Source organism: Corvus kubaryi, unplaced genomic scaffold (assembly GCF_017639235.1).
Source record: "Corvus kubaryi isolate FWS band 111438036 unplaced genomic scaffold, C.kubaryi_AGA036_p1.0 37328, whole genome shotgun sequence".
Classification (NCBI taxonomy): Eukaryota; Metazoa; Chordata; class Aves; order Passeriformes; family Corvidae; genus Corvus; species Corvus kubaryi.
The window spans coordinates 1,552,725-1,790,611 of NW_024581106.1; the positions used below are offsets into that span (position 1 = coordinate 1,552,725).

At 38.4% G+C, this 237,887-nt stretch overlaps 2 protein-coding genes and 1 long non-coding RNA gene across 11 annotated transcripts in view; all 3 read right to left on the reverse strand.

The window, feature by feature from the left end:
- The window catches only part of LOC121665446, a 22,351-nt gene extending 5,080 nt beyond the window's left edge, over nucleotides 1–17,271 (reverse strand). Inside the window, exon 1 of the long non-coding RNA XR_006016359.1 lies at nucleotides 3,929–17,271. This is a non-coding gene — a long non-coding RNA (uncharacterized LOC121665446). The remainder of the gene's footprint in view (nucleotides 1–3,928) is intronic.
- Nucleotides 17,272–49,721: 32,450 nt separating this feature from the next.
- SLAIN1 (SLAIN motif family member 1) lies at nucleotides 49,722–100,855 on the reverse strand. 4 transcript variants are annotated; one of them, XM_042029607.1, is made up of 8 exons: nucleotides 100,785–100,855; nucleotides 96,315–96,454; nucleotides 71,172–71,321; nucleotides 69,142–69,291; nucleotides 66,720–67,058; nucleotides 57,037–57,201; nucleotides 54,807–55,098; nucleotides 49,722–50,819 (listed from the first exon to the last, which is right to left on the reverse strand). In XM_042029607.1, exons 1-8 carry the CDS (start codon nucleotides 100,808–100,810, stop codon nucleotides 50,744–50,746), a joined length of 1,338 nt encoding a protein of 445 aa, XP_041885541.1. In that variant the 5' UTR covers nucleotides 100,811–100,855; the 3' UTR covers nucleotides 49,722–50,743. The 4 variants fall into 4 exon arrangements, with proteins under 4 accessions (XP_041885541.1, XP_041885540.1, XP_041885538.1 ...); XM_042029606.1 differs by lacking the exon at nucleotides 100,785–100,855 and adding an exon at nucleotides 99,529–100,204; XM_042029604.1 differs by lacking the exons at nucleotides 71,172–71,321; nucleotides 100,785–100,855 and adding an exon at nucleotides 99,529–100,060.
- A 9,625-nt stretch (nucleotides 100,856–110,480) lies between these two features.
- Nucleotides 110,481–180,169, reverse strand: SCEL (sciellin). 6 transcript variants are annotated; one of them, XM_042029610.1, is made up of 19 exons: nucleotides 179,934–180,168; nucleotides 158,514–158,624; nucleotides 152,334–152,409; nucleotides 148,552–148,669; nucleotides 147,870–147,932; nucleotides 147,494–147,565; nucleotides 142,122–142,190; nucleotides 140,337–140,402; nucleotides 139,078–139,143; nucleotides 137,012–137,044; nucleotides 135,687–135,758; nucleotides 124,385–124,444; nucleotides 122,717–122,773; nucleotides 121,653–121,712; nucleotides 119,998–120,087; nucleotides 116,535–116,609; nucleotides 115,570–115,678; nucleotides 113,190–113,292; nucleotides 110,481–112,139 (listed from the first exon to the last, which is right to left on the reverse strand). In XM_042029610.1, exons 3-19 carry the CDS (start codon nucleotides 152,374–152,376, stop codon nucleotides 112,123–112,125), a joined length of 1,173 nt encoding a protein of 390 aa, XP_041885544.1. In that variant the 5' UTR covers nucleotides 152,377–152,409; nucleotides 158,514–158,624; nucleotides 179,934–180,168; the 3' UTR covers nucleotides 110,481–112,122. The 6 variants fall into 6 exon arrangements, with proteins under 6 accessions (XP_041885544.1, XP_041885545.1, XP_041885543.1 ...); XM_042029611.1 differs by having other exon boundaries at nucleotides 147,494–147,562; nucleotides 158,514–158,702; XM_042029609.1 differs by having other exon boundaries at nucleotides 158,514–158,702.
- Nucleotides 180,170–237,887: the final 57,718 nt, after the last annotated feature.

Below are 237,887 nucleotides of genomic sequence, written 5' to 3' on the forward strand. Positions count from 1 at the left end.
GAAGGGAAGGGAAGGGAAGGGAAGGGAAGGGAAGGGAAGGGAAGGGATCCATCCTCAACCTTCTCACCTATTTTTTGTGTAATTCCTATTTATTTTTCAGATTATTTAAGTGTTTCTGTGCTTGCATGTAGCGAGAATGCTATAATATTAATTTTGAGTTTTCATCATATATTTGTGTATTGACATTGTTGGTTTAGGGAAGCCTTTTTAGAAAGATGTTGTAAAGTTCCAAGTGACTACAAAATGTAGGAAACCCTTGTTAAAGGCAGAGTATATAATATACACCCCTCGCCCACACAGGTATCATGGAATCAGAGAATGTCTCCGGAAGATTCCAGGGATGAGACCCAGTAATACAAATAATTGCTTGTGTGTTGCAAATATTTATCTGGAGTAAATAAAGAGAGGTTCTGGTGCAATGACTCGCCTACTGACTGATACGATAAACAGTTACAAACAACTGTGAAAATGTCTCCATTAGATTTTTGTCATTTCACAGTTTTTCACAGAAGAGTTATTCATTTCCTCATCATCTATTTCCTCTTCTCAGTATGAATAATGTCACAATAAGTCCTCTGTCCAATGTTTCTCGTTAAATGATGTAGGGACATCAGAGCCAAAAAACATCTAAGAAAACCAGGAATAATGTGTCATAATGTGGCTAATATGCAGAGGGAAGCAGACACCCTGTAATGTCTCAGCTATATCTGGTGTCCAGATACATACAAGAGTTTAAAATACCACAATACAGGTTACAGTAATGACTTTACCTTCATTAAAGAGAGAAGCACTTTATTGTGACCATTTTTTTAGTACATGAAAACATACGTTCTTAGGGTCTATATTGAACTGTACATACATCAAACAGCTGCACAACCCTGGACTGCATAGAGCCAGCTCCACAAAGGGAAGCAGCATAGTCACATTACCACAGATGATTGACTGGCCCTTGTGCGTGACACGGTTAATTAGCCAGAGCTCATCACCAGAATAACACTGCTGTACTGCTTATCAGATCTAAGGTAGCATCATCCCTGGGTCATGCCATGCAGATAACCAGCTCTCTCAGAGCACATATGCATGCAGGCATAGAAAAAGAGCAGAAGGGCTCAAATAGACAGTCTGATCCCATCAGTGACAGAGTGCACAGGTCTCACAGGGTTATTTCTGCTTCACAATAAGTAAACTTGCCTTTAGAGACACACCCAATCTAGAGTAAAAAATTACCAGTGATACCACACTGCTTCAGCAAGTGAATATAGCCATTAACTTAATGGATTGTTAAGAAAAAAGTGCCTTACTTTGTATTTGAGTTTTTAGCTTCACCTTTTTGACAGAGGAGATTGTCAGACCTCTGACTGCTGGACTGAATAGCTCTTTGCTATTTGTCCTGTTTTGTGTACTGTGACCAGTTATCCTTAAGTCATCATGTTGATAAGCTGAGATTGCACTGCTGGAGACTTTCCAGGTCCTTAATATTCTCATGGCTTTTCGTTGACCCTTCTCCAAATTATTCACATCCATCATGAATTCTGAGCACTAGAACTGGACACTCTATTCCAGTAGCAATTGCTTCTCTGCCAAAAGTGGCAAGGCTGTAACCTTCCACTTCTTTCCAGTGGATACACCTACGGGTAGTATTTGCCTTTTTTTTCCCATGTGGTCTCAATAACGTCCTCTTCAGAATCTCTATTTCATAGCAAAGTCCTTTCTCCTGTTTTTATGGCTTATGTTTCTATTCCTGTATGACAGATCTCCTATTTGGCTGTACAGAAATGTCTTTTTTTTTCCTATTCTTGCTTACACAGTGTCCCTGGATACTCTTTTTTGCTGATCACTATCTTCTTAGAAATTTTTCACTCCTGTAATCTTGTGTCATCACCAAATTTTGTCAGACAGAATGCGATGTCTTCTTGGCCAGTTATTGGTAAAAATGCTCAATGACATAGAGCAAAAATTCTCCCCCTGGCACATCATGGAAAACACAGTTAATCAAAAAAGACACAGATACACTCTTATTTACAATTATATTTGGAGAGAAAGAGTTTTGCTTCATCATAATGTGTGCTACATTGACCTGTTTTTCTGTGGTGTATTAAAGAAAATCTCACACAGTACCCAGTCAAAACTCTACCAGAAGTTTCTCAGTTCTCCAACCAAACTTGGATCTTCACCCAAAATATTCGGTAACTTTCCCAAGATATATTTCTCTCAATTTTATTGACTGAAATTAATTATATTAATATATCTTAATATTTTTAATTTGTGTATGTATACTGATCCATTATTTGTCCTAATACACTGCTCTGACTGCCAGACCTGCATTATTCAGCTCTGGGCTTTTATCCATTTTCTGTTCTAAAATAATGGCACAGTGTTAACTTCTCTGCAGTTCTCTGGAAATTCCAAGGCTTCTTGAAAAGCAACCAGAGGTTCTTTACACTAATCTCAACATTAATCTTGATAAGGGTTTGGTTGCAAGGTTACTGGAACTGCTAACTTAAAATCACATGATGTCTTGCACCTGCTAGCTATGCTTAGCACCACTGGAGGATATTAGATCAGCATCATCCAACAGGAAGACATAATTCTTTTTTCTCCCCAGTCCATATCAAGGAACTGAAGCACTTACGGAATGCTTCTGCCTTCTTTATGTCAGTCATTGCATTTCTATTAGGGTCATCCTGCCTTTATTATTGTAAGTATTGGTTTTGTTTGGATCTACTCAGAAAATACTTTATCTTTAACCCAGACGGTTACTCTTCCATTCTATAATCTTTTTCCATTAGTTTTTTTTATTTGCTGACTTCTATGCTGTTCAGTGACACCACTCATAAATATATCTCTGATACCACTCATAAATATGTCTTCTTTTTTATTATTTGTTCTGCTCTGATTTCTTGTACATCAAAACTGCTTATTTTCTTAGATACAACACTGTTTTCTTTGGGATAGTGCAGCTTTTTCAACTTCTAGTAACACATTTCGAAGCAAGTCCTAGTTATTAATATTTCTTTTCATATTTTTTCTTCTAACTGGTATGTGTATCACATTGAGTGATAAGAATCAGTACTGTGCATACAAATAAGAGATGCAGACTGAATAGCAAAGGCTGCTATGTTACAGTGGGGAAACAGCAACGTGTGTATCAGACAACGAGGCCCGTGGAAACGAAATAGATATGGACCAATTCTTGATAGCTGTTTCAGAGATGTTTATTTCTCCAGCCGCATGGCCGGGCTCTGCCGAGGAACTGGTCAATCACGGGACCCGAGGGTCCTTGCCCGTGCAGGGGAACACAAAACAACCAGTGGGGAACGAGGCTGACCAGGGGCAGGGAAACACCGTGCTTCCCCCCAGGGCCCCTCTCCCAGGACCACATGTCAGGGGGAGGGCCCCAGCACTGCTGCTCTCAGATGAATCAGGCATCCTGCCACTTCAGCTATCTGGCAATGGACCAGCACAGGTTTAAAGGGAGAAAACAATCTCAGAAAGATCTAGTTACCATTACCTTGTACAGAAAGCAGTGAAAGCATCCCCATCACCAGACAGCAGTACCACCCTAATGTCAGCAGGCAAAAGACATATAGGAAAGCTTTGCTATCACTGAAGAGTTAAACTCACATAGCACTCAACAGCTATATCTTCATAGCAGCATACCAAAGACCAGCATCAGATATGAAAAAAAAATCTATTTAAAGTTAGTTGCAGTCCTTGGTAGTCTTTTTAATAATATGTATTATTTGTGCACGCTTAAAATGTGTTTTATATTTTTTTACATTTATTGCCTACTTTGAGGCAATGAGAGGAAGCAACAAAATAAAAAGAAAAATCCCTCATACAGTATTTGGTTTGCTTTTTCTCTGGCTGTGGTGAGTAGAAACTTTAGTGTGCATCTTTGGACACAAATATGAAGGCTACAACTTACTCTGTTGTCTGATCCCAGGAAAGGGCAGAGTATCATTCCATTCTTTTTCTTGGCTCCACACATCTAGGCTGCCAGCACAAACACTTCCTGTAGCACCTCTGCAAACATGAATTCAACGGTTACAAATCCCAGTTGTTCTTTTGATGTGTGGCTCTGGTGTTCTTCCCGTTAGCCTTCCATGCCAACGTGCTTTCTCAGCATCAGCTTCATGGCAGAGCAGAGGCCAGGTGGAAATATACTCCCCTAACCTAAAACAGCAGCTTTTGTTAAACCTGAAATGTTTTACTTTAAAAAAACGATGTGCCTATACAGAAACTCTGAGATCCTTAGAACAGAATACCTCCAGTGTAACCTGTTACTGTCCACTACGATGATTTAGCAATCAGCTGATAAGAAAATGAAGAATAAACTGAAACATAGGCACTTACTCATCACTAAATAATAAATTTAGCAAACTAAAACCCTTCATGTTTTCTCGTAGATTAAATCTGTCAAATAATTTCATGTATTTAAAAAATAAAAAGCAATATGTTTTAGAAAAGTTATGTAATACATTTTCTTTTGTCTTTTTATAAGCCTCTTGTCTACATGCCAGTACTTCCAGTGATCCCTTCCACTTTTTTTCGGGATTTGTGGACACCCACTGCTTTCCTTTTGTCCACACACCCAGTCATTTTATTATAGAAGGCAATCAGACTCGGCTAGGCATGATTTACCCTTGATAAATCACATTCTTTTCCTCCACATACCTGGAAAAGGTTTCCAAGAGGATTTGCTCTATAACTTCCCCACAGATTGAAGTGAGATTGACTGGTCTGTAGTCTCCCAGATCCTCTTCCTTGCACTTTCTGGAGGTGTACATGGCATTTGTCTTTGTCACGTCTCCAGGAACCTCCTGCACTCTCTACCACTTTTCAAAGACCATGCTGAAGAGCATCCCAATGCCACACACCAGCTCCCTCAGCAATCTTTGATGCATTCTGTCCATGGGGCTGGACAGAATGCATATGTCCGATTTGTTTAAGTGGTCTCTAATTCCAACACACCCTACTACAGGTAACATTTCTCTCACCCCAGACTCTGCCACAGAGATTTGGGAAGCTGGAAAGCAGACCTTGCCAGTAAGAACCAAGTCACTCAGACTTCACCGTTAAGTCATCTGTCCTATTCAGCCGCAGATCAGTATTTTTGTTGGTTTTCCTTTTTCTCTCAATGTACTTATAGAAGTCCCTCTCGTTGCCTTTCCTATCACTCATCAGTTTAAACTCCAGCCAGATTTGGGTTTTCATGACTTCACCCCTTCAAGCTCAAACTACAATTTCCATACTCCTTAGGTGATCCCCACTTCCATTTTCTGTGTATTACCATTTTGTGTTTGAGCTAAGCAATGAGTTCCCTGTTCAGCCAAGTTGGCTGCCTGCCACACCTGCTGTTTCCTGCACATCCGGATGGTCCTCTTGTGCTTTGAGGAGTTGTCCCTGGAGATCACTGCCCTGCCCTGCTCCTTTGAGTGAAGTCTTGCTGCGGAAGCCACTGCCAAAGGTTTCAGCATTTCTACAATTCTGCTAGAAGAACAGTTTATATTAGGGTTTCCTAATCCACTTCAGACAAAGCAAACCAGGTAAACTGCTTAAACTAAAGAAATGAATCCGATCAATTTTTCCTGAAATTAGTTAAGAAGTACTCACAAATTGCTTTAGGGCTGGATATAGGGTTGTAAATAGCATTGAGGGGGTAACAAACAGCTGGAGGGAAACAGACCACTGAAACTTGGTGAATCTGTCTTCAAACCAGGCTCAAATGGGCAATACTTAGAGCAAAATTAGGAAAGGTTGATCTGGCACATATCAAAGTGAATGTTTTTCAAGTTATGTGGCAGAACCCCTATCTCCGGCACACAACTTTATATTCATGTATATATATATATATATATGTGCAATTGTTGAAAAAATAATTTTAAATTCATGTTGATATTTTAAATACTTTATATACCTCTAGATATCTGGGGTATTTTGATACTTTCTCTCAATATCTTTTATTAACACTGTTTCATTGTCTCTTAAATACTTCAGTTCTTCACATGTGAGAATGAAAAGTTCTGGTAAGTTCTGATAATATTCCAAACATGGGTTTTCAGCCAAATGAGTGGCAAAAGTCAAGATCATCTCAGACAAGGGTATTATGTTGAAGTTGCAGCTTAATGATCTGGATTATGGGATAAATCCTTAACTTTCAGGGGGAAAAAAAAGCAGAAGTACTTTTTAAATTTTTTTTAATGGATAAAGCCCTGAAAACCTCTGCAAAATATAAACTACTCTTGTAGTTACTAACTGCTCTTGAACTAGTTGTATCCCCTCCTTGCACTCCTACTGGATATCCGTACTCCTGGAGCGAAGAGTACAAGCACTCCAGCAGTGCTTTTGGTGATTTCTGGTTGTCCTCACCTTGCCAGCAGGCTTGGAAAGGTTGAAGAATAGTAGAGCTGGAAGAAACTCTCTGCAGTTACACATGGGTCTTGTCATTGTGCAAAATCACAGCTCCTAGCCTTTAATGTGCCATTGCCCTGTTGCTAAAAATGCTTCACTGAGTGGTGTGTCCTATTGATCACAGCTGCCAGTTTTGTGATTGATAGCCACTTGGGGAACGGTTTCTCCCATACTCTTAGCAGACATGATGTAGAGTCTTCACTAAACCTTTGCTGGTGCACCTCCATCATGGCTCTCAGTTTGTCAAGACCATGAGGCACGGCAGGTAAAATTTGAGGGAGGCTTAATGACTGGTCCCCTGGTTGTGGGATACACCGGAGGCCACCTCAGCACATGGGTCCTGTGAGATACCTCCGCCAAAGTACTAAGAGATGTACAGAGTCCATCTATCTGTTTCCAAATAAACAAGCAAATTTTGTTAGTTGCAAATATAGGTTGAATTTGCATGTAATTTCAATTATTTTGCTGGCAAATAACAAAAAAAATAGGTGAAAATATTATTCAGTTCCAGCCTTGTATTTACTGCAACAGTTTTATAAAATTCAGTCACAAATAAATTATAAACATCAGTGTTTTGGAAAACAAAAAAGGCAGCAATTTTCATCTTTATTTCAAATACACACACTTTTCTTCCCAGTTATTTTCTGGCTAAAAATTCTAATGTTCCCTCCACCGTTTTTTTTTTCATAATGATTTTGCCATTGTTAAGTCTCCTCCCCTTTACTGGAAATAACATTTCATTTTTCCCTCTCTTCAAACATCCTACTCTGCAGATGAGCAGGATACAGAAAAAGGCACACCTACTTACTGAATCTAAACATGCCTGAGTTATCATGACATCTTCAAAGTGCTCCTCTTCCTTCCACTCTTCCCCCCCACCCTTGTTGCCACATACATACTACAATTGTTTTTGATGTCAATGTGTCTGGATTCCTGGTTCTAGTGACAACCATCATTTAGGATACTTAAAAGAAAAATTGAAAGAGGAAGAACAAGTCAGACTAGGCCTGTGTATTGTTGCAGGAAGTCTTCAGAACATAACTCATTTTAGACACAGGAAAAATTGGATTAAGATCAGGGGGGTTTAAGCCATTTGTTTTAAGAAGCTGTGAAAATATCTTACAAGACCAAAGACTAAGAGCGAAACCTAGATCCATGGTTTTGTATCCATAGCATAACGTGGTACATTGAGGTATGCTAGGAACCAGGAACCAAAGAGCAGATTAATGGTATCAGCCTTGCTAAGGCCTGAGTGGAGGCTTTCAGTTCCCTAAACACCAGTGACTGGAACAGCTGGAGATGTCCTGCCTGCTCTCCCCAGTGTCCTCTTGTGTGCCATAGCTGATGCACTCAGTATAATCCATGGTGAGACACCTCCCTGAGGACTCTGGGTCATCTCCCACAGATCCCCTCCCCAGCCACCCTCCCCCCTGTAGTTATTGACCCAACTAACAACTCTACATGGGCAGTGAAATTTTGGATACTGTCTCACATCTGCACCTGTGATGTCAACCTCCTATGACAGTCTGCATCTAAGCTACAGATGGCTACAATTTTGGCACAGCTGAGCAGCTCAGCATATATTTCATGTTTATACATAATTGGGATTTTAAATTATGCTTGTTTTCCAAGAAACCCAGTCTGGCAGGTACACTCTGTGCACACAAAACACACTTCTAAGGCATAAACTCCATGAAGAATACACCGATCATGACCACCTTCCTTCTAAAATGCAGAACAAGGGTATTTGCTATGCAAAAAAATGGTATTTACTATTCCAAAAAAAAAAAAAGTTTACCTTTTCTTGCCTCCAAAATGTGTACCAGACATCAGGCTGCAGGCTGTTTATGTCAAGAAGCAAAGCTTATCCATCCCTGATGCTCATCTGTTCTACTATACATAAATCAAAAGTGAGGCCAAGATTGATTAGTCTGGAAAGGAGCAGAAAGCTGATTACTCCTCTCCAGCAATTAGGGCACTCACTCACGAATGTGGGCTTCTCATTCCTACTCCAATGTCTGCATTTGACATGAAATAGTAACCAGCTAGCATGAGCACTGAGTGCATTCATGATTTTCCTTTCTTACGAAATTATGCAAAGCCCTGAATGTAAAGAAAAAAACTCCAAATGAAATCTGTCTTTCTTCACCAGAAAGAATGCCTCACAAACACATTTCAAAATTCATCACAAAAAAGCTGGATTTGCTGTCTGAGACTAAATAGGATCTGTTCAATTCTCTATTTAGAACAAGGATGGTAAGGTCACTGCAAGTCAGCAGAAGTATTTAATTCACAAAAATTATTTTGGATTGCTATTTGTATTTCTTGTTATATATGAAAAGAGAAGAAACTCATTAAGCTGCAACTTGTGAGACAGGCTAGGAATTAGTTCTACATTCAGGTTTTTAGGGTGGCATAGATAGCAAAGATACAACAAGGTTAACATTGGCAGAGATACACACAAACCTAAAACTGAGGATGGAAAAAACCTTTTACTTTTCTTAAAACAAACTGTAAATAAAACAGTCTACCTGAATGTCATGTGATAGATTGCTTTGCAAATCTGGGATTTCTGTCAATGTACTTATGTAATTTTTTTTCTTCTGCACTTAGAATGTTTTCTAAAACGTGTCAAGGGGGAGGTTGTGTGTGTAATATTTTGGGCATCTACAGAAATGTTTAAATTCAGTTTAATTTCCAGTACCATGTATTATCTCTAAAGCAAACCAAACAATAAAACATGTCTTAAATTTCAAACCTAGAATTGCATGGGATCTTTTTCTTTTAATAAATTTATATAATGTTTTAAATTTTTACAAGAACAGTGGAGAACATTATGACCTCTTGGTATACAGGTTCTTTGAGCTCTTTTAAATAGATTAATTAACTTAATTTGAGAACATGATATAATGGGTGTTTCCAGTCCCGAATTCCAAATGTAATCCATCCATATCTGTGCACATTTCTGCAGAACATCACACAAAACCTCTGGGAAAATCCAGCCTCAGCAACCAAGGGAAACTACACTCTTATCACCGTGCTGGTAAAACCAGCAATGCTCTATCTGTGTTGGCATCTGGTCTTTCACCAAGAGAGCAGACCACAGGCAAGCAGGAAACATTCCTACTCCACGGCAGAGGACCATTACTTCCCAGGCTATACTTTCCACACATCTTTTGCCTGGTCCAGGCAGCCAATGGAGAATTCTACAGGATCTTTACTGTTCCTCAGAATTCCTGAAAATACGCATAGTTATCAATGGCCATGTTGCTTCCACACGGCTTCATTTTCTGCCTGGAAACTTAATTATGGTAGTTTTAAGAGAATTTAGAATATTCATCTAATATCAGTGTGGAAATCCTGAATAATATCCTGATCTCCTGTCTACATAACCTGGATTTGTTTGCAGCATGACTAGAGATCAGCTGCACAGGAGGTTCACTGAGAATATGTCCCATTTGCAGCATGTCTCATCTTTACTTTCACATTTCAAACTGAAAGAAGGTAGATTGAGATTAGCTATTGGGTTTACTCTGAGGGTGATGAGGCACTGAAACAGCTTGCTCGAAGTTGTGGATACCCCACCCCATACCCAGGACACAAGGAATACCCACATTCCTAGGACATTCCCTAGATCAGGGATACAAGTGCTCCCCAGACAAGTTTGTGTTGTGGTGCTTGCATCAAGCCCTGGTGCAATCCCTTTATTAATAAAAAGTGGTTGAGCAGTCCTATCAGAACTGAGCTGAAGCCAGGATGCCTGTCCACAAATTTCTCTTCTCACAAGAATTCAGAAGCAGGGACCTGGTTGACACCCCCATTACCTCACAGACACTGCCATTCATCACAGAATCACAGAATGGTTGAGGTTGGAAGGGACCCTGGAAGTCATCTGGTCCACCACCCCTGCTCAAGCAAGACCATCTACAGCTGGTTGCCCCTCTGTGAGAAACCTGTTCCAGTGCTCAGTCTTTCTCACAATAAGAATAGTGTTTCCTGATGTTTGAGTTTGTGCCCATTGCCTCGTCCCTTCATCCCTGCGTGGAGATTCATCTTTAACAGAAAATGAGGACCATCCCTGCATCTTTATTTTGGCAGAGGTTATATAAAATAGCAGCTCAGGATTCAAAGCTCCTTATAAAAAGAAGGACTCAAAAAACAAAGCTCCCATTTCCTATTTCATGAGCTCCATGTCCTGCCTCTGTTCACATGGAGAAGTGAACCAAGTGTTGTCCATGTGCTCAGTGGAGCATAGGCACCTATAAACTGCAGAAGGCTTTATTGTTATTTTGCGCAGGTATCTAAGGACTTTCCAGATATATAAGGGCTTGCAGTCCACAGGAGTCACAGGTACCAAAACTGGTAGCCTTAATGTAGCCCTACATGTCCTCATTGGCCTGTAAATGGATCAAATAATGCATCAATAGAAGACAGATTCCTTGACAGTATCAGATGGTAAAAACTATCATATGAAATAAATTGTTAATAGTATCTAGTAAACACATCCTAGTAAACACTATCTTACTTTATTGGAATGTAACAAAGATTGGAAGACATGAAGACAAGTAGCAATTACCTTAATAATTTTGTTTATTGCTTACTGAGTCACTTGAGTCATCCTGAAAGAGACTGAATGACCAGTTTGGCAAGTCTCTCTGAAGAATGGGTACTTAACATTTAACAGAAACATTATTAGTTTGCCCTTTAATACCCCCCGTACTTCAAGCCTGACAGCAGTTCAACATTCAGCCTCCTCTGCATTCAATCTACATCCCATTAAAGTCAATGCAAGTCTCTCCCATTTTAATGGGATTTAAATCAAGCCTTTAATCCTCAGTGTCTCTGTCCTTTGTGTCATTCACAGACAGAAAATTATGAATGTGGGTTCGTGATGTAGATATTGCTGCAATGGGAGGTGAATGATAGCAATCCGTGCAATTTACTGTGAAAAAATACTTCTTTGTGTCTTTTCTATTGGGAGTAGCATATCTTGTATACTTTAAGAAAAGCTAAAGAAAAAAATCTTGAAACCCTTTGCTTTGCCAAATCTACACCTCTGAAGGGATTCATCTGCATTAATAAACTTGCCTAAATATTGGAAGCTACTCCTTCAAGTTCGCTCTTCACAGTACAAAAACGTCATCTGCAGAGGGCAATTTATCTGATCTGTCTTACATATATGTTTTCAGCTGAGATGAACAGCATTCTTCTGATGCTTATTTCTTGCTGTTGATCATACTGGTTGAGCAGATAACTCAGATATCTCATGTTTAGGCATCTATAATTAAGGCAGATATCTCACCCCTTACAGGGGACTTTTTTAAACCTGTGAGAGGTACCCTTTAAGCCTGGAAAGTAGGTAATCCACCTCTACTGTGATGGTGTTCAGTTCCATTTCTAAGGCTAGATGCAAGGAGCATAACATGCTGGTTTCGAAAAGTAATTTTTTCCTTAAACTCAAATACATATTTTAGCTAAAAACAACTGGTTTTATATACATATTTTGAATTACAGAGATATCATCACACATCTTGTTAGGTTATTGCTATCATTAATTATCCTTATTACTAAATGTATTATTCCAGCTCTGGTAGAACTCCATCATTTCTTTAGTATTTGATGCAAATCCTCTCTAACAATTTGCAGTCCATACATTCAAGGCTTGCATTTACCCTTTTAATCACAGGAGGATGTCAGGAGCACATAGATAATTTGTTCACTGAAATTCTTTAGTGCTTTTAGGCATGTTGCTTTTCAAGGCACATATCCTTGAATAGTAATATAGTCTATATTCACTTTTCCTGCAGTGAATGCTTCATAATTAGCTGTACTATTAACCTGTTTCTCTCCACTGAAGAGGTTCTGTGAATTTGCTCTGCTAGCAGAGCTATTTCAGCAAAACAAAATACTGAAGGTGTTTTTCCACAGTGTCTCCACCACGCCTGCTTTAATGATGCTTGCTAAGCCAAGATTAGAGCTCCATATTGTGTGGACAGATAAATGCATTTAGGGTGTGGGATTTTTTTCCCCCAGCTCAGCTGAGACATCAAACTGACAGAAAAATTTTCCATCATAGACCATATCCATGCCCAAAATTTTGCCCACAGAGCTTTACTAATAAAGTTATACTAAGGGTAAAAAAGCAACTGAACAAAAAGAAAACTTAATGTACGCATAGCTTTCAGTATTTAAACCATCATAAGAAATATTGCCTCATTTCTAAGTATTTTGTTGTTATAGGAGTTCCACACCAAAAATCTGTCCCTTGATGCTATCCCAGTGCTGAAAAGAAGTGTGTAACACCTGTCTGAGTCTAGCATGCAGCATGAGCTGCATGAGTGATCTTTCCTCCTCACAAATTAGCTGTTAATTCTCTGTGCTATTGCCAAAATATGACTGCTATAAAAAATTACAATTATGAGAGTTTGGTTGTGGACATTGTGATGATGTTCCTTTGTTATACATAATGCAATTATTGAACCGTGAATCCTTTTGTTGTTTTTCTGCCTTGTATTTGAGGGAAAAAACCCAAACCACAAAATACTAGTTAAAATTGAATACAGGGAGATCACCTTTTTGGTGGATTTTCTGAAAGTACAAAAAATATGTGATTAGGACTAAATTGCCCCTTGTAAGCTAGACACTGGACTACATGTTAAAACACAGGAAAAGTTAACCTTTAAGTCACATACAAGATGTATAGCTATGAGCAAGAATATTCTTCAAGTCACTAAGTTTTACACATAGCACATATATTAATGAGTATGTTTTGAGCTGAGGAGAGAAACCTAATGATATTGAACAAGTGAAAAACTTGGTATGAAAAAGTCTTTTCTATAACTCAGAAAGAGTTGTATGTGGTTGAAAGGCTCAAAGACCTTTCTAGTAAAATCAAGCAAGCCACCCTTGAGGCTAAAAAAAAAAAAGAAAAAAGAAAAGAAACAAGTAGGAAGAGTGAAGTAAAGAAAATTCAGAATCAGGAGTAAATTTTTAATTTGTGGGACTACTCGAGTGCTTACAGCTCACAGCTACTGGCAAATGTAACCACAGGGGTAGCAGTAGGTTGCTTGGTGCCTTGTCTTCACAATGCTTCCTTTTGTGTGATGGCTGCAAATGTTTGACAGTCATTAGCAAGTCATCCAAGGAAATACTTCCTTTCCATGTACAAGATCCTTTTCGTGGGGTTTTAACACTGAGCATTCTCAGTAATTCAGCTATCATTAGCAAAAGAATAGTTTCTTACAGCCTGCCTCTGCCCTTAAGGGTCTTTTATAAAGAGGACAGAAGCTCTTTGTTGTCACTCCTTCACACGTTATTAACAGAGGTTTAACAGAAAGAAGAGGGGCTTGTTACATACCCGCTGCAATTTGTTCTTTTTTCGGTTCATTCAGATTTCACGATGTCCACCAGAAGATGGATTAACCCAGATCTAGGGTGACTGTTTCCATACTGAATAGAAAATGAATTCAAACAAGGCAGACGGAATAATCTCTCCCTGCAAAGAATCAAATCAGCTAACGAGATGGTGAATATTCCTGCATGCCAGACAACATTTTTGTAAAACCAACTACTGTTCAACAAAGGAAAGTAAACCTCAGTAAGATATATTATCTTGATAATTTGATATGATCATTGTTTTTCCATCATTTTTACTTTTTTGTCTCTGCTGCCTAATTCTTTCCATGCCACCTATGCACATCCGTTGCTGAGCCCCTCGATTGTTCTGCACAAAGCAGTAATTTACGGTGATTGCTTCTAATCCCATCGCATTTGGGTCTGCAAACTGATAGCTGTGATGGGGCTGTCAGCTGGTGTAAAATGGGAATGCTCTGCTGATGACAGCAAAGTCGAGCTGACTCAACGCTAGCTGAGCTGCAGCTTCCTCAGTTCAGCATTTGGCAGGGTCCAGGCCCCCACAATGACTTGCCACTTTTGCAATTCCAGTAATATTTTTGATGAATTTGGGACCATGTCCAGTATGAATCATACACAACTCTTCAGCACTGCTGCTCAGGGCAGGAAGTTGTAGATTTTTCCATCGTGGCCATTTAGGTTTCTGTGAAAATTTCTGTTGGTTCAAAATTTCATAAAGGGATGATGAAAACCAAAGACACACAAATATGAAAAGGAACTTCACAACAAAAACTGTCAAGCCAGTGCTACACACATCATACTGATATACTAAAAAACTCCACTAAAAAACTTCTCGACAGTCCAGAGGTCTCAGCCTAAGATATTTTAAGAGCATCTGAATGCTGAAGCTTAAAGATAAGATTCCTGATGTGCAGCCTATCCAGGAAAAGGTATCTAACCTATCTTTTTCTTAGAGCCTCTAAATCTTCCATATCAAGAACAGTGCAGTGCAGATCTGCTGGTTTAGTTCACAGCGAACAAGTAATTAGAGGACACTCCCTCCCTACAGGTAAAGTTCTTCCAGCTATTGGATAGGTTTGAGCAACCTCCTCAGTTCAAGGAGTCTAACAGTCTCAGAACCAGCACAAATTTGGCCATGTGTGTGCAGTGCAAGATGTTTTGTAAACAGCCTGGCAAAGAGTGCCATGGTGAAGCCTGTGGATGATATTAAGTCATTCAAGGTAGTGTAGGAAAGAGCAGCATCCTAAGTGACTGAGCAGTAAAATGGTAGGTGGAATTCTATGTCGGTAAATGTGAAGTCATGGGGAAAACCATGTGGAAAAACAGATCTGGTATCACATGTAAAACGGGTGGTTACATATTAAATGGGCTGATGGATTCTGCAGAAGGATTCTGCAGAAGGATTCTGCAGAAAGGTTTAGGCTAGATAGCACTGTGAAAGCACCAACTCAGTGTTCAAAAACCAACTAGAATATTTGCAAACACTAGGAAAGGATAACCAAACAGAGCAGGAAAACCTTTATGTCATTGTTTAAATCCATCATTCATTCACACCTTGAATAAATATTGTGTAAAGCTTTGATGCCTTCATCATAGAAGGTGTATTAGAAACTGACAAAATTTTGCCCAATTTTTCCTTCCTTACATGTCCAGACATGGACACTGCTAGGGCAGGGTACTGTGCTAGACAGACTCTGTCTGAACCATTCCTATGCTCTTACATGCATGTGAAGATTATTTTGTGACTGAGAGGTACAGCTTACAGTTCTGAAAAATGAGTGTTGTCAGCCAGTTCCAGCTGAAAAATGCAATTTGGCAATGGTTTACCTGTTACATACTCAACACCGTATTCCATGTGGGCATGGAGGGGAAGAAGACTCGATTACAAAAAGAGCATTTGAAACACTATACATGTGAGATCATCTCAATCAGGAATCAGGGTAAACAATTTGCTATGCCACCTATACAGATGTAAAGTTGAATGCTTATGCACATGGAAGTAATGCTATAGAATGCAGTAACTGCTCAGAATTGTGATCAGGGTTAAAATAGCTCAAAATCTTCACTGTGTGAGATCAAGCCATGACAGGTACTGACACATATTACAATCATCTAAAGCAGTGCTCTAACTGGGTTATAAAACAGCCTAAGGCTACTGCACAGGCAGGGCTTTTGATGCCATTCTCCCATGTACAGTTCAAGCCCACCCCATCTTTCCCACAGCTGCATGCAGGGCACCACCAATTCTGGAAATCTCACAAGCAAATTTATGTGGATTCTCTGTAAATGGTTGCAAATCCCACGAGAAGCTGATCATTCCCTCTTTGTATCAGCAATATTTGCAATGTGGGAAAGTACAAGCAATTCAAAGGACAAATTTCTGCTTCTATGCCAAAATAAAATGTCATTTTCAGGTCTCTGAAAATATCACAGACTCTGGTAACACCAACAGTACCCTATTGTTGGTGGCAGTTGCAAGTAACACACACCCCTTTCACTCGACTGCTCGGACACTAAGGGAGTTCTTCTCTTCCTCACTCTGCTTCCCCTCCACTTGGCTCCTAAACTGACAAAAGGAGGCCAGCTGAACACTGTGGGCATTTTTATGAAGTATAAAGCCAATGCCTTCACAAGGTCTTAGGAAAACAGTAGTGCAGACACACTCAGCTGCTTCAGAGAGACTGAGCAATATGGAGATACAAGTTGGACTAAGAGAGATCAGCATCAACTCAAATCAGCACTGTGTCTATGCTGCTTGCTGACCATGAAAAAAATGGAGCTGAAAACCTAGATACTGCTGCCAGTCTCCTCCTTGAACATTTTATTGATTAGGGTTCACAAGCAGTTTGAGTATCTGGTTACCCCCAGTACTGGTATTTCAGGTATCAGCTGGAAAAAATTGATTCAAAATTAAGCAAGACCTTGATCAAAGCAGTGGTGGAAGGTTTAACTGGTCTAAATGGTGTTTGGGAGCCGAGAGAATGGTTTTTCTAAAATGGGACTTGTGTACAGTATTTATTTTAGAAACAAGGAGAATATACAGCAATCACTGTGGCAGTAACCATGAAATACACCCTTAGGTATCTATTAAAGAATATGGCCTACTGTAAATGAAAAACAACATCCATAGTGCAATAGGTATCAAAAATGAAGGATCCAGAAAAACAGTAGAAAATATAAGGACAGTTACCTCTGTAATGCCATTCACTATACAGTCATCTTAGAAAATCTGACAGCCTGAATATGCATGTAGCTAATACGAAAGCTGCAGTTCATCCCTATACTGGTGTTTAACCCAGGATTGCAACAGTGAAGGGAGAGGAAGCCACCAGAAGCATAAGAAGCTGGCAGTAGTGCCAGTGACAAAGGACCCAAACCCCAAAGATATCTTCAGCCTCAAACAGTCTTTATGCCGTGCCATCACCTTCTTTGTGTGTTTTCAAGTGAAATAGTGTTGGGGTCCCTCCCCCTGCCATGGAGCCCTGGGAGATGGGCCCTGGGGGGGAGACACGGGGTTTCCCTGCCCCTGGTCAGCCTCATTTCCCATTGGATGTTTTGTGTTCCCCGGGGTGGCCAAGGACCCGCGGGTCCCATGACTGCGGGGTTCCTGAGCGGAGCCTCAGCCATGCAGCTGGAGAAATAAACAGCTCTGAAACATCTACCACGAATCTGTCCATATATACTTCGTTTCCACAGGACTCCTGGTTTGAAATATGCTTGTTGCAGTAATCCCCGCTGCAACAAAATAGTGCTCCCCAGGTATGCTAACCAGCCTGATCACAGTAAATCAGCCTCCAGGAGTTCAGGTTCCCACAGGTATAGATTGGGAAACTTTTGTGATTACATAGGATCCTGAGTTTTCAGTTCTTAGGGAAGCCTGCACTGCAAGTCTAATAGAATTAGAGGTTTCCAAGGGTCATCAGCTATCTGTTGCAGACATCCTTAATTTTTCTTTTGAATCTTGGCATCAAAACTCAACCTGAATCCAGCTGAATACATGTCAAATTTCAGTGTGAACATTCTAATCTGACACTGAGTGTGCCTTTCTGCACCTAAGCATTATCCCAAATTATACCAGTTCTCAAAATGTATTAAGCAAAATTGCGCAAATGTGTTGCTATTGAAGATAAAGTGGTTCACATAAAACTCCAGATATGCTGACCTGGTGCTTTTCTCTCTTCCACATGATAGGGCTTAGAGAAACCCTCCCTTAAATTATGTGATTCGACTCACTACCTGAATTTATGTGAAATAAACCCAGAACATATGGCCTGGACAAGAGGGTGTTCACAGTGAAAAACATCTAGCAGAAAGGCCATATAGTGAAGTCAACTAGGTAATCACAAAGTATTATTCATATACAATATGTAGGTGGGAACAAGAAATACTTTCAACAGAAGAACATTCACTGCTGCATTTCTTCAAAAAGCCAAAGCAGATCATCCTACCAGGAAGTGTTCAAGTTTGAACTCAGAAGGGAAGGCAGGAAAAAGAAGGAAAAATAACAGCAATGACCTCCCTCTTATACTTTAGGAAATACTTGTTTGGAAGAGTTGCATGAGAACATACAGAATTAGTGTTTTTGGTTTCTTATCAGGCTGGACCAAGCTCAAACCAATGACCTCAAAGTTAAAAGCCCTACATGTATTTTCCATGTTTCTAAACAATCTAAGCCTTCCAACTAATAAAATACCTTATTTGGAAGTCCATACCACTGAATTACATACAGCTGGCAAAAACAACTAAGTCTAGACATGGAGGTTGTGAGGCTATGCAGGCAGAAAATTTTATGGCCCAAAGCCTAACTAGAATTTAATCCGGTTACTGCCATAAAAGACAATTAAAAATGTTTTTATAAATATGTGACCAAAAAAAAGGGAACCTTCATCCTTATTGGATGGATATTCTGGCTGGCTGGATGAGCTCAAAGGGTTGTGGTGAATGGTGTTAAATCCAGTTGGTGGTCGGTCTCAAGTGGTGTTCTCCAGGGTTCAGTTTTGGGGCCAGTCCTGTTTAAAATGTTTATCAGTGATCTGAATGAAGGGATTGAGGGCATCTTCAGTAAGTTCACAAATGACACCAAGTTGGGTGGGAATGTTTATCTGCTGCAATGCAGGAAGGCTTTGCTGAGGAATCTGAAAAGGCTGAATTGAGGGGCCGAGGCCAATTGTATGGGGTTCAAAAAGGCCAGGTCCTAGGACCTTCACTTGGGTCACAACAATCCCTTGCAGAGCTCCAGGCAGAGTGGCCAGAAAGGTGCCTGGCAGAAAAGGACTTGGGAATGCCAGCTGACAGTAGCTGATCATCAGCTGGCAGTGTGCACAGGAGGCAAAGAAGGCCCATGGCATCCATGGCATCCTGGCCTGTGTCAGAAATAGTGTGGCCAGCAGGACCAAGGCAGTGCATTTTGGGTGACTTCAGTGCCCACAGTTATGTCAGACATCTGTGTGAGCAGGAACTGCTTTGCCAAGAAGAAGTGGGTGTGTATGTATATGTGAGCGTGTGTGTGTGTGTACGAAAGAGCAGAATTAGGCCAAAATCCATTCTGGGAAAGTGTAGTGGGCATAACTGGCAAGGTTTGGGTAGCAGAAGGCTACAGGAGTGACTTGTCTGGGAGAAGGCCATGAACTATCCTGTACAATAACAGTTCCAGCCAGCTCAACAGCCAATACAACCTGTGCCAAAACCTCAGCTGGTCAGAGGAACACACAGTAGCTCTGCTCAGACATATTTAGGAAAGGACAGGAGCTGCCAGATGCCCAAACTGCATGTAAGGAGACCCAAGAGGAGGCACAGGAGGGGACACGTGAAGATACAGGAGGAGGGACACAGAAGGGGACATTTTGAGGGGCATTGGGGGAGATGCACTCAGAGGAAGCACTACTTGCCAGAGGACTGGAGCCCATGGATAAGCCTGTGCCAGTGTGGATATGCCCATGAAGGGACAGTGGCCTGTGGAGGACCCCACAGTAGAGCAGAGCAATCAGAGCAAGTAAATGTTTAGGAAAAACCTGGCCTGGGTCAGTCGGCAGTGTTTCATTGAAGTCGTAAAAGTGATTCAGATAGACAAGCAGTCTGTTCTCAGCAGGTATAATTTAAGGAGTATAAAGAGGCAAGTTACCATTGTCTGCAGTAAACCACAACTTACTCAGTCTGGATGACACCAAAAGATTCAACTTCATTGTGCCATGAAAAAGTGCATCAAAGAATAACAACAAAAGCATTTCAGAGATAAGAACTTTTAAATGGTTAAAAGATATATTGTCTTTTATGACTCTTTTCCATGTAGCCACACAAAAAAGCCAGACTATTTTGTTACGTGAATTAGCTTGACAACTCAACTGGGTAAATTATGAAAGAAGTCTTTGCATCACATTCTGCATACCTGAATTCCTGTAACAGATGTCTCGGTTTTTGAGACAAAACTTCAGGAGGAAACACTCCGGAGTGAGTGTCTCCTTTGAAGGGAAAAGGGCCTCCCCTTTTCCTCTGTCAATGAGACAAATGGGTCACAAGAAGTGAGAGTGGAAAAAAACGAACTGTTCATTAACACACAAACAAAACAGGGTAGAACGGGATAAAAAACCCTCAAAATACAACAAATTCCCAGAGAGGGAACAGGCATGTGGGCTTGGACCAGCCGGGGCCACCCCGCGGGCCTGCCGGGGCCGCCCTGCAGGCTCCCTGGACCGGCAAGGAGGGAAGGGAGGTAGTGAGGCAAGGGGAAGGGAAGGGAAAAAAGAACAAGAAAAACCAATAGAACCTTTTCCCAGCTAGCTGGAACACAAAGGAAAAACAAAAAAGCAGCACAGCGCTCCTGGCACACTCCCTCCCAAGCCCTGCTGAGCCCCAGAGCCCCTGAGCCCTTGGGCTGAGCCGTTCAACTGCCCCGCACTCGGGTCCCGAGGCCCCACCCCCGGGTCCGTCTTACAGGCACAGCGTCCTTGGGCATTGAGCAGATGGTTAAGGAATGAAGCAGCTTCATAATGTCAGCCCAGGACAACAGAGTTGCTCATTAAGACATATACTGTGTCTGAAAATTTCAATTTTTCAGTTTAATGAAATTTTTGTTTTACTAATTCAGTTCTCTATGTTTGGCTGTAAACACTGCATATATTAATATAGAATATAGTTTAAATCAAAATGCTGTTTAATTACCTAAAATGTTACTTTATTACAAAGAAAGGTAGTTCAATATATAGGAAAATGAATGCGTAATTACTATGATGTTACAAAGATGAATGAGTTGAGGGAATCACAATAATATTATGGGGACACATTCCAAAAGAGACTAGTTGAAAGAACTTTGTGTCATTAGCTTTATTTGGAGCCTTTCCAAAAGACTCAAGTTGAAGGAACTCATGCCATTAATATATTTGGGAGTCATTCCAAAAAAACAGTAGCTGGAAAATCTTTTTGTAGTTTGATTTATTTGTTGGTTGAAGCAGATAAGTTAACACTTTTTGGTATTAGAGGCTGGATTTTGACAGCAATTCACTCTACTAATGGCTCTTGCAAAGGGAGTTGGGGTTTCCTGGACTAATATTCATTAAATGTTGAAGTTAACCACTTGAAATCAGGTAAGTTTTTTCCTGTCTTCTCCAAGCCTCTTTAAATAAATTTTTTATGGCATGAACACCAACATTAATTTTCCTGATTCTTCACAGCTCAGCCTTTCTATATTTTCTCTGTCTTGTATTTATCACTGACATGTGTTGCTACTATTACTTTTTCATTTGAAGTGTGCTTTTTTTGCCATAACAGATCATGCTCCTGCAGAAAAGTTCTCAAAATTTTTGATTTACTGGCCAGTGCTTCTGCACTGATAGTAGCTTGAAATGCTCACTTGTCTTCTTCCACTGCCTGACTGCCTGAAAAAAAGGATGTTCTCTTTAGTACATGGGGTGGATTCAATACTAGGAAATTTTCCTCATTCTCTTACATAATCAGGGATATATCTTGCATGTTTGTTATGCTGGATAATATTGTGTCATAGCTCCATCTTATTTTCATATCTTTTCATACCCCTATCTCAGTTCTTTTCTCAGATAATTTTGGAACAGGATTTGTGTTTTCTGTCCTTTTAGAAGAGCACTGAATATAGAGTAGTCCTGGCTACTGCCTAATTACAAATAGTGTCCTATCTTTACTGTTGCATTGCTATATCCCATGTTTCACATTCCAGTCATAGTCTATTGATCTTCCTGGCCACATGCATGTTGTTTATCATCCAATATTCCTTGTAGGGTGGTGTCGGAAGGGCTGGAGCCTTAAACAAAAAGTGCAAGCATGAACTGGAAAAAAATGCCAAAGTTTTGTTCATATATGAAACATAAAAATAAATCCTATCAGATTTGGTTTCTTCAGTCTGAAGGCTTCATGGCCTCATGTGCCCTTCCTGATTCTCATGCTATAGACCAAAACAACATGCCTGAACCTTGGCAACATGCTCCAAAACATTCTTGTGTTAGATTGTGAGGCACTTGTCTTGTTTGTATCCTTTGCTGAACAGAATGGTGCCAAACAGCATTTAAAGAAGCGGCAGCTGGAGCCAAGAGGAGATCAACACTCATGGTTTCACCATTTCAAATTCAGCAAACATCATCTAAAGCCAAAAAAAAAGAGGCTGGAATTTGAGGGAAGTTTCAATATTTCCAAAATATGCACAAAATCTTTGATGGAGAATTAACTATCCTACATGCCTATGATCCCATGTGCTCAAGGCACACCCTATGCAGGGGTGCTAGAGTCCAAGAGATAGGTTTGTGTCTCAGTATCTCCAGACTACCCAGAGCCCAGCTGTGCAACATCCCACATGATTTGCCTCCAGATGTTGGTAACCATGGTGGTGAGGGCCCCAGGGATAAGTGGACAAGCACAAGTCATGACATTAATGAATCTCCTCACTATCATCAATGCCCTGCAGGATCAGGGAGCGATGCCTCTACTGATTCACAGAGTTGTAGGTCTTAGCACTGGGAAATCTGAGGGAAAGTGTCCCTTTAGTTTCTTATATTCACAGGGAAAAGATGCACTTACTGCTTCAGAAAGGCCAAGAGCCTACAATAGAGAGGCCAAGAGAAGGGTCTTGCCTTACCTCTCCTCTGAGCCTGCCCTCCTGACAAAGTGAGATAAAGGGTTGTGTCACCATCAAAAGAGCCTTGTCTGAGAGCACTGGAGACGAGAGGGATCCATCTTGCCAAGGTCTGCTCATCCTCTGCTAGACATCTTTCCTCCGACAAAGGCAGTGTGAACAAACCTGAAATATTCTTCCCAGTCAAAAGCATAACATTGCCAATAAGAAATCAGGAGCCACACCAATGGACAAATTACTTAACAGGTCCAAATAAGAGGTTAAGTGCCTCTCTCTGACATACAGAGAACTGGAGGTATTTAAAACCCAAGTGGACAAAATCCTGAGCAACCTGATCTAAGCTGACACTGCTTCAAGCAGAGTGTTATATCAAAGAACATTAAGAGGTCTCTTCCAACTTAAACTACTCTTTGATTCAGGGATTCTAACATACATCTATGCTGGAATACCACCACACTCAACCATAGGAGAAAAAATAATCACCTAACTTAGAAGACCAAAGTGAAGTCCAAATGAAATCATTGCTAGTGATTGTGATAGTACAATATAAAGCTTGAAAGTTCTTCAGAGTCCGGACGTACCATCTTTCTCTGCCTTCACTACATATGTGAAAAATAGAATATATATAATAAATAGCATGGACTAATTTTCAAATTACTTTTTATGTACAGCATTTTTCTTTGTGGTAAATCATTCACTACACAAGATACATTCTGATAAATAATATGTGTAGCACGAGACCACAATTTTTTAATGGCAGTCTACATCTTGGACTAAATTTCAAAGGAGAATGCAGATATCTGTAGACTTACACATGAAACCCTCTTCTGTAGTCTATCTTTCAAGACCAAATAGTGTAACCATGTGTATCCAAACACAAGAACACATATCAAAAAACCAATTTTCTCTCATCCAATACAGAGCAAAATTCTGTTTCCCTTTGTCATCACAATCTCTGACTCTGTACTTTCTCTCTCAAAGTTTGATTTTGAAATGCATATATTTGGTATGCATATACTGTGCAGATCTAATAGAAGCTTATACTGTGCTTTAAGAACCATTAAGAAACATGGACTTTACCACAATTGTATAAATATGCAATCAGAGAAAATATCAGGACCACAGAACTTAGAAAATACACTAGACAGACAAAGGGCAGAAGAAAGGAAGAACATACAAGCACAGCAAACAATGTGGTAGTAGCAAATATTATCTCTGTTAGCATTGCTATTATTGGCTTTATTTTTTGCTTAAATCTTTCCAGTGGAGTTCTGAGAAGAATTACATAGGTGGAAAAACAAAAGGATAGGAGAAAATCGGTGAGAGCAAATGGCAAACCTGTATGGACAACAGGCTATATGGAATTAAGACAGCAGAAATAAGCTTTTAAAGTCATCACTGTTTTAATGCTTTCAGCTTCCACAGTTTCTGCAGTGGCTCTGTCAGCTTTACTCTTTGGCTGGCTCAGATCTGCTGCTTCTTTTGTAGGTTTTAAAACCTGTATGATGAAGGAAGGAAGATGTTTAAGCTCCGTTCAATTTACTGTCAGTGATGTACTCCCAGATGTCTACATGACAGTCTGTTTAAGCAGAGTAACTTCTGCCTTCATTCCATGGTAAGCTAGGAAAGCTGTGCCTCTCCATCATCTCAGTCCTACATGCACTTCTAACCCTGATCACCTAGACACAGCCTTAGCAATTCCTAGTCCATACTTCTCAGTTTGGAAAGTTATACAACTTCACAGAAATCTTTAAGCATCACTTGCCTATGCAGAGTACACAGCAAGGCTGAGTACAAGCTGAGGATAAGACTTTTAAAAAATTACAAATACAATTAGCAGAGGGTGGTCTCACCCATCCTGTGAGAGAGAATTTCAGACTCAGACGGAATTTTGGACAAAAAAAAGAACATTTTTGCACTCTTGCTTGTATAAAAGACCGTAGAGGTCATTTAAGGACTGAAAAACCGAAGAGAACCAGAAATGCTTTCTATTGGCTCAGCTGAACAGAGATATTGAGAAAACTTTCAAGATGTGTTATATATTCCAGAAGAATAAGCCAAGTCAAGCAAAAGAGCGCCTATTGGTGGCACAGGAAAAATTGTTCCTTTGGAGCAACATAGACTTAGATTTGTTTAGATTGGCCAAGAAAATAGATGTACTTTTTTTCTTTTTCTGGACTAAGTTTACTCAGAAGCAGTATTTTGTGAAGTTTGGGTATAGACTAGTTACTGCTAGTGTGCCCTTAGTCGTTATCCAAGTGACTTGTGAAGAAGTTTACTACAATTAAATTACAGGATATAACAACTTAATACAGGTTGCCACATGTAGGTATTTGTTTGACAAGGAGAATTCTAACACTTTTACTGATGATAGAAGTAGATGTCAGAGATTTGTGGAAGTATAAATACAGCTATATGCAATATGATTAATCACCTGACTCAAAGCACTGTATATGCACGTGATGGAAACTATTGATCAGAACACAAAGGAGATGGAGGAGCACAAAGTCCAATCAAAATTGCCTCATGCCATGCACTCTAATCATATGACAATTGACCAAATTTCCCCAATTTCCCACCTTTTCCTACTTACACTGTGGCTAGACAGAGATGGACTATGATACTGTTGTTCACATGCTTCTGAGACTGACATCAGTAGGCAAATGCTGCTGCCTCCAGTTTCAGGAGAAGATGTAAGAGTCATTCAGTGCTTTTTTTTTTCTTTTCTAGTCATAATTAGGCAGATGTTACAACAAATAAGACAACTAAACCCCAGGTCCTTTATAGTATCTAAATAAACTACTTACAATTTCCAATTAGCAACAGTTATGATATTTCAAAAGAGACCTGTCACCTCAGAGACTAGTCAAAAATACCTCAGTGCATGATAATCAGTTTATGTAGTAGGTTCATTGCAAATATTTGGAAGCAAGCCCTATACGTGTACCTTAAGGATGAATATATTAAGTGTTTTGAGCAAAGAAGATCATGCTCTGCATGCATGGAAGACCTCTTAGATTGTCCCTCCTTGCTGGCATAGAGGGGAAAGTGTGGAATCTGGAGGAATGAGCAAAGGAACATTCTTAGGTATGTTTTATGTTCATTTCATGTTGTGTATCTATTTAAAAATTAATACTAAACCCAAAAATATTATGTAACTGCAACTCCACTAAAAGGCCTCCTAATGCTTCATCCTAAACTAGGAGATACAATAGAGCCTTGGCCTTTAAACCTGGATGGCTCAACAGTGACTGAGATACAACCAAAAGTAAGAAGCAAGTAAACAGCTCTGAAGTTCTTGGACTCAAACTGGAAGCTGCGTACTTGAGGAAAGAAGATGTACATTGTTTCTGCTTCTTTGCTTCCCCTCCTCCCCTTCCTCCTTCCCTCCTTTCCACATGTTTAGCACTGTTTAATCTATTAATTTGTTTGGTTCATCACAAATATCTAGAGAAGTATTTTTCCAGACAAAATATGTTTATTTTCCCAGGTTTCTAGATGAATATTCAAATCTCTTTTAGTAAAGAAACTTCTAGCAGCCTTTTCTGCTGCCAATAAGGCCTGAGAAAAAGACTACTGTTGTTAAGTTTTAGCTTGGAAAATAAACTGTGGTGTATGAAATCTTACCTTTAAGGAGTTCATCTTGGAAAGTGATGATCAAAAAGGATCTCTCTCTATTACCACAAACCCTGAGGTTACCTGTTTACCTGTTGACCACAAACTGCTCAAGAAAGGGTGTCACTTTGGCTGGCACCAGCATGCTTACCTCAAACTGGCTTAGGACTAATCTCCTAGAAGCATGTCTTGGAGATGGCTGGCTGAAGCAGCCCAAAAGAAAGACAGGGAATGAACGAGGAATTAAATGGTGTAGACCATCTTGGGTATAGTGCCTGAGCTTCTTCCCCAGCTCTCTTTTTTTCTGCAGCAAGAAGTCACTCAACTAGCACAGAATAGAGGAGGTATCTCTGCTAACTGTTTGAGGATTGCTCCTCAGAAACCTTCGGTTATTCCAAGCTCTTACCTGTACAGGGATACATGAACATGACTTTTAACTAAGGCTGTCACACCAGCCTTGCATCACAGTTTACTCCTCTGCAGGCAGTGTGCTGCACCATTCACAGGACGTACAACAAAGTCACAGGGAATCTTCTGCAAGTAGTTCCCAGAAGCTGACACCGACACAAAAGTTCCTGAGTCTAGCTGTTAGCAGGGATGGTGCTAACAGGTCTTTAGAAGGGCCTTATGATTAGGGATCTCAAGACTGTCAGCCACCCTGCCCAGGGGTGATTTGGACGGATTCTACTGTATTTGTCTCTCCAGATCCCCTTTTTGATGGAGGGTTTGTTTATCGGGCTAATGTCTGTTTAAGAGTCACTTCTCTTTAAGAGTCACTGTCTCTTCTGCCAAGGCAAGGAAGGGACTGAGTTTTCACATCAAAGCCTGTGCTATACTCATGTTCTTTAGGTTTAATGCAGATTTTAAAAATGCTCCAGGAACTATAGAGCATCCAAAGGACTTCTAGCCTGTGATAGAGCATATTCCTGGACCAAAGCTGCTAGAGGTATTATGTTACATGAATGGTCAGCTGTCCCTGTTGTTCCCAGTTGTATTTTCTTTTGGACATGGGAACATAGCCATTTAAAAAATAAAACCCAAACCACTCTACCGTGTTGGTCATACTTCTTACAGATGTTATTAATTGCCCTCTGTGACAGAAAAATAATTTTCCTCATGCAAAAGTCTCTTAGAAACATGATCTAGAGATGTTTTTAAATAATATTTTTATCACACCTTCAGGCATTACCTTTCTACAACACACGTATGAGGTGTACTGTCATGTCACAGAATACCATATGACTAGTAGTAAAAATAAATTAATGTACAGGCTATGTCTGTCCTGCAAAATTGCTGCAGGTGCTGCATAACTTAATATAAACATCCTAAAATGTATAAACATATACTCATTAAAACCTACCACATAAAATTCTAACAAATGAGAATGAAGTGAGCATGAAAAAAGGGTTTCTGAGCTAAATAAACCCCAAGTAACTGTTATTTAGTTTTAACATAGTCACATTACTCTAGCTGGTACTGAATCAATTACTTTAATGCAAGGCAACTGTATACCAATTGGAAAAGTTCTCTTGATAAATAATTCCACTGCTCTCAACTAAAATGCCACCAGATGCCTGTTAATAGAAGAATTTGGCTTCTACAAGTCAGATCAAAACCCATTATAATCAGCAATCTATTTTTCTGAAAAATTTCTGTTAAATGACATCTTAGCTCTCCAGACACCACTGACAGTAGCAATTAAATGTGCTTTGATTTTAATGGGAGCTTAGACATGCAATTCATTTGCAAGCATTACATTCAGGCATCTACAGTCTGGTACTAAATCCCACTCCTAAATGGTTTAAGTGGTGAAAACTTGAGAATACAGGACTTAATTCAACAACTTAACTACAACAGGGCATCATGCTGGGCCTCCTGCTTTCTACTAGGGAAGAGCACAGGTCTCCCACAAGTGGTGGTACTTTACCTACCAGTCTCATGTGGATGGCTCAAGACACCTTATGGAGCAAGTATGTTTAGACACCTGAACTGGTTTTCACATTTCAATTTTTAGATGAGATGAACAAATGCCTGCTTCTCTCTACCGAGCATAAAGAAAGAATAGCAGGTAGCTCCGGTATCAAAGCTGATACAAAAATCTCACAGTGGGTGATCTGACTGTGGCATGGTGGTGACTTAGCAGCTGGAGAATTAACTCTTCCCATTTGAAAAATCCTAAAGTCAACTTCAGTAAGTAAAGTTCAGCCTAGTCTTTGTGCATATGCAGAGACAGGTAAACTATCTTAAAAATTACTATCTCATCTTGGGAGAGAAAACAAGGAAAGGAACAATGTGATTTCCTATCTGTGACTCATCTTGGAGAGAGAAAACTCTTTTTAATATCAAGCTTACAGTTTCCAGCTATGTTTCAGTGCTTCCATGTATCAGTAATGATTGATTACCAACTCACAAAAGCTCCTGTACTGCTGTTTACCCTTCATGTTTTCCTTGGCCTTACAGCATGACTGGTGCAGGTACTCTCCAGGTATAATCTCACCCCAAAGAACTTGGTCTTGGGCCAGGGCAGACTGCAGTTTCCAAAGCTCAAGTCTGTCAATGAAGAGTATGTATTTCAGAAGGAAATTAATTTTCTGCAGAATTAATGTTAAAACACACTCAAAATAAAAACTCCACAACACCAAACAGAAAGACGTGTGATAAGAAATTTCATGTAAGGAACTCATTCTTACTAAGATGGGTTTTGTGGTGTGTTATATCACAAAGGAGAGGTAAACAAGGACAGGATTATCATGTATGGTTGTACACTGAAAGTAGCTCAAAGCTTCCTCACCTTCATGGAAAAACACCATGAAAACCAAAACAAGTGGACTGGAAAATCGTGGGTTTCACGGTAAAGATCAGTTTTATAAAAAAAATCAGAGCAAAAATCACTCTTCCATTGGATAATTAACATGTTGTGTTAATCTCCAGGAAAGCTGGTGTTAGACCTTTCTTTTACATCTTGGCACCTTTTCCAGGTTAAGTTTTTTTGAATTGCTTTACCTAAGTGCCAAGTGTTTCCATTTTCTATAGCCAGTCTCCTAGAGAAGAGTTAAAATTCCAGCACTGTCTTTGCTCTAAAAATCACTCAGTCCTCATTCTTTCCTACCATGCTGAAAAATCTATTGGTTTTCGTTACTGCAAGTTAAATCTCAAGGGCCATCCTTGCACCTTGGAACTATTTTAGGATAGAGAATTTGTTTGATTTTGTTTCTCTGCTTCCTAAAAATTATTCAGTGTGATTCACGGAGTCTTTTAATCAACAGCTCTTTCCTCTGTAGCAACATTATGGATAATGCAAAGTATTTCTGCAAGCTCTCTCTTTCTCAAATCCTACCTGCTACTGGTTGCATTGAATTCTCTGAGTTTTCAAAGCATATGATAACTGCTACGCTTTCCATTTCCTCATCTGGACATCCTTTGTCTGCATTAGATCCAGCACATTGTCAGAAGGCATTATTTAACATAAAACCTGAATGTACAATAATAGAGCCAGGATTCATCCCTTGTAGTTATTAATATTTGGGTGAGGAATTGAGACAGAAGTGTAAATATCTGATGCTGTAGTCAATGGAGAGAAGTAAGCATTACAGAAAGACTGAATTACCCTCCTGCTAAGTATTTCCCTCTATTAACTAAATAAGGAGATGAAATTCATATTCTAGATTCTGTAGTTAGATGCCTGACTTCCATGAGAATACCTCCAAGAAAAAAACATACAAATCATACTTCTAACATAAAGCAAAATGGTGAAGTTAATGCCAAGAATCTCTTGTGGATGTACCTGTACTTATTTTGCATACATCATAGCAAAACCAAAGTAAATGTACTGATATCAGGCTGAGGTACGTAGTTTGATTAGTGTCAAGCCTTGAATTTCAAGGTAACATCTTAAAATTCTTGAAAAAACTCTCTCTATTAAAAACCAAAAAATTAAATCTTGCATAATTTCCTAGGATATTACTAACATAAACACAAAATTTATACCTCTTTATTGTCCTGGCTCACCCTCTAAAAAAATTCTGGAATAGGTAATAGCTTTTTTGTACTGGATTCTAGTAAAAATGAAAACTCAGTTTCCAGAAAACTTTTTTTTTTTTTTTTTGTAATAAAGACAAAAGACAGGCAACCTGATTTTCTTCTCTGTTATCTGTTAAGAGAGTACTGCTTCTTGTACATAGCTGTTACTTTGCAAAGCCACAACACATCAGCATGAGATGATTTATTCAACATTTATATCTGTTTAGGAATGCACTAAATGTGAATGACTTTAACTACTGGGGAAACAAGTGGCTCCTATAACTCCAGGAATCAGAAGTAAACAATTTGTGAGCCGCAACCATGGAGAAGCATACTTGTGTAGTGGATGAGAACAGCTGTAAGGGAAGACAAATTGACATTTAAGGATAAGAAATATAATTTGCAGAGAGAAAGCAAGAAAGTGATGAAATAAAAAAAACCCTGAGGACAAATGTCTTATTCCTACATAATTAGTGTGATGGGTGCCTCCCCGGTTGCCTATCAGCATTTTATTTCTGCACAATCTCCAGTGGTTACTTGAGCAGTTACTGTTCATCATATTTGCTTCAATGTCTAGAGTTACTTAGCAATCAGGGTGCTTCAGACAAAATGTTTACTACACAAGTGCTATAAACATTACACGTGAGTACATGCACAAAGAAGAGAGAGAAAGTTCATCTTGCAGTGCCATTTAAGTCTTTCCGAAGTTGCCCATGGGCACGTATCAAATGGCATCAAATCACTTATTTTAAACCTGTGCTCACACGTTTAAAGTAAGTGACGCCTTCAGTAGCTGTCACTGAGAAGAGAAGCAGTGTTTGGAAGACATGCACCTTAGTTTTGTCAACCAAAGTGTGTTTTAATTCATTTAATATCTATCCTAATGTTCCACTAGCAGGAATCTTGAAAGCATGGGTAATACTCTTTGCAACCATCCCAGAGGTTATAGGACATGATAGGGGACAGGATTCTCTCATTGCAGACTGTGATCTAGTTGCCTAGGCCTCTCTGCTTTAATGGAGAGACTGACACTTCCACAGGGAAGCCAACCTGAATTAAGGTCTTGGTGAAAGAAAAATTGCTCCAAAGAGAATCTTATCTTTCTTTGTTGAATATGGGGAAATCGTGTATGGGATAGCTTGAAGGAGATGCCTAACTTTGGGGTGGCTAAGGCTAGTTTAAATACATCATCTCTTTAGAAATTTTATTTTGGGCTGAAATATTTTTTGTATTTCAGAAACAAAGAACAGATGACAGAGCAACATCAATGCATGTGTAATGGCACTGAAGGAGTGGGAAAGGCAGTGGGCCCAGCAGGAGCAAGTGGTGTGTACAACAAAGTTGTTCTCTATCAGTTGCCCTTGACAGTTTTTATCTCCACTTAGATTAATAAATCAACCAAACTGCTTTCTTGTTTTATTACTTGTTTGAACTGTTTTATGCCTTTACTGGTGCTGAACTGTGAATACATGAAAGTAACGAAAAACCAGGCATATACAGTGGGCAAACATACAAATCAAACAAAAGAGAAAGGCCCCTTTTGTATTCAAACTAGCAAATTTCATTTCAGTGTAGCCAGATCTGCTGCTGGAAACTCTGTCTCATACTGACTGGACAGATTATGCCATCATGCTGTTCAGATGTTACTGCTGGCAACTGCTAAAATGGGTTTGCATTTCCACCAGCAAGCTGATCATAGTGACAGATTTAGGTCAAAGCACTGAGGAAGCAATTCACACCTGGTCTGGAGAACTGGACAGGCTAATACTGATGGAAACCTTTACTGTATTTAGTTTTTCAGCGCTGCTGTGGTTTTCTCACTATACTAGCAGTCATCTAGCTACCTTCTAAAACCTGGAAGGGTTTTCCTTCCTACACTTTGTGTTTTGAAATTGGCAAATTGCCTTTGTTGGCTTTTGAGATTCTTTTGTGTAATTTAGCTACTGTTTCATGTAAAATACTTGAAAATAATGAAAACAAATAGTACTCAAGAAACCTTAGAAGACATGGAAGTAATGATAATAAGCTCCCAGTTATCTTCACCAATGAATTTCCTCTCTTCCTGTGTTTCTTGTAAACTCTAGGCTATTCACATCCAATAGTAATGTATATAGAAGGCATTGCAAATGCTGAACATGTTGCTTGTGCTAAACTAAAAATCATCTGTAATGTTTTAGCAGAACTGTAAGTCCTGATCACATTTCTATTACAAAGAAAAGACACAGATCCATCAGTGAGTTCCCTTGTCCAAAGCCTGTGTCCAGAACAGGTACAGCAGTTCAAGAATTTTGAACAATGCCCACTATGAGCAGGCAGCAGGCCATCCAAAAGACATCCCAGATATCAATGGGCACTTCTGTAAAGTACATTCTTCCTCACTTCTAACCAAACTTGAAAGAACTGAGGTAACTGTGAGCACTGTGTTAGGTCTTCCTTTAGAGGATCCTTGTCCAGCAAACTGAGCAGCTATGTTTTGCTCTAGCTGAGTTTCCCAGGTGGTCTTTTCAGTGCAACCCTACTGAGAGAGCTTTCCAGTGCCACAGCCCAAGAGAATAAAAAAGGACACTGCTGTGGCTAGATCATTGCTCCAAAATAAAGCACATAAGTAACCCATGGAAATCAGAGTAACTCCTTTGATTTTGTGGGCTGAATACACTCAGATTAGACCTGCAGCACAAAAGTCAAGAACATTTCCACAACAATTTACCATTGTTACAGAGATTTTTCAAGGGCAAATGAGACCATATAAAACCCTTAGTAAGTCAATGCAAATAATGACCTTTTAATTTAAAGAACTTTTTCCAGCTGACTGGGTTGTCTTCCTCCATCAACAAGCAACACACCCATCCATACATGAATTCAGGATTGCACTTGTATATAGATTTCCTCAACCTCAAATTCAGTAGTCAGTACAGAGAAATGCTTGTCAGGAAGGGACATAAGCAGAAGCAGCATGAACACAGGGATACAATTATTTAATGTTCCGGAGGGATGCCGTGGACAGAGAGACAGTAGAAGAGCCCCACTGCATGGTATAGAAATGGTGACAGAATTCAGGAAAGAGGAACACAGACCTGACACAGGCACCTGCAGTCCTCCTTCCTGCACTGTGCTACAACTTCTCTCCAGCTTTGGAAGAGCAGTGCTCCGGTGCTCCAAATCTAAGTCACCTGCACAAGACAAAGAGGAAAGAAAAGTGGGACTAAGAAGGAAAGAGAACTCAGTAAGTCATTTTCTAAGTAAAACTCTTTCTCAAAGAAATGGAAGAGAGTGCACTGAATGCACTAGTGTACTGGTTTTCAGTAAAGCAAAAATGCACAGATGCAAGAGAACTTGTAAAAAAAAATTCTAGAGTAAATGAAAAATCATTTGTGATAGCCAGTAAATGGGAAAGATACACTTAGAATTAAAAAATGAGTTCCCCTTAATATAGTAAAGAAAAACCCTCCAAAATAATGAGTCAACAGGAGGGCAGACAAGCTTTGTTGAAGATGAAACCAAAATTAAAAAAAAAACAAAGCAAGTCCCTTTTTCTTTTTTTTATAAGAGTACTCATTACGCTGGAATTAAGGAATGACACACCACAGTGTTTCTGGTTTCTGAGTGTGCCTTAGTGGCACTCAGTATTGAGCAGCATTTCTTAGGTGCCTTAAAATCCATGTATACTTTGGCTATTACTGCTCAGGACTAACCATGTTGCATTAGAGCCACTTGGGTATCATTTGGGTATACATAATTTTGAGTCAATATGGTTCATTCTGCTCAGATGTTTGACAAGATACTCCCTGTCCTAAAGGAAATGTGATTTAATTCACCAAGTATGAAAGATTTGCAGACATACATTGAGGCAAATTTCACCATCTGCAAAACCATTGAAGTGAGGGGAATACCACAACCCTACAAACCCTGTAGCTTTTATTTTCCCTACGCCGGGAATTTACCTATTCAAAGGGGAAGGAGGTATGTATTTTACATGTTAGGTGGTAAAGTACCCTATTATCTCAGAACTTTCAAACTTGAGAATATTTACTCTCCCTTCTGTCCTCTGGGCAAACAAGACGCAGTGCAGTTTACCAGTGCTCTGGGGGGGTGCGTCATGCACAAAGCTTTAAAAGTTCCTGTTTATTCTGAGTGGACATTTGAGATCCTGGGACACAGATCATAAAACTAGACCTTTTTTCTTTTATACTTTGCCAGCAGCAGACTGCTTACTCTTCTGTGGTAGCATACATACATATATAACAGCTTTTGGATCATTTGAAAAACCATATAAATGTAAGCTATAAGGAAGGTAGTGAAACTTGAGAATCATGTGTAGCTTGTCAAACTGGGAATTATGACAGCCATCTACTTTAAGAGTGAGACTATAAAGATCTCTTATGAGGAAATCCATTCTAATTAAAGCATCCACAGACAGCTGCTCATATATTTTTTAAAACACAATTACCCTGTGCAGCACTAGCAGTCCTAGTTCTAGTGAAAAAAAAATCCAAAAAACCCAACCAAAAACAAAACAAACTACAAAACTATGCAGTATTACTGAGTCATATGTTAGTGTGACAACTTCTGTTTATCTGAACTTTCTGCAGCTTTAAACATGAAATCTAAGAGGGAGGAAGCAGGAAGACAATTTAGCAGTCAAGAATAGCTGGTGTGAAAGGAAGGGAGGGAGCTTTCCCCTTGGGCTGTGAAAAGATAACTTGCAAAGTCTTGCTGTTTCTTTCAAAATCCACTTAAAATTGGGGATGGTGATTTACAGAATACACAGGTTCTGATACGTAATAGAAATCATTTATGCCAACTTCTTTTTTTTTCCAAAAAAACAATAATCTTCTTTTGGTCCAAAAGATTTTTCTAGAAAGAAACAGGTTCCATAAGATGAACAAGAAGATTGTAGGTGACCTTGTGCATGCATTCAGAGTATATAAATATTATTTGGTGGTATATCTTAGAAATATAAACTGGCTTGGGTTGGAAGGGACCTTAAAGATAATTTATTTGCAACCCCTTTTCCATGGGCAGGGACACCTTCCATTAGACCAGATTGCTCACAAGCTCATCCAACCTTGTCTTTTGTCTTTTATTTTCTATAATAATTTTGAAATCTAATTTCTATAGTTCACAATAGCAAAAAAAAAACTCCAAAACCCAAAACATACACACACACACACACACACACACACAAAAAAAACCCAACCAAAAAAATCCTGGTACGTTCAAGCAAGTTCTTGTCATTCAAGTTAAAAAAAGTTTTGTTTCCAGTTCTGGGTTTTAAAATGGTTTTAAAATGTATCTTTTGATACACTTACATTTCCTTTGAGGAAGAGGGAAGGTATTTCAGTATTTTAGACAGCTGTGCAAATATCCCCATTTAGGAGTTTTTGCATTCAGTAATTGTAACAAGGAGCAAAACTGACCCAGCTGTGCTGCCTTGTCAGCACAGGGATGGATCTTCTCCCCATCATGAAACTAGCAACAAATACTGGACAAAACAAAGCTTTGTACATCAAAAAACAAGAGGTTCTACAGTTCTTCACATGTCTGCATGATTTTGAGGGCCTAGCCAGTATAAATCTGCACTCTTGCTACCAAGTGGAATGAAGATTTAGAGCCATGCACATTCACATACTCAGAAGCCACAGGAGCTGCTGGCATCCTTTTTTCCACTATGATGATTAAGTTACATACACACTGTTGTAGCACTTCAGCTCCAAAATTCATTTTAATAGCTTAAAATGAAGCCAGCATGTGATTAAGCAAACTTCTATCTGTAAAAGAAAATTTGGGACTTCTAGAAAAATGTTCTACAGTTACTTTTAGTTCTGAAAAAGCCATACACTAGTGTAGCACACATGCCAGTGATGACTGAACATTTCTTGAGCGTAGGTTTTTGATCTATGTACAGGTAGACACTGTGACTGTTTGATGGTGACCTCTGATGTGAATGCTGCTTTTCCAGAAGGCAGAGCACTTGGCACAAACCTGAAAGTCATGAGACTTGCATGAGACTTAGACATTACCATCTGTACCTTCGACCTCTTTTGTAAAATGTTAAGAACTGCCACTGTTCTCCCTTGAATGGCTGCTAAAAAGCTTAACTAATCATTGTTAATAAAGTACACTGAGGCTTTCTCACAGCATGAGTATTTGGTTCTCTGGGACAGAAGAAAATGGAAAGAAGAGCTATCAATGAAGAGCCACAATTCCATCTTAGAAAATGAAATTTTATTTCAGAACCACTAGGATACACAGAATGAGATCCTCAGAATGGCAGCTTCATTGAAGCCTGCTGAACTTACTGGATGTAGCTCAGTAAAATATATGGGCCTCAGTTTTTAAGTAGCATTTTAAAAACGTTTGAGAACTGGAAATTAATGCATGAGTGCTTGGGATCTTCATATTCATAAGAGCCCATATAGAGTTTTCAATTAAGTGTTTATTAAATAAACATTGCAATCAATGTTAGGCACCTGTTTTCATACTTTCCTGAAGAGGAGCAATGTTGTTTAAGAGCTTTCTCAGTCAGTTTCTTCCAACTGCAGTTATCAAAACAATCAGATAGATAGGGCGGTTTCTGAGGCTTCAAAACAGAACTCCATGTCCCCTGTGTGCAGTGAAACAATATCTATTTAATGTTCATTTCACAGAGTACAAGCTCTCTAAACTATTTTTGCAACTCTATTTTCACAGTGTTCATTTCCCTGGTATCTGGAGAGGTTAAAGAGCCTTGCTCATCTACAGCAAAAGCAGTAATGTTTCTACCAATACCTGAGAATGAAAGCTGAAACAGCACTCAAATACATCAAAATCATATCCTTAGGGTTGTTTCCCTTGTTATTGGCAAATCAAGTTTGCATGTGTCTGATAAAATGGTTTGAACTATGGAAGTTTAATACTGCAAAGAATGTTTGATCATGTTAGGACATGCCATATGACAATCTCAGAGCAATTCACAATTCTCCTAGTTTGCCAGTTCTTGCTACTAGAAGAAATCTATCAGATATATCGAGCTGGACACTCACTTTCTTTGTCTTTCTAGTTACTGGAATTTACAATTAATTTCTGAAGTTTTGCCTCCTACCTTTTTTGGTAAGCCTGACAATTTGTATTAACTTGTCTTTGTTGCAGCACATGACATAAAACTCCCTGAACTCTTCTGCCTAAATGATAAAAATGATAGTCCATGACTTTTACATTACTCAAGTGAGAAACAAGGCACGTATTTTTGCCAGTGAGGAGGACAATTAGTAAAAGAAAACTTTACGAGGGAAGAATTCTTGTATTTTTCTCTCTCCTGAGCACCTCAAATCATTACTAGGTAACTTCCCAGAGATTCAGCTAAACACAGAGATCAGTGGTAAGATAAGTGGCTAAACGTGTAGAAAACAGGAAAGATTTTAATCAACAGAGACTCATAAAAGCAAAGCAAAGCATACTAAGCCAAGCCAAATGAAAAAAAAAAGCTAGAGTAGTACTGCTTTAAATAGCCTTAAACCCTTTATTGAATTCTATCAACTGAATTGGAGCACTTTACTGGGCAGAGGTGCTCTTCTACAACCACCTCTGTAATTGTCACCCCAGTGATGTTGTGTGTTCCCCCCAATATGTAAAGCCCCAACCAGGACTGAGGAGACCAAGCCAGTCATGAAAGACACCCCAAACACTGGAGGCTCTAGGATGGTGGGCAATATGGATCCAGTTTCTATTTATTTAATTCAAATAGGAACCCCTGGAAACTGAGGAATTTTATTGCACCATACTATTTTCAGTTGCAGCATTAATTCCATTTCCTTCTACTTGTGAAATTTCTACTTTTCAGAAACAAAAAGTTTCCCAATGTCCTATCAGTGCTTGTGGTGGTGTCAGAAGCACAGAGAACAAAAAGAAAAGCTTTTCAGTTCTCTATTGGTTTTTGGCTGTTGAAACATTCAACTGGTATTTTGGCTGACACACAGCTCTGGTCAAAAGAGAGAACTGTGATTATGCAGAATGACAAACCAGTGCTCAGCAGGAGCGTGATTGCATTAGGCTTGATTTGGTGGTGACTTTCCATCATTTCAAGGAGTAAAATGTTCCTTGATTTCTTCCAGGACACACGAACTGCAGACATTTTTTTTTCTGGAAATTTTTCAAAACCAGTGCACACTGAAAGCCTCTGAAAACTGAGCACAACCTTTTTAAAGAAGTACTCCATAAAAGTATTTGCAAAATATTTATGGATGGATGCATTTGACCTTGGCTATCATGTTCCCGTTCATATCTGCAGAGCAATAAAAAGAAGTGTGTTTGTTTGGCATACAGCTTAAAGTATAGCAACAAAACACTGAGGCAATTAATATGAGGATTTTAAGACTTCTAATTTTCCCCTCCGTGGTCTCCCCTCTTCTCATCACATTTTGAAATAATCATTACAAATTTTGTAAGCCATGTTCAGGAAAAAACCCAAACAGGCAGAAACCACAAGTTCTGTCTGCTGATGCTAGTAACTACCACTTGCATAAAGGTTTGCAGTGCTGAGTACATCTAACAGCTGCAGCCTCTTCCAGAGAAAAGCAGTGAAAAGGGCTATATTACAACAGATGCATTTCAGATTCTCCTGCTGAACACAATCCTTTCTGTGATAATATACACAGCCTGCATCTACATCTTGTACCTACATTTGTCATGACTGCTTTACAGTAACCTCTTTGGGGATTTTTCCAAGCTTTTTTTTTCTTTCAGAAATAGAGCCAATAAAAGGAACCGTAGACATTTAAACTGTATAGTAATTCCTGTATTTAAGAACTGCTTCCTCTACAGAAATAGTCCCAGGAGAAAAGCAACCAATCAAACCAAACCCAACCAAGAGAGTGTTTCCTTTCCCTTAACTATTAGCACTCAAAGTTATGCAAAGTTATTCTCCTTCTCTGCCCTGAAGCTTCCAGTAGTATTTTCTGTCCAGTTTAACAGGAGAGTTTGAAGGAATTTCATGGCAGTGGCACTCCTTCGGAACCTGTAAACCAGGTCTCCCACTTCTTCAGAAAGCATTGCAACCATTGATGGCTGTATAGAGAGTTGTTGTCTTGGAGGCTCTCAATTAAGGCTGGTAGTTCTCTCCAAGTCTCACAAAGCATAACTTTACTGCTAAATAAGAGAGACAGAATTTGGGTTAAGCAGCAGGCCCACAAATAATGCAGAATATTTAAATCTTAGTTCACACCCTGATTCCTTTTTCCTGCTTCAGGTAACTCTCTCCAAGACAAATTTAGTTCCAGAGGAAGCCTCAACTGTGCAGCCTTGAGCCAGTTTGTGCCACTTGGCTTTGAGGCCAGGGATTGACTCATGGCCCCTTTTTAATTAGCAGCATAAACATCTCTTTAAAGAACATATGTGGGTGTCAACCCTCATTAAAGGATTTGTGGTTGTGAATCGCAAGTGAGCAGTCATCTCTGTCGAAGACTTAATTCAAGCACCTGCAGTCTAGAAAAAGGGAAGGATTTAATTAGAATTTTTTATTAGTTAGCCCTAATGGGAGCACTCCTCTGAGGTGTTTCGCTTTCCCTTAGCAATTAGGATGCTTCCTTACTTTGACTTAGTATTTTGGATTACCAACTAGGACAGGAATGCCAAAGGTAGACATCCCATTTTGTACCATGTAGGCACCCACCTCCACAATCGGATCCACCCCTACACTCCTCCATGGAGCATTTTTCTTTTACAGGTTTTCACCAGGCTTAGACTTAATCTCTCATTAAGCCTCTGCTGATGCAAATTTAGATGAAGAACAGAAGCTTCCTGGTTGGAACTGCTTAGAAGTGATTAAGAGACCAGTCAGGACAGAACCTCACAACCAAGGAAAAAAAAAGTGCCACATGATTCCATAACACTGAATAACAGAACCATGTTCTTTTTCCTCTGCTGTTTGTCAAGTCATCATAGATGCTATCATTCCTGCTCTTCCCTTCCCCTTTAAGGGGTCAACATCAGCTCACGGATGACCACAGTCATGTGGTTGCTGGCTCAGGGTCCTTAATCTCAGAACTAATACTTCAAGACCAGCTCCTGTGGCAAATCCAAAAAATGAGAAAGAAAGTTGCCAGAGACTTTTCCCTTTCAAGTACAAACAAACTAAGCCATATCTGATTTGCTCTATAAAAGTACACATGGGTTTGTTTTGTTTAGTATTATAGTACTTTTTTCCCCTTGCTTTTCAGACTTTTCAAGGCAGGGGCCTGTTCTTGACTTGATCCAGTTTTACCTCCTGACCAACGCCACATGCACAGCAGTTGAACAGGTCCGGTCCTGCAATAACACTGACTGCCCTGAATATCAGAAAACAGGATGGTATTTTTGTTTAGCTATTGTAACCCACAAAATACTGAAGCGTTTGGATTGTGATGGAAAGGACAGTGCATGCATAACCAATACATACTATCAGAACATCAAGTGTTCTAGCCCAGATGCTCTGGTTCTCTATTACTTTTGTGAACCACCTCAATACAATGTAATATAAAAACAAATACAGATGAACCACAATTGTCTCAGTTTTCTACCATTCTCCCTCCTTCTTCTCCTACGTCTTGACAGCTGGATTTGCAGCCAGCACATGTAAGAGTGGACACTAGAGGACATTTATATTTCCTCCATTTTCTGCTACCTGAATACAGGTCATACCTCTATCATCTTGTCTCTCCAGCATCCCAGGAAAATCCACTGTCCCTCAGGACAAGAATCAGTATGTGTGAGATTAAGGATGAGTAGCACTTAATAGTGCTTTTAACGTCTCTGGAGATCTTTTAAGTGAGCTCTCCACTTACAGCTCAAAGGAAACAGCATGGGGATGATAAAGTGGCTCCCAGTTGTGGCTTTTTGACTGTTGATGCACATGACAGATCAGTGCCTCCTATGGAAGTCTCCTTGTCTTCAAACAAGTACTGCTTGAAGTACTTCAATTACCTTTCTCTCCTTTCCTGTCGCTTGTATTTGTCCTATTTTGTTGCATGACATGAAAATACAAACCTTCATCAGCACACAGAACAAAAAACAAAATTTAACAAGCTGTACATAATTATTTCCTTATGGATTCCTAAACTTGCTACACAGACTTTGCTCATTGACTAAATGCATCGGTAAAACAAAATAATCCCATTTAGACAGCACATATCTGTACAAGATTTTATTTTCAAATTTGAATTATACAGTTCTGTTATTCCACTGCTTTTCTTCATTGCTACCTGTGTTCAATAGAATCAAAAATTATTAGCTTTACTGTAGCTCCCATAAAACCTAAACAGTAACTCTATGAGTACATGGTAAGTTTGTTAAAACAAGAACTGTATAAGGAGAAACTCAATTATGAAAGAACACAAAAAATATCAGCTTTAAAGAAAATGTTTGGGAAAGACAATCCAGGTTTTCTGATTTTCAGTTTACTGTCCTGACTGTTCCTGTTTTGGAATTGGTTCTGCAATTCACTTGCAGCTGGAAGAGCTTTATTCACATGACAAGGCGCACAGAGCTTAGGCACTGCCCTCAGACTGCCAGCTGCTTTGGACAAGGCTTTTTGGCTTCATTCCATGAAGTCCAAGTTGCTCCCAGCCCACAGACACTACCAGAGCACATTTAATCCCATTACTCAGGTGCGAGCATGTCAGGCAGGTTTTCTGGTACTACTGAGGTTTCAAGAAAATGCATTCATTTCTACTGTTTTGTGATTCTATCCGCAGGCTAACACATGCCATGAGACAGTTTTTCCCGTATCTTTTTTCCACACAGAGGAAAGGGGAAAAAAACCCCAAACTATTTCACAACAAACTCAACCCGTGGAATTAAGGAAAAGTTTCAAAACAGAGGGCAAAGCTGCCATTTACTGCTTCACAAAGGATTAAAGGAATACACAGAAGATGTACTTCATAAGCTCTCTTCAAGGAGATGGCCTGCTTTTATGTAAACTGCCTTTCATCTTATCACATATTGTTCACACTAAGGATATAAAGTAGACAGGATATCGAGTGAGGCTACAAAATGATGCAGACGGAAACAAGGCTCTTTTCAGCAGTTTATGTTCCAAAACACTGCTGAAACACTCCAAGATTGCCACGTCCCTATCTTTCTTGAAAATATGTTTGTGCTTATGTAAACCCCACATGCACCTGTGATTTATATTTTGAAGCAAGACATGAATTTCTTGAGCAAACTGTTGGTTTAGACTATATGGAGGCAGAAAGTCTACTCTTGGGAATGATACTAAGGCTTTCCACAATGGAGTCCTCCATTACGTTAATGTCCCTGAAGGGTAGTTTTGGCTGTGCTACATTTTAAAGTTAACTTGGATTTTAATGAATACCTGATACTGTTCAATCAATATTGGCATTTACACTCAATTCTGTATAAGGAGATTGTGTGCCAGGGAAAATTATCATCCCAGTTGTCTGGAATAGCTTGCCAAATAAATAGCACATTTCTTCCTGTTTCCTTTGGAAAACGGATCATTGACAACGCAAAACAATCTTAACCACTGTTTTTAACAGAATGTTCTGTGCACTGAGTTTGGAATTCCACAAAAGTACAAATTAACCATGCCCAGACAGTGAATTTTATTCCAAGCCAGTTTCACTCAATGCCATTGTGTAAACTGCTTTCTGAGTAAAATCTAAGACACTGACCTGTGAAAACACAGTAATGAAACTTCATTTTAAACGGGCCCTTAGTAAGACAGTATCAGCAAGATAATTTTTTCCCCACTGTCTAATTCCAGAGGTGCTAAAAGTCTTACCACTTTAACTAGATGCAGTTGGGGCTGGAAGTACTCAGTGCTTCAGAAAAACGTGCCCATGTTGACAGACTGTGCATAATTACATTTGGCTCCTCATCAGAGAGGATCACGCAGCTCATACACAAACCACAGGGCTGGATAAAAAAGACACAGATTTGTTATCAGCTATCACCTACCACGCTGATAGGACTGAACTAGGTAAGGCAGATGCATGGTCTCCCTCCACCCAACCCACCCAGCCACAGATCTCCGTCTGCACGGGATGAGCCAAAGTAATAAGATGTCTTCAGAAGGAAGATAAGTGCCACTAACACTCACATAACTCCTGGATCAGGCTGCAGTTACACCAACAAGATGAGAGCATAATTAAAATAGTTGAGCCCAGCTGCACCAACCCAAGTAGTTGTATCTGTAAATTAAGTGGGATGGGGTCCATTTTATATCTCCAATGCTGTTTCACATTGATTGAAAAGACCAGGTGCTAAAAGTGTTCCTTTTTGTAAGGCAGAAGTAGGTTGTTTAATTTTAATTCAGATTGAGTGATGAGCAAGCCATTGATACAGCTACACCTTTTTGTCTGATGCTTTTTTCCTTCTCACATAGAGAAAAATCCTTTCTGCTGAATATGTATATACCTACTCAGCGCTGCATAATTTACTGCAGTCAGTGACTGCCTAGATAAACATGGATTAAATCAAAATACATTTTTATTATTTTTTTTGGCTTAAAAAATATCACGTCTTCTAAATAATTTTTTTCTTCTGAGTTCCTGAACTTTCATTTCAATTATTTACATTTTAAAGGAACTGAATGGGATATTAGCAGTATGTACAGAAACGGTATGCTAGCATCAGAATATCTCAGTTTTAAAAACAATGAAGTCTCCTAAAGAGGTCAGTATTCATTAAACATTTTCCTAAAATTGAATTCAACACATTTGTATTGGCTCAATGAAAACCATAAGAAAGGAAAAAGCATGTATCAAGGGTTCCAAAAACAAAGTTAGTATAACCTCCTGCAGGAAGGGTTGAAAAGCAAAAGAAACATTATCAGTACCTTTTCTGTTTTCTATTACTGCAAAAAAAAACGGTTCCAAAAATTTCAGTTTAGGTGTATTGTAGTTGACATCCCCATCATGTTATCTGCTGCTTACATTATTGAAAAGTTCAGTCTTGGATACAGATAATATACCTTGTTTAGTAACATTCGCGTGCAGACTGCAAAGTATTAAGGGTTGGCTGGATTGCTAGAGCTCAGTTTGGGAATTTGGCCACAGGCTCATTCTTTCTATATGTCTGGCCACAAAGACAAAGGAATATTTTATTTTTCATGAGGAACAACAGAAATCTCAGGGGCAACAAGTGAACAGAAACAAAGAAGAAATATTATTTCATATTTTTTTAACACAGAAAAAATTTTAATTCTTCTAACTGAAAAAAAATTAGTCAAAATAGGAAAGTTCAGCAATAAATGCATGAGCAAAGGAAAAGAACACTACAGAGCAGAAGATCATGTCTGAAAAGGCAAAACATTATCTTTTAGCTATGCTCACAGAACAAAAATAACATGTTTGACTATCATTGTGTAGTTGCACTCTGCCCCAGTAACAAGACTCTTTTAAGCATTCAATCTTAGCAAGCAAGGAATGTCCCCTCTCTGGTACCTTCACAGAAGGCAGTGGGCAGCCAAGGCTGCATCTGGGTGCCAGGTGTGCAGTGGGCATCTGTGCTCCCGGAAAACAACAAGGCTACTGCAGATCCACACAGCATGGCCAAGTCTACTCCACACTTAGGAGCCACAAGGGGTTTTTTCTGCCCAGCCACAAGAACAACTTGAACGGCTCAATCTCTTTCAGATGGTCAACCCCTCTACAAAGAAGGCTGAATTGAGAAGCAGCAAACACCTAACAGAGTTGCCTTCATTTTGTGCATTTGTCACATTTTTTTTTCAAGTATGAGTCACTTAATAGTGTGTGAACATTATCTACTGTCTGACTGTAGTTTCATACAATTTTGACACCTGCATCTGGGAATGTGCACCCCTTTTGACTGTGTTAGATACCAAGCTTCTCTCTTCACTGCTAAAGTCAAGATAGATTCACATCAAAAGATTCACTTTTGAAGTAGTTCTCTGCAAAAAGTTTAAAGTTCAACCACCATTCATCGTCCAAACTTCTTACCATGGTTCACACAGCCAAATCTATACATCTGTCCATTCACATGAACCAGTGCAAAACAAGACTACCAGCTGCTTTTATATGTCTGTATTGATGCCTGTTATCATTCCATAACCTGCTCAAGGTAATGCATGAATTAAGAAATGTGTTTAATTCTTTAAAGAAATTAAGCAAGAATCATGCAATCAGGATCATTAAGGTTGGAAAAGTCCTCCAAGATGATTGAATCCAACCTTTGACCAAACACCAGAAAACAAAATGTGTCCTGGGCTGCATCCAAAGCAGTGTGGCCAGCAAGCCAAGGGAGGGGATTCTGCCCCTCTGCTCTGCTCTGGTGAGACCCCACCTGGAACACTGCATCCAGCTCTGAGGTCCCCAACACAGGAAGGACATGAATCGGCTGGAGTCCAGAGGAGGGACACTAGGATGATTAGAGGGATGGAGCAAATCCCATGAGGAAAGGCTGAGAAAATTGGGATTGTTCAGGCTGCAGAAGAAAAGGCTTCAGAGTAACCTAACTGTGGCCTTCCAGTACATGACGGGAGCCTACAAGAAAGCTGGAGACTGTTTACAAGAGCATGTAGGGATAGGACAAGGGGGAATGGCTTCAAACTGAAAGAGGGCAGGTTTAGATTAGATGCTAGGAAGAAATTCTTTACTCTGAGTGTGGTGAGACACTGGAACAGGTTGCCCAGAGAAGCTGTGGATGCCCCATCTGTGGAAATGTTCAAGGCCAGGTTGGACAGGGCTGTGAAATACCTGGCCTAGTGAAAGGTGTCCCTGCCTGTGGTGGGGGGTGTTGGAACTAGATAATCTTTAATCCCCCCTCCAAACAAAACCATTCTGTGATTATACCAAAACTAACATTCGGGCACCAAAGGACTCTGGTTTGTTTATTGGTAAGGGATTCATAACGCTTAAGTCATCTAAATAATTATGGCTTATAGAAAATGGCTTATTTAAAAGAGGAATGAGGTTTCAAGAATAACCTTATCTAATCCCTCCCTTCCTACCATGAGATACTTTGTATGTATTGTTGAACTGCACATGTGGAAACAATCTCTTGGGCCTCTTTAGGTCAAAGATAATCCTGTGAACTCCCCTTGCAAGAACCGGGCAGCCTGGTCACATGCTAGTGCAAAGGTGTGACCCCTATTCCACAGACAGTAATTCAGATTAAGTATAAGTGCTTACCTTGGCAGGTAAGAGCTGGGAGTCTCAGTTACAGAGACAGAAGATGTACTGAGGACCTGCTCCCCAAGCAAGAGAGTGAGGAACATATTAGCAGGGTGGGAATCTGCACGTGGATGGTCAAGAACTGCACCAGCCACACGAGCCACATGAGCCACAAGAGCATGTGTAATCACTGAAAGAGGTTATAAGAAAGGTGTGAATCTGGGGAGTGCAAGAGGTAGAAATACTGATGAGGGGGAAAAGATGGGCTGGTCAAATGGGAAAAAGAAAATTAAATCAGACTAGCCAGAACATATCCCTTTCACCTTAACAGTGACAGGGAAAGTCACCCAGGCTCTGTCACTTCCTTTTTAACCAGAAGTTCTGAATTAGTAAATCATGCCTGAGGATTAAACACCACAAATCTGCTTTCAAGAGTGATTGTGCTACTGCCCCGAACATTTTTAATTATGAAATCTCACCTATCATTCACTGTGGATATTTAAATAGTGTTTTCTGTGTGAAAATGCTAATTTTTAGTATTAGTATAGAGGCTATATTAGTTGTAATTGGTGGGCCTGAAATCCTGCTGGGCTTCATGCCTTGAAAACCCACAGGAAAAAGACAGCAGTCTAGGTCTCCAACAGCTTGCAGTTTAGGTACAGCAATAACCAAACTAAGAATGCTGTGCCTAAAAGCAGAAGATGACAACACTGGCAATTTAACTGTTGTCCTGCTTTGAGTGGTACTGTGCCAAAGAAAAAAACCTTTTAAGAAGGATTTGAAGGTGAATTAAAAAATGGAGATGCCCAGGGATCCCCTACAGTGAGGGACAACACAGAAGGAGCTAGCAGGTGCTTTGCTTGCAGCAGGCACAATACAGGCTGGCATCATGGACTTTGATATGGGAATTCACATCAACACACAGTGAGAAACTAATAGTGCGGATGGGATAGTGTCCATGGCTTTGTAGAAGAGTAAAAGTAGGTCACAATTCTTTTCAATAGAGAAGGGAGTATCAGTAGCAATACACATGAAGTGGTCAAAGAAGTGACATTGTCAAAGCAGGAAGAGAGAAAAAAACTATCTTACCGGTTTTAGTTTGGACAGATTTCACATACTGAAGCCACTACAAGGCCCAAGACTACTTCAGGTGAAGTGGTGAGGAGGTGAGGAGGTGAGGAGGCAATGGATGAACTTCATATGTAGGGGTGAAAACAAGAAATGTGACTTTAGACTTACCCAGAATATCAGCTTGTCGAAAAGTCAAAGACAGTGCCCCAGATTTTGGGGCTCAAAGACTGCAAACGCAGAGGTTTTAGCCCCAGTGACTAAAGAGAGGGGAAAAGACCGTTCAGAAAAAGGTTGACATGGTTCATCCAGTTGCTCAAGAGGTGAGCCCAAGATTACAGTTTGGACTGAAGGAGGTAGGTCGTTTTTGGGATGCAGCAACAAGGAGGCAGGAGTAGGATTTGCATTTATGGACCAAAAGAAAAGACCCAAAGAGTTTTCAAATGCTCCCTTACATTTAGAAATTATTTTTTTCTTGTGAAAAGTAAGTTTGAGTCTATATTTTTAAAGATAACTGTTTTCCATTGCCCTCTCACGAAATTGAGCCTGGCAGAAGTCATGTTGGGCTGCATATTCTGCCCAGTTTGCTCCCACTGAGACTGTGGTGAAGTATGTTACACTGTGCAGCAGTACTCTGGTTCACTGATGCAAATTTGAGGGGAAAGGCCCAGCTCCACCAGCTACAGGTGAACAGCAGCAGTACCACAGCCCATGGTTGAAACGAATGGGATTCTGTTGATTCTCAGATCCAGCTGCTCCCACCTCGGGTTTCCTCCTAGAACTTGACGGCATCCAATGTGACAGATACTTGACAAAAACACTTAAAAGAGAAAAGCTGTAAGGTTACCAAATCCTAACATGATGTATTACAAGGGAATAGGGTCATTAAAAAGGGAAAAACAACTGCATCTTCTCAAAGAGCTCGTAATCTTTTCAGAGGAAAACAGAAGAGCTTTAGCTACCAAAAAGAAAATATTTTCCAAGTATATACTGCCCTCCTGTGTACAACTCAGTATTAGATCCAACAGCTGCAACCTACTTCAAAAACTGAAAATAATGTGGTGCTGTGGTGTCCCAGATAATGTAGGAACAGTGGTAAAATCCTGGCACTATGGGAACAGATTGAACAGACAGCTCAGGCCAGGGCTGTCATCAATGAGAAACTACTGCCATGGGCCTCCATCAATCTTTTATGAAGGAGATCATGCTGGATCCCTAGCATCAGAAGCCATGAGAGCTGCAGGAACTCCTTCTCACAGACCAAAGGCAAAGCACCCCCACGCTGCCTCTGAACCCCACCACTACCAGATATTGCCCACAAATGACTGACTTCTTTAACTAGAAGTAATTTCTTCCAATTAAAGCTTCTAATGAACAATTTGAGTCTGGCATACTCCTGCTTAAATACTTACCTGTGCAGAGGTAATTTCTTTTTTTGAGTATTCTTGATACCTTCTTCAACAGCTCTGCTCTTTTAGAAAAAAAAAAAAAAAAAAAGGATTTTAACTGTATTGAAAGAACTTCACTGTGAAAAATTAACTGTCTATCTCTATTAAACAATGCTATGCTGTGCAGGGATCCTACTGCACTAGTACACATCGCTTCTCAGTGTAATGAAAGTTTTACTCACCACTAAATACTTTCCCTTTGCTTTTTATTTTACCTTTCCCTTTTTAGAAAAGCAGGTCCTCAAGCAACTGTGGAGCAAAACTGAGAGCAAATTCATAGCCACAGTGAATGGTACACAATTCTGTTTCCAACTGCAAGTCACATTTGCACTAGCACACTTTCAACATGAAATTGAAAAAGTCTCTTAAGATCATACTAAGATTGATTTGAAAATAATATATATTTGTCTTCTAGGCATACCATGGCCTTCTAACGCAATTAAGATTTTTTTCAGGTAATTCAGTTACTATTTGCAAAAATCCAGCACAGTCTTTACAAAAACTAAGTAAAAACTTCAGGAGCTAAGTCGATGTGAGTAGCAAAGTTCTGACAATGTTTACATTGCACACTGAAGAAGAGCATTATTGCTGAAATAGATTCTTTATTTCCTGAAACATTCCAAAACAGCAGTATACACAGTTGTAATCAAATATTAAGTCATATGCCATTATAAGAAAGCATTGATTAGTGCAACTGGATTTTGTAAAAGATCTATCAAAAAGATTTGCATTAAAACTCATTTTCCATAAGCAACTGTTAATAAAACATTACAATTTTATTCTTTGTAATAAAGTACTGAAAATCAACAGTAGTTTTAATGATCATTGTACCTTTGTAAGTGCAACGTGATTTATGCTGCCATTTTAAATACAAAACACTATGACAATAAATTAACAATTCAACACATGGTGATAGACCAACAAAAACCATGCTGACCCAGCTGGATGACAATTTCCAGTGAATGCTACCTTTTTTTTTGTGCTTCTGCAACATAAATATACTGCTTGGTATTGCCAATGGTAAGATTTTCTAAGATATGTTCCTAGAGCTAAAAAAGTACATTACCCCAAAAATATTATTTATGGCACAGAAAAAGTTAAATTAGCTCTCTGTAGTTCAAGGTTCAGGCAAGTTTAAATGAACGTAAGTATACAAAATAAAATGTATTGAAAACACTAGAAAAAAATTCAAGCACATACATAAGTACCCCAAAATTCCAAATAAAATGCATGATGCCTTTACACTGAATAAATTATCTCAGAACTTCAGTACGGCAAAGCTGCCCAAAAGGAAAATCTCCTAGTTCCTTCCAAGGAAATATTCTGGTATTTTTCACACATGTAATACTTTCTTCAGTTCCAAATGCCAACACTGCCATTGTTAGTCTGATAACAATGCAGCTGTTCAGGTAACTGATTAAGTGCAACATTAGTATTTGATAAGATGCTCATTTTTTAAAAATGACATGGCATTGTAGATGGTTACAGATTAAGATCCTGGGCAAAATAATACTGCATGACCCTCCTTTTCCAAATCATTGTTACCCAGCCAGCTGGGTAATGAAATTCACACTGTGTTTTCCACTGTTGAGGGGCAACCTTCATCAATAGCAGCCGTCTCTCCAGTTCCCATCCCGCATCGTGCTCAGTGACGACAGTGGCTTTGGAGGCTGAAGGAAACTGTATTAACCAAATGACAGGGGAAAAAAGAAAGGAAAATGAAGTCATATCTCCTGTGAAAGATCAAGGTAAAAGACATAATTTACTTCTGCAGTGACAACGGCTTTGGGGCTTGCTCAGAGATATCACTCTGGTATACTTCTGGCTACACATAAATGCATATGTAAAGATCTATGGTGAAATTAAGGCCACTTCCAGTGAGAAGAGCATGAAAGATTTGTAAAAAGGAATTGAGAGAATAATTGTAATCATGCATGAGATGCCTCTAAACGGCAAGATTTGGTTTTTCAGGGCTAAAGACAATAAAAACATATTTTTGTCACTATAGGCAGCGGAGATCTAATGGGAAACACTTTCCAGAAAGCTATCGTGCTCAGCACGCATGAAAAACCAGCAGTTTATAAAAATACTGTGCAAACAGCGACGAATTTTATCGGTTGAAGAACTCCACCGAATTCTGCTCCAGACCCTCTTTCCAGGACATGTGACAATGTGTTTCCAGAGCCATGGGTTCAAGCACTATGACTCCTGACAGGAACTCACCATCCTCTGTGTCCCCACCCTCACACCTGGGCTGCATCTCCCACTCATCAATGAGGACTTCTAAAATACTTCCTGACCATTATCCAAACCCTCCAGCTACTACTGAGGCAACCATTTCAAGTAAAACTACAAAAAGGAAAAACAACCACATGACTTGATCTAACTGCCAGTTCACTGGTAACACAGCAGGCTCTATCTCTGATTCGCCACGTGATGTAATTTTGTCACACCACAGTTTGCTGAAAAAAATGTTTCAATTTTGTGAAACTATTACATATAAAAGCAGATCTCAAGCCTTGTTTTCACACTACTCTGCTTTTGCAGTAAGTTACTTATGCCTCCTTTCCCTTCCAAATGCTTTTTACTGTAAAAAGGCAGAGGTATCTTGTGAAGCAGGCAGCCAGTCAACTCTCAGAGCAGCTCCAACTCTCTGCTACAACTGCTTTTTAAGTAGCAAAAACACTACTTAAATAAAAATAGTTGGTTAAACTTAGATTCAGCCAAGCTGCTTTTGTGCAGCTCCACTTTGGTGCAGCATCACTTATCTTTGATACAAATCCAGTTACTTGTGACTAAGAACATAATCTGCCTCTGCTATTTTCTGCAACTGCTGCTTTGTTTCCAGAAAAAAAAAGAAGCAAGTATGTTTAATAATGTTCAAAAAAACCCCAAATCAGGGCAAAAAAAAGGAGAATAATTAGCTAACTTGAAAATAATTCTAATACTGCTATGTATCCAGAGGTGAATCTCTGCTACAGGGCACTGACAGAAAAATGTGCCAGCACTGAAAACCATTTCAAACAAGCACAAGCTGTAGGTATCACATTACACTGTTTGAGACAACAGAGTTTTGGAGGGATTGTAGTGCATTTCTACTTTTCCATCACCAGCTGGATAGCAGTGACTGGCTCCAGTGCAAGGCAGCAGGAACAAGCAAGCCCTGGCTCCACAGGTATGCTTACATTCCTGCCACAGTTGTGTGTGGTGTGTGGCATGATCCAGACCCTGAGCTGCTGACTGACTTTCTGGCTTTAGCTGGAACCTGCCTCACCACTGTGGACTTGTCTGGAAACTGGGAGTGTTGCCTGACCCTGATCACCATCAGCGCTGCTCTAGGCTGGGCACTGCAGGGCAGCCCAGCTGTCCCACTCGGCTCCCTGCTCACCCTGCCCTAAGGGAAGGTGCCCCCACTGCCCCTCACACTGCACAAGGCTAAAACACAGAGAACTGGAAGGTGGGGTCTGCAAGAAGCCCTGAGATTGGAGTTGGAAAGGGCTGAGGGTTGTGTGGATCCACTCAACAGGAGAAAGAAAAAGGTGCTGTCTGACTTCTAAGGCTAAGAAGAGATGGATTGTACCATCACAGTTTCTTTACACTCCTTGAATCTTGGAGGATAAGGAGAAAAGCAGTTAACATTTAGCCAAATTATTTATCTTGGCTATTTTAATTTTATATTAAAAAATATTAAAAGCATTCCCTCATCCAGTGTTTTATCCTATGCAGTAAATACTGAAGTTCCGTAACGGAACCCCAATATACTGTGTCTAAGAACCTATTTTAAGTACTAAAATACCACTAACCTGGCTACTTAACAGTCTGGCCAAAGGTAGGAAGACAGATTTGCTCTGAGTGTGCACTTCTCCCTGAACATCTGATTTATTTAAAAAAAACCAACATACCTGTTCTATTTTTAATCAGGTCATGACTAAAAACACTATTTAAGTGTGAAAGAAGCTAGACTCAAACTGATAATCATTCATAATCTAATACCATTCATTAGAAATTAACACAGTGAAAAAAACTGACAAGTGAATTCCTTCCAAGAAAAGTCTGTACGAACTGAAATTGCCTGTATTTTTCCTAATGAATCAATAAAATTAAACGAGGGTGTTAAAGAACTGGAGGCTGAGCTCCAGTCTTTTTGACTGAGCTTTGCTTTTCAAGTCCTGGGAACTCTTCATTCCCACAGTGCAAAGATCATCCATCTTCAAACTACCACTGTTTTGGCTCTATGGCATAGGATGCTGCTAAAGTACATTTGAAGGAAAGGAGACAGGAGCCCAGACTTTCTGGACTGTAAATAGCTTTGTTACTAATTTGAATCAGCTTCTAATAAAAACACTGTTGAGAGTACAGTGTCTCACCCTCCCACTGAAACCTCTTAATTCTGTTTTTCTTTAATACTGTCTGTTGTATGAGAAGTTACAAAATAGCAAGGGACTGGTCTTCATGACCCAGAAAGGCTTCCTCACATGTTGCTATGAAAGATTTAAGAGCTCTGGAGAAGAACATGAAGTGAAGGAAAGGAAAAAGAAAAAAGGAAAGAAAACCCTCAGCTATAAAGAACTCTAACTGAGAGAGATCCAGCTGAGAGTAAAGAAAGCTATAATAGAAATCTCATGGTACAGTCTTCATCAAAGAAGAAACCTGACGGCTCTTTATCAAAGTTTCACCACAGTTGGTCAAAATCTGTTGTCAGTCACATCAGTATAATCCCCAAGTAGCTCAACCAAAGACAGAATGTGAACAATTGAACTTATTCTGGATCTAGCCAGTATGTAGTGAAAAGTACAAAAATGATGAGAGCTAAACAGTGACAGTTCATCCAGCAGACAATGAGGTGGTCACACAGCAGGCCCTCACAAGACGAGGGATGTTTGCAATGGGAAGAAATAGTTGGAGGAGTTAACTCAAGTTGAGAGAAGTTTATCCTTGACAAGACTTAATTCCTATTAATTACAGAACATGCAGCTAAGAGTTTAACTCCCAGCTATTACAAGGTGATTAAAACACAATCTCTTGCATCAAGCTTATTTTATTGTTTGATTTTAAAGTAATTAATTTGAAGATGAATTTATCATTTTTTTCCATGCAAAAAAATGCATTTGCTTAACAGTACAGCTTATTGCAACTATGTGATATTCTAGGATTCCCTGTGTGCCTATTGTCTCCCAGCTGGAATTGAAAAGATGTTCCAAGACTGTACTATCCAGGATATTTCCTTCCTCCCAATGCTGTAATGGTACAACTTGCATTTGTACAGACTACTGCCATTTACAACAACAGGGACGCAGCTCTTTCTATCTGAGCACTCTAAGACTTGCTCATGCTGTGACACTGAAATAGCAGTAGGCAAAAGTCTGGGAGAAGGTAAGACACATCAGTTAATGATACGAGGTTTCCATTTGTTTGGATTTCTTACTGACAGGTGGCAAGCCATTCCTATTTACATGTGACTACACACTACCCATTATCACAGTTTACCAGGGGCTACCAGCATGCATTGTCCATCACTACTTCTGGCAAGCAATCTTGACCCATTCAGTGGCTCAGCACTGGGAGACAGAAACTTATGTTTTATAGCTTCATATTCAGGAGGTAAAAAAATTCCACAATTTAAGCCTAAGCCATCCACATAGAGACTGAGGCCCGTTGAACCCTCACCTTCGAACCGGCTGTGCAATTTTACTTCTGGGAATGCCACTCCCATTGACGGCCAGCGACGGTCTTGGAAGAGCACTGCGCCCTACAATGCCTTGACCAGCAGTCTTGTTTGGCATTGGGATCCCAGTGTTGGAATACAGCTGCGAGTTGCTGGACACTGGAATACTGCTGTTGTTACTACTCCCTTGTACAGTTGGGCTTACGTAGGCAGTAGCTTTGAGAGGCTGTCTGACAGACACTGGAAAATGTCCCACACTGTGAACTCGGTGTTGAAGCTGTCCTGGTGATGGAACTGTGAAGAGCGATGGAAAAGGAAGTAACAAGGTCACTATGCAACAAATAACACCAGGTAGTTATGCTCATTTCTAGATAGATCTGAATAAAGATAAACATATCATTACGCAATTTACTTCCTGATTACAAACTGCTGAAAAACCTCTTGGATCCAATACTGTATCGAGTAACAGTGCACTGAACTAAAATATCCCATTCCACCCCCATCCCTAAAAAAAATCCCAGTCCATCTTGATCCTTCTTTCTCCCCACAGAGATTAAATTAGCCATTATAAGCACATTAAATCCATCTACACACTTAGAGCTTTAAACTGGAGAAACTGCTGAAGGTATAAATTAGTCACTGTTAGATGATTTTGATTTTTGTAAGATGGCCTGTAACAACCACATCTTGTTCAAGCAACATTGCATTAAAGCATTATGAAGCATCACAGAAGTTTAAGCTTTGTGCATAAAAACAATAAAAAGGCTATAAAAGGTCTTGAATGTAACAGCATATTCAAAGGCTGATGTTATGCAAACTATAATTTTAAATCAATGCTATGAGCTCCAGAAGCTTTATATACAGATTTTTCTACCCAATCCTGCCCTCTGGTGTACATTTGGCATGCATCACTTTCCAAGTCCACGTATCAAAAGCAAACTGTCAAAAGCCTGAAGCATATAAACTAAGACACTACATTTAGAGCAACCCTTTTCCAAGTCTTTGAAAAAAGAGTATCTTTAAACCATTCAAAGACACAGGAAAAACTGCAAGGGAGTGACTCAGATTATACTGGCAATACATTGTTATGAAACAGTTATAACATAGCTCCTGAAATACTCCAGCACAGCTGCTTATCATAAATAGTTTTTTAAAACAGTATTTCAGGAAAATGGAATTTTATAAACACACGCATATACAAGAGCATGAACACGCAAATAAATAGGTATTTCTAAAATATTAAATAAAATTAAACTCTCAATGCACAACCATGAAAATCCATGTGGGAATCTGAACTGTTCCCATTCTCCTGTACAAGCAGGACAAAATACAGTAAAATAAAACCATCAGTCAAGAATATTTTTCAGAAAAGAGGCAATTTAATTGTTTTGAAGACATTTGTAACTTCTGCTCAAATTTGAAAGAAAAACACCCAAAAGAAAAGTTTTTGCCAACTTCTCCCTTCAAAATCTCACAAGAAATGGAGAGCATAAGTTAAATCCTTTCTTCCCAAATTCTTTTTTCCTCTTTTCTTCTGCCTGTGTCCAGTAACATCCACTTTTCCTATTTCCACTCAGAGAACCTCAGCTACAGTGCTAAAAAAGATGGGTTTGGATCTTGATCTATCTTGCTCAAGTTCTACATGATTCATCTACTAGATCAATACCCCCTCCATCCCCCCATCAAGAAGTCACTTAAATTAAACCAGTTACAGAGCAATTTAAATTCCCCCACTCAACAAGTATATTATACTTGAGAATATAACCCTCTGTTTACTGCATTTCCTCAGAAGAAAGTGGCTCAACTTCAGTAGGAGAGAGGTCATGTATTTTAAGACAATGTTTATACAGTGTACTGTACAACCAGCATTGTATAAATTACCAAGAAAAGCAGTTTTCAATTGTAGCATCAAAACTAAAAATGTCATCTCACATGAATTAATTGCATTTTTCGCGTTTCTACAACACTACTACTTATAAAAAATTCAGTTTTAATGCTGGCACAAGATGAATGGGCAAAGGAAAAAAAAGTGAAGAAATTCTCAATAACAAGACTGGCAGAACTTGCTTTCCAAAATGGAAACTTTGAAAATCCTGAGGTGTATTAAAATCTGGTGCAAAAGAACAGTTTGCTTTTAATTTTTCATAGAACAAAGGGTCAGTGACCGGGACATGTATTCTACTGCTTTATCGATCCCTTGCACGCAGCCAAAGAACACACACAGGTACTTACTACACGACTGCATCCTTGAAATCCCATTACTGGCTCCATGCAAATTGGAGTCAAAGCTCTGACTATTCCTCACAGTGACAGGAGAACCAGCAAAGCCAGCAGTACTGCTAATGGTGGGGGTACTTGGCATCCGAGTGAGGTTAGGCATGCTTCTGCGGAGTTTGTCTGGAGCAAAAGGAGACAACATCCATAATCAGGTCAGAATTTCCAAAGAACACAAGCCACCTCCATGTAATTTCTGTAGAAAATCAGAATTATAACAAACTATTTCAATAAAATGAGAGGTTTTGCTTTACCAGAAGAACATGAGTATGTTATTGACAGCCTTCAAATTGAACCATTATGACTACTGTAACAGCATGATTATTCACAATTTTAAAGACACCAACAGGCAGTACAGCTTCGGAACTGCAAGGATTTAAACAATGAATAATAATGAGTTTCACATAGATGTGTAAAGTAGGTCAGGTGAACCATGCCCTAAATGTGCCTGTTTCTTTGCAGTGAATACAAAAGCAAGTCTGCACTGGCAGACAGACACAGCTATTTATTCTGTGGATGTCTAAAGACAGGTAAGATAAATCCATCCTAAGTGACTGAAGTCTTGCTTTCAGGTGCCAATAAGATGCTAAATAACTCCATTCCGAACCTAACCTTGTTAGCATGTTAAGTTTCTGCAGGCAGCCACGTGCAAAACCTGCAAAGTCTTGATGCTGTTCAGTTGCTTGAAGCCCTGGGTTGATGTAAGAATTTTCAAATCTGGTGCTTCTCCCTCCTACTTCACTTGTGGTATCTGATTTAATAGGCATTTTCAGAATAGGCTTTTTTGTAGGGCTTTTCACAAAAATCAAGCTGCAAATGCGCCAAATATTTTCGGGGGGGTACAACAGCTAAGGCAAGTGTCTAAGAGGTCAAAGGACGTCTGCAACCCCACTCACACCAGTGCATTTGAAGAAAGAAACCAAAACCTTCCTGACATCTCAAGGCAGCTTCCCAACCATAACACCATCAGGTAGTCTAAGGGAAAACTCTTTTGGTCTCTTCTGCCGTTGGGCCAAAGGGAGATGACTCAGTTTTGTACAATCAGAAGAGACTGGCAAAAAGGCACAGACTGAAGGACCCGATCCTGTGACGTGACAGACTTCAGTAAAGCACTGCTGCGGGAAAACAGTGGGTATTTATTAAATTGTCACTGACAACATCACCAAGGTTTGCCTCTTGGCCAGGTTCAGAAACAAGCGCTGCGCCCTGCAGAGGTGGCTATGTCCCTCCTCATAGCATGGCCAGCACAGAGGCCACCAGCTGCTGTTCCTGACATAGGTCCCACTGGCTGGCAGTTGCCTGCCCTCTGCTCTTACACTGCAACAGAAAGCACAGCTATGCTTGTCTTGTAACAGCAGCTACAACTGCTCTCTCCCACAGAGAGCAGGGCATCTCCAGACTGATGTTTTGGTTTTATGCACAGGAACAACACAGCACCCTGCCTGGAACTGCTGGCATGGGTCGACCTCCTGGCTCATACAGGGCAAGTTCAGTTCACAGAAACAACAGATTTATTTAGAAATCTCTGTTGATCAGTCCACATAAATACACAACCTATTTAGCACCATCATTAGCTCCTCTAATCCTTAAAGCTGCTAACAAGTGGAAAGTAATAAGATGTGACAGTACAGTTCTACCTATACAAGTTCTTAGGACTCACTAACAGTAACTTCAATACATGTGATGCCTACATAACTCCAGCAACCTGTGTCAGAGAAAGGCTGTATCTATCTCCACCAGGAAAAGGAAATGTAAGGTTTGAATCCCTGGAAACTAGAGTACAGTCAAATCCTAATAAAGAACTACTGTATGGACGATCTTTCATTAAACGAGTCAGAATTGTGCTTCAGTGACTAATTACTGACAGTGGCAGACCAAAACTCTCAATGGTACAGCCATGAACATTAGCAAAGGGATTACCACTGTGGTGCAGCCAGGTACTAAGTATTAATATCAGTGATGTAACAATGATAGAACAGTTATCAGGCTTCCTAAACTGTCCTGGGGATGCAAACAATAGCACCCATACAGCTACCGTATGTATCTATTTCTAAAATAGTCAAGAATTTTGCAAACTGAAGAGGGAACTGTCACCCTGTAATGCAATCCTTGGGCAAGAGAGGCAAAAAAATCATGAATATGGAATGTCTGTAGCTACTGTTAATTCTGGAGTCCTAGCCTACCCTTTCAAAGTCCTAGGTGAAATCCTAATTCAACATTACAGAACTTGAGGAAAAAGAGCTTGAGCAGGATGATGGTAGGGAAGATGGCACTGCATAAAATTGCTTTTTTTAGTATCATTTAGTATCTTTGGACTCTACATGGTCTTCCACTCAGGGTCTGCATCAGCCACCCCAGCATTATTTGTGCCTTGAACTGTCCAGTGGATGCAGCTACAATAGCAGAAAAATAGGTACAGAAGTAGCTTGGATTTCCTCCATGTCTTGGGTGGCCACATGCCTCCTGTTCATTAGTCCCTTCTTGTTCCAGCAGTTTGCTCTGCTGCTGATTCATTCAGTCCTCAGGCAGCAGATTCCTGCTGCACCTGTAAATTCTCATCCATCAAGCAGCTGCGTTACTTCTTTGATGGGTCCTTGTGTCTGCTGAGATAAATGGCCCTGAAAAGCAATGAAAATACCAGGTCAGTTTTGTGTTTGGGGGAAAACCCAGAAATGTTCGCCTTGATGGCATTTTGCAGCTTTCATCTCCTTGGATGATGCATCCTCTTTCATCTCCTTCTTGAAGTTTGTTCTGTCACCTGCTTCCCTCCTAAGAACAGCAGAAATAGTCTTACAGATGTTTTGTTTGTACATGAAACACTGGCTCTTGCGAGCTTAATATATGGAAGCAGAAGGTGGGAATTATATGATTTTAATATTATTTCAGGCCACTGAGATGTGACTAGATATGAACTTGCTGGAAAATACGAGAAGAAAACAAAAATATTTTTCCAAGCTGCTTTCCTTTTCAGACCTCTTTGCTCTCCTAAGACTGATGAGAAAACGAATAGAGAGGAGAAGTAAAGGAGTAGAGATGTATTCTCAGCTGAGAATTCATTTGCTCATGTAGTCCTGTTTGTGATGAATGCTGGAATTTGCTACAGTTTCTGCTACCTCTTCTGCACTAATTTGCTTCAGTGGCAAACCTATAAAAATCATCAGTTGCTTGCAGTTTGTTTTGTTAGGAAGATGTGGATAGTAACACCAGTATGGGACTTCAAAGGACCTACACCTATTCAAGGAATTACTGGATGTGGCGCTTGATGCCATGGTCTAGTTGGCAAGGTGGTCATCAGTCAACTGGACTCGATCTCTAACAGCATCCACAGTTATTAGTGTGACCCACTACTGAGTCTCAACTATAATTTAGGTTGAAATGAATAGGGTGTTTAAGTAGAATGCAGCCATATAAAACATCACATATGTATCTTTGCCTTCCCCGGCCTTCTCCGAGATAAAATATCATGACCTACAGCCATTGACTTCTTGAGGTATTTGTAAGTGTGAAGAAAATTCAAGGATAGGTCATGCAAGGGGAGTTAATAATCAGCTCCTGGTTATTACCACCTTCTAAGAATAAATTATGCATATACACATGTGCTTGTCATTTCATGATCTTTCTCTAGGCAGCATACACTGCCCTTTCACATACCTGCAGTAGAATGAAACATCAAAAATTTCCTACTGCATGTTTACACTTTCCTCCATATGTGGCATCCATGCTGAATTAGCCCATTGCCTCTACAGCACAAGAAAAGGCCACCCCACAGCACAGATCATATTCACTACTGCTAAAAACAGGTCAAAAAGCAGGAAAAAGTGTCCCTTCTTTGTCAAACATTGCACAAAATTACAGTGAAGACAGCAGTTCGCCTCTCACCCAGCTGCTTCAGTTCTGATTTTTTGCCAGGAAGTTCTTCCACTGATACTATTTCTTCTCTGAAGTCAGCTCGGGATCAGTGGTCCAGCTTCCTTCTGGCAGGACACCAGAACAGGCAGCACCTGCCTTCTGTCTTCTGATCCCCTCACCGTTGGTGGCCGTCCCTGTTCCACTGCTCCTTTTTTTCCCTTTCCCTGACCTACTACTATCACCAGCCGAAGATTAATTCCATGTAGCACACAAGCAGACCTTGTCCTCGGAGCAAAGCTACCTCAGAAGAGGTACATTCTTGGTGGGAGGCCAGATGGGGACTTCTGCAGCAGTCCTTGGTCAGTATCATCTTCCATCTGCCAAAATGTCTCATCCAATGAGGTTCTCCTTACAAGGAGGGCTTATGTAGACTGTACAGTGAAGTGTCTTAAAACACATTTATTCCTTCACTGTTATTCTCTGCAAGTGTTGTCAGTGTTTTATTTGAACAAAAGGACTCCCAAACCTCACCAAAAGTGCAGGAGTGTGATACAATGAATCACTATTTGTGTCTCAGAGAAATCTGTATCACTGTTTGAGCTATGTTAGCAGTTCCTTACACATATTTAAATCCTTCACACAAATCCTGCAAATTCAATTCTGCCTTATCTGTATTGTAAAGTCAGGGTAAAACCATAAGGAAAAAACCCATGCTTCTTGATTTTAATATTATGTAGACATTCAGAGTGCATTCTGAAATCCTTAAACTTGTAGACTCTATTACAACTTCACTTCACTGGATTAATTTCTCTTCCTCATCTGTGAAGACTTGAGATGAGTATCTGCATTATATTTGTTATAATTATAACATTTGTGACATCCCAAATACACCAGGGTCTTTTTAAAGGTCTGTGGAATCATCAGCTGATACAGCAGAGACATCAGTGTGTAAAAACACAAATACAGACTAAAGCAAGTCCTTCAGGTAAGTGAGTGATGCCATTCTCAGTATTGTCAATACCTACATTTTATTCAGAATTACTACTTTACCTCGTCCTGGCTTCACAGGAATATGTCTCTCACCACAGATAGTTAAGAGCCGATTAAAGATTTTTCCACTAGCCTTCTATGAGTTCCCCACTGATCACTATCCTCAATATAATGCAAAGGTGGCAACATTAAGATTATTTTCCTCATTTTCTGTCATAAAGTCTGCAACAATTTCCTAGAGAGAATTTTTCCTTTCTTACCAAGCAAGAGAGATTCTGAACAGAAAACACTTCATAAGTCTATGCTGAACCCATATCTAAACACACTGTACTGCCCTTGAAATGCTGCTCTTCTATGGTGTCTGGAGTTTGCTTGGAAAACCCAAACAACAAACAGAAACCACATTTGCAGCTTTCAAACTGAGGCAACAGCCAATGATGTCCATAATATTTTCAAAGTGTAGGCAAGAAAGTAACTCATAACTATTAATTTCTGGAAAATAAAAGCAAAGTTTTTCAAGTGAATGGCATCTGTGGCCTGTTTATGAAGGTATAAACGAACTTAAAAACTTAGCTAAAAACCAAGCTAAAAATCAACATGAAAAGCTAATGGAAAATATTTATTAAGATTAACCAGATTGAATGCATTGCTACACCATGAACCACGTATTATTCATCCACCTTCTCACTGTATTATAATAAACTCCTTCTTTACCTGGAATAATTTGTCCAAAGTACAAAGTTTCCAATTTTCACATATCATAAAAATGTACACCTTAAAATGCACATAAAATAAGCGGTGCCAGGATAAAAGGTTGTGAGCAAGCTGCTCTCAAGATAGGGAAAGTGGGCCTGAACACAAGAAAATCAATCCTATTTTCAGTATCTTGTCTATCCTGGATTTTGATTACTCTGGATCATTTCACAGCACTATAGTTTACCATTACCTGTGGTTTCAGAAAATCGGAAATATAAAGGGCAAAAATACTAACAGCTATTAAAAATTAATAAAATTACTGAACAAAAATAAAATGTATTTTTAAAAAGTTAAAGTGACAGCAGGTACTTTTGCATCAAAGTAACTAAAAGAATGTATATTTATGGACAACATAAAGCAGAAACCAGCTTGGTTTTATGACTTTCGGTGGTATTTCTTATATGAAAATTACTATATATAAAGTATTCTTGATATTAATAGTTAGCAGTGTTTTAAGTTGCTAACCAATAACTTCTTCAAATTAGACTAAGGGGAGAGAGATGTAAGCATAAATCTTTCCACTGCAAACATGTTAAAGGCTTTATTAAAGTATAAAACACACACTAACTAGACAAATTCACTTCAGCTAATTACAACCGGTACTCAAGAGGTGTTCACCTCCTGTCTCTTTCAGATCTTCTTTAAATTAACTATTTCTGACCCACCAACCAATTAAAAAATCCCTGAAAATCAGAATACCTTAAAAAGTTTACAAATGGAACTCTTCTGATGTAACTCATCATTACAGAAAATTCAGCTGATTTAGGAAGAGAGTGTAATTAAACAAGGAAAACAAAATTTCACACAAAGCTTATCTATTATTATATTCTTGCCAGAACTGGCAATAAAACCTACTAGAAAGCAAAGATAATACACAGACTCTACAGACAGTGGCTGTGAAAATGCTGTTTAAAAGGTAACAACAGGTACACCTACAGCCCATGCTACAAGTGGCCCCAGATACACTTTAAACATATTACAACATATTTCACATCTAAACATATTTAGATTGGCACACACCTGCCATTTTTGATAGCGTTTACCAGGAGCCATCCAGTACAGCAAGCTGCTGGGGACTGGCAGTAAATATGACTGGCACCATTCATTCAGACATGAGTGGGTTAAGGCAAGATAAAGAACCTGGACCTGAGAGTGGGGGCTACATGGTGTAGTGTGGTCCAGAAGTATGTAATTTTATCTTCAAATAGATGTACAGCAATTTAAAACAGGGCCGTGTGTCAATTTTACAGCAAGGGCAGCACTTTGCTACAATACGCTGCCAAGAACAATGTATGAGCTCAAAAGCATAGCTTCCAACACAGCTGGAAAACACCTGAGAGACTGTTCTCAACCCCAGAAAAGGCAGAAGATCACCAGAGCAACAGAAATCTGCTACCTAAAATGGAACCCTGTGGATGGAGAACAAGCAGACCTTTGGCTATACTTAAGAGACCAGACATCTGGTGCACAGGTCAGTGCCTATGTGAAGGTACCTCATGCCACCTCAGAGATCCTGGGTTGTTTATGGAATCTAAACAGCACTGACACAGGGTGATGGTGAAGCCAAGGTGCATCAAAGTACCTCATGTAGCTATATGTGGGCAGCTGAATTAGACCCTTCATACAGAGGTGGGCATCCACATCTCAGCATTTAAATGTAGGTGCTTCTCATCAGGCAACCAATATTATACTCCTGGAGTAATTACTATTAGAGTTTTCCAGGTTTATCACACCTTCAGTATATTTTTTACAGGGCAGGTAATTAGGTACCTCAACTAGAGTACCATACCAAACATTATGAAAAGCAAGTAGGGCAGCATCCCTCAAACTATTTGCCTAAAGGCAAAAAATCGTAATTAAGCTAATACACGGACTAGTTTGAGGGAATATTGTGTCAAAGCTAAATACTGGGTTTTTTACCCCAGACTGAGTGTCAAAATTCAGCAGTTACTTGCTGCTTATTCTTCTTTTAAGAAGAGCTCTGTGAATGACCAGATGAAGCAGGGGCCAGACCCTTGACTGCACATACAAGAACGTAAGTGATCTCTCTGGGGGAAGACAGAGGAATAAAGATTTGGGAAGACTGTTGGAATGGCCAAGTCAGCACAGCACATGGTATTTTTGACAATTATTAATTATGGATCATGCTTTCCACATATACTGAAGGCAGAAACTGAAAGTTCAGTTCTTCCATCTTTCACACCCCTCCTTCTCAACTGGCTGGGTAAACTAACAGTGTGGAACACATAATCCATCACAGAGAGCTTCAGACAAATTCTTGTTTTGGAGTCTACCTCCATTTCAACGTGTAGGAATTCTTGAGACAATGAAATTGTTGCCAAGAAGGTATGTGCTAATAAGAAGATGTTGTAATACTACGAAGACATACTCAATACAGTGAACACTTGACTCCTTATCTCCTTGTCTGCCAAAAAACACAGCCAAAGTAAAATGTTTCTCACCATCAGTATTTGCCACTTACATGGATCAGAGCTGCATGTGTTACAGGCTGAAGGTGTGGAAGCTGAGGAGATAATTCCCTTCTAAAGACAGTGACTATTATAGCACTGTTTGTCGTTCCTGGAAACAGGTAACTGCAGTCACATGTCCAACTTCTGGGTGATGCCAAACACATTATCCTCAGAGTTCTTGAGAAAAACGTCAACCAGGTAATAAAATTGGTGGTGTTTTACATTTATACACTTTGTAGTTAATAAACTAGGAGTCTAGTGTTTTTAGTGCCTTAAAGGTTTCCATGCCATTCCATGCAGGAAATTCAGTGCTTAAGTTCCACTGACATGAAATATCCATGCCTTTCCATGCAGGAAATCCAATGCTTAACTTCCATTGACGTGAAACATGAAAAAATTATTTAAAACACATTTGGGAGCCACATAAAAGCATGGCAACAACACATCATTCTCTTATTCCTGAACAAAAATGCCCCAAAGCCTTCCTTTCTATCTCCCAACATTTCTGCAAGCCCAGCATTACTGTCCCATTCTTGTACCTCCCTGACAAGAAAAGCAACATTAAAATTAATATGGCACAAATGCTGTACTAACAGACACCCACGCTGCTCTACCCTCTGTTAACATCACCTCTCCTTCTATACTGCCACTTGTCAATTATACTTCCATGCCATTACTTTGAATAGAAATGGTTTGGGCACCAACCTGTCATGTCTCATTTTTCAGAAAAGCAACATGCATATATACCTGTAGCACCAAAAATAGCAACTATATGTTGTTTTGAACAACACATTTATTTCCTTGCCCAAGGGCGAGCTGTAATCTGTAATGTTACATACAAAACCCTGGCTGGAAATGGACTGTTTAGAATTAACTTGGGGGGAAGACCCAAGGTATAGGAAAGTAAAATGCAGCAGAAAGAAGAAAATTGTGATTATAGTAAGGAAAGAAAAGAAGTAAAGAGCAATAATGGAGGGTAATTTAAACAGTGAGTAAGCACTGAGAGACAAATGTTCCAGACCCTAGAACATATCTCAAATGCAGTATGAAAAAGCAGCAATGTCTCAGGATAGTTTGGGAGTGACATTATCTCCCAACTACTTTAACAATCAGCCCCTATAAGATCTGGAACAGAAGCAAGGTGTCATAAGCACCCCTCACAGCACAGCTGCATTAACAGCAAACTCAGGAATAAGAAAGAAAATGAAAATCTGAAAACCCTGATCTGTATTTTACTGCATCCACAATGGACATGTGTACATTAAGCTTGAAAGCCCCAGAGGTTCTTCTAACCGACTATTAGCCTGCTAAAACATGCTCTTCTTTACTTCCTGTTTCTTTCTTCATTTGTGGTCAACTTTGCAGCATTTTAAAACAGACTAAAGCAACAGCTTTCATGACCAGGTCATGACAGATTACATTTTGTAGAAAACTGCTTAACAGTTAACAGTTAACATATCTTAATCATTTACACAAGCTTAAACTATTTGTCACAATTTATGTACAATTCATCTTTAAAATGGCACTGGCACTTGGCAGAGAAAAGACCACTTCTCAGAAAAGCATGCAACCCACCTCCATTAATCCTATTTGGTTGCTGCTCTGGAGTTTGGGCTTGAGGAGAGTAGAAGGGCTGCTGATAAGTATTTGTAGGGAATTGCGGGGAAGTAGGGCTCCTCCTGCAGTCCCGGATACTGGAGAAAGTCTGTGAGTGAGGAATCCCTCTTTGGAAGGGGGAGCAGCGAGTCAGACGTGGCTGTGGAGGTGGAAGGTGGTCAAACTCTTCCTCATCCTCAAGACTATAGTGATCATACTCCTGGTCACTGCATGTCCCTTTTTTTCCCGCATGCAGAGAAACACCGGAAGTGTGCCTTGACACAGATGCTGAAGTTGAAGCATAGTCTTGCCTAAGGCCTGTAAATTCCAAGAGGAGGATGATTCAGCTTCTGCTAAGTGATTAACTCTTAATATGCACTTCAATCTTGAAACCGAAGCAGGTAAGCAGACAATTTTACAGCAAGAATTGGATTTAAAATGTAATCAGGCTGAAGATCTGACGTAGGATTCATCTCATCTACCTTTCAGGCATCTGATCTACCTTTCAGGCATCTAAGTCTGAATTCTTTCCCTCAAAATCTTTTTAAATAAAATACTAAAAAAGAATACAGGAGTCTCCAAAAGACATCTTAGATGCCTTTCTTAAGATGAACCACCCTCAGGAGGTACCTATTTCTCTGCCAATAAAAAGACCACATGGGTACTAAGTTTTTAACTTCTCAATACTCTTAATTAGAGGAATTGCACTCACATTAGTTTTCCAAGCTATTGATATTAAACCTTTGTATTCATGCAACAAAAATGTTTACAACGACATTTGTTAAACTTACAACCCATCTAGATCTTCTGGCTCTCCAATCTCCCTGAACAAGAATTGGTTCCTGATAGCACCCAGTATCATGGACAAGGCTTAGTGGTAACACAACTGTATTTTACACAGGTACACAATCCTACCACCCCATTCTCAGAATGCCAGGTTTTGAAAACCATCTCGCTATTAGCAGTACCCTGTAAGAGCCTGTTTGCTCCAGGTCAAGTGAGAGGGAAGCATTCACATCCCTTGCACATGCCTCCTTTCTCCAAATGCACAGCAGCTAAGGAAAAAACATTGCACTTCCAGGAGCCAAGTAATTATCTGACAGTAGCTGCAGATAACAACCTTCCTAGACTTACAAGAAGCCCTCAGCTTTAACAGATGTCTTTGCCTCATAATGGAAACTTCTTAATATGCTTCCTCACCCCCTCCTCGAGTGGGAGTTTCTATTTCTGGCTGTGAAGAGAGCGTGCCTGCGTGCACATATAGAACTGCCACCTTCCACGGGATTAAGTGGTCAACAACTGTCACATGCTCAAACATTCCCCACCAGCTGCTGCTACAAGGATGAGATACAACCACTGCACCTGACACAGAATAGAAGAAAAACCAGCATTTTTCTTTCCAGTCTGCCAATGCCCTGATTCCTTAAAGAGCTAAGTACCCAAAGTACTTTTTAAACCTTACTCTAAAAAAGATGAGCACAGCTGTCATTTAAGTAATGCAATCCTTTGTATCTTTGACAGTCATATATTTTTTTGCTTTTTAAAATTAGAACACTTGTTAATTTCGCTGCAGAACATGACGCGTGCCACTAGATACTCCGCAAGTTCTCCTGTTGACAGGTGATCACTCTGCCTGCTCAGTCTGGTGGCTTCAGCCAGACCACAGCTCTGATTTTTTCTTCCCATTTTGTTATTTTTGTTTTATATAATCACTTATTACTTGGCATTTTCATTCAGGCCCCTTCTATGAATTTCTCTTGCTTCTAATCTCATCACTTCCTCCTTGATATCTCACTTGTCACTAACAGGATGCGAAACAGATACTCCACTTACTGTCTCAGTGACCTCTAAGTCAAATGCCCTTCATTTATTAATAAAGAAATTTTACAGAAACTACTATTAAGCTAAACTATAATCTATCTCAAAGAAGACTCTAGGCTCAGATTTGTGCATTATCAGTAGTTTTAAACCAAGATATTAAATTTAAAGGCCCCAATTCAGTATTTAAGGGGCATTTAATTTCAAAACTCACCTGACAATTTAAGAAAATTGAAGTGGAGGCAAAAGAAGCCAACAGAGCTGCTTATTTTTACCTTTCTCTTGAAATGCACGTATGAGAACAATGCTTTAGCATCTTCCCTCTCCAGAAATAATTTTATTTCAATTTATATTCAGAAAAATATAAACATCAAATTTTGAAATCCAGTACCAGTTCAGACTAACCTTAACCCAACAACGTGCACACCTTCTCCGTGCAGGTGAAGAGTCTTTCCACCTGCCACTCAAGAGACAACACCATTTAAAAAAGAACCATTTGACGGGAGACCAGACTGGAGCAGTTTTAACTGTTATGGGAAATCTTCCTCAGACTATTATGAAAACCAAAAAAAGCACCACCTACTCTCCTCCTGTAGACGAGCCATGATCTGAACATCAGTGAGGTCCTGCAGCTTGTATCCCATGGAAATGGAATCATCTTCCAGCTCTGAAGTGCTCAGTTCACTGTCTATGGATGACTGTGGACTCAAAGGGGAACTCCTAGAAATGTACCCTATGTAAAAAAACATACACTTTAGGCTACAAATATGTCTGGCCAGCTTTCATTCAGAATCACCTGCTCTTTACATTACAATACCTGAAAACATTTTCTGAATAGCACATGAAAACTTTCAGAAGTGTAGTTCAATTCAGTAACAATTAGCAAAGAGCTTTGATATTCATGAGAAGTATTAAGTGTAGGAATGGATCATTCCTCGGCTTGTTCCCAAAATAGCATTGCATAGCCTAGACAATGAATAATTTACCCAATACTGTTCTGATACAGCTCAGATTTGTTAGTGTAGTCTAACCACATCGGCATTTGCATCTCTCTTGTGGCACTGTGGTTCTCCCTACCCTGTTTTGAAAAACAAGTGGGTATGTGTCACCAACTTCTGCTCAGTACTCAGATGCTGTGTCAGAGCCGTTTAGCTAATTGTACTGTTCTTTTTTTAAACTGTTTATAATTATCATATAAATCAATGACAGTAACAATTAAGATTGAACATTATGCAACAGAGAAAGCATTGCTTCCTTCACAGAGCTATCTTTTGGAAAGGCTCTGGATTCTACTTTTTCCCCGTGTGCGATAGTGAAATATAAACGAATTTGCAATCAGTTGCATAAACTAGTTGTTGTCCAACTTTAAAGAAAAATCCCTAAATCAACTAAAACAGTAAATAATTTTCTAATATCCTCTGGACCACCAGAGACCCACACCCTGCAGGGCAAGAATTGCTGTGACTATGGGTCACCAGTTGTGCTTGTATCACAGGTGTGTTTGCATCCTCTTGCACTGCTGAAAGCAGCCACCTAAAATTCATCCTAAATTCAGCTATTTTCTAATATCTCCAAAAGAAAAGGACAGGCAGGGGATTACTTTGCTTTGGAAGGATTGTATGGAGTAAATGTGTTTGCTTTCTTAAATGTGCAAGTTACAGCAGTCCCTGAGGTTCTGCAGAGGTAGTAACAGCTGTGCTCTTTTGGAGCAGCACTGGGAAGCTAGACAAGGTACCTGAGGCTATCTCAAACAGCATGAGCTCATTTAGGAACTAGGCTTCATCCCACTGAATAGGGAGTACATTTCACTCACATGCAGACAGCTACAGCAGGCGCTGTCTCGAGCTGTATCTCACCCACAGTGCCCATATCCCTTAAAACAGGGCTTTCTGCAGTGATTTCGTGCATCGTAAGGAACACTGCACGCAGATCGGTGGGATACTGATGCTGACATCCTCAGCCCATGCCTGCTCCAGCCAGCAATAAAATGTTAATGCCTCTTCCCCAGAAGATTATTTTCTCCACTACCACTGCAGTTTAAGAGAAGTCATAGATACAAACTGACTCCTGATATCTGTAGTGAAGAAGGAAAATGCAAATCCCTGCAATTTACAAACCACAGAAAGTTTCCAGCTTTCCTAGGACTTGTGTGTTCCCTGAAAATCAGTAGAAAAAAAAATAAATCTTAAACATTAGCAACAAGACTAGTATGAAAACAGGCATAGATTTGCCAGCTCTTTTTATCATAGAGAAATTCTCGTTGCAATTTCATTACACAGCTGCATGTATGTTTCTGCAGACGCAAGAAAGGGGCACCATGAGGCAGAAATGAGCAACAAAGCTGGGGACTGTTTAAGTTGATACAGTCACAACTGTACTATTGGGTGACTCATTAGTTATATCTACTAGCATCACTTTCCCATAACATGCTGCATAACACCTATAGTTAACAGCCATATTTTAGGTCATTTAAAAAAAACGCAACAATCTCCCTCTGACATGTGAGTTCATAGACAATCATCCAAAAAGTGTACTGCTGTTAAATGCTAGCAGGATTAGATTAAATCAAGCATTTTTGTAAGCACTGTAAATCAATAAAAAGATAAGCATTACCTGTCCGTTCGGGTGTTAGTATTGCTTTACTGGAGGTTTTAGAGAAGCTGGGACTATTAAAGCCATTGGTATATGGGGTGAGTCTTGCAACAGGACTATAGGGGAAAGCCAAGGAGACAGGTGTAGAGAAGAGGTTCCGCCATCGGCTAGCTGTTACAGGTGTGACGGAGGAGGGGAAAAAACAAGATTTACAGTTATTAATAGAACAGTACCGTTAGAGAGAAAAAGCATCTCATCTTAATCTGTTCATCATACATTTTTTACTTATTACAAAAGCAAAATAATGGTGAATATTCCACAGCAAATCAGAGTATCAGCATAGTCTTTTACATGTAGAAGTGAGCTCCAAGAAGTTTTCCAGCAAATATATCTGTTTACTATTTTCTATGTATATACCTTTTTTGGTATTTATTCATCACATACATCACTGGGTGACAACACACAAATAACAGAGGAAGTAAAAACTGCTACAGTTAGAAGAGAAACAAAAACGAAATTTGTAGTGCTCTTCAAGGAATTGTTAATGGCCATCAATCATCACACAATTCAATTACCAACAAAATTATCAGTTATGGGAGTTAAGAGACACAGTAGTAAAAGACGCTTAACCATGAAGAGCTAAAAACAACTGTAATCCCGTATCAAGCTTTTAAGCTACCATATTTTCCCTTCTCTTTTTACAGCATAAAATTCCTGATTGCATAAGCACTTTTTTTTTTTTCTTTTTTCACTGTTTCTGGAGTAACAAAACAAGGTATCCCTTTTTCTACATATTGTTTACAAAAAGCTTGCAAGGCACCTGGTCTTCTACGCAATATCAGAAAGCGCTCAAAGTAGGCAAAAATAAAGCTAAAGGGTTATTTAATTTACATTTATTTACCTTTTCTTAGCTCATCCAGTAAAAATATTAATACAACTATCCTTTGTTTTGCCTATTTTACATACCTTGAAAAAGTAAAATAAACAACATTCCCAAGCTCTTCCAAAAATAAATAAATATTAGTAATAAAATTGTTTTAAGAAAAAGGGAAATTTTAAAATATATAAATTTCAGAGAACTCATACAGATACAAGGAAAGATGAAAAACATATGACAGTATTGGGTTTTTATAACAGAATCTATTTTGTACTCACAGACGTTAAGTACAGTGACACAAGAGGGGGAGCCAGGAACATACTTATACTTAGCTTTGAAACCAATGGCATAAAAAAATAAAGCCATTCTCCATCACATGGCTACTTAAAACCACAATCTGCTGTGTTATTTGGACCTGTTCATCTGGTCATTTTACACACTAACAGCTACTCAAAAAATACTCAAGTTTTCTGTTTTCAAACCTCACTACCACCAAAACGATTTAGCAGGACACAAAAACTTTATTCCTCCTCCTTGCTAACATCAATTCCAAGCAGCCATGGGAACAGCAGGGAAGGATGTCTTGGCGGGCTGTCAGTCACATCTTCACAACCTTTTGGAGTAACCAGTTTGTCACCAATCCAAACTATTCCTTTTGCTTTGACTCACTTAAATGTATCCTGGGTTTGTAAGGAGTACAAGCCTTTTCAACTCTTCCCATAAGCGCTGCTAAGCTTGGAGTGAAGACAACTGCCTGGTTACAGCACAGGCACAAAGCAGTCTGCTGGGGACAGGGAGTACCTGCAGGGCTCAAGCTCTGAGGAAGGTAGCTAAGTACATATTAGTAACATATAAAAATTCAAACAGTATTCTTTGCTGTCCCGTCATTGAAGAATTATTGCAATTCTCTCATTTTTGGTGATTCTAGCTCCTTCAAGCTCAAGGAAACCCAAAATTCTGAGATCTTTAAAGGCAGCACCAGCACCACTTTCAGGAAATTGCTCGATGCCAAGCCACACAACACAGACTTCCCGCCTGGATTCTTTGTCCTTAAAGTGATCAGTTCTAAAGTGAAGCATTCAAGTGTCTCAGGACAAAAAGGAGAGCAAATACAGATGGACACAACTCTACAAACTAGCAATTAACACAAATCCCTGGGGATGAGATTAATTCACAAGGTGTTAGTAACAGCAAATTGATCTGAGGCATTCACTGAAAGAAATGCATATGACAAGAGTAGATCTCAGTATCACATCCACAGCTAATGTCTGTCATGTCCACCAGGAACCATCAATAAGAGCAAGGGATGACAGCTCCTTGCGATTTCATTTTCCTGCCTAGCACAAGCTACTGCTTTGTAGCAGCCTGATCACTTGCCAGGCCAATTAGCTGCCAGCATGTTCTCACCCCCAGATGTGGTCAGGCACACAGTATAAATAAACATCATTCATTACCCTCTACAGTAACTGCTGTGAGCTGGCCCACGGAGCACAAGGCAACGGTTATCGTGACTATGAAAGCAAGAACCCACACCAAGAATACAATTAGTATTTATGGCCAACCAGATTTCAAACTCCTCTTTCAAACGACATGTGTTCTCAGGGAAAGGTGGATGGAAGAGGCCAAGAAGCTCTATCTACACTAACCTCTATATATACTAAATCTCTAGGGATACCAATGTAAAATATTCACAATTCTACAAATTTCTGTCACTGTGCCCAAAACAGAGCTTTGTAGTTTAAGCATCAGGAAAGGATGGATACTTTTGAGGCATGTGGTTAAATCCATTGTTTAGGATCAAATACAGAAAATGGTTTTCATTATATTTCAAATGGAAATATCAATGTACAAATTGACTACTTTACCATACTAACAAAGACATCAAAATTAGACTTACTGAAGTCTTGTGCTAATGCCAAAACCATAAAAAGGTACGTAGGAAGCGAGTGCTACAGACATGTAGGCAAATACGTAAACTCATGTAAAATTTGTTAAATCCCAAAATTGTGCAATGGATAGTCATTTTAGAATAGTTATTTTTCTCCAAACAATCTTAGACTGTCCTGGTTAGCATGATAAGCACCAGTCTACTACGCACGGATGAGACAATGTTTTTAAGACCTTTATTTTAAGTTTAAAATACCAGCTGTTAAGCTCTGAATTTTACAGTATTTGTAGCTTCTTCTTAAAGCCCCAGTGCCAGTTGCCTGCAGATGAAGATGATTGGGTACCCTTTAAAAACAAAGTTTCTAATCTTAGCAGTTGAATAGAAACATAGATAATCCTGCTCTGAGTAACTTACAGTGAAGATGCACTGAAGGAAGGAAGAGATTCGGCCATGGAAAGGAAAACAGGGGCATCTGTTTCCATCAAGAGAAAAGAAGCAAAAAAATCCATTTCATTTACTGACAGCAAAGAGGTAAATGCTTTCAATTTGACTTCTTGAAGTATTAAAGCAGTGGAACAAATATTGTAATAAAATAAATTGTCCCAGTCATCTTAAGTCTACAGTTATTAGAAGTGTCCAACTTTTTGGGTGTGATTTCCTTGGCTTTGGTAAATTCTTAGAAAACAGACTGCTGATAATGCACTGTGTTACACAGTACCTACTCCAATATGTTAAAAAAGGACTTTTCAAACTGACCATTTAACTAAGCAATCAAAACCTTTCCTTCAAAAAATAAAATCAGCAACAAGTGAGACTGCTCAGATCTTTAAAATATTTACTAACAGAACTGAAGGTTTAAAAATTAATTAAGACCTTATTTTTATAACATTCCTGGAGCTATCAAAAGGCTAAAACAGATGAAAATAGTAACTCATATAGGAAAATATGAGCAACTAATTAAAAAATAAAAATACTCACCATCATGACTCCTGTGAATTATCAGTATTTAGTAAGAACTGCTAGAAAATTTCACAGGAAAGCCTGAACAAATGAACATCTACAGAACTGCACTGCTCAAAAGGAGCGGCCCACCCTGCAAAACCACAGGATGCTGTACCATCTTTAAAGCAATTCCCATCCTAAAATTAGTTCCTCATTTAAGCTATATAAAGTAAAAGAACTTCCTAAACATATACAGAAGCATGTTTTTGAAAGGGAAGATGAAATTTGCCATTTAAATTAGTGGAAATGTTCATCACCTGGAACACAAGGTAAAAATTGGCAGAGATCCTTGTTATGTTGTTTTAATTTTGAGGGGGTTATACTGATGTAATCAGGGACAGTTCAAGCACAGGACCTCTACCTGAGGAATCAGATACACCTAGAACATCAGATGTGATATATCTAGGACATGTGGGTGACCAAGCACTGGAAAAGGTTGCCCAGAGATGTTGCGGAGTCTCCCTCACTGGAGATACTTGAAAGCCATATGGACACAACCCTATGCAATGTGTTATAGGATGACCCTGCTTGAGCACAGAGGTTGGACCAGATGACCCACTGTGGTCCCTGCCACGTTGAGCCATTCTGTGATTCTGTGGATTCTATTAGCTAAGGCTATCAGGGTTTCCAAGAAACCAAATCAAGTACACGCACATTATAAACACCTTCTACTTTCATAACTCCATCATGGAACTCAGCGAGCTCAGTTTGCCAGAACAAGAACTTACTTCCACTCTAAGCAACACAAATAAAAAGTACTCTTTTGCTGTTAATACAGAAAACAGTAAAATCATATATATCAGTGTTGTACTACTGACTAAACATGCTAAATTATATGAAGCATTATCTGGCTTGTTTATCCACTCAAGTTAGCTTAAGTTTTGTACAGATCTCCAGGGCCAAAGTCAAAAATACATTTTAAGCTCAAGCTGAAAACAAATTATATTTCATACATGCAGACATTTGAAATATGGGTTCTAATTACATAGCCTGAACAAAATCCTCTTTCAAGCCAGCACTGAAGGAACATTTACAAAACTGTCAATCCACAGTACTGCAAATACTTTCCTGCCATAGAGCAGAAAACCCAAACCACTTCCCTGGTGCATTCTGCATATGTGTGGCTACGTAGCAGCCACACTTAAAGATATCTCTCATGGGAGATACCATAAATACAGAGACCTATATGGAAAACAGAAGCATTTAGCTGATCACAGGAGAAAATCAGGAGTACTAGGAAGGAATTCAAAACTCTCTCTTTACCATAGAAAAGAATGCCTAAGCCAGCTAAGAGGCATCACCTCAGTGAGGTATATCTACTATCTCCCTCCCAAAGATGGGTATTTAACATTCACTTTTGGTTCCTGTAAAAAAGCAATTCAGAGTTTGAAAACTACTCCTGCAGTCAGATACACATCTGGGAATAGCTAAGTGTCTAATATGCCTGAAAAGACTGACAGAGGAAAACATGAAGGTATTCCCCACTACCCATTGATTAGTGCTGTTATTGGGACACTGGCTCAAGAAGCAGGAAACACAGGTTCCCACTACTCAGCAGCCTGTGGAGATTTACGTGAGTCACTTGAAAACTCAGAGCTCCTGTAAGAACTTGAAGCAGTACCAGGTAGAAGACAGGTGCTAGATACTTACTGGGAACCAATACTGTGCTGCCCTATCCTGTAACAGATCTTCAGGGAGCCAGGTTTTCAAAGAAGGAGAATCTGTATTTCAGTAGCTCCCGAACACATGGACCTCAGAAGTACATGCAATCCTTTGGTCTGCTTCACGGGGTGAGGCATTCAGCTTCCGTGCTCAGAAGGACTGTAACACCTCCCACAGTTTATCAAAACACAGTGCTTCAAAGCTTTCCTTTGCAATTTTAAGTCCTAAAAATTCACATTTTTGAAAGAATTATGGGTTTACAATTTACAAGATTGTAAAATATGGGCTTAAGACAACAATGTTTTCAGTTCTAGTAACTCTGAGTAAAGAGCATTGAGCTGTACCTGTAAATCTGGAAGTTAGTTTGGGGCATGTCCATTTTCCCATCTTGTTGAATATTACACAGCAAACTTCTTGACTTTTCAAGCAGCACTCTCCTAGTTCCAGTCTCCCATAGCCATCAGCTTTGGTCATCCCATCAGCTTATTCCAGTTATATTTCCTAACCACAGCTGTAGCTCAGTCAGCCATCCTACTAGCGGCAGAAAATTTTGCCATCAGGCACAGTCACACCTCATATGCTTAATGCACGTTTGCAGTCACAGTGAAACTGTCACTGCCCAAAACTATTTCTCTGCCCTGTCACACAGAGCTCAAAAAATGCTTGAGGCTTGTTTGTCATTTCTGTCTGTTGATTTCTCCATCACGAGAGGCACAGCACTCCCTCATCCCCAACTGCAATGAGAACAGAAACTTCCCAAGTATAGACTGCACAAGGTGAGTTCTTTCAAGAGTCAGAAGAATTGAGAGGTGGGGGGAAGGTGTTTTAAGATTTGGTTTTATTTCTCATTACTGTACTCTGATTTGATTGGTAATAAATTTTTCCCCAGGTCGAGTCTGGTTTGCCCATGATGCTAACTGGTGACTGATCTCTCCCTGCCCTCATCTTGACCCACAATCCTTTCATTGTATTCTCTCTCCCCTGAGCAGTTGAGGAGGAGAATGATAGCATAGTCTTCATGGGCATCTGGTGTCTAGCCAGGGGCAATGCACGTCATGGACAAACACCAATAAATTAGGAGGAGCTGAGAAAATTAATAAAGACTGTCTACTTGCCTCTAAGCCTAGGAAAACAGAAAAGCAACTTTAAGAGTATGTGAGAACTTCAGTTTTAAAAATACGAGAAAACTGGGAGTACCTGAAAAGTTTGTTTCCCAATTCATTCACAAGAAGCACATCTCCTTCTGAAAAATTATATTTAAAAGATCTAATATTAGCATAGAATGAGAAAGCAGTTCAGTTGGTATGTATCAGTATAGAACAGCTTGATACATAGAGCTACAACATATACCTCAAGGGCTGCCCCAGCAAAACCAGCACAGACCTCTTTTAAAGGTGCAATCAGAAAGCCTGTCTAAATAGCAGCAGTTTCTATAACTTTTAGCTAGCACAGCAAGTAATGCAATCGGCAGTGGTGTCTGGCATGCTGCTATTGGTGACAAAAATTTAAATTTAAGATTCAGGACTAATCCTTTGCATGACATAGTCCAGTTGTGCCAGTGATTACCTATCGGTGTGAGCAGGGAAGTTTCAAAGGTAAATGTGTAACTACTGTACTTTGATGTATTCCAGTGAAAGGCTGACCTGAAAATTGGTTTTGAACACATTGAATGTTGAAAAAACAACCACAGCACTGTCCAGCTGCAGCATGCTGAAGAGCATGGAAACTCCAACCACCATTCTTTGACCCAATTTTGTCACAAAAATGATTTTATGACATCAAAGAATTCAAAAGACCAGAAAGGACATGGAATTGAGAGGTATAAGCTACTTCCTACAAATCTCAAAAAAGGATACTACATTTTAACTACGTGCTTTGGAGGGTTGGGTTGTGGGTCTTTTTTGTTTTGTTCGGTTTTTTTAACTTGGCTCTTTTTTTAAGGCAAACCCTTTACTGTACACCTATGTAAAACAGACAAGCACAGGGGCCTTGTGAAAAATGCAACAGCATCCATTTTCCTCCCACATGCACAACTCTCTCTGCACACACACGTCCAAAAGCAAATTTTCTGATTAGAGCTAACAGCCAAACTTGGCTTCCCAGCTTCCCTCTTTTGAGAACTCAGCCAAATACTGTAATACTAAGCCTTAGGCACGACCTAGGGCCCCAATCTCTGTTCCCTCCCCAGCTCCCCATTTCTATATAAAAAAAGTCAATCTGATGTATTTTCATTCTATTTGGTGGATTCACCAGAATCCATGAGCATACATGAGCAGCTCACATTGCAGCTTGTTTCAAGTAAGACAGACCTTTCTGAACAGAATACTCATTGTCATGTATTATTAGAGTAACCTGGATATATAGCCCCAGATTCCTCTACCAAACTATTAGTATTTCATTCATTAAGAAGAGTGTTTACCCCACTTCAAATAAGGCATTAAGAGCCTTCAAAAACACAGGATTCTTACCAAAGGGCATTGTGAATGCAAAAATTAACATGGGAAGACTACACAAACTCACAAAAGAAGAATCCACCAAAGGTTAATAAATCACATATAATTCAGAGTTCACATCTGGTTCTGTCAGTCACTGAACTGGATATAAAGCTGGGATGGTGTCAGGGCAGGCATATAAGCTACTTCCCCATATTCTCTCTCTTCCAGTATCTGTTTATGGTGCTTTAGGATGCTGCATCCTATGTCCCAGACGCAATGAAGATGCTCACACATACAGACATTGATGGCTGGCCTAGTCACCTCAGGACACTATTTATTTCTAAGAGGAAGGAGAGGGCATTATTCATCTCACCTCTGCTTGCAAAGGACATGAGCTGTGCCCCTTTGTCTGCTCTGCACACAATGGCAGCCCTGTGTGTCTGGCTTCAATACAGAGCTCTGCATATATTCAAACAGAACTCACTCTGACTGCATTCATTACAGAGAACAATAAACAGAGCTTAAAAACAGAGTTCAAAGACTGCATTCAGTTTTCAGTTTTTCTAAGCAACTGAAAAAGACAACTCTTGCAGCAGTAGAGCACCGCAATGCTTACATACATCCTACTGAAACAGCTTGTAGATACTCATTGAACAACTTTCTCAGCAGCAGTTCCAGTTGAAAGGGTACCTTTATGATAATTAATTTTTTTAAACAAGGAAGAGTTTCTCAATCCCCTTTACCAGGAAGATGAAGCTCAGTTGTATCATCACATTTAAGGGAGAGATGAGAAGTGGAGAAGAGGAGCAGGAAGGTGGGACTGCTGAAGTAGCATTGCCACCAAAAGAAACACACATCAGAGAACAGCCTCCAAGATGCGTGTAAGGGCAGGTGAGATGAACTCAAATGTCTGATATCAGTCACTTCCTCACACAGTGCAGAGTAAAACAACAGCATTTTCACTGTATTTTAACAATTAGCAACAAATAAGGGAGAAAAATGGTAACTACCTCACAATGTCACTCACTGGGTAAAGATCTACCACCATGACGTGCAGACAATGCACCCAAGGCCACTGAAACATCCTCCTCCAACTCTTCCTGTACCAGCTGGACAGACCTCCTGCCTCCACTGGTTCTGGCTGTAAATTTTCAGGTCTCTGGTTACGTTTACCCAGCAGGTACTGACTGAAATGGGCAGGAAAGTTATCATCTAATAATCTCAGCTAGCAGATGTGAAGGGGCAGCAATTCCTGTAGGCACAAAAGAAGAGCTCTGACGAAGCTCTGAAGAGGCTGATGCATCAGCCAGGTGAAGGAAGGACTGTGGCAAGAAACTAATATCTCTTCCACAATCAGCATACCTTCGCAAGCAGCCGGCTGCACCCAGTCTGGTGAGGATAACTAATCTGTTGAAATAACCTTGCCAAAAGCTCCACACCACACTAACTTAGGAGTTGTGGCTTTACTCTAATGTGGAAAGGGTGTCTTCACAAAGACATTCTATTGCAGTCTATAGCACTAAGATTTAAGTAGAGCTGTGTCAGAAGTCATGACATATATACAATTTTAACATTGCTGGAGCATTGTGATCATCATGAATCACATTTTACTCACTGCCTGTTAATCCAAAAGGGAATCATTTTCACCTGCACAATTTGTGAGAGTTTGTATTTTCCTTAATAAAACACAGGTCTATCATTGATTACACACACACACACACGTTACCATAACATCAACATAAGCAAAATCCAAACTCTCATACTCATTGCATAAACACCGTGAAACTCATCCTAACCTGGTTTTCCCTCTTGAATTTGTTACCTTTGGTAAACGCTTTGTTTGTATTTCAGTGACAGTGTGATAGAGCAAAATCCCACAGAGTATTCTGGGAAGAGTATTTTGCAATCAGAACTTGTTTAATTGTTCCGTTTGCCACAACAGTCCACAAATCATAAAAACAGGTACATTTTAAACAGAAAAAGGTCTTTTCCTTTAAATGCTGGCTCTTGGGTCTGTAGCATCTCTCAGGTCTGAGAGACAGTGTGTCTGGGTCTCAGGACATCTCTTCACTGCCTACTTGCTTGCAGAGCACTAGCAACCTTTGCCATATAGTTCATACCTTTTAAATGCAGTGGAGATTTGCTTTGCAGATCAGTATGACATACCCTTTCTAAGTCTGAAACAGTCAAGGGAATGCCTGCAGATGGAGTATGTGGCTGCAGGCATCAACTCTGCAGCTGCCATAATTCAAAACTTGCAGCATCTTCAGCAGAGATGCTTGCCCAGGATGCAGCTCACACAGTAAAACACTGGTTACCAGGAGTTTGATAGCCACCATTCTAGATTTATTACCACCACAGTTCTGTGGGTCATGGCCATTACCCAGAAGTATGAGGACATAGGTAGATCTGTTTTCTCTGGCTCAAAACTGTCGTACTGTCATCATCTCACAGAGAGGTGCCTTTAACTGTAACTGGATCAATGACATATCCTCATGGAGAAGGAAAGTGGCACAATCTTGGCAACCTCACCAGAAATCAGGTTGTTTTGTAAGGTTGTCACTGATTTTCAGGTCTGGTGTACAGAGACAAAGAAAGTTTAAAATCTAAAGTCAGGCCCTGATCAAGACATTAAAAAAAGACAGAAATTCCTTCCACTTTGAGATGGAGACTAGCTAAATAGTTATTTTGCAAGACTTCAAACCACTTAACAGAAAGGAACAGGAGAGCTCCAGCTCTACAACCCTTCCTGGGCACATCCCCTGGGGCATGCTGAGCCCACTAACTCACAACTCTTGATAGCCAAGATTCTGGATCAATGACAAGAGAAACCTAGTATCATACACACAATGAATAATGTATGTTGGAGTGGGAGGGTTTGCTCTAATCTAGGCTAACGATCATAAACCTGTGCACTTAAATAAGCCCCTCATCATCCTAAAACATATCTAGTGGTAAAGTTGACTGCGAGAAATCTGACCTGCTGCTTCTTTGGACATGTTTATGTATTACTCAGAAGCAGGCTTTCAAGCTACCAATCCACCTGGTACATATACTGGTTATGTGACTTTTGTAAGAGGTCCTCCTCTTCCCCAGCCAGACAGCTCTGGCCCTTGGGGCTATCCTTATATGAGGAGTTTGCCTCACCACACCAAGAGGAAGGAGAAGCAGTTTAATGTCCCCTATTCAGAGGGCTTGGCTTCATCCACCCATGTACTTGCCATGTTGGCTGTAGTGACAATTTTTTTCAGTTGCAGTAAAAGCTGCTAAATTACTTTTTTGCTAGTTCTCTGTCAGATTACTCATTGAACTAGTACTTACAACAATGCTGCTTCTCTCGGGCATCTGCCTTGCAGCTAAAAGATACTTATTTCCCCTAACCAGTCTATTCCACACACCCACTCAATTCTTTGGATTCCTTAATACAAAAACCGAGTAAGCCTGTTGAAGGGGTATTTTGCCAATAATTAGAATAACATCTGTAAACGACACACCACTGAGCAAAGCTGTTCTTTAAAGAACACTCTACAAGCATTGCCGTGAACTACACGGGCTGTATTAATACAAGGAGAACTTCCCAGAACAAATTTATGCACGTACCAGGGACTTTAGCCAAAGCAGGTCATGGATTTACATCTTTTCACATTCTTGAAGAACAAAACTATGCCACATTCACATCTTCAGCAGAGACCTGACCTTCCCTTGTACAAACAGCAGGAATACCACATGTAGCTCTGTTATGTGAGTCAGAAGAACCCTGTGGTGTCTAGGCAAGTTTTGCAAAGTCCTCCTCGAGCAATATCTCTAAATATAGTGCATCAAACTCCAGAGACTGAAATAGTTTGTACTGATCACTACCAGCCAAATCTAGAGCATAAAATTACTGTATTTTCAGTCAGGTGGCATACCAAATCTCAGATTATCATATTTTTGACCTCAAATACAAAGCAGAAGACTCGTCTCAAAGTTGTTTGACACTCATCCCCAAAATCATACAATTAGTAGGCAAAATACCTTAAGAAACAAAGGCAATGCACAAACCCCAGGTAAATTAAAGACTTCCAGTGACTGCAGTAGGCTTTGGATCAACATGGTCTTTTTTCTTACTATATTTCTACTATTGTAAGTTTTCTACTACTTCTATCTAGTATGTTAGACATAATTACAAAAGATTTTTAAAACGGAGTTTATTTAGTTACCTTCCTTTGTGCCATAAAACTGGAGACACTTGATTCTTGTCTCAGGTTAGTTCTGAAGTTGTAGAAAGCCTGTTTTCCAGAGAATTCATTCCATTATACCACAGGGTAAGTAAAAGCTGGAAATTCATTTTCCTCGATGATTAAAAATTCTTATGAGAGTTTCTTATGAGAGTTACAGTATGGAAGCCAACCTGAATTTCAGCCACAGAGGAGGAGAGAGAAGAATAGTATTTGGCAAAACACAGCATATTCTCCATCTTTAAGAAACTGTGATCTGTATTTGGCTCAACTAGTGTACAATATTCAAATGTGACCTCCAGTCCTAACCAATGATGCTGCTCTCTGTCACTGGAGGAAGACAGATCTCAGGCTCTGTAGATGTTGTTATTTTTCAACTAATCAAGGATTTCAAGCCTGAAGTTTAAGATGGCTTAAATAAAGTAGTATGACCCTTGTCTTGGCAGCACTTACAGCATGTTTAACAATGTTTAACAGAGACAGATATGAGAGACAGATATGGTAATTAGAAACCTGAAAGTCAAAATATGACATGAATGAATGTCATGATATTCATTCAAGTTGGATCCCAGTGACAGCTATACCAATGTATATTATCCATGCAGTACTGCGCTGTGTGGATGTATTGGAGCTGTTTGGCATGCTCTGCAGGGTGTAGACAGGCTGTGTGCATTGACAGGATCAACTCTTAGGGTCTACTTATGTTTTGGTAACACAACAAGAAGGTGTGAGATCTCCTGTGTGCCTGCGTATGCTCCATACCCTTCAAAGCTACGAAGAACATGAGAAGCTTCTCTCTCATCAGCAAGCTACCTTCTACATAGCAAAAAAATTATGAGCTGTACAGTATTTTCTTAAATTCAGCCTGAGAAGGAGACCTGTTTTCAAAGCCAGTTAACCTAATCAGGCTTTTTTTAGTGCAGAAATACATCTCCCCACTCTCTTACAGCTGTACATTAGACATCCCCACTTCAATCAGCCAAGAGCAGATTTAAAACCCCATTGATAGCAATGCATCCACTCTTTTAGAAATGTTTTCAGTCCTTAGAAAATAACAGCTGCTTTGTAATTCTGATTCTTTGTATTGGTAGGTGCTGAGTCATTGCTGAGTCAATCACAGCAATCCCAGAGAACTCTACTGGACAGAATTCCCTTCTGCAGCTTTGATCTCAGGAGTTGAATAAATGATAGAAGAAGACAATAGTAACAGTACCATTGCAGAAAAACAAATTAACATCAAATCACAACTATGTAACAATAAGGACAAACATTCAATCACAGTATAAACAATTTTATTTTTAAAAAATGTTGAATATATTTCAAGAAGAGCTCAACTGCCATTGACAAAATGAACGAAGATGAAGGGTGCCTTTGCCCTTTCACTCTCTAAGTCCATGCTTAGGGGGTTCCTCTAGGATGAGGAGCAAGGCTTCCCTGTGTGATTTAAAGAACAGGGATTAGTTAACGCTCCTCACAGATCAGAGCTCAGCTACTACACAAGGTAATCTCATGCTGAAAATCTGCTATTCATTTAGTCTATACATGGTACTAGAGGTAAACTAAAAAAAATGCTATTATGTATGGGTTAGTGGACTCTTCAGAGAGGGTAACTCCAGTTAATAATAGTTCTCCTAAGTGGACATGTGCTATACTCCTAATCAGAAATATAGCAACAATTTGAATCAAAGGTGTATTTCTGCTCTGAACAAATTGCTGAAGGGAAAATACAGTTAAAAATATATAATTACATTTCCTAAATTTAAATTTTCTGGTAGCATACATAATTCTTTCTTTCTTTGTTGCATTATCATCAGCAAACAGAGAAGCATAAAGGGGGAGGGATTCATTCTGTTTACAACAGACTCACAGAAGGACAACTTCCCATTCTTCTCCTAACGGTGTAGGGTCTTTATTATATACCAGGTAGAATTCAAATATGTGTCTGTTAGGATATAACTCTCTTCATCATTCATGATACCACAGAAAAGATAAAATTAGTTCAACATTTACCCTAAATTGCACTTTTCCTAACATTACTGCTTAGTCCCAAAACTCCCCTGCGTCCCAGAAACACCCATAAAAACATTGTAGCTCCCCCTACAATTGTATCTACTTGCCATCTGTATTCACAGGTTAAATTTCTGGCAGGAGCCTTTTGCCTGAGAGCTCAATTTACAGTTTCTGACTCCAACACCATTCCAAGATGCCACACTCCCTTTTCCTTGTTCAAGTATATCTGCTGCCTATATTGAGTCAGACTGAAAAAGCTAAATCTTTGGCTCAAATTGAGGTCAAATGCAGCACTTACTCTCCAGGAACCCTGTGGCTTTTGGATAAATATAGCAGGTGTCACAGTTATGTGATTATCATGAGAAACTGTTAACACTAATACCAAAAGCAGAGAAAAGGGACAAAACACTTAAAAAACAAAAGCTACTGTGAAACAGATTTTTCATACTTCTAAAACACCTAATAGGAAAAAATTCATGAAAGTTTATGATTAAGGAAAGTTGTAATAGAGGTTTAATTCACTGCCAAATATAGTAACATATTCAGAATATATATTCTCACACAGAATTAAGGTTCAACATCAATCTTGAGTTTAATTAAGAAGCACTAACCAAAAAATTACAAATAGGAAAATGGGTAAAGTGACACATAGATGTTTGATATATATATACCATTATCATTACTGCCATGGGGGTTAGGGCTTCTGCAACAGTTTTTAAGCTAAGCAGATCAGCCTCTTCAGATTCCCTCGAGAAAGACCAATATCTCCTGACACTAACTCGGAGCACATTCCTACATTTAAGCTTCCCTGCAGTGATTTCAGGTATCAAGGGAGACTCCTTAAGTAAACTTTGCCTTGTGAGTACCTTCCAGATGTACCTACACTGCACCAAGAATTGTACAAGCATTCAACAAAAAGGCATTCTTTGCTCCTCACTAACAAACAACAGGGATAAGGTGGCAGAGGAGAAGAGTGTAGTACCACCCAAGAGCACGGTACAACAGGGAAAGCATGAGAATGGCACACAGACAGGAGTCAAAAGCACACTAACTGCAGAAGCACCATCTGCCCCTGTCTTACTGTTCAGGATAAAAGGTACTCTGCAGCACTTTTTACGTGTTTCCGTCACCAGAACCTGTCATGTTCACAGTAAGCAGAAATGGGATTCCACAATATAGTTTGAAATGTTTCTTCAAGCTTCTCTATAAAGAAACATTTTATTTCTTCAAATAATTATACCAGATTTATCAGCACCCACATAAACCAGGAACAAGTAAAATATTTTTTGGACTATGTCCAACACAACAAGCACATCTGTGCTTACTTACAAATGGAGATTTGGTTTTTTATTTATAAATAAAGATCTATTTGTGACCATAGTGAAGTTATTTCACACCCAGTGTTTCAAAAGACAGTAAGAAACAACCACGAAGCAGTCTGAACACTGTATATACAACTGCAATACATGAAGCAGAGATGACAAAAAAGAAAACTGATGATACCATGAAGGAACGGGCTGCAGCCAAGATTCTGTCACTCCACTTTGCCCTATTTCATCCTGGCCTGCAAACCATTCTGTATCCCCTTTTCTTATGGGCTAGGAAGAAGGAACAAAGAACACGGAGAAGGTTTGCTAGCATTCCACTGAGCTGCTTGAAGGACATGGTGGACTTTTAGGAAGAAAGGACATTAGGATGTTAGGATGCTGAGTCAAGTCCTCTGCAGCGGAAGGCAACAACACAACAGATGACTCAGTTGCTATCACCCACACCACAGGCCACAAAACCCTGCCCTGCACCTGCAACGGACTTCAAACATGTTATGAAGAAAAAATTGCCAAAAACAAAAGCCACAAATACATCAAGTGCCAACTAACTTTAAAATAAAACAAAATAATAATTAAAAAAAATATGGTATCAGTCAGATGCAAATTCTACAGACTTACTACTCAACTCTACTCTTTCATTAAAAAGTCCCTAGCCCTAAGAGCTTACTGTAACTTCTGACACAAATCTCTACATGATTTTGAAGTGATTTTAAATGAAGTGGCAAGTAACTAATACTACTTAAAGTCAACTTGCACCAGCACACTTTTACCATGTGAGTGATCTTGCACTTACTTTCTTGTGTGCTGGTAACTTTTCTATGACATGACAGCATTAATATAAAGTGCATATTGAATTTTCTCACATGTAAAAAGCAATTCTAAACAGAAAAGACAAAACAATGCACCCATACACACAGAAGGGTCTGCTTGCAGACAGCCTCATTTAAACACCTACAGTCTGGAGCAGAACCCATCCTTCAGCACAAAACAGCAAGGGCATGATTCAGCCATCTAAAACCAGAATGTAATGACATTTTAGGTGCTCCAGCTGGTCCAGTTAAGTGAGGCTATTGTGCACATCCTGTGTCATACCCATCTGCCCACCCAGATACCTCAAGGATGCAAAAGCATGTCCAATTATGCCTACCACCCTAAGACCAATGAATCACAGTCAAAGTGATTGAACCCTAAACTATTTATTTTTTAGCCATGAGACTAAGATTAGGTGGAACAAATCTGGACCATTACATGTTCTGTGAATTCTCATAAATACCTGAGACCCAACAACAAGGTCCTTACAGTCAGACACAAGAGAAACAGCTCCATGTCTGGAGATGGAAATTGAGACACAAAATGTATTTCCAAGGAAGAATCAATCATACAGATGTTCCTCTGTGATACAGCTGCAACACTAAGCAATATCCCATGTATCTAACTTAAGACTAGCAAACACAACAATAGAATTTACACCATTTCACCAGTGATTGGAATATGGCACAAAATTTTTGTGCCTTTCATAGAAAGATACAGATAGCTACTAGTATGTGAAAACACAAAAAAATCCCCAAGCATCCTGTGTCCTCATTTTGGAGAATGAGCTTAGCTTCTAAACAAATGATTACAAACAAGGTCTGAAGTGCCATGATTGAAGGGCCGGTGAGAAACCATCTCTGAATTAAAGGCACCAGAGCTATTCTTGCAAAATGCAGAGGGTATTCAAAACTTGTTAAAAATACAAATACTGCTTTTTATGTAATAATCTAAATTCTTCTGATGCTAAGTACTCCAAGGTTTTTTTTCCCAATTAGTGGAGAGAAATTAGTATCTCCAGACTCAGCTCGCACAACTGTTTAAGAATGGTTGGGTGGACTGCCCTTGGCTTCTTCAGAATCAGTGGACAGATAGTTTCTCACAGATACCTAACTTAAATGACTGATGTTCAGTGAAATTGCATGTAACATTTAGTATCAAAAAGAGCTCTTACAAATCCTTATTGTACTTAACTCAGAAACAATCTGTCCTTCATCAACTGCAGACAAAACTAAGAAAAAGCAACTGATCTCTCCCATGCAGCAGAGGACACAACTCATCAACTTTTACAGAGGAATTTTTCTGACTGCATGAGGGTATCTTCACCTCTAACTCCCTGAGTAACCATTTTAGAATTGTGCACTTCAAGTTCCCTCACCCTGAATTAATACAGGGCAGGCAGCAAAACCAACACTTGTACTTGGTACTACCTAATGGGAAAAGACAAGTGAATACAAAGAAGCTGACGTCTTCCCAAAAGTAGGAGAACTTGTCTGTTCCAAGTCAGACTGCAAGTGCAGTGACCCCCTCTGCATTAGAGGGGCACACAGGGTTGACTATGCTCAGCAAACAGCCACCATTTTCAAGCAAAAAGCTCTCCCAGAATGGTGTTGTCATACAGATTTCTCTGGTGTTATGAAAAGGGGTCAGTCTGAGCTCAGCCAGCTGTGTAGCCTTGGTTAACATGTACTTTACATTGTAGCAGTGGTAATGGTGGTCCAAATTCACCAGTGAACGTGATCCCGTACCTCTTTAGTCTTGGGTACACAACAGAATAGATTTAAAAATATATAACATAGGTAAAACAAAGAAATGCCTATGCTACCAGCTCAATGTTATTTTAAAAATTGTTACCTCATAACCTCTTATAGCCAAATACTCCAATCACAGTATAAAACATTCAAGAACTTCCTGCAGTGACTTAAATCCTTTAAAATTACCAAAAAGGTAGTCTTTAAATGCTGCAAATCTTTTTTCAAAACAGGAACCACCTAGATTGTAAGTATTTTTTTCTGACAAAGATTTTTTTTTTTTTTTGTCCAACAGGCATACTTTTACTACTTTTTTCCCCTTAGACTTTGTAAGTGTGAAGCTTTCAATGAAGCATTCCATTACTGTGTTTGGTAAACCCACATGCAGAAGACTTTTAGAAAGGCTTAGTGACTTTACCAAGGGTAAATACTCCCCAAGAAAACATTTTCTGTAATTAAAAATCTTACAAGAGTATCCCAATTTCAGAAGTAAAATTAAGAAAACAGTATTTTAAAGGAATGTCATGAAGGGAAAAAAAAATAGAACACACGGGAATTTTATTTTTAGAAACTCCTATGTCTCTATCATTTGTAATAACTCATCTTCTGTCTTGCAACATAAAAAAAAAAAAAAAAATCAAGAAAATCTGTGAATGCCTGTGCCCCATAAGTATTCAGATTAGAGCTTACTAACTACATTTCATTATCGAGTAGAGTCAAAAGAATTTTATTACAAGAACTGTTGCATAAACCCTTAGGTAAAAGCAAATTATTGATGTAAACATCTTATTTCTATGAAATATGAACAGAGATGCTGAATGTGGAACACTTAGGAAAGCAAGTGCAAATAATCAATTTTCTTCTAGTATATTAAAACCAAGGTCAGTTGCCAAGAAGGACTGCCTGACACATTTACAGGACTGTAGACTATATCCCAGAAGTAACCAATCAGAAGACACTTAAGGGTCACGGCATAAAAACACATGAAAACACACACATCACAGTGTGAACAAAAGCCTCCCAAAAGATGCAATATTATGAAGACAAGAACCAAAGTACTCCCTGAAAGTGAAAATACAGAAATGTTTTAGTCAAGAAGCAGTGCTACCTCTACATATCACACTTGTCTGCATTCTGAAATGTTATTCCCAGCTCTCTTCTGCAGATACCAAAAACAGACCGTGGAAGAAAGACAACATGAAAGACAAAAGCTGTAACAATAATGTGGGGACTAACAAACAGTGAGCAAGACACCTAAGACTATTAGAAGCAAAAATGAAATGACAGCATCCAGAACAGTCCAGTTTTGAAAAGATACTCCTTTCAATAGCAAAAATATCTCCAGAGGATAATAAGCTTTCAAATGCCCTCAAGTCAAATATTAAAACCTAGGTTTCTTTTTAATTTCTATATAGGAAAGAAGTTGCATACTTCAGAAACCAACCCAGTGATTAGTACTCTGCTGGGTAACACTAAATGTGCCTGTACTTTCAGCATAGAACAGTGTTGATGCTACTTCGACTGCTTTTAGACACACACTGCTTTACTTTGAACTTATATTGTGAGTGTAAGTTATTTTAAATAAGAATCAGCCTACTGAAATCCTCAGGTGAAATTTAACAGTGTTTCTAGCTGTTTAACCACTCATGATGAGATGATAATGCTAGCTCAGTAGTCAGCATGGATTAAAAAAACACACACTCTAAAATGGGATAGGTGTTTTCTCAACTGAGGCAAGACCTAACACCACCTCTCTACAGACATTTCAGAATTCAGCTTCCTCTTGCAAGTGTAACGATAACCAGAACTCTATTCTAAGCAAATAATTATGAGCTGCACAACAATCAATCCCCAAATATGAAATTAAATTCTTAAATAGTATGTATAATGTAATTTAATAAAAGGCAGAAATCATACTGAAAGAGCTGTAGTAGAAAGGCAACACGTATCTCTGAAGTTAATCAAAAGTGTCTGATCTTCTACGCATTTGTTGCCATAAGGGTTTTAAACCAAACACTTCTATCTTCAAGTGTATTTGCAGAGTAGCAATGTTACAGCGGCAGAGAGAAATACTGTGTTTGAAATGCAAGTAGAGTATCAAACCTGAGTTCTTCCAAATTGAAATACAAAAATCTCCAGCAGCTATGCTAGAAAATCCAGTGGTATCAGCATTTGTAAAACCTCTAAGAAGAGCTTGGAATTATGCAGCTGCTATAACAAGTCACTTCAAATAAATGAAATCTACCAGGAAGTAACTGCTGTGCATGCATAGGTGCACTCCAAGCACTAAGCTTGTACTGCAGCAGAAGATGCCTAAACAGCCTGGCCTTCGAGACCATTCCTCAAAAGGTGCTAAGATGTGGATAAGAGCTATGGTTGCTTATCATTTTTTATTATCAGAAACATACACAAAAAGGAACCAAACTTCTCATGCCACTTTTTTTATTCCTTCTAGAGTTTTAGACGTTTTATTTATGATGGAAGCAACAATCATCCGCAAGCTTCTGCACATTATTATTTCCTGCCTCAAAAGCAATTTACATAGAACTAACCTGCATTATATATGAGCAAGAAAGCTAAATGAAATTTTGTTAATCCAGTACTGAGTATCACAACATACATATCTGATCCATCAATGGACAGCAAATAAAATTAAACCTAATAAATCTACTTCAGAAAAAAAAATAGAAAAAGCCACCTTGCCCTTGGTTCAGCACTGGATCCAGCTCAAGTATACAAGATAAAAACTTTTGTTCACTTACAGCACTTTCTGCTTGTTTCTGGTGTTAACAGACTACAGCAAAGAAGTTCCCTATGACAGAGGTTTTTAACAGTTGACAGAGTGTATTCCGTATCTTAAAGACTCCAAACTACATTATTTCACTATGAACCCATAGAAGTTGCAAGAGAGTTAGAATAAGGTGACAGAACACTGCCTCTTCTTGCATAAGCCACAAGTTATACATCCAGATAAAACCTCCTCCCTGGGGGCCTACCAGCTATAACCTACCAGATTTTTTTTTTAACAGAAAAAAAGAATACAGTGCTATTGTAATGGGATCCAGCACAGTAACACTAATGACAATCTTTGTTTTGTGGAATCATAAGCAATGGAGAGAAACTGCAATGGATCTGTATCACAACATAACTTATCATCCACAGATGATATAACAGCATCCATCCTGAAGCACAATAATAATTTAAGAAACAAGAGTTTTACTCTTTAAACTACTGCAGCCAACTGCAAAACCTACAGACTTCAGTTGTCTACTGTTTCTAAACATCTGAAATGGTATTTCTGAGTAAGAACTCATCTAAGCCAAACTCTGAATCTAGCCAACATTTCATATTCCCCAAGCAAGTGGAGATTCCTCTCTGGAAGGCAGAATTGGATGAGTTATGCTTTGAAGCCCTGCATAAAAGCTGAGCTCCTACAGACTGACTCCTTCCTAAGCCTCTTAAGTCCTCAGTTTATCCATCCGCCCGCTTCACAGCTTTTTGCAGAGGTGAAGTTATGCAGTGTATCTTCAGCCAGGGTGTCAATCACCACTGTCTCATCAGTTTCAGAAGGGTTATACTCATCTACATCAGCTAGGAAGCTTACATGTCACATCTCTCTGCTCACTGAACTTAATACATGTCCTAACATCTTCAACTACTGCCAAAAAACACAGAAGAGGCTCTACCACACCATTAAGACTGTTAGGTGGCCCTGTTCATTTAAATTAACCTAAAAAAATAAAATAGGCAGCAAGATTAAAATCCACACAGCAAGGAAACTGACCCTACAATAGTGAGAGAACTGCTGTTAAGCCTAACAAACCAGACATGTTTCAAACAAAAGATAATTGACAAAGAGCAAGAAGAAAGATGTGATCCAGGCCAGCCCACTGAGCTAGAACAACTGAAACAAACAACAAACAAATATTACCTCAAGACCGTAACTGTTCACAGAAAACAGGAACGATTCCAAGCGAAGATCTTACCGTAGGAGGTTACATTTAACTTTCATCCTCCTTAAAGCTAGCATGCTTAATCCACAGAAACAGGGTTTGTAATAAGCCTAGTTCATTATAAACATTATAAAAGCTTTACCTACTTAGCGGTAGACCAGAGGAATGTTGAGAAGCTTGCCCAAGTTCCCACAGCGGTTCACAGAAGAACCGCCTGCTGGAGACCACCTCCGTGCTTATAATAAACCTTAAGGATTTATGCCAAGAAGAATTCTTAACATCCACCATGAAATACTCAAAACATTCATTTTCACTAGAAAAGAAACAGGCTGGTGAGTGCAGCAAAGTGAGAAGAGAATACTCCCAATTCAAGTGATTTTCTGGCCTGAAAGACCAAGTACCCATTGGACTATTTTATTGCCTTGGACTGCTTTGGCAGTTAGCCTTGTTATGAGACACCCTAATGCTGGGATATTTCAAAAAACAAATTAAAACTTTTATGAAAATCAGGATTTAATGTAGTAAGAAAAATTCACACAAGCAGGAATAAATGAGGGCAGGATTCAAAATCTTAGTAAGAGAACAGGAATTTGTTACAACTCAAAAACAGACTGGCAAAACTTTTACTTGTTTTGGCTCACAGCTCTTCTCTGTGCATGAACTTATTCAGATATGCTGACTTAGCAGTCAAAAATCAATTTTTGCTGCTTTTTATTTCCATGTGCACTATGGTGTCTAAAGACCTAACATAACTAAACTGGTTTAATTTTTGGCTAATGCACCATGCAGTAAGCGAATTCTACCAATAAGCCATTTCAGAAATCACACTCTGGTACACTATAAATGTTTTTTGACTATGCATTTAATAGTTCTCAAGTACTTCAGTGCTAACCATTGATTGAGGGCCAAGCAGGAAGAGGCACAACTAGATTTCAAAATATCTTGACAATGCCCTTGCAAGGCATATGGCTAAAAGGGGAAAACACCATTTGACTTACAAGTACTAAGTTTGAAACTTTAGTACCAGAAAAGAAGAATGCCATTCTTACTAAGTCACTTATAAAATCTGGATGAATTATGTGTATATATTTATACATGTATATTACTGATTGAGTGCACTGCAAAACAAAACACAAGAAAGTCAGGTTACAGAAAGTTTGCTGTACTTCGAAAACCAAATTATTAGATTCTTACAAAAGTCTCACATCTGGTTGAAAAACTAAGGAATAAATAAATATTGTGAAATCAACTTCTAAAAATTTAAGAATAAGAAGGATGACATTTGCTTATTATGTATTACTTGTAAAGGTACAAGTGCTAAAGGAAAATACTTAGACATACGAGTATTAATCAAGTCTACACTGAATTATTAATTAAAGCAATTTTACCAAAGAATTGCTGTAGTATAAACACAAGTCTATTCCCTCCCTGAACATACTGCTCCCATAATAGGTTTTATTTATGGCATATAATTTCTCAGAAACTTTCTACAGACCTCAGGAAATTCATGAGCCAATTGCCATGAGTAGAACATATGGATCAGACTAACTCATTGTCAACATAACTCAGTGACATATGTCACTTGCTGTGACTTCTGCAGAGAGAGAAACTCAACTGATAACCCTAGAGTGACTTAAATTTGAAACCTTTATTTCCTATTCAATTTAAATAAACCCTTGTAAGGGAAAAAAAACCAGGTCATACAGTCCTCTTGCTTTTCTCCACTGACATTACAGGCTTGACTCAATTGTCCATACTCAGATGTGCCTACCCACCTGAGAGGCCTCTAGGGAGGCCAAGATATCATTAAAGGACAGTAGAAGCACAGACCTTTGGAAGGTCTGCATCTGTCCTGAACAGAAACCAGGGTAACAGGCCATCTCAAATAGCACTGAATACCTATGTGGGGCAATCCAAACAGAGCTTCTACACAAGATTGCTCTCCACTGTTGGATGAAGAACCCCACACAGATGTACCTTCAGGTGAGCACATGGGGTTGAGTGCCAAGCACCCATTACTGTCAGTGGACTCAAGAGAGCTACTAAATTCATTCTACAGTCAACACCTACACCTTGTCACCTGAGCAGCTCCCCTGACTCTACAGACAGAACTTCCACAGATGGTCAAGCACGATACTCAGCTCACCCTACAGACACCTGAACTCAGATACCCAATTAACAAGGCAAAGTCCACCCTAAAACTAGATGGCATGATTACAAATATAGGAACCACAGCTTGCCCCATGTAACTTGAGGCAAATAAGTTCAGCTAAGTATTTCTAGAGCAATAATCATTGTAGCATCTTTTAGAGTCAATGCAAAGAGGCAGATGCCTTCAGAGCCTGATTCATTTAAAAGCCTGATTTTGGATAAGACTTATCCACAGCTAACCATATCCTCCAAAGCATACAGGAACATAATCTCTCTTAATGACAGCTGTAGCTAATTTATACAGCCATATTTTCATGCTGTCATTAGCTTTATTCCTTCTTCTGTCATCTTCCTTTACTGTTCATTTTCTTCTTCTTTCCTTGTGAGTTATAAACCTTAATATCCTCCCTTAATTGCTTTCCTCAACAACACTTAATACAATCTTAATTGGACCCCAGATGGTAAGAAAGTAAGAAGACTGCTGTCTGGTATTTACTTAAAACAAAAGTCAGTGCGCACAGAGATAATTCTTCAAGTTCCCAGCACTAAACAGCCATCAGACGGATTCCAGTACCTGAGATTACCCAGAGGCCAACAAAACAGCACTACAGTCAAGTTACACCTCTTTTTGGTGTGTGCTATACTTAGCAAAGTACTGACACTACATTAGATGTTGATAAATATGCCTTTAAAGATTTGTAGCCCATGATAAATTTGACTTTACAAAAAACAAAAAGCACCCTTCTTCAAACCTGAACAGATATGCCAATAGTAAAGTTAGCACCAATATTTCCTTACCAGGAGGTCCTCTATTTTAAGCCATGGATGAAAACTGACAAGTTAGAACAAGCTGTGCAGAAGAAAAAAAAGCTAACAAAGGAGGCAAATACTTTAAAAACTGCATGAAAAAATTCAAACATTTGTTAGCATTTATGTAACGAAGGAAGACTTGCATACATATGAGGAAAATGCATGTCTGCCATGTGTAAAGCCTCCTAAATTGTGAAAACACCAAAGACGAGTGGGACACCAGACCAAAAATGACAACCTCCTAACAAGAAATTAACAAAATAGTATTACCTTGCTCCAATCTAAAGCATAGGGAACGTTTTGCAGCTTCTATCTCTGGAGTTGGATGATCCAGAACACGCCTGCACCACTGCAGAGGACTCAGTGATTTCTCTGGAGGAGTGTGAGTCTTGGTAGGCAAGACGTACAACCTTAACCAAAATACACAGAAGTATCAGCAAGATACACAGCACTTGAAAGCCTGCTTTTGTAAGCTCACTTTCCTATTAGCTCACTAATAATTCATAACATGCAAAGCCCTGCAAGAGGATATCTAATTAAAAAAATACATTCTGAAGTAGAAGAGCTTACATTAGTTTTCTTTCTTCCCTCCTCAGAAAAGTAGGTGGCAAAATATTAACTCTACCGGTCTGGCATGTCCAAAGTTCAAGTAGATGTCACACTAAAATCTACCATTGTCTGAATTTCAGCACTGCCCAAAGCTGAAATGTGTTAGGTGCTATACACACACCAAAGGTGCTCTTGCTTTTTCCTATACATATCTTCACTGGAAATCTACATAATTTCAGTATCTGATTTTATCTTCACCCAGATGAACCAGATGTTGTTCAAGTCATATTCATAATGATTAAAAAACATTTGATGAGAAACAATGAAAATCCATTTTCAATACTCAACACCAGCAGAAAAGAAAAAAAATGCACATATGCAAGAAAATCTAATGTACGTGCATTATTCTCAGACAAGAGTTGGGAACTGATAAGTTGCACGTTAGGAAACCAGGTTTCAAAGCAGATTTCTTGGGAGAATTCTTGAGGCTGAGACCTGGGTTGCTGTTGTCACTGTGGCAGATTAGCAGGCACAGCAGATGCCAATTCACCTGGGAGAGTGCAAATCTTCCAGGAAGCAAACTATTCTTGTCTGCTGGAGGTGACTCGCAGCTCCCTGCCCTGACCATCTCCGAGACAGGCGGCTAGGGACAGCCAGAGGCAGATTCTCAAGGCACCAGAAAAACACTCCACAGACTGCATAGGGATTTGGCCTGCACAAAGCAGGAGGGAAAGGCAAGACCAAAAACTGAACAAGATTTTGCCCCTCAGGGGGTCACTAACAGGTAGCAGCAGCCTTTCACCTTCATGGTTTTGTCTCAAGAGCTACCCAAGTCCCACCAGAGCAACCCCTCGCCAGTGTCTGCTCCACGGAGTTTTTTTGCTTTTGAAGTCAATCAGCACTGTCATTCAGTTCACACGGAATAAATATCCTCACTGTGATTGCTATCTATCTCTCTTGGCAATCCCAGCAGAGATCAACTATTGAATTGCTCTGAGAAGAGGACTCATTTCCCCAGACTTCCTGCGGTGCCTGACCACACATTTAAAAAAGTGATACTGAGAAAACCAAAAAGCAAAGAAAAGCTTTCAGGCTTCCTGTTAACCTGCAGAAGCGCTTCAAAAGCTAAACATATGACTGATGATCAGACCTTCCTGTAAAAAGCTGAACACTACGAAGTAGTTTGACTTGTCTACAGTTCCACAGGGTTAGTTGGTTTTGGGGTTTTTTGTAACTGCAGGTAACAAAACAAAACAACAACAAAACAACAAAAAAGTAAAACACAAAAAACCAAAGGTATTTAAGGCCTAAAACTACTAATCAACAACTAGGATATACACTGAAGGCTTTGCCTTTCCAGATAGCAGTTTGCTTTAAAGACTGAGATAACAAAAAAGCCCCAAGCAACTGGTATCACACGCCTGACCTTTCATGGACAATGACAGAGATTTATCCTTGAACTAAGAAACAACAGCTAAAACAACTCACTCTTAGTGGAATAAATTTGTTAAGAAATCCCTGTCATTAAATTCTGCCTGTGGACACATACATGCGTGACATAAAGGTAAATTCTGGCACCCAAATCTAGGATTGCTCCCAGGGAGAAAATCAAATTGGAAATTTTACTACAACACATAATGCAACGATGGACGAGTGACTACCACCTTAAAATGTAAACAAGGAAAGCATTTTGTTTAACGGGGCAGTATCAAACAAATTTGATATTCCTTAATGCTAGGAAAGCTACGAGTTGGAAACAATGCAAAATTTGCTTAAGTCTGGACTGACAAGCCCAAACCAGTCCTGCACAGACCAACCACATACACAATGAAGCAACAAAATTTTCCACACAATTTGTACATGATTCTCCAAAGCCATTTTCAGAAACACAGTATTGTGTACCATGAAGCACAAATTTTTCTAACATTTAGACTGATTTTTGATCACCTTATCTTCTACCAAAATTAAGGATGTTTGAACACATCTCAGCTTCTTTATACTGCATTTTATTTTCATCCAACATTAACTTTAGCTTGATTCAAAAACTAACCTCATAAAAAATAAAGCCACATGGAAGCTTAAGACAGGTACTCTACAGATACTATTTAAATAAAGGTGATCTATATATTGCTACTGACACTTCAAAACAATTGAGGATCAATGATGTTCCACATGGTTATACAGCCAAGATAGTATTCCAGCACTGTCCCTACAATGTTCGTCCACGTTGCTGAAACAGGTTTTGAGGCGCTAGCTCTAATATCTCTACCTTACAACCTCCCCTTCTGTTTGTTTTTACGGGACTGTAACCATTCGATCATGTCGATTTTATTTTTTGCTTTATTCATTCGCTATTAATTTCCCGTTTATTCCATTTACTAGCACCCTGCCGTGCCTTTTGGAGCTACGTGGGCGCCTAAGATACACAATTTAGATCAACGTCTAAAGACAAAAGCCCTCCCAAATCCCTGAAGATGGGAGACAATTTGGCAGAGATTTTAGCATGACGAGGCAGCGCTGCTCAGATCAAGGCTTTCCCGCAACGAAATTCCGCTATTTTTAATTCCTTATGTAAACACGAGGCTGAAACTAGGCTGAGATCTGAACGATTTTCCTCGGGGTGTAAAACCAGCACTGTTCCCCACGGACGGCGCGATGCCCCAGGCAAGCCGGGCGGTGAAGCCCCGATATGAGCCGCGTCCCGCACACGGGGCCCTTCCCTCGGCAGGGCGGCACGGTTTGGAGCGGGAGTGGAGAAAGGGGAAAAAAAAAAAAAAAAAAAGGAAAAAAGCAAGCAGATTTCAGTCTAAGCAGGGAGATCAAGTGGATTTGGGGGCTAATGCTAATCAGAGCCGGGAGATCGCTGCAGGAGACCCGGCCGGGGGGCGACCGACCCGCGGGGCGGGGGGACAGGGCAGGGCCGAGCCGCATGTACCATGTATCCTCGTCCTCTCCGCAGCCGTCCTCCAGCTCCAGCACCGCCACCTCGTCCAACACCGTGGCTGCCGCCCCCGGACCTCCGCCGCCTTCCTGCCCGCCGCCGCCCGTCGCCGGCGGCCCGGGCGACGGCTTGAAGTAGGCGAGGGGCTCCGGCGTGCACAGCAGGGTGGGCACCGGGCTGGGCATGCACGGCGGGCCCGCGATGGGGGGGCTGGCGGGGCGCAGCCCGCCCGAGGCCGGCGGTGGAGCCAGCAGCAGGTGCGGGCTGGGCGGGCTGGTGGCCACCGCGGCGGCGGCAGCACGGCTCCGGAGCTGCTCGTTCTGCTTCTCCAGCTTCCGCACCAGCTCCTGGAGCTTCTTCACCTCCAGCTCGGCGCTGACGGCAGAGCCAGCGCCGCTCCCTTTCACCTCCGCCATCATCGCCGGCTTCAGTAAGGCAGCCTCCATCCTGCCGGCCCGCTGCCGCCGCCGGCACCTGCTCCGCCGCGCCGCCGGAGGGCAGCGCCCGGCCCCCGGGGAAGGCGGGAGCGCCGGGGAGCGCCGCTCGCAGCGCCGGGGGCCCGGCCCTGCGCCGCCCGGCCCCGCTCCGCCGCCGCTCCTGCGCCTTCCGTTAACGGCGGCGAGGGCGGGATCCCCTCCCACTCCGGCAGCCCGAGCGCCGCGCACACGCGCTCAGCGGGAACAAAGAGCCGCCCGCTGCCCCCGCTATCCAGCCCCGGGGAAGGGCGGCGGGGGGCACCGCCGAGGGGGAGCCCCGGGTGTTTAAACGAAAGTGCCTTTCCCCCACTGCACCCCAGCGCGTCCCGCCCCGCCCCGCCCCGCCCGCGGGCTGGATCCGGCCCAGGGCGCCGCGCCTCTCGTGAGCCGTGTAATTAGAGCCTGGTGGTGTCAGGGTTGTAATTATGCAGATTGAGACTGTGAAGGGAATGGGAATCACAAATAGAGCCTTTGTTGGGCTTGAAAGGAGCTAATTCAGCCAAAAGCCGCCGTTTGTAGGTTTGAAACATGCTGATGCCGGGACTTCGGGCGCAAAGCGAGGAAAGAGACGTGTTTGAAGTTGCGTTGGTGGTGAAGCAAAGACTGAACCGAGCATTGTAGAAAGCTACGTAACTATGTACTGGTTATGTGTAGGAGAACCCCTGAGGTGAAAGATGCCCTCGTATTGAAATGTCTTCCTTAACACAATCTAGTTACATAGGTGGGCTTGTAGCTTGCAGATCTTTGAGAAAGAGATGAATAATGTTCAATCACGGTAGTGTTCTTGCGTTGTCTTTCATCGCCCAGCACTGTAAGAAGCCATTGCTTGTGTCTCTTCTTGTCACCTAGGAGGTGAGCAGAGATTCAGTGTTGCTCAAGACAGCTCAGGCATCACACAACCCTCGTTGAGTTCATTTCCTCTAGCTGCGGCTATAGGGGAAAACCTTCTAAGCCACAGTCCTAAGCCTCCTACAGCTCTGATACGAAATCGGGAACAAATCTCCATGAAGTCAGGCCAGGTTTAGATAGATAGGCTAAGATGAGGTATCATAAAATATTTCTTCATCAAAAATGTCGTCAAGCATTAGAACAGGCTGCCCAGGGAAGTGGTTGAGTCACCATCCTGGAAGTATTTAAAAGATGTGTAGATGTGGCACTTGGGGATGGTTTAGCATGTGCTGGCTGGCAGTGCTGGGTTAACAGACAGTGATCTTAGATGTCTTTGTCATCCTAAATGATTCTGTGAGTCTGAGTTGCTCAGCTACCCACTAATAATAGCTATTGGTTAGTTACTACCCAATTTTTGAGCATCACCTTTAGGCAGAGCAGTGGCACTACCAGCCACTGCTGCCTTCACCGTGCTTTGTTGCTGTCTCAGGTTTCTCTGTTCAGGGCATAAGTCAACTTTGAAATCATCAGCCTGTCACCATTTCCTCTTTTGTTTATGATCTGGAAGCTTTCTTCTGCATGTGCACAGGACAACAGCACTGTTGTTTGTCAGTCTTTCAAGCACTTTTGCAGTATAAGTAGTAACAACCAGTCCCATAAGAATGACTAGAAGGGAAGCTAGAACGGAGCACAAAGCATTGACTTCCAGATGATGTAACTTCTGTCAATGAAGAGAGTAAATACAGCTCCCAGTGTACTACTTTGCAACCAGACAGTCCTTAATCCAAAACTTCAATTGTGTCTCCTCTGTTCCTTTGGAAGGGAGAAGGGGAAAAATGTTGAGAGTGTAAAAACCATCTGGCCTTAATTCTGCCATGTTTTATTAGAGTGAGTAACAGAATCCAGTTTTTACTACTACAGATAGGTGTAATCTTTATTCCCACAAGTGAAAAAGAACTGATCTTCTACATGTTTAGTCCCAGGCAAAATGCATATCTCTCAGTTTGTCATCACTAATAATGGTACTAGCCTTGATTCATAGAAGTGCACTGTTAATCCAGTAAGATTGCAAAATGATACAAAAAGATGAATTGGCAGCATATGTAATATTGAGTTTATTATAGATCACTAGTATAGACTAAAAAAAGAAGCCAAGAAGTTTATGATAATATCAGTGCTGGAGGATGCAACGAGGCAGTAGAGGTTCAGTTATAGATCATAAATTTTTTTTCCACTGAAAGAGTAGTTAGGCACTGCAATAAGCTGCCCACGTAGGTGGTGGAGCCACTGTCTCTGGAAGCATGCAAGAGGTGTCTGGATGTGGCAGTTGGGGATATTTAGGAGTGATTATAGTGGTGCCAGATTGATGGTGGACTAGATGGTCTTGAAGGTCTCTTCCAACCTGGATGATTCTGTGAAACACTCAGAAGAGATTCAAAATGGAGGAATTAATTTTTTTAAAATATGAACTAAGGATGCGAAGTCATTTAGTGGACTGGCAAAAAAACCCAGTAAATGGGTATCTGAAGTTTTAAGTTGTCAGAACAGGAATGTGTGTGGACTGGATATTGCATCATTAAAAATACCTTGATGCAGACACCAATTTGAAGATACATCAGGAGCCACATTTGAAGACACGGTAGAGCATGTAGCATCGCAGCACAGGATCTGAAGAGTCACCATGGGAATGCTTGTCCTCAGTTATGAGTACAGGTAGTTGCAAATTTTCAAATGCCCTCTACTGTTTGTGCCACCTACACAAATGTTGCATGCAGTCATTCATTTCAGAACTCAGTTGTCAAAGAGAAAAATCTTAGGACCAGGCATCGTGCCTTAGCATGGGTACAAATGCTTTTCCAGACAAATGAATTGATCATAGACATCTCATTGCCAAGAAAACGATCCAGAGATTGGCTGTTATTTGACTGGGACTGCTTTAAGCCTGATACCCAGTAGGATGGGTAGAAAGCAGCTTAAAGTTGCGCATGCTTCAGCTACCATGCTCACAGTCAGTGGGAGAGACCCTGTCTTTTTTCCAAGCATTTTCTGTACAAGTGGATTTAGTAAAGGGTAAAAATGCATTTGACTGTGTTGTATTTGTTGCTCTATTTTAAGTGTACTTGTAATTTCATTAACACGTAATTCCACTAATAATATAGCTTCACACAGAATTGCTGGCAGGTAAAATGTGTGTTGATGAATACACTGTCCCATGGTTTTCATGCAGGTCTGTTTGTCTAGTGGGAAGATGATTTGAGCATGCTAGTCATTTAAATAGTTAACCTAATTGTTTGGGTTTTTAAACAGAAATTATACTCCTCCCAGTATTGACATTTTTTGTAAATTGTAAATGATTTCCATTCAGTATCCCAGCAATAGCTGATGAGTTTGATCAACCCAGAACTTCATCAGCGCTTTACAAACCACACTGAAGACTTGAAGGTTCCATTCTTTTTTTAAGGCATTGATAAAATGTTTTTAACACCAACCCCAAACATCCTAATGTGCCCATGAAACCTGTTACTCCTGGACTTGAGAAGTCATATGCCCCAAACCAGTAGAAATATACTATAGGATGCTACTTACACAGTATCCTATAGTAGGAATTTCTGAATCAGTGTAGTTTCTAATAGGCTGCCAATGCAGAGAACAAAGAAGCAGGAAGTTCACAAATCCCATCTGCTCTTTCCTGGTAATAAGCTTGTTGCTTTATTCTGCAATAGCTGCAGGCTGGATCTGCCCTTCAGGCAAGCTAGTAAAGAATTAATTGCAGTAATCCAGTCTGGGCTATACAAAAGATGTGTAACAATAAGGTCAGAGCATGGACAGTAAACTCCAAGTCTAGTGAGATTATTTTAAAGTGTAGTTCCAGTCTGAAAAATGACTGTGAAAGTGGTTTTATAAAAATAGAGCCACTGTCATGCTAGCAGAAGTCCATCCTATCCAGTATTCTGCCTTTAGCAAGGGCTGATAGTAGCTTTGTAAGAAAAATATCTCAGAAATGAGAAAAATATTGAGGGATATTTTCCATCTTTCAGAAGTCATTGAATCAGGACATCTGGATCATTTAATTTTGATAGCGACCAATGTGTAATAATATTCCATTTGCTGAGACCCATTTTGAAACCATTTAAACATCAGGGCTCTACAACACCCTGTGGCAATTAGAGCTGCAATTTAATAATGTATTGTTAGGAAAACTACTTCTTATTATCTACTTTAAATCTGCTGCTTAGTAATTTAATTGGGTGTCCCTTAGTTCTGGTTTTCTGAGAAAGACAGAATGATTAATCATTCTCTATTCAGCTTCTCTTTGTCATTCATGGCTATATAAAACTCAGATACTTCTCTTCCCAGCTGACAAGCCCTAATTTATATAGCCTTATCCCCACAGAAGTCGGGCCAAAGCTCCCATTGTTTCCTGTCTCGCTCCATAACTAAAACGGAATTTTCTAACCCATTGTTTTCTTTCTATTCTCACTCCATGTTTTCTTATAAAGCCAAATGTTCTTAGTTAAAGAAATCAGTTTCACCAAAAACATATTGGCTTCTTTGGAAACACTCATATATTCATGAGCATGACCTGCTTTAAAAAATCTGTGTGGACTCTCCTCCAATGTGTCATACATATCCAGATGCTTCTGTATTCTGTTATTTATTCTAATTTTTACAAATTGGCTTGATAAAAGAACAAGACTAACTGAAATGTAGTTCCCCAGAGCAGTTTTCATGGTTTTTTTTCAAGGCTGGTGTCCCAGCCGATGCTTCCAATTTGGCACCAATCCTGCTTTGAACAGTAGAGTAAATGTGAGAACTTCAACAATGTCACACTTGAGCTGCCATAGAGTTTTTGCATAGGTACTACCTAGACTTAGCAATTTTGTGTTGTTAAAGTTATACATTTACTCTGCATTATTTGAGCAATTAAACATTTTCCTGAAGTTACAACATGGATTCTTCATTCTCAATGTCTCTTGCAAACATTTTGACTTCCTAGCTGTTGCTAATTTCAGGCTAATTGACTTTCTCTTTTTTTATACTGTCTCCTTCTCTGAACTACCATGGTTCCTTCAGGCTTTTTCTTTATTTAATTAATATTAAATTGAAGTACATTGTAATCACCATTAGAATGGATTTACTATAGGAACAAATCCAAAATGTCATCATTTCAGTGACCTCAAATTGCTCCAGAAAACCAGTGCTTATGGTATCCAAAGATACTGTCTATGAATTAAGCTTAGGGTCTGTTAGTTTGTAGATCCATCTAGACAGAGTTATCCATGACAGCTCATGTTCAATGGGTTGTTATTTGATTGTTATCAAATCACTCTGACTTTCAAATGCTTTAGCCCTCCCTCCCTCCCCCCCTTCCCATTCCTTCCCTTTCTTATAAACTGAAAGCATCAGCCTGAATCTTGCAAATCAGGATGGGTTTCTTCCTAATGAGTCTTCATCGATAACAAAGACTAATTAGACTTTCAAAGAAGTTTGAGTATTTACATTGTCTCCAGTATACAAGTATATTGGAGAGTATAATTTAGTTTACCACTGATGAATAAGAAAGAGGAGGTTGAGGGGGAGATGTGGTGTTCAAGGTTGTTAATAAATGAGCTGATAGTGTAGGAGTAAAGTTTTTGAAAGGCTGTTTGAGTGTGAAGTACTGAAGATCACAATGAAAGAAATGCAGCTTCTCTCCAGGAGGCTAAAAATCCATGACACACCTTCTACCAAGACTCCAGATTTCAGCTTGACTTACTTTCAGGGAACAGTGGCAGTTGATTCAGGAAAAATGCCGTATTTCATGATGACGTGAATATACTAAAGGGTTCAACTAATCCTGATTATTATTTTTTCCTTTTTTTGTTCCTTTTCTTCATCTTCTGTCATCTTTACTTTTGTCTATTTGCATATAGTAGGGGAAAGAGATTCAAGAAATTCGTCAACTTTGCAAAAAAGGGGGAAAAAATTATGATCCATGTCAGCAAGTCCATCATGTGGATACATAAGTGATTTTTACAGTTTGCAAAATATTAGTAAGTATACACAAACAGACTGAAGGCTTTATGATGTTGCAAAGTGGTTTAGAAGTTATCATCTTAAAAAAATAAACAGCAATATGCTTAGCTTTGGTTATGTGATGTATGTAGGAAAAATTAAATAATACAAAAACCCCTCAGTCCAGCAGTAATTGAGAATTGTGCTTGAGATAGCACATCTGAGTGGCACCATGTCAAAAGAAAATTTGCAGTTGCTTGAAAGGCTTTTCTTGAGTCAAAGTGGGTGTGTTAGATTTTTAGATAGGGAATGGTTTAAAAATAAGTAACTGAACTTTCATCCAGTTTCAGTTTGGCCAAGCAAGAATCTTTGCTGAATAGCCAGAAAAGCCCGTGTAATTTATTTTTATCTTTTTTACTCTCAGATGGGATGAAAAAAAAAAAAGCCTAGCACGTAAAAACGTGTCCTTGCACTATCTATAACCCACTCAATCACAAAAGATACGATAAAATGGCTGAGATACCTAGATGGTAATTTAGGTACAGTTAGAAAACCTTAGTCCAAACTTTTTTCTAGACCCTCTGTTCCATAAACTGTATAACTTGTAGGGTACTCAAGATCTTCCCTGTAACATCACTAGACTGGCATAAAACTGACATAAAAATACCAGAACTCCTGGGTCCAGGCAGTGAGGGCTCTATCACAGGTGGTGATGGATCTATCAGTCTTTCTCCCTCTGGGTCCCTTTTGTCCGTCCTGGAGATGTGCAGTCAGTGTCAGACACACTTCCAGGGCTGGGGGAGGGCTGGTCTAAAATCAGCCCTTTCTGGGGCAATCTGGAAATAGAAGAAATGCAATACAGCAAAGGTATTTCTTGAGTACATTCACTGGATTGATGAAGGGTGTATGAATTGTGGTATTACAAAAAGAGTGTATTCTTCTTAGCTAGATCTTTTCCTTGTGTTTGTTCCGATTTCATTATGGGAAGCAAAGCCCCTACTATCTTCGCTCCCTGTTTCATTTATGTTCCTACTGAGGAGATTCTGATTCTGAATTAGAAGGCAGGGGAGTTTTTAAGGTGGTCTCCGAATGAAATCCCAGAAACCACAGTTCTCCAAGTATGTGCCCTCCTCTGACTGGGTATCTGGGACATCTCTCACTAGAGTGGAAGAGGCAGAAGAAATACTGTTCCTTCCTGGCTTTCCTCCTGCAGCTTTCTGCACATGTCAGTCATGTCAAAATTGGTATGCTTGTTCCCAGACAGAATTCTGCTGTGAGAAAACTGGTGTTTTGCTACAAAAGGCTTTACTGTTACTTTCACGTATATCACTGGGGCAAATGGATAAAGTCAATGCTCAAATGCATTCTCAATTGTGAAAACAGATAAAAACAGTGTCCAAATGCATGATCAGTCATATACTTCTGTAGATATCCCAAGTATTGTTTAAATATTTGGCTATTTGAAATTACAATGTTACCAATATGGTTAGCTGGGTTCTCATTCTTAATTCCAAGATTTGAGCTACATACAGGGATAATGTAATTCAAAGTTCCGTGGGTGGAAACTCCCTGGAGGAACCAGAAAATATGAAGACAGACCAATGTTTTCTGGAATGTTCATCTTACAGTCAAGTTTGACTATTAATTTCAATGGTACCATTATTTACAACAACACTATTAATTTAAAAATTCCTTAATTGACTTATTTCCATAATACTTTCATCTTTTTCATAATATTTTCTCCCTTTTCTGCTTTAGTATTTGAACATGTGGAAAAATGGCTTGAATGCCAGAAAAATTTTGTCCTTTCTTTTCAGAACTGATTGTGTCTTCTTTTTTCCTGAGTAGGTAGTTTTAAAATGTTGGCTGCCAATTGTTTTGACCACAATAGCTGTCTAAGCTCCCTAAACAGATGTCTGATGACTGCACAGTAATGCCAAGACTCAGACAAGTGCTTTTGGCATGATTATATTCAGATATTGATTCTAACAGGACAAAAACAGTCGCTTTCAAGTCCTGGCACAGCCTACAAGACTGTCGTTGTCAATTTATAACTGACACACTTATAAAACCCCATGAAAAAATATGCCATTTTCAAGCAGCTTGCTTGGAAAGGGAGGTAAACTGAATTTTTCTTGGATCACTCATATAGGTACAGCAGTACCATCCAGAGGCCACTGCCATGCTGGACACTGCAGAAACAGGAGAGAGTTCCTGTCCAAAAGAGCTCAGAGGCTGGAAAGACAAAGAAGATACCGAGACTAAGAAGAGATCATCATATGAAGATGTATTAGTAATAGTCTTGAGATGAAATCCCCCTCAAAATTCCACTCCCTCACTGTCCTACTCAAGCCAAATCTGAGTGTAGACAACCCCTCTAATCATTCATATGGCTTTTCATTATGAATTAGACCACTTGGATGAGATGGTGAAGTTCCAGGATTTGGTTTTTGCTCCCAGGACTATGTATTTTTTATTCAGTAGTCATTCCTGAGTTATCAATAAGCATGTAATGAATGTGCAAGCAGTGTGGCTATCCAGTGGAACATGAGCCATAAGGATCCACGCTGCACTGGGCAGGGAACATGGCAAAAAGACTGCCGGGAACATCTTGTTTATCCCACACACCCAGCTGTTCTACTGTGTTACACAACCTGCTTAGGTATGTTGGGGGAGAAATTGAAGTTGGCACACCCAATTTCTGGGCCCAGTTCACATGTTCCGAGGAGAACACCATCTCCAAGGTTTTAAAAGGTGGTAGTTACTGCGATGTCCAAGAAGGTATGATTGTGCCAAACATATTTTGAGAGTATCTGCAGATTCTTCTCCCTGAAATGCAAGGACTGTTTGTAAGTCCTAGTTTTACTGGTGTAAGATATTAGAGCCGAGTTGCTCAGAGCAGGCAAAGCGCAAAACAGAAGGCTTTTGAAGTCAAAGAAAGAAATACCTTATCAGTTTAAGAACTCAGTTGTTCTGCATCAATTAAGCAGCTAAACAGAGCTATTCAGACTTCAGCACATCAAACCTACCTAAATATTAGGTCTCTTTATGTTTTGGCTTTATGGAATGATGGATGTCTCTGCTGCTGTGAAGAAAAATGAGGTGTTTTGGTGCAGCAGAAGGAAGAAAAGGAGACATTTGTCCCTTGTAATCTGGTGTCAACTAGACTGAAAGCACCTCCTGGTGTATCAGAGTAGCTACAATGAGCAATATGCAAGTATGGTCAGAAAGTAAAACCAACCAAGAAAGTGGGTATTTTTAATTCTAAACAACAGGATTGTGTTAAAATACCAAATATCAGGGAAGGCAAGTGGAGTAGCAGAGTTCTGACCTTATTGTTCTGAATAAACATACTGAACACCTGAAGCTATCCCAACATTACACACATCCCTATGCAAAGAAGCAAGGAATAGAGGTGACCTACGGAATAAATGCGAGATCCATTTGATGTTCTTTACAAGCCTAGCTAAGGAGACTGTGAAGTAACAGAGAGTACGTCTTGTCAAACTGACAGGGATGTTTATTTCAAGAGGAAGAGGATGAGAGGACAGTGTTAGAGATGTTTGTCACCCTGTGTCAAGCACTGATAGGGAGGGATGCTCAGGCTGAGTGTTCTCTGAGAACCTACACAGGATACAACAGAATATATTAACACAGCAAAGATGTTCTTATGACATTCCTTGTTCTTGTAAATATCAGTAGCTTTGAAGCAATCTACATATTTAAATGCATCAATTTGCATTATATGCATTATTTCACTCCTTTCCTCTGATTGCTGATTCCTCTCCTGGTAGAGCAATGCCCCAGCTTTGTAAAATGAAGTATCCATTACACACTGAAAAAAATGGGCCTGATGAATCACAAACCCCCACATAATTTAGTACATCATCTCTCAATACAGCTTTTCAGTCTAATTTAATGCATTATTGAAAATAACACGTTCATTAAAACAGCTGCCAGCAAACTCTTCATTTGAATTGTTTCATGGAAGGACTAGTCAAAGGGAAATGAAACACCACAGACTAATGATATGCAAAAAGGACAAAAAACATTTAAGTTTTGATACATTGGTATTGAGATGTTAATATGATTTTTCTTAATGAGTACTGCTATGCCAGATTTTATATGGTAAATCACAAACCTGGTGTTTCTTCTTAGCCAATTTACAACATACAATAAAAACTAACAAAAAACCACATGGTAAAATGACTTAATGAGCACAGAATTATTATTTATTGTTTCTTATTGCTACTTCTCTGTCAGTGAGCATTTAAGTAGCAGATATTTTCATCCAGAGCTCCTGGTCTCTAGGGGAGTGAACTAAAATCTCTCATCCCCTCAAACACTGGGAAGTCCTAGATTCTAATGTGCTGGCTCAAATGAATGTCTAACATCTTCTATTGTAACTGGGCTTTAGCAATAACTGTTGGTCTCTCAAAAGGACCGAATTTGTGACATTAAAATTTTGCCACTACTTTTTTCACCTTGTTGTGCAAATATCATTGTTTCCTGGTAAAACACAGGGTTATAACAAATACAGTTTAACTAGGATATGTCATCAGCAAGAGGCACACACCAGAAAAAAAATATCAATAACTACAGATTTATTTGAGCTATTGACATTAATTCATAAGGTATTCATAAAATTAACAAAACAAAATATCTACTGTCTCATGTCTCCATTGCATAATCAGTCTGAACATCCTTTAAGCCAGACAAGATCGATTACATCCTTATCCAGCTGCAGGCCCAATGGTTTAAATTACACTGACATCCATACCTCCTGCCTCCACTATGAAATGTGCAGTCATGGAGAGAGAATTTGACTGGGACAGCCACTCACCATTATTAATCTATGGCTTTAATACTTCACATGCTTCTAAGCTCTTGCCTAGGTCCAGTAGCCTCCAAACACTAACTCTGTCATGGTCATATCCAGGAAGTCCTTTTAAACTGAGATGTAAGGCAGAAAAATCAGTTCTGAATAACCATAATCTTCTAAGCATCTCATGACAAAGACTAGTAGTCAATACCTTCGTCTGTCCAGTAAGCTACTGAACTATTGATTATTTTCGGCAACATATTACAACAAAGCATGAATTCTTCTTTTGATTTCTATACTTGTATACACATATACTCTCCAAAAGGAAAATACTTTCACTGTAGTCTCAAAGGAAGGAGTGTATCTGACCTAGTGTAGATGTCTAGAAATCTGAGCTCTTCATTCCAGGTTCCTTTGCAAACTGTGGAAGTAAGATGTGCATTCATACAGGGTTAACGTCACAGTAAAATGGACGTTTGCAATCTGACCAATTGAATTGCTTCCTAAAAATGTCTGCTTCTCTATATAAGACAGAATAGATCAAGTTACTCAGAAACAAAAGTCTACACTGTAGATATATAAATTTAGGCGAGATGAATCCATCCAAAGTGTTTAGATAGTCAATTTAATAAAGTAGGAAAGACAAATACAGCATAATGTCATGCAAAGTATGTATTTCATGTCAACTATTAAGTGTGCACTTCTTAAAAAAATGATGATAAAATAGTTACCAAAATTACAAACATGGAGTGGGGTTGTTCTACTTAAAACCCTCTATCAATTTTTGTCTAGAATCCTCCTGCAGTAATAGAGATGCATTTTCCAAAGATGATTTGTTTCATTTCAAACTTATAATTTAAGTTACTTGAGAGGAACCTTCCTCTGGAGGTTGATGTCTCTCCTTGAAGGTGGAGTATGAACCCACATCCCTCTTCATGAAAACACTAGTTTAAACTGAATTGCTGACTTCTAAATAGCTAATCTTGACGAGATGAATCCCGTTCATGCTATAGTAAGCCAACAGATCTTTATATTGGAGGAGATATGTTTTCACAAAAGAAAATACATACCCTTCAAAACATGTATGAAGCCCCTTCAAAATATGTAGGAGTGTCCTGACATTCAGAAAATTTCAGTAATTTATCATTGATTTTACGTACGATTTTGTGATTTCACAGATCTGATAAATATACTGACCAATATCTTGTTTTGCTTCCTGCAATGTGTGTATGAAAGTGCATCTAAATTCTCGTTAAATTAATTCCTTTGATAACCATGCAGTAGGATTTCATTTAGAAAACTCCCAGAAGTAAAAGTGAATAATTTCCCACAGTGTTTTGAATTAACAGGCCAGTACAATTAACTAAACAACAGTAACTTCTTCATCATGCGTTCTGTATGTCAAAATTAGTAGATCCATTTTTCTGCAAGAGAGAAAAGATTGGTCAGAGATGCCAAGCAAAGCAGTATACTCTAAATGTCCTACAAGGAAACTTTAGAATTTTTTTTTCTTTTTTAGAATGTCTACTGAAGTACGACTGTTTATCTTGTAATTTCATAAAATAGGACATGTCAATTTATTATGCTTAGTATACAGACCCTTGGTATGTCTTTCTACAGTGTTATAACTGTTACCATGCCTTATTAACTTTCTAATCTGATTAGCTGCAAAATTCACCATTCCCATCAGATTTTGCAATGGCTTAATAATACAAACTATTTTCAGAAAACAAATTTTTAATATAATTTTAGTTAGTTAACATGATCTTATCTCAGAATTACATAGTTGAAAACCAGCTTATCAGAGCATTTCATCTACATCTCTGTTTGCCTTAATTTGGTACAGAGGTACTGATTTATTGTATTACGAAATAATGATTGCCATGAAGAGAGAAGACTTAAAATCTAGCAACTTCTAGAAAAATTAATAAAACAAAATGTTTATTTTTCCCTGCCTTGCACATTTTTTTGCTCACTTTGCTCCTCACAAAGTTAAGAATCACAATCACAGTGCAATATTTTTGTTATGATTTCATGGATTTTGTATCTTCTCTCTACTGGTCACAATTACTCCACTAGGTGAAAATACCTCTGAACCCTGTCTTATTCATTTCAATAGAACAATCTGATTCTCACATGGCCTTGCAATTTATTCTCACTTCCAGGGCAAGGTGCCGTTGCCTCACTCCAGGTGTCTCTACTGATTGCATAGGTACAACTCTGCAGTGACACCTGAAGAGATGAACTTGCAATGAGACCAAGATCTCCCTCACAGATACAACATAATTGTGTCTAGGTCCTGGGGTTGGATATCATCCTAAGCACCCAGACTTACTGAACTGTATACTTTGAAAAAGTTTAAGTTCGCACAAATGAGCAAAAGCAACAGCTGTGTTGTCATATATTGAAGTCATCTGAATGAAGTTCACTAAATTGTTTTTCCTACATTCAGTATTTTATGTCTTGTGCCTTACCTTTAACTTTGGAATAGCAAGGCTCACAGTGCACAGTTTGTTTGTAAATCCAAATGCTGTCTCCAGCTTTTAGATCTTCCAGAGGTCTCTTACATACTTCGCACTTCAACACACCAGTCAAAGAATGAAGAAAAAGTAAAATGAAAAATTTCTCTAATACTCATACCCAGCATGCTTTCCTTTAGGAAACAAGCAGCCCCAGACCAGAATAGGGGTTATTAGTACTACAGGATAAAAAATGATCTCTGGAAGAGTAGTTTCAGAGAACACGAAGTTAGGTATCTGACTGTCTCATCTTTAGACATCTAAAAAATCAGATACCAATGTCTCAACTGGTTGCCTAGGTACTCATTATACTCAATAATCCTGTCCTTTACTCAGAAATTCCAAAGGGTACTTGCTCTTTCTTAGCTTAGGGGTTTATCCTACAAGAAGATGAATCAACATTTTGAGATCCTTTTCTTTCTTCACTGAGTAAAAGAATTGCAAGATCACACATAAAGATCCAACTCAGAGTAGCTCTTAAAGAATCTAAACCTGCTTATTTCAAAATATTTTATGTCGCTTTATCTTAACAGTTAACCAGGTCTCCCATTCTTGCAGTATCTGGACACTGCTTTCACAAATGCCTCAAAAAAAGCTAGTTTTTGAGGTCGAGGAGCATTGCCCATGTTTCACATATGAAAATACACAGATACACACAGAGGCTGCCTTACCAAGATCACAAAGAAAGCCTACAATGGATCAAGGAGCATGGTAATTTTATACAGCAACTAGGATCTTGATACCCAGATAATATTATTTATTTATGTATGTATTTAAATCTAATAAAAGAACAGTAAATTCTGGTTTCTTCAGCTATTTTATCCACTCACAAGTAAAAATCAGCATTAGTATTATGGTGCTATTGAAACAAACTGCTGTCTTCACTCATCTTATATTTCTTTGTTCAAATCAGCAAAAGGATGGCCATGTCTTCAAAGCTTTGATCACCAATATTAGCTAGAATTTTTACACTTTTGGTATATACCTTTAAAAGGAAATGAAGATGGTGTACTGCTGTCAGCTGTGTGCAAATCTCTAATGGACACAGGGTATTTTTAAGGAACTAAATGAGTATTAATGATGACAAATTGCACTACTTAGCTAAATACATAACTACAAGCATCAACCACAGACCTACATCAATTGTCTAATTTTTTTGCCAATGCTTTCATAAGTTTTTAGTTATACAAAAATTAAGCTGAATATTCCTGGCCAGACAGGTCCCCAGTTGATAGTAGGTAACAAAAAAATGTATAGTTTAAAAAATAAGCATAAATATTTAACAGATAATTCAGCTACTGCCAACATGTTACTATTCCTAACTAATGAAAAGCCCATTCTTCTTTATGTGGGTTGATCTGTCTAAAGAAGATGGAAGCAGACCGAAGTTTATATTTACTTGTAATAATAGTATGAAGGAGGTATTACATAGTGGTTCCCATGAAGAAATTGCTTTTCTAGTGCTCACAGACCTCAGAAAGTCCACAGTAAACAAAAAGCACGTGCAGCTTCATACATGTGAAGTGCAACATTACTGCTGTATTCTGATTTGTGTTACTTTTCATGTGGTAAATAGGGATGAGAACTGCTGTCAGAAGCAGAAGTAAAAGCTGTGCAGGACTGGGCAGAAATATGAGCTATGCTAATGCAGTGATTTTGCCAAGTATTGTTTGTTAGAACAACAAACTCTGTGTGTAGAGGCAAGCAGAAATAGGACAAATGAGGCAGAAAGAAGACAGACTATGGGACTGAGCACTGCCAGGCATACCCTGAGAAAAGCTTAAGAGCAAATTTTAGGCTGAGGCTTAGGGTTTGGAATTGCAAACAAAAAAAAATTTATTTTGTGCTTTCATTCCTAATGGAAATAGGAAAAAATTGCCTACTTTTTAATAATTAAGACTGTTTTAGATGTCAATGAAGAACATTTACAAAATTTCATTAAAAACTGAATAAAATTTTACAATATGAAGAAAGTGTAAGTTGATGTAATTCATTGTATCAGACTTGAAGGCTTGAAAACATGTAGGACTCTAAGAATACATTCAGCTGCATCCTTTATCCTGCTTATGGTTGCAAGGGAGGAGAGGCAAGGGGAAGGAGAGTAGAGGGAGAAGGAGACTGGGCGATAGAAAGAAAAAGGAAGGGATTGTGTAGGGAAGAGTGGGAAATGGAGAGATTAGTATTTCCTACATTAACCTTCTCCTCCAGTCTCAAGCCTTCTTATTCTCACAGGTGGAGAAGGCCTAAGGTCTAAATAATCTCTTATTATATGTGTACTATAATGCAGGTATTACAATCAAATTATATTTCTTGGTAGCAGGTGAAATCTTCTTACCTTGAAGCAAGTCGAGTGACAGTAAATTTGCAAGGCATCTAAGATCATTTTGGCATCTATGCCCAAGGGCTTCCTGCAGTATGTACATATATCTTTTCCAATTATACTCCTGTGTGTATAATATAACATCAGCTGTCAGAAAAAGAGCTGCTATTGAAATCTCAAGCAGAAAATTGATAAGGTTAGCACACTGCGTGGGAAAGACATTTGTATAACTGTACAATGGCCATTAGTGGAAAAATGTCATTTCTGTGTTTTTTCCATTCTAGTTGACAGGTGTCATACACATGCTCCTGTGATGGTGGCATTACTCTCTGCTTTATCTGGATATAACTGTTGGTGTTGGTTTAGCATTACAAAATCAATGGGTCTTGCTCCTTTCCTGTCAGTGACAAACCACTGTACTAATATTTAATCATCCCCAGAGTTCCTCATCCTTATGTTGGAAAGCATACAAGATTTTCTGATTTGGTATTTCCAGGTTTAATTTTACTTATTTTTCCCCATGAGGTAAGTTATAACAGACTGAGCAAATATCCTGAATCTTACTGGTGTGAAAATAGTTTTCAACAGCACTGTCATGTGAACTTATTCCTCCACATTTGTACATAAATTTGGTCATTACAGAGTTACAGAGACCATCCTTACAAAGGAAGGAAATTTTGCAGAGTAAGCGGCTGCCTGAGATAGAAACCTACAGAATCACAAAGCCAAGTCTGTCACTTAAGGCATTGGTTCTTGTTTCTATAGATATTTTAAAATGTCAGCTGTGACAAGCCTAACATAATATTAGGCTGCTGAACTGTGGTAATGATTTGATGGCAAGATCTCACTGAAAGAGAGCTTTGTATGAAAAGCTGTCTCATGATGGTGACTTCCACTGCGCTCTTTTGTCTGAAGACCTGAATGCTTATGTAAATGTCGGTGTCCTTTGGTACTCTACGATGTTATTAATGTGTACTTACCAATCAGAAGTAGAATAAACAGTTTTGATAGTATTTCCAGTTATATTTTCTTCATAGGCACCATATGATGATTTGCTGTGAAGCAGAGAGTGCATAGCAATCACTATACAGTACTACATTTTCTTAAAGGTTTCACTACACTGATGTTAATATGCAAAATAAACTAAGACAACATGCTTGTAAAAAAAAAAATCATACTTTGTGATGAGTTCTTTTTCTGGTTTTTTTTACAACCATCAAGAATAAGATATCAAATAAAAAGTGTAAATTAGTAATATAGTAATATTAGTAATGTAGCGTCCTTAGACTGTGGTCTATTTTTGAATGATTCTTAACATTTCAAAATTAAATCCACAAGCCCATTGAGCAGAATTTGCATAACAGTATTGGGTTTCCTGTGCTGATATCTCAGCCTAAATGATACATATCAGAAAATGGTGACAGACTACATTTTTTCATTTTCCTCTGCTTCTTTCACTTGTCCTCAAAGAGCTGTCAAACAGCCAAACAAAATTACAACATGTCCCTAGAATTAGAGAGAGGGTCTTTTGTAGCACAGGCTGTTCAATGTGTGATTTGTGTTCACTACAGTAACTGTATCGTTCCTTATATCAGAGTAGAAAGGAACATACTGACTTTAATTATCAGGGAAGTTAAATCTTCCATTTCTAAAAGTCCCATTTCCAAGTTACTTAAATGTCAGTTTTGTTTCCATGGAAGGGATGGACATATATGCGACAGTTGAAGAAGTAATATTGCCATACATGTTTTGAAGATTTCTGAATTGATTTATTTATCCTATTCTCCAGAAATTCTTAAGGTATCTAGTAATTATTACATGATTCATATCACTCTAGAATAATGTTCTGCAATGTTAGGAGCAATTGTTTATAATCATGTATTTACCAAACACTGGGTTTTTTTCAGGGAAATATAACAGATTGATAACATGTGTAAGGTCTTATGAAGCTCAGATACTCTTTTCTACATACCTGTATTTTGTAAAGTACATGTCTTATTTGATTTCTGTGCAACACCAGAAAAGTCTTTAAATTGCACAGTTACTGATAAGCTGAAATGATAAATGTTTTATTAATGTTTCATAGAACATAAAAATAGGCTTTTTATTTAATCAGAATGTAACAAACCTGGGTTTGCTCACCACAGAGGATGTATCTCATCAAATGAACATTTGATGTCATTTACATTTCAGGTGAGATGAAAGTAAGCTTACTAAGTAGGAATGCAAACTAAAGCTAAGTGATCACCTTTTGAAAGGGTTTCTCTGGCTGAGAAATTCTCTTGACCAAGAATGTGCACAACACATGTCACAGGGTGGGGTATACTGGTCATGCAATTTAGCCTAAAGTTTCTTGCTACAGTGAAAAGTGGCATAGGCGTATAATTTCTCTACTCCTGTAAAGTATGAGCCTGTGCTTCTTTTTTTGTTGTTAAGCTTATTTTTCCCAAATCTTCTATTTAACTTGTTGTATTTAACTGCAGAATCTCAGGCATTGCACACTCAATTTAATATGGGTATCTGCATGCTGCATGCCTGAAAGTAACACTATGTTACGGGAAGTTGTATAGAGAAAAATACTTTCCTTGAGTGTCCTCCTATAGAGAAGAGCATCCCTTGGACTTTACTAACTGACTGGGGTATTATGGTTGAAATACACAAACATATATATAACCACAGCTTAGGAAAAAAAACCGTAACTGGAGTGTATAAAACAAAAAATGCTGAAGCTACAGCAAAAAGTATTTCCAAAGCATCAGTTTCTAACCTTGTCAACTGAAATAGTAAGAAAACTGAGAACATTTAAATAAATGCATAGTCTGACAGCTTGACGAGACACCAAGTGAAAACCGAGTCCCAGTATAGCCTGAGAACTGTGCATCTGATCACGTCCCTTCTTTCCGTTCGTATCAGTCACTCCTTTACTTGCTATGGTGTGACTTGTTCATACAGCAACCTACTTAACAATAAACCCTCTGTAACAATAAACCTACTGCATAAAACCTGAAAGAATAACCTACAAAGACCATTCATTTAATAAGTTTTCATGAATTAAATTTGGATTAGAACTTCAGGTAGAGGGTATACATTCTGTCAACTGTAAGGTAACATTGCAAATTTCAGCACTTTGCCCTGCCATTCTTCTATTACTGTTCTCTATTTTGACTTTCAAAGATAAAGAGAATATTATAACTCAGAGCCTGTATGTGCGCAAAATTCTGAAAAATGCTAAATAATTTTCCTGTTGAATATTCATTTTTCATTTTAAATTGTATGCTCTTTGGCTTTGCTTTTATTCTCAGTCAGTTTATGGGATTTTCCTTCAAGGTCACGGCGAATTTTCAGAATACACAAATTTCAATTGTACTCTAACCTCCTACAGCAAATGTAAGAATATCAGGGATTAAAGATTCTGGGCCCATTTATATCCACAGTAAGGATCAGGTGTGCATAAGGTTAAGGATGCGGACATTGACCATAGGTTCCATAAAGTACCAGACTGTGACTTTTACTTTCCCTGTCAGTAAGGCTCAGTAGAAGATTTCTCCTCTCCCTGCTGAGTCATCAGCCCTGACTCAGGCAGTTCGCAACTGTTATACAGCAATACAACGTATAGGTTATGTCTTTAAACAATCCTTCCTACATTAACACCTAATTAATCCATATAGATGAGTGGATTGATACAGAAGAGAGGTTTTCCTAATCCAAAATGGTCTTTCATTCCAGAACTATATGTTGTATTTTTTGTTGTCATATTTCTTGAAAGTAATTTTGACCTTAAAGAACAAGATATAATTTCTTTTATTTCAATTATTTCCTGTTACCAACAGACCTGGTGTTCAACTAGTTCTATTAAATATCCCTACGTCACGTTTTTCACTCAGATTTGCAGTATGTGGGTTTGTAGAGGCAGAATCCAGCTAGAGCATAAGCATTGCAAGAAAAATGTTTTTTAAAATAGTTTGATCTTGGTCAAAAGTCAGAATCCCATGCCACAGTTTCAGTGATTAGGTTGATGATACATGGGTTCAGATTTGTCCCATAAAGGTTTAGGAACTTGAGTGAAGAGTGTAATGTTTTCCTTACAGTCTCACAAAGAAACAAGTTCATAAGAAATAAGAGCATTCAGGAAATGCCTTTTTTCTATTGATTATATAAGAATTCTGGCCTAGCTGCTGTCCTAAATTTTATGTTTCAGCTACATTTCTAGAGCTACTCAGGGTGTGTCTTGTGCTCCCCACTCTGTGCACTAGAGTTAGGATTTGTGACCTTCTGTGCCTGGGATCCTGGAAGCAGATTTGGAAAGGGGCTGGCATGTTTCCAGAGACCAATGTGAGCTTCCAAGCATACCCTAAATTTCTTGCATAGAAAAGTTTTTTATTAGTTTTTTTCCAAGAAATGGCACTTTAGACATTACGCTACTTAATTCATTGTCCACAGTACCTGGTCCTTCTTTCACTGTTACTAGAGTAGTTTGTTTCTGGGAGATTATTTGGAGCCCCTGGAGGGTTTTCATATGCTTTCTCAATTATCCTAAAATAAAAAAGAACCCACACAACAAGAAAAGAAACACTTTTTAGAAATCATTTTCAGCTACATAGTTTTAATTTACACTAAGTCATGAATGCAGAAGCTTGGACTAGAACAAGTAGGTAAAAGAAATTTATCTTATTTTTGTTAAATTGTTGGTAAAAGAAATTTATCTTATTTTTGTTAAATTGTTGCTGGTGAAAAATAATGCAGTCACTGACCTGTAATTTTAAGTCTTCCAGTTTATGCTGATATATTGATATATATTCATATTGGAAACTTCATCTAACTTTAATTGAACTCTAGTTTCCTCAAAGTGCCCACTGGGGTTTTCAACTGCGCAATAATGTCTCAGTCATTGATAGCATTCCACATTTTCTTTTCAGTATTCCATAATGTTGTATTCTTAGGCTTACTATATTTTAGTTCCAAATTTTCTTTTGTTGGATATTCTACAGTTATGTTTTTAGAAATGACCAACTAAACAGATATGTAGACTTGTTTCAAAAAGCAGGACTACGATCAAGCAAGAGAACCCTAGCCTCCTGCAGTTTTCCCCGCCACAAAACATGTCAGGCAAACAAACATAAAAATAGACCTTGTCATACAAATTATGGGATTTAAGGTATACGTGCTAATAATGTTTTTGATGATTTTACAAAGCAGCTCAGACAAAGGCTGCTCTTGTTTGGTTCTGCCAAAGGTTATATTCTGGAACAACATGATCATTATATGCCTTAACTCTGGATGTGTGGGCTGCAGCTTGATTATTTCAGCGAGCTTGCCAAGAACTGAGGCTCTGCTGAACGCCCCTCACTCAGTGCTTGTTGTGCTTTATATGCAGAGCAGTGCTGCAAGAAGCAGCACCTCCATTGTGCCCAACTCCTGATGGAGCAGGCCCCTGTCAGAACTGAAAGAAACTCTTTCACTGGAGATGCTTCCCTGGTCAGACTGTCAAGTGGAACTGCTGGGATAAAAATACTTTCTAATAAAAAATAGTAAAACTGCCTATGTATACAGATAGTTATTTTCTTCCTCTTCATGTGCATATAAAACTAAATGGAAGACTCAAAAAAGATACCATCAGATTGGTACCTAAAAACATAATCCTAATATCACTTTAATTGACCAAAATGGATCCTACCTTTTGTAAATAATGAAATTTAGTAGCAGTAAAGCTTTTATACTGGGAATTCATTTACTTATATTTGTTTGAGATGCCAGCAGCTGAATTCACAGAACACTTAGATAAACACAAAAATACTTAGGAGGATCTTGTCACTAGTCATTTTCATTCTCCATGAAACATTATAGGCTTGAGTCATTTCTTATCAAAATACATGCAGCTTTATTGTTATATTTGGTTAATCAGGCACATTTTAGAAATAATCAATTATAAATTATTTATTATTTATAAAAATAAACAATTTAGAAATAATGAAATATCTCACATTGGGCAAATTCTGTTTGCTTATATTAGGAACTCACATTTTCTGATACTCCTAAACAGCTACATGTCTTGATATTTGATCATTAATCTTTAGAGAGAACTATGAATTGAGTCTCACCACTTTTTACTTTGGTCATCAGCAGACTTTACTTCAGTGTGATCACCATGGTCCTCCTCTCTGAAAGTGAGAAAAACTTCAGAATTAATAGAAGTATTTCATTTAATCTAAACATATTAAATGGACTGAATTATTTACATTGAAGAAGAAAAAATTGTATGCATTTCTCAGGTAAGACTCCTGACTACAATGAGTAGTCATCTGTTCAGGCTTTAATATTTTTCATTTTCTTTCCAATGTGACACTGCAAAAGAATTACAAATGACTCAAAAATGTCAAGTCCATTATAGTATTGCAGGATAATTCAGGCTGGAATTCAGGGACTTCAGGAGCTCTCTAGTCCAACCTTCTGCTCCAAGCAGGGGCAGCACTGAGGTCAGACCAGGTTTCTCAGGTATTCATCTAGTTGGGTCTGGAGAACCTTCAAGGAGAGAGATGGCACAACCTCTCCAAGCAAGCTGCTCCACTGCTGGACAGCCATCCATACATCCAGTCAGAATGTCTTGTTTCAGCTTATGACCACTGTGTCACATTGTGGTGCCACACTACAGGTGAAGGTCCTGCCTACATCTTCCAAACTGACTGTGGCTCTGTCATTTTAACTTGAGAAACAGACTCTGATGCAGTTCAGGCATCAGTACCATGAGCTATGGAAATGGCTGCCAAAGTGTGTCCCTTGCTTTGTTACCATATCCAGCCCAAATCCCTCTTCCAACTGCTGTTATCTAGGGTTGTATACAATCTCTAGGTCTATATGGCCACATTTATACCAATAACTCATCAATCATTGGCTCCACAAAAAGCTTATTTAATATAACACATTTCATATGTCAACATATGTATATAAAATATAATTTTACATTAATATTGCATATTAAATGCTCTATAATAAAAGATATTACCCATTGACAAATCGTTTAAGTTTGAAAAAAGGTCACTGTGGTTCTCATTTGAAAACAAATAAAAATCTAATGATTTTTATGGAACAGTACCTATTAATGCTAATATCCAATCAACCATAAATATTTTATAAGTGTATAAGGGAAAGATTATGACAGGCTTGCCTCTTATTTTCCTGATCAGCAGTGTTTTTTCCAGTAAAATCAGGAAGGTCTTTTCCTCTGAAAGAAATCCAAATGGAACTGTTAAGATATTCCCCCTGTCTAGGAAGGGATAAAATGTCGTAAAAGAAAGAAATATATTTATGCACCCATTTAAAAGAAAAAAGTAAATTGTTAGTTAATTTTATGTTCAAAATTTGCAAACACTTATGTTATTGTAGAAAAAATGTTTGTAATTTTCCCCTAGCAAGATAAAGTTCTGTACTATTTATTTCTTTATTTATAAAAAGTATTATCTAGTATACCCAAGAAAATAAAAATGCTTTCTAAAATTGTATCAATGCCATGGTTTAAGATTGTTCTTTGCCAATGAAGACAGTGAAGAAGAAACATGAACTTTCAAAGAATTTGGAATTAATTTGCAGATTCCAAGCTACTTAATCCATGTTTGCATCATTTATTTGAAAAAATGATTTTTTATTTAAACTAAGAAACTTTAGCTCCTTAAGATAACACCTACATATATGGCCAAATGTCCAAAATTTTGTGTCTGGAATGACAAGAAATTACCTCTGTGTAACAATGAATGCACTGATCATGTCTGTATGTTGAAAATGTTAGTATCTGAAGATTCACATATTTTACACAAAGGAAACATTTTCTTTGATTTCATAAATACAGTTAAACTAGAGGGTAGGGTTTTCTTCTGTTTTCCTTACTATTTTAAAATGGTTCAATGAATTAGAGAATGGAATGACTTACGAAAAACACCGTAACTACTGTAAGAAAAGCCCCATGATTCTCTTTGAATAGAAGTAGAGAGCAAAACAAAAGGCCAAGTTAGCTCTGTGAAATTCATTGTTTGGTCACTTCAATCCATGATAGGCTTAAAATTTTGGATACTCCTAAAATTCAGTAGTGTCTCAAAGCCTTGGACTCTATCCTAATAAGTTCTCTGTGAATGAACGTTTAAAAAAAAAGATACTTAAGTCAGAGTTTAGTGCTAAGTGTATATCTATATGTACATGTATGCATATATGTAAGATTGTCTACTGCAAAATAGATGGGCACAGGTTGGCAACATTTATGTGCTGTTACTGTTTAGAACACGGTTCTTGAAATTTATCTGTAGAATATGAGTGCTCAGTATGACAAATATTACACAGCTCTTAGTAGCACAGTACCCCCCCAGTTCATCCCTTTCTCTGTGCTGGAGGGCTGCTTGCAGACCTCCAGAAACTTGGCTTGAAACTCATTGAACTGACACACTATTCAGAAAAGAAAGTTCAAGCTGTTCTCTATGGATCACTTCCCTTGCTGATTGAAATGCTTTGTTACATCTTGCTGGGCAACACTTACCATCCATGAGTTCTACAGTATTTTGTTTACTGCCCCTTCTCTAACCGTATCAGAATATTTCAGCAACTGTTTAATTGTGGGAGCACATAGGGCATGTATGAAAGTTTGCCACAGGTAGTACTTGTTCAGCTGGTAGTGCACATGCCAGTGAATTAATCTGTATTTTTATATTCATCTTGCTGTACAAGGAATGCTACTTATTAATCTATGAACTTTTTACAGATTAGCAACATTACCTTTCCTGACATTCTCATAGTTGCAAACTACTCACTGCCTTAGAAAAGTACGGCCTGAGGAACTTTGAAGACTTACTCCTTGTCACTTGTGAAAGAACTTGGATTCTCTTTGCTGAGGTTATCGAGGTCTTGGTTCCTTCAGAGACAGAACAAAACCCAGATCAAATTACAATTAGTATAGCCAGCTGTCAATTAGTCAAATTAAATACTCATTTTAGAAAAAGTTATAATTGACGAATTTTTTGTGAAAGAAAAAATTGAACTGATGACCATCATTTTAGTAATTCAAAGGTATAGATACAGAAATATGCCCACCATATGCACATTAAGCACATACTCTTTCTGGAATAAAAGCACCAAATTATGTTTTGGAAGCAAGAAGTTATACCTAGTACTTATGTCAAAAAGGATAATTCCTGCTGAACTTGCATTGTGGACAACTTCAAAGAGTGCCTGACCTCTAAGATGTTATGATATAACAAAAAATCTTAACCACATAGTACAATGAACCAAGTACTGCCAATATGTGAGTGAATCGTATCTTAACTAAAAAGTAATTATGGTCTAGGTCTTTCTGTATAAATTAAAAAAAAAGTTCTTTTGTCTATTTGGTAGGCTGTCTAGACCAGGTCCTTCCCAAATAAACTCTCCCTTCTCACAAGAAATTTAATGTTTAAACTGAGGGATGCTGAGATCTAGTTACACCCACTGATTCTTGCATTTCCACACAAGAGATAGAATGTGATTTATCATTACTATCTGATGTAAGAAAAAAAATCTTCCTTGAATTAGATCTGTCTGGTAAATTAATTTTCCCTTTTTCAATATACTAATACTAAAAATATATTAATGTAATGCAACTATTAAAAATAGAAATTTAAATTAAGGTATTTCATACTTTTTAAATGAACTTTTGAACTTTTAGTAGTATCAAGGCAAAACATGGAGTCTTTCTTTGAGTACCTTTATTTTCCTTCGAAGGATTGTACTGGTGTTAACATTTCTGTAAAGCATTTCATTTCTGTGAAAATGCATTTTCAAAATGCAAACTCCTCTACTGAAATTTTTCCAGCAGCTTTGCTTAAAAAGCTAGCATCTAATAACATTAACTCGCTACAAAAAATGGTAAGTTTACTTCTCAAAAGCAAGCAATGGGGAAAGAACGATGCCTTTGATTATATGACCTCCTATAGGACCTGTTCTATAACCTGGCAATCAAAAATGTTCTTTATGTTTCCTTATGAATAGCAGTATGTTTCTTTACTGACTTTTTATTCTGACCTGCTCTGTCATGAAACAACATCTCCATGAAAGATAAAGGTAGCCTTTCAGGTTTCTTCTTGATCATGTTTATCAGATTTGGGGCTCTCTTTGATAAGATTATCAAGATCTCCATTTGTTTAGGAATTAAACAGTTCAGCGTAAAGAGAGTCTACTGTCATTTAGCTAGAATTCCATACCAGTCATTAATAAATTATATAGTTTTGGAAATTCTCTTCATATCATCACAGATTTATCACTTTTCAGAGTATTCCTTCAGAAACGGAAGCCTTGCAGTTATCCAAAAATATCCTTTCCTTGGTGAACTGGATGGCAAGTTGCTTCCTCCCTACGTGAAGGTAGCAACACTAAAATTATAGTAAATGTAAATAAGAGCTCAGGTAGTTACTTAATTGATATTTTTGCGACTTTTATTGAAAAAAAGCCAAAAAAACCAGTTGTGCATGTGTCTGGCTTGAGTAAAATAAGCATTATTATTCTTGTCTCTTGCATCCTCCATTCGTTTCTGTTCTTAGAGGTATTTTAAATGTTCATTTAAAGTCTTCTACGAAGTCTACTGAAGCTTTGAAATTGCAGCTATCTCAGTTATGATCTTTATGTGCTGTGCAACCTGCACATATACATCAGCCTCAGCATTGTATATTCACCCAAAACATAGAAAGCAGATCTGGGGCTCCTATTCATTCCGGCTGCAATCACAGGCTTATATGCAGTTTACTCAGCACAGTTATCAGTAGCCTTTCTGCTGACTTTCCCAGCGTGGAGCAATGGAAAAGCTCTGACAGTAGCAAAGCTGTGCCCTGCAGGCCACTGTGTCTGTACTTTCCTATGTCTGATTGTCAAAGGCGTCTAAGCATTTGGAGAACCAAATTCCAATATGCTTTTAATGAGATTTAGCTCAGTAATAGAGATATATTTGAAATTTTTACTCATAGTGTAGATATAAAATATTCTGTTCACTTTTTTTCAATTTTAAGTTTTGTATTTTTTAATAATTTCTGTATTTCTCTCAGAATTAGATACATTACTCGAAGAAGCCTTCTTACCAAAACAGTCCAATACAACGCAGATAAAATATGCTCCCACAACAAGGCCCAAATACTAGAACTTTCTGTCTTAATCTTTGTAGTACCAAATACGACATAATTGAATGAATAATGCTGTAGAGATTTATTTTAGAACACTGAGCAGTTATATCACCCATATATTTGTTCTTGTAGGCAGCAACTTTCTGTCAAAAGGGGGGGGAAGAAGCTCCTTTGAGATGAGCAGGAGAGATTCTGGTTCTAAAACATGTTCTTTTTAAGTTTTCACATGTATTTTAACACTCTTTCCACATAACTTCAGATTTCCTTTACCTTAAATTGCTTTTTTCACTTCACACAGTTTTCAAAAAAATAATGAGGAGTTATCTAAAATAGTTCAAACTTGACCTACTGCCTGATTGGAAATACTGGGGGAAAGAAATTTCCAGTAATTTAAGACCTATTCCTTCAGAAATGCATGTACTGGCCCACATTAATCCTTGGTGCAACTCAAAGGATAGATGAGTGGGTTCCCCTCTGCAATCTTTAAATCATCATGACTTTGCAGCTGACAGCATTTTGTTACTTCCTGCCACGTTATTTTGTTCTTGTCGGTGCTTTGAGCACCCCAGTGCACTGACTGGCTTGGAGGGAAGATTTTACTTGTTACCTAGGTGAGGCTACTAGTGCACTCCTTATCATCTACAGCCTGATTCACAGAACATGAACTCTGAAGTGTCCTAAAAAGTGAACAGAAACAATTGCAGCTGCAGATTTCCACACAAAAATACAAGCAGACTGACCTGTTCAGCTAAAGGTTATGGCTCATATGAAACAAAAGTTCTGTAAAAGAGAACCTTGGAAGATACTAATTTGTTGTACTGGTAACATTTCTCAAACTTTCAGCCTCATGAAACATCCTGACATGACTGCAGCAAGTAACCAGGACTGACATCCAGCAAGTTCTTTGCCTTGAGGTGGCTGCCTTAGTGAAAAGCAGAGGACATAGGATACACTACTGCAAGCTACTGGTTCGAGCGTAGTTCAGGTTATTAGCAACTAAAGTTAAAGAGCTGTTATTTATAAAAGGACAAAATGTAAGGTAGGAAAAACTGTATGACAGGGTGCATAACTCAGAATTTATCTGATTGTGCTCGTGGCATACTTTTGCTGACTTTTTAAATCTCTCTTTGTTAGCAAAGCTACGTTTACTTTAGCATTAGCACACAGTGCTATCAACCAGTGTTGGTATTAGAACATAATCCAGCCTCACATTAAAAATTAAAGTAGATCTGCATTACAGAACCTAAACGGAATTACAGGTTAGGTTTCATTTGAAAGTTGTTACTGTGTTAAAAATCAACAATATAACTTAGATCGTTTTTAATACTTCTAAAAGAGGTGACAAGTATTAAAGTAGAAAAACACTAACCTATATTCATACATTAAAAAAGCTTTTTGAATATCAGAGTATCAGATGCAGTGAAAGGCTCCTGTGGAGAAGGATTTCCAGTTGCAAGTATAATTTTCACTTGAAAAAATAAACTGTTTTGGTGTCCAAGGCTGGCTGAATTGAATTCATACTTCTTACATTTGTCAACAACTTTTTAAAACATAGATGATGATGGAAAACAGCAGCATAAAATTTCTATACAAAGCAATTTAGACAATATAGGGGAAATATCTTTCAAATATGGTAGGTGGCCTGTAATGGATGTTGACATTTTTCATAGGTCATTCCAAAGGATGCCACCTCCAAGTATAGTATTTTCTGAGACAGCCATTAAATCCTGTGAACACTCTGCCTAGGGTGAATGTTTTTGAAATGGATGAGAATGAGGTAGGTCAGACAGCCTGCCAGGAGGAGAATATATAGTTTGCTCACAATTCAATAGGATGAAATATTTTAATAAAAAACTCAGGACACAACTGGAAGTTTTTAGGAGCACCTAACTCAGAATAACTAACATGTATTTTTGTATTCTACATAAAAATATTTGGAATGGCAGTACAGAAAATTTTGTATCACATATTGTACAAAAGGATCTCAGGTACTGGAGAAAATTAATTAATTTATAAAATAGAAACATTAAGATTTGGATTAAGACCTAGGAACGCTTGTTGTTATTGTTAAAGTATGGAAGACAATTCTATTGATTAATTTACTTTTCTGTTTGTAAGTGACCACCTGCTGAAAAAAAAAAAGCCTATTCTGACTTTAACAACATATTTGCAGAAAAATGCTCAAAATAGCACTGTGAATCCAAATTAAGCCCCTCCCTGAAGGATAGAAAAACACATGTGCAACTGGGCCACTGAGGGCCTCATGCTATAGGCTTGTCAGCCAGGAACTTTGCTGCTGCTGTCTGCTATTCTGCCTCTAGCTGCTTGTGTAAAATAGGATTAGAAATCTGACAACTAATGAAGACAGTCCAGCAGAATAAAAGACTAGCAAAAAACGTAAGTAAAGTAGGTTTAAAAAAAGCTGTCAAGGCAGGCTGCATGCAAAATTTATTGCTCAGTTTAACCAGGAATTCCTATTCTCCTATATCTTGGACCCCTATGCCTCTCAGACACAAACAGAAAGGGAAATTATATAAGGCTTGTGTGACAAGCTCTTCAGAAATCAGCTAAATTTCAAAAGCTTAATATCTCTGATCCTATATCAATATCAGCAAATGTTCCTTCTTTATGGAACAGTGTCTTTGGCAATACCTGATTCTATTAACGTTAGATACCTCATGCCTTTGTTGATTTAATGTAAGAAAGATCTGTGGACATTTTCAGTAAGCAATCTTTAAAAGTAGAAAAATGAATGTCATATGTAATCACAAAGAGTGATTTTTTTTTTCCTTTTATGCTATGTATCAAAAAGTTAGAGAAATTGAATTGTCTACATTTCGCTTTGCTTTTCAGTCTGCATTTGATTTCTAACTCAGCTTGAGATAGAGATCTAATACTTTTCAGTCCTTCTGTTCTGTGATTTATGCTTGTGATTATTGTGAATCTCACTTATTTCAGTGGATAGTGGTTCTGAAATTCTGGTGTAACTGGTGCCAAGTCAGATCACCATCAAAATGGAAAACACAAATGAATCCGATCCACACATTCATGCACATCTCATAGTTCTTTCTGATTTCTTGGGGTTTTTTTTTTTTAATCTTGAAAACATTCAGGTAAAGTTCCAATGGCATAGAAGCAGGAAACATGAATCACACTGGCAAAAAAGCTTTAGTGATGTTATTCTTTAGAGAAAGCAATGAAAATCTTTCTAATATTTGTATTCTCAAATTCTGAAGGCAATGAAGAAAGCATCAATAAAAATAGATCTTAAAAAGTTTGATCACATTTTTCTGACTGTCCTTAGTGCTGAAGTGAAATTGTGGGAGTGAATAACGAAATTTTAAACAGACCCCAGCTAAGCTCTTGAACCTCAACGATGAGGTAGTAGAGTATGAGCCCACGACTGCCTCATTATTCAGTGAATATTTACCTAATCTGTTAAAGTCCTGAGCTTCTATCCAGTTCCAAATATTCCCTAATTCTTGAAGGCATTCTTGCCTTGTTGCCTAGAATTTCATCATCCATCTTTGCTGATACACCAACAGTTGACATAATACCCAAGCACCAATATTGTAAGTGTTATAATATGGACTAGAAGTCTGAAGGACCATGCATATTTCAGACTTGCTGGAATGCCTTTAATGACTGGGCCACTTGATGTCAAATCCAGGCATACTCAGTGAGGTTTTGAATCTAGTCACTCTGTCATCATCAACATAATCATGAGCAATCCAGAAGCAGCTCTGTTAAAGGAGTCATGCACAGTGTTTTTAACAGATCTGCATTGGTTTTCTGATTAAAAGCACTGACCAGAATTATAAAAACTACTGAGAGGACTCTCTTTTTCTAATAGATAATAAGATACACAGAACATTTTCAAATGTGATACCAAAAAAGTTGCATCTGATGTCCTTTCCTCAGTGATCTCTCCCACTTGACCTACAAAGAATTCCAATCGACAGCTTCTTCTTCTGACATGATGGAATACACAAAGACCTCACTAAGAAAGTCTGGCTAAAACCATAAGGACATTTCTGAACTAGTCATGTCAGCACAGGACAAGACAAAAACAACCAATTGCCAAGTGGACCTTCCAACTCTGAACTAAAAGAGTTGGTCTAGAGTATATTAAATGTGTCAGGCATCTTACTGGGTAAAGTTTAACATCATGGGCCCAGCTGAATTTTGATCTGATGTTATGGCTGTTTTACTGTCCTTGTATCAGGTTTTGACCAGTATAACTGAGAATGAATAAAGGAATTTTTTGAGGAAAGACTGGCATTTATCCTGGAGCAGGGTGTATTTCCTTCCACATTGTTATGCTCACTAATCAGTGCCAGGAGCCCTCACTCAGACCTTTCATCAATAACCTCTGAGGGTAGGGAACAGAAGAGCAATGCAGTCAACTGTGAAAGCCAATTTATACTGTGCCAAAACCAGTGTAATGCTTAGCCCAGAGGATTTTGGAGTTAAATACAGAGGAAGAAGCTGTTGATCAGAATGTTTTATAGGAGATAGACTGGGAAAGATCACTGGAAAAAGACAACTTATTCCATTTTTCTGGAAGGATACGTATGACCCTGGAAACACTGTATTAACATTTCAGTTAGGAATAATGTGCTTGAATCTCTTCACAGAAGCTGTGCAACAGTGAATCATTTGTATCAACAGGCAGAAAAGCTGCAAACCAGCATTACAGTGAATGCCAAATCTATCAAAATTGAGAGACAGAAGGAGCCTGTCACTTGGAAGGGCCTTCTGCTGAAATAAAAAAATTTTAAAAAATTAAAAATTACTGTATTGATTTATACTATCAAAAGCAATTTAGAAAGTGTAAAGCCACTTCACTTTACCATAAAGAAACAATTGTCATTGTAGCAAAAGCAAGCTAGTGAATGATGGGTGTGCTTATATGAGTTCTGTTCAGTATCCTTGCTTCCAACAATTTTTGAGGCACACAGGTGTGCTGCAGAAAAATTTAGAGGTCTCCAGATGGTCTAGCTAAAAAGTCAGAGCAAATAGAAGACATCCCAAAAGAATATTCACACAGAAATTACTCAGGCAGGAGCCATGCCTTAAATTTTTGCCATCTAAACTTTAGTCCCACCTAAGAGAATTCCTTTGAATATTTCTAGTGGCTCTTTGGAATCGCCTATCTCATAGACCCATAGAATGGTTTGGGCTGGACCTAAAAGATCATCCAGTTCCAACCCCTGTGCCATGGGCAGGGACAACTTTCACTAGACCAGGTTGCTCAGAGCTCCATCCAACCTGGCCTTGTATACTTCCAGGGATGGCAGTCTAACAAGAACACATAACTAGCCAATGTTGCAAAATGCACCTACATGTTCTTTCAGTTTTGTGCTTTACGTAGCTCTAGAACAAGAAAGGTTTTGTCAATAAATGGTCATTTAGGAGACCTGACATCATGGTTTTAATTCCATTGGTTTGGAAAATTCCAAGTCAATAGTAATTCACTATTTTTTTTTTTTTTAATGACTTAAAAAAAAAAACCCTGGATCTAGTATTTTTTCCACTTTCAAAGTTCCCGGATGTTGATAGACATGGAAATGTGAGATCATATTACAATAGTTAGTTTAAGCACAGATAATTAATGTGTTGTTCTTTCACAATCTGTTGCAATGAGAGCTGGGAACACATCTTGGGTCAAATAGGAGTATCATTAAAAAGGAACATAGTAAACACAGATTTACAGCATTGTCTGAATTTTCTACTACCTGACAGGAGTAATAATAGTGAGTCACACTGTACACTAGGGGAAAAACACGTACAGAATATAGGATTCTCTTAATTATGCCAGAAAAATTTATTCTAGTCCCTTCTGTTCCCTAGAATTTGCCTCTCTCACCCACATACTTGCAAATATACAGCTGAAATATTTTCTTCAAGATAACTTCTGTAGCTGGCATACCAAAAAAGACATACTTATGTAAGGGTTTCTGCAATACGCCCTTTGCCCCTACAGACTAATAGTCTTTCCCTGGTACCAATCTCACTATAGATGCCTTAAGAGCTGAGTGAGATCTGTCTCTAATCTCTTGTATAGCCCCTGTTACTATCCCCTCAAAAGCTTTTCCTCAGGTATGTCTAACATGAATTAATTCTGATATATCTATGAAAAATAAAAGATAAATTCATTAGTTCTGCAGTTTATGAACTTATGGAAATACGGCTTTTTGATTATTCTGCATCCTTTGGTGGTAATAACTTTGTAAATGCCCTGGTAAATGTTGCTCACTATGCCAAATACCATTACTTTCTGTAACGATGTGTAGTTCAATACAAGTGAACCCCATTATAAAAGCCTTTTTATAGAAACACAGATGTTTTTAATACTAACTGTAATCATTAATGAAAGCCTGACTGAAACTGTGTAAAACACCCTCAGAACGTTTGAAGTGGTTTAACGTGATTTTCTGCAGAATACTGTCCTTTTAAAAATGCCAGGTTTTAAACACCTGCATTTAATAGTTACTACAATTATGGAATGGAAAAATGCAGTGCGCGAATCTCCCATCTTCACCGATGTGGAAAAAAGCACAAAAACGACTTGATAAGCAATGAATAAAAGCCCCCCCCCCCATTGAGGAAATCAGAAAAATGTCTCTGTACGTATCCAGTGTAGTGCTCATCTGCTGCTGCATTTGTGAGATACCAAGAGAGCTGATTTGACCTGTTATGCTCTGAAAGATGCACAATTATTAGGCAGTAGTTATCTTTACTTTTTCTGTGTCCTAGCCTACTTATGCTGCCTAGAGTATCTATAGATGCCCTATTCCATCATGAGATGCCTATTCCATTCTCTTAATCATATCCAACAGGTGAAGGTCCATATGTCCATGCTTCAGAGGTGAGATAGGTATACATATACACACACACTCTGTGTTTGGATGCCAGATCTAACTGTTGTCCTTAAAAGAAAAACAATAATTGGGTTTGGGTTTTTTTTTACAATTTTAGCCAAAAGAGAGTATCTGACATCCTTTCCAGGTTAATCCCTTCTGAAAGATTTTTGTTTATCACTGACCAGTTTGTTAGAAAGCCAATTACCGTTTTCCACTTATTTTATACTGAAATTAATTCATTATTCCTTTAACATCCCTATCAGAATCCTGAATGAAAGACAAGTAATCAGTTAAGTCTGACTTTAAAAGCATGACCTGAAAATCTTTCTACTCCAAGTAAAAATATAGGTAACTAAAGGATGCAATTTAAAATCATATTCTAATACTAATTGATGTTACTATGTAGACTCTTCATGTAACTGTTTACTTACCCTGTATGACACAACCATTTTTGCCAAAAATGTAGTATTTATGTGAAATCTTTAATAGCAAAAGGGAACTTTTGCTGGCAGCTGATTAACACATTTCTGGTTAGCGAAAATGTAACAAAAATCTGTAGTTTTGTGAAGCTAACCCATCAGCAGCAGATGGATGACATCTGAAGCACCAGCCAAATGTAAAGGAATTATAGCAGCAGTAGAGAGGCCTAAATTTTGCCCACTAAGATTACAGACTACTTACAGTTTATATACTGACACAAATAGCAGTGCAGTGTTGCCATAGAAACTTGCAGACCAGTAAAATATTCCTCCAGCTCTTCACCAATGAAGGGACAGGAATACAGAGCTTGATATGGTAATGAGAGCAACCCGGGGATGATGAATGTGAACTGATTGAGGGTGAGGATTAAGTCAGACCTTAACAAGCCCCTAGCAGTGAAGAATGGCCGTGACTTCCCTAGTTAATACTGGGCGTATTTAATTCTCTAAGATCTGTCACATTTGTTGACAGGAAAATGTTTCTCTGAAACATTGCTTTTTTTCCCCCTTTTCCTAGGGATTACACTGTCAGACATCTTTTGGATGCTTTCTTAGTAATTTTGTACTGGTTTTACATTTTGAGAACTTTGGGGGAGGGGAACAGGGTTCAAAATAGTATAGACTGGAACTTCAGACCTCACAAAACTGAACTTTATGTATCAAATTAAATAAAATTAGCTAATTTAATTTTAATGTCTGCTCCATTTAATATTTCCACATAGAAACTGCAAATGAGCTATTTTAATTCTCAGTGCATATCTAGAAATCTGTTTCTAATTTAATTCAATTTTTAATTGCATATTCAGGCTTTTTACTCTGGTCAAGGACACAGAGTAAAATTTTTTGTTTATAGAATCATAAAGTCATAGAATGTCCTTGGGTTGGAAGGGACCTTAAAAATCATCCCGTTCCAATCCCTTTCCCATGGGCAGGTGCATCTTCAACTAGATCAGGTTGCTTAGAGCCCTATCCAACCTGGCCTGTAACACTTCCAGGGATGGGGTAGTTATTGCTGATTACTTTGAAAAAGATAACATCTCTGTCAGCACAGAACCTTACAATTTGCTGAAATTTTAGTTAAAAAAATTTTAAAATTTCTGTATCTTTTCCACCAATGATTTTTATGGTATTCTGCAGACTTTCAAAGATTAGTACATATGCCATCTAACTCATCCCTCAAAAACAAGTCCATCTGTTGAAACATACTAATTTTGTCATCCTAAAGCGTAGATGTTGGGTTTTCACCATTCAAAATGCTAACACTACAGTGCACAAGTTGGGGGTTTTTTATATATATAATAAAGTGTAGTTACTACTTCACCCACAATGTCTTGAAGAGCAAAGAAAATACACTGTATAATCCATACTACCCCGATTTTTCTCTTTCCAAACATTTGCAGCAACTACCTATATGCTGCTTTTTAAGATGCAGGCTGGATAGACTAAAAGATTAAAAAATGAAACATCTGAGATAACTTAGCAAGTCAATGAGAGGGAACTCAGAGTCTGTACTTCTAGGCCATTCATTAGGACTGGGTAAGTCCTGCATTAATCAAACACCATGTCCAAACGAGCCATCAAATATAGAAATAAAGCAAATTGAGTACTTAATATCACATTAATCAGTTCTTATCAAAACGTTTTGATTATACTGTCCATGTTACCTTGCTGTAGCCTGATCGTCCACATCAGACTTTGATTTCTGACGGGTCACCTGTTCTGATGAAAGGGCAGCCCTGCAACAGGAATGGTGAAAACATACTTAAGGCACAAGAAGATACTTGAAAACACATTGTATCACTTAAATGATTTATTATTGTAGATACTATATTTCTTTCAGGTGTAACCACAGTGAGTTTGCATTGTCCTTGAGAATTTTTTCTGGTTTTTTCTCTTTAAATACTATAAAAAAATACATATAATATGTGTATAAAGAATTATACATATATAAAACAAGAAATGTAATGCTTTAGTTCACTAGATTACCACATCAATTGAGCTTTTTGGAAAACTAATATGCCAAGACTAGCTGTTTTGCTAGTATGGATATAGTAATAAAGTGGAGTTTCTTTACTGTTCAAAAATTACTTTAGCAGTAAAAAAAGTTGAAAAACCTTTTCTCTTACCTGATAAACAAATCTTATCTATAAAGACAAAACTTTTATTTAACTAGCAAAGCACTGGTTTTTTAAAAGCTAAATAAGCAAACATTTACAGTTTCCTATTTTTCTTTGTTTATGTGAACAATCAAATTGATCACTACAGGAATACTAAAATAATGAATAATTATAAGAAAGGGAGAAGGTGGCAGATAGAGTTGATGAGGGTTACCTGCTCCTTTTACAGAATTTTTCTGTTCATATGGCAACTAAAGCATGACATGTTGCATAGCTGTCTTAATTATAAGTCATGAAATCGCAGGTTGGTTAAGTAACCTTTTCTTAATTTAGACCATGTGAAATGTACATTTAATTAATGAATTTAATAAATTTATTTTCTAAAATTAGAGCAACCTTTTCAGACACTTGAATAAGTTTAGAGTACTTTCCATCAATTCATCTTAAGTTAATGCTTCTATTACAAGCCTTTCCACATGCAGAGCTTCTTGATTTAACACTTTTTCTTCATGTAGCTCACACTCTCTCACAGACTTTAGAGTATCAGTTGCATATAAAAGAGTATTTGCATTAGCAACATATATAACTTTGGAACTAAAATTGCGAGGTAGTTTTTAACATTTATGAGTTTAATGTTTTTTCAATTTGAGTAAATATCCAATGAAATGTTCTAATATATATGCAAATAATTGCATTTCTGCCAGGAAGGAAATCTTCTTCATGCACTTCTGCATGTCATCTATAGAGGAACCCTCACAGGTGAATTATATATAGTTTGTATTATAAATAAATGTAAAATAATAATCAAGGTTTATGCAAAGGAGTGTGGTACATTTCTAAATCTACTAAGAAGCAAAGTAAGTAAGACATACGTTGTTGGAGCCTCTGAATTTTCTGAAGAGGTTCTAGAGAAAGAAGAGTAAACATTTCAGAAACCAAGTAGCAAAATGCAAGTATTGAAGCACTTTGCAAGATTTAGATCAATCAACAGCAATTACTTTTACTTTCCCTTCCTTCCAAGATAATTTTTTTTTCTTTAAAAGGCAGAATATGTTTTTAACTCAAGTAGCATAATACTAAATTCAAACTATATTCTTTATGTTACTAAGACAATAAATCTTCAGTTAACATTCTCCAGTTAATCACTTTGATTAATAGTGCTTTGTTTTCACACAATTCACAACCGTAAAACTCAAATACAGTGAGCTGCTTATAATCTTAGCTCCAACTGCAATTTCTTTAAGTGTTCTGTGGGAACTGAGTTCCAGAGTTCCAAAGTGGGAACTGAGTTCCAGAGTTCCAAAGAACTCTGGAAGTTTATATATCATGTTTAACTATGGAAGACTAGAACCACATCTCAGAATCACAAAAGTATATAACTAACCCTGACCAAGAAAGCCCATGTATTGGATTGCTGGACTCCCTTCCTGAGGATAGCAGATCAGTCAGCCGTTCTCAAATTTGAAGAAAAGACATAGCTGACATAGCTCTTTGCTCAGTCTTTAAGACTGGTAGTGACCTTTAGAAACTGTGCTTATTAGCATCTATGCATGGCACTTTATTTCCTGAAACTCACAGGCAAGTAAAAGGCTTTCCTTTGATAACTATTTTTAGTTACAGTAATATTCACAATTTTAAATAGCTTTCACATCTTCAAAGGACTTTTAAAACATAAACCAAGTAATCATTAAATGCCCATCACTTTTTTACCAGCTGTTCTTGATGACAGCATTGTTAGAGGATCCAGGAAGAGTCATAAGAGCTTCAGAAAGAATATGCCTGTTTTCAGTCTTCTCTGAACTGTGAGACTGGAGGAGTAACTGGATAATTAGTGTTGAGAAGAATAAAGGAATTCCAGCTTGCTATTGGAAGCTGGGTGGATGCCATGTAGAGCATTATCCTATTCTTTCAAAATTACCATCATCTTAGCAAGATACTGAAATGAAGCCAGATAAATTCTTCTCAGTTGGCACATTGAGAACATCTAATAAAGACTGACTTCAAAGAAAATAAACTTTAACATCTAAGAGCCATCTTTCTGCTGGGTGGAGAGTGAATCTTGGCCAAACAGATAGAGGGTAGTAAACACAGAATAAGATTTAAAATAATTGCTAAACTTGGTTTTAAGTCTTCCAGTGCCATACATCCCATAAATTCCCTGGGCAATAGTCTACCAAGGCTTGTACCTAACATCACAGCATATCCATTCATTTCTGTTTCATTTAATTTTCATCACTGCTGCACATGAGGCTCACGCTGGAAACTTCCCAGATTAAAACTAGGGAAGCAGAAGACCATGCTGCAGCAAATATTGGACATTAGCAGAGAATATCATGAAGGTTTATTTATTAATATTTGAAACCATCCATATTCTGCTTTTAGGTAAGAGCACAAGAAACATTCCCTGTTCTCTTTCTATTCTGCCAGGAAACAACCATGACTTCAGAAATAAACATTAAACATGCATCTGCAAGTAACTTTAGTCTGATTTTTTGTTCTAAACTATTTCTTGGATACTTTGCTGACAGGGAACTTAGTAGATTTTGAGGTTTTGCTCATGCTGATACCCAAAAGGGCCAAGGGCCTGACCGTGAACCCAAATGGCAGCAACAGATCCCTGCCCTTATGGCCAGTCTCTCTACAACATGTTTGCCTTGAGGAGAATTAACTGGAATTGTCAAAGTGAAACCATGGAGAAAGAATGCATGCGTGACAGAAAAAATTTGGGACCACTTAATGTAACCTCAAGTTTCTGGCACTTCATATACTCAGGCCCTAGTCAATGCTGGGCATCAGGCTGCAAAGAGCCCAAACAAGAGCTCTTTGCAGGGCATCCTATGCATCAAACTCAGTAGATCAAAGAACTGCCCTGCTTTCTTGCTCCCAAAATTAGCTCTAGCCAAGAGTTAGGAAACAACCAGCGATCACTGATACACACCGTTTGCTTTCCTCTGCTTCTGTCGGGGTCTTACTACTTGAAACTGGGGGAGGTATCCAAGACTGCCTGTACATTTTAATAAATAAAATTTTCAGTGTTATTTTAATGCTCTGGGGCTGAACAGCATACTGTGAATATTAGAAAAGAAGTATATAAAAATACCTGGAACTTTTCTTAAATTATCAGTATTTTCAAAGACTGCATGTTGATACTTTTTAGACCATTTTTTAACAGAAAACTGAATGGAATAGGAAATACTACAGTAATTTTATTTATTGTCAAAAATGTATTCTGTGAGTCTAGGTGGTTTTTTCTGCAATCTGAGGGGTACAAATAAATGGATCATTCATGTAAAGAACAACCAGATAAAATGCACAAAGGAAAGCGTGTCAATTTTCAACACAAGAAATACAATCAGGCTATTAGAGGTCACATAAACAGCACAAGCACTTTCAGTTCCTTTTTTTCATTGTGTTTTTTTTTTACCCTCAAAACTATCAATCCAGCAATTGTTTGTGAAGTAAAAACAATTACACCAGAAGCAGTACAATTCATTGATGGCCTTCCATATCTTTCAAGAGCCTGGATTGAAAACACCATAAACTTCCACCAAACAAACACGTCTATATGTTAATATAAATATGATGATATTTTAATTTCTACATTCATTATTCTACTGATCACATTTTTTATGCATGAAATATGAAATAAAATATCACAAATGAACAGAATTTGCAGCTGGGAAGGATGCAGAAAAATATGGCTATCACCAGCAGTACATTTTAAATTAAAAATGTACTTAGTTCTACACCCTGTTTTTATTTTTGCCCAGATAATGCTATCTGAAATCCAGATTTTTAAAGGTAGCTGTGTATCGTTCAGAAAACTGCGTGATTCATATGCACTGCAACAGTACAGGGTCAAGTTTGGCATCAGAGATTTCACAATTACAGTGAGCTACAGTGCTTTAAATTTGGACATTGAAAATGAGTACACCAGCTGAGTTAGGAGCTGCAGCCAAGAGTTAGCCATTGTGCCATGTCCACCGGGCTCACAAAACTGGGTCTACAGAGATAAAACTTTTAAATCCCATGGAAAAAGACAGAGGATGTAAAAGTTTAATTCTTGAAGTTTGCTGAGGAGTTTGAGTGTGCTGGAGGAGGAAGTTGGTAATTTTTTAATGTAATTGTGATATATTACTGAGGCTTAATACAGTGCTATATACCCTCTGGCAACCAAGCAGTGGTGGTAATGAATACCTTTTTTTCTTGATTGGAGAAGTAGCTGCAGTGTTTGTGGATGCTGCATTAGGAGCCCAAGACTGTCTGTTAAGGAAATATACTTAGTGAGTTAATCTTGAACAAGAGTATAATTTTAAATTATAAAAAAAATAAATTACAAGAAATCGTGTTTCTGCTATCAGAATGATACAAATGTGTATGGTAAATGCTATAAGTATGTTTATATACCTCAAAGGACACAAGATGTGGGAGACCTTAAAGGGTTCTGATGTTTAGACAGCTGCATTTTTACTTGACGTCCAAATTTCTGACTTCTTAGAATATTGACTTCTGTACCTACACTTTAGTCTCCAAACACTATAACAATAATATCTTTCATTTTCATACTTTATATTTTATGTTTCTTGCTCAAATAAAATGCTTTATGCTATATGTTTGTAAAACTAACCTATATAAAATCCAAGCCAGTAATTTGTCATAAAATTTATCAAAAAGTTATTGTCTTATCCTCTGCAATTCTTAATGATAGTAATTGGCAATTCATAATAACAGTAATTGAAGAATAGCACTTTACAAATCATTTTGCTCTCTGGCAGGAAAAAATATATACAATTTAAGTCTCTCAAGTCCCACTTCAGAACTAATTGTTGGTCTGTTAAAAAACCATCTCCAGAACAAACCCCATAAAATCCAATTTATATGAGGCTTCATGTGTCATCATCACTATGATTTACAACATAATGGTGCAAAATTATAATTTGAGTGACCTCCGTTGAACTGTAAATGCCAGAGATACTGATTTGCTCTTCAGAGTAATATCACAACTCTCCACAAGATGACTTGTAATTGCTGTGCTCTCTAGCAACTATGATCTGTGTAATTTAGTACTGACAGAACTCTACTGACATTGATGAAGGCACAAAGCGATGCATTTGTCCCTTTGCATTTACACATATGGTGGCTGAGTTCTTCTGACTTTCCCTTCTTAAATGAAGGGAAGCAATCAGGTAATAAGTGTAAGTTTTTTAGAAAATAATTTTTCAGTGTTGTGGAATCATATTACCTATATAAGTGGCCACCTCCAAATCATAGCAACTTTTTTAACGATGTATCAACAATGTTGTGCTAACTTGCTTTAAATTAAAACTGTTTTAAACAAAAGACTGGCCTTCTGACAAAAGAAAAGGTTTCCACTGGAAAAATAATCTATCCTATCAAAAAAATTTTTTTTATGTTTTGGTTCTCAAGTTTTCCACTGGCAATGTACAATGGCATTTTCCACTGAAAGCATTAAATAGATTTTTTTCATGTATCCTTCCTCAGAACTATGTGTTGTATTTGGTAGATTTTATGCAGAGAAATCTAGAGCTCTAAAACATACCCACACTTTTCAAAATAGTCTTATTCTCTTCTTTTTTGTATTTAAAATACTGAAATTATTAAATAATCATTATGCTGAGTAAATGTGTAATCTGAACTAGTCTCCCTTTTAATCTGTGTGGAGAAATAGGCTTCTTCAAGCAAAATTCCTCTTATTCTAAAGAAAATATGTTTTTCTCCTCACCAGCTATAAAAAGAGCCTGTGATAATCTAGATATATGCCTACATTCCAGAGGTCACATGGCCAAATGAAGCCTACACTAGGCCATATCCAATACAAATAATTTCTCTATATAATCTTGGTATGTACATGAATTCTAAAGTTACGATAGTATATAACACTTAGATGATAATGCATGGTAAATAATACATGATAAATTATAATACATAATAGTTAGATTATAACGTTTCTGAAATTCATACCTGTTGTTTTGCTTATGATTGAGAGTTGGGGACTTATTTATTTTATCAGTATCATTTCCAGCTGGAATTCTGTTGGAAACACAGAAATTATTTATAATACACACTCTAAATTTTTTTAAAATCCATTTTCAATAAAATCAAAAGACAGAGTATAATTTTGGCCTGTGTACTGATTAAAAATATCCCAGTATCAAAATAGGTAGAGAACAGAAGCTGAAATTATATCACTTTAGTGCATTATTATCTGAAGACTCTAAGTAGCTCACTAAAAAAGAGTTTTCAAAGATGATGTTCAAACAATAATACTGCATTAAACTTCACTGTTGCTAAACATTTATTACAACTCCTTTGAATTAGGTCAGAATACTAGAAAGAAAGCAATGTTCAGTCAAGCAGCACACACAGAGCTACTGCCTTTTCCTCTGCCTCACCATCCCTGGAGAGATGCAACGGTCTTGTTTTATTTACAGATTTCATAGATCCATGTGATGTGAAAATAATCTGGTGCAAAATCCCTAGCAAGGCATGGTGCTGACCTACGGGAATAACTTCTATCAACAAAGTTAGATTATTTGTGCTTGAACTGATTTCATTGAGCCATGAAATTTACATGAAGAAACAAACACATGATTTTTCAAGCCCTTTATGGATTCTACAGCTACTGCCTAAAACCCTTCAAAATTTTCACAGAAATACACCATGTAGCTATCATAGCTGAAGCAGTTAGGTTCTTCTTTTATTCCAGATTTCTTCCTATATATGGAATATTCTTTAGTAAGAACAGGGGGACTCTGAAAAGCTTAAATATAAAGTGATGTACATTGAAATAGAGGATAAATACTAAGCTGACAGGGTTGTCTTAAATATTTGATTCAATCAGCTGAAACACATCCTGAGCTACAACTTACATGTATTTTTTTTTATCTATTCCCATCCATAAACTGAAGCTACAGATGCAAAATAATTAATCCTAGAACTATAATCTGATGTTACATATAAAACATTTTGTATCCTGCCTTCAAGCAGCACAGAATACAGTTGTATTTAATGAAAAGCCTTCCAGGGAATCCTTGGGACACAATCTGCACCAGTGTGTGCTCTGTGTCTTTTGCAAATCTTAACTGCAATTTTGCAAAGAATCCTCTCCTGTCAGGGCAGCTCGTGACTGTGACAGCAGCCACAGTTGCAGGGAAGATCACTAGAGGTCTCGCTAAACCTGCTGGCATTGCTGCAGATGCAAACCCGAGCGTTCCTTCTCATTCCCCGCTCGCCAATGAACCAGCATTTCTTTCACATTTCATCACATGTTCTCAAAATTCCAGCACAATGCTTTACATAGTTTTGTATTTTCTCATTTTAAAGCCTTAAAGGCTCTATCTGGCATCCTACTCCCTTGCTGCCCAGTGTAGCGGAAGCTTTAAATAAAAAGTGGAAGAAAGGTAAGTATTATGTTAACTTCTCCTTGTATAACTTTCAAGCTTCTGATAAGGAATCAAAGAATATCCTCTGTTCACACCGACAACACCGTCTACAACAGACACCCCTGGATCAGTGGGCCATTTAAACATGTAGTGTTTATCTGAACCAATTTAAATTTCTGGCCTCCACAGTGTCCTGTGCTAGTGACTCCTATAATTAATGTATGCATTAAAGGAAAAATAAATGTTTTTTCTCCCTTTTCTTTCTTTCTCTCTCTCTCTTCTATAGCTTTTTTTCCCCCTTAATTCATTATCCAAACATTTATAGAGTATCTCCTCATTCTAGCAGTGCAACAAGCAGAAAATATTCTTCCATTACCGTTTCCCTATATTATTCTTTCCCAAGCTGAGGAATTTTTGTCTTTTCAGACATTTTACATGAGAGTTATTCCATCCTTTCTCACTTCCCTCTTTAATTTCTTCTCCTGTTTCTATTGTAGTTTCTTCACATAAGTGAAATGATGCATGCAGTGTTCAAGACGTGGAAAGCAGGTTCATACCACACACTGCAGCGGTTTCTGGTTTGCTCTCTGATCCTTTCCTAGTAATTTCTATCATTCCAAAGTATTAGATTATTAATAAATAATAAATAAACAATGAAAATATGTCATTTGCTTCAATCCCATCTATCCAGATCTAATTGCTCTAGATGCAGTTAGGACTTAAGTGTTTCTGGAAGCTATTCTGGACTTAGTACATGGAAAAATAGCAATGTAATTTTCATCACTACCTGACTTGTAAATTTTCTCCCACCTTTCGTCAAATGTTTGGTTAGTTGCTAATAATGAGTGAGAAATAAAAGGATAAATAATTTTTTTCCACCCATCCAGAAAGGCTGTCTGTGATCATCTGCACAATGCAGTTGCTGTCTTAGTTGGAAATAGTGTAGATCTACATGCCAGTACAAGTACACGTGCATCTACTGCCATCAATCTATGGCTTTCTGAAAACAACTTAATATGTTTAGCACTTTCTTGTGCTTGCAGCCAATGGTGAAATTCCATGTAGTTATCTGCAACATCTCTCCCAGATTTTTAAAATGGAAAATGGTGTTCAAATTTTGTAGCCATTGGGTTAGGCAAAATTCATATCAAAAAATACCTTTTTTGACATGGTTATAGCAGTATCCAAGAAGCAAAAAGCTGCACATAATATGGCTTTTAGATATGTTATTATTTGCACATTTACACATGCAATGAAGAGCTCAAAATTATTCCTATAGTCCTCAAAGATTTTATTAATTCATATTTCAATTATTATTTTGTCATTTTGAAAATTAGATATTGAATATATATTTATCTAGATAGAGCCAGATTCCTTAAATCCTTTCCTCTTGGAATACTACAGTATTCCTATTGGAATACTACTGGCCAGAAGACATGCACAGCAGAATTGTGAAAAGATGTTCTAGTATCCAGTTTGAAAACAGGTAACTCCCTAGGACCATTTGCAGGATAGAAGAAGGTCATTTTCCAGAAATTTATCTAGGCAGAAATGATTTTCCATATAAGCAACATGACATAATACTGTAAACACAAGATGGCTTGTAATTGCTGTAAACAGATCTGAGAGATCTCCAGTACCAAGGTAATTCGTCTCTAGAAGCATCTACTAGGAGCAGTCCTTCAGGGTTTTTCTACAAAAAAACCGAAGTGTTTTTTCCACACAGGCAGATAAACCATATAGGTGTTCTGCAAACTGGTCAGTTCTAAGCTTGGAGACTTCCAGCATATGGCTATGCTTGTCAGGAATAATTTATAAGAAAATAAGAGAATTATACCAAGTGGAGAACGTCCTTCACAGAGGAAGCAGAAGTACCAAATTCAACTACAAAAAAGCTACTAAGAGAAGATACATCACCACAGCCTTTTATATCTTAGGTCGCAAATTTGAGGAGTTGCAGAACATGTGGTCACCCCTTATAAAACTGCCTGCTGGCAATAGGTGTGCACAAATTAATCCTGGAATGGCTGTATTCCGGTTTTGTAAAGACTATTGATGACTGAGGAATATAAACAACTTGACTGCAGCTTCCTCACTGTGGTAATTTCAAGGCAGAAGCATCATTATTCACTCCCTTTATGGCATGTTCCGCATTAGTTTTCAGAAGTCTATATTTACACCTAAATTCCTTTTTTGGTATACTCTGTCATCAGTTGCATATTAAGAACCCTTTATGTTAGATATTTGTGTATATGAAAACACAAAGAGAGTCAGCTTACAACCTCAAATAATTCAGATACTTTAGTATCTCAGCATAAACCAAAAAGATATCGAGTACAAAAAAACAGTGTTCCTCAGTGACACTGTAGAAACTGGAATTGTCCTGTGACTTCTAAATTAGTAATCAGGGTTTGAGGCATGAAAATCAAATTTTAAAATTGTTTTGAAGTGAGTGGCCATGTGAGTAAGTGTGACATAGCTGATATATGCTACTTCAATTTCCAAAAAGCTTCATAGAAGTCAGTTTCAAGAGCTCTTAAGTAAACTGATCTCCCATGGGTAATAGAGAAATAACTGCTTAAAATGTAGGAAACAAAAGTTTGAAATAAATGGCAAGTTTCCAAAGTGGAAGGAGAGATATGTACAAGACCTATGTTCTTCCATGTGTTCATGAATTATCTGGAAAAGAGGAGAGTGAGATGATGTTGCTTGCCAATGCTATTACTTAATGGTAGTCAAAACAAATGGCAAAGCTTTTCAGAAGTCATCTGCTAACATGTCAGATTTCTAAAATGGCAGATGACATTCACTTTTCTTAGATGCAAAGTAATGCCTGCCAAGAGAAACAATTGATCTCTGAACCAGCAATTATCACACGGAAAAGAAATCTTGGAATTATATAGATAATGTTGTGAAAATTAAAACTCAATTCTTAGCAGGACTCAAAAGAGCAAACTCAATGTTATGAAGTACAAGGGGAAGAATTGCAAATGAAATAGAAATCATTGTTATTACTCCTCTGTGTACATACAAGGTGTGCACCCATCTTAAATAGCTACATGGAGATTTCGATTCCCAGACCAAAAAGACTAATATAGAAACAGAAAATATATAGAGAAGAGCAACAGGTGAATTGAAGTTATAGAGTGGCTTCCTCATGATGATTGAACAAATACAGCAGCATTCACTGGCTGTAGGATAGGCAGGGTGATGATAGTGCACAGGTCTCTAGCCTATTCTTTTTCAAACTCCTGCGGAGAAGGTACATTTTATGTAACAATTTTGCATTGTTTCTTACAAGAGAAGTAAGGATCATGAAATGAAATAGCACAGTGCTAAAACCCAACTAAACAAAGTGCACTTTTCCCACAGTGTGCGTTTAATCTGGATCTCACAGCCTCAGCATGTTCTGGATAGCAGATGTTAATGGTGGCTGGATTTTGAAGATGCAACACAAAGAATCTGCAAACACAAGCATGGTCATGTCTTCACCCAGCAGAGGTCAAGGCTGAACAGAACATTCAAATTAAGCACCTGTATGACAACCACGACTCCAATATTGGTACTGATCACAGTATTTGCAAAGAACTATGGGTTTAGCCATGTTGTGCTTAGCTGTTGGAGATAATGACTTTGGTTTTGAGTTTGAAAAGGAGGAAATTGGGGAGGAGTGGTTATCATCTGTGGAAAGATACTTACATTTATGAGGAAAGGAATATACAGAAACAGGTACAAAAAAAGAAGATGATATCAAAAGAACCTTTTCTCAAATCATATTTTCATTTGTCTCATTGAAAATTCATGCAAAAATCATTCAAAGTCTTTTACTTAGATGCTTAATGAATACAAAAACTTTAAAAAAAACACTGACTTCATTCATGCTTTCATTTTTAAGACCTCTCACAGGTATGACAATCACAACACACAATACATCCAGAAAAAAAGCCCTACCTGTCCAAGGTGGTATCAGATCTGTATCGTCCAAGTACAGCTTTCTGATCTTCCTTTTCATTTGTGCTACTGCTGGAATAAAAAATTTAGAAATGCCACTTTGGTTACTGGTTATATTAAAAAACTCATCATTAATAAAACAGTATTTATGTCTCAGATAAAGTATCATACAGGGTTTTAGACCATCCAGGTGTCAACAGATCTAACCCTGGATCCACTGCAGTGATCAATTATTGACACTGGAGTCTGATTTACAGTGAAAATATGAATAGACTAAAACTGAACAAAGCAAGCTCTTGCTATATACAGGATATAGTAAAAGGATACCAAGTTTTCTTTGGTATCATTAGAAAGGCGTACAGATACTCTACCATACCTGTGTAGGCTATCTTGGGATTTGTATTGGTTAAGGACAGCCCTTCCGTAGTTTTCATCAGCACTTCAAGCAAAAGAAAAACAGTGAGTGTTAAAAAGAGATCACTTTTTCTTGGCAAAAGATTTCTGTCTTCAATCAGATTTCACAGCTGTCCACTACCACTGTAATTGCACCAGCTGCAGAACTCTGCAGTAGAAGACTCCAGACATTTTTCAGTAAGAATTATCTCTTCCTACATGCTGCTCATGGGCCAGATAATGATAACATAGTCTCAAGACATTGTTTCTGCTGTAATTTAAGTCCTAGTTTACATTAAATTTAAACTGATTCTGACTTAAGCTCCTTAAAAAAACTTGCCCAGATTTATAATCTTCTTGCTTATAAAAAGTCAGATCATAGTCTTGCAACCTAGATACGTGAAATGTGGGATTTTACTTGTAGAGCAAAACCTTATCAAATACTCAGCACTCAAAAGTCCCAATGAAAAACAGTCAGTGAATATTCAGCAAACTAATACTTCCAAAAGGCAACCAATACCTCATCAAGATAAATAAATAAGAGTTATTTGATTGAATTCCCCTAGTTCTGGTTGATACCATCCATGCAAAAGTAGATGCTCCATGCAAAGGTACATGGCATACTGAACTAAATATGGAAGAAATGCATTTCATATTTTTCTTACCTTTCCTCCTCAGGCCTCTTCTTTATCCAGCTGTTATCTTGCAAAAGGGTCCGTCGTTTATTAATATCATGAGTAGCCTGTTGTCTGCTTTTAATTGCAACAGAGGGGCTCTTCTTATCTGCAAATGCAGAGAAATGTCGTGAAAATTAACATGTGGAAAAACTTTGGAAACCTAAAGTACTATTACATAGGTTGAAATACATAAAAGTTTAATACAGATTGAATTTTCAGTTATCATAACCTGTTTAGTGCAGATTGCTTCTTAAAAAGGTTGTGGCTTCAACTTTGAAGGGCCTGCAGAAGCCCAGCATAGTAAACTAAATTCAGTTTCATCCTTAATATTAAACTGCTTTGCCTATTTCTAATGAAAACACATATCACAGATCTGATAAAGGAATTATGAAATTTGCATACCACAGTAATCCCAGGAAAGTCAAACTAATGAATCCTGACACCAAATTTCCTGGGGTGTTGTCTGTGGGTTTTGTATTTCCAGATGTGTGACAAGATGCAAATTTTGAAGGAAGGTTAATCTTGAGTTGACCACATGGCTCTCCAATTACAACCAGCCCAAAATATGTGGATTTTCATGTTTCACAAAGAGTCAGACTCCCTCTAAAGCTTTTTCCTGAAAGGCTAAATGAACAGAATTTCTCTTCTAGTCAGTTACTTAGTTTTATTGAACTTTAATAAAAGCACTACCTTTAAGATTTATACCTTTACATCAAATTTAACTAAAATTGGTGTATGGTTTCAAAGGTTGTTGGGAGAGACAGACTGACATGCTGAACAAACATGGAAGACTTATTTACTTCTGAAAACATCCTAAAATATCATTGTCCAACAAGGCTGATATTTAGTGTACTAGGGAAGTAACAATATGATTTTCACTTGATTTCGGAGAATATGGATTCTTCCCTGTATTAGAAAGCTGACCTTTATCTCCTTTGGTTTGTTTCATGAGGATTTTGGCCCCTTTTGCTAGCAAAAATATGCAACAACTATTGTTCAGTATTCTCAGTTTACCTGAGTTTCATATCGTCAGCTTATTTGAGGTGAGAAGAAATATTGATGTGATATTTTAACATGACCTATTAAAATGAAAAGCTAGAAGTTCAGAGCAAATATGAATTCCATTTTTTAATTTCTATATTTGCCCCAAATTTTATCCAGAGAAGAGAAGGTGAAAAATTAAATATGTAAAATCCTTGTTAATACAACCAATTAATCAAAAAAATTGAAAAATACAGAGGATCTTGTGTTTTCCTCTAAAGACCCTCACCGTTTTCTCCATTAATTCCTCACACTCTGAAGATTCACGCAAAAGGAGACACCAAATTTCAGAAGACATCACTATCTGGTGTGCAGTAATTAGACCGTAAAAATTGTGTGTAGAAAGAACACACTCCACAGAAAACACATTCAGTCAGTAATACGTCATTAGTCAGAGCTGTGTTTTGGCATTCTGCTCTGATTTATAAGAAAATGTACTTCTTGCTTTTAATACAAGAACTTCACCCATAGTGATAACATTAAAAAATGACAAATGGCTACAGTGAGTGGAAGATCAAATCATAATAGAGCACCAAAACATTTATCTTAAGCGACAATGGCCAAGAGTGAATTTTTAAATACATTTTTCTTGTAAAAGTAGACACTGATGTACAAAGATAAAATTCAGTCTAAGAATGTATATATATCTGTCTGTAATTCAAACTGTGCCTGTTTCAATTCCCTATACTGCCAAGTGAAAGAGAAGGAATGAAAGGTTTGGACTCATCACTGACGTTTGCCTAGTCGCAAATGTTCTCTGGTTCTGTGTTGGACTTGCTCTCTCCAAGACTGAGGTGCTAGAAAAGTGATAAATGTTTTAGAAGCCATGGCTGTGATAGCACGCATGTGTGCTTCCATCTTTTGGCCTTGATGCCCAGGTTTGCCTTTCTTCTTTTTAAGCAGCATAGATCCAGCCATTTGACAAATGACCAGGGACATGAAAAATGTTGCTTGTAAGAATGAGCTGACATTCATGGTAGATTAACAAAAACTAATCTATCCTCACTGCATGACTTCTGCATCAGCCTGTTCACTGCCTATTGAGCTAGCTCTTCTCTTAAAAATATTTATTCAAATCTGACTTTAAAGACTTAAAAAAAAATGAAGGCATCCCAGGCTTGTCTGAATAGCTCCAGTGGTTCATTAGATTATCTATTAAAATAAACACTTCTTGCAAACTGAAAAGAGGAAAGACCTTCACCACTTTAAACAATAACTTTGTCTCATGGTCACTGTCAAGAATGGAGATAGTTTTAATTAGAAAACAAGACTATATAAACTGCATTTTCTCTAAAAATGTGTACCTTTTCTCATTTCTCATAAATATTTAAAGATTTTTAATTTGGTACAATTATTTGTATTGTTAAAAAAAAAACAAAGGAAAAGTTAGTTTTTCAGAAGTAGGAAAAACGTGAGCTCAAGTTTATGCATGCCAAAGAGAAAGCTTCTCTTCAGCAAGGATACTTGATGGCAGCTAAAGGGGGGGAAATTATTCCAGCATTTTTTTCATCCTAATAGTTTTAGCCAAAGATGCTTTCAACTGTCTGCAATATATTTTACTCTCTGCTCTACTATCAGCCATTACCTCCTCTGAATCTTGAAGAAAAATTCTTCAGTAATATGAACATCACATAAGCATTTCTGTATAATCAAGAAGTACTTGGTATATATCCAACTATTAAAATTAACTGTACATGTGCCATATTGTCTTTTTTACCAATAGTACTTTAGGAAAACTGATATCACCTACCCAAAAATCACTTGGATTTCTCAGATATCATGGTTTTTTAAACTGCTAAGTGCAAAGAAGGTCTCATGAAACCTCTTATAAAGGTGGTAGACAAGGAATAGATATTGTTTTCTTCTCAAGAAACATTGCAAGCACTCTGCTAATGCCTGAGGCCCTGGGCTTGCAGAAGAGTACTCGTTTCTGGCCTATGAATTTTCTCCCAAGCTTCAGCTAAAAAATTAAACATAGATCTGATACAACAGATTAGGTCACATGAGCACAGGCAGATGCAGCTCATCCCTGTCTCAATTTGACAATAAAAATTTATGTCCTCAATACAGCAGAGCCAAGCAGCTCCCTGAAGTAGCAACACCAATTTTGTAAGCCTGGTATATCCCACCCAAACCAGATCCTCATCCATCTCAAAAACCTTTCAGTCTACAGAAATATTTTTGAGGTTCAGGGAAATGGAAAATTTCATCATGTTTCTAGTTTGCCTCTGGACATTTCTCTGTACAGAAAGCAAATTCCAGCAGTCCTCTAGTTTTATTCCTCTAGAGGAGCAAACCATCCCATCAGACAATGACTAAACAGCTTTTCTCTCCCCTTCCCCCATTCTAGATTTCCTCAATTTCTCCTCATTTTCCCTGTGCAAGTCAAAGAGATGGCGCTGAGACCAGTGGATCTTCCCACTGCCCTTGCAGCCCCTTGCTCCTGTGAGTTCTCCATGACAACCACACCACCTTGCCCCGCACCACCCAGCTCCCCACTCGACCACACTCCGCTGCCCAGGGGGATGTTCTGGTCTGAATTCCTGCCAGCCCCATTTTGTGCACAACACCAATAGTTTGGCATCTGAAACGGGTCGCAGTGGCCCGAATCACCCTCCTCCCCTGTGAGGGAGCTGTGCCAGGGCCATGGCGAGGCCTGGACAGAAGGGAGGCCGTGCCTCAGCCTCCAAGTGCCCCGGGAGCAGGAAATGGAGGAGACTCAGTATTACCGCTTTGATTAGGAGACTGTTTTCGTATGCTGAAGGCTGACATTTGCTCTGTAGGATGTTGTCCTTCTGCGGGAATCTAAAAGAAAACGTGACAAAAAAAGGAAGTGAGGGTTGACAGCGATACCAGGAATCAGCCCCAAAGACAGGTCAACTTTGTTGTCTGCTTCAATCACCTCCTTGCACAAGTTTAGCCTGACAGGGTGGAATGGCTTAGGGCCAGCAGCAGCCCTTCTCAGGCCGAATCTGGGACACGGTGGTGGCTTTTGCCTGCCTGGTGATGACTGTGTGCATTCCTGCCCTGCCCCTCTGCCTTGTCACACTGCCCCTTCCCTGTTGGGAGCTCTTCCAAGAACACTTGGTGTGGTAAGAGCCTTCAGCGGGCAAGACAGAGTACTGAAGAATGGGTTGAGGTGATGAGCTTAACAGGGAGATGGTATCAGTCCCTGGCACAGCACCTGGAGCACAGGTGAACTCATCCAGCCCTGCTTCTTGGTCTCACGGATTGTGGCCAGCAGATATCACAGGGGGTCAAGACAGAAGCAGTTCTGCTGCTCTGCAACAGTTTTCCAGTCACTGACTTCTTCCCTTATCTCAAATCAGGTTAAAAGCCTCCAAGACTGATAATTAAAAAAAAAATTTATTATTTGGGACTTGAGCCACTCAAAAGATTTCATGTTTTGCTTTGAAACTGGATTGTGAATACCAGCTTTCCTAGAGAAAGCATCAAGCAGAACATAATGACATTTTGATGACAGAAAATTCTCCCTTAAGTTAAAAAAAAAGCCCCAAATGCTAACATTGACTTAAGAGTTTGGCCAAAACTGACCCTCTTTAGTAAATGGATTCCTTCTTGTAAAGCAGCATTTTCCAAGAAAACAACGTTGTGCTGGAAAGCTCACAACCAGTTCCACTGTCAGGATGCTAAAATTTACAGAAGCACCAGAAAACTGTTTCTGTGACAGAAGCAGTCCTTATAAATCAGAAACATTCCTGGTTCTCTGGATGACACAGAGAACATTTTTTTCTTTTTGCAGACGTAAAGTGTATTGCTCACACACCTAAAATAGAGTAGATTGACACTGGCGTTTGTGGCTCTTTCTTTACTGATGGAAAGTGAAGATGATTTTGGACTCTGGCAAAAGCTTAAGAATAATGCTTATACTGACAATAAAACATTGTGGATGCCACAGAGGATTGCACTAGAGCAGATTTTTCTTTTCTATGCTTTTACTGCCAAACAATTACTAAAAAAAGCTTATGATGTTAAAAACACAAACAAAAAATTTCCAACACACCCCCCCCCAAAAAAAAAACCAAAAAAAGGCACCCAAAAAACACCCCAACACTAACAAACAAGCAAACAAACAAAAAGAAGCAGTAACCCAAAATCTGGATGTAAATAACTACAGATTTTTTAGAAAGTAAAAATATAAATACAAAACTAATATTGGAGTCCAAAAGTCTGCATGTATCTTAAGCAGTTGTGAAATTCCAAATATTCATTAGAGTTTAAAATTCTGGCATTTTGAAAGGCTCCTACCCTCATTCCTTTTTTTTTTTTACCTTAGTTGTTGGTATCAAGCAGGCATTGGCACAGTGTGTGTAGAAAACATGTGACTGCTGGAGCTGGTTCCCACACAATAAAAATATGCTTGGGGCTATGGTGAGCCTTAGTTATTTTGCAATAGGTTATAAAATACCTTTTAAAAATACTTATATAAGCTTTCAAGCATATGTGAACTGAATTCCCTAGAAACTGTTCAGCTAGGTTATCAAGCAATCCTGATACTGAAATTTTCCTGAACTCCATCATCCCAGGATGATAGAGAGGTCTCTGATTTATTTTTTCAGCTTAGGTACAGCTGGACATCTGATGTAGTCAGTCCCAGGATGATCGAAGGTTTGATATTTCAGTATATTTTACAAGCACTGGGAACTGGCACTTCTTCATCTCAAGAAGAAGTAGTAGTTTGTATAAAAGGATTTTGCATTTATTTTCTATTAAGTACTTCTAAAGCCATTTGCTAAGGGAAATGAATCATAAAACTTTGAAAAAGGAGACTCTTTTGTGAAAATTAAACCAAATAAAAAGTGACTATAAAGAGGTTTGCAACTCCTCTTGTATCTATGAGAGGGTCCAGCAAGTGTGCTTCTTTCATCCTCAAACATTTAATTAAAACTGTGTTTTTTCTCATCCTATATTCATTTTTTAATGTTTTTAGGGCAAAAAATATTTCTGTTGCACATGTGTAGAGCATTCAGAATAAACTGCTGCATAGTCTCCCAATGCAAAAGTAATATGCCTAAGTAAATATTAGAAACAGGTACACTCCCTTTTACAATCAGCACTGAAAATGTGCCAGGGATTCCGAAATTTTAAACCCAGGCATTTTAGTCCTACAAAATACTGCCATTTTGTCCTTAAGGCTTGCTTCTTGCCTCTGAGCTTTCAAGTTGCATATCGAAGATTAATTCATTAAAATTTAAAATGCAAATTTAAAAAAAAAAATCTTACTTTAATCTGTAGCACAGACAATGGAGAATCATCAGAGTAAGATTTAAATTTTAGGATCTTAGAAATGAAACGAATCTTGCATAAAGAGGCAGAATACAGCTCATCAAAGCATTTTTACTAGGTCTTCCCTAGTCTGAACCGTGTGTGTATCTGTGTATTTGAAAAGGGGAGTGGACAAGAGATTATGAGGATCACATTAGTTTAAAAATATCAGCTCATAAAGATCTGGAACTGTCACATTATTCACACAGGTCAGTGAACACTCATCTTCAGACCATAGGGAGATAAAAAAAAGTTTTTAACTTGGCAAATGAAATTGTGCGAAGCAGAGTTAGAGCTTTCAATACTATGCTGTAGTAATAGTAAATTATGTTCAGACATTCTTAATAAGATCTCAACCACTGAAGCAAAACAACTCAGCTGGAATGCAAAACAAAAACAAACAGGAATGCAACTCCAGTGTAATTTGAATTTAAAAACAGCGTCAGGAAACTCTAAGCAAAAATTAAAACTGCCCTGGCCAGTCCAGTGAGCAGCTCCCAAATGGTTTTAAGACATGCCAGTCCTAGATTCAGACCCTCAAACATTCTGGGGGAAATCCAAACATAATCCCAAAGAAATTCAGAAAAAAACTTCAGACATGACTTCAGGGAAAGTCAAAAGTCCATCTAATTTCTTGCCAGTCCATCTGGCAAGCAATTACTCCAAAAGCAGCACAAGTCTCCAACACTGTTTTCATCACAGATACCTATATTTACACATCTACATCTCCTTTTCATCTCCTGTAGTGACTGATCAGCAGTCTCAGGCCTGCCTTAAATTCTGAAAGCCAGACCTTCTAGTTTTCAGATCATCTGAACACACCCATTCCTCCATCACAGTCCTTTTGCCTTCCTTCTCCTGCTCTTGGCTGTAGCTGTCTATGTGATTAGGCTTCACACATATGCATTGCTGTATTTAAAAAAATACATAATAATAGAAGCATTTCCTGTAAGGTTCATGTTTTCCTCATCAGACTGAACTAGTTCCAACCAAAAAACATCTTTGTGCTTTGGCTTGAAGCTATGACAGTGATTAGGACCTTATTAATAACTAGTCAGTTGATATGTATTTTTCTTTTAATAAGCAATATTAATTTACACAGCTTAGAGGCAGGAGGCCTCTGCATTATCATCACACTGTATAATAAGGAATTCAACATAGTAAATGTTGAAGGAGTGTCGAGAGAGATACACCTTCTTCTCTTAAAAGTCAAAATATTTGTTTTTATGCTGAGCTTTTTTATATAAAGCATTGCGAAATGCAAATGCCTAAAATGTCAAATTTCCCGCTATTATTAATGAACTGGGTGACACAAAAAGTGGTAGCTGAACAACTGATTTTAAAAAAGGAATGTTTCAGAATTTCCCTGTCATCCAACTTCTTGTGGTGTATTGCTAAACCAGCCTGAATTGTAGAGAAGTTGCTGAGATTGGTATGTCCACATGAAACACCAGCTGGAACAAACAGGTTTCATATGTGGCTCTACACAGCCACAGCTTGCTGGCTACTGTTTGCTACATGTCCTTCAAGTTTCAGCTTTTTGAAAGCATCTAATATTTGCCATGTGAAAAAGAAAATAGGTTTATACTTTGTTCTTTCTTTATCCTAAATACGAAGCTTGCCACCAAAATTTCATCTTCTTGAAGAACTGTTCTGCTCTGAAGTAAGATGAATAGTCAGTATTTTGTGAGTAACCAGAGCTCAATTTTAGAATTATTCCATTAGAACTGAAGATTTACTTCAGCTCTACTTTTTGTTTTGTAACTCTTAATGTTAATTCTATATGTGGCTTATCTTTCATTTAGGTGAGCTGAATGTAGGTAACATGACGGTTTGAAGAAAAGCACATTTGGTTTTAATCACAGTTAGGAAACACAGAACAGTATCTCCCTGCTTTCAGTTAACAACTTTCAAGTCAGCAAACTTCATTATTTTCTCCATCATTTCTCTTGAATATAGTAAGTGTGAGCAAGCAACTGAATAAAGTAATTCTGACTCGATACAGGATAAAGATTTCCAAGCCCTGTAACTAAGGCATCAGGGACACACATCATTGCAGCTGTTCTTCTACACAGGCACCTGTAAGTGTGTGAGGTAAAATCTTTCTGGTTTGGAAGTCAATACCAATTTTTCTGTTGTCCATATCCATCCTTTCAATCCTCAGACAACAATAGTGCTGTGACTGGGCTGTCAGATGGGCCTACCTATACTTACACGCAAATAAGAATTTACTGATTGTAGATAAAGGCTGTTTTGCAAATCACCACCACAGCCAGAACCATTCAAGGCTGTACAATCCTTCACACATCCAAACTTGTTATTACAGACAAGAATATGATCTCTTCAAATAGCCTTAAAGATCCTTTCTGTCAGGTGCAGATCTATATGTATAACTGATGCTCTAATTTCTTCCCTACACAATTTCCACAAGTAACATGATTCTGTTTGTTTGGCAATTAGTTAGTATTTTTGTCCTTTTATTGAAAACTACATTTAAAAATTACTACATTTATTTTACAGACATTAAAGAATCACAGAAATATGTTCCTAGACAGATTTTTTTTTTCCAAGAGTTACATATCAGAGCAATAGACATATAATACATTTATGAACTTCTGGAAATAATACCTTGTGTTTAAATGAATATTTTACTCTACTGTTTTGCCCACAGAATTAATAACACAGAAAATAGTTCAGACAGAAAACAGAAATAACGTGTATTTCTGTAAAAGAGAAAATAGGCAAGGTAGGACTAGAAAACACATGAATGTATGACAGCAATCATTCATGTTTTGTAGCTGAAAGAGCTCTCAAAACTGGTTTTTCAAGATGTGGGTGGAGGAGATTCTGTTTTGAAAGAAGCTTTGGAACTGTCACTAATGTAAAATCAGCTAAGTCACAATCCAAATTTGTGTGTATTTTCAAATTAGAAATACGTGATCAGTTTTAAATGTTAGGGTTTTTTTCAACAGAGTGTATAAAAGGGGGTGATAATTTTAATTTTCTTTATTCAGCTCTGTCATTCAATTCACTCGATCTCTGATGAACAACCCTTCCTGTTTATACATGGGTTCAGGTCATTGTATAGGTAAGTCCTTGAATTAAATTAGAATGGGTATTTTTGCAAAGGTGAAAATTAAAGGAAACTGTTGTTTTGGGGTTTTTTTCCAAAGTAATAAACTTAAAGAAAATTCAAGAAAATAAGAAAGGAGCAAATACTCATTAATTTGGGATAAAAATTCCAAATAAAGAAAATAAATAAACAATAAAATGAATCAAAGAGCAAAAATTACATTAAAACAGCCATTCATGAAAAGTGGTCTGAACAGTGAGTTTATCAACAGCAAATTATCACTAGAATAAAATACAATTAGGAATATAATATAAACAATGAAGAAATTAAGATGGCATTGACAGAAGTCGTCAGAAATGTCCAGGGACTCTAAACATCTGAACTGTAAAATTTTCAGAGCTGCAATTTCATAGTAAAGTTCTCCATACTTCTTGAAAATCAGATCCTTTGAAGTGGCATCATAAACTGGACATTAAGAAATCACAGAACGTCTGAAAATGTAGGAGCTTCCCTCCATGGTATATAAAACCAGAACAATAAACGTCCTTACCCAGGTATGGTAGAAGTCAGTGTCCTAGCGTGGCTCAGTGTGGTTAGTCAACCTGGAGGAAGCACAATCAAAGCAGACTGAGAGCTGAACTGTTCTTCCCCATCCAGCTGCCTGAAAAGTAAGGAGGTTTCTCCTTCAGAGGCTGAGTCACTTAAGGAGGAGGTAGGAGGTGTGGAAAAGGGTGGCACCCTGTAGAAATACCAGATCAATTAAGAGAACGGGTGAGTTGTTATCTTTCTGTGCTTGCTGTTCTTTTCAAGTGCAGTAGGGTTGGGTTTCACAAAATGAACTGCCTTCGTAGACCTTGAAACAGAAAACCAAGCAATTACCATTTGGAAAAATATACTACAGTCATTTGGATTTTCTACTGAAATACGTGTTGCAGAGATATAGGGCTGCCTCCCAGCTACAGAGTTGCAGGTATTTACATGGGCAAACACGAAGTAACATATTTCAACAGAGAAAAGTTCTGCAGAAGTGTTAAGTCGGGAACACACACTGGGATCTGATCTGCATTAAATATTTTCACCATTTGAGTATGTAGGCAGAGGCAAAAGATCTGGGGGGAAATCCCTCCCACAGGAGATTTTGTTGCAAGTCTCTCTTATCTCTGCGCATTTGCATTCTCTGTACTGCCAGCAATAAACAAAGGAGGGGAGAACTTGTGTTCACTTTTCTTTCTTTAAAATGGCTGCAAATAAGTTTGTCTATAGGCTAAGAGCTGCCTTACTATTAGTAAATACAGTAGTATGAAATCTATACTTTTCTTATAGCAATACTGTATACAGCTCCATGCTTCTGTTTAAGATACAGAAGCTGGTTTTAATGTATCTTATACAAGTCCACCTTATTTTATATTTGGGGAACTTTTGTAATGAAATGTGTAAGAGGTCATTTAGCAAGATGCTGGGCAACCTTGTCTTTTGTGAAAATTAAGAATTTCTTTGAACGCAAACAAAGCAAACTGACATGAATTAACTTAGTAATAATCTGTATTTTTGTTGATGTTTACATTTTCATAGGCGTGGTACTTAGTAGCATGAAGCTATTCTCTACCCATCGGTTCTATCTGATAAAATACAGCTGACGAAGCAGAGCAGCAAAGAAAATACCTCGTATAAACTATTAAGTACCACAAATCTCAGCATTAAGGAATACAAGAAAGCAAACACTTCTAGATTTTGTACATCTCAAATTCTGTGTCTCTTAAAGTCAAAAATACTTACAGCAGTCCTGGGACTTTCAGGTACTACGTGTTTATCTTAAAAGAAGAAACTTTTGTGAATACATCTCTTTACAGACATATTGAGAATTTAGTTGCCTCTCATATGAAACAGATGTCTTTCTTTCCTCATAAGAAATGAAGAACTAGCATTAAATGGGAATTAGCTTTAAAAAATCTACATACACTTTAACTTGAAGTGGACATCTAGCTTTGATTTATAATAACACCTGAGATTAGGAATATTTTGGTTTTTGAAACATTTTTCTTTCACAATTCAGGTGTTATATGGTATGAATTTGTTGTTGTTTTACGTTCAATCAGACAAGTTCCACTTCTAAATCAGAGATACGCTTGTCTCACAGCACTGCCTTCTTTAGCCAAAGTGTTTGAGAAACACAAATAGAGATGCAAACAATACAGTCTGGAGAAATTAAATTGGTATTTTCCTGTAGTTATGGCCTTTGAACACAGAAAAGAAACTATGGGGCAGAGCAAGCCAGTTCTGCTACCCAAAATAAGCCCAAGGCTTATTCTAAGGCAGTCCTTGCTGAGGCTTTGGCGTCTGGTGTGACAGAATAGACAGTCTACAGGAAAATGCATACATGTGGAATTCCAGCAGTGGTACTGACCTCAGCCTAGGAATAAAGCAGGCCAGCTGTCTTTTAGTGACTGGTCTGCAACAACCAGTATATTCATTGGTTGGTGAATTTTTGGTGTTAGCTATGCTGATTACTTAATTTTTCAAAGCTGGAAAAAAACATTTAAACTCTTTTTAGACTAAAGCAAATCTGACTTACTACTAAACATTCTGTCTCATTTTCTGTATTGTAACCACATGCAAGCATTGTTCATAATGAATAAAGAATATATGATGCAGTGCTGTGTATCAGAAATCAAACAGTTTCAGCATAAACATGTTTCATACAGTGAAAATGACCCATAACTATTTTCCATGAAAAAACTTCCCATACTCTGAAGAAATTCAGCTTTCAGAAATTCAGAGGACTCAGACTTTGCCTCTGGATCTCAGTATAACAAGTAACACTCACAAATCCAGCAATGGTCAGAGTGTGTGAACTGTTCTGCTGTCAGGTTTCAGCTTTCTTGTAATTCTCTAGTATAAGGTCCGTATTTAATTGAAGGAAGAACAGAAGTGAAATATAGTGAAATTTAATTTCTCAGTCTATTTCAGAACTTAGTTGCATCGCCCTTACTACCTTTCTTGCTCTTAAGAAAACATCCAAGCTGAAGCACAGACAGACAGTAGTCTAGACACAGATTTTTCTGTAGTGTCAGAAAAGAGCAATGCAAAAATACAAGCAAGTTGTATTGACAACCAATGACTATCAATTGAAGCACGTAATTCAGCTAATCATTGCACTGGGTCATGTACTACTATTGATTTATCACATTTCAAGGATTTTTCAAATTTTTCTTTTTAGTTCAACCAGTAAGGTGCCTTGTAGCTGACAGTAACTAGTTTCATATCTATCTATCAATAATCTGCTTCCTGGGACTTAAGTAAATGCTCTGCTTTTGCTTATCATTCTCTCAAGAAAAAGAGGAAGTTCTCTGAAAAAAGATACTAACATAAATGGCAATATCCTAGGCTTATATAACTGGATATAACCCCATCAAAATCATTCTGATAGCTTGATTTTAGAGAGTGTGTGGCCTGTCATGATTTATGATAGAAAGAAAGAAATATCTTAGAATTCCTCCCAACATTAAATCCTCTTTGTCATTTATTAATAACCAGCAATAGGGACAAATTAGTGATCAGTAATCAGAGGCCACTGTCTCTTGCAGCTTAGATTTTTAACACAGTTTGGAGGACATTTCAAGCAGGCTCTTTTTAAATACCTCATCAACAATGGAGGCTTATTTGCCCTCCAAGGAATTCTCACCATGTCTGCTAAGAAACTGCCAGTAGGGGATGTTGACTTTTAAAATAGTGTAGGACTGGGAGGAAACTGAACGTAAGTATTTTGGAAGTGCCATAATTTAGATTTGGATGGCTTATTCAGTGTTATTAAAGTCAAATGTTTATAGCACCCTACAGTGGCAATAAATTATCATACTCCCCAACTCGCATCGTTTTCTGAACAAGATGATTGTGTTCAGTGTTCTTAGCTTCAGCTCATACACTTTTCTAAAAAGTCTATGTCTCTTGATTGCTAGTAAAATGCATTTTCCTCTACATGATTTTCTTGTCAATTTTTGTTGGTTTTCCATTTTTCAGTACAAAACATACCGCAAAATATTGTGCTACCTCCACATCTTTATTAAGGTTTCTAAGACGGCATCATGAAAATAAAATAATGTAGCCTAGCTCTATCAAGCTTTCACATAGATTCACAACAGAGAGTTGGGAATGAGCAGTGACTCACAAGACAACTTTTTGGACAAATATGATTCTGTGACTCCTCCCAAAAAGGGAGGAATACATTACTGAATACATTTTTTCATACACTCAGTCCTCCAAAAGAGAAGTCCTGTAATACTTCAGACTTTCCAAGTAGGATTGGTTAACTACAGTGTTATGGGTTATAAGATTCAATAACTGGTATGTCCAGAAGATTGAAGGCAGTCTAGCAAGTAATGTTCAATTTTTTTTCATTCAAGACAGGATAAAGCAGCTACATTTATGCTATTAAATGAAACATACCAAAACCCAGTATCTGGCCTGAGGACAAGCAGCACATCATGTTCTGTACCTATATCACTAAAGCTGCTTTTCAAAAAAACCTGTGTGGCCTCATCCACACTCCTACTGAAAGCAGTCCAGAGCTTGTAACACAGGGATCTGTTCATGCCCAAGTCTTTTTTCAGAGACAGATAATTGGCATGAACAATACTTTGTCAAGGGCTGTGCATGATAATAATATGGACAAACAGAGGATGTTGCTTAGGCCCATATCCTACTCCTACTTAGTTCACCAATATGGTCCTTTTCATTGGCCCTGATTTCTCCAAAGTTAATTATGTTCAATAGATCTCGCGTCAAAAATGACTACAAATAAACACTGAAACATATAGATAGGTGCTGGCAGTGGATAGTGCCCAGCTGCAAAGCAGCATTTAGCAGACCAACATAGCTAGTTAATGTAATCTTTATCTGGGAGGTGGGTTGCACATCTATGCCACCTGTACATTTTTCTCGCTTAAGCTTAGTCTAAGCTCACCTATATATGTAGGCAGCAGTTCTAACACATTAAGTCAAAAGGGAAGGGGCCTCTTGTGCAAAAAAAGAACCCATTGCAGCGAATAGAAAAGGAAGTGATGCTCATGCATAGGGTGACACCTTCCTCTTGAAGGTGACTAACACAAGGCCTGCTCCTCCCTAAATTGCCAGTCCAGCCCTACATAAAATAAGCTGATGGTTGGGACCTGTGCTACCTCTTTATACAGGGTTGCTTTTCACTCTAGTCAAAATAATTAACCAAGAGAATATATTGCCTGTGGGTACACCCTTACCAAGAGGTATATGTGACTCAGAACCAGGTTAAAAATGGCTGTAGGAATCCTAGCAGCATTCATGACTGCAACACAGAGGAGAGGGAGAAATAGAAGTATGACTTTTTTCCATGGGCAGGTTATTATAACATTATAATTTTCCCTGAAGATTCTAGTCCTCCTGCTCCTAGATAGACACCTCAAAATAAAATATACTAATGACCTAATGTGAGATGGAAAGCCCCTTTCTTCATGGGCTTCCTTGCTCCTACTAGGATATGGGTTTTAAAGGTAGATAAGCAATGTCCTGGGCTGCCTTGCAAAGGGCAACTACTGGCAGTGCCAAGTGCCTGGCGTCCTTTGTAACAACTTTGTTCTTTCCTTCATGCTCAAAAATGATTCCTCTGCTTAATCCACATGCAAGGCTCATGCTGTTAAAATTCGATGATTAAGAGATGCCTCTGCCCAAGTTTAGGTACAAATGAGAGAGACCATATGCCCAGGTCAATAATACAGATTTATTTTTAAACTGAGTGTGAGGTAGAAAGATAGAAAGAAATAGAAAAGAGGGAAGAGATAGAGAGAGAGAGAGAGAGACAGAGAGAGAGATGGGCGTCCCGGGCTTGTTCAAAATTTTCATTTATACATCTCTTATTAGTTAGTATTCTATCTTCTGTTGGTTAAATGATTCCCTCAACTCTAGAGCTATTTAGTCTGCATACTCAGTCTTTCTCTTCTTTTCATGTGGTGGGTTTCTTGGGTCAGTGGATTGTGAGTCGTTGGTCGTGATCGCCCCACATGAATTGCATTTATTAGTTCCTTCTTATCTTGGAAGTTCTGCCAAATGTCCTTGTAGCCTGTAAACTCTGCATTCTTTTTGTCCACGATCAGTGATACATTTTTCTTCACAAGCTTTGTTAAGCTCCCCCGAGGCCTGAGATCACTGAAGTATGTCAAGCCCTAAACTTTAGCAAGTTCTACAGACAAGTAATTTATCCTTCAATACTCAGACAATAGTGCCACCTTTATACAGCCCAAGTTCCAGGTATCTACGGAGACATATCTGGGGGGCCTTGGTGGCCATTGTTGGTTGCAGATGCCATCTGTCCCATAATTGGGGTGACCTTTGTTTGACCAGTGATATGCATATGAACTATTGCTTTTTTCACACAGTTTGCCATGGTGAGAATTTTTGTCCAGATCCATTAACCAGGATGTGCTAACCAGATATTGCCTCTGCCAGGCCTGGAATTAGGGCCTTCCTGTCTCAAAGTCCTCCCTTCTGTGCCCACTGTGGTGGCTTATCTTATGGCAAGTTTCTTCGGTGGTCTTAAAATGCTGAGACAGGCAGCTGTGCTCTTTTAACTCCTTAAACACACTTCACTCATTCAAAGAACAGAACAAGAAAGCAATACCTTACCAGTTGGAAAGGTCACTTAGGCTAAGACTAAACCCAAGTTCAAATCATTCCTCCTTTTGACAACAGCCTACTTTTACCAGCAGGCTACCCTAACCACTGAGCTATCATTTTTTGGGTGAGGGAACACAATTACCTGGAGTTTTCTACCTCCTGACAGTTTAAATATTCACTAGAGAGAAAATAATGCTACAGTCCTTCTACTATGGTATACAAATACTGGCCTCACCATTGGCGAAATTAATATTTAGATATTATGTATGGAGTTCTCATTTTTCTTTTTATGTTGTAACTTCTCAGTATTTCATCACTTGGATGATTAAAATAGGCAGGCATGAGAGTTATTTTTTAATACTATGTAGCAACAGCTTTTGTGCAGAGGCAGAAGAACTTAAAAACACTTTCACTAGATTAAGTTACTGTCAGAGTGAGTACAGCAATGTACCAGAGATAATGTTGTGTTTTATGGATTAACTTTTGCCAGCCAAGCCATTTCCTTTAGTTATTGTAGGTTGCTGTTACTGGGGAAGACCATTCGACTGGTTAAAGTAAGGCATGCAATCTTTTAACCACACCTTTCTGAATACAGGAAGGAGCACTGTCAGAGCTTTTTCATATGCATTTTTTGAATGCTAAGAAAACCTTAGTCACAATGCAGACATATTTGCAGCCCATTGTTCTCCTGAAGGGTGTGGCAAAGTTCATAAACTAAAGGAGGAAGAAAAAATGCCATAAATAGTATGCAAAATGTCTAAACCTTTTCACATCATCTAGTTGCCACAGAAGATGTCTGAGCATTGTCTTCTGTTCGTAGCAGGTGCCAATACATTTCATGGAGATACACAGTCTTCAATGTTAGCGGGCCTGATTTTCCCACAATTTGAATAGCTCTTTAGTCTGCAAATAAGTGAAATACATTTCAGAAGTCCCTGAAAGTCTGGCCAATAACATGCTAAACTTTAGGGTTTTGGTCTTACACCACTGCCATTACTGCCCTAGCTAAAGAACACAGTTACTAGTTTTATTGGTTACTGATGAAATCAGTTATTTAAGGAAAATTGTGCTGAAAATCTAAGTCAAATGACATCTGTGTGGTACCAGCTGAATGGCTGTAGCCAGTTTTGTAGATTATGTTATTGACAAATAGCTTAAAAAAACAACTATTTGTTGATAAATAGTTAATTTGTTACCAGTATCTGAATTGACAAAGAACATTCACACAGGTGGCTAAAGAAATGACAATCAAATTACGCCCAATAGTAGTAGAGGGAGTGTGAGAATTATGACTAGATGTGCTTTCTTCATTAAAGAATAACTTTGTAATATTTCTATCAAATCCCCAGTGAGAGAGCTCTGGGAAAGAACAAACAGTGCTGATCTCAGGAAAAACCCTGTCTTTAAAAGACATTAGAAGAGGCAATGTTAAAAGGAGGAAAGTTTTTTCCTGCTCCTTGTCAGAAATTTTCTTACAGCATTTAATTGGTCTTGGGCGCTGTAAATACATAGGAGACAACCCCCACAGGCTGTACTTTTTTATGGCAGAGATAAGGAGATTTATCTGCCCCACAGAATGATATCCATGTGACGAAGTTCACATTACACTTATCTGATAGACTGGTTTTCTTCTCCTTGCCCTGGTATTGTGCTTGGATTTTCCGCTAGGGCTAAGCAGTCTTCTCTTGAAATTCTTTCTTTTATTATTTGGATCAAATTAGTTGTCTGAGAACTTGATTGTCATTTGAAAACCTACATGGAAATTTCATACCAATCAAAACAACCCAATGAAACAATATCCTACCTATTTAATTAAATCTTCCTTTGACACGTACATTCCATACTGGTGTTATCAGCACACTTAACTGCTGTGCATGCTAGCCAAACATTACAGATTGTGATCCTATTCTCTATCCAGATCCTGTTCTCTATCCACATCAAAGCTGAATATGGGCATGGAAGAAAGGAAGGGTTTTCCCTGTTCCTGGAAGATGCCGGCTTCTTCCTGGAAGAAGAGTTGTTAGAAAATGTGTTCTAAAATCAATAACTGCAAAAATAAGACAAAGACCAAAAATGGGAATCAGAAAGGATGGGGTTGAACTTAAAAATGTGTACGTGTGTGTGTGTGTGTGTGTGTGCATGTATGTACTTACATAGGCATGTGTGTGTACCCATACATCAAATAACTCAGTGAGACACAAGCTTGTGGAAAAGAAATATGTTGATAGCTACTAAACAAGCAGAAGCTCCATTGGGCTAAAGAAGAGCCTGACAAGCAAATTGATAGAGACTGTAAGGACACTTAGGGAAAGCAACTTAAACGCTTTCCCTGCTCTTCCACTCTTTCCTGAAGATTCGCTTTTGGCAACAGAGAGTTGGAGACAGAGTACTGGGCTGACCAAGGACTGCCACTGTCATGTTATGACCCTATGAACAAAATTTGTATAAGGCACATAACTAAAATTGCATTAAAATTATTTCCTAATTCTTTGATGATAATGCAAACAATTAGCAATACAATCAAAGTGATACCATTTTTCTGTGGAATGTTGATTTGTTAGGTATTGAAATAAGCCTTAGTGAAGGGGTTTTCATTCAGCCCCTGAGCTGAGAGTCATTCAGCATTGTCACTTTCTTCAGAATGACTTTCTTCTCTATTTACAGGACAAATGTGGAGAGTATGCATATATGTAAACATGGAGAGAATTTTACTTTGTTAGTACATGTTTAAGACCCTTTCCTTACTAATAAATACCTTTGCAATCCAATAAAATTGCTCACCTGTTCAAATAACAGAAAAAATAGCAAAGCAGATTTATGATATGTGTTGAAATGTATGTCATCTGCAGGAGTAAAATTGAAAATGGTATCACAGAAATGGCATCAGCCCTCCACATTCCCCTTCCAGCTTCCCTGGAAAAGAATTCAGCTGTCTTGTTGTTCTCCTTTATCCACAGAAGTAGAAGGTTTAGTGCATTTCCAAGCATCTTCCAAGGAATAAAATTCAGGTGCATATTTCAATCACAAACTATGTGAAGGAAAGGAGAATACATCTCCTAAATTAACACATCTGCAAACAGGGCCTTATGAGCTGAGAAGCTGAAGAAACCACTGAGCTTTCTTCTTGCCTTTTCAAAATACTTTTCCCTTATTATAAACTGGCCAATAGACAGTTGCAATGGTGTGGAAGTTAGTACATTTTAAATATCAACTTCTCCTTCCATTTTATTTTGAGTAAATTACATTCTTCTAAAAATTGTTTTCCAAATTGTGAGTACTTTGGAAAGAATGTTGGCAGAAAAAACTTTTACATGAGTTTTAATGTTCAGTACATGAAGAAGAATTTAACTGAAGTTTTTTTCATTTCTTTTTGTTGCTGTTTTTAAGTGAAATGAAAACAAGGCTGGGCTTTGAAACGGGATGATTTTTAAAAAATTTGGATGATATTACAAGGGAAAGGATCAGAACAGAAGTATTATAATTATCTGGATGTAATCACAGAGGCCCAAATAAGTTCCTCAGGTTCCAGATCCTGCCATGGTGCAGTAAGAGCATAATGTGAAGAACCCAGTAATTTCAGGTGTAGGCTGCTCTGGGTCTCCATGCAGGCTATTAGCCTGAGAGAGCTAAACGCCAATTAATGTGTAAGTAAATAATTTGAATTCTACTCAATGAAGGAGACGCCAAACCAGTGACATCTATTTTCAAACACTTGTTTCCTCAGAGGTGGGTGAGACTTTCCATCACAGGCCCTATTTAGCAAAAAAAAGCTAGGCTACATCAAAAGCTAGGCTCTTATCTCTAAATTTATCACTCAAAACACCCCTAATGTAATCTCACACAAATACAGATTAAAGTAGGTCAGAGGCTTGGGCTGTGGAAGTTGCTATTTCTCTCCACTGTTATGAAAGGAAGTCTAAAAATGACAAGTCAGATCTAGGCATCTACAGTGTAGATACCTATACATGTCAGATGAATTCCATGTAATGGCAGGATTTCAAATAATTTTTTCCTCTTGCGGAAAGCAATGGCTTCTTGTCAAATTAAAAGGAAAAGGAAACGAGGATACAGATTTTTTTTCCCCTCTGTCTGGACAAAATTCAAGCTGCAAAGCTCATTCTGCAGCCTCAACAGTACTACATCTATAAAAATGTGCTCCCCTGCTGCACTGTGGCCACTTACACAAAAAATGTGACTAGAAAACTATAATCTGGCCATGTAGGAGTCTGCCACACAGAGAAATTATAAGATGAGAGAAGAGAGAAAAAAAAAACAAAAAAACAGTGCTTTCCTGACAGTTCCATCCCTTTCACTTATGGGTACAAACGAAATATTCCTTTTATTCTTAGAAAGAATATGTCATGTTTTTCTGTATTTGAACCCTCTAGCTATAGCAACAGCAAGTCTTGAATTTTGGGGTTTAACTGCTTTACTTGTAGGTGCTATATTCACTCTGTTCAGATCCCTGACCTTCAGATAAAACAATATAAATGAGTTTTGGCATCTTCTATGAATCTGTGAACAGAACCTCATAGCATTGTGCATAAATCACAACCTTCGAATTCTAAATATTTTCTTAGTTTTCTTAATACAATTTTTAAGTATGCAATTCTGCTCCAGAATATTTGAGACTTCTAAACTCACAGTGCTGAACTCATTTTAGGTTGAAGCAGAAAGATCCGAGCTAGTGAGCTTTGTTGTAACTTAATTATATGGCCAAGCTGGGTGTGTGAAAATATCCAGTGCACACTGGAGAATAAATTGCTGGGTTTGGTTTTTCTTGATTTACAAGTTGCTGTAAGTGGTGCATGTTCCCAGGGAGTGGTGAAAAGTCGGGGTGTGTTAAACAGGTTTAAGAACATTTTAAAGAAACACTGTCAGGTTTGAGACATAATAGGTTTGGTGTACATCCCCCCTCCTTCCAAATAACATTTTCTGTTTCTGTGGTTACAAACAGCTGAGCTGCACGCTGACTCTCTGTTTAAACAATACCACAAAATCCAGTGTAGCAGTTATGTGTCACAGTGTTGCTCTCTCTTTTTTATTTATTTTTGCCATCAGAGGGGAAATGAAACTGCCAGAACTGCTGTTCTTTGCACTCCTTGGAGAGCTCAATACACAAGCCATTGAATTCAGCCAGTAAAATCTTGTGGGTTTCTGCAAAAAATAGCTGTGGTGAGGACAAGCAGCTTCTGGATCAAACAATTTCTCTTCTCAGAGTTGTACAATAGTTATTTGCTAGTGTTGCTGGGACCACCACTTCAAGGTCTGAAACTCACTCCCCAGTATAAAGTCCGGGCTGGAAGTTCCCAGGAACCTTGGAAAAGTCACATGATTTTGAACCCGAATCTTTTTTTTTTCTCAGAAGTTTTGCATGGAGCATGGATGTAATTTTAAATCTTTTATACACATAGCACTGTTTTTGAGCCTGGGAGACCTAGTAGGTATTTCCTTTTTCTGCATATCCTACTGGAACTACAGATAATTCCAGCTGAAAATGAGAGCAAAATTTCTTGAACAGATTTCACAAGAGATGTCTGGAATATCCATTTCAATACCTTGATTAGTATAGCTGAGAGGAATATATATACAAAATTCTGTATATATGAACAACTATTTGCCATTATTGCAAACAACACTGAAGTCTTTGTTTGGAAGGATTCAACCTTATTCTCTAGGCAACATTTTGAAAACAATTTTTCTTCCTAAATCTGGTAAATCTGTTAATTTTATTTATCTCTCCTGTGGAATTATGCTATAGTACTTACAGTGCTATTCAAAATTTTGTAAAATAAAAACATTCAATGCCAAAAGGTCCAGTAGAATCATAGAATATCCTGACTGGGAGGGGAACAACAGGATCATTGAGTCCAGCTCCTGGCCCTGCATGGGACATCCTCAAGAACCACACCCTGCACCTGAGTGCATTGTCCAAACATTTCTTGAACTCTGGCAGGCCTCATGTCATGACCTCTTCCCAGGAAGCCTCTTCAGTATTTAGTTATTTGACTAAATATATCTTTTAAATTCCCCCTTCCAAAGGTAATAAGGGAGCGCCATGACATGCACACAGATCACTGTTTGCCAGAACAACATTTAGTCTATGAAAAGGCAGAGTGGAGTTCAGACATGCAAGTGCTGCTCTTTGGAAGACAGAGAGCAGAGGGACACTGATACTTGGAAGGAGGTATCAAAGTAACTGAAGGCATTTTGAAATAAGAATGAAGGAAAAATATGTCAAAGAGAAAATGGAAGTAAGCAGGAAAGGATCTCAAAAGTCAAAAATCAGTCTGATTTCATATACTGACAAAGCAAATCCTCCATGGCAGTGTTCACAAAGGGTTTCAAGAACAGTATCCTTGTAAATGAAGGTTAATGTATCCCACTGGTTTTAAGCAGTGGTAGACATGTTTGTGTAAAAAATAGAAAATTCTTTGCCTGGAAATTGTACTCTTTAGAAAAACTGCAATCAAATGAAGAGAGACAGGATGAGCAGTGATGTTGCATGAGACCTATGCCATGAACAATGCATGGCATGTCAGCTATTCCATCCACATGGCTTGTGTTTGGACAGAAAAACACTCAGATTAACATCTGAATTATGCTGCAGAAGGAGCAAATAAAGGCAAACACAGAGGATAAGAAAAGAGGGTTGCTGAGTTGCAAACAAGGGAACCAAGTGATTTGAAGACAGTGCCACAAACAAGCAACACTCAGAAGTTCATGCATGAGGGTAAGTGCAGTTATAGCCTCTCAATACAATTGTTTCTCAGGGTTTTGCAAGGTCAGCCTCCTCACTGCAGGGACTACATGTTCAGGGAACACCACAGAGGTTGTCCTGAATCAGTATCTCTGTCATTTATCTAACTGTACAGTGCAGTGATCCAGTAAATGGGTGTTGACAATAGGTTTTGCAGTGAACAGCAAGGGTGCGGTTTCTTTATCAATTTAAACTAATCTAGTACTACATTTCCACCAAAAGTAACAGTTGTTCCTGGCCTGTCCTGCCCTTGGCCATGCTCTCCAATCCCTTAGCCTTGGTCAGATCACCAAACATCAAGATTTAATTCACTGCAACTCTCATAATCAAAAGAAATGATGTAAAGCATGTGGAGAAAAAAAATATTCAAGGTAGGCCAAGAACATTCCATTGCCACAGTGTGTTTGGGTGGTTTATATCAGACAGGAAACCAGCTCTTTCAAGTTAACACCTTAATTTAACAACTATTGAAACAAAAGGACAATTAACACCTTAAAACCAGTATTTTAACCTCTCTGTAAATTCAGTCATATTGTTATTAGTGATAGTTATTAGTAATTTCACTGCCCTAACAGCTACAGTGTTTTTAACACAAGAGGTCTCCCACAGGATTTCAATTAAAAGGACTTTCTAACACTTAGAAGAAACCATCTATGGCCCTTCTGAGGGTCTCCAAAGTTTCTTGAAGTACTGCATTAGCTTTTCTCTCATCTACAAATCACACGTTGTTCAGATCTCTGCATGCATACATATGGGAAAGGTTAGTAAAAACATCATTTGGTATATATGGGTAATTTGCTAATTATTACCAATTCATGTCCTTTTCCATATGGAGTAACTTTTTCTGATATCAACATTTGTTTTCATATCAATGGTCTTTGATATCTTTCAGACACTGCTGAGAAGGGTAAAATTTGAGGATTTGAATGACAGGAACTATTATCTCTTTAGGTTTTAAAGAAGCCATCTGACCTCCAAAGTCTTCAGATGTGCTTCAGTACTTTAATCATCACTGCACTGGACTTGCTGCAGTAAACCATATCATTTTTTTACTGGGTAATCCAGAACCGGACACAGTATTCCAGATGTGGCCTCACCCGTGCTGAGAGAGAAAGGATCCTCTTCATCTTGCTGGCAATGCTCTTACTAATGTAGCCCAGGAAGCTGCTGCCCTTTTATGCCATGAAAGGTGTGTTAGTAGCTCACGGTCATCTGGTTTTCCATTTCCTGACAACTTTCACTCCAAGGACCTTTTAAGCAAAGCAACTTTTCAGCCAGTGGGCCCCCAGCATGTACTGGTGCTTGGGGTTCTTCCTCCACAGATATAAGGGTTTGCCTTTACAGTTGAAGTTGAGGAGATTCCTCCCTGCCCTGTTCTCCAGCTTGTCACAGTCACTCTGAATGGGGCACAACCACATGGCACACCAGCCAGTCTGCCCAGTTTGTATCATCTGCAAACCTGCTGAAGGTGCACTGTGCTCCTTTGCCCAGATCACTAATGAATATGGAGAACAGCTTTAGCCCCAGTACTAAGCCCTGGCACACAGCACTAGTGGCTTTACTAGATTAGATTCAACCATCTAAAGCACAGACCGTCCTGCTTCTTGTGATGAAAGACAATTTCTCTTCTCCCTAAGCCGCATGTACACCATATAAATTGCTACTACCCCAGAGGGAAGACCAAGACAGAATTAATAACTTTGAAAAGAAGCCCGTGCTTTCTCTCTTTAATTATATACATTTCTTTTCATGTGACAGCATTAACCTGTTTCCTTCCTCATTTTCTCCTATTCTTGCCACATCCCACCTCTGACAACCATGTAGAAAAAAATTAAGGGCTTCCTTGAACCCTTCATTTAATAACAAACAAGAAGGAAGGAGGTGATCACCCATACATTGGCAACTCTATAATTATAAAGTCAATGAAATGTAAACCATCTCCATTTCTGCCTTCTAAATAATTTCTTGTAATTACTAAAATGTACTGATTTATTTTCATTCTTCTGTTGTGACAGAAATTACTACTAAAAAGTTTGCAGAAAGAAAGTATATTAGAAGCCCAAATTCCAAAATTCATATACAGGAAGATGTTTAAATATAAGCATAAATATGTATTAGAAGCAAAGGAGAGGAACATAATAAATAGGCATGTTATATTGCAATATTTCCACTGAGGTATTTAATCACTTGTAGTTTTGTGTAAATACTAGAGATGTTGCTCAGTGATGAACATCCAAGCTAATCTGAGTACAGATGTACTGTATCTCATTAGCAGTAGTACTATGGAAGGTAAAATACTCAACTGCTTTGATTTATCAACAAGGTACAGAATATGCATTCAGGTAAATATATGACCACAGAGTAGAAGCAGACTTCATCGATAGTATGCAGATGAGTGAAACTTGAAGCACTACTTTATGTGTTTTAATTCTACAGTAAATTTAATGTATGTGTAATATAAATATTAGTTTACTGAGCTTAAATATGGTCATGTACAAAATTAAAGTTCCACATGGCAAGCTTTCTCTATCGTTGTCCTGAAAAGTGTGCCACCATACAACCAGGAGGAGTCCCAGTTCTGGCCCCTGGGTTATTCATGCAGAGTCTCTGATCCCAAGGTTGCCACATGTCCCCTGTATTACTTTCTCATCAATTTGTAATTAATGGAGTGGTCCTCAGTCAGTACTTTGAGGAAACAGTGGTGAACACACACCTGTCTCAGGTTCCAGATGGACAGAGCTCAGAATAAGGCACCTGCAAGCCAGATCTAAGACAATCCCTGCCCTCAGTAATTCTGCACTGACCACTCCTAGGTGACTGCACAAAGGGAAAGGGAATTTCAGGTGGCTCCATAATCAGGGATCTCTGGCTCCATGCATTATTTAAAGCAGGCAGAGATGGCCTGACTCAGCTTTGAGTGTAAGTGGCAGACACGTCACTGGCGTGGTGAGGTCACATATCCTCTGGTTATGTCTGACCTCCCTCAAACTTCTTTAATTTTATTGTTGAGACCTTTGAAAGTCCTACCCATATATTCAGGGAGTAACTTGAGAGTAAGACCAAGACAACTGCAAGTTCTGAAATTGTGACAAAGCAGCACCAAACACAAGAGGTTAGATTACTCCCTTGTAACAGTCACAAGGAAATATCCGCTCACCTCTCTCAGCAGATAGGGATTTTCAGTAAACATGCTTAGGCATGTTCAGCTGTGAATGGTTATAGGTCTTGGATTGGTATCTGCCCCTGCTGTTGTAGCCCCTGCCTCCCAGCCCCATGCAGTGCCTCCAAGTCACAGCAGCCATTCCATTTTGTTACACTGGAGCTTCAAAGAAGGATCAGACTTGAGAACCACTGCCATAGTTCAGAATCACTCAGTGCAATAGACAGAAAAATCTGTGAAGGGTTTATTCATTATTTCTGGCACCACTAGAATCTTCAGGAGGCTGCTCAAGCTGCATGGACAGATTTACTACTTTAATATTAGAAGGACAGCAGTGCCCTTGCTTCTGACTGCAGGTCCTTGCACCTTCCTCTGAGGCATCTCCCTCTGGGCTCTGTCAGAAACAAATTACTGGCCTGGATGGTGTGTGGGTCTAATCTAGTGTGTCCATGCCTCTATAAAGGAAAACATTAAAAGCAGAAGTGCCCTTCTTCCTGACAGCCTTTGCAAGAAAAAAGAGTGATTCAAACTATGATATTGCCAGTGAAACGTTACAAATATTGAAGCAGGGTTACCCCTCACTTTTAAGTGTGATAATTTATTTAGTTGATTTAATTTTCCACACTCTCTCCCAAAAAAACCCCCACATATTCTCATCCAAACACTCATTAGTGCAAAGATCACAGGACAGGACTATATAGACAAGTCTGAAGAGGATACACAGTACTAATTTAATTTAATCACAATCTATTAAGTATTTACATAAATACAGTCCTCCAAGGAAATAAGCTTTTATTTTGCCAAGAGCAGTTCCTTGAAGGATGATAAGACAAGAAATACTAAACATATTATTAAAAATAATTATTTAGAAGTAAATGTACTAATTTTAATTATATTGGATAATACTGAGGCTTCCCATACTTTAAAAAAAAAAAATTATTCTGCTTGCAACAGTTTATAGTTGCTTTCAGACACAGGCAGTACTTTTTTCTCTTGTAACAAAGTCCTATGTTCCATCCCCTTGGAAAGGCACACTGTCTGAAATAATACAAAGACTCAGATAGTCTTCACCTGTCTGGGCAACCGTAGAGAATAAAACAGCCTCTCACCTTACCATGATCCAAGACAAGAGCAGCTGTTTCCAGATGGGTGGGACTTTCTCACAGACCCCACAGACAGACCCTGCCCTCTTCAAGGACTGCTTTCTGTACTGTAGAGTTAGATCCACAGCAATCCCTTCCCTAGTTTACATTTCCTGCCAGCTGATTTATGGACTCAAATCAAACCAAATCTATGCTTCAATGCAGGAAACTCTCTTTCAGGAATGGGGAGCTCAGGTAGCAACAGATAGTATAATAAAATAATGCTGTTCACTTACACCTACCCATTCATTCTCCATCAAAAGCACCATTTAATTAATATTATTTCACGAATAAGGAGAATTTGACTGTAAATAAATTTTGATTTTACTATTCAAGCAAGAAGGTTGCATAACAAAAACTGGTGTAGGCTTGAGCCATTCTGTAGCTCAGAGTTCATAGCAATGTTCAAAGTGGTAAAAAAAATACAGTATTTTAACAAGGAGGTTCTGCTAGAAAATGCTGACCTATACAGTCCTATGCTCTTAGTCTCTTGAAAGGTTAAAAAAATTGATCTGTAAAATGAAATTTAAATCTAAAACTAGAACTGTAAAAAAACTTCAGCCCACCTGTTGCCTCTACCTAGAAAAATGTAAATTCCATAGGCAGGCCATTGTATTCGGGGTTCCCTACTGACATACACATATGCCTCTGTAGAGGTATCTGCATGGCTTGGAGCAAACAGCTTGGTATCTGCCTCACATCTAAACTGGGTGACCAATATCCGGATGGAGTTTGGTCCAATATAGGTTTTCAGGGTGGCCTAATGCAGCAGTCAGTGCGGGGCACTTAATAAACCAGAGAAGCTGCAGAAGCTTTATTATAAAATAAATGTTATCACAGGTGGTGTAGTTCAAAGGGGTCTGTCTTGTTTTATTCAGAGTTTATGACAAGTTGCTTCATTTGTGATTGCTACCCTGCTTTTATCCAGGAAAAGGTGGCCACAGTTGTGCTGCTCCTACCTGGTAGACCAGCGATTATTACACTCTCCTAAGCCAAGGACATTGCAGTTTCTTAGTCTGGGCATTAACTTGTTCATATTTTGCACACGCTCAAAGAGAAAGCACAAGGGAAAAGCAGGAGTTCACATCATTTTCCTAAAGAAAATGTTCAAACTACAAATTGTGGAACAGGAGGTTCCATCTTCCTACACATCAGACACCAGGAGAAATAACCATACTGTGTTTTTCAGATGGTGCCTGTGGTACAACTAAGTGTTATTTAGCTATTTTGATATTTATAAGTCTATATACCATAAAAATTTTGTCTCAGAAGCTGAAAGCAATTAAAAACATCACTTGTCCTGTCTGTGTATGCCTGTATCTGTCCATAAGCCTCTTGCTACATTTGGCAAGGTAAATCCACAAGTTGTGTCTTTAGCTCTTTTCAACCTCCTGAAAAAAATACAAATTTCATAGTCCATTACAAAATCTCTCCTTTTTTTCATCCTGCGGTACAATCAAGTTTTTGAATCCTCCAGTTGTGTTACCAAAATGCTATGATTGTTATAAAATGTGAAAGGTATTTTATAACCTGAGCTATATGAGGAAAGTATCTGGATGATAGTCCACCTCAGAGCTTCCAGGTGTCTTAGCTATCCCTTTCTACACTTCATCCTGAGCACACACTTGTGCCTGTGAGAGTAATGAGTGTCTCTCAGTTACTATGGGTGCTCTTTTTTATTCACATGCATTCATTTGTCTTCAGTTAACAAGAGAACTACCACAAAAAATGCATCCACAAGAGGGATTCTAAGAGTAAAACCAAATAACTGACACTCTTGTTTCTGAACAGATCGTGCAGCAAAGACCATGGAGACACCTGATACGCTTTATTCTGGGAACTGGTGCTTTTTATGAAAGTGATAATTAATCTTACACTTGCTTATTTGTACTGCAGATTCCCTGAAAACAGAGAGCGACACCGATTTGCAGTTCTGGATTCTAGAACATACGTACAGCTTGGTGCAATGTGCACTTTGAGCACTAGGTGGAAACAGAGCAATGAAAATAAGACAGTTAGCAACCCTTCAGCACAACAAATGGAAGAGCTTTTCTCAACACACACGACTGAGATCCCAGAAAGGAGGAATGGCAGCTAAAATACACTTCATTTTGTTGGGGGACTTCTATCATTCTCACTTCTTTCACACAAGAATAAGAGAAAATTTTATCCTTAGTCTTCTTAAAATTGATTTTTAATTTTCTTGATTTAAATTTTGGGATACCTTTATTCAGAGTGCTTGGATACATTTCTGTTGGCTATTCTTCAAATATTTCCATGAAAATTAGTACCTGAATTAGACACATAGCAATCTTCCCTCTATTTCTATTGCAGTTTTGCAAAATTTTATGTTGAACATATAATGCTGCTTTTGTCTGCTGCCATTTCCTTGTTACAGATTCTAAGCAAATAAAATAGTGAAAATAGAAATGTAATGTTTTTCTTTCACTTGCTTATGCAAAAAGAAAATCAGAGCTAGAAAAGTTACCCTAATTTTGCTCCTTTCATCACCCAGTACTAGGAGCCTGTTTATCATAATTCTTTTTTTTTTTTTTTTTTCATCTCAGGAAAGAGAACTGGAATGATATTTAGCTTTGGATGGAAGCCATATTATGTTGCTTGTGGAAAAATTTGCTCCAGAAAAGTCCATATGCAGAATGCAACTCCAGCAAAAGCCCACAGAAATGAGGAGGAGTTATGTGGCATTACATTGGAAATCACAAAGCAGAAGTGAGACACACAACAGCAGTGCTGGTCCAAGCATTCATGGTCAGGGTGGGACATCCAGGCCTTCTCATCTTACTTCCAAGAAATGATCAATGGTGTAAGACCATCCATTTGATAGGATATAGTCATGATTTATGCAGCTTCAAAAGAGTCTGACCTAGGCATCCCTCACCCTTTCAGTACTGTCTGCAGAGCTTGAAAGGTCTGGGTTAAGAAGCTGATACAATATCAAGGGACGTCTCTAGTTTTATTTAGAGCTCATGGCATGCTGTTTCATTTGTGACTGCTACCCTGTTTCCTGCAACATTTTCATTTCTTCTAAATTCTTCTATTTTTTTTTTTTTTAGCTAAAACGTTGTTGATTACCAATAAGTTGTTCAATTTCATTATGCATGTTTGCCCAAGTTCACATCTATGCCCACTTTGTAACCGAGGAGAGGACAGACATTCATATCTCAGGCCAATTTTACGAATTGAAGTAGATTTCAACTGCCTGAGGTGACTTAGTCAATAAGCTCAGATGCCAGAGCAAGTATTCATTCTGGTGGAATGCAAGTCAAAATCTGAACCAAACTTGAAACCTGTTGAAGCTTGGGGGTAACTTAGGCTATTGTTCCAGATCCAAGAAAATATAACTTTCTATCTACTGGGTAAATATATTCAATAAGTTAGAATTAATGACTACAAGCACAATTTCTAAATTCAGTAGGAACATATGCTAAGCTCAGCTCAAAGACCCAGTATCAGATAGGTGCATAAACCTACTGTCCACATTCCTGAAGGAAGTTTGTGCATGATATGTACAATGAAGGTTAGATAGGCCAAGATATAAATGCAATTGTAAAGTAAAACCTTTGGTGGTGGAAAGGTTTTGAGGAATTCAGTGCCAGTTGCCAATAAATTAAACCTATCAGTGGGATACTATATATTTCTGCAAAGATTTTTGAAAATTGTTTAAAAAATAAATAAATTCCATAGGACAAGTAGTGTCTAGCTTAGTCCTTTTTCCCTTATGAGGTGGTCATCCCAATCCTTATAATTATGGTCATCTTTTAGAGGAGAAGACACATGTTAAATAGCATGAAAATCTCCTTGCAATATAATAAAACAGTGTCACTCATACTTCATTTACAATTAAAAGGTGATGAATACAGGTATTGTTAAACACATCCTTAAGAGGTTCAATAACATCTCTGCTGGAAATTGTGTCAGAAGATACTGGCATGTATTCAATTTATCCTATTATTCCAACTCTGCTAAGTATTTAGGCACTGGATTTTGTGTCAATGGAACTTTTTAGTAGTCTAGCTACATGACTGAAGAGTTTCTTGATGGTGCTGAAATAAGAAGAAAGACTTTTCAGGATAATCAGAGCCCACATTACACATGGCAGGAGTACAGGAGAAATTCTACTTGTAAATTAAACAGAGATTATATGGAAAACACTGCAAGTCAAGCACAGATGTTTCTTTTTTTAATTTCAATTTAATTCCCATTTCAAGTTCCTCAGGTAAGCTTATTGCTACAACATGGACTTACCAATTTTGGCACTGAAGAGTGTAGCTCAGGAGAGCTTTCCAGATGCAAGAACTTCCACTGCTCTCAAATCCTTTGAAGACTTGACCACTGAATAGAGGATGCCTGATGTGCCTCCAGTTACTACTTCCAACAGATAAAATCCCTTTTCCACCAAGATTCAAGTTTCAGGCTAAAGCAGACTGAAAGTTTACCTCTCGTTATCTACTTTTGCTGGCTGGCAGTTGCTGTTAGTGACTGGAAGTGTTACTAGGAGTGGTTTTGGCTCTCAATAGGATAGCTGTGAGTCAACATGTGGGATAAATCCAGACATGCCCAGCTTTCCTCCTGCTCTGTAAACAGAGTGATCTGATACAGAAATCTGACTTTGATGCACTTCAGGTGAATTAAGTATATCTCTGCCTTTCTGGCACATAAAGACTGTCTTCATACTCAGCCCAATAGTCATATGGCAGAGGTTCTTTTTTGAGGTACTGTAAATTGCAATGACTTCCTTGCCTGAAAGGTCAAGCATGAGTGATAAGCATCAGGAGTGAGATCCTGGCTGCTGTAAAGCCAAGAGAAAAATCTCATCAATCTCAACAGAATAATGGCATTGCCTCAAGACAGTGCAGATTTTGGAGGAGACTTCCCACAGAACCCATTTTTTTCCTCTCCATTGTGCTGTTCTGTCCACTTCTTTAAATCTTCTCCATCTAGAGCCAGTCTCCTCTACCAGAAAACCCCTCATGATAAATTTCCCTGTCTTGTTTCCACTCTTTCCTCAAATAGGCTGCCTTTATATTCTACTTTGTTTTGATCAAGTAAAATTCCAACTAATACTGTAATCTGGAATATTCACACATTTAATTTTTTTTCTGGGTGAATAACTGCTGTAAAGCAAGAGTTATTCAGCTGAGTTCTTTCGAGTATGTCTTTATGCTACACATCAGGAGGATAGCAATTGCTTTCCTGCGTTTAATATCACACGTATCACACAAGTCTTGGCAGCGTAGAATATCTTCTGCAGACAGACTGGATTTTAAGCAGGTGTCATATATCAGATTGAGTGTTAGCCTTTGCATATTAAGTGTTTTAACTTTTAATTGTTAATTGTTTAATTATTGCTTATTCAAATTACCCTCAACCCAGCTGAGAGTTATTAAGTTCCCAAGTTATTCCCCTGATTAGTATTTTACATGATTCCTCCTTAAAAATCCCTTGTTAATAAAAGTTTCACAAGTTTGTTTCCCTCTTTAGTCCCTAAAAAGTGTAAAAACCCACAATGTCTTAATTCCTGTATGTGTCCAAGTTAATTACCTCGTTTTTAAGAGTTCTCTGAAATATTTATAACCCAGTTTTAGACCTTTTACCAAGTGTTCTTAACCTTTGTAAGTTTTAAGTGAGTTTTGAACTTTGCCAAAAAGCAGATCTTCTAACTGACAGAGAGCTATTTTTAGAACCTGGCCGTTGGCCTACAACTCAGCATCATGGCAACCTGGAATTTTAATGAGGACTTTTCCCACCTTTGGAGCCGATAACATCTTTCCCCTAGACAACAGCGAGCCATTGGCAGACTGAGATTACCTCACCTCAAGACTCCACCAATCATCCAAGACCATGGAGGCTGGGCAGTGGGCAGTCATGGGCGGGACCCAGACTCTATAAACCTGCTGGAAACCAGATCAGAGGTGCCATTCACGTCAGACTAGGTGCTGGGGAAGCCCAATGCTGGGAGCACAGGCCTTTATTTCTCTGCAGAGACCATGTTAATTACCTTGACTTCTGATTAACTGAACTCACCCCAGCATTGCAGGTTCTCTGCATTGAGGACTTTGAGCTGGTTCGGCCGACCAGTCTTTAATCTCTGCGGACACAGTTTTTTGGCTTTAATTCTCTTGGATCCCTAATTATTTTGTACTTGCAATTTTTTTTTACTGATTGTCCTTCTAATAAATTGTTCTTAATTATTTTAATTAAGAACCAAGAGTTGTGTCATTCCTCACAGCAGCTGACCAGCACTATGCTGTATTCATTCACTGAAGCTAATTGACACAGTGAAAATGGAATTGCATATATGAAATGTTAAAGGAACACGTTCAACAGACAAACTGCTACTGTGCTTTTGCAGGAGAGGACATCGGGAATTTGTATTTCAAATGTTTAGAAGTAAGCTGGTCACAGACAGAAACAGACATACCTGGCTATATTCTTTGCAGTCTCTGCCTTATCCCGCTGTCTCCAGTAAGCTGAACACACAGACATAAACACAGTTTTCAAAATTTTTGTTAAGAAAGTTCAAAGATAAATGAAGACGGAAAGAAAGAAGAAGACTGACTCCAGCAATGTCAGGATTCCTCCATAAGTGGCTACTTATATCATCTATTTATCCATTTATGAATCTGTGCATTTTTTCCTATAATATTTTAGGATCACAAAGAACCTTTTGATTTTTGCTCTGGCATTCTATAAAGGCCACTGGCATCCTATAAAAGCCAATAACCACTCTGAATTTTGTTTATATTAGAATGCATTTTTTTAAGATAAAGTGGATAATATAATTTATCTGACAGTGTAATATACATTTATCACAGATAATAGAAACCTGGATTCTTGCAGTGATGCTAAATCTGAAACCCAGGTATTTGCAGAATCCATATACAAGGCATAGCAAAATTTGCTCATTACTCAAATTAGGCCATCAAACTGGCAGCGCATGAAAGAATTCTCAAATGGTTCTCAGATCATTTCCATCATCCTTTAACACTGTAAAATTTATTTGCCATTGGATTCTTTGAGTAAACAGCTATAGTGTAATCTCTCTCTTAGTCATCAAAAAGTTTGACAGCACTTGATTAAAATGTAAGCATCTTAGATGCAGAGCTGCTTGTAAGACACTTTTAGAAGTTGAAGACTTACCTAAAGCAAAAAGTAGTTTATCTATATGTCTTGCTTAGCTTTTGGATGCTGGTCTCCATCTTTGTAACTAAAATGTTCTGAAAGTAATTCATTATGAGCTCTGTATACACAGGTGTGCATGTGCATGACCATACTTGTGTTTAATTCAGTCTCTACATCAAATTTCTCTTAGGTTATTTAAACGGATTAATGGACTGAATGACTTTATTATTAATGAGTCTTGGATATGATAAACCATAGTGATATTATACAACCAAATAGACCAGTATCTGACAATACTCAGTGAACAGTACTGAAAACACCGCTTATACAATAATATATTAGGCCAATACAATCCTTTTCTACTGAACTAGTTAATAACTAAAAATTTCTTAAAATATTTAGCACAGGCTATCGTAAAATCACAGTGAATCATTAAGTCACAGCCCTAATAGCATTTTAATAAGACAAGAGTGTATTTAATGTCAGTTAACGATGAGTGTAACTCTAAAAGCGTACACTGTCTGGGAGTCTGTGTTTCTTGGGTAGTAATCAGGACATGTTAATTTTATAACGTCAGTCCTGTCTCACCACATCAAAACCTTTGATTTACTGCCCTTCCAAAATGGCACAAGTTCAAGAGCATATCAAGGAGTGAAGAGCTTAAAGCACACACAGTCACTTACAAGTATTATCATGCACTCAGAATAATTGCTACTAAAAAAAGCCAGGGGCTATCAAGCAGCATTTTAATCTTAATTCTGAGTAACCACAGTGTATTAAGCCCCTCTCTGCAGTTTCTAACTGGACATACTTTAACATATTTTCCTTTCTATCTGAAATGAAGGGAGCAATTGAGGAATCCTCCTTGACTGGTGTTTTCCTCAAAGTACTGAGGAAATCACAACAGACTTCCAGTTACAAGTAGACACAACTCCTCTTTCATTGTTTTATTTAGATTAATTCATTTAGATTAACAATCCAAAACCAAGCTGAATTTTGACTGATAACACATCTTCTCATAGCTGTGCTTTAAATGAGAGCGTATTTGGCACAAGAAAAAGGAAATCCTGTCTTATTACACACAATATATAGAAGTGTGGCTTGTATTTTAAGAATTCAGTTCATAGCATTTTGTGTTAACCTACTGTACTGTGCCTTCTATGGCTCTAAAGAAGACTGAACTCAAATTATAAAGATGCATATTATGTATAAATTGAAATAGACTGCTTTGGGTCCTGAATAAGAAATCACAAAATCAAGTAGCCCATTACAATGCAGTATGGACACATTAAACTTTAAGAGAAAAAATTTTAAAACTCCCAAGAGGTACGATCGTTTCTTTCATAGGAGGTCTCTTAGCAATAAATGCCTGAATCTGTTCTTCAGAATTGAAATGACACATTCTAAACTATTCCAAGACATAAAGGGTGAATGCCAGTCTTAAAGACGGCAAAAAAATTCTTGTAAAATCTTCTGTGAACAAATCCAGGCCTGGTAGCTAAACCAGAAGGAAATGTAACGTAATTACTTCAGTGTTCTCGTGGGGCCTTGCTCAGAGTCATAACAATGAGAATTAAAGCTGTGCATCACTCTTCTCATTAATTAACCTGTTTCTTTCTTCAGGTGTGGTGTAAGAAAAAATGAAATTATGGAGACACAAACTGTCACCAGATCTCTGAGCTTCATTGTGCAGAGGGGCTCCATGGGAAAGCCCCTTATTCATGAAGTAGCGGGGAGCAGTGCCTGTCTCTTGCTTTGCCAGAGGAGAGCACACAGGCGAGCAAACAAAGAAGTCAGCTGGTCACTTACTTCAGCTTCGCAGAGCCAGTGATCTCACCCTCTCCTCCCACGAGTACAGAGTAAAGAGCTGCTACACTTTGACTGATTGGTTGTGTTTTATTACCTGCTCTCCTGACATATAAGAGAAGTTAATGCCCAGTTCTTGATCACTTAAATTATTGGAATTACTGGACACAAGCCAGCTGATGATGACAGTGCTTGGGATTTTCTTCTCCCTGTATAAAAAGGAAAACGGTTCTGGGCAGTTACATCAGCGCTTTTTAGCAAGGCATTAAAAAATCATGTGGAGATCACCGATACTGATAATTACTCACATGCAACACTTGAGAGCTCAAGTTCCAGAAAAAAAACAGGTGCCTAAAATATGTATTTCAATGATTATTTGTGTATTGAGAAAGAATGTCTGCCTTCTCTGTACTGATGATATAAAATTAATTAATGGTTTAAAGAAATACTATGGAAATGCTTTGCTTGATTCAATGTTATGTTTGCATAAAAGTAGAACTAGTATGAATGAAATCTGCTTCATTTTGAGAGTTTTTTTCTTATGAACAGATGCCTAGGTTTATTCATTGTCATTTAATAGCAGAGTTTAAATTTGTCTCACGAGTAACGAAAAATATTGGTAAAAAAATGCTTCTTCTCATTGTCATGGAAAATAGCAACATTATTTTAAGGTCTGGACTGATTATCTACAGAACTGAAAAATGGATGCCAAAAAAAATCTACATGCCCAAAATCTATACAAGGAATTTGTGGGAGGAGAAAAATGGGGAGAATATCTGTTGACTAAACTGTTCCACAACCGTGTCCCCTGATATAACTTGTTATTTTGCACACTAGCAAACTGCCAAAAAAAGCCCATTTAATATAGTTTGGCTCTTGCAATTCTTCCTTGCTTTGTGGTGATATACCCATCTCTGGATGTTCTGCAACCCTACTTTTCTATTTCTTTAAACAAAAGCTGCTGCTTTGATCATGTCTAGCATGTGCCAAGACACAAGACAGATGCTCCAGTGGTGCAGTTCTGCACCCTCAGAAGGAAACTTTTTATTGGAGAAAAATTACCTCTGCACTTGAGATTAAAGAAAGGATTTACTTCCTTTGGTTATTCTCCTGCTGCAGGCAAAGAGCAACTGCCTCTGCAAATGGCCAGGAGATACCACGTTTTCTCAGCAGCAGTGAATGGCAGCTTGGGCTGGACTGCCCAGATTTGCAAACACAGGAAACCATCTACAAACAGTTCTCAGGAATGCAAAATGTGCAATGAAACATGTGGCAACACTGGATAGTTAATAAACACATCACAGATAGAAAATGGTTACACAACTAAGTGCTGAAACAGCCAGCTTAATAGAAAGACAGATCTAGAATGCCCTCACTTTTAAAATTTAGGGAAGGAAGGAAAGAAGGGAGGAAGCAAAGGAGGGAGAAAGGGAAGAGAAGGGAAGGGAAAGGAAGTAGAAGAAAACATAAAACATAAGGGAGAGGGATGGTGGGAAGACTTTGTATTTGGGGTTTTTTTTAAATAATTTTTTTTTTATTTCCTGATGAACTGCATGAGTAAATTAAAAGTTTATATTAGAGCATCACAGAAGTTCTACAAAATAGCCTTTAGGATTTTCATATTCTGTTTCTTTTGGTTTTAATAGTTTTTGCTGTAGTAGAAATCTGTGCTCCATCTCCTTCCCCTCCCCTAAAGATTTTCTGACATAACCGCCAGGACTGTGTTAACAATTCAGAATTACTCAGTCATGTTCTTCTGCCAGATCAAGCCCAACTGTTCCAAATCAAGCAGGAACTCCGTGGTTTCAGTTAGACACTTCAAATATCTCCTTCTGAAAATAAACATTTTCCCTTATTTCCTGTGATCAGCTGAGAATCCAAGTCCAAGTAAATCCCCTGTAAATAATTACCTAGAGTTAATTGTTTAAATACAATCATAGATTTATACCAGAAATAACATTTATTGATACACCCATTTTGCTGTTACATTTTTGTACCAATGAAATGACGCTCTCCAATGACCAGGTATGCAATCTCTCTCAGAAAGGAACAAAATAAAAAATAAGTCCATTCGCTTTTTAATAGGGTTCTGTCATCCTTTCTTCTAAGTCTCAGAGGTATTTATGCTTATACAAGTCAGTTACAGTTCATCATGTTGCTCCAGCTCTACATTTGTAGCTGCACAATGCCATTAGTCATTTCCAGAACCACAGCTATTAGAGATTGAAGTGACCTTTTAATGTCATCACATCCTACCCTGATTCCTGCTATCCATGGCAACAGACTAATGTCAAACGCACAATTATGACTTCACTGCAAAATGTAGCAACAAGGGAGCTGATTTCCAGTTTTAAGCTAAATTTCGGAAGTCAGAGGCCTAGCTTTTGCCATCCAAATCAATGAAAGTTACTTGTATTCCATTTGCAAGTTGTTCAATAATCAAGATACTTCTAACCACCCACCTTGCACTGGTACCTAAATAAAAAATTGATTATTTTTAGCAAAGGAGGGAAAATTGAAATGGCCATATCATGCAGAAATGGGTGTTTGATCCAGGAATCTTTCAAACAAAGGATAGTGTTTTTATAATGTGGGGTGGACATGGTTTATCTGTCTTCCTTACCCCAGCCAAAGCATGAAGGCTCCTGTATTGCAGGGCTGGGGTATAGACAGGACTATATCCATTTTATATAATGTGTACTCCGGTGCAAAGCAGTTCTCAGTTATATCCCCCACCCCCAGCAGGAACCACTCTGCTCCACATCAGACAAGTCTGTCTGCAATACAAGGTGTTGGAACCTGGGATAAACACAAGGCTCACCAACACTGTAGTGTAACTACACTTTTGGAGATGAGCAGTTTCTATCTGCTGCATGTATCTGGGTGTGCATGTATCTGAAATGCATCACTGTGTAAATGTATTTCAGCTTGGTTTAGACTAATTGCAATATAATGCAGTGTCAATGTAGCACTACACTTAGGGGAATTAGCCCTTCCTCAGAGGTAGCAATACTTACCCTGGGCCATTGCCATGCTAACACAGACCTATTGCTTGTAGGACCAGAGCTGGCGTGTATACAGGGCTATTTACTGGGCCATACCTGCCCATCCCGAGTGCATTGCGCTTCACTGAAACTCACTGGTGGGTTTGCTTGGTATAAACATAGTACCTTAACATAATAAAAAAAATAAGCCTCCTGTATTTGTGGTTAATGACATTCCTACAGTAAATGAATGCCAGGAGTAATCACACCAAGATCATTTGTCAAGAATTGAGATGTGTGATTCGATTTTGTAGCTGGACCTCCCTCTCTAATAGGATTTAAAGGACATTTCAGAAAGAATTAAAACCCTCACAATTATCATAGGGAGTTAGAGTCCTATGACATCTCACCTCTGATATAAACCAACAGGCTGTTGCAGCTAGAGACCTATGGCAATATAGCACCAGGAAAGTGCAAAGTGGTTAAAAATGTGCTCAGACTAGGTCATGTGTGAAAGGGAGATTATTTTGTAATGAAGAAGATTCCTTTCCTACTGACATTCCAGTAATCAAACAGAACAAGAGAGATATATTCTTAGTTTTTAATTTGTCTCTATTCAGACAAATTAATACTGAAATAAAGAAGATACACTGAGTTTCCCTTCAAAAGGACTGAGCAGGACTACATAAGGGCTTGCTTAAGGAGTTGGCTCAGATCTTTGTAAAATGCAGTGTTGGAAAACTGAGCATCTGTGGGTTTATATTTCAGGGATGATGCAAGGTTTTTCAACCTTTAAATTACAGCTTGTGCAAGCAGTACTCTGTTACTTAACAGATTTGCAGATGTGTCCATCTCCAAGGTAATGGGCATTGCATTTCTGTGATTCAAAAGGCTGAGATTCAAAATAAGTCAAAGAATGAATTGATCCAATCCTCTCTTCTAAAAGCTTCTAAACACTACTTGGAGGCATTCTAGCAGAGGCAATAATAGATTTGTATACAGATACTCCTTAAAGAATTTACAGATAAAAGTAAAATTTTTCATCTCTATTTTAGAAGCAAAAGGCATGAGAGAGCTCTACTTGAACCAGTTATACAGGCAGTCACTGCCAAAGCTTTGTCCAAGGTCTAGGCCTTGCTATTACACTCCTCCCTATCTGCCCATCCCCCCAGAAAAATCCAATATGAGAGGAGGAAGGGAGGGAGGAAGGCAGGAAGAAAGGCAGGCAGGCAGGGAGGAAGGCAGGAAGGCAGGAAGGAAGGAAGGAAGGAAGGAAGGAAGGAAGGAAGGAAGATTGGTTCTGAAAAGGTAGAATTGATAATATTTTATGACAAGGTTAATAGGTATTTTTCTTTGACTATGGAGCATAAGACATAAGCAGCTGCATATGTTTATGACTAATAATATCTGCGGTGGTGCAAGCTAAAATAACAGTTATTTCTCAGAAATAAAAACTGAGTTCAGTGAAAGGACATAATGTTACATGTGTACAATCACTGGGAAACACCGACTGGCATTTTCCCTTTTGACCTTACATGACAGTGTAACATTCCAAAGGAGAACATTGCCAAGTCTCAGTTCAGCATAAAAACAACACTGAGGAAAATACTCTGTAACAAACAAACAGAACTAAAAACTGTTTCAATAAAAAAAGGGTCGCACTTGGAGCCATCAGCATCTCTGAAAGCCCGTTTATTCTATTGCCTGAAATCTGACAGGCCCATGATGAATTAAATGTACTACAATTAGGAGAAGTGTTTGGCATAAACTAGAAATGCTTTGTTTTCTTTTTCACACTAGGACTCAGCTGACCTACATACCTCATCACAAGATGCAAGGATGTGGCAACTCTGCCCTTCTTGCTGTGTGACAAAAACTTAAAAAAAAAAAAAGGCTACAATAAAATTAGGAATAGAAATCTTGAAAGCTTAATATTATGCAATCTATTCTGCAATACAGGAAAGAGATTTTTTTTACACTTCAGTTTCACGATTTGGAGTTTGTGGCTGTCAGTTGACAGAAATAAATCTCAGAGAGTCAGATTTGCGTGGGACTTAAGTAAAGTGCCACCTCAGCTCTCTTAAGGATCTCTTTGCATTGGGTTGGAAATATCAGGCTGGTAACCTGCTCTTTCTGAAATAAAGGAAATAGTATCTTTTACTAGAAAACACATACGATTTTGCCAGATTTTCAAAGGTGTTAGTTGAAATGAATCTTCTAAAATTTAACCCCTCTGCTGTGCTGTTTTCCCTGCTGAATAAAAATTTTCAGTCTCTGACCCCTGGGAAATTTTTGATTTCCCAAAAGGGACAGACAATAAAGCCACTGTCTGTACAAAAGAAGCAACACTGTACCTGTACAACAAAAGCCAGGCTCCCTTTTTCACAGACAGGACAAGGATACTGAAGAAATATTTTTTGAGGGGTCCCCTCTGCACTTGTACTGCCACTGCCTGTGCTGGGAGGAGAGAAATTAAGATTCCCCACAAGTAGGTGCCCCACCAGCTCCAGAGGAGACTGTGGATCCAGAAAGAGATCCAGGAAGATCTTAAAATGTCCACCTGGTTATGTCTCTGTTGGCTGACCGATGCTGACATTGTGATTTTGCCTTCTCTTGTTAAAGAAGTGAAACAATCCCTGGTATGGTTCAGGCCCTGACCAGTTCCCAAACAAATCCTAAACATAGGCCCAGAGTTTAAAACCATGCACTATTTCCCAATAAATAGCTGGGATGTAGCAAGCTTGTTTATGAGCCTTCAGTCGTAAGAACAAGACTAGTCCATGCCAGCTGGCCAGAGACGATTGAAGCATGGATCCTGGCAATGCTGAATATGTAAGCACAGGGAAACCCTTTGTATTCCATGTGTTGATGAGACAAAAGCTGTGGTGTTTACTACTAGGACTGGGATGAAATCAGTATGACTCCTAACACTAATATCACTTGTGGAATGGCCAAGAGACCTAGAGAGGTGAAAAAACAGCTTATATCCTGTAGGGCAATAATGTTGATTTGAGTAGGGAGGAAAGCAGATGGAGTGAATGGATGTGCTGTTCAGAGAAGAGGGGAGAAATAGGCTCCTCCCAGCACATTTTTGACATTAAATGTCCAATGGTTTTTTTTTTTTATTATTCCTCAGTGTTTGCAGATGTGTTCAATATTTTCAAGAATTTTTGTGTTCCTTTGTATCTTGGTCAACTATATTTCATGGCTTTGGGAGCTATTGGCATTACAGCAAATCAAGATGGGCTTTCCATATCAAGGGCTTTTGTTGTAAATGCAAAATGCTAAACTCCCTCAAATTTGCCAATTTTTTTGACAAACTATTGTGAGGTATAAAAGGCTAATCAAGCTCAGTGGAAAGGAGCAAGTGCACATCTACTGAATCACCATGCTTTATAATCTTTTCAAATGGATTTTCTATCTTTAGACAAAGCTGACCATCAAGTACAGCAGCAAAAATAAGCCCTGTTTATTAATTGGAATTTGCTGGTAAGGTTCACTGCCTCTGCAGTAAGAAGTCACATGAAATCCCAAGCAGTCAGGCTAACAAATTTTAATAATTGCTTTGTGTTGGAGGAGGGAGTGGTAATTTTATATCATTACCCCTTTTTGAGATTATCCAATTGGCCTGGTTAAAAACCTGTTTCCATCACCTTCAAAATTACTTTGAAACAAATAAGGATTACTTCAATTGCACTTATAAATGAAAAAAAACCCTCATTTAGAGTCACTAGTTTTAAATTCCTTTCCTTTATCATTCTTACCACAACTAAGTCAAAAGAGGCTATTAAACACTGCCCCTTCTTTAGGAATTCATTAAGACAAGTTAAATGCTAGGTTTTGACTATTTCATTTAATTAGAAGATAAATTTAGTTTTGGTACACTGAATCACTAAAGCATATTGACAGCCATTTCAGTTAGATGTTAATTTAAGCCCCAAACCAGAAAAGATTTTGCATGTCCCTGAGCCTGTGGATATTTTCCTTTTACACAGAGTGAGCTAAATTGAATGTTGATTTTATCTGACATCTACTTTCACTGAAGTTTCATTTCCTGTATGAACCTGTTCTGCAATGGCATTTTCACTGATAAATAACACACTAGATTCCAATGAAAGACAGAAGATCATCTTACAGCATTTCTTACTGCCTTATGAAATAGTTGTTTCACCCATTACCTCCTCACCACATCTTCATTAAACTGCCACACCCATATAACAACAACTCATGACAACAACATATACAATACACAAATTTAAGGAATGTAGATTTTGTTTCCAGCAAGATCACAAGAAATGGACAATATAATAGAGATATCTTGAGTGTTGTGCTAAGATGGTCAGAGGAGAGAAAAGTCCATATCCTAGTTTGCCAGTGCCGCTTGACATGGCATCTGCTGTCTAGGTGGCAGCACTGCTTTTGAACTCAACTCTACAGGGACGTCTCCCCACTGCATCACAGAGCAGAGCTAATCCTGGCAAGTTTGTCAGCTAATGATTTCACACCACAGGAAGCCAAGTTGTGGAATGATGAAAGACTACAGTGTGCCAAGTGCCACAGACACACCAGAGATGTGCATGTGAAATGAAAGGCGAACAGAGACATCCTTCAGAACTGATCCATTTTCTTTCTACCTAAGAGGGCCCGGGCTGGAAGCAGTATTGGGAACAAATTTGTGGCTCTGTATCCAATGCTGCAAGAGCAAGTCTGCTTTATGCTCCCTACCCCCAAAATCACATAGACTCACCAATCACCTTGTTTGGTTTTAATTTGCTTTATGAGGATTGACTTCCCATACATATCCCAAGCATCACACCAACCTGATTCCTTCCATCTGCTTCACCTCCACAAAGACCCCAATCCAGTACTTGATCTAAAAATAAGACAAACTGCAATAAAGTGAGGTTCCATAAAAACAGCAAATGAACTTTGTAATTTTTTTTATGTACTTCCAAAGGCAAACATGATGAAGGTGTGACCCACTCTGTGTCAAATTATACAAATAATAGGACACTCACCAGGACCTGGGATGTATTCCTCCTTTTCTCCTGAACCTGATGGAGGCTCAAATCCACATCTGCCTTCTCTGAAAAGGTAATCTAACCATGAGGCTACGAGTCACACAGAGAAACGAACAACTGGCAGCATCGTATAGTGGCACGGCTCCAGAAACAGAAGCAAGGAGCATTTGAACCCGAAGTAGCCTGGTAGAGAAAGGATTTATCCAGGATGTTGAGAAGGTGGGGTTGAGCTCTCCCTCAGCATAGTGATCTGAGTCTTAGTTTTTTAATGCATGTGCATGTGCTGAAATTATTAAAAAAAAAGCAAACAGAACAACTCCATGTTATGATTTCAACCTTTAAAATGAAGAGTGTCCCACTCTGAAGGAAAAGAACTGTCTTCAGGAAGAGACTTTTAGCAGTGCATCACAAGTAGAAGAAGGCTTTGTAAAAAGAAGCAAGGCACAGAAAGTCTCACAGAGCACACACTGTGCCAATTCAGATGCTGTACTTGGCTTGGTGGTGCCATACCATGAAGTGCCAGTCAGTCTGGCTTTAAATGCCAGCTCATTGCAGAGAACCACTGTTACCCTCAGGAGAGTAATGGAAAACCTACACCACCTTTGCACGGCTGCAAAGGCATCAAGGAACTCTTGAACCGCAGTGCACTGAGGGAAGTTTTAGGCCATCCTTTGCATTCTGCTCCCTCCTTCCTTTCCTTCAGCCAAGACACAAAGAAGGTGCAGAGCCTTGTTCTTCCCCTCAGATCTAACTTGGTGAACCTTCAACCTGAGTGTTGAGCACTCAGGGAGCTTGTTCTGTCCACAAAGCACGCTGACACTGCAGAGTGGTCTCACCACTCAGTTCATGTTTTTTCTTATCTAATTTCATCCTAGAAATTTTGCCACAGATATAATGTCCCTGGATAGTAAGATTGGGAATATTATCAGCTATTTTTATACTGATATTAAAAAGGCATGTCCTGGGTCTGAATCTTGTTAAATTATTTCTCTGCGAGTTCGGTATTTACATTCTGTAGGCACATGGGAAAACCTTGTAAATATTTATAGTACTCTGGATGAGATGAGGAGACTTGAAAATTAGGAGAAAGAAGGTTTCCATACTGCAGTGAAGACTGTGAACATTTGTTTTCCTCGATGAGATGTGCCTGTTTTCACTCTGAAGGGTTGCCAGGTGGTAAGACTGAGTTAAAGTACCTGGCAAATATGAGTTCTGGGTACATCTGAGCTGTCAGTTGGGCCTGCTCCTATTGCCCACGTGCACATGCTGGATCCTTCATGGAGCGACTTAGTATCCACCCAGCTAAAACCTGGAACTGACTCAATGATAAAACCATCTCATGGCCTGCTCCAATAAGCATTATGGGCAGAAGCAAGCCAGTTCCCATCACCTACACCTGGCCCAGCCTTCAAACTCCTTCCTAGCAGGCAGCGAGCTGTCATAATACATAACTCCTTATGCAAACACACCCTTGGCATCCTGCACAAATACACCAGTGTTTAAGATGCCTGGGAGTAAGTGGCTGCAAGGGATAACTGCTGCATCTGTGATATCCAAGTGCTATAGATAGGGCCAGGCTGCTCAAGGGGGCATGCATCAAGTTGTAGAACACAATTCGCTGACTGGAGAAGTGGGAATCCATCCTTAGAGCAGGTGGTGGGACCAGAACAGATACAATCATCCTTTCCCTGTTGGATCCTTTCAGACAGCGGTTGTGTGCAAGCCAAACCCAGAGAAGTTGCAACTGATAAAAGTCTGATTATGCCAACTACTGAAGCTTATTTGAAGCTCATTTCCTGCTAAGTCTCAGCTTGAGAATTAGTATCAGCCAATCATGCGCTGAATGCCCTACTTACTTTACTTACTTGCCTATTTTTTGTGGGAGGTGTTGTCTGTTTCTTTTATTTTAACCACTGATAGAGCCTGTGCTGAATGCTGTAGATCAGATTTGGTTAACCAGCATTGCCCCAGGGCTTCATGCTCTGTACAGACTCCTGCATGTACAGCCAACTTTTTCTTGTTTGGTGACTCCTCCCTGATTCATTGTGTACTTTCACCCCAGTGCCTGTTTCTATTTTCTGTCCTTCTTGTGGTTCTGTCCAAATGCCTTATTACCTGCATTTTTTAGGATCTATAAACAATTCTGTTATTTTTATCTGCTTTTATTTTTAATTAGGGTGGGGTTTTTGCCCTTCTTTATGTCAGCTCTGTGATTATGTGCAACACCCTATTGCATAAGAACACAAACATATAGTTTAAGGTTTGGGAAATTTTTTTGATTGTTAACAACTATGATTAGATGATAACTCTGAACTCTATGGAGGACTAGTAGACATCTACATTCAATAAATTGCTCAAAAGTGGCAGTCTTTGTAGTTTCATGAGTTATTTTCCAAGTTAAGTGACAATTCATTGCAAATTGTTTTTGGAATAAATATTTAAAGCAATAAATGATAGTTATTCAAGTAGTTTATTGAAATTCACATAGAACTATACTACTTTATTCCTTTTACCCAGTGTTTTTTTCCAGCAAACATTTTTCTTTAGCAATTTTTCTCCACTCATAGAACCACTTAAGTACTGACTTAGGTATTGCTCACCATATTTCTTTGTTCTACAGACATCTGTCTCAAAATCTGATGACCTCATAATACTATAATTGATAAACTCTTTTCTTCTTATATTATTAAATATAAGTATTTTTCTATAACTGGATAGATTTTTTTTCTTTTTTTTCAACAATTATTATAATTATCATAAAGAAGTAGATGAAGAACTCAAGCATTCAATGGATATTTTAATATCTTTGTTCTAAACTCGTTCTCTAATCTATTTTACAAAGCCCATTTCGTGACAGTTTCTTATCCAGTGGTGGTCAAACTACCTGGGATTCTTCTACAAGAAAATTATTTATTACTAAATCTTTCTTGCTTGAAGTGTCCTACAATCAAAGTCTACTGACACTTCTTTCATTCCTCATCCATTTCATCTTTCCCAAGACAACTTCTCAGCCAGCCCTTACTTTCACTTCACATTTCTTCAACACTGCACATGACCCTATTACTCTTTCTACCTTGCACTATTACCTTGCACCTATATTGTCTAGTCAACAAAAATCCTTGGAGTGGCAGAAGGCTATTGCTGACCTCCTGTATTGGTGGGTTCAAAATTAGGCATGAGTCACACACAAGCCAGTGGTGCACCTTGGCAAAAGGTGCCAAAGATGGCTGACATCATCCGAAATTGTATTAACAAGAGAAGAGCCAGCATTTCTTAGGTCACATGAATAATAGTGTCCAGTTTCAGGCCTTCAGTAGAGGTGATGCCTTTTCCTGGTCTTAAAATCAAGAGTCATACATGGTTAGAAGGGGAAAAGGGATTTTACCTTGGTATTTATTTTAAGGATCCTTAGGTGTACACGTCCAGGTCATATGCATCGAGATGCACCCCGCCGAGTCTATCTCTGTGTGTCCCCCCCCCCAACATCGGTTATAACCTTATAGGTTTTACTAATTAGCATATCTATCAAAGATTCCCCAATGAGAGGCTCAACTGAGCCCCCTCCCCAAGGAACCTTCCCCTGGATGGTTCTATCTTGGTTTACAGAATATGTTCTGGAGAGGACCTTGGGGTCTGGGGCACACTGATCCCTAGTTACGAAGCTTCTAAAATGTTTAGTCTCTCAGCTTGACAAACAAGTCCAAGAATATAGGGAAAAAGCACTAGGAATACAGAAGTTGTAAAAAGGTATAACAGGGTTATAGAAGAAAAGGCAAAAAATCTTCATGGCATCACAGGAAGCAGCAGTAAAACAGGGATAAGTTCAGCAGAGGCAGCCAGGATGATTGTGACTGGGCCATTTGTCCCATGAAGAGAGTCTGTGGGATTGGGGCTTGTTCAGTGAGGAGAAGAGATGTCTCTGGAGGGACATGACAGAAGCCGCCAGTATCTGCAGGGTTGTTGGTAAAGAGAGGGAGCCATGGTGAGAGGTGTGAGGCTGAGAGGCAGCAGGCACAAATTAATACCAGAGTGGTTCAGAGAGGATATGAGGAAAGCCTTTCCTCCCATGAGTGCTGTCAGGAGGAGCAGGTTGTGCAGAGGGGTTATGCCATCTCCATTCATGGAAGAGATGACTGGATAAATCCCTGAGCATCCTGGTCTGACCTCAGAGCTGGTCATGATTTAAGCAGGAGGTTGAGCTAGATCTCCCAAGGTCCCTCGTACCTGAATTATACTGTAATTCGGTGGTTACAAGGATTGCCTGCAGAGCAGCATTAAATATCACATAATATAATTCTCATAGATCCTCTTATTAAAATTGTTCAGATTTAACATTTACCTGGTTAGTGCAACGACTGCATTTCATCACTTGTAACAGTCCTAGCTGATGGTGAGATCTAAAGCTCCAGCTCATTTCATATACTCTTTGCTATTGTGTAGAGACACTAGAGCACATTCAGGCTCTTGTTCTTTGCCTTCTGTCTCCTAGCAACTCCATCTGCTGCCTTATTTTGAACGTTGGAAGTACAAGTCAGATTTTTTTTTTTTTAGTTGGGGAAAAGCTGTTCCTTCCCGGATTCCAACATAGCTTAACACACAGTTTTATATTTAAGATGCTGGAATGCCTTTTGCTCAAGTAAAGATGATTTCATCCTGCATTCTGTCATGACAAGAACCTCTTTTCCACAGATTTAGGCCACTTCTTTACCCATGGGTTCTTGACCACATAGGAATTGCGGTGACTATCAGTATTGTCAGTTGTCTGCAAAAATCATTAATCCACTTTTGGTTTGAGGGAATGAGTCTGTTGGGGTTTGTTATTGGTTATTGTTTTGTCTTTCATGAGCTATAATTAGACATTCTCTGGCATCCATATTTCACACAAATCTCTATTACTCATTCCCTGGCACATGACATATTTCCTTGCCAATATTTGTGGAGCACACTGTGAACTGAGTGGCACTGAGAAGTTCATAATAAAAGTGCTTGTCCTGTACATGCCTGTCAGTTACACACCCATTAAATTTAACTCATCCAGCTCCACTGTAATATTTTTATCCTTGACTGCAAGTGATTAACCATCACAGCAGTATTATCTCTTATCCATCCAATGGATAAAACGAGACACTATCAGGTGATGGGTCAAAAAAAGGTGGGAAAAATCAATCTACACATGGAGGAGGGAGAATGCCAAAATATTGCAAAATATTCACCTTTCTTAAGATATTTGATTATTTATATATGGAGGAGTGACTTTTATCTACAAAGTAGCAGACTGAAACCTAAGCTTTCTTTGTAGCCTACAGAAAAATCATGATTACTTTAATGTATTTTCAATGGAATTGGAGCTGAACCTTTGTTTTAGAGGTCTCTGGTTCCTTAGTCTGAGTTTTTCCCTCTTCAATAGCTTCATTCCTTTCCATAGTTGAAATTTTTATGTTAGTTATCTCTCCAAAGCTCCCCCATTGATCTTTGCAGCTGCTTCAGGCATTGCCTTTTCTTAGATTAGTAAAAAATACTGTTGGGCTGCTCATTTCTGGAGTGGAGTCTGTGCTCAAAATTTGAAAAGGTGAATTGAGTGGGGAAAATAGTCTGTCCTTAATGCATTCAGGTTGGATTGTACCCTAAAACAGAAACTGAAACAGGAAAGCAGCAAGTGAAAAGGCTACAAAGTAATTTTTGGTGAACATTCAAATGAATTTTCAGCTTTGTAAATCATCATTCCTTGGACTCTCTCTCTCGAGCTGTAACACTGAGTTGTGACACTGAAACCAAATGGGGTAGTGATTGTAACAGTTTTAGGAGAACAGATTGAAAGAAATGCAATCACCAAAGTACATAACAATATAGGAAGCTTCCCTTAGACAACATACAGACTGTTTAGCTGTAGCACAGCCAAATTATTTATTTTGACTCCTTTATATTTGACTCCTTATACAGAAGGGTGAGTTCCAAGAAAACCCTCATAGCAATGGTGCCCACTATTTTAATTTTTAAAACATTCCTAAGCAATAGCTAATGGCTAAACAATACAGGTGATTATTGTGTTGGTATATAGTTGATGTCATCAACTACAAAACCCCACCTCATTCCAAAATTCCCATGTGGAGACAAGGTAGAATGTAGCCCAGCCCTTTTGTCTCCCTGGAATCTGTTGAGGCTGTTGTGAATAGAACCAGAAATTGGCCAATTTAACAGAGCAAAATTATGATGATGAGTTTATCCTCCCAATTGTTTTGCCCATGACACAGTAACAAATAGAAAAGAAGCATGGAACACACTGGCTATTTGTGTTTATTTCTTCTGTAGTTGCCCCTGGCAACAACAAAATTAACACGTAAAAAGGTATAGTAAAATATATATTGATTTTAATTGACAAAGAATATATAGTTTTGATTTTTTTTTTAAATAGCTGGGAAAAAAAAGAAATAAAAATTGTGATCTTTTTAAGATTTCTATTTTAATTTGCACAGCTGCAGTCTTCTATCATAGTGAACTAAAAGAACAATAAATACCAGGCGGCTGACACTTAAATTATATATGTTTTCTAGTTTTCAGCTCAGCATCTGCTGCATCATTTCTTAGATTTCAAAGTGGCTGGGAAGAGTGACCAAGGATAAGAAAAATGCATCTTCTCAGCTGAAAGCATGTGTTTTTCAACAACAAAGGACTGCAGGCCATAATCCATTGCTACTATACAATAGAAGGGCACTCTGAAAGTCTCATTTTAATTTAAAGAAAAGTCTGCCTCTACAATAGCAATTGGAGGGGAGAGGATGGTTACAGGAAGAAGAAACTTGACACAAACATGTCAAATTTTCATGTTCAGGAAAAATGAACATGCCCATTTTTCCAAAAGAAGTAATGTTGCAGTGCAGACAAGCTGTTTCCAAGGGGAATGACACCTTCAGGTACCTCCAGAAGCCAGCTCAGGGAAGTTGTTGTCTTTCGTATTCTACACTGGTTTTCAGTGCCAGAGCAGAGTTCTGATTTCAAGGATTTCTTCCTTAATTTCCATAAGTGTAAGAGAAGAATCTGGCCCTTTCATTTTAAGGGAGAAAGACAATAGAGTAATACCAGCATTGAAGCAAGGAAAGGATAAGAGACAAGAGCTTGAATATCACTTTATTTATCATCCTTTCATTAAAAGGAATTAGTGTTAATTAGCCCAGCTTGTAGTAAAATTAAGGTATGCCATGCATATCCTATTTAGCCTTTCTATTATCTTTCCCTACATTTTCTCTGTATTTGTCAGAGCTTCTATAAAGGAGCATAGTAGATGACTTTGGCCCACATCATTAGCAAAATCAATATGTTTTAGTTTAGAATCAGATCAAAATAATGTAGCTCAAAAAAAAAAAACCAGAAATCTGGAGCCTTATTTAAAGTCTTTCCTTTCTTAGGGGGAGTTATACAATTTTCAAAGCACTTTAGGAGCCCCAGTACTATATTTTAAAAAGACAGAAGGACCAAAGTTCTATTGAAGTCCTACTGCACACCCATGGACCCCCGCTGTCCATGCTGCCTGAGCAGTGCCTATTCCGCATGCTCTACGTGGGACAGATTTAGCCCAAAATGTTTTGCCACAGAGAAAGCCAACCCTGAGCAGCCCGTTCATGCCAAGGCCAATAAATCCCCAAAGCCAGCAATCAGTATTTCACAAAACAGACACATTCATAGATGAGAATTTAGAGACTGGCACGCTGCACCAAAGTGCGATGATGTTTCCTTCCTACACTGGTGTTCATGGGCTAACCATGGGCGTGCTGCCAAGCCCTAACTAGTCAGAGTACCACTTGTCATGAAGTCTTAGGGAAAAATTGGTTAGGTTGCTAAAGAATGAGGGTGCTTCTTCTTCTTCCACACTTCCCACTGAAGAACAATACCCTTGTTTGGCAGTTCTTCGAGTTGAACAAGCAGAGGTGTGGTCACAGCTGGAACAAGTGGCTGTTTCCAGTCAGGATTCATCACTGGGAAATATTTACTGGTTCCTACAGACTAAAGGCACATCTCAAAAATCATTCCTGTTTTTTAAAATATACCTGGAGGGTAATGAGCCATGTTAGGTGATTTCAGCAGCACTCTCCGTGTCCCTCATAACCATTTCCATTTTTCAGGCAGTGAGAAGGTTGTCCTGGAAAGAGGGAATACTCTCAATTCTTCCTGCTGAATATTTTTTACCTTGAATAAAACAACTAACTTGTGACAGGGATTGTCAGTACACAAATGAAGCCTGCTGTCCAGTTAGGTTCTTTATTCTGGATCCTAGATTAATGCAAGTACTTCACGCAACCCAGGGTCACGGTACTGTCTTTTTTAAGATGTCTTTCCCCTGTGTGTCTTATAGACCAGCTGTAGTAGCTCTTTATCTGACTTGATGAGGTTTTATGCTTCCCTCTCAAAAGCCCTGATTCTGTACACACATGCACACACAGACACATCAGCACAGAAATACCTCTCCTGGTGTGCATGGTGCTCTCATCCCATGGTGCTAGGGAATGATTTCCCTGGCCAGCAGTGTCTTTGCAAGGCACATTTTGTAACAGCACATTTTTCTGTGAATGCAGCCCTGGTGTAAGCGCCTAGTTAGGTGATTTTCAAAACATTAGTTGCGTTGCTTGGTTACAACACACAATATTTAAGAACTGGACAAAATAGACTTAAGTAACCTGATGCAAAAAATCATCCAAAAAACAAAATCCAACCTACCACAGAACCCCTGCTCTGCACAAATGCAGATGAAACACTAAAAAAATGCTATTTTTGCCACAAACTTCAATAAAACAAGCTTTCCCCATTACAGCATGTTAACAATTCACCCAGTTTGAACAGCAGACATGAAAACTTATTCCTGAAAAAGGTTACTTTGTACATTGATTTGAAAACTGTGAAGCATGATTTCAAAATACATCTGAGAGTTTTTACTCCCAGTATATCAGGACTTATTATTTGTCTTCTTATGATCTGTCTTGTCATTAAAAAGGATGCCTGGGAATAAGAATTCACTCTTGCAGAGCTAAATAAATACCATCATTAAGGAATCTAAGATACTCAGCTTCAACAGCTCACTTTTGTAGCAGTAATTTACTAGGTTTTCCTTATGACATAGCAGTATACTACACACTTAACAAGGATGTTCATAATCATTCAAATATTGAGACAAACCTTTGGCTGTTGCTATGATACAGCACTCGTTTTATATTCCCATTTAAGTTAGAAGAACATTTGCTCTGCTGTTTACTACAAAAAAGGCAAGACAAAAAAAATCTGTGGTTTATTTCCTCTCCTATTCAAGGACAACTTAAAATGACTCACAATACCTCTCGCTTTGCCTTTTGTTAGAATTACATTGCTAAGACATCACATTGGATAACAGCACTGAGTGTCCCAGCTTACTGTTTTAAACCTAATTACTATAACATTGAAAATTAATAAAAAATATTACATGTAGGCTCATATGATGAAATTTACATCTCTGATAAGGAAACAGCCCAGAAACAGTTACTGACGGTTCTGATTTCCTCTTCCCCTTGTGCCTAACCTGAGATTTAATGGGAGCTAGTAAAAGGGAGAATCATGGTGATGGCAGGTGTGAACCTTGCCTTGGAGATATTCTGTTGGCTTTGCAGATGTAGTGGAAAAATTAACATGGGGAAAATTATTGAGTAGGGAAGATAAAAAAGGGTGAGGTAAGGTGCTGCTCTTTTCTTCTTCTTTTCCCTTTTCACTTGTTATCATTGCATTTGAAGTTCTTGCCCTGTGGTTTCAAGTAGGGTCGGGTACTGGCTCTCCTGTATCTCAGAATACTTCAAGCCCTGGTTGGGGCTGAAGGGACCTCTGGAGTTCATCTGGTCCAACTCCCTGCTAAAGCAGGTTTACCTAGAGCAGGCTGAACACAATTGTGACCAGGAGTTGGTTTATATGTCTCCAGAGAAAGAGACTCCATAACCTCTCTGGGCAGTCTGTTCCACTGCTCTGTCACCCTCAAAGTAAAGAAATTTTTCCTCATATTCAGATGGAACTTCCTGTGTTTCAGTTTCACCCCTTGCCCCTTGTCCTGTCATGGCACCACTGAAAAGAACCTGGCCCCGTCTTTTCAAGCCTTGCCCTTAAGATATTTGTATGCATTGATAAGATCCCCCCCTCAGTCATCTCTTCAGGCTAAACAGGCCCAGATCTCTCACAACAGAGATACTCCAATCCTCTAAAATAACCCTCCACTGGATCCTCTCCTCATTCCTTGTCTTTCTTGTACCAGGGAGCCACAAAATGGAGACAGCACTCCAGATGTGCCTCACCAGGACTGAGTAGAAGGGCAGGATCACCTCCATCATCCTTCTGGCAAAGCTCTTCCTAATGCACCCCGGGATACCTTTGGCCTTCTTGGCCACAAGAGCACACTGCTGGCTCATGGACAGCTTGCTGTCCACCAGGGCCCCCAGGTCCTTCTCCACCAAGCTGCTTTCCAGGATATGTTATCCTGCAGCTATTTTATGGCAAGATGGGTTGTTTTGTCTGTTCCTGAGATGATGATGGAGCTGTTTTACCCTGAAAAATTTTGTCTCTTCCCATACAGTCTTCTGTTCCACCTGAGGAATATATGCCTGCAACCATACGCTGTCATTCTGGCTTTGCTGTGCTTTACATCCTTTCCTTCTTCCATGGAATAACTTTGCCTCTTTTGCTTTTTTTCTACAATTTGAGAAACCCTGGAGGGTAAAAAAAGACAAGCAACATGGTTGTCCAGACCACCACAGGAATGAAAAAAGTCTGAAAGAGAGCAGTGGCCATAGAGAGGAATGAGGGAGTTTCCTTTTCACAGCATCTCATACCCCTTTTCTCTTGCTGTCTATTGGTCCTGCGTGTCATTTCCTTAGAGCCTTACAGACCTTTCTTTCTCCTCTCTTATCCCCACGGGATCCTACCACCTTCCTCGGAACCTGCTTCTCTGGAAAAACTTGTCACTGCCACAAGATTTGAGTTAGTTCTGGTCCTTAGCCAGAAGTGAAGTGGTGGCTTTGGAGATAAGGGAGCAAAGGTCTAACAAGCATCACAGTGGAGAGAAGTCAAGGCTGGTCATATAATTGCCCTGATTATATGGTGGGCATATGCAACTCCAAATTCCCTGTTGGATGGGGATTAATCCTTGAATTATATTGGCAGGAGGCATTTTGGGTGCCTGTGATAAGTTCAACTAGAGGGTATTTCATGGCAATTGTTGAAGCTCTTTGTGTAAATACAGAATTGAGTATTTCAACAAGATCATCAACCAGTATGCAGGAAGACACTTAAAATACATAGGAAATAATCCCAGGCAGTGGGTAAAGACTTCTGCAGGCGTAGCAGTGCAGCCACATATCATATGTTCATACTTTCAGAACAAAGGTGCTGTCTAAAATGGAGACATTTCTGGGGTAACTATTCTGGCATAGCAGTATTAACAATGGGTTGTTACGCTGGTCTGATTATATCCCACCATAAATGCACTAGTGAATTTTCCTGTGCAAACAAGCCTTGTAGAGGAAAGTGCAGTGTCTTTCATTATTCCCTAATGAAAGACTAAAATATAAAAAGAACAGCATGCACAATCTGCCCTTTGAAAGGAAAAACAGCAATTCTGAGTGTCCATCTTCCTCTCAGGCAAACACAAAGGAGTTGAAGGCAAGCCTGTTGTATGTCTGTTTTAGTGCTCTCTGCCTCTCATTTAATTAATGCACAGCACTGAGGAGGAACTCAATACTGCTTGTTTTACTCAGGCAAGTGATGCCATTGACTTGAATTAAGTTACCTGCAGGATTAGAAGTAGAAAGATTAAGACCTCAGTGTAGCAAATTCATTTCACTCTGTTTTCAAATGCAAATAGTCGCCTCTCAATTGTCAGCTTGATTCATCTGTTGGTTGTTTAGCACAATGAGGCTCTAATTTTACTCCCTGATTGTGTCTCCTAGGCTGCTCTCTACCACAAACATACTCAGCATCCATAGAATAATTGGGATGGAAGTGGAACAGCAAGTGCTCTGCAATTTTTAATATACCAATATATATTGATGCATAATTATATCTCAAACTAGACAGAAAAATTTTCTCATAGAGAATCTGTTCCATTAGTTGAATCCCTGAGCTTTCTGTTTGCAGTGTGGTTTTATGTCTATTTTACCTCATGTGGACAAGCTTTTTCTCACATCTCAACCCCACTGTCATGCTGAGGGAGAGACACTGGTATTTAACAGGTAACATGGGAAGTTTCACATTATCTTACAGCTGATGCAACTATCCTGTGAAACCACTTTATAGCTGCTTTCAGTAGAATGTCTTCAGCAAGTTAAATAAATTACTCAATAACAATACATCTGTAACCAAGAACATTTTTGATCTGAAATTTAATTTTAATCTGCAACCTGTCATTTTAATATATATATATTAGTTATTTTGGATGGGGCATTGCTGAGAGATTACTGTTGCTTTTATTTAAATTATTTGAAAAATCCAGTACAGGAGACTGTTCCTGTGTTTATCAGTAGCCTCACCTTATCTTGAACCAAATTATTCCTAGTTGTACAGTGCATACCTTTACCTTCACAACTATGCTGAATCTTTCCAGAGCTTCTCTTTGATTATTTATTTGATCTGTCACAAACCTATGTTTTACTTTTCTACAAAAAAAAACCATACCCAAATAAACCCCATTAAGTCAATGTTATTATTTCTTTATTTTTATTTTACAAATATTAAAATTGACATTATGTATCTCTGAAAATTATTATGAAAGGAAAACAGTAATATATCATGAGGTTATATATCATGCCAAGGTGTTGAGTTGCAAAGAGAAACTAAAAAATGAGGAAAACCAGGAAAAAGATACAGCTTAGCAGAGCACAAGTAAATGTTGAAACTGATTTTAAGAAAATATGATCCATTTGTCTGCATTTATAGTGTCTCAAAATTCTATTTTAAAAAACCCCCATGGTCTATTTTAAGCACTTCTAACTCTGTAGCAAGGATCACTGTGTGAGTCTTTGCTGCTTATATGAAAATGTTCAGCCTTCTGAAACTAAATTTTTTTTGAAAAATGGAGCTCATTAGAAGCAGCATATTTATGTAGCCCTCAGAAACTGTAGGTGGTTTACTGAGTGTTTGGACAGCAGGCTTACAGCTGCCTTTGCCTACTCTGATTCTACAGAAGTCAGTACTCCTGGATATGTGCCACCTACACCTACGCAATTCTGATTGAGGAGTAAAAGCTCAAAAGTTGGCACATTTTTCTGAGTAAATACTTCAGGTCTTATTTCTTGAGGCTTTAATGTTGTTGATTTGTTTAATGTCTTGCCAGTACAAACATTCTGGCTTTGGCTTTACCATTGCATTGTCCTATATTGGCAGTAAGACTCATTTGAGGGAGAGGTGCCTTAGAAGATAGGAATCTAGGATGCCAAATCCTGATCAAATTTAGTAAAAAAGGTAGGAAGAAACAATAAATTATTCGGCAATTCTGATTTTGCAGCAAGAAATACCCTGGATGAATTTATATTTCAATTGCAAAATCAAAAATGTGATCTGGCTTTAAAAAGTCAGAAGCTCCTTAAGGGAGGCATAACAAATATGGTGAAATTGGGATTTCAGTTTTGTGTTTAATATATTGTGCTGGTTTTGGATGGGATAGAGTTCATTTTCTTCATAGCAGCTGGTATGGGGCTATATTTTGGATTTCTAATGGAAACAAAATTGATAACATGATGTTTTAGTTGGTGCTGGGCAGTGCTTACACAGAGCCAAGGCTGCCTCTGCTCCTCACCATCAGGGAGGAGGCTGGGGGTGCATGAGATGTTGGGAGGGGACAGAGCTGGGACAGCTGATCCCAACTGACCCAAGGGATATCCCTTACTGTCTGGTGTCATGTTCAGCATATAAAGCTGGGGGAAAAGAAGAAAAAGGGGGGCATTTGGAGTGATGGTATTTGTCTTCCCAAGTCACCATTTCGTGTGGTGGAGCCCAGCTTCCCTGGGGAGGGCTGAACACCTGCCTGCCCATGGGAGGGGGTGAATGAATTCCTTGCTTTGCTTTCCTTGCCTGTGCAGCTTCTGCTTTACCTGTTAAACTGTCTTTATCTCAACTCATGAGTTTTCTCACTTTTACTCCTTCAGTTCTCTCCCCCATCCTGCTGGTGGGGCAGTGAGTGAGCAGCTGTATGGGGGTGAGCTGCCAGCTGGGGTTAGACCACAACACATAACAAACTTCAGAAAGACGTACGACACAATAATACAGCAGATTAATAAATAGTGAGGTGCAAATTAGACACTTGCTTTTACTCTTCAGAGAACTGTTTGGATTGACAACAGACAGCAGTCAACCACACTTACTACAAGGTCATGGTACAGACAAAGGCTTATAAATGAGGTAATAGAGTTAACTGAAAAATAAATTATTTGCCTGGTGATATTTCAAAGAAATATTACAATGTCACAAATTACTTGCTAAAACAAAGACATGCTTAACTCTGTAAGATACCCAAGCAAGTCTTTACTGTATTGCAATAAACGTTTTGCAGGTAAAATGGAATGCAAATGAAACATTAATTTCAATGTATTCGTTCTTTAATCATAGGATTGCTAGAGGTCTGGAATGGCTGAGAGGATTAAAAAAGTGCTGAACTTAACTAATATTCAGTATAGGCCCAAGCAATTGACTTTACAAATGTATGGCCAACCTGCACTGCATTTGATAGTAACTAGATTGTAAGGATCTTGGATAGTAATACATTGCATTTAGAGGGTGGTGGTGAACTGCTCAGTGTCCTGACAGATGTCAGTGAAAAGTGGTGCCGTACTGTTTAAACCTGTTTAATATCTTCATTAATGACATAGACAAGGAGTTCAAGTGCACCCTCAGCAAATTTGCAGATGACGCCAGGCTGAGCAGTGCAGTTGGCACACCTGAGGGATGGGATGGCATTCAGAGGGACCTGGACAAACTCCAGAACTGAGCCCATGGGGATCTCATGAGGTTCAATAAGAACAAGTGCAAGGTGCTGCACCTGGGCTGGGGCAACCCCCAGTACCAACACAGGCTGGGGGATGAACAGATGGAGAGCAGCCCTGCCGAGAAGGACTTGGGAGGGGGCTGGTGGGTTAGAGGTTTGACATGATCCAGCAAAGTCCCCAGCACAGGAAGGACATGGACCTGATGGAGTGGGTCCAGGGGAGGGCCACCAAGATGTTTAGCGAGATGGAGCACCTCTTCTATGAGGAGAGGCTGAGACAATTTGGATTGTTCAGCCTGGAGAAGAGAAGGCTTCAGGGTGACTTAACTGAGGCCTATCAGTACCTGAAGAGAGCCTATGAGAAAGATGGAGAGAGACTTTTTACAAGGGCTTGCTGTGACAGAGCAAGGGAAAATGGCTTTAAACTGAAAGAGAGTAGGTTTAGAGTAGATAAGAGGAAGAAATTTTTTGCTGTGTGGGTGGTGAGGCACTGGAACAGATTCCTCAGAGAAGTTATGAATGCCCCATCCCCGGAGTTATTCAAGGCCAGGTTGGATGGGACTCCGAGCAACCTGGTCTAGTGAAAGTTGTCCCTCTCTGTAGCAGAGGGCTTGGATTTAAGGTCCCTTCCAACCCAAACCATTTTATGATCCTGTGAAGTAGAATTCTCTCCATTGGTTGTTGAATGACCAACATAAAGCACATCTGACAGAGCTGTGGAGAGCACACAGGTCATGCTCTCAAACCCTTAATGATAATTTCAGAAATCCCATAACTCACAAGTTCAAAAACCAAATATTTGTGAATAAAGGTACAGAGTTTCCCCTCCTCACAAATGCATTTTCAGTAGAAAATGAAGCAGGAAAAAGTTTCATTACTGAGGTCCTTCGATGAGGCTTCATTTAGCCCATAGCTCAGAATCTCTGACAGCAATATCATGGCACATCTGTTCAGCACAGCCTGTCTTGCCTTATACTGAAATATATGCATATGTTTTTAGAAAGAGCTTGGATTTTGTTGCTTTAACTGATTGTCGATACAATGACAGAATATATTTGAAATATAATAGCAAAAAGCAATTTTGTTCCTCTTAGAATGATGCTTAACTTCCGTTTTGCATAAAATAATTCACATAAAAAGGTCAGAGAAGATCAGATCAGGTTTAAGACTAATCCATAGAAGGAACTTAGAGGCCTAAAAGTCATGTGATGAAGTGATGTGATGTAATAAAATGTCTCCTGAGAATGATCTGCATTGTCACAGTAAAGGGAGATATCTCAGAATGGAACTGAAAACAGCCAGCATGCTAAGCAGGCAAGTGTCTAGACTTAACTAAAAGAGATCTAAAATCCCACTGGTCAAGCTCAGGGTCTTTTGATCTGCATAAGGTTTTCTCAAAAATATAGGTTCACATTATTTATTTCAATGAACTCTGCATGACTGCAAATGACTTTTCAAAGTGATGGCACTTTTAGTGACACCACTGTCACTACTCAGCAAGACTCAGACTTACCTGACTGCTAAAAGTAAAATCATGTCAGCCTTAGAGCACAATACCAGATTTCGAACCTTCAGTGATTATTCTTGGCATTTCTGTGTTGTAGTGTTACTTTCTCTGCTATTTTCTTGCTTCCTAAAGCTTTGAACTGCTTTCAGGTTTCTCATGGGGCAGGATAGAGCCTGCTGTTAAGACATTGCCGTGAAACTAGTAGATTTTACCTCCTTCAAATGCACCATTGAATCAGAGTCACACAGGTTGGGTGGATGGCAAACCTTCTGGGTTACTGCAAAAAGAATGATTTCCTTTCCTTCTTCTAGCCCTCTGCAGTAGGAAAGGAGATATTTTCAACTAAATTTTAAGAGAAGCCTGATTCATTATGTTTGTTGGAACTACTCCTAAAGCTCTTTTGATATATGAGTCGTATGTTAGCAGATATGCAAAGGACAAGAGAACCCATTTTTTAGGGCCTCTAAGTAAGGTAATAAATTCTGCTAGATGTAATGCATCTTAAATGGAAACCATTTCTAATCAGATGGTTTGAGAAAAGTGTACAGAGTAAGAAGAAATGTGTAGGCATTTAGATATATGCAATAGTACACCTGCATTTAAAAAAATTGGGAAGATTTTCTTTGAAATTGCTTTATGGTGGAGGGGCATGATACATACTTATCTCTGAAAAAGCTGACAAGATTTCAATTGTATTAATTTCAGAACGGGGCATCCTGAATATGATGAGGTACAAGAAAATTTGATGCAAATGAAAAGAAGAAAAAGGCAGACACACAGATCTGCTCATCATCTATGATTTATTATATGTATGGCTTACTTGCAACGATACTGTCCTAGTATTTATCTAAATTAGAGTAAAAAAATACCATATTTGTACTTAGGTATGCTCTCCAGTTAATACCAAGAAAATATTCAATACTGGTTCAATTAATTTTGCTACACTCCATGTTTTCTCTCATTGGAGTACAAATAAAAAGGCAGAGGAAATCAGAGTTTGATATGAGACTATCAAGGTTTAAATCGCTCATGTTTGAAATGGTTTGTAGGTTTGAAAATCTCCATTACTATTTTTAACCTACTATATGACTGAATTTTGGTCAGAAAAGATGAAGAGTTGGTCAGAATTTGGAAATGGGATATTAATCAGAATGATTTTCTAAAAACAAATCTTGTGTTATAGCTACTAGTTCTCCCTTTTTTATATCTCAAGGTTAATTAAGCAAGTAAGTGTGTTATCATTGTTACTTTAAAAGACGAAGTTTACTGGCTATGTCTTGTTTTCTTTTTTTCTTTCAATTGCAGCAAGAATATGCATATGCACTATGTATGCCAGTTTTTAGAACCCAGTTTTGAAGACATGCTTTCCCTCAGAAAAAGAGAATTTGGTACTGAACCTGCAATCGTTAACATGTACTGCCATTTTAGATGCTTTATAGCACATGCTGCATCCACGTCAGGTTGGTAGGTATGACACAAAACTTTTGGAAGTCTGCTTCATTTTGAAATGCCTGCTGTAGGACTGCTTGGATTCATGCTTTTACTTTCACACTTTAAAAATGCAGTACTCTCATGGTTTCAGAACTTTTCAACTAAGAACAAAATAAACAGCATGGAAAATTATCAGGTTTATTTTATGAGCAAAGAAAGGAGAATCCCATGGGACTCAAAGGAGGTGCTAGGGTAGGGCGAGTTAGCTGAGAGCATCCTCCTTGTTGACAGGCATGGTGACAGTTTTCACAACCTAAAACAAACCATTTTATTCCCATGTGTTTTCTGGGAGAGCATTTGCTGGCCCAAGAGAGGAAAGCCAGGCAGTACCAGAGCCGTACTCAGCACAGTGCTGTCACATGCAGGGTCAAGTTCATAGAAGTACCATACAGCCATTTCTCTGCTCAGCAGCTGGAAGAGCCCATGTTTTGTGGCTGATCATAATTTCCTTCCTTGCGTTCACAGCTGTACGTGAATGCCATCATGATTGATAGCATTTACAGCTGTGCAGATAAAAAAGTCAAATACTTGGATTATTATTTATTATAATTGTAATTCATAATAATTTATATGATATTTACAATTCAGAACTCTTGCTTTAGATTTCTGTTTCTTATTTCATTATATAAGTCTATCAATCACAGTAATTATATGCCATATTTCAGTTCTGAAAGAAAGTCTTGGGACTGTAATTTTAACAATTTCTGTGACAGATAAACATGAGTTTATTGACAGCATGAGTAGCAACCTGGGAGAATGATTGAGGCCTTCATAGTAAAAACTGTAAAATAATTTCCCCAATTCCTGTGTCTTTTACTAACATGTTAATGTCAAAAAGTATTTAAATATTTTTGTATGGATGATTATTTATAATATTTTATATGGCTACTGTCTGTGCTTCTGTGCTCATTTTTGGTTGAAACAGCACACAAGAGCCTCATATAGATACAGGCCATGATTCATTGGTTTACTCTGTTAAGAAAATAATAAACGCTAAGTAATTTGTATTCCTTAAAAACATATATATATATATATATATATATATATATGCTATAATTAACAAAACATAAGCTAAAAAGCTCCATGTGGTACTCCACAGAAATTACCTATGTTTTAAAATAACTTTGAATGAAAATACAGAGACCATCTTATTTAACTTCACTCATTTGTAAACAGTCTTTAGGCACTGTGTTACAACCGACGCATTAAATCAGTCTTTAAAATATTCATAGAGCTAAATTAAGGATTTGAAATAATTTCCATTTTGAGTCTCAATATGAATATTGAAATCCCAAGGCAACTCAGAACTTGCATATTTAAAATATATTTCAAATTTACTGATAACTTCTTAAAAGTGCAGTAATCTGTTGAATTAGAGCTTGGAACTGAAAACATAAGCAAAGTGTTTAATAGTATGACCTACATGTTAGGAGAGAAATTATGGATAGATGGTTAGTTGGTTTATAGATTAATCCTATGGATGTTCTTGTCTCCCACTTACAATCACAAAGTTCTCTGTCTTACTTACTGTCTGCGTTGAATTGATAAAAAAAAGAAAAATAGTTATTATATTTTACATAAGTTTTAAATGCAAATTGCTAGCTGAAAATGAGGAGGAATCTTTACATGGGTTTCATCAAGGCCCGCTGAAAATGGGGAAGACAGGTTAAGCTACATGGACCAGTTATGGTACAAAATACAAGTGCACAAATGACCATTTTTGTAAGAACGTCTGCTTCAACTATGCAGTTCAACATGATCTCACAACCCAAACAGATCTTTAGGTCTATGCAGAACATTTCAGCTGAGCTTTAAAACTAGGTTTGTCAGGCTCGACATGAAAATATTTTAAATTGGGCACTCAAATGTCTTAAATTTTTGCTGTGGAACAGAATGCAGAGCACTGACAGAAAGGCATCTGCAAGTATTGAAGAAGATGCTGAAAATAAATAGGAAATTATTTAGGTTACCTTGCCCACACGCTATAATAATTCAAGGTGATTTTGTTGCATAAACATCATGTCAGAAACTTCCCAGAAAAAAAAATATCATGCAATTGTTTCATTATTAATGGTGGAAAACTTTGTAACAAACCCACAGGGCAAATTCTGACAAACTAGATGAAATAAAGATGAAAATTCATTTCCCCAAGTGATGGGCAGATGAGTTTTTAGACTACAGTACCTTTCAGGAAGATGGATAAGAACAAGATGTGACAATTATCTATTCATTAAACTTCCAGAAGTTAAATATCCCAGAATGTATTCAACAAAGATACGCCTTTTTTTTTTCCCTCACTTTTTACCCAAAGACCTCAGTCTTTGTATTCTTATAGTTTTTTATTAATTAGATTTAAGCAGTGGTCTTTGAAACATCTTACAAATGCTTTGTAATAAATCTGAGCATGAAAAATAATCTTAGTTTTTCATTATATCAGAATTTTCATTTTGTTACCCTCACGCTGGTTCACTCAGCTCCATCAAAGATGCTTAGCAGGGTGGCCTCTAGTTGGAAGCTTGAATAAAGCACAGATATCACAGCTGCTTATTTATTTATGTTCCAAACTTGAATGGACTGGCAATGAAGTAATTGCTGACATACGAGCTCTGTACACAGGGATGTGGGCATTCTCTCTCAGCTAATGTGGTCCACATTATGTGGTCTCAGGTTGCAGGGAGTAACAGTGCTTGCAAATTACACCTCCCACTCTGCCTGGAACAAGGAATTTTGCAGCAACAGTGCCTTTCCAGAGAAAACTATTGATGCTGTAATTTTTATTAATTTGTCTCCAGGATGCTTTCAAAAACTCTCCAAGGGAATCATTAACAGATTGCAGAAATCAGCTGTCACTTTAAAAGATCCTCCTTCCTCTTTTTCTCCTCTGTAGGACTAATGATTTCCATTCAAGAAGATCAGCTTTTTAGCTGCACTTCATGCAAAACTCTCACTAAACATAAATGAACATAAATAAGATTCATTAATATAAGCTTCTATTTTTATATTTTCATTTGGGTTTGTTTTATTTGATATGGGGAGGCCACATGCAGCAAGTCTTATTTCAATAACATGATTCAGCTTCTCTCCTGAAACTTGGCATCAGATTTTCAGAGATTTGAAACGTAAAATAGAAATACTTATCATTTTATATATGTAACTTCTGCATTTTTTTCATTATTAATGTGGTTCCTAGAGAAAGGTACAAGGTACCCTGCTGCTAAGTCATTAATGAAGTCCTGCTATCTAATTAATCAGAGGAAGCAGCTATGGGAATGGTGATGCTGTAAAGATGTACTCTGAAACATGCTCTCTTCCTAAACTTCAGCATTGTCACTAAACTCCTAATACAAGGATTCCTGAAGCAAGTCCTTAACCAGCAAGGTAATTCTGGCCCAGCATCAGGGATTATGATGGGATACAGGTCTGCTCACTCTTCTAGATGGGTGTTGTGAGTCTTATCCTAAGAGGGGAGGTACAGGTTTGAACTGCCTAAGGGACCCCACAAATCTCCCAGCTGAGCTCTTTGACATTTTCTCACCCCAGTTGGGTACTTAAGAACTGCCTCCCACACCTTGTGCTTCTAACTGCTCATGCAATGATTGTTCCAAGAGAATTATTGAAGTTGTTACTTAAATACTGATGTTCCCAGCCTAGCAGGAATATGCCCTGTACATAGAATAACAAAACAGACATAAGTTGTAGAGTGATACTTAGTAACTGTATTTTCTGGTCCATTCAACTACAAGATGTAATAGGAAATAATTTATCTTAACATTGTTGGATTCTAGTTTTCTTTAAAATCTCCTTGTAGCTAGGAGCTCCGTAAATAAAAGGTGAAAGGGAATTATTTAGTAATATTAGCACAACAAATTTTTTAGATTTAGGGATGACTCCCTTATCTAATCAGAAAATGGTAGCAAAGAGCTCAAATCCCGATGGATAGACACGTTTTACAATTTGAGACTTTAACAGGTAAATGGTAACTCATTCAAAAAATTACATAGAAAAGTAAATATTTAACCAAAGTTCTTGCTTTGCTCGGGTTCCTGAAGATAGGCCTATTTAGTCTGCTCACTCTCATTGTTTACTGAAGAACAGTCTCTTTGCAAGTTCCATATTAAACTGCAATCTTATTTACATTTTACCACATTTCTTGCAAATTAGCTCTCACAGTGGATGCTTGGCTCTGTCAAATAATTTTCAAGCACTTAGAAGGCACTCACCAACAGATGTTTTGCTCAGTCAAGCTTTCATCTCATGGTTCACTGTTCATGATGGTTTTCATGAAGGATTTCTTGTTAGAATGGATATTTGTATGTATGACATGTCCTCTCGTCACAAGTGCAATAAAGCATGTGTGAGCAAACTAATTTGTGGGCAGCAACTACTTGTTACTTCTGAGACTTTAATTAGGAAACAAAAATGACATCTTATGATTTGAGTTGCCAACATCATAGACAATCATGAATTGCAAGTCAGAAAATTTGGCAGTAGCTTGGCTAACCTTGACTGATACACTTATGAAAGTTTTGACACTTATAAATAAACAACAGAAAAAAAGTAATTTCGTCTGAAATTTAATTGCTTAAGACAGTAAATATAAATATAAATATAGATAAATATAAATATAAATATAAATCAATATCACCAAGAATATATTAATAAAATAAAACTATTAGAAAGAAAAAAACCCGGTTTTTTATGCAACAAAAATGTTTAACTGAACACACAAACCTTTATTTATAGCAGACAGAAATATCAACTCATTTCACAGGGTGATACTTGGATCATCAGATGTTAATTTGATATCAACATGGCACCTTTCTCCTAATGAACTTTACAAAGTACGTATCACACCAGGAATGTGTGTATCATTTCATGCCAAGAGCACCCTGATCTCCTGTGTCCCATCTCATAAAATGTGGAAATTATTCTCTAGGTACGGCATGAGAGAATTCAAATTAATTCAAGCTGGATAGAGGCAGAATTATTGCAAGTATCAACATATTTTATACATACAGTCTTACAGTCTTTTACCTGCTGTAGTCTCCACAGGATCTTAGAAAATTCCACCTGCTTTGATCAGATTACAGCAGCCAATCACATCTCCTTTGCACTACATTCCAGTTAAAGCAGCTCAATCTCTTATCAACAGGATGTTGTATTTAAACTGATTAAAATTCTAAGAAAATACCAGTAATTTTAAGGAAAGAAAATAAAGCAACTTCTGGAATACATTAATCATTATTGTTTGGTACTACTGAATGAGTCCACGAAAAGTTACCTTGTGCATTAACTAAAGGTAAAATTCCTCTTTCGAAGCCACAGATGGGAGAATCACAGGCAGGCTTATAACGATAGAAGGTGGCAACATGCCACTATTCTTTTGTTATCATTGGCAAGAACACAATCATGTGCCCTTTAATCTTTGTTATTCAGCCTACTGCTCATAGGGATAACACAATCAACCACTTCTTTCAATCTAAGGAATAGGGACAGAATTGGCTGCATTGAGAGAGGTGCCAGAACCAGACTAAACTTGTGAAATCCAACTACTAGATAAAAATTTAGAGAGATAAAAGATGTCTTCATTTTGCTGCTAATTTACAAGTTATCCATAGTGTGGCACATATTAATTTCCTAGGTAATAATTTTAACTTATTCATGGGGTTTTTTTTTCATCCATCACCAAATACAGTGCACACATACTGCATTATTAGTAGTAATAATATTACTGCAAATAGCAGTGCACTTGAAAAGTTTCATGTATTCAACCTTACAGATTTTTGTTTTGTAGTTTTCCTAGTGCTCAGTTCCATTTAAGCCTGTTGTCTAACTCTAAACAGCTAGAAACCCTTCACTGGTAAATTCTATGAAATGTTTTAAGATTCCCTGTCCTTTTTTTATCTCATCTGAGATTTTTTAAAAATAGTAACATCTGAGAAATTGATAACTGCCAATGGAAACTCCTGTTGACTTTTAAAAGGCAGTTAGAAATAGTTTCAGGCAGTGGACAGGCCTGGCTGATTCTGTGCTTCTACTACCTCCTTTTAAAGGACGATTATACTACGTAGGGGAAAGGGGAATAGGGTTAGATTCAGGGGAAGGGCTTCAGTGCAGTAGGTCACCCTTAAGTAGAACAGAGCTCAGACCTCCATGCAGAGTGCAGGAAGAGCTGCCTGAATTTAGAGCAGTGAACAGCTACCCTAAAAAAAGCTGCATATTTTAAACCCTGCTCTTTTGTGCATGAAATCCCATGCGTCTGTATGGGATTCACAGTCCAGATCTTTCTACTAACAATTTGTGTCTCTACTCTGTGTATTAACCTTTCAGATGGAGCCTTTAAGATGTAGAAGGCCCATGTTTTTTCCCTTGTGTGACTGAGATCAGAGATGCTTTGGCATGACACTGCCTAGCAATTAAGTACCTTGATCAACTGGAATTACTCAGGGTGCCAGGGGTGTGATGGGTGCTGTGCAGCTGATGGGAATAAGCAGCTTTCATAGAAGTGAAAAGACAGTCATATAAAGACACACAAAAAAGATGTCTTCCATACTGCAGATTAGACAGCTATGGCCACTAGGGACCTAGAAAATCTGACTCTTCTTACAGAGTAAGCAGCTAACTAGATAGGAAACTTGTCTTTTTCATAAGAACTTAACAACCAGTGCTGTTTCCTTTAGATAGGTCCTTGATTAAAAAACTGCACGGGTCCCTCCACATCCGCTCAGTTGAAAACCCCAGCCCCTGGATTACTGAGTTGTCATCTTCTACACCTTTCGCATTTTTGGCTGCAATATATCCTGGTTTCAAGAAGAATGGAGGCCCCACTCCCCAGACAAACGAAGACATTCTGACAGGGGTGAAGGTGTCCTCATAAAAGGACATATGTGCATATGAATCACCTCAGGCTAGAGAAGATACAAGCTCAGGTTTCCCATTTCTTTTGTATGTGTTGCTGTGATGAGCCTACAGTGAAAAAAAAGGCACTGCTGTGCCCATTGTGTTTTTTGAGAATGAAAACTCTGAGCTTTGTGCATGTCCCAGTACAATTTGCATAGATTAAGTCTGACTAAAATGCTTGAATGTTTAGGTTTCTCTAAGAGTTTAGTGATCTCACAGTCTAGTATCTCAATTAGGGAGCTTAAAGACAGAGACATCATGTAAGTTCTGGGTAGCATGATTTTTAAAGAGCTCTTGTATCATCAAATTTCACTCAGTTCTTGTTAGGAGCTGGGAAAGTCTTGGGACAATACATGGTCTCAATTGTCCATGGCACTGACTATTACTTACAAGTATTATTTCTACACACATAATAGTTATGCTTATATTTAGAATATATATAGAATATTTTCCTTGTAAAGAAACAAAACTTATTTTCTCTTCAGATCTTTCACAAAATGCAGTGGCAGAGAGTTGATACAGAACAAAAAAACCCAAACAAACAATAGAAAATTGACCATCATTTTCTTTATGTCATATTCTAAAAATCAGAAAAGTCAGTGATCTGTCAAATGTTAAGCTTGAAACTTTACTAATGAAAGTAGTCTGTAGATAATTTGTCAGGTTTTGCATTTTATTTTACTAGTTTCTACTTCACAGGCAAGTGTCAACACCAAAAAAATATTAGTAACTCTACATAGATGTTAGGTGCAAAAAGAATATCAGAATTGAAACACTACCATGTTCTGCATAAGATCCTAATTATGATGTCATTATTTAAGGAAAGATCTTGTTTATTTAAAAATCTGCCATTGGAATTTAGCTAAAACATGTTTACAAAGAAAATCAGTAGAACAAAACAGGCTTCACAGGTGCCATTCAATCCTAGTTACAAATGCATATACTTCATACCATCACAATTCAGTATTGTTCCATTTGGATTAACTGTGAATATGAAATGAAGAAATAGTTAATTATTTGGATATGCCAGTCTTGATAGTTCTTGATAATAGATCTTTAAAAGCCTCAATAAAAGCTAAAACAAAGTATAGTCCTTATCTAGGCTATACCTTGTCTGAACACCCTCACACTGTCTACTATACCTCCCAATACTAAGACAGTGAAAACATCTCTAAAGATGGTTCAGTACCATTTCCCAGAGCCTTGTAGGAAGATTTATAATCAAGACAAATTATGTAAATACAGTCTCTGTTAGTTTCTAACTAAGAAAATGCTGATACCTTATACTTACCTTAAAACAATTTAAATAATTTGTGTGCAGTTCACCTTCATGTTTCCATTGTTGTATACAGAGCTAATCATGCTCATACTAAATATTTTACACTCTCCAGGTTCTTGAGTGACTCATGGTGAAATAATCTAATTTTTCGAGGAAGAAATCTCACTAGAACATCAACACAAAGGAGTAAAAATGCTTATGGTAGCAGGGGCCTGACATTTAAATACATGACAGCTTTCATAAGATCAGACTTCTAATTCCAGAAATAGATAAAAATCTAGTTTAAGTCTCTTGGTCTGAGATCATAGGCAGTCTGTCTTCTTCAGTGAAGCTTATCTATGCTGCAAACCCACTTTCATTCCTCTAATGACAGCTGGGTAACTTCACAGTTCCCTCATACCCTCTCACTAGTCTTACATATTTATGTGTTGTGGACCTAACACTGAAGCATTCAACACTTTGCTAAACTGCTTTTATTACTACTCTGTCTAGTCTGATTTAAGAATGACCATGACAGTGCAATATATCTCAAACCCTAAGCATTTTTCCAAATAATCTTCTTAAATGTAATTAATTTGCTTAGTTTTGCTGAGTAATTCTCTCTATAGATTTTGATCAGTTCAGATATTTTGAGAAACCCAAGCCCTCAATTTTAAACACTGCATATGCCAAATATATGAAAATGTAAATACATGTATGTCTAGAAATTGGGGAGAGGAGAGGAAGGAAAGGGAGGGGAGGGGAGGGGAGGGGAGGGGAGGAAACATCTGACTAAAGGCCAGGGCACAGGGAGATATTCTCCAATCATGAATATTATCCATTTAACATTATTGCCTTAAAAATGAATTAACATATAAAATATTATTTTAAATTACATTTGGTTTCTAATCAGCAAACCAGTTGCTTCATAGAAAAATTAAGGGTATGACAGCCTTCTCTATGTTGTATTTCTGCACTTGATTTTTTTCTATCAATGTGTAAAATCTTTCATACTTCATTATATAATTCAAATATAGCAATTTCAGTTTGACTGACTCCTGTCAGTCAATATCACTTTGAGCCATCCTTAGCACTCACAGACAGATTTATACTGCTGACAAATGTAGAAAACACTCTCTCTGTCCTTGAGAGAAGACAGTAGGAGTGGCAATAAGTAGTGTCCAGCCTCAGACAGGCTTTTGTACAGCCCTTCTTGATCCATCCCTACAGTTTGACAGTAAGACATTGAAACCATTCTCCTGAGCTTTATTTTTGCACCTAGTTGTGCAGCCTTACAGTAGGATTATCTTGATCCCTGGCTCCTGCATGAAACCGTCATGTGAAATGGTGCCTGAAGCTTGTCAGTGGTCAAAATAAATCACATCTGCTCCTTTTTTACCCATCAGCCCATTACCTTGTCAAAAAGACAAAGAATGTGGTTTGATGTGATCTGTAATGGACAAATTGATGAGGGCTCTTTCTTTACGCCTTGCTTTCAATAATATTATTTATTATGGTGCTTTTACAGGAACTTAAGTTGTTTAATTGTATATAGTATCCTGGTTTACTTTTTCCCCCCTAGTTTTCAAGGATTAGTGCTATTTTTGCCTTCTTACCGTCTTTTGGAACTTCATCCATTCTGCATGAGTTCTCAGATATAAATGCTAACCGCTTTGAGATGGTCTCATTCAGTTTGCTGAATCTCCTGCTGGGAAATTTACTTGGCTGAACAGATTTGAAAATGACTCATGAGTCTCTTTCCTCTTTTTTTACTTATAGTACAGTGGTTCTTACCTCTATTTCCATATGTCTTAATTGTGTTAAACAATTTTACTGAAGAATGAAAATAAAAAGATATTAAACGGTCAGAGTTCTCAGGATATTCCACTACTGGATATCCTATCCCTTTGTGTAGAAATCTTGCTTTACTCTTCTAAATTCCAGTATGCTTACGGACTATTTTCTGATAACTCCTGATAACTGCATGTCATTTTATACTTTTTTGATTTTGTCTCTACAATTTCATGTTGTTCTTTTATAGTCATCCTTAATAAATTCTGAGAAATCCCTTCTGGTGTGTGAGGTTGCTGCAGAGTTCACATCCCAGTTAAATTCATGGCATAGCATACTTTCTAGCCTTTTCTTGCACTTAGTTCTATATTTGTGACCCATATATGGCTTTTAAGAATCCATCAGACATTGTGGTCTTTATTCCTGTAACTTCACTTTCCCTAGCTTCTTAGCTATCACTTTTCTGAATTCATGGAAGTCTGCTTTCCTGAAAACAATTCATATTAGTCTCTTTCTCCATCTTAAGAGAAAAGAACTTCAAAATTCATTATTTCATATTAACCCTTACCCATTTACTTTCATTTTCTAAGTAAAGTCTTCCCAGTTGGCCACAATCAAGTTCAAAGAAGTCTTACTGTCCATCACCTTACCTTAACCCGTCTGTTCTATCTCTTTGCAAGCTGATGACTGAAGAGCTCAAAGTTCTCCAATGACAAAGAAAAAAGACCTTCCTGTTTTCAATTGGTAGCTCCCCTTTAAAAAGCACAATGTCCAACACTTACTTATATTCTACTGGAGACCCTGAACACAATAGTAAATAACCCATAGTCATTGGCCCCTGAGTGTGTTGGGTTGGGTGAGGATAGAGCTTATTTTCTTCGCAGTAATATGGGCCTGTGGTTTGGATTTCTGATGGCAACAGTGTTGATGACACAGGGATGTTTTAGTTACTGCTGAGCAGGGCTTACACAGGGTCAGGGTCTTTTCTGTTCCTCACCCACACCACCAGCGAGAAAGATGAAGGTACACAAGGGCTTGGGAGGGGACACATCTGGGACAGCTGACCCCAGCTGACCAAAGGGGTATCCCACAACATGTGGCATCATGTTCAGTATATAAGGCTAGGTGAAGAAGGAGGAAGAGGGGCATGTTCTGTAAATATTTCCATATCACAGAATATTCTGAGTTGGAAGGGACCCACAAGAATCGTCATGTCCAACTCTTCAGCGAAAGGCCCATACAGGGATTGAACCCCCAACATTGGTGTTATTAGCACCGTGCTCTGACCAGCTGAGCTCATCTCAGGGTCACATGTTCAGATTGATGGCATTTGTCTTCCCGAGTCACCGGTGCATGTGATGGAGCCCAGCTTCCCTGGAGATGGCTGAACTCCTGCCTGCCCATGGGAAGTGGTGAATGAATTCCTTGGTTTGCTTTCCTTGCATGTGCATCTTTTGCTTTCTCCATTAAAATGTCTTTATCCCAACCCACAAGTTTTCTCACTTTTGCTCTTCCAAGTCTCTTCAACATGTGACCGGGGGAAAGTGAGTGAGTGATCATGTGGAACTTGGCTGCCAGCTGGGGTTACACCATGACACCAATCAAGTTCAACATGTTCTATGAGCATTTTGAGGCTCGAATACCTTTACATATGTTTTTTACATTAAAAGCAATATCTTCTTTCTTTTCCATTCAAAATCAAAATTTACTTTCCCATATAAATATTTTAAATCTCTGAACTAATTTTCTGCAATAAAAATTAAATCTTTATTTCACTTGTGTACTAAGACATCAAGACTATCATTTGCATTACTCATCTAAATCTTATCTGCTGTATTAGATTATACACCTAACATGTTTAAAATAGAGTTTTATCCTTTCTATCACCATTATGGCATAGTACCTTTCCTCTCTTCAGTTTTGGCCTTTAAGGCTGACCTGTAAACTTATACTGCCACCATTTGCTAACTTAGTCTAAAATTCTTCTCTTTCAAAGTTTTGAGAATGTTCCTTCATCATTGGTATGACCTCAGTGAAAACTCCAGTGGAAGAAATTAACCACACCCCTGTTCAGTTGTCCCTCTAAGAACATCACCCATGGGCAATGAAAACAAAGTCATCCTGCCTACAAGTCTGCAGTTACATATTTTTATTCAATTTATCTATACCTATGTGGACTATTATCAATAGCTATGGGCATTAAAGGGAATTCCAGCTCAGCTCTCATTTTTGCTCCAGGAGCTATGTAGCCACTTCCCTGCCTAAGATCACTTCTGGCAGCATCCTTAGAGCCTATGGCTTGGGCTTATAAAGGTATCAATGCCAGGACTTCGGGTAAATGAATTAATCTGCCTTCCCACCACTATTACTCTGTGGTTCCGGCACATTCTCTTCTCCCTTCTCCCCTGAAAAAGCATATTTTCTACTTAATTTGAAAGATGTTACCCACCTGACTGCTCCATCCCCCTCTTAATCACATTTATTCTCTTCATTTTATCTGATGCACATAAATGTACTCCACGTCCCAAGTGGGATCTCACTTCCCTGTTCTGATTGTAACAACTCTTAGTAGATGATTTATTCAAGAACTTTTACCTCAAGATTATACCTCTTTTTCCCCACTGATCAAAGCTATTCCTTGATTTTTTGTAACTTTTTTCCTCAGAATTATTGGAGTAACATACACTCATTCATATTTTTAGCTGATGTTCATCAGTCTGATTTCTTTAAATTCTCTGTTTTTAGAGTATTACCTTGTTATCATTTGTGAACTCCCAAAAAGCTCTCAGGATGACCACATAAACACTTGGCCCAAAGACTTACATGGCTAGACTTCTGCATTATATATGTCCAAAGGGATATGGCATATGTATATATGGCATTTTCCTTTCCAAATGCATTTCTGACAGGCTATATCCATTCATGTAATGCTAAAAGAAATGAATTTTAAAAGCCCCACACTTAAACTAATTATCATTTCTCAATTATAAGACTGGAAACATGCTTTTATAAAGTCTATTTGGCCAACTCCTTTCATTAGCTTACTCTGTTAGCAATTCAAACTCAACAAATGCTTTTTTCCCTACTGTATTTTTAGAATAGATTGCTTTTCTCTTGGGCACAATCATCCATGGTATTTTCACAAATCCAAGTCACTCTCAAGAATTATCTTTCACTAATTTCACAATTATTTTACTTGAGTTTACAGCTCTTACTCTGCCATCTGGGTACATGTTCCCAAAGCTGTTGAGGTCAATATAGGTATCAGTCTCCAATAGCAGGTCAGTAGCCTTATTGCAATATTTTCCTTGTCTCTCTGCTGCTGCAATATACTGTCATCTGCAGCTTTGTTGGGGAAGAGAGCAAAGAGATAAAACAGAAATGGTTCTAGCGAAGGTACAAAAAGAAAACTAGATAGAAAATTAAGAATGAATGTGAGAAAGATAAAAATATTCAGGAGACAGATTTCTTTTCTCACATGCCTCAGCTCATATTGACTATATCCACAATAAGACACCTACACAATCACAGCTTCTAAACTCTATACAGATTAAAAATATTGACACCAAAAAGCAGTCATATAGTTCTTGATAACTTATTAAGAAATGTTAAAGAAAGGAAAATTAAGAAAAGTATTAGGAAGGGATAGAAATAAAGGAAGGGAATCATTTCAAAGCTAGTAACTTCTATATATTTACCTTTATATAGTTCCCTGGGAAATGACAGTAAACTTCCCCCTGCCTCAAGTCTCTTTCAAAGATCATGCAAACTCAAAACTTGCCTATATAGTTTTTTGTGTTAGGGAAAAAGCCCCCCAGGTGGTAACTAATTGAGCATATCTCAATTTTTAAAGATTATTAAGAAGAACATTTGAAACTGAAGAGTAGCAAGGACAGTGAATATCATTAAAAACTCCTCAGTAGCAAATACATCTTGTCCTATTAATTTCATTGTTATTATATGTGTAAATAAAACGAGCAATTATATATGTAAATAAAATGAGGCCAAATGAAACCTCTTAGACTTCAAAATATTCTCCTGAGGGAGCCAGCTATAAGCTCCTTCACTTAACAAACTAAAATGCTGCAACATAAAATAATTTTTAAAGTTCTAACAGACAGCAAACTATACTAGATGATTCACCATGAAAGGGCTTTTCCATATCTGTTTTCTATGAATCAAGGATCTATAAAACCATCAATTTTCAGGGACTGTCACCCCCATTTCCTCACCAGTAATTTCTATTATCACTGGGAAAACAAAGTGACCAGTAAAGACACCAGTGACGAGTTGCTCGTTATCTGTATTTAAAATGCAGATCTTTTATTCTAATACTGCTATGGCATATAACATTTCCAAAAAACCCCACTGATTTACATAGAATTTTATCCAAGTAAAAATATGTTGCAATGTTTTTTTCATGGAAATAAAATTGAAAGTTGATACACTTTTATTCCTTTATGTTCTCATCCTAGTCTAGTACCGGAGTACAGACCTGATGCAATTCTATCATACAATTAGATGATGCAAGATCAAACGTCTTCTGTTGCACTGCTAAAACAAAATCAGGATTATGTTAACTATTAGTAGTTCAGTTTGTCCCGTTCCCATGAATGGACTTCTTAGATTCATGTACAGTAAATGAGAATTAGAAAGTTAAAAAAAAAAAAAAATCAGTAAAAAATTGAAAACATTGAATCTAAGATTTTTCAGGCACTTGAGTTGCTTGTCATTTTATCTAGTCTAATTTATGGGTGTTTCTTTAGAGTTTTGCTTATGTTTTCTGCAACAAATTTATTTTTGTATTATCCATGAAGAGAACACTAATATGTCGACTTCTCACAAATTGCAAGGGAACAAAATTATTTTAAAATTAATCAAACCTTTGAAATTGCAGAACACAGATATCTGAGTTTTACTTATGATAGTATTATGAACTAGTTCCACTCAAAACATGGGTAAATAAGTTAAAGTAAGTAGAAACACCTATTATATTCCAGTATTTGTTAACTTGTATTTTTTAACATGTGCATAAAATTTGTTGAGGCTTACTTGGAATGTGAGAAAGTATGAAGAATAGGATGAAACTGATAAAAACAATGGCAATAGAAATGAAAAACTAATTTCCACATTAAAGTTTTAAAATATATGCTAAAAATAAAACATCCTTTTAGGTGGTATTCCAATCAGAACTAACACCTTATAGAATACCAGTTATCAAAAACACACAATTAAAAGTGAAGTACTAAAGAGGGGAAAAATTTTTTTTTACATAATATAAAAGTTATGAAAGGTTTCTCATCATTCTCACACATGCAAACTCTTTCAAGCAGATCAAAGTTTTGCCTAGCTTGACAGACTTCCAAATTAATTTCATAGCTCTGAAATACATAAAATATTCAAGTATCTAAGTATCTCCTTAGGCATTTGTGCTGATTTTGGCTGGGGTAGAGTTAACTTTCTTCACAGTTTCTGGTGTGGGGCTGTGTTTTGGATTTGTGCTGAACACAGGGCTGATAATGCAGAGCTGTTTTTGTTGCTGCTGAGCAGGGCTTACATAGAGCCAAGGCCTTCTCTGCTTTTCTACGGCCACACTGGTGAGGAAGTTGGGGGTGCATGGAAGGAGACACAGCTGGGACAGGTGACCCCAACTGACCAAAGGGATATTTCCAGACCAAATGGCATCATGGCCAGTATATAAACACAGGGGAGAAAACAAGAGGAAAAAGGGGGATGTTTAAAATGATGGTGTCTTCTCAAGTCACTGTTATCTGTGATGGGGCTCTGCTCTCCTGGAGATGGCTGAACACCTGCCCATGGGAAGCAGTGAATTAATTCCTTGCTTTGCTTTGCTTGCATTCATGGCTTTTGCTTTCCCTCTTAAACTGTCTTTATCCCAACCCATGAGCCTTCTCACTTTTGCCCTTCCCATTCTCTCTCCAGTCCTGCTGGTGGGAGAGTGAGCAAGTGGCTGCATGGGACTTGGTTCCAGGCTCGGGTTAAGCCATGACAGGATAATGAAACACTTTTCCCTGCTAGTGCTACCTGACCACACTCATTCATTGCTATTCTCAGAGAGAAGTTTTATTCTGTACTTTCTCAGTGCCCTAGCTTGCCTATGGTATTGTTTATATTTTCAATTTTAGGAACAGATTTTGCGCATATCAAGATCATTGGAAGTTTGGACTTGAAATGAGTAACAGTGAAGTCAGGACTTTACATGGAAAACTAGGTAACAGGCTTGCATTAAAATAATACAAATAAAACTAAAATGTACTCCCTAAAACTCATTTGGAGTTGAGTGGTTGACAGGAAGACATATATGGTCAAAAATAGACTCTGAATGGGAAAATAAGATGTGTCAGAAAGAGTGATGGAGAGAAAAAAAATCAAAATGCAAGGAAAGAAAGGAAAAAAAGAAAGTAAATAGAACTGCTGGAAGGAGAAGAAGAGATATAATCCATTCTATTAAATGACTTGACAAGAAAATTAACAAGCTGTTTTATTTCTAACCAATACATTTTTAATTTTTGTATCATTAGGTTTAATGAAAATGTAGGAATCCTAAGCCAGCAGCCTTAATCTGTTCTGACTGATGAAGGAATTTTGAGAAATATTTTTTTTTTCTTGTCAGTGTTTTTTATGAAATCTGAAATACCAATGTTGTTTGTACAAGATGTTCTGAATTGATCATGTTCAGAACCCAAAATTTAGTATCACTGACCTTTAAGCATATTTCATAACGAAGGTGAAGTATCTTATCATATGGAACTACAGTTTCCCATATTTTCTTTTGTTTTGCAATGCATATTATTTCTTTGTGATGTATGAAGAGCTTACAGAGAACTTATTAGTACTTTTATTTAGGAAAGTATATCGATCTTAGTGTTGCCAAGGCAGCCAAGCTAGCTGTAATCAATATAACACTCACATTGAGTGAAAAATGGAGAAATATTTTTCCAAACGAAAAGACTTAATTTGCCCAATACATGAGCTGTACAGCCAAAGAAAAAGATAATTTTCCAACACCTGGGTTAGGAGAGATGGTTGAATAAGTCTTTATTAGTGCTCTTTGGTGTTAATCATTTGCTGTGAATAGTTGTTTGATAACAATGCAATAGAAGTTTGCTGTCATATACAACCCTACAGAAAAAAAATCCAATGGTTTAAGAAGATACCATTTTCATCTGTTAGTTTAAGGTTATAAGAAAACACACTTGAACTATAGCTTACTTGAGCTAGCCCACCTTAAGTTCCCTTTAAGAAACCTTGGGAGAATCCACTGCTGCTCATAGGGCTCAATACTAACTTTCCAAAGTGCTCTAATTCAATTCACAGTAGGTTGTCTCTCCATACCTCCATGTTCAGTCTGAATAAGGGAATCAAATAATGCTTTCTCTTTAAACAGCACCATCTCCCAGCTCAGAAAACTATCAGAGGTACATTAACACCTAGAACTGGCCCATACCCACTTAGTACCCGTAAGAATTCAGTCACTGGAGTACCAGTCTTTGCCTTCCAAGGTCCTAACCAGTTTGCTAAGTTCAAAATCACCCTTTTATTTATTTATTTCTCAGCCGCATAATAAATCTTGAATTATTTTCTGCCAAGTAAATAGTGGAGCTTTGAAAGAAAAGCCTTTTGCCACCATCCTCCTCACGTCCCGACAGTGAGGTCACCCCTCAGAAATAGGAGCTCTTGGTTTGAATCAGTGAGTCAGTGAACATGAAATTTGAGACAGCAGTAGCATTTAAGATAGTGAAATCTGATGTTGATTCTTTAAGACATACTGATAATACTAGCATCTAAATGACTCACCTTCCTTTCTGGTGGGAGATATTTATGTGCATATATATAATTATATAAACATGTATTTGCAATATAACATCTTTATGCATTTCCTGGGGAAGAGATTTTTTCTCTAAGTAGAAAACTTAGAAGAAAACTAAGTAGAAAACTAAGAAGAAATAAATATGCAATGTACCATGAAGAAATATAATGTCTTTCTCTTTATGGCAGTACATTATATGTGCTAGAAGGCCTTTGCAGTAAGATTCTAGCCCATTTCAAATCTCATCTTTCTTTAATTAAGGTAAATGGGTTGCCCATTCTCAACTGAAAATTCATTTTAGTTTTCGTATCTCAACTAGCTTATTTTTTAGCTTATACCGTAGATTTTTTTGTTACAAATTCTTTAACAGTTCACTTCTATATGTCTCTAAAGAAGCTTTGATTTGGTATAAAGTCAGTCCTTGTTATCACTTCCAGGTAAACTAAGAGGTCTTTTTTGATGACTGCAGCCATTCATAGTACACAGCTCCTTCTATTTCAAAACAAGTGACTAATGAACAATCCCTTGACATCATTATTTTTGTCCCTAAATGTTATGCTTGATAATATGCTTTTGCAGCCTCGCTGACAACAGGAGGATCATTCTGCCTCTTCCTTTCAGAACTTTATGTTTTATATTTTCAAGTAGTTTATTTACCTTTCAGATTTCCCAACAGATATTTTAAACTTGTTCAAGTTCCATCAGCATCCCAAACTGGAATATGACTGCAGATCTAGACAGTTCCCAGAAAAGCCTGTCAGGAATCTGGATTAACACTTGGACCATCAGAAGTTGTGCAAATTAAATGTCTTCTGCACTCATTCTTCTTTGATTAGCCTCTCAGATATGACACATATACTCAAAACTATGATAAAATAGGATCATAAAATGCAACCCCCAAAAAAACCCCAACAAAACAAACAAAAAAACAACAAAAAATAAACAAACAAGCAAGCACAAACCCAAAACTGCAAACAAACAAAAAAACTAAGAATCCCCTCAGCAACTTGTAAGCAAGAACATGAATGGCAGTGGGTTTTAGAAACTGCAAATGTGACAACAAACTGGTACTGTGGCATTTGGTTTTCATTTTGGTGACCACCACAAAACCAATATATATATTTTACCACATATAAAAAGAAACTAATTAAACTATGAAGATAAATCCATCCAATTTAAATGTTCCTGTTTCAGATGGCCTTGGATATAATCCCAGATTATGGGTTAAAATATGAAAAAGTAAAATAATTTAGCCTATACATCTTTTTTAATAAAATGGACTTCCTTGATTGTTAGAAAAAAATAGATACCTTAGAATATCCTGAGTTGGAAGGGACCCCCAAGGATTATTGATTCCAACTCCTGGCCCTTCACACAGTGGGACATATACACTGTCTTTTACATGGAATTCAAGGCTGTGCACTTGTAGCATAAGAAGACATTTCTATGCAGCCTGTGAAGGCACCAGAGCTTCAGAGAAGGGCAGAATTCAGGTACAGTAGAAGGCTAAATGCCTTCTACTCTGTAGCAGCATTCTCCATGAAGTCAGATACACTGGTTCCTATTTTGAAGCTCCAAATTCCTTCCTTTTCAAGCACATGATGCCCAGGTCAGTAGCCAAACTTTCTTGTACACTGCTCATAGGCACAGATGCCTAAAAGCATCTAAAACCTCTAACTCTAAACAATTAAGATGTTTATTGCCTACGGCCTTTGCCTGTAACAGCATTCCCTTTCAAAGCCTCTAGAGTCTTAACATTGTAAGCTGTTTTTTGAACTTCTCCTCTTACAGTAATTCTGGGTTTTTTCCATTTTCTCCTTCAGGAACAATGCCAAAAATTTTACTTTTCTAGAAAACCACTTGTCTAAGGAAATGCATGTTTTGATTTATATCTTAAGTTTTATATTTTGTGCTCTAGAATGACCCTGGTTGAGCAGGGAGCTTGGACCAGATGACCTGCTGTGGTCCCTTCCAACTGACCCATTCTGTGATTCTGTGATTTTTAATTTATATCTTATGTGTTAATGCTGATAATTAATAGGCTAAGGCTGGTCTTTTCATACTCTCAGGGATTATAGAAAGTACACTAAATCTTGGAAGCTTGCAGAAGTTAGCAGCTCTGTCTCCTCTTACTGTTAGATCTGTTCATCCCAGAAATCAATAAAGGTTTGAAGAATGTACCCCGAACACACACACACACGTGAAAGTTTATGAATGAGAAGCAGCTGTAATTTAAAACTGTGCCTGCAGACAGATGTTATGAATTATTTTTAGTAGTTACGATAACATCTTGGGCAAAGGCCTGAAAAGCACTTGCATATATACTTTTACAATAAATCCAAATCTGAGATTCACATAATCTTTCCTCTGTTTCTGCATAACTGTTTAAACTCTGCATGTTCCCCACATGCTGTGGATTTAAATGTGTGCCTAAAAGAGCAACAGTCTTAAAAAGCCAAGTGATTTGGCCCAAGCCTGCCTGTGACCAGCAATTAAGCTGTTCTCTGCCTTTGTCCATGACTCTCCAAGGTAGTGGAAGTTAGGTCTAGGCACAAAATGCATGTGTGGCAATTCCTGACTTTTAAAATAGGTCAGTGGACATGTCAGGCTATCAAATGTTATATCAGGGAATTGCTAATTGATAAAAATACCAGCCCGGTGATAAATTAGGGGATCAGGCTCCTCACAAAACAGAATGACGTTTCCTGTAAGACAACGTAATGGTTATATGGTTTGCCCAGGAAGAAACTCAATTACCTTTTTATGGTGCAATAAACTTTGAAGTTCTTGCTGCAATAGCTGGCACCTCTTTGGGAAATGAGATGGAAAGCATCTGCTCTCAAAACAGACCATCCGCTGTTTAGGCTGACTCTCTAGAGATATAGATTTGAATCCCTCAGGGAAAGGATGGTATTCAAGCCAACCAGCTGCTCCTTCCCAAATGCTCCAGCATGGAAGGGTAACATCACATGGCACAGTCTGACAAAAGGCGAGGCATCACTAACAATTCTCTGCCTCATTAAGATCCTTCTATCACATTTTGGGAAAGGATTCATTCTTCTCACATGTGTTAGGCTTGCTCAGTTCAATTGTAATTGATTAGGCCAATGGGGACATTTAACATAAACTTGCCTGATGGACGCAGACGGTATTCAACCTGCTCAAGTCTGTTTCTCCAATGTAGATGTTCTACATTTAAGAGAAATTTGAGGGCTTCTATTACTTTAGCAGAGAGATAATTGGTCCAGTCACTGGACTCAAGAAAGCTGTTGATCTTGTCCTGGGGTGGACACCCACACTTCATCATCTGAATACATCTCCAGCTCTGGATAGCTATCAATTGTATCTAGCTCTAGATAGAACATAATTAGATCTAAGACTCCTAGTTCACACAGAGACAACACCCCTAAAATTAAGATATGTTGTTTCTTACCTCAGCTGCATAAAAAAATCTAGGATGAAAAAGACAGGAGTCTCTTATGCCGCTGGACTTGCATGGGAGTAGTATCAACATTACCACCTGAAAAATATCCTCAGGGATGGAAGCCAGGGAGTCAGTCATATCTATGGAGCAGCCTCACTGGGTATAGATCCCAGGAAAGAGAATATTTCATTTCATAGAATTGTATGAGTTATGAATCTGACCCATTACATTTGTTTAATGATTACCTACACGGCTTGGACAGTGGTCCCAAATTAAAAGTCAGCCTCTGACTCACCTGACACTGAATTTACTCTGACTGGAGTCAGATAAACCCAGAGCTGTTCACTGGCTTTACATCAATGCTTTTCAGCTCTCACTTTCTGTCTGTGAGGAAAAGGTCTTCAAGCTTTCCAGAAGATTGCTGACAACGCTTTAAAGACTTGAAAAACCAGTCAGTGAGTCATGTTTGGTGGGATGCTAATTAGTACTGATAATTAGTGCTTTATATCGTCTTTAATCTTCAAAGCACTTAAGAAATGCTGACTTGGCATTAATTCTCACAATGTCTTGTCTAACCTTGCTGAGTATACTAACAATTGAGCAGCTGATTCAAGAAAAAAAGAAAAAGGAAAAAAAAGAAAAAGACCAAGAGAGAACGTCTCAATGTCTAGTTTCTGCCTGTGCTCTGTAACAGTTACATAAGCACGCAACTCTGCAATAGGTCCTACTGCGGGGAGAAACTGACCATATCGCAAATTCAGACAAGGCTGAATAAATTCCTTAAACTTAAAAACTGTTATCTCCGTCTTTTATACATTTATGTTTGTTTACATTTCACAGTGTGCATCCACACACTGGTTTTGTTTGACTCCAGTTTTTAGGTGCCTGAATACTCCAGAGTTCCAGAGAAAGCCTTATTCCTTATGCCTTATTTGCAGGCATAAATTTTAACATTTATCAAGAAACCCAACATCTAGCTGCTGCGAAACACAATTTATGTTCTGTAGGGCTAGCCTCAAAAGATTCATAGAAATGAAGTTCTGGAAAGAACCTCAAAGATCTTTCTTGTGCTCCTAGGGAAGATCAGATTTTATTTTTTTAACCAAAAACATATTAACCAATTTGTCTTTCTAGAAGTGTTAACAGCAAAGTGAACAGAATGGAAGAGTATATAGGGTTGTTCAGGGAAACTTCCAAGGATGTAAATTTCATTACATTTTTTGGCAATCTATTCAAGTGCCTGACAATTTTCACCCTGAAATTTTGTTCCTTAAATTCAGTTACAATTTTCTTTATTGCAACCTGTGGCAAATAAATACCTCTTGTCTTTTTGCTGTTCATCTCCTGCAAGAATCTGCCTTTACAAGGGACTTTTGGGTCACTGAAGACAGAAATTCAGCCCCCTTTTAACTTTCCCTTCTCCAGATCAAGCAAATCCAGTTCACTCCATCTCATACAATATATGCTCCAGTCATTCAACCCTCTTAAGGACATTTTGCTGGACTAACTTTAGTACTGGGGTGTGCAAAACTGAATACAATATACCAGATGTGGCCTTCACAATGCCAGGTAAAGGGGAATAAATACTTTCTTTGACAGCTTTGACCTGTTACCTACATTCTAATCTGATGATTCACATTCAATTTTTTGGCCGCCCCAAGGTCCTTTTCTGCGCTACTGCTACCTCAGCAGCTTGTATTGCTGCATGCATTTGTTCTGCCTCAGATACAAGACTTTGCATTTGCTTTTGCTAAACTCCATGAGGTTCCTGTCATGAAAGTATTAAGTAGAATCATCCCAGTACTGGCCCCTGATTGTGCTGGTTTTGGCTGGGGTGATTTTCTTTGATGTAGCCAATATGGGCTTATGTTTTGGATTTCTGATGGAAACAGTGTTGATAACACAGGGATGTTTCAGTTACTGCTGAGCAGTGCTTAGAGTGTCAAGGGTTTTCTGCTGCTCACCCTACACCACCAGCGGGGAGGCTGCGGGTGCACAAGAAGTTGGGAGAGGACACAGCTGGGACAGCTGAGCCCAGCTGATCAAAGGGATACCCCACACCATATGGTGTCATGCTCAGCATAGAAAGCTGGGGGAAGGAGAAGGAAGGGGAGGATGTTTGGCATAATTGTTTTTGTCTTCCCAAGTCACCATAATGCATGTTAGGGCCCTGCTTTCCTGGAGATGGCTGAACTCCTGCCTGCCCACAGGAGGTGATGAATGAATTCCTTGTGCTTTGCTTGCACATGCAGTATTTTGCTTTGCCTATTTAACTGCCTTTATCTCAGTCCATGAGTTTTCTCCCTTTTACCCTTCCAGTTCTCTTCAGCATCCCAGCACATGGGGACTGAGCAAGAGACTGTGTGGGTCTGAGTTGCCAGCTAGGGTTAAATCACAGTACTGAGGAGTATCACGGCCAGTCAAACTTCAATTTGTTGACTACTACCATAAAGCCTGGAGTTTCAGACAGTTTTTCATCTACTTTGTGTTTCATCCAGTCTGCATCTCCTCTTCTAGGCTACATGTTTGTTATGGGACACTATTGTCAAAGGCCTTGCTTGTTCCAAGGCAAACGATGTACACCACTCCCTCCAGCCCATACAAAGAGTCACTAGCATCTAAGAAGGCAATCAGTCAAGCATACTTTGGCCTGGGTAAATCCATGCTCTCTGTTCCCAAACACATTCTTGTTCTTCACATGCTTGAAAACAATTTCTGTGAGGTCTTTCTCCGTAATCCTCTGAGAGACTGAAGGGAGACTGAGTGGCCTATTGTTCACTTTATCATTCTTCCTGCCCTTTTTGAAAAGCATGTAACATCTGCTTTTCCCCAGTCATCAGGGACCTCTTTCAATCGCCATGAACATTCAAAGATAACTGACAGTGGCCTCATAGTGGTATCAGTAAGCTCTTCAACCTTTCGTCATAGTTAAACTTTTCTAACCCTCTTACCATTCTCTTGATTTCCTCTGAACACTTTCCAGTTCACCTAAGTTTTAGAAGAACACAGTGACCAACACAGGACACAGTGTTCCTACTATTACATACCACTACACTTTAAAATGAAAAGCATTTTTGCATTGTTGACATTTGTCAATGCTCCATTTTTCATTCATGATAGATCCCACACTAAGTGGAAAGCACTGAAGTCCAGTAAGGCAAAACAGAGACATTTCTGATTCATAATGAAAAGCTCATATTACCAGGCAATGCCTTTCTCTCAGGAGAGATTCAGGTTTCTAATATATTGAGTTCAGCGAGATTTCATGATTTATAGCATCCATCATGATCAGAATGATAAGATTCAGTGTCCTTGACCAAGAATTTTGTGACACAGAATTACTACAGATGAGCTAATAAAAATAATTCACTTGTTATATTAGTCTCATTATATATGTCTTCCCCACCATAAAATGTGGAAATATTCTATTTCTTCCCCAAACTATGTCACAAAAGTATTTTAGTAGCTGTTACAGTTAGTTTTGCATCTAATGTTAAACACTTATTCTGAACTCCAGTGTTTACATTTATTGAATATACATTTTAAATATTCAACACAAAACAAAACAAAGGAAGGAAGGAACTTAGAATCTTCACTCTGCAGCTGATTACTTCAGATGTTCATTTGACCATCTAATTAAAACAGCATTTTGATTTGTCACAGAAACCTACTATCAATTACAAGATACCTGGAAATAATTTGACTTGATGTTTATATCCAACAACTAAATAAGCAGGCTGTCACACTCTTCAGGAAGGGAACAAGAAATATTATCTGATCCAGCCTCTCACAGGAAAGGGAGCCTAGATGACATTATCTAGAATCCTGTTGCATTGCATCTTGAAAGAAACAAGGACTCTACTGCATCCCTGTGGAGATTGTTCCAGTGACTGACTGGTCTCATTGTAAATGTTTCTTTCTTATGTCAAGATGAAAACTCTCCTGGTGCAACTTGTACCAGTTACCCCATGTCTTCTTCCTGTGGCTCCTAGTGAAGAGACTGTCTTCTTTGTAGCTGCTCTTCAGTTACTGGAATACTATGATGAGGTCCCTCCTATGTCTTCTCCAGGGTGAAAAGACCTAACTCCTTCAGTCTTTGCCAACAGGATGGGTTCTTCAGCCTTTTGATCATCTTCCTGCCCCTTATTTAGACCCTCTCTAGTCTGTCCACATCTTTCTTGAATGGTGGGTACCAGATCCGGACACAGTACTCCTGCTGTGACCTAATACATGCTGGATGCAGTGGGTGACCATATTTTTATCTCTGCTCATGGATGGAACCCATGACCTGATTTGCCTTTGTTGCTGCAGCTTGACTCATGTTCATATTGTTGTCCATCAGGAGCCCCAGGTCTTCCACAGGAAGGTTGCTCTCAGCCACACAGATCCCAGCCTGCACTGGGTTTTTTGGTTTTGTCATGCCAGGTGCAGGACCTGCACTTGCATTTGTTAGACTTCATGCAGTTCTTGCTGGCCCACTCTGCCTGCTTGTCTCTGACAAAGGGCTCTCCCTTCCGACAAGTCCATCTCACCATCCAGTTTGGCGTCATCAGCGAACTTGGTGAGAATGTTTTCAATACCTCCATCCAGATAATTTATGAAGATGTTTACCAGCCTGGAGCCCAGTATTGATCCCTAAGGGACCCTGCTTGTAACAGACTGCCAGCCTGGGTAAAAAGCATTGATCACCACCCTCTGAGTGCAGCCCATCAGCCACTTTGCTACACATCTCACTGATCACACATCCAATCTCTATCTTGCCAGTGTGTCTAGGAGAAAACTGTGGGAAACAGTGTCAAGCACTTTGCTGAAGTCCAGGTAAACAACATCCAGTGCTCTCCCCATGTGGACAGATGTTATGTTATTGTAGAGGGTGTTCAGGTTAATCTGGTGTGATTCACCTTTGGTAAATCTATGCTGATTTTTCTCAATCACCTGCTTCATTTGGGGAGTAGTACTTTCTAGAAGGACTAATTGCATTATTTTCCCAAAAATTGAAGACTAATGAGCTTGTAGTTTCCTAGGTCTTCACTTCAGCCCTTCTAATACATGGGTTTGACAGTGCATTTTAAAATGCTTACACTAGAATTGAACTTACACTGATAAATAAAAAAGGTTGATTTCTCTTACATTTGCTAATATTATTGATTCTTCCATGATTATGGCTACTGTTACGTAGTTTTCCATTGAATTCTTCTCTGCCACAAGTGTTAAATTTGGGGAATTAGGTTTTGACTGTGTTTAGAAATTGTTTCATGAGTATTTATGAAGAAATATCAGTGCTTTGAAAGTTATTAGAAAGTATAATCAACACTGTATTGTAATGAGTTCATGTAAAATTCAGATATTAATACTTTCATGTTTACTTCTAAATAATTAATTTCTAAATGTACTATCAGATGCAAACCAAAATGAAATCCAAATAGATCTGCATTTTCAATAAAATGATCCTTAGAAATTTTTTTTATTTAAGATGTAGAGGCAAACTCTGCAGTGGTTTATTCCTCCAACCTCCTGCTCTCTTACAGTTTCTAAGGAAATCATACGACAAATATTCTGAATCATAATTTATATTATATTGAAATAGACTGGAATAAGATCACCACTTTTTATCTATTCTCCCATTTGCAGGTGAGAGAAACTTGATATAGAACTGCCCTCTGAAGGATTTTCTGCATTTTTGGAATATCCTGGGTCCATACCCGCCATAATCATATAGAAGCCCGTCCAGAATTTTCAAAATGGTCTAAATAGTTAGAATGCTCTGAAAAACGTCAAACTTTAATTCTAAACAGTCTTTCCAACTCTGCAGTATTGTATTTCATTTGTCTTTGATAACAGCAACAAAAGCACTAGTGTCACTTTACTAGAAAATAGCAGGAACAAGGACTATTTCTTTCCTCTCACTATTCAATAAACAGCAAATTGGCAAATCATTTCGCGTAAGACTGGAATGTCTAAACTACAGGTAGGTCAGTTTCTGAGGCAATTAAAAATATTAAAGTAGTTAAATATTAAAGTAGTTAAAATTCTTTTCTTCTCTTTTCTTTTCTTTTCTTTTCTTTTCTTTTCTTTTCTTTTCTTTTC

What these genes read in the sequence shown, in the direction of transcription:
- SLAIN1 (XM_042029606.1), bottom strand. Translation starts at nt 99,980, where the DNA reads ATGGAGGCTGCCTTACTGAAGCCGGCGATGATGGCGGAGGTGAAAGGG. An exon ending in ATGCTTTAGATTGGAGCAAG is followed by an intron (nt 71,322 to 96,314) that starts GTAATACTATTT and finishes CACCTGTAACAG; the next exon opens with CTAGCCGATGGCGGAACCTC. An exon ending in GGCTCGTCTACAGGAGGAGA is followed by an intron (nt 67,059 to 69,141) that starts GTAGGTGGTGCT and finishes TGGAATTTACAG; the next exon opens with GCCTTAGGCAAGACTATGCT.
- SCEL (XM_042029610.1), bottom strand. Translation starts at nt 152,376, where the DNA reads ATGTCAGCCTTCAGCATACGAAAACAGTCTCCTAATCAAAGCG. An exon ending in GTTTATTCTACTTCTGATTG is followed by an intron (nt 115,679 to 116,534) that starts GTAAGTACACAT and finishes TTATACACACAG; the next exon opens with GAGTATAATTGGAAAAGATA. An exon ending in GTCACTCGACTTGCTTCAAG is followed by an intron (nt 113,293 to 115,569) that starts GTAAGAAGATTT and finishes GGTGTGTTGAAG; the next exon opens with TGCGAAGTATGTAAGAGACC.